At 40.0% G+C, this 288,358-nt stretch overlaps 1 protein-coding gene and 1 long non-coding RNA gene across 3 annotated transcripts; one reads left to right on the top strand and one right to left on the bottom strand.

Annotated features, from left to right (window-relative positions):
* Positions 1–151,070: 151,070 nt before the first annotated feature.
* Positions 151,071–286,611, bottom strand: MIB1 (MIB E3 ubiquitin protein ligase 1). Its single transcript, XM_025931201.2, has 21 exons — positions 286,383–286,611; positions 265,411–265,582; positions 263,475–263,604; positions 261,421–261,525; positions 258,306–258,372; positions 256,081–256,285; positions 246,486–246,669; positions 237,709–237,853; positions 236,042–236,175; positions 232,501–232,608; positions 209,862–210,059; positions 207,397–207,548; positions 184,719–184,851; positions 181,281–181,367; positions 179,517–179,678; positions 176,781–176,962; positions 174,468–174,660; positions 170,433–170,511; positions 164,359–164,472; positions 161,846–161,946; positions 151,071–157,672 (listed from the first exon to the last, which is right to left on the bottom strand). Exons 1-21 carry the CDS (start codon positions 286,609–286,611, stop codon positions 157,532–157,534), a joined length of 3,021 nt encoding a protein of 1,006 aa, XP_025786986.1. The 3' UTR covers positions 151,071–157,531.
* Positions 194,309–200,351, top strand: LOC147575537 (uncharacterized). 2 transcript variants are annotated; one of them, XR_015242488.1, is made up of 3 exons: positions 194,625–195,466; positions 196,608–196,841; positions 198,743–200,351. It is a non-coding gene; the product is annotated as an uncharacterized LOC147575537 (long non-coding RNA). The 2 variants fall into 2 exon arrangements; XR_015242487.1 differs by having other exon boundaries at positions 194,309–195,466; positions 196,608–200,351.
* Positions 286,612–288,358: the final 1,747 nt, after the last annotated feature.

Genomic DNA, 288,358 nt, shown 5'->3' with positions numbered 1-288,358 from the left:
ATTGTTCCAGTTTTGGCCATTGAAACCTCTTTCAGGTTGGTTCCTGTGTCCCTTTGACATGCCTCCATCCTCTTGTTTGGGTTTGCTTTGCTTTAGCACTTTTTTACTTTCCAATGCTACGAGGTGCTTCAGGCTTATCCTCTGTTTCCCTGCCACAGCCTGAACACTGGCCTTTCTCCAAGGAGCTCTTGCTCCTTTACTGGAAAATGGTATTAGATCTGCATGCTGGGCTCACCTATCATTTTCTTCCTACTCCAGGCATCACCCTTAACTCTCAGTAACTCCTCTGCTGAAACATCTCTGTAGCTCTGATTATCTGCAGAACAAAGTCCAGGCTCCTTGGCCTAGCATCAAGGCTCTCTCGCAATTAGCTCCCAGTCCAGCTTCCCCAGGCTTATCTCAACCCCCAGAGGTCTCTTATGCCTCAGCCAGATACCTTATACTCACGGGGTCCTAAACTCTCCTTACCCTCTCCTGCCTCTCCAGCTTTTCTTATACGATTCCTGCCACTTGGCCCATCCTTTCTCTACAGATTCACCGTGTCAAAATCTGCCCCCACGGCACAGGATGATTGTCCTTATCCACTGGCCTTCCAAGTCTCCGCAGCAGGAAATAATGACTTCATCCTTTGAAATCACAGAGCTACCAGGTTTACATGTGAAAAACTTGAGCAATCTACAAATTATTTTGAGATTTCTGGTTTCATTTTGTTCTCTTACAACCCATTTTGCAAACGGAGAAATCAAAGCCCGAGACGGTAAAGTGACTTTTCTAAAGTTACACAGCTAACAAGAGGCCAAAACCAAGATTAGAACCCAAGTCTTCTGATTCCAAACCCAATGCTCTTATTATCAGTCCACCTGACCTTGTGTTATCTTTATTTGGACACCTGTGATCTCTTACTTGATCATAGCCTCCGTAAGGAACAGGGGCTATATCCCACATATTTTTTATAGGACTCCCAGCACCTAAAAACATGTTTAAGTATAATAGGGACTTGATGATCATTGACTAATAAATGAATAAACAAAATCTCTCTAAAACAAACAGGACATATCAATCTACTATTCCACGAAGAATTTTGTGATCCTGACATCTCTCTCACCTAAATGATTACTACCACCAACATTACACTCTCTGTGTTTAGTTTTGCTTTTATCTTTGCCAACTTTACAGGCAAAAACAAGGTCACATTGTTGTCTTAATTTGTGTCTCTTGACTACCAGTGCCTTTGAACATTTTTCACATATTTACTGGTACTGGATAATTTTTCTATTTCACTTCCCTGTCCATTTTTCCATTAAGGCAATAGTGATTTTCGTAATGATTGAAAAGAGCTCTTCATTTATTAAGAACATTGATCCTTTGTAAGCTTTTTTGCAAATATTTTCTTCATAGTTCAACATCTCTTAATTGTGTTTATATAATTTTTAGTTTTTTTTAATTTATTTATTTTTATATAATCGCTACACACAAATGGGGCTCAAACTCACAGACCCCAAGATCAAGAGTCACAAACCCTTCTGACCGAGCCAGCCAGGCAGCCCAATTGTAGTTGTATTTTTAGATGTACCAACTTTGAAGTTTATGGGACAAGGGTCGATCACACTATAATTATAAGGAAAAAAAACTGGAAATGGTATAAACACCCAATAATAAGGAATAACTAAACAAAATACAGTACATCTGTGCAACCAGCAGGCTATTCACTCATTTTAAAAACATGTTGTTTTTTTAAAATTTTTTTAATGTTTATTAATTTTTGAGAGAGAGACAGTGAGACTGCGAGTGGGGGGAGGAGCAGAGAAAGAGGGAGACACAGAAACCGAAGCTGGCTCCAGGCGTTGAGTTGTCAGCACAGAGCCAGATGCGGGGCTGGAACTCACGAACGGTTGGCGAGATCACCATCTCAGCCAAAGTCAGATGCTTAACCAACTGAACCACCCAGGTGCCCCTAAAAAACATGTTTTTTAATAAAAATAAAATACTTTCGTGCCTTCTACTGACTATTAGATGAGAAAGCATGTAATTATATGTATAGTATGGCCCCAATGTAAAATATATACTCCATTAGAAAAAAACGTTGAAGGCAAATTCACAAAATGATTAGCAATGGTTACTTTTGGGTTATGGAATTGTAGGTAATCTTTAATTTCTTCTCTAAATATTTCTGTTTTCCAAATCTTCTACAATGAACATATATTTACAAAGATGGAAAAAATATGTTTTTTAAAAAAAATTTTTAATGTTTATTTTTGAGAGAGAGGGAGAGACAGAGTGTGAGCAGGGGAGGGGCAGAGAGAGGGAGACACAGAATACAAAGTAGGATCCAGGGTCTGAGCTGTAAGCACAGAGCCTGACACGGGACTTGAACCCACAAACCATAAGATCATGAGCTGAGTCAAAGTCAGACACTTAAACGACTGAGCCACCCAGGCGGCCCAGGGAAAAAAATATGTTATTAAACACCATAAAAAAGTGTGTGTTTAAGAGGCATGTTTGAGGGTGGCAGGGTTATTTGGAAGTGCCTATAACTTCCATTTGCCAAAGAGAGAAAAGCGAGGACCAGGGCAGCCAAACACCTTTCCCAAGGTGACACAGAAGTGTAAACTCTGTAGCCCTACGTTTCCAGAGAGCTGCTTGGCAGCCCGTGCCCCACCCCCCAACCTCTCAATAAATATATTCTCACACATCAAAACATGGGACACATCTAGATAAGAAAGCAGGCAGTGTTTGTAACGCTCTATGAGAGTAATCAAGTAAAAGATGTGGAATAGACTGCAGATTCCCAGAATCAGCGGTGTCCTCATACCCCAAATGTCACCACAAGCCAGCATTTACCATAAGAAGCCAAACAGCTGTGCCTCCTAGTTATCAAGGCATGTCACATTTCTCAGTGACCCCCTGGGGAATTCATAACCTGCTAATCCCAGCCAGAGCATTCTTGGAAATGCCACCTGCCCAAGCCAGCCCTTCTGAGAACAGAGGCATGGATCACAGTCATTGGTGAGGGAGCTCCAGAAGTTATTTAGGGATGAGTGTTTCTCTGGGAACAGGGCTGCCTGGTGAGCATCCCCCAGGGGAGTGTGGCTCTGTCCGCACTTAGCACAGGCGTGAGCGAATTCCCTTTCCAGTACCCTGGCCTTCCCTCCTCCTGTGGCTTCCTGGTTTTCAGAGAAGAAAGTCCCAAAGCAGGTTTCTAGACACTGGGAGCCAGGGAATCTTCTCACTCTCCCCTCCTTTGCTTTAAAGCTTAAGGGTGGGGAGAGAGTGGCTGACCGCTGCAGGCTGTTCCCCAGGGTCTGTGTCACCGACTTCTATCCAGTCTATCCAGGCAATGGTGACAATGGGAACCTCCGATGGGCGATGAGGGGTTCCCACAGAACATGAGGAGGAGGAAGAGCATTTCTCTTCCCCTTCCTCTCTGCAAATAGAGCGTGCATCTCCTCCAGCCCCAGCTCCTGCACGATAGAACCCCTGCAGATCCCGCTTCCGCTGGATGACCCCAGCCTCTACATGCAAGGAATGCCACCTCCTTCTTTTGTCCCTCCAGCCTGAGGCAGTGGTGGCTTCCTGCTGTAGGTAACCTCTTTGGCTGCCTCGCTGTCCCTCGTTTGGCTTCTCAGCCATTCCTTGACCTACATAAGCAACTCCTGGCAGTAAAGTCCTTCTGTTGGAAATACTCAGGGTTGTCCTGTTTTCACTGGTTGCACACTTGCCCTGGCAAGAAGAGCAGATACCACCTCAGTGTCCTTCCGTCCTGCTTTCAGCCCAATATCCAAGAACAGGAAGAAATTGGACAGGAGGAAACGGCTTTATGGGCAGGGAAGCTCACGTTTGGAGTGCTGGACACCACCACGAGGCTGCACGTACCACCTCCCACACGGAGACATTTTGTACCCTACTCACAAGAATTGGGCAAGTCATGGTGACTAAACATGGTTTTTAAAGCCTGTCAAGATTTTTCTTCCAAACCCCGGAAATATCAGTTCTGGGGCTGACTGTGTGGAGACTTTCGCCTGACTTCAGTCACCGCAGAGTCACCCCTACTGAATTTCCCCCTGGGGAGTCACCTTTGGCACCTTCCCAAGCTGGGGGCCAGAGGTTGTTCGGTAAAGGTTCGGTGTGACCTCATGGGGCAGGAAGGAAGGCAGAGGGGTCAGGGAACCATTCGTGATGGCCAAGTACACTCCAGAGCCTCTGGAGGATGGAACCAGGGGCAGCCTCCACCGCCTCCAGCATCGGTAGCCCTGAGAGCTGGACTTGGGGCAAGGGGTGGCCCCTGGGCGCCAGCCATGCTGGCTCCGGGCCATGCACCAGGGAGACAAGGGGACCCCTATTCCTTGACTGTGGTTCTCCTGGGCCAGGAGGAGCAGCAAGTACAGGATCAAATGAGTTTCACCTCCTCTAAAGTGCTCTGCTGACTGAAGACGTTTGAAGCCAAGGCCCAGAGGGCACATTTGTCAAGCTCTCAAAAAATAGAAACCAGGATCAAAGCAGAAGCACTTTCCAAATATAAACATTTGTCACCTACATTCACTTTTGATGTGCCCCATTTTGAATACATTTCTCCATTATAAGGACAGCTTAATCTTTCCACACACACACTTGGGTCCTTCAAATGGAGCCCAGGGACAATTTGGGGTGGGTGGGGGGAGGTGAGAAAGGAAGTTCCAGCCAGACAAAATAAAAGAGAGGAGGAGAAAAATCCTCCAGAAGAGGGAAACAGGAAGGGAAAAAGGACATTAACATTTATGGAGCCCCTGGCATTTTATACATTACCTCATTTTTTCCTGCAGATTAACTCTGGAAAGAGGGCATCATCATTCCCATTTTGTAAAGAGTTTAAGTCACGTACCCAAAATAGCTCAAGCTTGTTAGAGTGGAGTCAGAATTTCTTCCTGGCTCTGTCTGAACCTGCAGTCCCTTGCTGTCACCTGTAATAGATGACCTCAGCTAAAGAAAGCTAAGTGATGTCCTGTTAGCAGAATGTATCCTGGATGATCAGTGCCCACACACATCTATGTACCTAGAAAGGACCTGCCTTTCAGAACTGGAAAAGCACTTCTATGGTTCCCTAATCCAGCTTCTACCCAAGGCCTGCTGCCCAATTTCAGAAGCACCATGCAGTGGTTCTACATCTAAACCACCTAGCTTTGGGGCGCCCAGGTGCTCAGTCGGTTAAGTGTCTGACTCTTGATCTCAGCTCAGGTCATGATCTCATGGTTCATGAGTTCAAGCCCCGCATCAGGCTCTGCGCTGATGGCATGGAGCCTACTTGGTATTCTGTCTCTTCCTCTCTCTTCCTGTCACCTGCTTATGTGCTCTCTCTCTCTCTTTCTCAAAATAAATAAATAAACTTCAAAACAAAACAAAACCAAAAAAACCCGCCTGCCTCTGCCACGTTTCCACAAAATGGCACAAAAAAATCTACATCTCTAAAATAAGCATGTACTGCCTTCTACCGATGCCGTGACACTTCCCTCATCCAGAACACCTGCTCTTCGCCCATCTAAACCCTATGCACTCTTGAAGGCCCAGCTCAAGAATCGACACGTTCCACGAAGCCTTGCGGACCATTCTAGCCCCTATGGACCATCCACTCTCCTTTTGAATTCTACTGCCTTTTATCCGTTCACAAGTTGCTGGTAATGAAGAAAACAAGCAAGCGCAGAGGTTGACTGGGGAAGGAACTGGCGTCACTGCGAATTCGGTGGAGTCATTGCCATGACTGGGTTTTCCCACCGGCCTTAACAAAGGAAAAAGAGAAACATATTTTCTCTTTCATAAATCACGAACCTTGAGAGCCTCAATTTCTAAAAGAAAAAGAGACAAGGAATTAGGATCTAGAAAGAGGAAGATGGGGCAGAGGTCGGGAGGAGGATTCTTCCAACCCATCTTTCTGACCAGGCACTGGTTCTGGTTTCAGCCTTTCCCAGATGAGAAACCTTCCTCTCTTTGCTTCCTCCGGTCTGGGAACCAGCCTGCAGGCTTATTTGAGTCAACCTAGAGAGCTTTACCCTCCCTCATTGATCTACTCCTCTGGATGAAATTGTCAGATATATAATTATGACAAGAGATCAGGTTTAATTTACGAAATTTGGTAATTGTTGAGCATGGTAAATCATTTTTAAAGCAAACACACTTACAGTCTTAGAGATAAAGTTCATTCCCCTGTGATGAGATTGTTTCATGGAATGCTACTAGGTCCTGGGCAGAGTTTCAAAGCCGTTAAGTTACCCTAGGTGAGACAGAGCTGCTGGGGTTTATGGGAATGTTGGCACCCAGGTGACATGTTGGATAATCTTTAACAGAGGAAGTCTGGTGCCTGCTCTTTGTTTCAACCCCACTTTCGTATTTGAGAACCCTTGTGATATACTTGCTATTCACAGCCACATTTTGGACGGTCACGAGCAAGGGCTGGCATTGGATGCTGAGCAAATAGAGCGTCCCCCCACCCGAGTCTCCCTCCCTGAAAACAGACAAAACAAGGGCAGAATATACTCTCCACTCAGGAATATTTTGCAGAGGCAGGGGAGTGCATTTTCTAAAACATATTTTATGTAATTTGCTTAGTTTCCTGGGCAAATATGGTATATTTGAGGCTTAGGACACGTTTTGCAAGTTCCCCTGCTGGTGTCACACAATGTATCTTTTGTAAAAGGCAGTTTCTCCAGGAGGACATAAACTCTCATCCAGACAATTTCTTGAAGATTAATAGAAAAAGACGTAGGAGACAAGTCAGTGTTTTCATATGACACTTCATAAATGTCTTTTCTGAGATGCCAAGTGATTTTAATGGAAAGCTTTGAGTCTGCCTCTCTCCTGCAGGAAGAAATTCTTTTAGATACATAGAGGGACACCTGGGTGGCTCAGTCCATTAAATGTCTGACTTCAGCTTGGGTCATGATCTCACGGTTCTTGGGTTTGAGCCCCACATCGGGTTCTGTGCTGACAGCTCAGAGCCTGGAGCCTGCTTCGGATTCTGTGCCTCCCTCTCTCTCTCTGCCCCTCCCCCACTTGCACTCTGACTCTTTCAAAAATAAATAAACATTTAAAAAAAAAAGGTACACAGAGACTGAATGGGTGGCAAAACCACGAATGGCTAACCCAAGCATTACTTTTCACCTTCACTTTACCAAACACCAGCTGAACTTTATCAACGGCAACAATATCTAAGATGACTTTGAAGCCACTGTCTCCTAGTGCCCCTGTGGTGAAGATGAGGTCTAGTCCCGTCTTGAGGCCACTGGTGAACACATTTTGATTGAGCTGCTCAATTCTGTTTGTCATATTAGTTACCTGGAAGTCTTTTGAGAGCAAGGACTATATTTCCAGCACTACCCTGCACTCCTTTATGATGGGCTCAAAGACTCCTTACTTAATAATGGATTGAAATGAAAGTCCTGTTTGTCTCGTTTGCAGTTTGGGGTTTTCGGTTTTTGCAGACTTGAATGGTCATTTAGCATCACGTCTTGCAAAACATCTATCAAGTGCCATTCTGGGTTAAACCCAGGGATACAGAGATACGTGACACTGAGTCACTGTCATCCAAGGGCTCTGTGGGGGCAGACAGATTGGAAGCAGCTATGAAAGAATGATAGGAAGTCCAAGCAAGGAGTAGAGAGGGTGGCAGGGCCCCTCTCCCTGGAGGGAAAACATGGCCAAACTCGCCACTGGGTACCTGGGCCTGAGGGGGCTCACCCTTCTCACAGATGGGGATGCCCCCCCCAGACAACATTAACAAAGGCTGAGGCCTGTGGCTGGTACCAGTGGATGAAGCCAAGAGGGGCAGGAGTCAGCTGTCACACTGTACGTGTGAGCCCACAGACTGTGCCCTGAGCACGAGAAAACCAGCACCATCCCCTTTGCCCCTGGTCCCGCAATGCTCACCAGTGCTCCCCAGGGGGATGAGAGACACTTTGAGCAGCTAGGGGGTGGGGAGCCAGACCTACAGGTGTGGACACCTCTGAAGGATCAGCAATAGAGACCCAGCACAGCAGAAATTCAGCAAACGTTGAACTAGATGCCTGTGGAGAATAACAACTTCCCCAATTAGCAAACTTTCTACCAGCAAGTGACTTTGCTATCAGAGAGTAGAGGTCATTTGGAAGTCATTTAAGGATTTCGTTCCTTGGCAGGTGGGGGGGGGGGGGAATCATTAGTCAGCAGTTTGATAAAAATAATAATAATAAGTGTACTTCTTACATATCATGACATAGGTGAGTCCTGAAATCTCCCGAACTGAGATTTTGTGCTTCCTCAGACTGTGCACCTGCTAGGCTCACTTACCCTTATGTGTCAAATGAAGGATTGAACTGGGTGATCTCTGAGGTCTCACTCTTAATTTATTAGCTTCTCTGCCCTAACAAATTGTTTCCCCAAAACCCTCCATCAGCAAAGCCCAACATTGGCTATTCATTCAAGCATTATTTGTCTTCATCACTAAAGGCCTTTCTCAAAGACAAAGAAAACTCAGAGGGAAGAAAAAGTAAGGAAAAAGGAAAAAAGACCCAATAATCTCCTCACCCAGATATTTCTCCATCATAGTGCTTTATGTAAAGAGTGATTTTCCTGTTATATTTAGATTACAATCAAACTGTAAAAGAACTGTTATCTCTCTGTTCTTGCTTTTTACTTTAAACTCTGAGACCTTTGTCCTCCTGTATTAGAGAAGCTGTAAATACTACAAGAGAATGTTTACATTTTAAAAATCCATTTTCCTTGATCATTTGAAGAAGGAAGAAAGAAAAAAATCTTCGTACGAACACAACTAATTCATCTTGACTTTGTAAAACCTCTTTCATTACGTTCTCTACAAAGTCACCTGAAGGCCACCCTTCCATTCAACAGCCCTTCGTGCCTCCCAGGGGCTGCCTTTCCTCAGGGTAATCTTTCATTTCTCTCAGCTTTTGTCATTGGTTTGTGACATCTCTCTCTCTCTCTCTCTCACAGTCTCTCTGTCTCTGTCTCTGTCTCATCTTTAGCTCTCCTGTCCTTGACAAGCCTGGAAAAGCTGAAAGCACTCTCAAGTTGGGAAGGAGAAAGGCATAACCAGTTCTTGTAACTTTGGAACAGACCTTGGGGATGGCGGGGGGGGGGGGGGGGGTGGTGCTTGCAAGCTTGTTGGGTTCTAAATTTGTAACTAGTGTTAGCGTGGTATTTATTTCCAGCATTTTAGAAAAGGGGCTTCGTCGTCTTAGAATTAGGAAATAGAATTAGGAAAACCCCAGTCTAGTTAAGAAATCAAACAGCAGCTCTCACTTGGTCACTGGGAAAGCAAAATACCTTGCCAGAGAAGCCTTTGATGGCCATCAAAAGGTGAAGTGAAAGACAAGCAGAGGAAATCCAAGAGAGTGTTTGGCAAGAGTTCGGGTAAATTTCGACCCTCCCAGGAATAGATTGGTGAAGCTTTGTACTTATGCTCCACCCGTGCACACGCTCACGGTGAGAACACTCCAGCGATTTAGCTCAGAACATCTGCTGACACAGAGCACCGACTCTGGCAGGAAAGAGCCATGTACAAATCACATGAAATGAATGGAGACAGTGGAGGCAGGATCACAATGAAGTCATCACCACTCCTCAGTTGCCAAACTATTCCAGTCCTCACTGCCAAGGAAGTGACTCTGGAGAAGGCATTTCTTATCCATTAAACACAGTTGGAAAAATTTGGAGGTTAGCACTACATGATGAGACCTAAACGGAAACTTTCCTTCATTCTAAAGTCACTTCTGTAGATGTCACAACTTATAGAGCCTTGATAGGTCAAATCGATCCCTTTATCCAGAAGAAAATTTGTGCCCAGTTCATGTTACCAAGAGTATTATTAACAAGACCCAATTCTGTCAACCTCATCATTACACCTGACCCTATGAAAAGTTTTGTTCTTAGAAGGGAGGGCAGAGGAGAGAGAGAAAAGAGACAAAATTCAGCCACTGCCCCCAAGAGGATAAAACAAAAATAATTATAACAGAGTGTAGAATGAGACCATGGATAAATGAGTCTGGCACATATTTGGTGCTCAATAAATATTTGTAGATGAATGAGGGATTAAATGGTAAGAAAATAAGTATGTTAGAAACACAGAAGACAAAGGGATTGTTCCTGACTGGGGATATCCAGGGGCTGACATTTGAATTTGACTTTGAAGAGTGGGTAGGATTTCCTGTGATAACACGAAATCCATTCTAGGTAAGGGAAGAGTGTGAGGAAAGGGTCAGGAATAAAGAATGCACATTTATAGCAGAGTGGCTAGTGGTCTGTCGGGATAGAATATTTTAAAAGGAGCAGTGGGGTGCTCAGGTGACTCAGTGGATTAAACGTTTGACTCTTGATTTCAGCTCAGGTCATGATCTTGAGGTTTGTGAGATTGAGCCCCACTTTGGGCTCTGTGCTGACAGCACAGAGCCTGCTTGGGATTCTCTCTCTCCTCTTCTGCCCCTCCCCCACTTGTGCGCGCACACGCGCTCTCTCTCTCTCTCAAAATAAATAAACTTAAAAAAATAAAAAGAAGCAGTGGAAACTGGTTACAGTTATGATAGGCAACTTTGAGTTTGGAAAAGGAAGCTTCAGATGTCACAGCAATTGGGACTTGGGAGGACTTTTTTTTTTTTTTTTAGGATAAAGTCTATGAGGTTCATCAATTGATCAGTCTATTTGCAGAACAGTGCAGTTCACTGCCGTAGTATCTTCATATATGCTGGCCAGAACGATTCCACGTGCATTCCAAGGTCCTCAAAATAATCCTGTAAATTAATGTTTGAGCCAGATTGGACTTACTGCAGTCAATGTGACCCACATCATGAAAGGTGAGTTAAGAGGGCAAAACAGAGGGGCTCCTGGGTGGCTCAGTCAATTGCATCCAACTTTGGCTCAGGTCGTGATCTTGTGGTTTGTGAGTTCGAGCCCCACGCCGGGCTCTGTGCTGACAGCTCAGAGCCTGGAGCCTGCTTCAGATTCTGTGTCTCCCTCTCTCTCTGCCCCTCCCCTGTTCATGTTCTGTCTCTTAATAATAAATAAATGTTTAAAAAAATTAATTTAAAAAAAAAGGAGGGCAAAATAGAAAAGGGTACAGCCTCTTGGCCAGCCCAGAGTGGATGAGGAAGGGAGGATCGAATCCCCTGACATCCCATGGGAATTTAAAAGCAGCTGAAGTTTCCACTGACTTCAATTAAGTAATAGTGATTAAAAACCTACAGTATCTGGGCATTCTGATCTATGCTACTGAGTGTCCTCCAGAAGCAGATAGTCTACCCATCACAAATAACCATAATGAGCTATCATGAGAGTGGCTCAGAGTGCCCTCCAGGGCCCCATGAGAGAACCATCTGGACTTGCTGCCTTAGGGAATAAGGTATGAAGTAAGCAGCATCTCATAGGAGGGGGTGTGGTCAGGGGCAGAGAGGACCCTCCATGAGGAAGACCGGCAAAGGTCTAGGGCAATGGTTCTTGACACTGGCTGCATTTTAGAATCACCTGCGAGGCTTTCAAAACTACTGATGCCCAAGCTCATCGCAGAAATTCTTATTCAAATGATGTAGGGAAGGTCCCAGGCACCTGTATTTAAAAGCCTGATGATTCTAATGCACAGCTTGGGGTGATAACTACTTCTGTAAAGCAGGAGGGGCACGCTGGGGACTTCTGGGGAGAAGAGAGCTGCACTGTACAGAGTTGGGCATAGGAGGTGAGTAGGGGGGACAGAACCTGCAGACTTGGGGACACCGAGGTATTAGTGGGCCTTGGTACTAACCCCAAGTATTAAAGGCATTCTTCTCTTTGGCCAGATTTCTTTCTTGTTGTCTAGGACAAAACAAAAGGAGAAGCTATTGTATATATCACAAACCTAGAGAGAATCCTAAGCTGGTACTTGTATAACATATTTCACCACTTGTCCTGACAGATCCTTCCAATCAGCCCTCGAAAATAATAAGGAGATAAGAGAGATAATGCAGAAAGATATTTCATTTTGTCTTAGAAAAAGGAGAAAGAGCGTGCATTAGAAGAGCACTAGAGAGATGAGCACCCTAAAAAGTGCTCTTTCCTCTCTCACCAGCCCCCCTCTCCCCAAGACCAGATAACATATAACAGAGCTTTCCTTGGAGCAATTGTTCCTTGATATTCCAGAGGAACCAGTATGTTGGTCCGACATTAACGGTGCAGCAGGCAGTGAGCGCAGCCTATACAAATCACTCAGCAAAATATACTGAACGTCTGTTCTGCGTGCCAGGCTCTGGTTTTAGGGGCTTGAGGACACAGCACTCAGCAAGTCTTGGTCCTGTCCTCGAGGAACTTGCCACCTGATGGAAAAGTCAGACGTGTGAGCTGACGCTGAGCTTCTCACAGGGCTTGGGGTAGCCCTGGATTTTACTGGGGCACATGGGGGACACACCCCAGCCAGGCCAGGGAGACCAAGTAGCCAGAAAAAGAGTGGGGGTGAGTATATATTCATTCTATTCTGGGCAGAGGAAACAGCAGGAACTAGGGTATATGGAATCTGATAGAGGACAGAAGATGACCAATTTTCGGAACTAGAAGCAGTTCAGTTAAATCTGACAAAACCTAGAATTCTGAGGAAGAGCTTGTTTTTTTAAAATGAGACTGGAGAGGGGTGCCTGGGTGGCTCAGTCGGTTGAGCATCCGATCGGCTCAGGTCGTGATCTCACAGTTCGTGGGTTCGATCCCTACATCGGGCTCTGTGCTGACAGCTTAGAGCCTGGAGCCTGCTTCGGATTCTGTTCTCCCTCTCTCTCTGCCCCTTCCCAGCTCACACTCTGTCTGTCCCTCTCTCTTTCTCTATCTCTCTAAAAAATAAATAAAAATTTAAAAAAACCTTTTTAATGAGACTGGAGAGAGAAGCAGAATGAAGATCTTATGCAGTTGGAGGTCAAAGTTTTCTAAGTAGGGAAATGACATGGTCAAGGCTGTGTTTCGAATCCTAAGTCTGTGGTTTGGAGGCTGGGTGGGGACTGGAGTGGGGGACGGGAGCTGCCAGGAAAGAACCAGAGGTGCAGATCCATTCACCTGACGCTTACAGGCACTGGGTTCATCGAGGGGGGAGTAGGACAGACGGGGCTGACTTTCAGTGAGCCTCCATCTTGGGGGGAATTATTTTAAAATATTCAACAAATGATCACACAAATAATTGCAATTATGATAAACATGAGGAAGGAGAGGTACCGCGTGCCAAGAAAAACATATAACCAGGGGGCCCCAGCTGGTATGGGGTATCAGGAAGAGGCTTCCTGAGGAAGTGATATTTAAACCAAGACTGGAGGTTGGTTTGGCAAAAGTAAGGAGGCAGATGAAGTGGGAGGGTGGGGGGAGGGGGGCTGTGGGGGAGCAGGTAGCAAAAGGAAGCACGCGTGCAAAGGGCCTAGGGGAAAGAACAGCCTTCCCCCACAGGGCCCAGCACAGCAAAGCCCAGGGCATGAGACCCAAGTGGGCACAGTGAAGCCTGAAAGACAAAGAGCCTGACAGGCAGGACCTCCTGGCCATGGTGAGTGAACACTGTGGTCTTTAACCTGAGAGCAAAAGGTGGGTTTGAGGGCGCAGGGAAAGGCACATTCAGATCTGAAAAATACTCTGGCTGCTAGGCGAAGAGAAATCAGTGGGTTTGGGAAGTGTTTTTTGTTTGTTTGTTTTGTTTTTTAAGATTTTCTTTTTAAGTAATCTCTATGTCCCACGTAGGGCTCAAATTCACAACCTTGAGATGGGGAGTTGAATGCTCTACCCACTGAGCCTGCCAGGCACCCCTGGTTTGGGAAATATTAAAGATCAAGTTAGTGGGGCACCTGGGTGGCTCAGTCCGTTAGGCAACTGACTTCGGCTCAGGTCATGATCTCACAGTTCGTGGGTTCGAGCCCCGTGTTGGTCTCTGTGCTGACAGTTCAGAGCCTGGAGCCTGCTTCGGATTCTGTGTCTCCCTCTCTCTCTGTTCCTCCCCTGCTCATGCTCTGTATCTCTCTATCTCTCAAAAATAAATAAATAAATAAATAAATAAATAAATAAATAAATAAACATAAAAAAATAAATTAGTTAAAGATCAAGTTAGTGAAGCAGCAACTTGAGGGAAGGAAGAAAATTAAGAGAGAGCAAGATCTGAAAGCTGAAGGGAAAATGTCAATTGTGAGGTCAGGCGAGATAGAGACAGAAAAGTATCTGCTCCATTTTGCCCCAGGCAAGCTGTAAGTAGGTGACCTTGGCCAGAGCAGTTCCTGGCTGAGTGGTGGTCCAGACCAGATTCCAGTGATCTGAGGTGTAAATGGAGGTGAGGAAGCATAGACTGAGTGTAAACAACTCTTCTCTGAAGCAGGGCCATAGAGAATCAGAAGATAGCTTGATGGCCCCTTGGGAGGGTCAAAAGAAATAATGCCTGTGAAAGGGCCCAGGTAACCAAAGTGTTCATTATTCTTAGAGCAGGAAGTAGAGTCCAAATCCACATTGCCAGTAGCTCTCTTCCCTGCGTGCCAAGTAGGGATTGTGGGTCCACCTTATGACAACATTGAGGCCGAGACAGGTACTTGCTCTGCCTGTTATCAGGTTCATCATAATTTAACCCAGGTGTGTCCACCTATGAGGCCTGCGCTCTTTCCACTGCCCTGCCTCTGTATATAGGGAGGCATCTCCTGGGAACCCCCAATGCCCGTATGATTGTGCCTACGGTTCACTCTCTGTATACTCCCGTAGGCCCTGCAGTGGGAACAGGCATGGAACCTGGGTTCAAATCTTGCTTCAGCACTTATCTAAGAGCTTTATTTTCATGTCAGGCGAAAGAAAAGACCCTTATCAATTATATGAGGAAAAATTAATCATGGGCTTAGGTGGGGGGAAATGTTTATAAAGCGTTTTGTCCAGGGCTGACACAATAAGTGCTCAGAATTAATAAATGTTAATTAATAAATGATAGTTACTAGTATTTATATTGCTCCTCTTTCAGTGCACCCCAGCACATGAGCCCAAACCCAGACTAGCTCTCTGACACCATAACTGATGAGAGCAAGGTGCTGTGACAAGGCCCGTCACACCTGAGATAGGAGCTGTTGTAGGCCCAGACCCATGCTGGCCCCACATGGGTCACTTCAGGCAAGCCTCCTGACCAAAAGCATCTCCTTTGCCATCACCTTCTCCATTGGCAGACCAGGGCCTTGGTTCTTGGAAAACCTTCCCCATCTTCCAGAATCCCAATTTAAATGCCATGAGGGCAGGACAGTAGCCTCTGACAGACAGAAAGCAGGCAAGAGGCAGAGAAAAATCAATCGTGCCAGTGCTAATAATGCCAAAGTTCCAAGGTCATGTACTCTAATCCTACACCATCCTCATTAGATTTGGGTAATTCAACACTCAAGACACTCCAAAAAATATCATGTAAAATTGACAATCTCCCCACCTCTGCTCTTTTCTGTATCCTATTCCCAGGAATGACAAGGGGTTCATTTGGTATGTATCCTTCCAGACCACTTATATTATATTCAGATATTTGAGGTGATACCGTTCAAATTTTTCACCAACTCACTTCCTCACCCAACACCATGGACATCCTGCCATGTTGGAAATACAAATCTACTCCCTTCCTATTAATAGTCACATCATTTTCTGTGGCATGAATTTTCCTGGGTCTTTTAACCATCAGCTCCAATATTTTGCTCTCAAAAACGGCATTTCTATGAGATCTTAGAATCCCGGAAGTGAAATTTTTTGGTCAAGCCCATTTTTAAAAGCTGTTCCTTAATACAAGAGTGCCCCCTGAAAATGCTTTGCTTTCCTTTCCAGGTCTGGAGCACAAGGACTCCAGATCCAGCTCCCTCTCCACAATTCCTAGGCACAATTGTGATGGAGCACAGTCTCTTGAGGAAAACGACACATCAACCAAAATAAGTAAATGTTGTCACGAACGCTTTCTTAATTGGTGTCAAGAACACTTCCCATAATGCATATCGGGAAGATTTCTATTTAAAATGAGCAACAGTCAGTTGAGTGTGGGACTCTTGATTTCAGCTCAGGTCATGATCCCAAAGTTGTGGGATGGAGCCCCGTGTCTGGCTCTCTGTTAACAGCACAGAGCCTGCTTGGGATTCTCCCTCTCCTCTTCCCCATTCCCTCTCTCTCTCTCTCTTTCTTTCAAAATAAATAAGCAAACTTAAAAGAAATTCTCTGTCTCTCCCTCTGTCCCTCTCCCCCACTAGCTTTCTCTCTCTCTCTAAAAAATTTTTTTAAAATTTTAATAAAATAAAATGAATAAACAATTACAGAGCACCTGTATTTGCCACCTCTGTAAAGTGCTGAGGATAGAAAGGCAGATGACGCCATGTCTGTCTTCATTTGTTCACAGTCTGGAAGGAAAAGCAGATCTGGTCACAGTGGTAAAGTTGTAAAGGGGCTGCAGGAGAACATAAGATGGCCAGAGACATGGAGCAGCACCAAACTTAAGCAATTTGGTGTGTGATGGGATGGGATAAGGAAAGAGAAAGGAAGGAAGAGGCCAGATCCTTAAACCCTCTGAATGCCATATAAGGACTTTTCTCAAAAACTATAGAAACTGCAGGAAATAAAACCTTTAAAAGTGGGGAATGACATGAAGATTTTCATTTTAGGAAATTCACTTTGCCCACAGGGAGGAGAGTGGATTGAAGGGAGGCCCAACCAGAGACAAAATGGGCTCACATGTCACAGAGTTCTGTATATAGGGACATGATAAGGGACCCTCCAACCAAATTGGAGAGCTTTCAAGGCACAAGAGTGGTGTGGATTTTGTGCCTTATTCAACTGGTAGGTTGGGAGCCAGGGGTTGAGATTCTAGGGATAGTTTTTTGGAAACCGTCCCTTTTAGGTGACTAGGGAATATACTGATTTTACTAACACAGTGCATTTCTCGTGATGAAGACTGATCAACAAGGAGCTGAAGTAGATCTTGCACTCTCCTGAAAGAAAGGCATGTAAGAATTGACAAGGAGTAAGTACATACTAGGGCAGAGCCCAGGGTTAAGGACAGTCCCTGGAAGAAAGTAGGAGGAGATTCAAGACTGACCTGGCTATTGGGCTCTGGCCTGGGGTCCTCTCTGACCCAGGGCCCTACCTCCTGATCCAGCTGATGGCTTCCCTTTACTCAGTTTGTAATCCCTTTAAGCAGAACAAAGGGCCTGAAATTACCACAGCCTTTCTGAAGGGGGAAAATAACAGCCAAACAACCTCTGAAGGTTTTCAACAAAAGAGACCATGGCTACAGTTAAAGTGATTTTGGAGAAAGATGTGTTTCAGCCCCACAGATTTCACTGTCATGTGTATTTTGGATGAGCTTGGATGTCCAGTTTTCGAGGGACCCAACTCTGAAAAACATTTACCCTCCACTCACTGCAAGGAGACAATGGGCCTCTCAAGAGATCCGATGCCTCAAGTTTTCCCTCTGCCCCAAACCTGGTCAGAAACTTGTTTTCAGGGGCCCGGAATGAGCTCACCCTCCAACGGTGTAATTCAGTATCACATCACCAAGAGGACCACAGGAACCTTCAAGCCTTGGCCAAACACTCCTACCACACTCCAGAGACTAACAGAGGCCAGCATTGTAGTTCCCATCCCCCAGAAGAATCAATAGGAGTCTGCGGCGTAAACAGATCCTCCTCTGCTCCGATGAAGCCACACAGGAGCATCTAAAGGAGTATTAACAACGCTGCTTTGTGAGGCTGCTGGCATGGCGCCATCTTGCTTCTCAATCCCAAGAGGCGGTGAACAGTGCTGGATGCATGTTTGTGTGTAAGCCTCACTACACATTTGGGAAATGTCCACAAGCTATCTGAGTAGTTCATTTGGGGCCGCAGGTTCACCCCGGCAGAGGCCAAAGCCCCACATTATGGCACAAGTGTTAACTCTCCTCTCTACAGGGACCACTTTTTTTATGCAGTGGCCCTGTGTCTGGTCTCCTTTGGATGGAGGGAACCAAAAGTAGGTGAGTTGAGGCAGGAGCATAGGGGGAGGCATCCTGTGTCTTTTTCTACCCTACAAGCCTTACACAAAGACGTTCCTTTAGGCAGCCAGTCTGTGCCAAGTCAATTCTGCTTTCATACCTCTGTTTAGAGATAAGAGGTAATGCTTGGGAATCACATAACCAAGTTGCGAAATGAACCCAATCAGCTAAAATTGACCATTTGAGATGCCAAAGCGGGAGCTAGCTTGGTAGATCCTCAATGGGGCTCCTGTTTTTCCTTCTTCTCACCCAAGAGCAGTCCACCTCTATCAGCCTCTGGTTGGCAGGACCATTGGCTAAGGCTGGAGGATGCCAGGGCTTGTGCTCAGTCAAGTGCACTGATGTTCAGTCGCCACCTTTTTGAGAGCACTGGGGTTAGCTAACACCGGGAAACCTGCTTCTGACCCTCCCATCAATGCAGGCAACAGATCCATTGGCAGACGACACCTGCCAGGATGTCAATCACCCAAACTTTAGAGTTTTAGGGGACAAAGGCTAGAAGGTGACGGGCACATGGATCTCTGGTCTCCTGAGTACTACCTGCTAGGACACCCACATCTCAGAAAAGCATTATGTGTGAGAATCTTGCACTCAGGACCCACACTCAATCCATTCTTGATCCACTTCCTGAAATAGGTTGGGAGGAAGCCCTTACCCAGGTGTGGAAGCAGAAGCTGTAGGGGTGTGCACCCCTGAGAGAGAGCAGGGTCTCAGGCTGATGCTGCCAGACCACTTCTTTGAATCTAGTCCTGCTTACAGACTCACTTCCTCCTGACACCACAGCTGCCTCCCCACTCCAGCCTGCCTTTTCTCCCAGCCAGTGAGGCTTAGAACTACCGGGCCAAACACTGGCTAAACACAGTTCATCACTGAAGCTGTAATAGTGTCAGAATCAGCACCCACATTACCACATCACTGAGCTGATATCACAATGTTTAGGGCATCATCAACTTCATGGAACTTGGGCTCAGAGGTAGAGGCCCCCATAGCCCCACAATACTGTGTACAAATATCATTTGTTGAATGAATGAATGAATGAATGAATGAATAGGAAAATAGATGGATGAAGAAAGCCTTTCCTACCATCAAAATTGAACGAATTAGGGGCGCCTGGGTGGCGCAGTCGGTTAAGCGTCCGACTTCAACCAGGTCACGATCTCACGGTCCGTGAGTTCGAGCCCCGCGTCGGGCTCTGGGCTGATGGCTCAGAGCCTGGAGCCTGTTTCCGATTCTGTGTCTCCCTCTCTCTCTGCCCCTCGCCCGTTCATGCTCTGTCTCTCTCTGTCCCAAAAATAAATAAACGTTGAAAAAAAAAAATTGAACGAATTAAATGTCAACTCCTGCACAGAGCTAACTTGAATGTGGTTCCCTAGACTGGGAGTTGGGTTGGGGGCAGGAATAGGGAGGTAGGTTTCAGGCTACTTACCTTGTCCTTGTAAACACAGTACTACTCATTCATCAACAGGTAGATACCAGCTAATGCCAAATTTGGATAGGGAGTCTGATGGAGATTCAGAATCCTCTTCCTAAGATTGGCTGCAAGTGGCAACTCACTCAAAGACAAATAAAAAATGAGTGGCAGAACACCAGTGCTCACCTTCCTTTCTCCCAGATTCTGTGGTCTTGACCATGACCCTTCCCTGGGTTTAAGGTGGCTCTGCAAGGCTTAGCCACTCTCCTGTATCCTTATTCCCATTCCCTCTTAGCAGAACTGGATTCTCCCCTCAATTATTCAACAAGACTTTTATTTATTTTTTAAACATCTTTTAAAAAAATTTTTTTTTAATGTTTTATGTATTTTTGAGAGTGGGAGTGGGGGAGGGACAGAGAGAGGGAAACAGAAGATCCAAAGCGGCTCTGCACTGACAGCAGCAAGCCTGATGCAGGGCTCAAACTCAAACTGTGAGATCATGACCGGAGCTGATGTCGGATGCTCAACCAACTGAGCCACCCAGGAGACCCTCAACAAATTGTTGAGAACAGGGGACCCCAATCTGCTCAAATACTACTTCTTATCATTAATACTATAATTCCACAGTTTCCATGCACTGAAGATCCTCTCATACAAACTGCATTTATTAAATGACACATCTTTGCAATCAGCATAGATGACCAGCGTCACTACATTCGGTAGATGCAATTCTAACCCAAAACAAACAACAACAACAACAAAAAACCCTGAATTTCTTTAAACTGTGCATCTCATCCCGGGTCAGTACATTAATTTTTTTGCCATTTGTAATATTAAAAATGACTTCAAGAACTTCCACTGACTGCCCTCTGCCCCCAGTACTACCTAGAGATTCCAAGTAAGAACTAAAGACGATAAATTGAGCTCCTCTTGAGGGAGTGAAGTTTTTGGAGCTTGCAGAATGGGAAGAATTCTTTTCTTCTGATTTTCTGGGATAAGAGAAGCTAGTGGGCTCAGAGATAGATCTTGTGGAAAATCAGTCTTTCAACTCCCCAGCCTTGAGGTTGGACCAAACCAAGTTCTTTTACATATCGGTCTTCCCCTCTCCTCATTCATCAAGGACCAGGTGCCAGCTTGCAGAAGGGGGACCCACAGAAGTGAGCTCACTTCACTCCCGGGTGCCCCCAAATGCCCCTCCTCCCCTTGGCCCTCTTCTTGCAAGAAGAATTTGTGCCTCCGGTGGGGGTAGTTATAGTAGTGGAGACATTAGCAACATTTAAGGCCCTCTTATCTGGCCCTAACCTACTTTCCAGAGGAGTTTATCTCTCCCGGCCACCCCACCCACACTACTTTTTTTTTTTTTTTTTTTTACAATCAGTGGTCAAAGGGAAAATCAGGGGGAGGGGGAGATATAACTCGAAAGGCATAGTTAGTATGATCATTTCATATGTGAAAAATGAGAAGAAATGCCTATTGCTGTCCCAATATAAATTTCAGAAAGAAAAGCTCAACAAAAGCTTGGCCAATGGAGATCCACAGAAGATAACCAGGGACCAGCCCAATTTAAAGTAGATCAGTATCTCTAGGGGTAGGGGTGGGGGGAAGGGCATAAGATTCTTATGTTTATCAAAAGGGGGCATGGTTTGAACTGGGCTTCCTTCTCTGGCCAGGGGGTCTACTCCCAGTCCGCAGGCAGACCTTGCATATTCTTGCCTCCAGCACTTACTATGTCTGCACTTTCCTCCAGCCCTCCACCCCTGCTACTAGCCCACAGGCTACCCCAGCTCCAGGCGCTCTCTGAGACCTCTGCCTTCCTCTGAATGCTGTGCTGGTTGGCCCTCGGCACACATTTGCTGCCTGGCATCGCCACTCCTGCTGGCACTCAGGGTATCCTCAAACACTGTTGTGTAAGTGTTCATGATTGGTTTCTTCAATCTGACTCTTAAATTATTCAGCATCTTAAGTATCTTTCAAGTCCTAACAATAAGCCCCCAGAATAAGTTCAGAACTTTTTTTAATGTTTTTTAAATTTATTTTTGACAGAGAGAGAGAGAGAGAGAGAGAGGGAGCATGAGCGGGGGACAGGCAGAGAGAGAAGGGGTCAGAGGATCCAAAGCAGCTCTGAGCTGACAGCAGCACAGAGCTCAATGTGGGGCTCAAACTCACAAACCAAACCATGAGATCATGACCTGAGCCAGAGTCAGACTCTCAACAGACTGAGCCTCCCAGGCGCCCCCAGAACTTTGGAAATTATTTCATCGCACCCTATATGTACCTTTTCCTTAGTAGCACCAATTTCTATCACTAAATTTTCTCATATAATTATGTGTTTAAGATTATTTTTTCCACCGGACTGCAGGAACTTCCTTTGTTTTTGTTTTCTGATGTTTATTTTTGAGAGACAGTGAGCGCGAGCGGGGGGGGGGTGCCGAGAGAGGAGGACAAGAGGATCCGAAGCAGGCTCTGCACTGACAGCACAGAGCCTGAATCACCTGGGGCTCAAACCCAAGATCATGACCTAAGACAAATTGGGAGGCTTAACCGACTGAGCCACCCAAGTGCCCCTTCCTTTGTTCTGATCACCAGTATAGCAGAGTTGGTAGTTAACTGTTTACTATGGGCTTGCTATATATACTCTGGGCCAAGTACTACATGCAAGGAGCTTTGCGTACGTTATTCCCTTCAACCTTATGAATTAGATGTTATTTCCAAATATTTTGCAACCTAGTAAATCTAATCTTTGGGAAGCCACCCAAGGCCACCCAACAAATACATATGGAACCAGGATTGGAACCCCATCTACCTAATCCCAGAGTCTTTGCACTTTTCTCCTATACCACCTGTGTCTTATCCCCTTCCAGACTTTGTTTTTCTCCTTTCTTTTTTATTAATTATTTTTTCAGATTCTCATTCCCAGTCTCTCTTCCCTTTCTTAGGCTCCCAAGCATATGTGTCTTTGTAAAATACTTTGTGCCCATTTGGGTACATATTTTGAATCTGCCTTAATGTTAGTAATTTGACACCTTGTTCTGTTTCTTACTGTTTCAATCAATTCTATATACCAACATAAAAATATATGTTGGTACATCTATATCAAATTCTTTACTTCTAAATGCTGCACAGAATTCCATAGTTTATATCCACCAATGCTGACTTATCTTGTTCCCTAGTGTTTGGTACCTGCTTCTAACTCCCACTACACACATATCCCAGTGATCTCTCAGTTCCAATGTAGGCGGGCTCTGTTTCTCCATGAGCACGTCAGGCAGGCTACATGTGGGGATGTGTGGCTGGCCTCTACCCTCTAACTTGGACTGTGACAGGCAGGATAAGAAGTGCTCCACTAATCCCTTTTGACTTTGTGCCCTCAGAATTTGAGTCTCCAAGGACACTTTCTGAAAGAATTTTCTACAGCATGGTAGAAAATTCCCACACATACCTATCCCATACATGCTATTAAAAGTCACTATAGGGGCGCCTGGGTGGCGCAGTCGGTTAAGCGTCCGGCTTCGGCCGGGTCACGATCTCGCGGTCCGTGAGTTCGAACCCCGCGTCGGGCTCTGGGCTGATGGCTCAGAGCCTGGAGCCTGTTTCCGATTCTGTGTCTCCCTCTCTCTCTGCCCCTCCCCCGTTCGTGCTCTGTCTCTCTCTGTCCCAAAAATAAATAAACGTTGAAAAAAAAAATTTAAAAAATAAATAAATAAAATAAAAGTCACTATAACTTAGTGGTTATGTGAGCAGATTCTGGAGACACATGACCTAGGTTCAAATTCCGATTTCACCACTTACCAGCTGTACTCAGCTCCTACCTGTAAAATGGGGATGGCAACGATAATAGTACCCACCACGCAGGGCTGTTGCATTTACAACAGCGCTTGGCAGTAGTAAGTACTTAATAAATGTTGACCTTCGTTGTTCAAAATACATGCAGATTCTGAGACACAGAACCATATAGAAGGCCTCTAATACTGTCAGAATAGAAAAGCTAAGACACTGAAAAGGAAATAAATAGAAACAAATGATGTGTCTGGCTACACCAAAGAAGCTCCCTTTGTAATCTCTAATGGCAAGGCCTTTACAGGACCATTGTGGTCTTCTAAGACCAAACACTTACGTGTAAACAACAGAACCCCCAAAGAAATCTGCTCCTTCTCTCTGTCTGGCTCTGGGAATTTTACAACAAGTTCTGGCTGCAGGAGGACCCTTTCCTCCTGGTGTGTGAGATGTTCTTGGCTGTCACCACTGGGTTTTGACTTCTTTGTCACTTTCTGATGCTGGAACCGTTGAGAAAGCTGGATTCAAGAGAGACAGGGTCAGCCCATGGGAACTTGGCTGCCCCTGGCTGTAGAGAAGAGATTCTCCTCCTTCGTGTCTCATGCCTCGAGAGTGACTCAGTCTTGACAGCGGTTTGGGCCACAGTTACTAGGCAGCTCTGCTAGGGTCAAGCCTGAAATTTATGGCTTGCTTGTCCTGGACCCAGGCAATACTTTCTCTCCCCTTGAAGATGAAAGGGTGGTTATTTCCCCGCACTTCCCCATCTCCTGCATTTTGTGACATGTAGGCTTCTGCAGTGACCCTCTTATTTATCTGGAGAATTAACTTCTAAGGGATACACTCATCTCCCCGACCAGCCGTAGCTGAGAGCCTTGAACTATAAGACCCTACATGGACAATTGGACGGCTTTCTGAAAAACATCTTCACATTCCCTCTGGTTCTTCCCAACCCCCCAACTGTTATTTGTATGAGAAACTCCATGGAAAAAACTTTGAGTGGACAAAGAAAAGCCAAGCCTTCCACAAAGTTATAAATTCCTTGAGAGAAGGGCTCGCCTCTTAGATTTCTTTGATCCCCTACAGCGCCTAGCACAGTGTCTTGTATATACTAGATACTCAAATATTTGTTGATTGATAAGATTCCGAGGCTTAGATCAGAGTGACTGGACGACATTTGCCTAAGGAAAAAAAATGAATGGTTTCATACACAAAAACTCTTAATACTTCTTATCAGGAGTCGTCGAAATTCTAATTTTTACACTAAGATACTTAAAAAATAATAATTGCTATACCTGTAAAACATTTTGTAGGCCTTGGAATCTGCTTAGTAAAGGGAATTCATTTGTTTATTTGTTTCTTGACAGACATTTGTCAAGTTCCCAGATGTGTCAGACGCTTCTTCTGGGCATTAATAAAGCAAAGATAGAAACACTTCCTGCCCTAAATTCACAGAGGGGAGGCTGGCAGGCCAGCAGGCGATTAAAATATTATAAAGTAAGCACTCTGATGAGGGCATCGGTAGATTTACAGAAGGGAGAGAAGCTGAGGTTCCAAGGCTCAGGAGTTCATCTGGAGTTGACTTGGTATCATGCGGGGCCAGAACGCCTCGGCGTCACCCATGAGCTGGGACTGAGACCTAGGGTCCTTCGTGGCCTGCAGAGTAGCCCCAAACCTCGGGGAAGCCACTGAAACTACAGATCGCAATTCGATTATTTAAAACTCACGATAACAACACCAAAATTTACCGAAAGCATTGAAGTTGTGGTTTGACAAACAGAAAGCAGAAAAGGGCTCATAAATACAGAGAACAAACTGATGGCTGCCAGAGGGGAGGGGGCTGGGGACATGGGCAAAATGAGTGAAGGGGAGCCGGGGGTACAGGCTTCCGTTACGGAATGAATAATCCTGGGGATGAAAGGTACGGCACAGAGAATATGGTCAGTGATGTTGTGAAAGCGTTGTATGGTCATAGATGGTAGCTAAACTTGCAGTGAGCATAGTATAAGGTATAGAGTCGTTGAATCACTGTGCTGTATGCTTAAAACTAATGTAGCAACACATGTAACTGTACTACAATAAAAAATAAAGTTACAGTTTGAAAATCCTAAAGCATTTACAAGTAAATTATCTGGGGGGGGGGCGGGGAAGAAGGTCAGAGGTCCCTGGGTGGCTCAGTCGATTAAGTATCTGACTTCAGCTCAGCTCATGATCTCACGTCCGTGAGTTCAAGCCCAGCGTCAGGCTCTGTGCTGACAGATCAGAGCCTGGACTCTGCTTCGAATTCTGTGTCTCCCTCTCTCTCTGCCCCTCCCCCACTCACACTCACACTCTGTCTCTCTCTCTCTCTCTCTGTCTCAAAAATAAATAAACATTAAAAAAATAAGAAATAAAAGTAGAAAAAGAAGTTTGCTAACAGGACCTGCCTGGGAGAACTGTTGCAGGGATACATTTATTTCATGCACATAAAGGTGCTTGAACACCTGGAAGAACTACCCAAATGTCCGTGCCATTTTGAAATCAATTAGTGTCCTATCTCCAAGGTTAAAGCCAAAGCCAAAGATGAAAAGCTGGACATTGTTTCTTTTCACTGCTTTATTTTTGTACAGGACAACGTGACCCAGAGTTTGGCCAGATCTCAGGGAGGAGGTTAGGATGTGGCTGACTTTGGATAAATTGACAGCTAATCCACTCAATCCACAGTGACAAAAAGGCATATGAACTTGTCTCTGCGCTAATCAGATGGATTGGAATTTCATTTGACAGCCTGATTATTCGGAATGTGCCATTACCTGCAAAAATAAAACAAGAGAGCAAAGCAGAAGACCGCCTTAGATTCCAAGCCCACAGCACGACTGAGACAAAGAGGCCTGCATCCTTTTTTCCAGATCGAGACTAGAAAAGTCCTTGTGTCTTTTCCTACTGAGGTTTTCCTTGTTCGGGTATCAACACAGGCCGCTCCCAAAGCGATTCTTTATTCTTGTACCTTCGGTATCAGAACTGAAGGGATGAGCCCCTTAAAAGTAGGTCAGATACTAACCAGCCAAGAAGAGAGAAAATTAAACGCAGGCATGGAAGCCAATGACTTGTTTGTGCTCTCCACCCTATTTGGTTAAAAAATAGTAAAGGACAAGGGAAATAGGCTTAAATTAAATCAAATGGGCTTGCCAACATGCCCCCATTTTCTCCATTTCCTAATCCTTTTATAAATTCCATTGAGATGGGATTTGCTTTTAGACTGATTATGTGGCTTAAAAATCAGCATAATTACAAGATATTTGTTGAAAGGAAATTCCTCATTTTGGCTGTTTGGTTTCCTTTCCAGTATTGAGTGGTGGATGACCTGGCTGGAACCAGTTCCATCTGGGACCTTCCTCCTTCCCCAGGCATCTCGGAGGTAAAGAAGTCCTTCAGGATACCCTCATAGTTTTCAAATAAGGAAACCAGGACCTAGAGAAGCCAGGTGGTTTTCCCAGCAACTCAGTGGCAAGGCCAAGAATGGGACTCTGTGTGTGAGACAGTTCATTCAGTAACGCTAATTATTGTTCATGTAAAGCTAGAAAACGGGATCTTAAAAAAAAACAAAGTTTAAATATAAGAACACAGAGCTGATATTTCAACAGTAACATAAATCAGTTATTAATAGCTCCCTTTGATCAAGAATGGGGCTCTTGACCAAAGAATTTTGGATATGGAAAGCAGAGGCTCCATACCTTTGCTTCCCTTTTGGCCTCGGGATGGATCTTCTGGAATTCCGGGCCAGGATTCTTCTTGCTCTTTCTCTGGTCCTCCAAAAAAATTCCAGAATTTCTAGCATCAATCATCATTATATTATCAACAACTATCACCTGCTGATTAACATAAATGACCTTTGTAGGAGGCCGAAAGAGGGAGCAGGATAACATTCCCGCTTTCACAGAGATTCAGTCTGGACAACGTGATCTGGGATGAGGGGAAACATTTCCAGTAATAGTAGTAATAATAATAATAACACATCTTATGGATCCAGGTGTTAAGTGCTTTACTGATTTGTCTCTTCTAACCTTCACACTAAACCCCACACCCATTTTACAGGAAAATGTAAACTGCAGAGTTGTCTGGCCTTGTGAGAGACCTGGTCCAAGTGGCAGACAATCTTATCTTATACCCCAGAAAACAGTTTTTCTTAACAAGGACACTAGGTAGGAAACAAAGCCCCTCTTCACAACACAGCTTCACAGTCATTGGATATTTTAATTATATTTAACAATATTCCCTTTGTATGCACAGATCCATCAAAGAGCCTTTTAAAATGTCTTCTTTTTCTTAAGTAATTTATTGAGTATGTATAACATTTCTGAGTGCTAAGCACTCTTCTTATCTTTCAATCCTCACAATAACACAGAGAGGGAGGTATTGTTATTATTACTCCCATTTTACAGATGAAGAAACTGAGACACAGACAGGTTAGGCAACTTGCCCAAAATAACACAGCTCATAAGTCACGATCACAGCTTCAAAAAACAGGCAGTCAAGCTCCTGAGTCCAGGCTTTACCCACCACACTGTACGTGCCTGTGCACACAGTACAGCTGCCTGGGAAAAGGGAGACCCTAACTCCTGCCTGCGGAGAAGCAAGAGAGCTTGTCCAAGGGCACACAAGGGTAGCCTCCTAGTTGTTCTCATGCCTGTTGCCTTCTCCACGGCCCCTTACAGGCTGTGGGTTGCCAGTTGTTTCTTAGTAAAGAGAAGCTGAATTGAACGAACCAAAATGTTGGTGAAGGTCAATGTTGAAAGAGGTGCCCTTCAGTGTTTCTTTTTGCATGTTTCTTCTGAAAGTAAACAGACATTTGGATCACAAAAAGCGGCTGGGAATATGGAGCAAGGACAGTCACGGTACACAGAAAAACTCAGCATTATTGAGGCTTTTTCGGGTAGAGAGTGTTTGGGGGTTTCTTCTTCTTCCTCTTCTTTTTCTTCTTCTTCTTCCTCTTCCTCTTCCTCTTCCTCTTCCTCTTCTCCTTCTCCTTTTTTTTGGGAGGAATTGGAAAATAGCATACTGTATCATCCATCAAATGGGACTTTTTCGTTATTCCCCTATAACACCCCACACTTCCCAGTTGATTTCTAAAGGTTTGAAATCATTTCATCTTTATGAAACAGGATTTTCTTATCAACATTTTTAATCATCGTGACCGATTTGTTTTGATACCTTCAGAAAACGGCTTCACGATGTAAACCAGAAATTCACTACCCAGAGATTCACTAACAATTGGTTGACTGAGTAATTTCGTAATTATCAGAATATCCATGAATTTGAATACAACATTTTATTCACATTCTAACTCGAGTAGGAGAGGCAGTGGGGAATCAGGAGTGGCTGGTTTTATTTCTAACTAAGCCACAAACTCGGCAGTATGTCAGGGATAATAATTCTTACCTACTTCCAACTTTATTCCCAGGATGCTGGAAATGACTAAGACATCAGACAGTAAAATATAATACCCAGGAAGTTAAACAGTGACTTGTATGTGTAGACTCTTAGGAAAAAGAGACAGGAGTACCTGAGAGAATTTACTACAGCAAGGCCTCACGTTTTTATTGGCTTTTCATGAGAAAGGTGTGGAATGGGGAGAGACACAGTGGAGTTTTGGCTTTAAGTTGATGCCTGAATACATTTAAGCTAGGCAACCAATAGGGGAATTGAATAAGGAGGTGAGGTAGGAGAAGCTCAGATAATGGTGTACAGGTTAATAAATACGAGGAGGAAGGGGAGCCTGGGTGGTTCAGTCTGTTAAGCATCTGACTCTTAGTTTCAGCTTAGGGCATGATCTCACATTTCATGAGTTTGAGTCCCTCATCAGGCTCTGCACTGCCAGCACAGAGCCTGCTTGGGATTCTCTCTCTGTCCCTCCCCTGCTCTCTCTTTCTCTCTCTCAAAACAAATAAACTTAAAAAAAATAAGTATGAGGAGGAAGAATATTTTATGCGAATGTAGAGTTGGGAGGGGACAGATGGGCTTGGAACATTATGTCAAGACTGCAGTTGTAGTAGATGGCTTGCAAAAATTGCTGAGATTATTCCCCCATTTCTGTTCATGTACTCCCCTTTGTCTTTGTTTTGTTTTGTTTTGTTTTGTTTTGTTTTGTTTTGTTTTCAGTAGGCTCCATGCCCAACACGGGGCTTGAACTCGCAACCTCAGGATCAACAGTTGCATGCTCTACTGACTGAGCCAACCAGATGCCCCCATACACACCCCTTTGCCAATCCTCCCACTGAGAGGTGAAGTGTATTTCCCTACTCCTTGAATCTGGACCAGCTTTGCAACCACTTCCTTTGACCAATAGAATGTAGCAGAAATGACATAGACTTCTGGGCCTAAGCCAGGAGACACCCTACAGCTCCCACTCTTGCCCTCTTTGAATGCCACCCCTGTGAAGAAGCCCAGGCTAGCCTCTTCGACGGTGAGAGACAATGGGCAGAGAGGCCCAGGAGCTAGCCAACACCAATATCAGGCATGTGAATGGGGCCATAAGACAGTCCAGTCCCAGCCTATCTACCAGCTGATATAGTCATGCCAGTGACCCCAGATGAGGCTGGCAGAAAACTGCCTAGCTGAGCCCAGCCCAAACTGCCGACCCACAGAATTGTGAGCAAAGGGATGGTTAACACTTAAAGCCATTACATTTTGAGGTTTGTTAAGCTGCCATAAACAACTGATCTAGAAGTTGATACTAGAAGTAAGGTCTGCCATAAATAACCCCAAACTCCTAGACACATAGTGAGGAAGCTGCCAGAAGAGACTGTAGTCTCAGGAGCAAAAGGTTGCCTGCAATAACTCAGAAAGTAGAAAATGTATCCGACAAGCTGAGTAAGGAAATTCTCTCCTAGAGAAAGAAATAAGCTCAAGGAGAAACTGTTCAGTGTGCAAGCAGAATTAGAGGGAATATAGGGGCACCTGGGTGGCTCAGTCAGTCAAACATCCGACTTCAGCTCAGGTCAGATCTCATGGCTCGTTGAGTTCAAGCGCCGCGTAGGGCTCTATGCTGACAGCTCAGAGCCTGGAGCCTGCTTCAGAATCTGTGTCTCCCTCTCTCTCTGTCCTTTCCCCACTTGCCCTCTGTCTCTTTCTCTCTCTCAAATATAAATAAACGTTTAAAAAAAAAAGAGGGAATGTAGAAGGCCTGCTACGTGCTTGGTTGAAAAACAAAATCATTTTTCACCAAGTGTCTCCATTTGGCAAAAGAGTCTCAGAGTGATAAATGCCTTCATGAAACCAAAGATGTCGCTTGAATACCTTCTATGAATACCTCAGAAAACTCAGTAGACTGTCTCAACTGGACAAAAGAACTCCCCAAATATATTTTTTTTAAGTTTATAATTTTTGAGAGAGAAAGAAAGAGAGAGGGCAGAGAGAGAAGGGGAGAGAGAGAATCCCAAGCAGGCTCCACACTGTCAGTGCACAGAGCCTGATGTGGGGCTTGAACCCATGATCTGTGAGATCATGGCCTGAGCCCAAGTGGGATGCTCCACTGACTGAGCCACCCAGGTGCCCCAGGAACTCTCCAAATCTTAAAAGCATTTTCCTGCAGCTGCTTGATTCATGGCCCAAAGTGAAGAGAGGTCTATCTACTGGAGTGGACTGCAGGCTGCCGTACCAGAAACCCACACCGTTGTTAAGGGGGGCATACCGTATCACACTAAAAAGGAGAGAGTACATTCAAAACAGAAAGAGTCTTCTGGGTCCCCAACTTTCTAGGGCAGGAAGCAAGCTGAGAATGCTATTCAGCAATTCTTAGAGGAGAGGAAATAACATCTGAGAAAGTACAGCCAAGAGCCCAGAGGGGAGAACCAAGAGTCAAGAGGAACGGTGAACTGAGATACTACTCCCAGGGAGCAAAACTGGGTCCTAATGAGGAAAATTCCTGCCCTTACGGTAGAGGAGCCTGAGAATATGTGTCCAGCTGGGTCTCAGAATTGTCAAGGACTCACAACTGTCACGTGCCTCTAGTTTTCCCTTTCTGGGTGGGGGTCCACAGCATTGTCTGCATCTCTCACCATAGTATATTTAGGGGCAGAATGGTGCAGAGTCATAACTAAAAATACACATTCTCTGCACCATTCTGGCCCTCAGTGCACTGTGGTGCTTTGTGTGATCTACCAGAGGGGCCTCATCCAGATCTGGCCCTATTTCGAAGGACTCTCAGACTTCAGGCCAATGGGATGAGCCTTTCAGGGTTTTTATGGAGAAGGGATGTGATTGATTATGGCCGGAGGTGGACTTTGGTAGATTATTTGCAAAAAAATGGACACAACAACCTCTCCCATATCTGGATGCACATCCCTTTGCAGCAGGACGTGGCTGTGGTTCCCATCAAGAGGTAGAGCCTATTTTCCACGTTCTCAATCTGCAAAGGCAATTTGTGGCTCACATGCAACATTCAAGTCTAGGCTTTCAAGAGGCTTTGCAGCTTCTTGGACTGCTGCCACCTTGTGAGGAGGCCAGGCTAGCCTCCTGGAGGATGAGAGGGCACGCAAAGAGCCGCACCAATGCCATACATGTGAGTGAAGACATTTGAGACCCCCTCATCCCAGCTGACCCACCAGCGGGCCCAGGCATGACCAGCAGAACTGCCCTGCTGAGCCCAAACCAAATTGCTGACCCCCAGAGTCACGAGTAAATAAGAATGGTTGTTTGAGGCCATTTGGGTTGATCTGCTACACGGTAGTAGATAGCTGATATGAGGGTAAATGTCTATCACAACGCTAAAAGGCTTTCTCACCTTCCTTCAAGGTAGTTCCTGGCTCACTAGGAAGTGAGCAAAATCAGGAGGGGCTCTGCCCCAGGTGTGGTTTCAGTTTCTCTGACTCTCCCCCTGGGAGGGAGGAGCATGTGCCCAGGTAGCTCTCCATTAACTCCTTTTGAGACTCAAGACTTCCTCGGTAGTGGGTAATAATAACAGGCTGAGCACTTATTAGTGTCAGACATGGATGCCAAACGTCTTCCTTGAATCATCTCGTTTAACAACAGGTCCTATTGTACCTATTTTTGAGGTGGCTGATACCGAGAGAGGTTATTTGCTGCAAGTCAAAGCTAGCCTCACCCCAGAACCTTAACTACTGTGCCAGAGCCCCTGAGTCACTGAACACGGACACCAGTGTAGAGGCAGAGAGGAAAAGGTGAGCGGTGCAGGGCTCAGAGGTGCTCCCGGTTGCATATGGAAAAAATGTTCGGATGGTCCCTAACTTCAAACAGTCTTCTCTTTTCTACAGACTCCGATACCCCCACCCTGGTTAATTTATCAGTTTTCTGCAGCTGTAATATCTTTTGCAAATGACTTCTATTTTTTTTATTTTTTTAATGTTTATTTATTTTTGAGAGAGAAAGAGAGAGAGAACAAGCAGGGGAGGAGCAGAGAGAGAGAGAGAGGGAGCCTGAGGATCTGAAGCAGGTGCACCGTCAGCGCAGAGCCCGATGTGGGGCTGGAACTCACAAACCGTGAGATCATGACTTGCGCCAAAGTCAGATGGTTAACTGAGGTTTGTAAATGACTTCTAAAGCTTTATTTTAAGTTCAGAAACTCTGGGGATCCCTTTTGTAACCACCAGGTAAACCGAACGCAGGTCAGCACAGACTGTGGAAGAAAGACAACAAGCAGCTCATTTATTTCTCCAGCTCAAACTCCTCACCAACTCCTTGTCACACTTTTGTTCTTTTGCTCCTAGCAACCCACCATCAACTAGAAAGACAGCCACCTCCGTTTGATGCAGCAATTAAAGTCACAATGTGGATTCAGAATTCAGAACAAAGGCAGAGGCTTGTGTACTTGCGCCATAGCGAACTCCATAAGGCTCTCGTGCTGGCAGGCTTTATTTTAAAGAAACTTGATATAGAGTATAACCGATGCTTCTGGCTGTGCTGTGGGTCAAGTTCAAGTTCTCTGACATACAGCTCCCAGGGAGAGGAGCAAGAAAGAAATAGGAGGAGGGAGGAAGTTTAGTAGACTTAGGAGAAATAGGGAAAAATCAAAATTAGGAAACAGACAACAAGGGGATAGTGGGAGAAAAATTAAAGGAGGTGGGAGCAGAAAGGATTTATTTAAAGAAAACAGTGAAATAAAGAAACAAGAGAAAATATACAACACTGGAAGCTACGGGAATGGAGCAGAATGAAAAATCGGGCTTTAGTAATGTGGCAGTTAAAGATAATATTAAAAAATCAGTCACGAGGATGTAATGTCCAGCACTATGACTCTAGGTACCAACACTGTATTCTATATTTGAAAGTTGCCGAAAGAGTAGATCTTTAAATTCTCATCACAAGAAAAAAGAAATTTTTGTCATTGTGGGGTGATGGATATTAGCTAGACTTACTGTGATGATCATTTTGCAATATGTACAAATATCAAATCATCATGTGGTACACATGAAACTAATATGTATCAATCATAGCTCAATTAAAAAAATTTTTGAGCTCTGTTCTCTAAATTTCTCCCTCCCACCACAAGGCACAAAGCTAACACGAAATACGGATCTCTGCAGAACCGGCATCCTCCACTCCCAACACATGCACACACACACTCGCACACACACACACACACCGCATACCATATGCACAAGACACGTACCACATACACAACACACATAACCATATACACAACACAACACACACACACAACACACATGCCATGCACACAACACAGACACACACCAAACACACAACACATACCACCTATGACACAAACAATACACACACATACAGCGATAGGAATGGGTCAAGGAGCCTAGATTCTGTGCAAGCACGTCTTGTGGTCAGTTCCCTGACACCCCCGTCATCTCCAAGAGACCCACAGCCTTTCAGGTCTCCTTAGCAAAGGACAGACATGCTAGTCTCTGCCGAGCCCTGTGATGTTGTCATCTCCCAAACATTTTCGTAAGATAGCAAGTTAGGGACCAGTGTGTTCAAAGGGAGGATTTAGTTCTATTTACAGATTCATATCAGTGGGTGGCCAACTTAGTTTGAATCTTGATAGAGGACAGGAAAACAAGAAGGCTGGCTTGCCCCAGCAGAGGTTTTCAAGTATCCATTTGGAAAATACGTGAAATATTTCCAGAGGAGTCTGTCTGTCCGTTCCAAGTCCTATAGGAACCATGGTTAACACAGGGTACACTTCAGATTTTACTTTTCTGAGCCTTCAAACAAATAAGAGAAGATCCTACAAAGAACCTGTTAATAAATACTTTTTGGTAGTTTAAGGAGCTATTTTTGTCTTTTCTCCTTTAAAAAATGTGTTTTCCCAGAATGAATGAAAAAGAAACACAAAGTGTTATATACCAAAGGAGGGAACTAAATACAGCGTCTTCGCCCTTCCAACGTTTAATGTCGGCAAAGTTTATACACTTTCCATGTTGGATTGTGAGATACCCGATTTACCTAAATTGTTTACACTCTCCAAATGTCCAGAAAGCACAGCAAACCAAATAAGAAATGCTAACAAAAAGCAAGAAACGGTCCTGGTGCCTTTATTTCATCTGTCATACCACCATCTTCCACCCATGTCCATCCCCAACCCTGGCTTCACTGGAAGAGACAAAGAGGGGTCTGGGCGTCAGATGAGATTCTGCCTTTATAACAGAGCAAATAGAGAAACACCTCCACCATCTGGGTCCTACCCAGAGACGTAATTGAGGTGCTTGTGCGATGCCCAGGTTCCCATTGGCCTCAGCAAACACTGCCTTATTCATCACCATGCTCGTGTGAGCAAAGGGAACAGAACCACTAGGATCCTCTGTTCCACGGGTGGAAAAACAAACAGAGTGGCAAGGAGCTGTGGCAAAGGTCACACCCCCAGTTGGAAGCCCAAACTAGTGCCAGAGGGGCAGACTGCTATGGGCCCCAGGCGCATCCAGTATTTTCACTGTGAACATCTTTGCCACAAGCATTTTCACACCAAACATTTTGCCACCTAACTAATTGGCTATGAGGCAGTTTTGCCCTAAGAGATAAAATCACGAAAAATAAAAGAGGGATATTCATCAAAATGGGCATAATGGAACATGAAAAATGAATAACAAAAGCAAAAAGACTTTATTGCAAAATACAAAATATTTTAATGCACTTAAAATGTGTGTAAATTCATGGTAATACTGCTCAAATGACCGATTTTATTTTGTGGATTGTACCTAAGCACGGTCTTCAACGTCTTTCATTCATTCATAGTGTTACACATTTTTTGCTTGCTGATTTCTCTCTTCATTGGGCATCTTTCTCTCTCTCTCTTTTTTTTTTCACTAAAATTTCTTCCCTCATGGAGCATCTGGGTGGCTCAGTTGGTTGAGCATTGGACTCTTGATTTCAGCTTGTGTCGTGATCTCATAGTCGTGGAATGGAGCCCCACATTAGGCTCAGCACTGAATGTGGAGCCTGCATAAGATTCTCAATTTCTCTCTCTCTCTCTCTCTCTCTCTCTCTCTCTCTCCCTCTGCCTCTCTCCCTGGCATGTGCGCTCTCTCTCTCTAAAAATAAAAAATAAAAGATAAATAAATAAATAAATAAATAAATAAATAAATAAATAAAATTTCTTCCCTCATCAAGGGAAGTATCAGTTTCCAATATCAGGATGTTTATTTGTAACTGAGCTTTGTATGGCGTTGTGAAAGCTTTCTACACTATCGTTTGTTGTTGGCATATTGTCACATGTTCATTAATGATTGCAAAGTTCGATGGGAAATGTGCATTCAAAACTCTCTGCCACGGTATAGATCATGACGGTGGCTAAGATTTATATAAAGTGGGAGTGTTGTGTCAATGGAGACATGACACCCAACCGTCAGCCAGTTGATGAAACCAACAAACTGTCAAACCAAACGGTTAACCGGGTTTTTTTCTATCTTTTATGGCAAAGTTGCATTACAGCCAATTCGTTATATGGCGAAAACATTTGTGGCAAAGATGCTTACGGCAAAACTCCCTAGAACCAGGTCCGGAACCCCAGGGAAGCTGGAATTGAAATGAGCGGTTGCTAGCAGCATGAACTCCTGTTACAAGTCCACACCTTGGGATTCATTGCTTGCTCCATTCCCTCAGTGATAAGGCAGCCCCGTTTCAGAGTGCCCATTAACCCAAAAGTACAGAAGGAAGAGAGTAAGGGAGAGAGGAACACTGGCATTTTCCTGCAAGCCTTTTAAATTTTCTCATGCCACAGGAAGCAAACATTTTGTGTAATTTTCCAGTGGCCTTGATTAAACACGTTTGTAATTCAATACAACTGTAGCTTGAAGAAATTAAAGGCCATGCCAGTCTTATCAAATGTTTGGTCCCAGAAAGATTAAGCACTCAAGACGTGCCCAGCTTACTTCTGTGGAGTCTATTCTTTCAGAGTGTCCCCTCCTTTGTTTAGTACGCAAGGCCATTTATAATCTGTCCCTGATCTACCTTTCTCACTGTCCCTGTCACTTCCTGCTTACACATATCACTCATGCCAGCCATCCTCTGGTACAAGCCACAGACCTTCTGTGTAGCCTTCTGACCATTTCCAGCTCTCTCTCACATTCTCTGCTTATCTATATCTGGCTCTTTCTTCAGAATCTAACAGACACACTCCATCTTGAAGAAAACTTCCTTCACCATCTAGTCCTCTGAACTCCAAACATTTGTCCCAGTCCAGGTCAGGTCATTCGTGTAGGAATACATTCGGGCAGCACCCCTTGCCAGCCAGTGACTTGGGTGTGTCCTCGGCCTCTCTGAGCCCCTTCCTCCTTAACATGAAATCACATACCCTTCTCAATGGAGTTTTGTGAAGATGAAGCAAGGCGGTCTATGAAGGTGCCCGGTGCAGTGTCTGGAACACTGGTGGGCCCCTCGTGAACGCATTTTCCCACTGCCTGCGCCAGGCACAGCACTAGGCACAGGGAGAATGTGTGCCTGACGTGGCATATGGGCAATGAGTGGACTTGTGTAAATTTGAGCAAATTTTTAAATTTCTCTGTGTCTCACTGTCCTCATCTTGAAAACGGGGTGGTTGATAACATTTCCACGACAGCCTGTATTATAACCTTAAAGGAGTTAGTAGCCAGAAAGGGCTTAGACTGTTGCCTGGGGAGTAGTGAATGTTCAGTAAGTCTTAGCCATAATGCAGATGCAGGCAGAGGGAGTAGCATGGTGAGCAAGACAGATGTGGATTCTGTCTTCATAGAGCGAGTAGAAGATAAGACACAAATACATTTGTGCTACAATACAACCCATTTGGTATTTGACATATGTTATCTTGAGTTGTCAGTTATCTATTTACATGTATGTCTTGTCCCCTATCAAGATGGCAAATTTATTGAGGGAGGAGGGCCTGGATCCAATTCTGCCACATCCCCTATGCTGTCCAGAGTGTCATGTATATGGCAGGCATTCGATAATATTTATTGCTAATTACCTAAAAGATTGATCTTTCCTCTGCAATGAAAACTTTATTATGAAGATCCTATTCATCAGTGAGGATCTATGGCTTTCTCTCTTAGTGTGTTCAAAGCAACGTGTGAAAAATTAACACATAATTACTCTCCTGTGGACCCCAGGACCTCCGAGTCTCTCCCACCTATAAATTCATCATCATGGGGTTGACACACCTAGAGCTCAGACACCATCAACCTGCAGTTAAAGCTGGTCACTGGTCCTCCAAACGGCATTTTTCCAATGAAGCAACAACAATAACAACACATTATCCCACTTAACCCTGACAATACCCTATGAGGCAGGGACTGTTACCATCCACATTTTATAGGCGGGGAAATTGAAGCTTATAGAGCCAAGGTTATTTGCCCACAGCCACACGTAAGTGGTGGAGCTGAGATCTGAACCCAGGCAGTCTGGGGAGCATGCACCCCTATGCCAGACTGCCTGGGCTGGTGACAAAAAGACAGCTTGGCCTCTTCTAACAAGAAGGCAGCAACAGATAAGAACCAACGGCAAGCCCCCAAGGGAAGATCTTTATGGTGGAGACTTCTTTTCTCACAGCCATGGTCACAGGTGGCCATTTTCCCATGGGGCTTATGGCAGCTGGGCTGTTCCTACTGGTCTGGGAATCCTGTCCAAGTCTCTTGCTTGGGGCCCCCACACAAAGCCCTCACCAAGAGTCCCAACCGGGGCCTCCCACCTAGGGCTCCCCACCCAGGGCCCTCACCAAGGTCCCCCACCCAGAGTTCCCCACCCAAGGCCTCCTATCCAGGACCCCCTTCCAAGGCCTCCCACCCACAGCCCCTCAGCCAGGGCCCCCCACTCAGGGCCCTCTGGAACAGAAACAGTGATCCACCTCTTCTTCCTTCCCTTTGTACTGTCTCTTCTTGGTAATTTTTTTTTTTTTTTTTAATTTATGATTTTCAGCCCAGCCGGTTGTTAGCCTGCTGTGTTTGGAAATGGTAGATGATTAAACCTCCCGACCAGGTGTAAATGCAACCTTTGTCATCCTGGAGGCTGGGAGAATTACCTTGTTGGGCTGCAACCTACCTCTGGCTCCAAACTTTCTGCCCTAGCAAGACCCTCTTACGGGCCAAGGTCTACGAGGCTTAGGTCTCCCAACTGATTTCCCTGCTCTGAGCCCAGTTCAGAAGCGAGACATTTCAGATGTACCACATAGCCACAAAAACACTGAAGAGAGCCAAAATTCAGGGGAAACATCAAGCCTTCTCTCTCTCTCTCTCTCTCTCTCTCTCTTTAGGGAATTTTTGCCAGGTAAATAATAAAAATATGTAATCATTGACTAGGTCTTTATACCTGACCGAAGGTACGTTTGTATTTCTGTTGCCGGTAAATATTCCCACCAGTCCCTTAGCCTCGGTAGCCACCCTGTGGCCCTCAGAGTCCTCTTGTCCACTCGTCCACTCAGATGTGGCTTCTGGCTTGAGTCCTAGGGAGCTACGGACAGATAGAGAGGCCAGAACAAGCCCCAAAGCAGCAGCTGAGGAGGCCACTCCTAGAAATGGGCTTACGAGCTCCCCTGCTCAAGGAAGCCCCTACAGTTAGCCGCAGGCCTTGGTTGTGGCCCTTGGCGGGGAGAGACCAAGCCAGGATTCCCCTGCCATGCCATTGCTAAACCCACAACAGGAGGTCCGGACCTGCGTGCATTAAGGGCATCAGTGGCCCTGTGCTCCTGCAGAATCAGCCAGAAGCTTTGTGTTGACTTTTTCAGGCCGAGTTCTCACCAACAGACATGGGCTTCAGGAAGGTTACTGCTGAACAAATAGCATGTAGTGAGTGCGTTTTCCATGCACGTTCCCAACGTGCTGAGCTTGGCTACTGCTCAAGGTGAGCCAAAGACAGCCAAACCTGTTCCCAGGCCGCTTTACTTTGTCAAAGTCCTCTTTCAGGAGCCTGGGGGCTGTCACTGGATTTCAGTATCATTTGGGCAGAGAAGTAAAATTCTACTTGGGAGTTCTCTAAGGGCAGTAAATAAATGTTTGTCAAAGACAGAATGAATAAATCAATAAATCAATTAACATGTGTTTAGTGAGCCGTCACCTTGAGCCTGGCCCCGAGTAACTCCCTGTGGAAGATTTGCCGACCCTCCAGTGGCAGCAGACAGATTGCAGAACAAAACCAACATCCACGGGATCACTCGAAGCCGCCCTACGACACACGACTATTCCTGCACTTAGAAATTTGCTTTCACTTTGTCCTAGTTCGGTCTTTGCAATTTACATTACAGGTCATGAAAGTCTTTGAATTTTGCAAAGGCTTTTGGTTGAAACCAATAGCATGTTAACCAGCAGCAGGGTGGTGATGTTCTGTAGCAACGGCAGGCATGTTCAGTGTGCAAGCAAAGCAGGAGATAAGAGAATGGGTTGGAGTGGCCTGTCAGTGAGCCTGGGTCACAGATGCAGGAACAGGAGACAGGATGGTCTCAGGCAGCACGGGGAGCAGCGAGAGGGAGGCTATCTGAGACTGCAGACAGCCCCAACACTGCGGTGAAGGGTTTTTCTCAGCGGGGGAGAAGGAGTCAATTCTAGAGATATCTTGAAGAAGCAAAGCCAGAACAGAGACAGAATGGCGATGGGCAGGACTTCCAAGACAGCGGGCAGGGGAAGGAGGTTGGCACACTGACTCTGTCCTGAGAGATGGGGTGGGGGTATGAACACAGTCAGGAGACATGGGAAGCGGTGACGACAAGCAGGAATGGGACCCGCACCGGAGGTCTACTGAAATCTCGGCCCCTGCTGTCCTCTGAGAGGCAGAAGACTGCCACACTCCACTGCTTTTGGCCTCAGGATCTCCTTTTCTCTTTGTTCTCAAATTCGCCTCATTTTAGCCCAGATTTATCTCCTACTCAGCCTTTCCTCCTCTTCTAATGACTGATTATTCATGTTTGAGGAAGAGATGATGTCGCTGAAAAAAAAAGATACACTGATGAGATTTGTTCTCAACATGGAAAAGGCAGCCTCAGACACCATGGGGAGGTTGGTCTCTGAAAGTTTCGAGAATCCGTCTCCAAAAGGCCACTCCTCAGAGCACACCAGGTTTTTATACAGGTGATGTTTGAATGAAAAGATAGATAAGGGTGTTCTAAAGAAGGAAAGAAGGGGAAAAGAAATCACCTGAGGTGGTATTAGGAAGGAATGTGGGGCATCCATGGCAAGTAAGGGAGTGGCCATGATATAGGCTTGGCACAGTCCCCAAGAATGACTTCTGCCTGTAAAGTCCTTGTACTGGGTAGGAAGTAGATTAGGAACAACAGATACCAGCCTTGTAGTGGCTGATTGGATGGATGGACGGATGGATGGATGACTGATGGATGGAGTGATTTTAACATTCATATATTGATTCAGGCGTATTTGTGCCAAGTACTGTGCTAGGGTAGGGGCACCCTTCAAGAAAAAGAAAACACAGTCACTGTGCTTTGGGGACCCAAAGTTTATGTGAAGAAACACAAGGACAAATAATCCCAACAATGTTAACTGTCCTGTAAAAAATGGTATGGTAACAAGGGACTGATTCTTCCTGGAGAAGGTGGGAAAGTTCTGTGGATGAGGAGACATTTGAACAGAATCAAGGAGAGTAATAGTATGCATGTCGGTGTGCATACATGCACACACACACAAACGCACACATAAACACACACATATGCACATGCATAAGCATGCACACACACACAACACACACATATATACACACATAAACATACAACAAAGATTCACGCACATAAACACATGCATATGCACATAAACCCACACATGCATAAACACACATACACACACACATGCACACACACATATACACACACACAGCAAAGATACATGTAGAACCCACCAAGTCAAGGGATTTTGGAAGCACAATGCAGGCCATAGGCTCGGTATGCGCAAAAGCAGGAGGGTATGACAGAGTCTGTGATGTTCTCAGAGAAATCAGAAAAGTTGTCAGAGGCTGGAACACGGTGTGTGAGGGGAGAAAGTCAGGGAGGAGACAGGTGGTCCTGTGATGCCATTAACTGACATCAGGTACACAGGGGAAGAAACTTGTTGGCAAAATAATGAATCCTGTTTGGGACAGGCTTTTCCGTCACCACCTGTCTCCTCATCCTCCTCCCAAAGCAGCTGGAAAGACCCTTCCGAAGCCTTATCATTTGATCTACCACATTTTCCAGAGAGCAAAATGGACAATTGAGCATGAAACAGGATTGATCTCACCAGAGAGTTTCAGATGCCAGCATTTTAATTTACAGCCATCCTTCACTTTGGGAAAGGACTGCAAAGTGGTCAGTAGTCAGTCCTGTCCTAAAAGGTAGCACTCCTAAGTCTTTTGTTTAAAATTATTAAGACACTCTGGCAAAGGGACAAGCTGACATTCTAATACATGCTATACATTTGACACGTGATGGTGGACATTAAACAAATGTTTATCAGATGAATGACTGTAATGACTTTGTGCCAGGCCCCGTGCAATATGCTACAAGGGAAGTACAGTCCCTGCCATCAAGCACTTCGCAGTCTAGTGAGGAGGACAGGTGTGTAAACAAATTGTTACAGTGAGATTGCTGTCATCTAGGAAAAAAAACAGACACAAAATAAGAGCTCTTTATTGCTGAGGTACAAGGGGCAAGAGGACGTGTGTCCCAAGCCTTCGGCAGGGCCCAGGGTGCCAAGCTGAAGAGTCTGATCTTTATCAGGGAGGCAACACGGAGCCACAAAAGAGTTTTAAGCAGAGGAGTGACATTATCAAGACTGCATTCTGAAACGGTCACTTTGGTGGCTGTGCAGGCAATAGCTTAGCTAAAGAAGACTGGGGAGAAGATAGGCCAACAGGGAGGAGGTTATTTCATATGTACAGATGATAGACGTTGACTTTCTGAACCAAGGGGACACCAGGAGGGGACAAAAAGGAAGGCACACATTTGGGAGGTGTTTGGAAGGTAGGCACAATGGAGATTTGTGATGGATCTGATACAGGAGGTAAAGGAGAGGATTTGTCAAGGGCCCCCCTGGTTTCCTGTTTGGGTAACCAGGTGGTTGGTAAAATACTACCAAGAGAGGAGATCAAGACAAAAGGCAATTTGAAGTGGGAAGGTGAGGATAGGAGGGAGAAGAAAGAATTCCAAATTGGACACGATGAGTTTGAGGAGCTGAGGGCCATGTCCATGTACATGGAGGGCCAGGGAAGTACCTGGGTATTCAAGACATCAGAAACAAAACAGGGCCAGTGGGACCCACTCACTGCATGACCTTGAGCCTCAGAGTCTTCATCTGAACAATGAAAGAGCACACTTGTATGTGGCTCCAGGGAGCATGAAAAGTGCATCCCTGGGGTGCCAGTGGATGGCTACAAATGAGTGTTCTTTCACATCAGAGGGAGTGTTCCAGACCCATCAAAACTTTCTTGCACTGTGCCACATAGAAGAGTGTTTTCAACCATAACTTTCATGAGAAAGAGCCTCAAATGTCTGTTCCCAGGCCCCCAGAGTAGGCCTGAAGATAACACATCACTCAGGATGGCTCTGATGCCATCACTGGATCCCAGTCTGGCCCCCAGAACCCCAAACATTGCTCACTCTCAGGTGCCATTTTTAATGAGCCCCTGAAAGGTGCCCTGTGTGGGAGTCCTCCCTCTCAGCATTCTCTAGGTAACAGCCTTCAGCAAGAGGAATGGTGGTGGGTGGGCTCAGGCTGACTTCTGTGGAGCCATAGCCTTTCAGCAGCCACCTCCAGGCCTCATGCCCTCTGGACTCAGGCAGAAATAATTCACATTCTTTACTGAATTATTAAGTATCAGACATCATAAGATATCTTCATGTTTCAACAAATAAAGCTGACACAATGGAATATCCATAAACAAAACAAAAACAAACAGACAAAAACTCAACCCATATCCATCCATCCCTTGCCTCATATACAAAAGTTAACTTGATGTTTTTTTAATTATTTTATTTTATTTTATTATTTTGAGAGAGAGAGAGAGAGAGAGTACAAGTGGGGGAGAAGGGCAAAGGGGAGAGAGAGAGAGAGAGAGAGAGAGAGAGAGAGAGAGAGAGAGAACTTCAAGCAGGTTCTATGCTCAGCTTGGAGCCTGATACGGGGCTTGATCCTACAACCACAGGATTATGAGCTGAGCTGAAACCAAGAGCCATATGCTCATCCTATTGAGCCACCCAGATCCTCCCAAAAATTATTTTGAAAAGGATCATAAACCTAACTATAAAACCTTAAACTATAAAATTTCTAAAAGAAAACATAGTTGAAAATCCTGATGACTTGGGGTTAGGCAAAAATTTCTTAGGCAGGACACTAAAAACACTAACGATTTTTTTTTTTTAGGTCATCAGTTGAAACTTACCAAAATTTAAAATGCCTTTTCTTCCAAAGATGTGATTACGAAAATTAAAAGACAAGTTACGGACTGGGAGAAAATATTTGGAAAAGACATAGCTGATAATAAGAAAAAAAGTAACTTGATTTAAAAATGGGCAAAATATGTGAACAGTTTACCAAAGAAGATAGGTAAATAAACACATTAAAAGATGTTCAACATCAATAGTCATTAAGGAAATGCAAGTTAAAACCACAATGAGATAGCACCGCACACCTATTCAAATTGCTATACCAAAAAAAAAAAAAAAAAAGAGAGAGAGAGAGAGAGAAAGAAAGAGAGAAAGGAAAAAACAAGGAAAGGAGGAAGGGGGGGAGGGAGGGAGGAAGGAAGGAAGTGAAGGAAGGAAGGAAGGAAGGAAGGAAGGAAGGAAGGAAGGGAGGGAGGATACACAAAATTAATGTAAAAACATGTACAGGTATTCACAACAGTAAAAAGCTAGAAATAATTTATTCAACTAGCGAATGGGTAAAAAACCTATGGCACATGAATGCTTACTTCCAGACCCCTTCCATCCCTACTGCTTAGCAGTAAAGAGGAACAAAATATGGATGCATGCAGCAAAATGATGAGTCTCAGATGCATTATGCTAAGTGAAAGAAATTGGACTCAGAAGACGACACACCACAAGATTCCATCTATGAACCATCTGGAAAAGACAAAACTACAGGACAGAACACAGATCAATAGTTGACCGGGGCTGGGGGTGGGGGTTTGATGACAAAAAGGCACAAAGGAACATTTAAGACTGATAGCAATGTCCTATATCCCTGGCTGTGGCGGTGGTTACACAGCTGTGTGTATGTATCAGACTTCATGGAACCACCTCTAAAATGGATGGATTTTATTGTAATGTAAAATAGATCTCAATAAACCTGACTTAAAGGGGTTGGATATGACAAAAAGTACATTTCTGGGATTTCCTCTTTCACGTCCAAGATAATGTGTTTATGTACATTCCTCACCAAACTCCCCAACATGATGGGGAACAGAGTTTGTTGTTGTTGTTGTTGTTTTTATTATTTTTAAGTTTATTTATTTTGAGAGAGCATGAGAGCATGAGTGGGGGAGGGGTAGAGAGAGGGAGAGAGAATTCCAAGCAGGCTCCGTGCTGACACAGCACAGATCCTGACATGGGGCTGGAACCCACAAACTGTGAGATCATGACCTAAGCTGAAATCAAGAGTCAGACACTCAATCGACTAAGCCACCCAGGCGCCCCGATTTGGAACAAAGTTTTATGCTTCTCTTTCCACAACAGGATGGACAAACTGAGAATGGAAGTGTAATAGCTGAACTCCAGCAGCTTGTTTCTCCTCGGTTTGTGCTTCACTTCAGCCAAACATTTTATGAAACTTCACATTTGTGTGTGTACGTACACACTTCCAACCACAAGGATTTGGACCCAACATCCTAGAGGGGTCTTCCTAGCTCCACTTGTGCACTGCTGTTGGAAATGTAAATGGATACAGGCTTTGTGGATGGCAACCTGTATTAAAAGTGCTAAAAATGCTCACTTTTTTTTTCACCCTGAAGTTCCACTTTATCCTAGGGAATTAATCAGACAAGTAAGTATATAGGAAATAATAGTAATAGCTGTAAACAGTGGCAACTTACAAGGGTGATAGTTCATAATAGTTCATAGTTCATATCAAAATGCCTAGAAACACAGACTCAAGCTAAACTGGCTGGTTTGAATGCAACTTTGCCACTGTGTGACTTTGAGATAAGTTACTAAACTTCTCTGTGCCACAGTTTCATCATCTGTGAAATGGGGGTAATAATAGTACCTACATCTTAGGGTTGTTAAATGAGATAACATATGTAAAGGCCCATAGTAACCTTTCTAAAATATTAGCTGCTATTATGAGCTGAATTGTGTTCCTCAAAATTCATATATTGAAATCCTAACTCCGAGAACCTCCGAATGTGAGTATATTTGTGGATAGGGTCTTTAAAGAAGTAGTTAAGTGAGGGGCACCTGGGTGGCTCAGTCAGTTAAGTGTCCGACTTTGGTTCAGGTCATGCTCTCACGGTTTTTGAGTTCAAGCCCCGCATCAGGCTCTGTGCTAACAGCTTAGAGCCTGGAACCTGCTTTGGATTCTGTGTCTCCCTCTTTCTGCCCCTCCCCTGCTCACTCTCTGTCTTGCTCCAAAATAAATAAATATTTAAAAAATTAAAAAAAAAAAGAAGTAGTTAAGTGAAAATGAGGATATTAGGGTGGACCCTAATCCCATATGACTGGTGTCCTTACAAGAAGAGGAAATGTGAACACACACAGGAACAGAACGAAGGCCACATGAAGACAGAGGAGAAGGCAGCCACTTATAAGCCAAAAAGAGAGGCCTCTGGAGAAATCAGCCCTGCAGACACCTTCATCTCAGACATCCAGCCTCCAGAACTTGCCAGAAGAAAGAAATTCCTGCTGTTTACACCATCCAGTCTGTGGCACTTTGCTACAGCAACCCTAGCAAGCAAATGCAGCTTTTAAATCACCAAATAGGGGAACTGGTTAAGTACATTTACAACATCATATGATGATCTGCTATGCAGCCACTACCCACAATGCTCTTGGTTTATATTTACTGATCTATAAAATACAATTCATGTGAGGGAAAACTGGCTATACAATAGTATGTATAGAACAACACTTTTTTTTGTTTATATATGTGTGTGAATGTATAAGTAAATATGGGAAGCCTCATTTTCTTTGAGAGGGAAAATCTCATGGCATTTCTTTTCTTTTTGCTTATTTGCAGTTGCTAATTTTCTATTATGAGCAAAGATTGCTTATACATTACAAGGAAAAATATAGGTACTTTTGGAGCCAATCACGCTGGAGCTGGCCCCAGCTGACATCATTCAACAGGGACCCCAGACAGGATGGAGGAATGTAGGAGTCAATGGGTCCGTGTCCAACTTCAGGTTGGAAGGGTGTGGGCAGGTCACCCCCACTGGAAAAACCCAAATTAATTCTGGAGAATTCGAGGTGCCTGGGTGGCTCAGTTGATTGAGCGTCCGACTTCGGCTCAGGTCATGATCTCCTGGTTTGCAAGTTCTAGCCCCACGTCGGGCTCTGTGCTGACAGCTCAGAGCCTGGAGCCTGCTTCGGATTCTGTGTCTTTCTCTCTCTCCACCCCTCCCCTGCTCATTCTCTCTCTCTCTCTCTCTCTCTCTCTCTCTCTCTCTCTCTCAAAAATAAACATTAACATTTTTTTTTAATTCTGGAGAATTCATTTCTGACCAAAGATTCCAGCACAGATTCAAAATAGAGCTCCCCACCATTCGTTCACTGCCCAGCTCCTCCCTCCCCTATTCCTGTCTTTCTGGAAAGCCCATGAGTTATAAACACAGTGTGCCAGGCTCCAGGGGCCAGGATCAGCCTGTAAGACATTTAGATTTGCCCCTGGGATTAATGACTTCAAGAAGCGTTTGCCAGGAACTCTTCAAAGTTGAAAACAGAAGCCCTGGAGCATTAAATATAAATAAATACTTAGTCGATTGGTTTCTTCCTTGCTTTTCAAAGGGCAATTTACTTCCTGGATTATCATTACAGTAGTCTGCTCTCTCCGGAAACCAAGATTATTCAAGGGCCACAGCTCAGGGTTGGGGAAAAAGAAAAAAAAAAAAAAAATCTAAAGATCACCTTGTTATATAGTTCTGCTGTGTGCTGTATTTCCTTGTAGTTAGTTGGTCTGCATCTGGAAAGGCAGAAGAAAAAGCATTATTGTGGTGTGTGCCCCACCTCAGGCATATTGTTTCTGACTACAGACGTGTATTTGTCTCCCTTCGAGGTATATTAACTCCATTTGAGGGAGGTTAAAAAAAACTGCCCAGTTTCTCTATGTTAACAAGAAAGCAGGTGTCTGTCCCTGCAGCTCAGGTGGAGATTCAATTCAACAAACATTCAATGAGCTTCTAGAATGTGCCTGAAACTGTGTGGAGGCCACAGAGAGTGCTATGATTTAAGACCTGGTGCCCATTGTCAGAAAATCTGCCATCCATCATGAAAACTTGAATGACAGTACAAGGCCAAGGAGATAGTTATCACAACAGCGTGGGTTTTTAACTGAGGCCAACAGACGGCCCCCTGGTCTGTGACCTGCAGACGCAGCTGCCAAAGCACGCATGTGTGTGCCTAGAGACCTGCCCCCAGGAAGAGGGCCAGACAGTTCTTGCTTCTCACAGGGCTGTGGGACCCACAAGATAAGAGACTTCAGGAATAAAGGGGAGATGCACTCTGACACCTTCCCTTGCACCCTGTATCATTTTGTGGTGAGGTGGTGACCCTGAGACAGGATCGAGGGAGTGTGACCGTTCAATTCCGTTTCGGGAAGGGTTCTTCCATATTCTGAGAGACCCCCTCACATTATCACCTCCCCACAGGCAATCTTGGAGCTGACAACATTAGGTCTTGTCCTCCTGGAAAAGCACCCATATTCATGTTGACAGATTTTGGGGTGTCTTCAAAAGTGTTCCAGACTTTGCATCACTTCCGCTGCTGTGAAAAGCCTCATCGCCTACCTTACATCTGGTATTTCTCATGGGATTCTGATCCACGTGAAAAACCTGTTCCCAAAATCACAGAAGGGATAATTCACATAATCACATAATTCTAAGGTGGTTTTTCTTACCCCAAAGAACATTCCTGAAAACTCTAAGTAAACTTTGCAGAGTGATACCAGAATTACCCTAACCATCTCACAGCTGCACTTTCCCAACCCTAAAGGGAGGTGCTGGTGACAGATTGGTTCTGTGATCTCATCGGCTAGAACGGGAGACAAACCACCCCAATGTTCATTTGGGGGCTTTGTACAAAGGAGATTTCTTGACCTTGAAAGTGTTGAAAAAACTGGCCTTCCCATCTCATCAATTCTGTTTTTCATTCTCCTTCCAGCAAACAAATACCTTTTATTTGGAGATTTTCCATATGCTATTTAATTTACTTAGAATGCCTTTTCTCTTTTTGATGACTATCAGCCACGTTTCCTTCAAAATCTGGTTCAGAATGTTCCCTCTTCACAAACACTCCAGTCAAACCCGGCCACCTCTGATCACTCCACTGCTTACATTCCTTGAAGGCCCGCTAGCACCAAATCCACTGTAGACAGCGATTCGGCAGGCCGTTCATGTGACGCACACGTTATGTGCCACACACTGAAATGAGGAATTCCATTTAAATTCTACATCGATCCTGCAAAGTACAGTTATTTTTTTTAAGCTTATTTATTTTGAGAGGCAGGGAGGGGCAGAGAGAGAGGGAGAGACAGAGAACCCCAAGCAGAGATCAAGCCTTCTCAGAGCTTGGGCTCACCTAGCCCACTCTCAACCCCACGAGTTAGGGGATCAGCTTTTGGTGAACCATCCAGATGGAACCCATAATTTTTTTCTTTCTAGTTCATGTTAGCATATAGTAGCATTCCCTTTTTTTTTTTTTTTTTTTTTTTTGAGTATTGTTGACACACAGTGTTCTGTTAGTTTCAGGTGATATCCCTCTTCTGTGCATGTAACTTGCCTGCTTCCCTTGGTAAGTGATAACATCCGCTTCCAAATCCCCAGGCTAGACCCATCTCTAGGGCCCAGGGGTCAGTCTCATGGGGATCTGGTCCAGACTCCTCACCATCATCACACCCAATGTCAGGTTCAGCAAGCTTGTCCTAAAATGTGCTTCCCCACCCCCAGTAATCTTTATTTTGGTAAAAGGCTTCACCCAGTCACCCCTTAGTGTTGGGGGGGGCAGCCTCCACAGCTCTACACCCCCTCCCTTCTATTCCCCACATGCCCTCTGCCCACCCCTTCCCTGCACTCTCATCTCTGCCACCTTGGCTGAGGCTCTCAGCCCCTCTCCCCTCTCAACAGTGAGCCTGCCTTCCTCCCTGGTATTGGCTCTCAGAAGTAAGTCCAGACTCCTTAGTTTGGCAAAATTTTTTAAATAAAATAAAATTAAAAAGTCTCCAGGGCACACCTGGGTAGCTTAGTTGGTTAAGCAGCTGACTTCAGCTCAGATCATGATCTCAGGATTTGTGAGTTCGAGCCCCACATTGGGCTGTCTGCTGTCAGTGCAGAGCCCACTTTGGATCATCTGTCTCCTTCTCTCTCTGCCCCTTCCCCACTCATGTGTGTGCTCTCTCTTTCTCTCTCTCAAAAATAAACATTAAAAAAAATTTTTTAAGTCTCCATGACCCAACAACCCTGCTCAGACTTGAGATGCAGCATTTCAACAGAGTAGAAACAGGGAATTAAACTAAACTAGGAGGCTATCAGGGAAAAAGACTCACAAGTGTGCTGTGTTAAGGATGAAAAAATATAAGCTTATGCAGAACAAAATAAGAATAACTTGACTTAATGGCTATTCCCAAAAAACAACCACCCTAGGGTTTCTGACAACTGTAAATCCAACATGTGACAACAAGATGCTGTCACCATCCACAAAAATGCCGCTCCCTGGTCCTGCTCTCTGGGTGATACATTTTTAAGTGGAATGTTGGCATCCTGGAGTTTTCCCAGAGGAGGATGGCTAAAGGCAGTGAGATTCTGCAGACCTAGCCAGGTACAGAAGTGTTCATTTGTTTGACTTTCATTCAATGAAATTGAGATGTGTCCTTGACCATCATAGGCCATGCTTTAAATCACAAAAGTAAGTTATGAAACCTAATAGAGCTTCAAGATCACTCTGTTCCCCCAAGACTCTAGATCCCCCTTACCCTGTTCCACATTTCCCCATTTTCAACAGCACTTATCTCTTTCTGACATACTATGTAATTTCCTTGTTTATTATGTTTTTTATTGTCTGTCTTCTCCTGCTAGTTCATCACCTCCAAAAAGGCAGAGATCTTGGTTGGCTTTATTCAGGGATGGCTCCCACATGCTTGCAATAGTACCTGGCACATAGCAGGCACTCAATAGATAAAGGATAGAGATAGTATATATACATATATATATATATATATATATATATATATATATGTATATATATATATATATACTATATATGTATACTATATATACATATATGTATACTATATATATATATACTATGTATATATACTATATATATACATAGTATATATACTATATATATACTGTATATACTATATATATAGTATATATACTATATATATACTATATATACTATATATATACTATATATATACTATATATATACATATATAGTATATATATAGTATATATATATATGTATATACACATATATATGTGTGTGTATATATATATATATACACTACATAAATGATAGCCTAGTGGAGGCTATACATATATATATATAGTATATATATATGTATATACACATATATATGTGTGTGTATATATATATATATACACTACATAAATGATAGCCTAGTGGAGGCTTACATGGAATTCTGCCCATCAATTTTGTTTCTCTCCCTTTCAGCAAAATTGGAAAGTGTGCCTTCTATGTTTCCACCCAAACTGCTAATTTAATGTGCCTTCTATATTTTCACCCAAGTTGTTGGAAAGTGTGGAACTATAGGTATGCTGATGCATATGCCCCAAGACTGTGTACAAGGATATTCATGGTCACAGGGTCAGACAGAACAAAAGATTACCTGCCCCTGTCAACCGATAGAGCTCTGATATGCTCATGTAATAGACTATCATACAGGTTTGTTTTTTTCCCCCAAGTGATATGAAGGTACTTATTTATCAGATCTATGGGTACTGGTTTAACCTGATCTCCAAGATATATTATTAGATAAATAAAATGGATTTCTTTTTTTTTTTTTTTTTATGGCTGATTAAATCCTGCCTTTTGCAATAACATGGATGGATCTTGAGGGCATTATGTTAAGTGAAAAAAGTCAGGTGGAGAAAGACAAACACCATATGATATCACTAATGTGTAGAATCTAAAAAAGTAGGGCTCCTAGAAACAGAGAATAAAATGATGGTACCAGGAGTTGGGGGATGAAGGAAACAAGAAGATGGTGGTCAAAAGTTACAAACCCAGTTACAAAGTGAATACATTCTGGAGGTCTAATGCACAGCATGCTGACTATAGTTAACAATACTTTAATACTTTAATGTTGTATTATATACTTTAAAGTTGCTAAGAGAGTAGATCTTTTTTTTTTTATGCTAAGAGAGTAGATCTTAAATACTTTCGCCACACACATGTGAGCTCACACACACACACAAAGGTAATTACGTGAGGTGATAGAGATGTTAATTATCCTCACTGAGATAATCATTTCACAATTTTTTTTTTTTTTTAATTTTTTTTTTTTCCAACGTTTATTTTTTTATTTTTGGGACAGAGAGAGACAGAGCATGAACGGGGGAGGGGCAGAGAGAGAGGGAGACACAGAATCGGAAACAGGCTCCAGGCTCTGAGCCATCAGCCCAGAGCCCGACGCGGGGCTCGAACTCACGGACCGCGAGATCGTGACCTGGCTGAAGTCGGACGCTTAACCGACTGCGCCACCCAGGCGCCCCTCATTTCACAATTTTTATGTGTATCAAATCATCATGTTGTACCCCATAAACCTACATGACATTATATGTCAGTTATATCTCAGGAAAACTGGGGGATGGTGCAAAGTGCATAACAGCATTTATTATCCTTCTGTGCCTTTTGTAATCTGAAAAAATTATTATATCAGCCTTGCCCCTGCTTTTGCTTTTTGCTTTGGTTTCTTTGCTTGGATTTTGGTGGTTGCATTAGTATTTATTTTATGGGTTTGTTTAGGAATAATTGAAGAACCAAATATTAATCAAGCCCCACAGTATGTCAAGCAGATGCTAGAACATTTAAATATGCTATTTCCTTTAATCCTAGGACACTAGGATTAGTGACAATAGTGACAATAGTGATCACTATTTCTATTTTGCAGTTGAAGAAATTGAGACTCAGTGGCTTGCCCAGGATCACATAGCTCCTGGATTCTACTGGACCTCACCCCTCCATCCCCACACCTCTGTCAGGGCACAGTCTGCCCATGCATTTCTCTGCATCTCATCCCAGTACACAGACTATGCCACGGGCCACTCCACTGGAGCATCATGGTCTTCAAGGCACTCTGTCTTCCTGGCTTGTAGGAGCCTGGCGCAGCCTGGCAGGCTCCTCCTCCCCCCTCCTCCCCCTACCCCCCCCCTCCCCCCCCCCCGCAGAGATGTGGAATGAGGAGGCATTTTGCCACAGCCCAGTCCGAGAGCAGGAGTCTGGCAGGTTTGTCTCTCACCTGCCCAGGAAACAGAACCTTGCAGACACGCAAGTCTACCCAACTGGGAGAACAGCCACCAGTCCTGCTATGACATGCAGGAGACCTGGTGCCTGCTCGTCACACCAGCCTGCCTACCAGCAGTTGGGTTGCCTCGCCTACTTCAGGGCTACAGGGAGGAGAGAAGCCTCATGCCATCAGGGCAGCCTCAATATCAAGATGAGCTCTGTTATGTCTAAGGCAGAAGGCTGGAATTTAGTTAATTTTATCATTTTTAGGTAATACAACTGTTTTAATGAAAAGAGGTGACCTTGGGGCTGGTGGCGTCACAGATAAGGAGTGTGGACAGCAGCAGATGGGTGACCTTGTTCTGCTTATTAACGGCTTTCCTTCCCCTTTGCTCTTCCTTACCCCCTCCCTTGATTTCATTTTCTCGTCCAAGGTTTTAACACCAGGAGAGGAAGGAATAATTAGCACAGCCAAGCCTTGGGAAAATGCTGCTTCAGGGCAATCCACATGTGCTCCGCCAGATCCACGGCCTTCAAGCAGGGCCAGGCTCCCACAGGAGGAACGAGGCAGCCGGCCTGGCTCCCCCAGGGGCAGAGGATAAGGCCGTCTGCTGGGCCAGGCCGGCTGTCTGGGCTGAGGCACTCCGGGAAGTGTTAACCCAGGTGGCTCAGGAAGTGAGGGAGCACTGCTAATTCTCAGCTGTGCTAATTCAGTCTTATTCGACAAACATTTATTGAGCGCCTGTTAGGTTAGGATTCGTAGTTAGGAGCAGGGGATTCAGAGAGAAGCGACATCTGTCCCACCAGCCACCAAAGAACCAACCTGTGATTGTTTGGGTTGGTGGAGCCCAACGGGTGACCTGCCTAGGGATTGAAAGGAAATTACTGGAATAGACTAAAGCGAGAAATGAACCCAAGAACTGAAACCAGAGCTGTCACTTGGCCCCGGGAAGCCCGCTCAGAAAATGGGAAGGAGCCACACCAGGCGAGGACAAGGAGAGGCTTGGAGGGTCCAAGGAAGTTCTACGTTGTAAATATTCCATCCCATTACCCCCTTAAGGACGTCTCTACTTCTCATCTTGTAGGTGCTAATTTGTGGCTTGAAAATATGTTTTCCTGAGATAAATGTCATGTGATAGGTTGTGCGTGAGTGTGTATGTGTGTGTGCTGTTAATGTGCTTGAACAGCTACTGCCTCTAACCAGTCCTGTCTCTGACTTACACCCTGAGATGTTCATTCACCACACACTTCCATGAATTCTACACATCTAATTGGAAAACCACTGTGTAAAGTTTTGACATATTTAAAACATGAGACAACTTCACTGGCTTATCCATAAGGAGATGATATGATGTACTCTAAATATCGTTCTCCAAAAACAATCTATCCCATGTGTAAATAACTTTTCAAGTCAATGTTGGGGTAAATCCCTGGAAGTTTTCAAATAGGGGAGTTTTATTTGTTTGGCATTATTAGTTTACATTCTGTTCCACATGAGTGCCTGCACAAAAACTGTTTTAGCTGAAATATGCCTTCTCGGAGCATGCTGTCTCTTCTCTGCCTTCTAAAATAGAGTGTGCTGAACATTTTCTCCATGACTCAGGGTATTATTAATTATATAATGATAGCACTTGAACATTGTACAATACAATGCCTCCACGTGCTATTGAAGTGCATTGGGCGGTTTCCCTTTACACTGACACTGTTATTTATTATTTTTTAAATGTAAGCTTGTGTTCTTAATAATTTTTTTCTTCTTTCCCTCGATGTTAGGCTGTAACTGTTAAAAATTGCTTTTAGCATTCCAAATGTATATAGCACCCACTTTGTTGCCGATACTGATACCGATGACAGCAATGCTAACGTAAATAGCTATTTATTAGGCGGTTACCATGTACCTGGCACTGTGCTAAGCACTTCGGGAATATTTCTTCATTTAATCCTTGCAAGACTTGTATGAAGTATACTATTATTATCCACCATTTACAGATGAGGACACAGGCTTAGAGAGAGAAATTAACTTGCCCTTCTTCACACAGCTAGAGGCAATAGGGGAAGTTACACTGTCCAAATTCAGAGCTCATGCTGTTTACCACATTGCTATACTGACTCCTGCTGTGGCTTGGTCTACAAGCCAATTAAAATCAGTTACAAATATTTCTGGGGCGCCTGAGTGGCTCAGTCATTGGAGCATCTGACTTCAGCTTGGGTCATGATCTTGGGGTTCGTGGGTTTGAGCCCTGTCTCTGGCTCTGTGCTGACAGCTCAGAGCCTGGAGCCTGCTTTCAATTCTGTGTGTATCTCTCTCTCTGCCCCTTCCCTGCTCACACTGTCTCTGTCTCTGTCTCTGTCTCTCTCTTAAAAATAAATAGGGGCTCCTGGGTGGCTCAGTTAGTTAAGCGTCTGACTTCAGCTCAGGTCATGATCTCACAGTTCACAGGTTCAAGCCCCATGTCGGGCTCTGTGCTGACAGCTCAGAGCCTGGAGCCTGCTTCAGATTCTGTGTCTCCCTCTCTGCTCCTCCTGTGCTCACACTCTGTCTCTCTCTCTCTTTCTCAAAAATAAACATTTTAAAAAAATTTTTTAATAAAAATAAAAACAAATAAACATTAAAATAATTTTTAATTAAAAAAATCATTTATAAATATTTCTAAACTAAGAGTTCCTAGGCTCTAAGTGAGAATCTATGATATTCTCCAATTTGTAAAATCCCTGAGACTTCGTGGATGTCCTTTCTTTTCTGATGTCTTTGTCCTTAAGCATAGTTCAAACAGCTAAAATTGCTGACAAATTGAAGCTGGCTAACTGAGGTGTTTTGTTTTGTTTTTCTGGAATAACACCTTGTTTCTCTATTGCACAAATCCTAGAATTTGTTCAGAAACAGATATATTGAACACCTTATTTATCTTTACAACTTCTCTGAGATATATTCTTGTTAGTTGGCATTGTTATGGCAGCTTTACAACTTTCAAAATGAAGTTAGGAGCATCAAACACCAAAATGAGAATCCACAAGAATCGTGAATGTACACGCTCACCCCAACATTTCCTTGACCCATTGTCCCAAACTGTAGGACCACTTGGTCCCCAGAAGCCCCAGATCTGCTCAGATACCATTAGGCAAATATTTGCTCTCCTTTTCTGTTCTTTTCCACGTTTTTCCATTGCTTCCACGTTGCTTGCTGACGTGGGAGGCCCCACTCCAGGTGCCGAAGACAGCTTTCTTCCCTTCCGTTCCTTCATGCGTGTGCAGACTTGGTGTCTGCGATGACTTTATCTCTTCACCTTCTCAGCAAATGGCTATTCATTCTATTCTTCCAGTGTCTCAGGCCAGAAGCCCTTAAAGCATTCCTGACTCCTCTCTTCCTCATATGTCACATCCAGTCCATCAAAAAATCCTGTCAACCCTACCCCTCAAAAGACATCCAGAATCTGATTCCTTCTCGCCCACCCCTGCTCACCACCTGGTCCCAGGCCATCCTCACCCTTCTACATTGTGGCAGTGCCCTCCCAGGTAGCTCCCTGCTCCCAGCTGTGCCCCCTGGTAGCCAGTTAAGTCAGACTGTGTCACTTTTGTGCTCAAAACCTGCCCATGGCCCCAGCTAACGCAGAACAACACCCAAAGGCCCTTTGAAGGCCCCTGCCTCACCCTCGTCTCCCCCACCCACTCTCTCACCCTCCCCTCTCCTGTCACAGTGGCCTCCTTTAGGTAACAGTTGTATATGTGTCCTTCCGGAGTTCAGGGTTTTGTTTTTGTTTTTTTAATCTCAAGCTTTCGACCTGAAAATGAACGCTGTAATACTGGAAAGAGGTGCCCCGTGGTCCTCAGAAGCCTTGGCGCCTGCTTGACTTTCCTCACGTGCCCAGCAAGGGGGCCTGAGCAGCCCCACCCCAGGGAACTGGACGGTGCCCCCCCACACCCCAAGCAAGCAGGTGTGCTCCACCCGCCAGCGCCCGCCCCTCCCCTGCAGGCCACAGCAAACACTGGTGGCGACAGTCAGGGCACACTTTCTTTTTCTGTTTGCTGTAGGTGGCAGACTGCCCAGGGCCGGCCCAGCACTGGCATTTCAGGGAGAAATTCCTGACTGAAGAGACACCTAGAGAACACGAGAGACGTGGAAATCCCTACAGGTTGCAACAGTTGTCCTTCAAAGCAGGCTGGAAACAGGGGAGGTTAACAGGAAGGCTTGAAGGCTAGTTCAGGCCCAAGCAAAGCCAAATCAGAGAGCTGGGCATCTGGAGGCAGGACTCCTTCATAGGCCAGCCCCTCCTAAGGGTCAACTTCTGGGTGCCCACGCAGCCAAGGCCAAGTTCTTTCTCCTGCTTCACCACTGCTCGGCGTCCAGGGTCAGGAAGGGGTCAGCCAGCCGGCAGACAGGTTCTCCTCCAGTTTTCTCTCAGCGGCATCACACGGCACCTGCACACAGTAGATGTCCTGTGCGTGCCCCTCTGGGAAAGCAGTGAGTCAAAGCCAGCCCACTTCCTGCCCCCCTGTTCTGACCCCCTTTTCTTTTGATTAGGAACTCAGAGGCCCCGCCCCTGTTGTTCTTAAGACCCATTCCTCAGGCTATACAAACGACTGTAATACTTCCCCTTCTGCCTTCCCGTCCTTTTGGAGGGACAAAGGGGCCCTGCTCCCAGAAGCACTGTCTCCTGGAGTCGGGAGAATTCCTGGAATGGGCAGGGACCTCGCCTGAAAAAGAGAAAGGAGAACTGTAGGTAAAGGCAGAGGGGAACAAGGGGCCAGATCAAAGAGAGCCTGGCCAGGGTCAGGAGAAGGGAGTGCTGGCAGGGAGACAAATGGGGCTCCCCGAGGGGTCAGCGGAGGGACAGGCGTGCCTACACTCAAATGCACAGTGACAGCGCAAGAGCTCTTCAGGGAAAGACGGTCATTGCAGAGACAATAGATGGAAAAGATAAGAGAAGGTGTAAATTAATGGAGAAAAGGGCCGGCCATAGATAAGGGGATCTCCCTCTAATTAAAAACGTACAGCCTCCCCATCTCCAGGGTTGGTGGTGTCCCAGACTGTCCTGTGTCTGAGCTGGGGTGGGAGCTGAGGTAAAGGAGGGCAGAAATCGGGCCAGTTAATGATTAGCTCCTCGCTGAGGGCTTAGAAGCTGACTCAGCTTCGTCCACAGACAGGAGGAGTGAACCATCCAAAATTACCAGAGATGAAGTGAGCGACTCACCCAACTCTGGAAGAGCCCGGGGGAACCTCAGACCCCGCACAGGATCTTCACTTCTGAGGCTGGCCAGGACAAGTCTTTCTCTGATACTTCAGGCTTTTGTCATTGTTGGTTGGTTGGTTTCAATTCTGGTTCTAAGATTCTAAGCTCTGCCTCAAATACTGATTGAATTTGAACTTGATCTTGCCGGTTCCACACCCAAAAGGGGTGCTCGGTGGCAATTTCTGGCAAGATTCATCTGCTTATGGTCAGAGCTAATTAACTAGCAGAATGGGAGAGACGGTAGATTCTAGAGCCAGGCTGCCTGAGGTCACGTCCTGCCTTGTCCACTCACTAGCTGTATGACTTAGTACAAGATCCCTGACCTCTCAGAGGGTCCAGTGTGTGCTGGGCACCGAGTAAGCACTCAACAAATGCTAGCTGCCATCATCAGCATCATTTTAATCAGTACCATCTTTCTCCCCCAACCTGGAAGCAACGCCCTGATATAACTGCAAACCCCACTTCCCGTCTGAGCAGGCCACAGCCCTCCCGCTCCCTCAGCATGGATGCCTGTGGACATATCCTAGCATGGACAGTTCAGAGGATGAGACAAAGAAACCAGGAACTCAGATGTAAGTTGTGGGGGCAGGAGGAGGTGACTACGACACCCAGGAATACTGTCTGTAAATTCCTGCATCTTCCCTCTCTCCTCACATCCAATCCTTCACCAATCCAGTCTAGTGTACCTACACAATCAACCCTGACTCCGTCCACTTCTCTCCACCTGCACGGCTCCCCGCTCCAGTCAAAGCCACCATCATCCTCCACCTAGACTGCTGCACTAGCCCTCTGACTGTCCCCCCGACTCTGACTTCTACCTGCACCCCCTAACCTGTTTTACACACAGCATGTACAGTGATGTTTTAAAAGCTATGACTACAGAAACCACATCATTCTCCTGCGAGAGCCCCTAGCCCATCCCCGCCCACCCTCAATGGCTTCCCACTGCACTCCAGATAAAATCTCAAGTTCTTACTGGCCTAAAAGACCCTGTATGACTGGCCTCTGCCCACCTGTACAATCTCATTCAGCACCACGCTCCTCCTTGTCTACCAGGCTCCAACTTCACTGGCTTCCTTTCAGCTCTTCAAACACCCTTTCCTCCTCTTCAAAGGCCCAACTCTTTTTCAGGTCTTAGGGTCAATGGCATTTCTTGAGAAAAGCCTTCCCTGGCTACCCTCTCTAAATACCTCCCCAACTCCTCCCTCTGACTCTCTTTCACAGCATCTTGCTCATTTTGTTCACTGTGTTTGATTCTGTAATTAGATATTTGGTTTTTCCTTTTTGTTTCGGTCATGGTGCTGTACCTATGTGAAAAAAGAGGCCTTGTGTGAACAATGAAGAAAGGAGGAACGGGAATAATTACATCTCCGGTATTAGAGATCCTGGCAGGAAGGAAGAGAAAGGAAGGAGACAGGGAAATAAAGCCATCAATTTTCAAAATTTTTATTCCAAGATGGCAGCGTAAAGACATTTCCATTCTCTTCTCTTTTCAAAATATATATTTTTTAATCCTAAAACATTGAAAACAAGAAACAAACACAAAATTAGAAATCCAATGCAAGTAAAAGATGTTTAACTTCAAACAAAAATATAAGAAGAACAAAATTGATGGACAAATGGTGAGTGACTCAGCACAAAGGAAGAAGGTCAAACACAAGTATTTTTTAGAGTGTGGCGTATGGGGTAGGCATCAGCAATCCCATTAATTTTGCAAAACCCCAGAAATGTTCAGATATTAGAGGCAGAAGTTGATATAGAGGATAAGGATAAGAGAGTATACTGAAAACAGAGGGATTGTTTGAAAATCTGTGTCAGAAGCAGTCACTTCCTCACCTCTATACTGCGGTCAGGCAACTACTTCTGACCATCACCATTCCTTGACCCTGCATGTCCCCATAGTGAAACTACAGAGTCAATCTCTAGAGAAGTCAAACAGAGGAGCTTCTATCTAGGAAGTTCTACTTCCAAATACAAGAAATTCCAGAAATATATTAAAAAAGAAATTAGTTGTGTTATGGGCTGAATTGTGTCCCTTCAGAATCAATATGTTGAAATCTCAACTCCCCAGTATTTCAAAATGACACCATTAGGGTGGGGCTCTAATCCAATATGACTGGTGTTCTTATAAGAAAAAGAGGAGACAGCAAGGACATACATGCACAGAGGAAAGACCATGTGAGGACACTGGGAGAAGGTAGCCATCTGCAAGTCAAAGAGAGAGGCCTCAGAAGAAACCAAATCTATCAATGCCTTGATCTCGAACTTCTAGCCCCCAGAACTATGAGAAATACATTTTTATTGTTTAAGTCATCCAGCCTGTGGTATTTTCTTATGGCAGCCCTAACACACTAATACAGGGAGGCAGGTAATTATCCAAAAGAAAAGAACATAAGAAAACTTGAGGGCACCTGGCTGGCTCAGTTGGTAGAGCATACAAATCTTGATCTCAGGGTCATGAATTCAAGCCCACATTGGGTGTAGAGGAAGGAAAGGGTGTATTAGGTGTATTAGAAGGAAATAAGAGGAGCAGAGGGAAGGGAAGGGGAGGGAAGGGGAGGGTAGAGGAAAGGGGGAGGGGAGGGGAGGGGAAAGGGGGAGGGGAGGGGAGGGGAAAGGGGGAGGGGAGGGGAGGGGAAAGGAGGGGAGGGGAAACTTGAAGGACAAACTAAGTCTCTGGATCCAAGCACAAAGAATGAAGACAAAGACACAGAGTCACCAAATATCACAAATGAATAGAATATTCTAAAAGCTTCCAGAAAGGAACTATATGTCATATTTAAGGGGTCATATGTGAGAATGGAATCAATTTTTTCAACACCATCATTGGATGCTAGAAGATAATGAGATAATATCCTCAAAATTCTGAGTACAAATTATTTTCTACTTGGAATTTTATACCCAAACAGAAATCAAGTATGAAAGTAGAATAAAGACATATTTTTAGATATTTAAAGAGATTGAAAAAAACTGTACTCCCTAAACACTTTTTCAGGGAGGTACTAGAGAATATGTTCCACAAAAATGAAGTAAGTCAAAAGAGAATAAAACCTGGATCCGGCAAGCAGGGAATCCAGCAGAAAAGAGAAGAAATGAAATTCCTAAGATGACAGCAAAGAGGAGTTACATGACATCAGCTGTATAACCACAGGCCAACCAAGCAACCATTTCAGAGAGGTTGCCCGGCGACCTGTCATTGGCACAAATGTAAGTGCCAATGAGAGGCACTTAAATTTAAAAGTAAAGGAGCTACTGATGGGTGAAGGAAACTTCTCCATTAAAGAAAACTAAGTAGATAAAATAAATCGACCATTATTATCTCCAGGAAAAACAAAATTTAAACAGGAAAGGAAATATGATCAGAGTACAGAATTTGGTTTGGCCATAAATAAGATTTATAAATCTGTAATAATTAAAATTTGATTATGAGTGTAATCAGTATTGGGATATAATTATATTCTCAGAATAATAGAGGGAGAGAGGAATTTAAATGAGCTATTATTCCATAAGAGAAAGCCAGTGGTTTATGTCTAGAATTGATTGATCAAATATACCCATATTATTTTGAAATATGAATATAGGAGGCATCCTTCCATTTGACCACAATTGAATAATAAGTTTTGGACTTACTCTATAAATTTAAGCAGCTATGAAACTAAACAAAATATGTGAAGCAACTCTTTTTAGGCATCATACAAGAGCACAAGGTTGTGGTCATTGAGAGACGGGAAACACACAAAGAGAGCTCCACATCCATCCTAGTTTCCTGCTGGGAGTACCTCCCAAACCAAGGCAAAGGGAGGTAGAGCCAAATAGAAAGGAACAGTGTTCCTGAGTGAAAGAAAAAAAATTGATTTCAGGGCTACAAAGCCAACTCAAATTTGCATGGAAGGGTAATAGAGAGGAGGCAACTATGAAAAGAAGTTTCATAAACCTGCATGGGGGTTTCCCCGAGTCTTCAGCTAAATATTGTCATACATGCAGAGGAGATTCTGTGAAGTATAGCAGACAACATTTCTGGGAATATGTGAGGTGAACAGAGAGATTCTGGAGATTGGACAATGTTGGGAGAACTAGAGTTCTAACAAGCTGGACTGGAGAGGTCTTACTGAATATCCCAAGCATTCAGCTGAGACTACAGAAAGACCACTCTTGGAAAAAATGCGTGCTCTAGCTTAAGGCTTGGTTAGACCTACCCTAACAGAAACTTAAAATAAGCTTTCATATAATGCAACTGATTCCCCAGGAAAGTAACTACGTTCTAGAACAAAATTCAATGCATTTAAAAAGAAAACAACAAATCTAGACTATCATAGAGTTCACCATGTCCAGTAAACTATCATGAAACATTAGACATGTGAAGAAGCAGAAGCAGGAAAGCATGACACCTAATCTGGGAGAGTCTATAGAAACAAACTCACAGGTGACACAGATGTTGTAATTGGCAGGCAAATGCCTTAAAACAGTTATTATAAGTATGTTGAAACATTATAAACACAAAGATGGACACAATGAGTGAACAGATAAGGGAAATCACTGCAGAAAAATTAAAAGTATGAAAAATAACCAATCAAAAATTCTAGAACTGAAATTAGTATCAATTTCAAAATGGAAACTTCACTGGAATATAGTGACAGAACAAATACAGAACAGAGAGGAGAAAAAAAGGCTAAAAAAACTGAACAAATCCTCGGTGACCTGTAGGACAATATCAAGTGATCTTACATATAGGTAATTGGAGTCTCAGCTGTAGAAGAGAGATCAAGACAGAAAAAATTTTGAATATGGAATGGCCAAAAACTTCCTAACTTAATGAAAATATCAACCTACATATTCAAGAATCTTTACAAACCCCAACTGGGATAAAAAAAAAAGAAAATCACATGTAAGCACATCATGATCAACGTGCTGTAAACTGAACATAAAGAGAAAATCTTAAAGGCAGCTGGGGGGTAGAATAGAATGGTACATGATAAACAAGGGAACAACAATTTATCATAAGAAATAAGGTGGGGAAAAAAAGAAAAAGAAATAAGGTGAGCCAGGAGACAATGAAATGGCATAAACTGCTCTTTATGACAAAACCTAACAACTCAGAATTTTATATCCAGTGAAAATATCCTTGGGGCACTTAGGTAGCTCAGTCAGTTAAGCATCCGACTCTTAATTTCAGCTCAAGTCATGAAATCACTATTTGTGAGTTCAAGCCCTGCATTGGGCTCTTCGCTGATGGTGCAGAGCCTGCTTTTTCAATTCTGTCTCTCTTTCTCTCTGCCCCTTGTGCTCTCTCTCTAAAAAAATAAATAAATAAACTTAAAAAAAATATATCCTTTTAAAGGATTGGTAAAATGAAGATATTTTCAGACAAACAAAAGCTGAGAAAATTCATGACTAGCAGATTTATACTACAAGAAATATAAAAAGTTCTTCAGGTTGAAGGGAAATGATATCAGATGAAAACAATCTAGACTGAGGGATGAAGAGCTCTGAAAGTAGTAAATATAAAAGATTTTTATGTATATAAATATAAAATACTTTTTTCTTCATTTTTAAATTTCTTTAAAAGATAATTGGCCATTTAGTGCAAAAATAATGACAATGTCATGTGAATTTACAGCATATATAGAAGTAAAATATATGCCATTATATGCAGCAGATGTATGGTAAATAGCAACTGTATTATGTGGGTGTACCATGATCTATTTAACCAGATCCTTATCAATGGACATCCAGATTTTTTTGAAATTTTGCCATTTTAAATAATCCTACAAAGAATAGCCTCACACATGTGAATGTCCTTATAATTAATATTCTACAATTCTTACATTATACATGAGGTGGTACAATATTAATTAAAGGTACACATAAGTTAATGTTGCATAACAACCCCACTTTAAAAAAATAAAGATATAGCTAAAAAATCCAATGGAGGAGACAAAATGGGATTTTAGAATATATTTTAGTATTCCAGAAGAAGTAAGGAAAGAAGGATAAGAATAACAAAGAGGGGTGCCTCAGTAGTTCAGTTGGTTAAGCATCTGACTCTTGGTTTCATCTCAAGTCATGATCCTGTAGCTGGTGGCATTGAGCCCCACATCAGGCTCTGCACTGACAGCACAGAGCCTGTTTAGGATTCTCTCCTTCCCTCTCTCTCTGTCCCTCTTCTGCCTCAAAATAAATAGATAAACTTCAAAAAAAGGAAAAGAAGAATAAAGAATAAATGGGACAATTGGAAACAATAGCAAAATGTTAGGCTTAAACCCAGCCAAATCAATAATTACATTAAACGTAAATAGGCTTAACACTCCAGTTAAAAGGCAGATATTAACAAACTGGATAGAAAAAGCAAGACTAACTGCATGCTGTTTACAAAATAGATATAAAATATAGAAACACAATGCAATTACCAGAAGAAAGAGAATAAAAAGTATAAAGTAGTTGCCTCTGAGAAGGGAGCAAGGAAAAGAAAAACCTACTGGCTTTTAGCATAAACTCTTTTAACACTATTTGTGCACTTAAACAATTTGCTTGTAATGCCTTGAAAAATAGTTTTAGAAACTGAAGGAATTGTTCTGAAAGCACTTTACAAGTTGGATCTTATCCTTTATGATTTTGGAGTGCATTTTGAAATTGCAGTGAGGTACAAAAACAGAGGAATAAAACCATTCTACCCAGAAAGGCAGATGAATCATGATTATGATGTTATTTGTTCATATTTCTAGGCAGACAGGTGGAAGTACACCTTAACATAATGAGTTCACCAGAAGCACATAACCCCCAAAACAGAAACCAGGAGTGTTCTTCTCCAGTTCCTCATGCCAGCTGGAATCCAATGGGGTCCAGACTGTAATCATAGGTGTTCATACTTAAGCCTAGCTACTCTAGTGGTGGTCAAGTCTTACAGACATTAGAGTATAGTTTTTGAATATCCATTACATGCAAGATCCTGGTCTAGGCATTACATAAGGGACACAAAATATGAGACATAGTCCTACTCTTTTCTCTTAGTGATGGAGCACAAAAATTCCTTTGCCAGTCATTAGATGATGCAGTAGATTGTTATATTAATGGCCCCCAAAGAATCATGCATCCCTGTGTCTGTATCTTTGTATGAGCTCCTTCTACATTGACTCTATGCTTGGATATGTGGTTTGCTTTGGCCAGTGGGACATTGGCAAACATAATATAAACAGAGGACTGAAAGGTACTCGTGCATTGAGACTTACACTCTCTTTCTTGCTGCTTTTGGAACACAGTAACTTATGAAGAAGCTCAAGATAGCCTACCGGGGATACACAATCCAATCATCAATGAGCACTAACCATCAGACATAAGACTGAGGTTATTTTAACAACCTAGCTCCAGCCAAGCTGGTGAGTCAGCCTAGGTGAGACCAGCCACAGAACTGTCCCACTGGACCTAGCAAAACTTGCTGATGCACAGAATCATGAGTAAATAAAATGGTGCCTGTGTTATATGAATAAATTTGGCAAGTTGGTGATGCCACAACAGTTAACTGATACAACTGTGATTGATGATCTTACTGTCACAGGAACAGAATAGCAGACCTTGAAGCCCCATCTTTTCTCTTAAAAGATTCTAATTTCATATAAACTGAGCCATATGTGATTTCCGAAGGAGTTTGAAATCCAGGCTATTTTCCTTCAACACCTAACATGACCTGAATAGTAGGATTCAGTCCCAGACTTTTTTTTTTTTTTTTTTTTAATTTTTTTTTTTTTCAATGTTTATTTATTTTGGGGACAGAGAGAGACAGAGCATGAACGGGGGAGGGGCAGAGAGAGAGGGAGACACAGAATCGGAAGCAGGCTCCAGGCTCTGAGCCATCAGCCCAGGGCCCGACGCGGGGCTCGAACTCACGGACCGCGAGATCGTGACCCGGCTGAAGTCGGACGCTTAACCGACTGCGCCACCCAGGCGCCCCCAGTCCCAGACTTTTAAATCTCTATTTTAAAATTTCATTTAATTTTTGAATGGTAATGCATGAACATGTTGATAAATCTAGCAATTCTACTTTGAAGTTCAATCAGAGAAACAGAATCATTAGGATACACACACACACACACACACACACACACACAGATTTGTTACATCTAATTGCAGGAGCTAGTTAAGTAATCTCTGTAGGCTATTGTCTTCACATCAGTTGCTACAGTTTGAAGTCCACAGGAAGATGGAGGTAAAGTGGGGAGAGCAAGGACAAGCATGAACCCACAAGGTTGTGCCAAAATCCATGAGGAGTAAGGGGTACCAGGGTGGCTCAGGTGGTTAAGTGTCCAACTCTTGGTTTCAACTCAGGGCATGATCTCACTGTTTGTGGGTTTAAGCCCCATGTCAGGCTCTGTGCTGTCAGTGCAGAGCCTGCTTGGCATTCTCTCTCTCCCTCTCTCTCTGTCCCTTCCCTGCTCTGTGTCTCAAAATAAATAAAGATTTACAAAATAAAAAGTACTTTAAAAAATTAAAAAATAAATTAAGGAAAAAAAACAACCCATGAGGATGTACTGAAATATGTATCAATTCTCACTGCCTCTGATGTTGCTGTCCTGCAGGAGAGGCCAGTGCCCTCATCATACAACTAAACACAGAATTCAGAATTGGCCCAGAAGTCAGAAATGCTGAAAAAGGATCCACAGGAAGGGGAGCCATTGTGGACCTCACTGCGGCTTCACTCTGACAAGGGCGGCCACAGAGAAGCAACAACATACTGAGATACAAAATAGCTTCTACTTCACTTACACCATCCAAAGTTCATACAGTAATCTCTTTCAGGGCCTCCTCATACTGGAACATACAAGAAAGAAAATTCTGGCAGATACAGTTCAGCCTAGCCGTGCTGACACATAACAAAGCCGCCACCCATACAAAAAATTCACACTGAAAATGTCCCCCTACTCCCTTCTCTCTCAGTTCCCCTCCCCACCAAACAACCAGTTATCAGTCTCAGTTTCTTGTGTTTCCTTCCTGAAATATTCTATGTACATGTAAATATACACGTATATCTAGTACTTGGTGCATTTTACACAAAAGATCCTATACTATACACATTGATCAACACCTTCCTTTTTTTTTTTTTAACTAAATGAGATACCTTGGAAATTTTTCCATAGCAACATAGGAATATTTGCCCTTTTTTCCTTTAGCAACTGCATACTGTACTGTGAGGGTATAGCATGATCTGTTTAACTAGACCCTTATCAATGAACATCCAGATTTTGTTGAAATTTGCTATTTTAAATAATCCTACAAAGAATAACCTCACGGATGTGTAAGTGTCCTTATAATTAATGTTCCTTGTCAACCTGGTGTGGTACCAACCCAAGCAGGCCAGAATGAGAGACTAATGGGGCCAAACAGCACATATGGGCTGCAGCTACAATGAAGTGCCTTTCCCATACTCAGCCCACTTTAAGGTCCATCATTTGTAAATTCACTTTACACCTTCTGTGCATTTCTGACTTTTTCTGTCTCTGTCCTTGCAAGATCCTCTGCACCTTGGGCTACTGCTGAGATCATTGTGTGAAGATCCTATAATCTAACCAGCAACTTAATATTGATGGGGTCACCCTCTAAAATGCTCATCAGTGGGGCACCTGGGTATCTCAGTCAGTTAAGTGTCTGACTCTTGGTTTCTGCTTTGTCATGGTCTCACAGTTCGCGTGTTTAAGCCCCAAGTCAGGCTTGCATGAGTCTGCTTAGGATTCTCTCTCTGCCTCCTCCCCCCCTCCTCTGCTCACTCGCACTCTCTCATACGTGCATGCTCTCTCTGTCTCAAAAATTAAAAAATGAAGTAAAAACTTAAAAAATAAAATAAGATGCGCATCAGTGAAAATGCTCTTAATGATATAGATAAAATTATCAAAAACAAAGTAACATGGAAATCTACTGACAGATAAAACAAGTGGTTGACAAAGCTGCAAAATCATTTATTGTTCCACCATCTTAATGTTCCATTTTCCAATGGCAGAAATTGCAACCGTCAGGCTGCATAGAGCAAAGAAACGTGAGACCCACAAAGAAAGAAATTGCCCAGTTTCTTTTCCTAAGAACACTTTCATTGATTTTTTTCCATTATTGAGTGTTTGCTTAAAGGCCCTTTCACCCTTCATCCCCAAGGGTTTTATAAATATCACATTTGCTTCATTCATACTTTAAAGATCTGGCTTCTCTAGAAAGGAAATATTTTTCTTTTAGGAGTCATTGTTTTAAAACATAAGCATAGACTGTCTTGACTCATAGCATAATGGAGCGGAGGGGATAAGACATGTACACAAAAGAAGAAAACTGGGCCGCTTGTAATAGTACATCTCAAAGCAGTTTGTTATGTTGTCCTAACAAAATCCCTCAAAGAGGGCACCTGGTTGGCTCAGTCAGTTACACATCTAACTTCTGCTCAAGTCATGATCTCACGGTTGGTGAGTTCGAGTCCTACATTGGGTGAGCACGAGACCCACTTTGGGTGAACACAAGCCCCGCCTCAGGTGAGCCCTGCTTCTCTCTCTCTCTCTCTCTCTCTCTTTCCCTCTTCTCTCTCTGCCCCTCACTCACTTGCACCCTCTCTCCCTCTCTCCTTCAAAAAAAAAAAGAAAATCCCTCAAAGAGCAGTGAGAAAATGATGAGGGCAACCTATCTGTCCTGGAGCTTCCACCTGACCTCTTTCAGCCTTTTCTGATCCTCCAGATTCCTTCCATCCCCAACAGGCTGTGGCTTTAGGAGGCATTTACTGGACAGCATGGTAGAAGGTCCAGATTGCAGAGTCAAGATTTTTAGCCAGAAAGGAGAGCAGTCTCAAGAAATAGTGTGAAGTCCTTTGAGCCAGAACAAAATATAGTTGCATGAAAATAGGGAGAACTGGGTTGAAGTTGGATTGGAGAATCCCTGAAATGCCAGGTTTGCAAAAAGAGTGTAGTTATCTGTGCAAACATAGGCCCCAAAAGTGGCTCAATGGGAAAATGCCTGATTAGGAAATATTAAGAACCATTTTATAAATGGATACACTCAAATCTGGATGAGGAATATTAGAACTGGTTCTTGAGAGTGGCGGGTTTCCAGGTCTGTGCTGAAGTGATCTAGTGAGCAGAGCTACTTAACAGAGCTCAAAAGATTTACAAACACATTTGGGGCTCAGCAGAGCCAAAAACCAGCGGTGCTCCCCAGTCCCAGGCTTGGGCTCCTTCATGGAAAGACTGCAACAAAACTGAACCCTTGGCTCCTGGCCATGTAATGAATCAACTAGAGTGAGAAAGCCTCATGAGCTGATTCCAAACAAGCTCCCCCTGGGGCCTCTAGACTGGCTCCTAATTAATAGGCTCTTGGCCCACAAGCAAGAGTAAAAATGTTTGCAACAATAAAAGGAAGACAGCACTCACAATGGGGGAGGGGCTAACAAAGAAAGCAGAGGGGAAAATTACGATGGGAAGATGGATCCAGGTCTAAAGTTAGCTGGCTGAGCGATAACTCAAACCTTTATTTATTTGTTCAAGTCAGATGTGAATAACTACATAAATTTGATTCCTAGTTTGGAAATTCAGTCTACACAGCAGAATATGAGAAAACAACAATGTTGATAGGATTCAAAAATACAGACAAATCTCCATCAATTAATATTTTGGGAGTCTCATCTTAATGCATTCCTGGTGTAGGGACTGGGAGAGTCCACACAGAGGAAGGGGACACATGGTTGAGATTGAGAAGTGAGAAGTCCTGCCCTGGAAAGATGGCTTCTGAGCCCTAGAACTCTAAGATTTCCAAAGTTCGGAAGTCTTCTCTTTGCTTTTAGAGATGCAAGACAACAGACCAAAGAAGGCTTGGAGCTGTTGTCCAAAGTGCTGGCAGATTAGAAGTGAGGAAGCCAAGAGCAAGGAAGACAAGAGACTAATTTAGAATAATCAGGAATAAGACTTCAGAAAGTTTAGACTCTTCCATTTGTTTTTCCATTTGATGTGTTTTCCTGTTGCCCATCTTTTAGCATAAATTTTAGCTTCTCCAGCCTGATAACGCCCCTCATGTTCCAGAAAAAGTTGTAATAAGGAACGTTAGTCTTCAGAGACAGCAGTACAGTCAGTACAGACAGCAGCTCAGACTTCTGTCAACAATTGGCTGGTGTTCTTAAAATGTTTAAGTTGGGTTTTTGGAATCTATAACACTTCTTGTAATAGAAATAGTGTTACAAATGGAAATTAGGTCCTTGCACTAGATCATAAAGCTTATTTAATAAAGTTCCTAAATATCATGTGCTCATTTGCAGTGAAAAATATATAATATTGGAAATGACTTTTTGGCAAATGATGATGTTTTAACTATAGGTTACACTTGAAGTAAAATTACAAAGGCTACCCTGGGAAATTAACTTGTAAAAGTGTTTTTGAGGCAAAAGGTGTTCTGAATTCCATCTTACAACTTGGAACTTGGGAGAAAGTTACACACACACACACACACACATATACACACACCATGTGTGGCAGCAGAACATACCCACTCAGAGAATACTTCTTGTTCTGGGTGATTCCAGTAAGAAAAAAAAGCTGGTGGTTCTCATTTGTAGGATATTTCCATGTCAGGGTTTTTCAATTAAAAAAAAAAAAAGCTTATTTAATTTTTTAATTGGTAACATTCATATCTTTTTTACATTTGCTCCTAAATTCTATACCATTGGCATGTCAGCTAGGCTGACCCTTCTATCAGGAAAGATGCTGGGAACCATGCCTCTCAAGAGCTAGGTCCTGTTCCCCATTGAGTTCCTTACCAGCTGTGTGACTTTGAACGGGCACCCTCACTTCCCTGGGCCTTAATTCATTTAAATTAAAAATGAAGAGAGCAACATCTGGTATCTCGTGCCTGTAGAGCTGCAGTGAGCACCAAATGAAATAACAATACTACCTTCTTTTTGTGTAATACTTTGACTTTTTTAACATGTTCACATGTTTTATTCTCGGGCTAACTCTGGAGAAAAAAATAACTCTTTAGATTTTAACATCCTCCATGAGGCCAAAATAGGAAAAAAATATGGAATAGTCCCAGGGCACTTGGTAACTCACACAGCCAACCACCACACCTCTGCCTTTTCCCACCGTTTATGCCCTAATATAAGCTGGTATCAAGAAAAACACTATTTTTTGTTTCTTCTTCACTCCTAGTGAACATTCATAAAGGTTCTCCAATTTTTTATTGTGGGGAGCATTATGTAGCATATTATTCTCATTCAAGCACCTTTACAAATAAGTTTCCCTACATCTCCAGCAACACTCACAGGTTCTAACCCAGTTATACCCATCCAGGTATTATATGTGTTTAATGCATTCCTGTCGAAGAGCCCCTCTCCCTTTTGCCTGGTGACAACATACAGGATTGCCCTAATATCCATGATACGTTAATTTCTTGCCTGAGTTTCTTTGTGGCCACTCTCAACTCACACTTCGATGGAGACGCACCAACTGCACAAAGAAGCCATGACTCAAACAGCGGTCAGTGAGACTAAATTCAACAGTGTAGCCACTTAGTTAATCATAAATCATCTTTATTTTCTCCTACTTCTTAGAACCAGAGTTCGCCCTTCCAAAGAAAGTCCACGTCCTTCCTTTGAGTAATGGGTTTGACAACCTCAACTCAAACACAAGCCTGCCCGGTGCACAGACTTATCAGAGCTGCTCGGAATGGACAAGGGAAGGTGCAGAGGGAGAGAACAATGGTGCCCTGACTGGAGAGGCAGGCGTTATCAGCCTGCCATCGGAACAGAGCCCGCACTTGTTTTTCTTTCTGTTGAGTGTGCGAGCTGGTTCTAGTGTACGGTACCAGGCAGTGTAAAAGGCTGCTGCTGGGCCTCTCTGTTTGTGAGAGCTGTTGACATAAGGTGGGGTCCAAGTGATATAGGTTAATTCCTGCCCTATTTTTCTGATAGCCATAAATGAAAGAAACCCTCTTGGGCAGGCCCCTGTGCCCAGAGCTCGGGAGTTCCGTGTCTTTGGAGATGTTGTACGTCCTAAGAAGAACGGTGGAATAATGTGCAAGGCCACCGGAGAGAGCACGTTACAAAGAAAAGTTGCTTTCGTGAAGCATCACATACAACTGGTATCAAGGAGAAAAGGAAATAAGAACTTAAGAATGACTACAGAACTTGAACCTATGGCCGTCCAGCCAAACCATCTTCCAGTCATGAGCCCTACCAGACAGACTAAGGAAGGGCCTGACACCCACTCTTGACCTTAGCTTTAAGGCCAGAGTATGGCTTAAAATACTCCCCATTCCCCATAGTAATTCACATGACTGGTGGATTTGGGATGGATCCTCCTAGAAGTTATTTGGATTTTTCTGCGTTTAGCCTCTCTGGGAGTAATAAATAATCCAGCTCAATTAAAGATGCTTTACAGCCCACTTCACCCAATTCAGGGCCCTTTGGCATATATCTTAGTAACTAACCTTATTCTTAGCCTAAACTTCTTTTTCCTACCTCAACAATCTATTCTCTTACAGTTCGGTTGTGTATTTGTCAGCTACCTGAAATTCTGATTGGAAAGTGGTGAACCATAAGTCAAAAATATAATACTTCTAGAAAGGAGCTCTAGTGCCCTTCCAGGATGGGATTTCAGACCTTTTTTTTTTTCTTTACCAAGTTCTTTTTTTAACGTTTTCTTATTTTTGAGAGAGACAGAGCACGCGTGGGGGAGGGGCAGGGAGGGAGGGAGACACAGAATCCAAAGTAGGCTCCAGGCTCTGAGCTGTCAGCACAGAGCCCTATGTGGGGCTTGAACCCATGAACCTCCAGATCATGAACTGAGCCGAAGTAGGACTTAACCAACTGAGCCACCCAGGCACCCCCTGGATTTCAGGCAACCTTAGGGAACTTTTTTGAAGATATGATGGAGGGGCTTGGAAGTGGAACTAGGTTTTAGTGACTTTGGGAGCTTGGGAGGGGTCTAATTTCCTTGAGGTACAAATACACATCCTAATTCCAGCTCTTTTCTGAGCTAGCTTGGGCTTTGGTCTCAGGCTGAAATCCCAGCTCCTTCACTTACAAACTTGTTGGACAAGCACTGAAGCTCTCTGAGCCTTAGTTGTGCCCTTGTGCACATGTAGTTCACATCCACAAAGATCCATGCACATGAATGAGTTCATGCCTGTGACTGCCCTGGCCCAGCACACAGTGCGTCAGCGGGTGTTCCTCTCCTGCTTCCCTTCTTCTGTCTTCAAACTACTCTCTTCCTCATCCCACAGCAATGCTTTCTTTAGATGCTTTCTTCAAAATTTGGGTATCCCCCGCTTTTGGAAAGTTCATGTTATGTCACTTTGCTTTTATGAAAGACCTACATTAGTATCGCTTCTGCTAACCAAAAGAAATCCAGAGGATTTTCACTTTTACAAAAAAAGGCAAAAGCAAAAATAGCGTTCAGAGTTTATTTTGCAGGAAGCCGTTATAAGGCAGCGTGCACCCCAAACCTTGAGCAGCAGCGAGAGCAGCCCCGCCAGGCTCCTCCCAAACCACACTCAGCATCTCAGCATCAGGCTGCCGTGGCTTTGAACTGTCTGTGACCACCCGTGTTTCATCTTTTATTTAGTGCCTCCATTAGCAAGATGTGTCGTAAGGTATCAGGAAAGCCTAAGAGAGGTTGTTTTTTTGGTTAAGGGAACACCCTCAGTTTTTCCCATGTAAATTAATGGCAATTGCTCCTTCACTTTATGCCATTTCAGCTGACAAAAGCTTTCATAGGAACGTTCTACCTTCGGGGATCGGGGGAAACCAGTATATCAGAGAATCAGGCCAGAAAACAAACCTCACATATGTTGCCACCAAATGGAAAGAATAGCTCGTGCTTTGGTTTTTCAGCATGGTGGCTAATGCAGTGGTTAAGGGAACAGTTTGTGAAGCCAGTAGTTTTGTGGCTCCATTTATAAGCTCTGGGCCTTGTGCCAATTCCTAATCTCCCTAGGCCTCAGTTTCTTTTTTTTTTTCTTTTTTTTAATTTTTGTTATACATTTGTTTACTTTTGATAGACAGAGAGAGACAGAGCACAAGTGGGGGAAGGGTCAGAGAGAGAAGGAGACACAGAATCCGAAACAGGCTCCAGGCTCCGAGCTGTCAGCACAGAGCCCCACTCAGAGCTCGAACCCACAAACCGCGAGATCATGACCTGAGCCGAAGTCAGACGCTTAACCGACTGAGCCACCCAGGCGCCCCAGGCCTCAGTTTCTTCATCTACAAACTGGGGGTAGTGCTGTACTCATCATATGTGTTTTAAAAAATCAATGAGATAATCCAAATGAAATAATGATTTAACATGCTTGATACATAACAAGCACCCAGTTAATGGTAGCTATGGCCGGTATCTATTACATCATCATTATTGTGGTGGTGATTATTGTTGATTTTATTGTAGTTATTGTTACCATTATCCAGATTGGTATCAACAAGACATTAATCCAACTTCTTGAATCTCAAACTTACAGTTTTAATATTTATTGATAGCAGCAGTATTAATAATGACCTCCCCCTCTCTACCTCCCGTGGGTCATCAGCTGTGAGGAAAGTATGGATTATTATTGAATTAGGATGAGGCCTGCGCTAGGCACTTTCCATGCATGAACTCATTGAATCCTCATAACAGCCTATGAACTCAAGTACTTTTATTTTCCCATTTCACAGCCAAGAAGAAAAGGTGTACTGAGATGACTTCACCTAGATCACCCTGAAGTGGCACACGGGAGAAGTCCTGAAACTAGCTGGGCTTCAGGAACAAAAAAGGTCAGAACAACGACGACCCCTAAAATTGATCCCTGCCAGCTCCAGCATCTATTTTCTAAACTGATCATAATTTTGCTTTATTACCATCTGCTGTATATGTGAATATATCCTATTGGACCAAGTCTAACTCATAAAGTTGTTGTGACTTTTATAAAAGTTTTTGCTCTAGCAAATTCTATGTACGTGGATTCATTGTCGCTTGTGTCTCTCCTCCCTTTGCTCCCAAAGCCTGCAAGAAACTGCTCCTCCACCTCAAGATCCTCACCTCTTTTCCAACAGTCCAGGACCGGCCACCCCCCACCCCCTCCCCACTCCCAGAACTGCCGCATTCCACCTGCCACCAAATCCTAAAGGCTATTTCTCTGAATGTTATCAGGACCCAATTCCAACCAGCAATACCGCTCTGAGACAAAGTCACTTCAAAAAGGCTGCAAAGAACACTACAAATCAAGAATTCATGCAAATGCGGCTTTTATCCTCTCCAAATAGATCCATACACTGATTCTTCCTTGAGAACACAGACTCCTGAAAGTTAACATGCCTGTGAATTATCAGGAAATCTTGTCAAATGCAGATCTGATTCGTGGGTCTGGGTTGGGGCCTGAGATTCTGCATTTCTACAAGCTCCCGGGGATGCTGCAGGTCCAGGCTGGGCCCTGACCACACACCTTATCTTGACTATGCCTCTCAACATCCCTTCAAGGAAGTCATGTGACTCACATCTTACAGATGAGAAATGGGCTAAGAGAGGTTAAAAGACAGACCCAAGGTCCCAGAGCAAGTGAGTAGTGAGGGAGGGATCTGAAACTAGCCAGATCTCTCTGACTCCATACAACAAAAAAAAAGGAAAAATCACACACACACACATACACACACACACACAGAACTGTGTATGTGTGTGTGTGTGTGTGTGTGTGTGTGTGTGTGTATAATGATATTGAAGATATTTAATTATCCATCTCATTTCAATAACATGAACACTCATAAATGACAAAAGAAAACTTTCAGTCAGGCACATTGTCAGAGCTTAGTAAAAATTAAATCTGTAGGTGTGAGTAGGAATGTATGGAGACCTGTTATATGGGAAGCCTGTTCCTTTCATTATGAGCAGGTCTCATGGAGGCCTTTCCAGAAGTTTTTCCTTGAGAATCCATACTTTGCTCATGTTACTGATTAAACTTATTGGCTCTAACACCTTCTTTTCCTCTAGCAATGCAATCCCATAGAGAACCTCGCAAATTAATTAATTAGGGCATTTCCTAATTAATTTGAATTATGAGAATGAGTGTGAATAATAGGGATCATTCACAGTGAGTCATTGCCATCTCATAAAGTAGGAGGAGGATGTTGTTAAGTCAGCAAGAAAGGGGATGGAGCCTTTGCTTCCCCGAGGGGGAAAACCCTGTGCAACAGCCACAAACTGGTCCAAAATGGATGCCTTCAGGGGCCCTGTAATTTAGTTGGAATATGTGTATGGGGTGGGAGGGAAGAATAGAGAGCTACAAATTAAACGGAAAACGCAGAGGACAAAGCAGCAAATACACAAAAGGTTAGCAGAGACCAGATGCCACAGGAGCCCAGAGGGTCAGCCCCTAGGAAGTGGACAGCAAGGCACAGTGGACAGGCCCCACGTTGCCAGCCATGAAGGAAGGATGGGATTTGGGGGGGATGGCATTTCAGACAGAGGCCCAGGGAACAGGGGAGGGGATCCAGGGTATTCTCAGGAAGGAGAGGAGTTGGGGAGTGGGACCCCTGCCCAGGAGACAGAGTAGAGAAATCTGAGTGGCCCCCCTACCAAGGGGTGCGCTGATTACCTTGGGGTCTTTGCAAGCCAGGCCAGAGTGTGGTTGCCACACAGGAGGGACATGACTATGGAGAGGCAGCAGGCAGGGAAATAATTAGTAAACAAGGCTTCTGCAGTCAGGAAAAGTGGCTATGGACCCCAGGCTTCACCATTTAACAGGTAAAAAAAATGGGAAGAATCACACCTATTTGAGCTTTAAGTACTTTCATCTGTAACTTGGGCATAATACTTGTTTTTCATAGTATTCTTTCTGCAAGCCCTGGTTTAAAATAATAATAATAATAAATAAAAGAACTAGGTGAAGGGAATGCTAATGGCACAAAGCAGTGGGTGATGGGCAGCTGAGCACCTGCCAGGCTCTGAAACACTGGTCATTTTCAACTTGGTGATTCACATCCTGGTCCCAAGGTTAGTCAAGGGCACACTAGGTCAATGGCCCCATGTCCAGGATATCCCCAAGGGGTAGGGCGGGAAGAGGAGATAGAATAGTCTAGGACTTTTGTAGGGGGTCACAAGCTCTCCAGTGACAAGTTTGTCCCAGGGTGTTCCTTGGACCCTGCCCGGAATAGGAGGGGAAGGAACCAAGTTCAAACGGGGCTGAAGAGGCAGAGATGCCAGCACCTCTCCCCAGGCACCTGGCCATTGTTCTCTGTCCAGGGCCTTCCAGAAGGGGCCCGGAGAAACACAACAGGCCAGAGGGACCAGCTCCTATGGGCTGGACATTTCTTTGTGAAACATGAGTCAGGGGTCCAAGTGAAGGAAATTCAGTGTGTCTTTTTTGCTAACAGATTAGATGAACAAATAGCACAAGGTCTCCCAGAACAATGAGCCTAAAACATGGCCAGGCTAAAAAGGACGTGAGTGAGCCTGGGGCTCCTGCTCCTTAAGTACAAGGACCAAAGGCCACTTGGGTAGAAGTTCTGTGACCTAGCTGGGAGTGACCTGAAGGGGCTCAGTCCTACTCCTTCTGGGTGGATTTCAAAAGCTGCTCCAGGTTTCCAGGCTCAGAGGACTGTGAGCCTTCAATGAGTCATTATTCAGTAAGAAGTCAGATGCTGTTTAGAAAACAAACATTTCCTGCATATCTGTCCAAGTGGGACACGTTTGCATAATTACCCTACTTATCATCACAACAGCCTGTCATGTAGGTATTTTTAATCCCCATTTTACAAATGAAGATATTAAGGCTCTCCATTCCAGGGTTCCATCCCCACTTTCCCTCATGCCCAGCCCACCATTTTTCCCAAGATGCTGCAATCAAAGCTTTCTTGCTTCCTTTTTTTTCATAGCCACAGGCAACATTTAGGAACTTGTACTGACGTGTCCATTCCTGCTGTGTTAGCCCATCAGGACACACCTACCATTACTTCTTTGAACTGTCCCCTGTGCTATTCCCAAGGAGAAATATTACTGCCAATAGAAATACTGGCACATGACCACTACGCTAATAAAAATGGCTTTCATTTATTGAGTATCTACTGTGCTCAGCACATGAGTTTAGATATATGATCTCACTGAATTCTAGAATTCTGATTATAGATACTGAAACATAGAAAGATAAGCCCACTTGCCCGACGTCACGCAGGTAGTAAGTGGTAAAAGTGGGAGTGCAAGCCAGGAAACTTGAATCCAGAGCATGCACTTCTTTTTATGTTTGTTTATTTTTAAGAGAGAGAGAAAAAGCACATTTGCGAGCGGGGGAGGGGCAGAGAGAGACAGAGAATCCTAAGCAGGCTCTGCACCCAGAGCCGAGCCCAATGTCGGGCTCAAAGTCTTGAACCATGAGATCACGACCTGAGCAGAGGTCAGAAGCTTAACTGACTGAGCCCCCCAGGTGCCCCAGAGCATGCACTTTTAAGCACACCCCAACCTGTCCTCCCCATTTCCTGTCTTGATCATTTTGGAAATGCTCATAAATGACAGAATGACATTTTGGAAATGATCAAAACAGGGAATAAACATGTGACAGATTAACTTGTCCCAGGGCCTTTCCTGGGAACAGGTTTCATCATCTGCCCAGTTGCTCTGGACCAGGTATCCGAGTCATCTTGATTCAGTATGTTTTTACATATCAGCATTATTTTCTGGTAACTATGAAACAGGCAGTGTCTCACTTACAGTAACCAGTGATTATTCCATGCAACAGAATTTGAATCTATTAAAATGGTGATTATTCTTCCTGAGCTGTAGCCATTAGTCTCCATTCAGGCTTTAGCCTTGAAACACATCATGCTAAATCTAATTCTCTGCTGACAAGCATCCGTTCTGTGAACAAGTGAACTATCCAGCCTAAATAAATAGAAACTTTTATGACTAGCCACATTGTTTTCACTTCTAAACAAACCTACAGGAAAGAATGCCCATTACCAACATATTTGTCAATTGTAAATTGCCATCATTAAAACCAACAAAGTTGAAACCTTTCAAATGTTTGGAATTTAGAAATTGGGGAGTCAAGATGGGGGTTGCGAGAGGAGGTAGCAATTTTTAAGAGTACAGAAGGAACCTCCATCTAAACTAAGAAAAAAAATTCTAACCTTTAAGGATCCATGTATACTTTAGTGAGAACAGCAGGATGCAAAATAAAATTATTCTAGGGGCGTCTGGGCGGCTCAGTCAGTTAAACGGCCGACTTCAGCTCAAGACACAATTTCAGTTTGTGGATTCCAGTCCCACATCAGGCTCTGTGCTGACAGCTCAGAGCCTGGACCCTGCTTCGGATTCTGTGTCTCCCTCTCTCTTTGCTCTTCTCCCATTCATGCTCTGTCTCTATCTCTCAAAAATAAATAAACATTAAAATTTTTTTATTAAATAAATAAATAAATAACATTATTATTCTAAAATTTATTGGCATGACATTTTTCACAGAAGGTGGGAGGAAAGAAATGGAAACTGACAGGCTTCCTAATCACCAGCTCAGATCCCTATATGGACAGTGGGGAGCTCATTCCCACTGTCGGTGTGATTTCGGAGGCACATGGCTCAAAGCCGACAATGGTCCTCTACAACAGCTCTCAGGGTCAGCCCCTCCTATGTCCCCAAGACTCACCCTCCACATCCTCTACAAAATGCACAGATTGATAAAAAGACACTGTCTGACCCTCCAGCACTCTCCTGCCAGCCTCGCCATGTTTACTTTTATTCATATTGTAAATATTCCCTTTACTTAGCTGAGACCCTTCATTTTAAAGTGTTTGAAGCCAGGCAGCCTTCCGGTGTCAAAGACCCGAAGTGCCAGAAGAAGCTACCAGCTTCCCCTGAAACAAGCGTGGTCATGGTTTGACTTTGCAAAGTTCTTTGACTCATAGTTTAAGAAGCCCTCCAAGCCTAGGAGCATGGAGTTGCCAAATAGAATAAAAACAGTGACTGTTCTGTGCTGTGACACTGCTGTTTGCTCTGTGGTTCGTTGTGCCCATGAAATGGTTGATACCCTCCAGCTAGAGCAACAAGTCGCTGACCTTAAAGTCTGCACAAAACCAAACTGCTCAGGACATACATAGAGCTCTTTTCTCTGAAAGCAATGTTTTAACGTATTCATCAACACACCGTCATGAATTTTTTTTAGCTTTGCAAAGCTTTTTTCATTTTATAGAGACGTCACGTTAACAGTGAAAGGGCTTCGCACTCTGTAAGGTGTTGCTTCACTAAACCCCTTACAAAATACTTAATTATAACTCCATTTTAACGAGGTATAAGGGGCAAGCTCAAAAACCAACAGCCATCTTTAAAAAAAAAAAAAAAGATGACAAGGCTTTGGTCCACAATCAGAAGATCAGCACGTTTTACAGATATTAACATTTCCATCCTTTCCTTAATGCTTGTTTATTTAGCTGAAGGCCTATACGGGTGATGTTCGTTAGCATATCAAACGAGGGTTGTTTGTTTTTTAACTTGCATGGTGATGAATTCTATATTTTCATTCTTTGGGTGGAGGAATGGTGTTGTTTGAGGATGGTGTGGCGGAAAGAGGAAGGGTTTTGAAAACAGAAGGACTTGTCAACTTAATTCAAATTGTGGTTTGACCATTTCAGTCTTCATGGTCTGGGCAAGTTAATTTCACCCCTCTGAGCCACAGTCCATTTTTCTGCAAATTGATGCCACAGGGTTATAGTGGTGATGAAATAACATATGTTGGGGCCCACAGTGCTTCTTGTGGTAAGCATCCCTAATAAGTGGTCACACCTGGTTTTGGAGTCTCCCCATCACCCGCAAGAATCTGGTTCACGTGAGAGGCCTGATCACTCAGGGTGGTGCGGCCAGGCCCAGCATTGCAGACATTCCTTCTATTATTCCCAAATTCTTCTCATTTTTTAACACTCTCTGTCCTTTTCCCCAGGTCAAAAGAAGGGGTATGATCTCTACAATAAAAAAACAGACTTATTTTTTTCCATCAGCCTGTTGAATACTCCCTACTTGCCCCTCTGTGTCCCCCAAAAATGATGCAATAAACACCCCCAAGGAACTCCTCACCAACATTCTTATCTTTCTTGGATGAAACCGGGTTGGTCATTACAATTTTTGCAGGATTAAAAAAAATAGTAAGATCCGAGAACAAACAAATACCTATGTATTTGTGCTGTCCTTGGATTGTTATGGTTAAAAAGAGATTGGTAGTTTTAAGTTACATATTCCTTGTATTCTATCCACCTATCAAGTGCTAGCTTTGATATTTTATAGACTATGTGGTCTGACCTATTGACCTGGGTCCTGATGTGCCCATGGTCAAGCCGGAAGGGCCACCCTTCCCACTGGCTTTGCAATCAGGAGGCTGACAACCACCCAGCCGGCCACCCGTCAAAGTCCCTGCTGGTGACTCTCTCCCCCAGCAAGCTGCCTCCCTTCCCCCACTTTCCCAAATATCTTGGGCATCTCAAACAAACCAATTACACTCAGGTTGTTTAAACAAACAGCAGCACAATTCCCTGGCCCAGAGCCCCAGCTGAGGGATTCTCTCAGGTCCACTCTCACCACCTCTACCCCCCGCCCTAAACCTCTTTCAGGCAAGAGTAGCCCGAGCAGAGACAATGACTCTGCGTTAACAGTGGGCACTTTTGCGCGTCTAAATGTTTACAGACACTTGGTAAAGTGTCCCAGGCCAAGTTTCCAAAGGACAATACCTCCACACCGCGTTTGTTTAAGCAGGCAATCCCAGATAAGAGGGGGGTTGTCTCCCCTCTTCAAAAGCTAAGAATGCAAGACAGAGACTGGAGGCCATGCTGTGGGAGGTTGGGGCAAATTCCACTGGAACAGGGAATACCTGAGTCTCTCTATTTCTACTCTCCCTTCAAAAAATAGACTTACCCTACAGAGAATGGAAATCAGGGCATTGGGAGGATTTTTTAAAAGTATTTCCCAAATAAGACAACTAGGACAGGAAAGGTACAGTTTTCGATTCTGCAGCCGGCTGACCTACAAGGTACATGGGTCCTTGTGGGACTGACTAGACCTCCCCCACTGGGCAGCCCATAACATGTAATATCCCAGTCAATGCCTCATACTGCACACTTCCTGTTGGCCTGTAGAATAGAAAAAGAACCCATCATTCCTGTGTCCCAGGCTCTCCCGGCCATTTCTGCAAGGGCTGCCCCCAAACCTATAGGGACCAGCTTGCAGTTGGATGAGTACTGTCTACAATTCATTTCCTCACCCAACAAATATTTCTAGATTACCTACTGAGACCAAATGCATAACAGTACAGAGGTGGGGAACAAAGGTGAAGTCTAGACTCTCACGTATGATAGAAAGTGAAACCCACCTTCAGAGAGGAGCAAACAAAGCTGCTGGGAGTTCAGAGAAGAGACAACTTCTGGTTGAGAAACAGTAAGCTGAGTGGAGAAAGCTTCACAAGGGAGGGGCTGCAGGAGTCCATTCGGAGCAGCTGCTGTCAGTGCAGATGGGAGTCAGCTCAGCAGTCTGGCTGTGGACAGGCTCTTCCCCACACAGTTGTACTTCTTGCTCCTTCATCCATTAAAAGAGAAGTTCTTATATTTTCTGAGTCACAGAGAATCTCAACTCCCTCCAGAAAAATGAACATGTGCCAAAATACAGCACACAATTTCCAAGGATGCCCAGATTTCTTCAGGAACCTCAGATTAAGAATCCTTACAATCAAGGGGTGTCTGGGTGGCTCAGTCGGTTAAGCGTCTGACTCTTGGTTTCAGCTGAGGTTGGTGATCTCACGGTTTGTGAATTCAAGCCCCGCTTCAGGCTCTGTGCTGACAGTGCAGAGCCTGCTTGGGATTCTCTCTGTCTCCCTCTCTCTCTCTCTACCTCCCCCATGCACGAGCACTCTCTCTCACTGAAAAAAAAAATAAATAAACTTTAAAAAAAAAAAAGAACCCTTATAATTGAATGTTGGTATTGACAGATTCATTTTTGATAGGAGTATTGAAAGGAAAACAAAATCTCCATTTATCTATCCTTTACATTTTCGTTCTTTTTTTTTTTTTTTAGTTAAACAATAGACGTGGTCTATAAAACCCTAAACAAGAAAAGAAAGGGCCTCTTCCCTTTCCATATCATTTGAAAAGCCCATTGATCTGAAGAGTGACACCTTGGGAGAAACCAGAGAGCCACCCCGACTTGAGGCTGTCATATTTCTCATACAAAAGCCTCTCTGACCTTTCGTACCTTCTTTGGGTTGCGAATCCTGAAGCAAGCTTTTCCAAAGCCCAAAAAACTGATGCTCTGAAAGTGAGTTTCACAAAGGAATCTAAATCAAACTTTAGAGTTTCTCTGCTGCAAAATCTGAGAGCCATGAATCCAGGTGAAGAGATGGTGGCTGACTTCCATTCCATCAAAATGGGGGAGCATGTGGCTCCTAGACTTGCTCAGATCTGCACACCAAACATACTATGTGCATGAAAAAAGTCAATAACTGGAGGAGTGGATAAGAGGTTTTATGACAGAACAAATGGGATACTTTATACTACATTTCCTTCCAGAACACCGCATGTAACTAAAAGAGATGTTTTAAAGATTAATTTGATTTACTACTTAAAATATACATACAAGGCAAGCCCATAATTTAAAGATACTAGATTCCAAATCCTGATAACACTGAAAATACCTTTAACATTTTTTTATTTTTTTAAGTTTATTTATTTTGAGAGAGAGAGAGAGAGACAGTATGAGTGGGGGAGGGGAGAGAGACTCCCAAGCAGGCTCCACACCCTCAACACAGGTCCCCACGCGATACATGGCTCGAACTCACAAACCATGAGAACTATGAGATCATGACCTGAGCTGAAATCAAGAGTCAGATGCTTAACCAACTGAGCCACCCAAGCACCCTTAATTTAACGTTTAAGATAATTGTACATTCACATGCAGTTGTAAGAAATTGTAGAGAGATCTTGTGGACCCTCTACCCAATTTCCCTGACTGATAACATCTTACGAAACCATAGCGCAATCTCACAACCTGAATATTGACATTACTACAGTGAAGAAACTGAACAGATCTATCACCAGGATCATTCCTGTTGTTCGTTTAACCACATGTTCTTGTCTTCTATCCCACCATCTCCTAAATGCCTGGTAATTACTAATCTGTTCTCCATGTCTATAATTTTGTCATTTCAAGCATGTTATTTAAATGGAATCATACAGTATATAACCTTTTGACTTTTTGGCTCTTTTTCAGCATAATGTCCTTCGGACCCATCCAAGTTGTTAGGTGTATCAGTCATCTGTTTCTTTTTATTATATTCCATGGTATGGATGTACCACAGTTTGTTCAATCATTCACATGTTGAAGGACATCGGGGTTGTTTCCAGGTTTGTGCTATTAGGAGTAAAGCCACTATTAGGGCATCTGGTTGGCTCAGTTGGTTAAACAACTGACTCTTGATTTCAGCTGAGGCTCAGGTCATGATCTCATGGTGGTTCATGAGTTTGAGCCCCTGTCAGGCTCCATACTGCTCAGAGCCTGCTTGGGATTCTCTCTCTCCTCTCTCTCTACCTCTCCCCTGCTTGTGCACCTGCTCTCTCTCCCAAAATAAATAAACTTTTTTTTTTTAATTTTTTTTTTTCAACGTTTATTTACTTTTGGGACAGAGAGAGACAGAGCATGAACGGGGGAGGGGCAGAGAGAGAGGGAGACACAGAATCGGAAACAGGCTCCAGGCTCTGAGCCATCAGCCCAGAGTCTGACGCGGGGCTCGAACTCAACGGACCGCGAGATCGTGACCTGGCTGAAGTCGGACGTTTAACCGACTGCGCCACCCAGGCGCCCCATTTTTTTAAAAATAAACATTTTTGGAGGCTCCTGGGTGGCTCAGTCAGGTAAGTTTCCAACTTTGCCTCAGGTCATGATCTTGCCTTTCCTGAGTTCGAGTTCGAACGTCTCATCAGGCTCTGTGCTGACAGCTCAGAGCCTGGAGCCTGCTTCAGATCCTTTGTCTCCCTCTTTCTGCCCTCCTCCGCTCACACCCTGTGTCTCTCAAGAATAAATAAACATTAAAAAAAAAAATCTTTTAAAAATAAACATTTTTGTAAAAAAGGAATAAAGCCACTATAATCATCCACATATAGAGTTTCGTGTGAACATCAGGGTTGTTGTTGTTGTTAATGTTTATTTATTTATTTTGAGAGAGAGAGAACATGCACACACTCATTCATGCACATGAACGAGGAGGGGGATGGGAGGGGGCAGGGGGAAGGGCAGAGAGAGAGGGAGAAATAAACCCAGGCAGGGGATTCTCCTCCCTGACAGCACAGAGCCTGACCAACCATGAGATTATAACCTGAGCTGAAATCAAGAGTCTGACACTTAAATGGGTGAGCCACCCATTTAAACTGAATATCAGTTTTCATTTCTCTGGGATGAATGCCCGGGAATGTAATTGTCAGGTCACATCATAGTTGCATATTTAGTTCTTTAAGAAACTTACAAACTGTGGGGCACCTGGATGGTTTACTTGGTTGACTGTCTGACTTCAGTTTAGGTCATGATTTCACGGTTCTTGAGTTTGAGTCCCACTTGGGGCTCACTGTTGTCAGCACCACAGCCCTTTTTGGAACCTATCTCCCTCTCTCTGTCCCTCCCCTGCTTGCACACACACTCTCTCTCTCAAAAATAAATAAACCTTTAAAAATGGGGGGAGGGGCACCTGGGTGGCTCAATCATTAAGCATCTGACTTTGGCACAGGTCATGATCTCATGGTTCATGAGCTCAAGCCCCACATTGGGTGAGCACAGTCCTGCTTTGGGTGAACTTGAACCCCACTTTGGGTGAGCCCTGTCTCTCTCTCTCTCTCTCTCTCCCCTTGCTCATTTATGCCCTCTCTTTCAAAAAAATTATTTTTAATAAATAAATACAAACTGTTTCTGATTTCCAGAGCAGCTGTACCATATTACATTCCTGCCAGCTACATTTGCTGGTCTGCATGTCTTCACCAGCAGAAATAGTGTGGACACTACTTTTCATTTATCCATTCCAATAAGTATCTAGTGACATCTTATTGTGTTTTTAATTTGCATTTCCTCAATGGCTAATAAGTGATATTAACCTCTTTGCATGTGCTTATTTGCCATCTATGTGTCCTCTTCACTGAAATGCCCATTTTCTAATTGGATTATTTGGTGTACTTACTGTTGAGTTTTGAGGGTTCTTTATATATTCTAGATACTAGTCCTTTGTCAGATATGTGCTTTGCAAATATTTTGTCCCAAACCCTAATTTATTTCTTCATCCTCTTCATATGCTCTTTCATAGAGTGAAAGTTTTCAATTTTAATGGAGTACATCTTATCATTTTTTTAACAGATCATGTTTTTGGTGTCAAGTCTAAGAACTCTTTGCCTAGCACTAGATCTTGAAGATTTTCTTCTGTGCTTTTGCCTAAAATTTTTTTTGTGAAATCTATGATCAATTTTGACTTAATTTTTGTATAATGTGTGAGACTTAGGTTGAGGTTCATTTTTTTGCCTATGCAGTAGGCAAACCTTCAGACTTTTTATTGGATAAGGCTATTTTCCAAAGTAAGCAACTGATTCCTGGATTTGAAAGTCTTTTTCATCTGTAGTCTTAAAAACAAACAAAAAAAATGCCATCAGCTCTAAACGCATTGTTTGATGTTACCTCTTCCTGTACCAGTGAGACTGTCCTCCACATGAGAGAATTGGTGGATAAAATAGCGTGACCCATGGAAAGGCAGGGGTCTTTACTTCACTAAATATCAACTAAGGAGGGTTATAATGCATACCCCCATTTTCACCTATCAATCTTAAAGAGCCAAGCCCAGGAAAAAAGAAAGTTTAGGATCTTCTCTAAAATAGTTCCCAGTTGGTAAGGGTTGTAAAGCTGAGGAAATATTTTCCAGGAAACCTGGTAGGATCAAGAAGAGGGACAGGGACAGAAAGAGTTCTCCATTCCTTCAATGGCATTTCTAATTTTGATGACCACAATTTTATAACAGTGATCTATTAATTCACAGTGAGCTTTGAAAATTCCTCGATTGATTCTGCAGCCCAGGTGAGCCAGCTCCACAGTGCATCCTGTGATCAGTATTTCCAAAAGAACTTGTTTGTTAACTCCAATAAAAAACAGAAGCCTGTGTCCATACCCTTTACTGGATTATTCAGAGTGGGATGGGTGCTGATTCATTTCCAAAGGCTCTGATGAGCAGGCCAGGGATGTTTTCCCAGTGGAGACCCACCCCTCAGCCCCCAGCCCCTCCTGCTCCTCCCCTCCCAGGATAAACACAAAGCAGAGACCAAGCTCCCAGCGGGATGACCTATAAGTGACCCTTGGACTGACCTAACACTCTGGTCACTCTCACCGACAGATTTGTTTATCTTGGAACCTCGGAGCCTCTGCACCCAAAAGCTTCAACTCTAGACTCCAAGTCCTCCCAAGTGAGCTGTCAGTCACAGCTTAAGTGCGTGTGGGACATGATAGCCTGAGTTTATTTACCAAAATCTGATGTTTATGCTGTCCAGCAACGAGTAGGGGCCATGGGCTGCTGCATTTAGTAATTGGGGAGCCAGCTAAATGTCTCCATCAGGCATTAGCTCTTACACTAAAGAATTATCAGTGGACTCTGACAGGGCATCTCCCCTTCAGAGATTAAACGTCCCAGGGTGATCCAAATTTGGCATCTCCAAGGGAGGGGTCTGTGGTTAGGCCATTCCCCTAGAGCTTATTTTGCTGAAACATGAAGGGCAGAGCCACAACTGGGATGAGGGAGGAGTTTGGGCCACTCGCCCTGGTTCATCACATTGGGTTTGTCTGATGGGACGACAAGGAAAGTTTACACGTGCTAGTGATACCTTGATATTTACCTAAAAAAGATATAGATGCTGTCTCTCGTTTGAGCACTGGATGGAGTGATCAACAAATTCAAAGTCAAAGACAGGTGGAAAAATTTTACTAAATTACTTTTTAATAGATTTTATTTTCCCAGATACGATCACTTAAGGAACCCCAACTGACACATAGAATCTGCGCTGCTGGTCATATTTCAGTGGTAATCAATCCCAAAGGGATTGAGTCTATTCAGAGGATTGCATTCACTCTTACTCAAGCCCGCCCATACACAGTTTCTCTCCGGGTGCTATTTTCCAATGGTTAATAAGGCAAACGTGGAGAAATGAGGCCTCCTCTTTTGGAGAAATGAGGCCAAACCAAGAAAGATGACAAGGGTGATTACAGAAATGGGCTTTTTCCCCTCCTAGCAGAAAATTTCATTTAGATCTGAATTGTCAAGGAATGCTTTTATTTGGAAGACCAGATGAGGAGAGGGAGAACAGTCCCTTCAGAGGGCAGTGCAGAAAGAGGGCTCTCCTTCCCTTTTATCCCATTAAGCCCTGCTGGTCAGTGACTGAGAAGGCCCCTCTATTATCAGCCTTGGCTTAAATAAACCTTCTGCCTCTGCACCCAGCCGCCCCCCTCCAAGCTGCAGGCCCATCCATCACTGTCACCTTTGCAGAGCGGCTGCCATGACAGTTCATGATCATTAACCAGCTCTGGTGTGCTTTGTGTTAAAGTTAAGACACATCAAACACAGAAACTCCACAGTTCCTTAAAGTTACAGGAGACGTAGATGCGCTAGGGCAGACATCAGCCAAACTTGACACACAGCTTTGACAAAAGGTGAAAATGAGGCCTGGGTAAAAGTGCCTCAGTATCCCTTCTCATTTCCCACCCCCCACACACTCTGGCGTGTGGGAAACTGTGAGCAAAAGACACAGCGACTTTTGAAACCATCATTCCTGGTTGCCTTGTGAAGTGCCCCTTCTGTCAGGGTGCCTCCCCAATCCCCACAGCAGAAAGCCTGCTCCCAGAGAGAACACGCACAGGAAATTATCTCCCTGCTGTCCTTGGCACACTTATCTTCTGAGCCATTGCATAAACTTCTAACCCATGGGCTCGAATCCCTGAAGGCAATGTCAGGTAAACAGTGTCTCTCTATTTCTTAAAAGGTTGTAATATATAAAGAACAGGGTGCACGAAAGACGTCTGTGTATTTGGGTGATCCTGCTTACATTTCATGATTTCTCTCTGGTCCCACTGTTTAATTAAGACATTTGCTTTTCTTATCATGACTTTTCTGCAACAAGGCCCAGCTTAGGGAAATGACCTTGAGAGGAAGTTTGAGAAGGCAAGGGAGCTGGCTCTGCCAGCCAGTATTTAAAAATTAAATAACAAAGAGAAATAAACAAGCAGCCCACAACCACCCAGCCATCAATGTGAAGGAATATGCATGTAATTCCTCTATGCCTTTCTTCATTCAAATGACATTTCTTCGGTGTCTCCTGTGTGCCCCAGGGTTACAAGCAGCAAAAAAAGAGGGTTATAACTCTTAAGGAGCTTCGAGTCTATGAAGACAGACAAATACAATATCTACAGTGGAGATAGGCACTGGGGGAACTGAGAATGAAGAGGGTATCAGGACAGGAGGCATCAAGAAGGACTTCCAGGGGGTGTGGCCAGCTGGCTGGGTCTTGAGGTAGGAACAGAACAACAGAGAAGGGGGGGTATAACAGCACGCAAAAAGGTACAAAATTAATGATTGGTAGCATTTATTAAGCCCATACTAAAATCCAGGCAGTACGCCCAGCGTGCTATAGATCTGCACAGCAGCCATTGGCCACAGGCGGCTATTGAGCACTAGAAATTAGACTGGCGAACTGAGATGTGTCATAAGACTAAACTACACAGAGGATTTCAATAACAAAGTATGAGGAAAAGAATGTAGCATATCTCAGTAATAATTTCATATTGATTACATGTTGAAATGATAGTATGTTGGATAAAGTGGGTTAAATAAGATATATCATTAAAATTAACTTCACCTGTTCTTGTTTTTTTAAAGAGGCTACTGGAAAAAAACAATTACATACATGACTCACATTTGTGGTTCATCTTCTCTTTCTATTGTTGTAGATGGACTGTCTTTAATCTTCCCAACAACCGTGTGAGTTCTGTGCCCTGATGAAGTTCACTAATGTGCCTGCAGCACACAGCTGGTGAGTAGCAGGAAAGAGGTTTTCAAGGGTTCAGCACACATGGGCAGTGCTGGGGGGCTGGAGCATACCATGTGCGCCTAGAAGGGGAAGCGGAGGGAGTAAGAACCAACACAGCAAAGCAATTTCATTTGATACATTTGTGTGTGTTGTTGTTTAAAAATTCAAAAATATAAAGGAACAAAGTGACATGCAAGGATCCCTCAGCCCCAACCCGTTTGCCACCATTTTCTTCGTTTCCCTGAGTGGTACTCAAGGCATAACATTGATATATATTTGTATTATAGGGGCACCTGTGTGGCTTAGTCAGTTAAGCGTCTGACTTCGGCTCATGATTCATGAGTTCGAGCCCCACATTGGGCCCTGCTCTCAGCACAGAGCCCGCCTCAGATCTTCTCTCTCCCTCTCTCTCTGCCCCTCCCCTACTCATGTTCTTTCTCTCTCTCTCTCTCTCTCAAAAGTAAATAAACATTTAAAAATATAAACACATAACAAGCATATTTATACATACATATTTTGTATATGCATACATATAAAATCTTCTGTCTTGTACAAATGGTATGGCTCCTCTTTTAGCTGTTTTGTGTACAGGGCTAATAAGATTTTGCTAAGGAAATTTCCTTAGCTTTAAAAACACTTTTTTGGGGCGCCTGGGTGGCTCAGTCGGTTAGACATCCAACTTCAACTCAGGTCATGATCTCCATGGCTCATAGGTTCAAGCCCTGCGTTGGGCTCTCTGCTGACAGCTTGTTCAGAGCCTGGAGCCTGCTTCGGTTTCTGTGTCTCTTTCTCTCTCTGCCCTTCCCCCACTTGCACTCTGTCTCTCAAAAATAATAAATAAATGTAAAAAAAAAATTTTAATAAGAAAAATAAAAGCTTTTTTTTTTTGAATGTTTATTTATTGTTGAAGGAGAGAGAACGCATGAGCAGGGGAGGTGCAGAGAGAAAGGGAGACACAGAATCCAAGGTGGGCTCCAGGCTCTGAGCTGTCAGTACAGAGCCTGACGCTGGGCTCGAACTCACAAACTGCGAGATCATGACCTGAGCCAACGTCAGATACTTAACCGACTGAGCCACCCAGCTGCCCCAAAATAAAAACACTTTTGAAGCGACTTATTATATAGTGTCTGAGACCCCTCTGAGCTCAAAAATCCTTTGACGCTGGAGTAAAATTTTATCATTTGGTCTGCTCTTCCACCATATTATTGGTCACCAGTCTGATTTATTTGATGTGAAATTCTCCGCCAAGAACAAGGCCCTTCATTGCAGCATTTCTCCTATGGGAAAATAGGATTTTGCTTACAATAAGTCACTCTCAAATATAGAACAGTTCCCTTGAACATAAAATGTTCAGTTGCATAGCATTTTTGCCAAATGTATTAATGAATACAATGGAAATTGGACATTTAAACAAAATTATTTTTTCACTTAAAGAGAAGAATTAGTCTTCCATTTTACCCTGTGTATTGGTACGTTCAAATCCCAGACCGAGTTTTTTAAGGGTTCAGTGGCCTTAGGTGAACTGTTTAATCTCTCCATGTTCATTTTCTCATTGAAAACATACACATAATAGTATCTACCTCATAGGATTAGGAAGAATAAGTGAAATAGTGTGTCTAAAGGTGCTTAGTTTAGCTCCCTGAATATAACACTAAATAAATCTGATTTACTATAATTATTACTGCATAACTTGCATCTTGTGAACTATAACCTTTAAATTACTTTTTTAATGTTTTATTTATTTTTAAGAGAGAGCGAGAGTGCAAGCGGGGAAGGGGCAGAGAGGGAGACAGAGGATCCGAAGCAGGCTTTGCACTGACAGTAGTTACCGAGCTCGATGCAGGGCTCAAACCCATGAACTGTGAGGTCATGACCTGAGCCAAAGTCAGACGCTCAACCAACTGAGCCACTCAGGTGCCCCTAACTTTTAAATTATAATAGTATGATGTTATAGTTATATACTTATAGTAATATAGTATCGTAAAGTATAGTAATGTAAAAATTAATTATATTATCAAGCTTAAATTCTTAATGTTATTCTAAATGGTCACTACTCTATGGGAGTATTCTAGCATCATGTTTGGCTTTTATGCTCATACAGGTGATATTTAATATATCAGATCAATGCTTAATAAATATACTAAAGGGTATACACAGCTTTTCCATGCCATTCAAAGTCCTCACGCACAGCATCTCCTTAATGAAAACATCATACCTAAGACCAGATCAATTCTGGACACTGTTTTACAACTAAAGAAACCACAGCTACAGATCTATGGACATAATTTAAATCTTCAACAAGCTCCTCACCTAGACTTAGGAAAGTAGTCCTCGGATCCTGGTTCTAGTTTGTAAGTACCTCTAAAACAGCCTTCATGTGGCTCACGGTGCTCCAGGGCAGAGACTGGAGTAATTCAGGAAGTGAGCTGTGAGCCACAGCAGGCCAATGGTCCAGGCACGCCCTGAGAAGCCACCGCACAGCTCAGTGGCCTGTATGTCAACCTTGCCAAGAGTTATGTGGTGCAAAGTGGCTTACATAACTACTTCCTGACTTTGGGTATTATTATGTTTTTATTTACCAGCAGGGAAAAAATTACTATATTTTCTATTCACTGTATTTCTAAAGGACAAAACTAGAGCAAAGAACCAACTGCCCCAGGTTGGAGACTCCCAAGATATAGGGGCGGTGGGTCAATGTCACCCCTGCTTTCACACCCACAAGGCTGTGCTACGAGACTGGGTCTGGGAGGGGCTAAGACCTTGCTAAGGTCCAGGTGGGGGCTACTGGACAGCAGTTAGGCAGCACTAAGGATGTTTGCCCCAAAGTATTAATAAAATACTCCCCTAAGAGAGGCATCACTCTGTGGTAAGCAAGACAGAACAACCTTGATAAAACTGTAAAAAGTGGGGCAGGGGGAAAGATCCTTTTCTATTCTGCCGTCACACTGCAAACACGGCCAAACAAATAAATATGAGTTTCAGGTGGAACATTGCAGGTGGCTTGAAACCAAACCCTGAGAAGTCTGTATCCAAAAGGAGAGACGTCAAGTTTCTGAGTGAGTGACAAGACTTTTATTGACACTGTGATGTTCTATTTTGAGGTCTCCCCCAGGGCCATTGTTTATGGAGTTGTACTTTCCGTGGACTTGTGTGAGTTTGCACCTTTCCTCCCAATGGGATTTTCACAAGTCCTAACAGCATCCCCCTGAGGCAGGTGAAGAGAAGTGCTCACACTGCTTCCCAGCACGAAGGCTCTGCTGGCGACCACAGGGACAGTGGCAAGGCAAAGGGGAGACACTGCTTCTACGGTTGCCAGAGGGAATCACAAGCCTCCACCCGTTACCAGTTGGGACATGGAAGGGAGAGGTTAAAGGTCAGGAGGTGAGCGTTACCTCCCCAGTGTCCCCCCACACCCAGAACCATTCCTCCCACTGGACCAGCTCAGGGAAAACAAAGGAAGCCATAAAAAACTTGGCTTTGTAACATAGCCAATCACAAGCACTATAACACACTTTTGGTGGACCCGGAAAATAAATATAACCATTTTGGAGGCAATTTGGCAGGGGCTACCAAAATGTGAATAGGTGTTTCTTTTGAGTCAGCAGTTCTAGAAACTCACTGTACCAGCATACTTACCAGAGTATATGAAAATATTTCCCATGGCATTTATATTTACTGTAGCTTCTTTTTGTAAAAGTAAAAACTAAAAACAATCTAAATACTTATCAATAAAAGGATATACTTAAATAAATTATGGTGCCTATAAATCTATGCAGTCGTTACACGGATTGAAATTAACCTATACAGAAAGACATGGAAAGATAGTTGAGATTGTTCTAAAAACACATTCAAGACTAATAAATCATACTCTGCCACTCCTGCGGTTACGTCATTTGCATGATAATAGAAGGCAAGGATGCCTGAAGCAAAAAGAAATGAGTCTTCTAGAGTGGAATGTGTGGATATCCCGGGCTACAAGAGAAGCCTTAGTGGAGACAGATATTCCCATGGGAGGCAGAAGTCACCCAGTGGAGGGAGCCCATGTTCTGCTGACCCCTAAGGGAGGCTTCTTTGGTTGCTTGTGGGGTAAGGGAGCAAGGGTACCTCAGGAGAATAGTATCAGATTATGAATGAAGCCTAATCCTGTTTCATAACACTCTCTTCATTGCCTCATGCACCTGCTATTATTTGGTTAGGTTTTTTTTTTTTTTTTTACATGTTTCTTTATTTTTGAGAGAGAGAACCCGATGTGGGGCTCGAACTCTTGAACCACAAGATCACGACCTGAACCAAAGTCGGATGCTCAACCGAGTGAGCCACCCAGGTGCCCCTGGTTAGTTATTTTTGATTTTTTTTTTATAAGCACCCTCCAAACCATAATCCAAAATAAATCAAGCAACTGGATGATAACTCTCATTTAACCAGATGACACAATTCTAGCCCCTTTACCTGCCCACCTGCACTCCTATCCACCATGCCCTCACTCTCCCGAAGAGTTGTATTGACTATGTATATTTTAAAGTATATACATTTATTTTAGTTTTTAATTATAAAAAAAGGAGTATTATGCTGTTTGTAATCTTTTGGAACTTATTGCTTCACTTACTATATGCTAAGATTCATTCACATTGGTATATTTGGTTCATACATTTGACTGCTGTACAATATTTGTCTACTCTCCTGGTGTTTCTAGGTTTTTGCTGTTGTAAACAGTACTGTTTGAGCATTCTTGTGCATTGCTGTTATTGCTATTGTTGTTTTATGTAAGAATCACTCTTTGGTATATACCATGGAGTGGAACTGACTAGTCATACATAAAGTTTGTAAATGTCCCACGGTAGGAAATAATGCCAATCAAATTTTCAAAGTGGTTGTACCAATTTACACTCCCACTGGCCATGTATTAGAGATCCTTTCTTGAGATCTGCATCTTTCCGACATTTGGTTTGGTGAGATTTTTTATTTTTGCCAATTGAAAGGATGTAAAATGTCCCATTTTACAGGTGTCACAGTGGACTTGATTTGCATTTTGCTGATTGCTGGGAATACTGGATCTCTCTCTCTCTCTTTTTATTGAGAGAGAGAGGGCACAAGTGAACAAAGGCAGAGAGAAAGAGAGAGACAAAGAATCCCACAAGGGGCAGAGAGATGGGGGGGAGAGAGAGAGAAGTGGGGCTCGATCTCACGAACCTTGAGATGATGGCCTGAGCCGAAGTCAGATGCCTAGCTGATTGAGCCACCCAGGCGCTTGGATGTCACTTTCATATGTATGCCGACCACATGTATTTTCGTTTCTGTGCACTGCCTGGTTGTGTCTTTTGCATTCAAAGACACCAAGTCTTTGATTGGATTGTTTGTGGTCTAAGTAAATCTTGTTGCTGCCTGAAATGGAAATTCCAGGGGCAACATTTTTGAATGAAACTCGTTTTCCCCTTCCAAGAGACAGGGCCAGAGAGACACTCAGAATCGTAAGAAGCTGGTTTTGACAGAGTTCAGCTGAAGTCTGAGCATGAAATCCTAAACAGCCGGAGACAAAGGAGCTGAGTGGGGCTGGGAGACTAGGCCGGCTACGTCAAATTCTTCCCCCTTCCTGCCTCACTACCTACAGCCACTGCAACTCCCGGCACCCTGTGCCAGGGGCTTCCCTGCACTTTCCACAGCACCCTGCCAGGAGCCCTCAGCACCTACATGTTTGGTGTCGCTGCCGGTGGGAGCAGAACAGCAAGTTCAGATTTTTACCCAAGTCATTTGGCAACCAAAGCAATAGCTTCAGCGCGGCTCTCCAGCCATTAGGAAATGGATTTCCAGAGGTTTCTGAGTAGCGAGGGGAAGCACAACATACACAGACACAAATTTTCCAATCCATACACAGGAAACGGCAGATCCAGTTCTGTTAAGAAAAATAGATTGAAATTTAAGAGGAGATAAGAAAATAGGAAGCACAAAGCTCATTCCAGCTCTGCTCCAGACCAAGTCATTTTAAGCATCACAAATCACCCGTTCCTCCTATCCTGCGGCTGCAGCTCGTCCACACTGCCAGGAGCCCCGCAAAGCCGCCTGCGCAGCGGCTCTCGTTCGGATCATAAGGGGTCGACCAGCTGGCATCTTTGTTTAGTTATCAATTAATTTCCTCCTTATGACCGCCCAGGTCTGCCTCCTCATCTCAGTCCTGCAGACTCCGGTTCTCATTCCTCCCTGTTTTGCCAACACCTGACATCAGCCTGTCTTCTCTGGCCACAGGCGAGGTGAGGTCAGGGTGACCCGCCCTTGACTTAGTTCCTGTGCACTGTGTCAAAGAAGTCAAATGTTTCCTCTCACACACACACACAGTTACTATATGAGATAATGGTGGGAGTCCTTGCACAATGTGTACTTCTATGAAATCATTGCGTTGTATACTTTATTTATTTATTTCCTTTTAAAGATTTTATTTTTAAGTAATCTCAACACCCAACATGGGGCCGGAACCCACAACTCCGAAATCAAGGGTCACACTGCTCCACCAACGGAGCCAGGCAGGCGCCCAGTGTTGTATACCTTAAAAATATTACAGTTTCATTTGTTAATCATACCTCAATAAAGCTGAAAAGAAAATAAAAAGCGAACAAAACAATGACAGCCTGGGAAGGACATGAGCCACCGAGAGGCAAAGGGAAGGTGAGGCTCAAACTGACGATGAAGGCTTTGGTTTCCCTGATTTTAAATAGAAATCATAAAAGAAAATGCTTCGAGGAGTAGGGGAGGGGAGGGTGTGTATGTGTGTGTGCACGCATGTTGTTTTTATTGTGGTAAAATATACGTGACATGGAATTTACCCTATTAACAATTTTAAGGGTACAGTTCGGTGGCATTAAGTACATTTGCAGTGTTCTGCAGCCATTACCGCCATCCATCTCCAGAACTTTCTCATCATCCCAAACCGAAATTCTGTACCCATTAAACACTAACTCTCCACTCTCCCCTCCCCACAGCCCTGGGGAACCACCATTGCACTTTCTGTCTCTAGGAATCGAACTAATCTAGGTACTTCATGTCAGTGCAATCAGACAATATCTGTCATTTTGTGCCTGGCTTCTTTCACTTAGAAGAATGTTTCCCAGATTCATCTATGTTGTAGCATGCATCAGAATTTCATTCTTTTTTAAGGCTGGATGATATTTCTTTGTACCTATATACCGTATCTTGTTTATCCACTCATCTGTTGATGGACCTTTGGTTTGTTTCCACCTTTGGCTAATTGTGAACAACACTGCTATGAACATGGTGTACAAGTATCTGTTTGATAAGCAGTTTTGAAACATTTAAAATCATGTTTTCCTCCAATGCACAAACTACTGAGTACCTATCTAAGTAAAAACTGACCACCAGACTAAGTTGCCCCACTGCAATGAGATCAGTTTTAAGATAGGAACCAAAGGACTGTGCACTGCCTGGGTTCTGCACAGTTCCCATAATGCTCAGCACCAGGGGATACATCCAATCAATATGGACCGCTGGGGACACAGGGTGTCACACGGGTGCCTGCTGAGTACTAGACCTCACAAGGGTCAGTGAGGCCCAGGTTATCAGTTCTTGCCACAGCCCTGCCTTATCAAAGGGTTATTTAGCCCTTGTTTTGATTACTCAAGTACTTTATAATCATTTACTAATAGATCTTTTCCATCATCAACAGCCATCACCCAATATGTGGACATAGAGTATGTAGGGAAGGAGCCAATTTCAGTGGGGTTTATATGCAAATATGGATGAAATCACAGAGACCAAACCTGCTTTGTCCTTGGGAAATAGTGTTTCCATTTAGCCAAGCATAAATATTAAATTTGCTCTTTGGTTAGTGAAGGTGTAGTCGTGAGGCTGGCATGTGGTCATTGTACCTGATCATGGTATTAAGAACCCACTATCCAAAAGGATGGCATTAAGAGCCATGAGCCTGCACTGACTTTTCCCTATGCCCTCCCCCAAACTTCTTAGTTTAGAGCTTCTATTGGTAAGAAGGCAGTAGAGTGAGGAGAACAACCCCATAAGAGCAGATCCTCACTTGCTGAGCAACCTGCCCCCATGACCTCATACTATCATCTTCTCACTCACTAATGCCAATTATGGGGCTTTCAAATCGCCTTCAAAACTGCAATCTTCCCAGTGTTTTACTGCTCATTGGCATACGCAATTATACAGAGTTCTGAATCTATTTTCTAAAATGAGCACATGTTATATTTAAAATGAAATGAATGTAATACATTTTATTTGAATCATTATTAACATATAAAAATGACTTGCATTGGTAATCATATTAATTTTTATGCCACATATATTACATTATGCATTTTATATGCATAAGATAGTTCACAAACTTAAGAATTACTTTGCAGGTACTAGCTCTACTTATATTGTTATTTTTCCATTTTTTGGCTACAATATTCCCAATACACATTTCCATATCATACATGGAACTAGTGAATTTTCTTATGAATTCTATTTATATATTTCTGGCCTAAGGATTAGGATACCAGAAGGTAGCAAGCAGGTGCCAGAAAGTTCACTTATACAAAAATTATGACATATTTTTCCACTATCTGAAATGGAAACTGAAAAGACAATAAAAGATAGTTACTTTGTAACCAAGAATCTGCATTTTGCAGATTATGATTAGCTAAACCTTAATGACTTTATTCAATACATTCATTTGTTCACTAAGCAACTATTCAATGCCTTTTATGCATGAGGCAAGTTACCAAGATGAGTAAGAGCCCTGCCCCAAGGAACCTCACTGTCAACTGATTCTATACACCAGCAGTTGGCAAACTTGGGCCCATGGTTCCAAATCCACCTCACATCTTGCTTTTGTAAATAAAGTTTTATTGGAACACAGGCACACCCATTGGTTTATGTATTATCTGTGATTGTTTTCATGCTACGACGCAAGGTCAAGTAGCTGCAAAAAAGACCATATGACCCATAAACATAAAATAATTACCATTTAGCCTTTTACAGAAAAAGTTTGCTAACCCCCGCTCTTGAATGGACCAAAGTAACCTTAAATTTTGGAAAGTTCTGAGAAGACTTGGCCCCATTCCCAAATGCTCTGAAAACTCCAAGAAAATGCTCTTGCTACTCAAAGTGCTATCCACAGACCCACAGCATCAGCATCATCTAGGTACTTAGAAATGCAGAATCCCAGGTCCCACCCTGGAGCTACGGAATCAGAATCTGCAATTGAACAACATTTCCAGGGGATTCATATATACATTAGAGTTTGAGAAGCATGGTTCATGTTAGACAGGGTTCTCCAGAGAAACAGAACCAATAGGATGTGTGTGTGTATAGAGAGAGAGAGATTTATTGTAAGAAATTGGATCAAGTGATAGTGGGGGCTGGCAAGTCTAAAATCTGCAGAGCAGGAGGGTGGGCCAGAAATTCCTGCAGGAGTTGATGTTACAGTCTTGAGTGGAAGGCAGTCTGGAAACAAGATTCTTCTTTTTCTGGGGACATCAATCTTTTCTCTTTAGGGCTTCAACTGATTGGATGAGGCCCACCCCCATTATGGAGGGAAATCTTTATTCTAAGTCTACTGATTCAAACATTAGTCACCCCTAAAGAATATCTTCGCAGCAATATCTGGACTGGTGTTTGACCAAATAATTTGACTCCATAGTCTAGCCAAGTTGATACATAAAATTAACCATCATGTGTTTCTAGGTAGAAAACAGAGAATTTGAACCTCACCGTGTTATAGGTGGGAAACTTAGATGTCAGGGAAGAATAGGGGTAGATCTGTGACCCATATGTAGAATTGGTGAAAGTAGGTCTTTTGTCACCATCAAATACCCTCTCTTAGAATCTACCTCAGGCATACATGTCTCCTCCTAGGCCCCTACCAGGTCCCTCACGTGTTAGAAAGAGATTAACACTGGATATACACACGCAGGGACTTAAAGAAGTAATTAGAGTTATATGAGATCATACAGGTGGGACCCTGATTTGATAGGACTAGTGTCCTTATAAGAGGAAGAGACACCAGGATGTTGGCACACAGAGAAAACCCCATGTGAGGACACAGAAAGAAGACAGCTGTCTACAAGCTAAGGAGCAAGTTCTTACCAGAAACCAAACCCTGCCAACATCTTGATCTTGGACTTCCGGTCTCCAAAAACTGAGAGAAAATAAATTACTGTTATTTAAACTACCCAATCCAGGGCATGTTGTTATAGAAACCCTAGTAGCCTAATATTCTACTTAAAGTGTGGTCCATGGACCAGCAGCATCTAATAAGCAGATAGCTTATTAGAAATACGGAATCTCAGACTCCATCCCAGACCGTTGGAACCAGACTCTGCATTTTCACAAGATCCGCAGGTGCTCTGAGGACCTCTGTTCTGGAGCACAGGATCCTTTCAGGAGGATGGGGACATTTGTAAGGGATTTCTAAGGGAAGGGATAAGGGATATAGGAGAGGTGTGTGGTGGGGTGGAGAAGTTAGGAGGCTTTGCCTGGGGGCCTCTGTCTCCTCTGGGAGATCAAACATCAGTAGATGATGCTGGAGAGAACCCTAGAATCAAAATACCCAGCCCAGAGGGCTTGTCTCTTTCTGACCCTAATGATTAGAATCAGCTTTTCAGAGCTGGAGGTGATCCTTCAGAAACTATGCAGTTCATATCCTTGAGGGGACACTATTCTTGAAGTCCGCTTCATGGAGATAAGAATGTGGCCTCCTCACTCCTAATCGAAAGCATGTTGCTACTGTTAAATCAGCATGAAAATTCTAGCAAATAATTACAATTCTAATAGCCCATGGGCAGAGTTGGTTTTTGTTGTTGTTGTTGGTGGTGTGTGTGTGTGTGTGTGTGTGTGTGTGTGTGTGTGGTTTTGTTGTGGTGGTGGTGGTGGTGGTGGTGGTGGTTTCTAAATGCAGAGAAGCCAGTCCTGAGTTGGTCTTAGGGAAGCAGAGAAATCAGTCTGAGTCTCACGGACCTGAGGGGTGAACACACACTCTAATATCAACCACATGTTCTTTGCATGTCTGATAGGGATCCTGCACTTCTCACTGCAAGTTTTCTACTAAAGGTTACCATATGCCATAGGAATGTATCACCACCACGAATTGGCCATATAAGCGTAGAGCTTTAAATTACTGCACAGTCAGAGTGAGTTAATCTATGCCTTGATTATCTGTGTGTCTGGCTATCTAAAGACATCCCTGGCATGGAGCTGTAACTCATGACTGACTTGCTAATTTGAAATATAGATGCATGCCTCCCTTCCTATCCCCCTCCTTGCGTGGCGTGCACACACACACACACACATTCACACACTTCGATGTACATTACAATGGAATTTGCAAATGGATTGAAGGTATTCTCAGATCTGTCCTCCATTAATTCCTATAGATATATTGCTGCCTGGGAATTACCATGCAGCTGAAAGTCACAGAGGGGAAGCTTGTAGAAGGGAAAAGGGGGTGGAGAAGATGGTGGAGAAAGACAGATGAGAAGTAGGTGAAAATTAAGTAGCTGTTGCTTCAGTTGAAAACTTCAGCTGGACTGAAAGAAAGTTCTAGAGTGAGCGGCTCTACAGTCAAGTCTCAGCTTTACCTCTCCGTGAGTGAGAGAACCTAGGCAAGCCATTTAACCTCTGGGTCTCAGTTCACTCACCTGCAAAAATGGGAATAAGACTTTTCTTGTAGAATTCTTTCGAAAATTAAATGAGAAGATACAGAAAATGCACGTGGTAAGTTTTCAGTGTTGATTTTTTTCTTCCTTTCTACCCTTCTACTGAAACTGAGATGTTTTCCACACACGATGCTGGCAAGGTGAGATTCTTTACACCTGCCCAGTGAAAGGAGCAAGTATGGACAGACACAATAAGATGTCTCAGGGACTTTGATTGCTTTGCCCTGATTGCTCTATTTAGCTGCTCAGTATTTTTCACGTTATCAGGAAACATAATTACCACAAGTAAACAAAGGAGATTTGTTAATAAAAAATAAAAGTGAAACAACAATAATATAATTGTTCCTTGTATACTGAAAATGTACGTGATCTTTGTAGCTGAATGTTTCATATACTTTGAATTTTTTTTTAATGTTTATCCAGAATGTTTCATGTACTTTGAATGGACATCTCAAGGTCTAGCTATTTCTGTTGACATAAATTTAGAAGGTAGGGGTGCCTGGGTGGCTCAGTTGGTTGAGCATCCGACTTCAGCTCAGGTCATGATATCACGGTCCGTGAGTTCAAGCCCTGCATCGGGCTCTGTGCTGACAGCTCAGAGCCTGGAGCCTGCTTCAGATTCTGTGTCTCCCTCTCTCTCTGCTCCTCCGCTGCTCACACACTCTCTCTCTGTCTCAAAAGTAAATAGACATTAAAAAAAATAATAAAAAAAAAATTTAGAAGGTAGCACCTGCAGGTACCTTTAGAGTCAGTAGGAGATATTTTTTCTTAAACCCCAACAGTATATTTTTAGAATGTCCTTGGCAAATAGGGCCTCTCCAAGTAGAGCAGGTTAAAATTTCCTCCATTATTTCAAGTGTCAAAGACACTTAGATGAGAAATAAAGTCCCTCCCTGCATGAGGGGATCATGCTGGCTCTTGGTCAGCTTTGTGGCTCTCTGAGTGGAGGATGAGTAGTCTAACTGGACCAAGAATGATGGCCAAAGCTGTCTGATTTGTCAGCTCATCCCCGGACTTCAGGACTTCGGAATCCCAGAGCCTCTCTCTCTCTGAGGAGCTGGAGTCAATAAAGACCCCAATTGAAATATACACATGCCTCTTTCCATCTACTTCTGCCAACTTGTTCCCTAAATCACCAGAAAATAGAAATAATACTATTTATTGGACCCTTAACTACATGCTGGAAATATGTGTTAACTCATTCAACCCTCAACCTTATGAGGTAGAAAATACTGTGTTTGTTACACAGGTTAAAAATTGAGACTCAGAGGGGTGCGTGGGCATGTGCGCGTTCTCTCTCTCTCTCTCTCTCTAAAAAAAAAAAAAAAAAAAAAAGTAAACTCAGAGAAGTTAATTAACTTGCCCAAGCGCAGCCTGCTCCCCAGATCAGAACCATTTCCTCAGCTCCTTAGAGTTTTAATTTATACCTGTTTTACAAATTCATTATATTTCCTTGGTGTCTCCTTTTCCTTCAGATAAGAAGACATCCAGGATGCTTTTCAAAATAATATCCACATCTTCACCTAAATCAGAAATGACTACCCTCTTTAAGCTAAGGAACTTTAGTGATCTGTTCTATTTTGTAAACATTCTTGGATTTTTTTTGATACTACATTTCGTCTTCTTTCTTTCACTTCCCCAATCTCACAAAGCTGCCTCTGAGGCCACCATCTGCTATGAATTCACTCATTTGTTTGAATGTCCGCTGAGGGTCTACTCTGAGTCAGGCACTGTGTTCTTCCCTGGAAAGACAAATATTAATCAGTTCCCACTCTCAAGGTGCTCCCAATCTAGTGGGGACAGCAGTCATGCAAACAGACAATTTCAATGGAGTTTTATACGCTTGGAGCCACTATCATATGCTTTTATACACTCTTACACAGTTATGGTCCAAACTGGAGAAACACAGAGGATCCAGAAATGACATCAACTTGGAAGCATTAGCGAGTGGTTAACATTTCAGTTGGTTCATAATGGTTGAAAAGATGATGGCCAGCTATCAAGGTAGAGAGCAAGCATTTTAGTAGGAGGCACGATGAGAAGGCATGATAGGATCTGGAGTATTTCAGGGATCACCTGTGTGACTTTGGGACATGGGGAGCAGAAATGCATAGGTGATGGGGGAGGTGTTGTCCAGGCTGGGTATGGCAGGCCTTGTGTCCCTTGTTCAGCTCTATACTGTGGGCAAAGAGGTGCCACAGAGGTTTTACAAGGGGAGTAACATGATGAGATTCTTCTCTCTTTTTTAAATTTTTTTAAATGTTTATTTATTTCTGAGATAGAGAGATAGAGCACAGGCAGGGGAGGGGCAGAGAGAGGGAGACAAGAATTCCAAGCAGGCTCCACGCTGTCAGCACAGAGCCCCATGCAGGACTTGAACGCACAAACTGTGAGATCACAACCTGAGCCAAAATCAAGAGTCAGAGGCTTAACCAACTGAGCTACCCAGGCACCTTGAGATTCTTCTTTTAGGAAGATCCCCTGGTAGCCCTGAGAGCTATTGCCAAGAAGAGAGAAAGTGATGAGAGGGAAATTGAAGGCATGGTGATACAGTCATCCAGATGCAGGATGGGCTTGCTGAAAGGGGATGGTGGCGGGGGACATGTTTGAAGACATTTCTGAGTTAGCATCGGCAGGATGGAGTGTAGCCTGAATATGAAGGATTCGGGAGTCAAATTCAGGCCAACTCTGGCATGTCTTAGGAGTCTAGTGGATGGTGACAATATTGAATGAAATAAGGCATCTATTATAAGAAGAGTAGGTTTGGAGGGTTAGGGAATGGGGTATGGAGTGTGAAATAGAAAAGAAAAAAAAATAGGTACTGATGCCTGGGTCCTCCTCCCAGAGATTCTGGTGTAATTTGTCTGGGGGATAGCCTACATATTAGGATATTTTATTTCATCTTTCTAGGTGATTCTAACAAGAAACCAAGTTGAGAAGCACTGTTATGAAGACTGAAAAAGACAAGACAGAATTCTCAGAAACACCACAACTTAAAAGGCAAGTAGAATAGCACACCTGTCCATTTGTAAGGTGTTGATCAAATTCACTATGTGATTCCAAACTCAGCCCCGAGTTCCAGGTAAGATGGAGTAAGCATGCTCCACCCTGTCTCTCCCACTGAAAGCAGCCATAAACCCAGGGAGAATGCATGACCAGCAATTTGAGAACTCTGTGAGGTAAATAGTATCAGATGGATTGGAAGGGGAGACCAGAGGACAAAGTACCTCTGAATCCATGCTGAGTTTACCATATTGTTGGCTTTGGTGTTGCCCAGTCTAAACTTAAGATATCCTGAAACTGGAAATGGGCTCCAGAGAAACATTCTGGTTCTGGCTTAAGGAACAGGAAAGTGGTCTTCTAATGCTCCAAAGAATGGGAGAAAGTCCCTGTTTTCTTTCTGGTTTTTCTTCTACATGGAAGACTGAAAAGGGGACCCCAGGAACCAGAAAGTACTGGGACATGGTAGAGGGCAAAGACATTGGGAAAGTGACCTTATAAAATTGTTCATAAATCCCCTAAGTGGCACATGTATGAATCTGACCCTGAAGAGCATACCAATAGCTTCTAGATGGAACTATAAACTGAGATAGACCACCATCCACATCCCATACTGGCCACCAGGTGGCACACATGCAAGACAGATCTGAATAGCACTGCAAAGATTTTAAAAGTGGAATTGACTGTGGAAACCACAGCCCACAGAAGGCTGGTTGGAACTTACAATTGCTTTAAATTGTAAATTGCTTTTAATTTCTTACCAAAGTAAATAAATCCACATTTTCCATTGGATATAAATGAGACCCAGAGACTTGTAATATTCACAATGTCCAGAATCCAGTACAGAATTACTTGACATGAAGAACCAGAAAAATCTCAAGTTGCACGCTGAGATGATGCTGATGTTGGAATTACCTGCAAAAGACTTTAAAGCAGCTATTACACAAGTGACCTAACAAGTAGGGTCAAATTTCCTTTAAATTAATGGAAGATAGTCCCAGCAAAGAAGAGGAAAATATCAAGACCATCAAACAGAGATTTTAGAACTATAAATACAATAACTGAAACTTTTTTAAAAGATTTTAGTTTTAAGTCATCTCTACACCCAACATGGCACTCGAACCTACAACCTAGATCAAGAGTCACATGCTCTACTGACTGAGCCAGCCAGGCACTACCAGTAACTAAAATTCTAAGACTCACTCATGGGCTCAATGGCAGAATGGAGATGACAGAGGAAAGAGTCAGTGAATGTGAAGACAGATCGATAGAAATTCTGCAGTCTAAACAACAGAAAGAATAAAGATTTGGGGCAAAAATGAACAAGCTTCAGGAATGTGTGTGACAACATCAAAAGGCCTAACATTTGTTGAAATCTCACAGCCAAATGGAGAAAAACAACATATCACTTATAAGGAGCAATGACCCAAATAACTGCAGACACCTTTTCAGAAATGGAAACCAGAAGGAAGCAAAATAGCATTTTAACAATACTGAAAGGAAGGAAATGTCAACCCACAATTCTATATCCAGCTAAATATATGTCAGGAATGCAGGTGTAACAAATAGAGTAGAATTTGTTGCCTATGGACCTTTTCTAAAAGTACATTCTTCAAATAGAAGAGCAATGATACCAGGTGGAAACTTGGTATTTCATCAGGAATGAAGGAAGAATAACAGATATGGTGAATGTATGGGTAAATATAAGAGAATTTCTTCTCTCAAGTTTTTAAAACTGGAACATGGTTGAAAACCAAAGGTATAACATTGTTTGACATTATATATGTAGGTGTAATATAGAAAACAACTATAAAATGAAGTCAAGAGAGGATAGGCACAATGAGGAGGCAGTTTCCACATTCCACTTGAAGTGATAAAATACCATGAAAAGGTAAGGATGTATTTTGTAATTCCTAGAGCAACCTAGAACAAAAGATATTGTTTAAAGAGATACAGGGGCACCTAGGTGGCTCAGTTGGTTAAGCATCCGACTTCAGCTCAGGCCATGATCTCACAGTCTGTGAGTTCGAGCCCCTCATGGGGCTCTGTGCGACAGCTCAGAGCCTGGAGCCTGCTCCAGATTCTGTGTCTCCCTCTCTCTCTGCCCCTCCCCTGTTCATGCTCTGTCTCTCTCTGTCTCAAAAATAAATAAAAACATTTAAAAAATTAAAAAAAATAAAGAGATATAGCAGAACACACACACATACACACACACAATAAATAAAATATAATACTAAAATGATTCAAATAACCCAAAGGAAAACATGAGATGGGAAACAGAAGAACAAAATACAGAGGGAAAAAAAAGCCCAGAAAATAAATGATAAGCTTAAACCCAAACATATAACTACATTGAATGCAGTCTAAACAAAGCAATTGAAAGATATTGGCAGAATGGATTTTTTAAATCTGTTTTATAATAAAGTCACTTAAAATAGTATAGGAAGATTGAAAGTAAAAGGATGTAGCATCTATCCCAGAAAAATGAAAACTCAGGTCCACAAAAAAACCTGTATGCGAATGGTTATAGCAGGGTTATTTATAATAGCCCCAAACTGGAAACAACCCAAAGGTTTTTCAACCAGTGAATGGTTACAAAACTATGGTACATCCATACCTTGGAATACTACTTAGCAATAAAAGGAATGAGCTACTGGCACAGCTTAAATAATGTAAATTTATTGTCTCCCAACTCTGAAGACTACAATGATGTAGATAAGTCTCAAGGGAATTATGTTGACTGAATAAAGCCCATCTCTAAAGGTTACATACTGTATGATTCCATTTATATAGCACTCTTGAAATGACAAAATTATTGAGTTGGAGATAGACTAGTAGTAGCCAGGGGTTAGGGAGTGGGATGGGAAGGAGGTGGCTGGGTCTAAGCGTAGCACAAAGGGTTTTTGTGGTGGTGGTCACATGCCTCTACATATGATAAAATTCCACAGAACTAAATACAAACACACACACACATACACACACACACACACACGACTGCATATAAAACTGGTAAAATCTGAAAAAGTTCAATGGATGATATTGACGTCAATTTTCCAGTTAAGTAAGATTGTAAGATGTTACCATTGGGTGGAACTGTGCTAAATTTATCAGTTTACTAGGCTGCTGTAACAAATTTCCACAGACTGGGCAGCTTAAATAATGGAAGTTTATTGTCTCCTAGCTTTGAAGACTAGAAGTCCAAAATCAAGTTGAAAACAAGGTTGATTTCTTCTGAGGGCTATGAGGGCAAATCTGTTCTAGGTCTCGCTCTGTAGCTTATAGATGGCTGTCTTCTGTCTGTGTCTTTGTATCATCTTCCCTGTATATGTATCTCTGTGTTCACATTTTCCCCTTTTATGAGGACACCAGTCATACTGGATGAAGGACCACTCTAATGACCTCACTTTAACTTGATTACCTCTACAAAGACCCTATTTCCAAATCCTTACGTTCTAAGGTTCTGGGGGTTAGGACTTCAACATATGAATTTTGTAGGAAACACAGCTCAACTCATTATGGGTATACATACCTTTTTTTTTTTTTTTTTTTTTTACTATTTCTTACAACTGTATCTGAATCTACAATTATTTCAAAATAAATAAGATAAAAACAGAGAGGGAGGCAAACCATAAGAGACTCTTAAATACAGAGAACAAACTGAGGGTTGCTGGAGGGGAGCTGCGTGAGGGGATGGGCTAAATGAGCAATGAGCATTAAGGAGGGCACTTGTTGGGATAAGCACTGGGTGTTATATGTAAGTGACAAATCACTGGGTTCTACTCCTGAAACCGATACTATACTGTATGTTAACTAACTTGAACTTAAACAAATAAATGTAAATAAACAAATAGGTATTTAAAAAAAGAGAAAAGATGAAAAGAATTATAGTCCTACAAAACATTCTCTGATCATAATGGAATTAGACTAGAAATCAATGAAAGGAAAATATCTAAATACTCTGAAATTCAGTATCCTACTTCTACATAATTTTTTGGTCAAAGAGGTAGTTTCAGGGAAAAAAATATTTTGAAATGCGTGATAAGAAAAAATACAGCATGTCAAAATTTGTGGGATGCAGCTAAAGCAGTGCTTAGAGAGAAATGTGCAGCATTAAATGTTTATATGAAACATCTAAGCTGTGGGATATCACCAGATATCATCTATATGTTACATCTAAACCGTGGGATATCACCAGATGTTAAAATATTGAAGATATAGAAAGACTCTATAGTATGTATTATTAGATGTAAAACAGTGAAAAATCATATATAGTATGCTACTTTTAATGGGAAAGAGAGAAAAGTAGAATAAGTCACATCTGCTTGTTCCTGCTTAAAGAAACACTGGTAGGATGTGCAACAAGCTAATTAAAGTAGTTACCTATGTGGGTGGAGGAAAACGGAGCACATAGGGCAGAGGTAGGGAGTAAGATTTTTCTTTTTTTTTTTTTAATTTTTTTTAAATGTTTATTTATTTTTGAGACAGAGAGAGACAGAGCATGAACTGGGGAGGGTCAGAGAGAGAGGGAGACACAGAATCCGAAACAGGCTCAAGGCTCTGAGCTGTCAGCACAGAGCCCGACGCGGGGCTTGAACCCACGAACCGTGAGATCATGACCTGAGCTGAAGTCGGATGCTTAACTGACTGAGCCACCCAGGCACCCCAGATTTTTCAATGCATACCTTGTTTACTGCTTTCCACTTAAAAAAAAAATGAGGTGAAATTCATATAACATGAAATCAACCACTACAAAGTGCACAACTCAGTGGCATTTAGTACATTCACAATATTGTCCAACACCACCTTTACCAAGTTCCAAAACATTTCATCACCCCCAAAAGAAAATCCTGTACCCATTCAGCAGTCATTCCCCATTCCCCCTTGTCCCCAGACCCTGGTAACCACCAAGCTGCTTCTATCCTCATGGAGTTCCCTATTCTGGGTATTTCATATAGATGGAATCATACAACATTTGTTTTGTGTGTGTGTCTAGCTTCTTTAATTTAGCATAATGTTTCCAAGCTTCATCCACATTGTGGCAAGCATCCATACTTAATTCCTGTCTGTAACTGAATAGTATTCCATTGTATGGATATACTACATTTTGTTTATTCGTTTATCTGTTGATGGATCTTTTGTATATTGTGAACAATGCTACTATGAACATTCTTGTGCAAGTTTCTGTTTGAGTCTCTGCTCTCAATTCTTTTGGATATATAACTAGAAGAGGAATTGCTGGATCATATGGCAATTCTATGTTTAACTTTTTGAGGAAACACCAAACCACTGTTTTCCACAGCGGCTGCACCATTTTACATCCTCGTGGCAGTATACAGGGGTTCCAATTTCTCCACATATTTATCAAGATTGGGGCACCTGGGTGGCTCAGTTAGTTAAGCATCCAACTCTTGATTTCAGCTCAGGTCATGATCTCACAATTTGTGGGATGGAGCCCTATGTCAAGCTCTGTGCTGACAGCACGGAGCCTGCTTGGGATTCTCTCTCTCCTTCACTTCCTGCCCCTCCCTCACTCATTTTCTTTTTGTCTCTCAAATAAAAATAAACTTTAAAAAAGCCATTTATTTTAGCTGTATATTTTAGCCATCCTAGTGGTTTGTAAAGTGGTATCTCTTGGTTTTGATTTGCATTTTCCTAATAACTAATAATGTTGAGCATTTTTTCATGTGCCCATTGGTCATCTGTATATATTTCCTTGGTATTGTTTTCTTTTTGTGAACATACTACCTATTAGAAACAAAAAGTAGGGGTGCCTGGGTGGCTCATTCGGTTAAGCATCTGACTTCGGCTCAGGTCATGATCTCACAGTTTGTGAGTTCGAACCCCGCATCAGGCTCTGTGCTGACAGCTCAGAGCCTGGAGCCTGCTTCAGATTCTGTGTCTGCCTCTCTCTCTGCCCCTCCCCCACTCACACTCTGTCTCTCTGTCTCAAAAATAAATAAACATTAAAAAAAAAAAAAAAGGAAACAAAAAGTAAATCAGTTTTAAAGGTAAAAGGCAGAAGAGAAGGACAAACTAGACCACTATGGTAGACAGAATAATAGTCCCCAAAGATGTCCACATTCTAATTCCTGAAACTTGTAAATACGTCACTTTACCTGGCAAAAAGGAGCTCGCGGATGTGATTTGGTTAAGGATCTTACAATGGGGAGATTATCCTGGATTCTTGGGGTGGGATGATGTAATTACAAGGGACCTAATGAGGAGTGAGGCAGGAGGTCAGAGACAGAAAAGGAGATATGATGATGCAAGCAGAGGTCAGAAAAAGAGACAGAGAGACTTGAGGATGCTACACTGGGGTCCTTGAAGATGGAGGAAGGGGGCCACAAGCCACGGAACACAGGCAGCTTCTAGAAGTGAAAAAGGCAAGGAAACCGATTCTCTTCTGGAGTCTCCAGAAGGAATGCAGCCTGCCGACACACAAATTTTAAGACTTCGAACTTCCAGAATTATAAGCCAATATATTTGTGTTGTTTTAAGCCACTGAGTTTATGGTAATTTACTACAGCAGCCACAGGAAACTAGTACAACCACAAATGTCCTGCTCCTTCCAGAACAAAGTATCTCCTGAGCCTCCTCAACAATGTTTCACTCTCAGGAAACACAGCTGAGTCTCATGTGTCTGCTAAATCCCCCAGGGAAAAAATGAACCACAGAGGGCAAAGTTGCATTGTCCTATGAGGTGTGAAAGATGTCCGTAACAAAGCAACCCAAGATCTGTCTCCTACACATCTCCAGAGGGAACACTGAGCCCTAAGTCTTGTTGGATAAACGTACATGACAGAAAGGACTCGAAAGTCTCATAAAAACTATAAGAGATCATTACCCTTCACGGAGATTGAGCAAGACCCTCAGAAACCAAAGCCAGTGGACTCCTTTTCTATACCCACCGGCAGTGTTATTACCTTCAGGTGGCAGCTGTAAGGCCAAGAAGTTTAAAAGCTTCCCTCCCTTTCATTCCACCTCCCTTCCCCTTTCCCAGAGCTCAGCTGTAACTGGCAGCACCTGCCCACCCACAGGTCATTCATCAGCTGAAATGTCTGCATGTGGTTTTGCTTCGTGTCCATCCTCTTCCAAAGCCCCAAATATGCTTCATATCTAATGCATGTAATATGTTCACTTCATGGAGTTGGCCCATAGAGGGTAACTCCACGTGATAAAAGGCCAATATCAGGTTGGGTGGCTGGTCCAAATAGCTGATGGCCTATAAATTTTTTCCAGCTCTTTCTGCTTCAGATGGATGAGGATACCACCATTACTATCACCACCTTCATAGAAAAGACAGTTTTGGATCTAGGCCAGCTACGACATAAAAGTCCACTTAAAACTCATTGAAGAAGCACTTAAAGAATGTGCGTCTATGGCTAGGGGATGGGCCCGAATAAAACAATGTAATATTTCTTAGAAACCAAAAGGAAAGGGTTACTATTTATTGGGGGGGAGGGGGGGGAACTACTCAGTATCAGTCATAAGGAAACATTCTCCAGAATGTGGAATTTTGTTATTTAATAAGAACAATAATAATATTTACTAGGCACCTGCTGCACTAATCCTGTGACTGTCTCCACAGCATGAATTGCACACACCACCCCCTTTCAGACAGTATGTTTGGGTGGGATTTACTCACCCCCAGCTCAAGGTGGGAGCCCTGATTGGTTAGAGCCAATTCCTTATTTCATCACCTCTGACACAGTGATTGGTTCAGGGTTAAGCACCCAATGCAGACCTCAGCCAATCAACACTTGGCATTTAACAGCCATGGGTTTAGAGTATGGCAGCACATAAGGAAATGTAGCTTCATTAGAAGGAAGCCCAGAATTTCTGGTCTGCAGTTGAGGGAGAAACATTCTTTCTTCCTGTGATGAGGAAGCATGCAGTCCTGTACAGTGGGGGTAGCCATCTTACAAGAAGGATGGAGGCAGTCTAGTGTAAAGCCAATATCTTGAAGGGCCGTGGCGATCTGATTGGGTAACTAGATCAAAACAACTCTGAAGCCTGCCCTCTGAGTTTTCAATGACATGAAGCCATAAACTCTCTTTTATTTAGGCCAGTGTGTGTTAGGGTTTTCTCTGCTTCCAACTGACCTCATCTTAATTAATGCACTCACTCACTGTGTATCAGGCACTTGAGTAAGGGGCTTTCACACATTCTGTCTCAATTCATCCTCAACATGGCCCAGTGATGGAGGTTTTATCATCCCCTTTTTCCAGATGTCAGGTGTTGTATGTAACTTCCAACTATTTTTTTTTTTTTTTTACTTTTAGTTTAATTTTTTTTTTAGTTTACATCCAAATTAGTTAGTATATAGTGCCACAATGATTTCAGGAGTAGATTCCTTAGTGTCCCTTACCCATTTAGCCCATCCCCCCTCCCACAACCCCTCCAGTAACCCTCTGTTTGTTCTCCATGAGTCTCATGTTTTGTCCCCCTCCCTGTTTTTATTTTTGTTTCCCTTCCCTTATATTCATCTGTTTTGTCTCTTAAAGTCCTCATATGAGTGAAGTCATATGATATTTGTCTTTCTCTGACTAATTTCACTTAGCATAATTTCTAAGTAGTGCAATTGCTGGGTCGTAGGGTAGTTCTATTTTTAGTTTTTTGAGGAATCTCCATACTGTTTTCCAGAGTGGCTGCACCAGCTTGCATTCCCATATAACTTCAAACTATTGATGAAGGGTGAAGGCAGTCAGGATTTTGTCTCAGATCGTCTGTCCATTCAGACTTTCTTTTTTTTTTTTAGGTGTTTCTCTCTCTCTCTCTTTTTTTTTTTTTCAGTTTATTTACTTTGACAGAGAGAGAGAGAGAGTAAGCAAGGGAGAGGATCTAAAGCAGGCTCCACACTGCAGCAGAGAGCCCGATACAAGGCTCGAACTCACACACTGAGAGATCATGACTTGAGCCGAAGTCAGACACCTAACTGAGCCACCCAGGAACCCCTCATCACTCAGACTTCTGCTTTCCACCATGTTCTCTTGGCTCCTACTGTAATACCTGTGGGCACCGTATTTCGAGGAGACTCCCCAGCACCACCCTCTGCAATAACTCTACAGATAAGTCCTAGGAGAGATTGTTTCTACTGTCATTTAAGCTGTTATATATCATATCTGTCATCCTGTTTTAGTAGTTGGATATTTCTTACAAGTGTTGATAATTCACTACACAAAATAGCAATTAATAAATCCCTCATTATAGAGGCACTGCAGGAAGATCTTTAACTCCAGATCCCCTTAACTTAAGCAGAACTTAACTCCAAGATCTCAAAAGTAAACCTCTAATATGAATGTTTCTAGCTCTAATTTTTTTTAAAGATTTATTTTTAACTAATCTCTACACCCAATGTGGGGCCCAAACTTACAACCCAAGATCAAGAGTTGCATGTGCCACCAACTGAGCCAGCCAGGTGCCCCTCTCTAACTGTAAATATAAACCTGCTACATAAGAAGTCGCTTAAAATTGTTTTCCCGTTTGAAAATTGGGAGTTCGTGACATGAATCTACTTCCAGTTCAGAAAGGTCTGTGAGTAGGATCAGACTTGGAGACAAATAACTTGAACAGAAGCTAAGGGCTCTGTTCTTTGCAATATGGGGCTGAAATCATACCTCAGTAATGATGAAACTAGCACTTCTTCCAATGGGGCTGATCCTGTCCTTGGATTGTTTAGCCACAGTTCCCAAAAGAAAAACAGATAAACTAAAACTTCTCACTGCAAAATGCACATACATGCACATAATTCTCTGAACGATAGCAAAGGAGGTTTTCAGCCTGCTCAGAAAGAAAAGGCTTCAGAGGACATTGATCCAAACCTTAGGTCTACAACAAGCCCCACTCCCAGTTTCTACTTGGCCATCACCACCGATAAGAAATGTGCCACGCTTCATGAGGCCCAACCCAATTTCAGACATTTTTATCTGATCCAAAGTGCCCTGTATGTTGAACCCAAATCTGTGTCTCCCCAGGAAGCAGTCTCTAAGTTAGACAGACTTGAGTTCAAATGACTGTTCTACCAATTCCTCCTGGATGACCTTGGGCTGTTTCTCAATGCTTCCAAACTCCAGGCTCCCTAGCCATAAAAATGGAGATGGTAATTCCTACCTCCGACCATCAACATAAGGTTTTAAAGGGATAATACATATAAAATGCATGGCAACTATTCCTGGCCCAGTAAACCTCAACAAGTGACAGCTACTATGAGCGATCATGGAGCGCATGCCTGAGGCTGAGTAGGCCTGCCAGTTGTAGTGAAAAAAAAAATACAGAAAACCTTGGTGCGCCTGTGTAACTCAGTCAGTTAAGCATCCAACTCGTGATTTCAGCTTGGGTCATGATCTCGCAGTTTTTGAGTTCAAGTCCCATTAGGACCCAGCCTTGACATTTGAGGCGGAAGTGGATGACAACAGGCAGACTGAGGAGCGGGTAACGGAGGCTAGAGGCCCCTGGAGACGGGACATATCTGTGATTTTCCCCAGGTTGTGGGTGTGGGTGTCAGATCCGAGTGTCAGGTCTCCTCTGTGGATCAGCTGGAATAATGAACGAGCTGACACCTTGGACCAGGGTGACAGTTCTTCAGAGGAAATGGAGGAGGCAGCCTGCCTCCCTTAGGAAGGAGCCTGGGTGACAGACACCTTTCAGAATTACCAGCACCAATGTGTGCTCACAACCACCTTTCCCAGAGAAGGCATCCAGCCCCGGAATTGGAAGGCTGGAGAGAGGCTAGGAAACTGGAGGCCCCTCATGAATTATTAGCTGGAAAGGCACGCCACTCCCCAGCCCTTCCCCGTCAGACACTGGCCCCATTGTTGACGAGCAATTTAGCAGTTACTCTAAAGTGGCTAAAATTTGGCACATCCTCCAAGGCCTTTCCTGGTCAGATCAGGTGACCATTTCCCTGAGCCCTGTAGAGAAAGAAAGGATTACCTGCCACCTCCCCACCCCCTCAGAGGCAGGTGAGAGAAAATCCATTTAACTGACCAGCCGCTGTCAGTTTACAAATAAAACATAAACTATAAAAGCCGCCTTTGTTCAACTGAGGCAGCCATCCTGGCGGGGAGGTTAGATTAGCAATTTGTCCTTTGTCAGAGGATTAGTAGAGCCTCATTGTTTTAATGTTTATTTATCAATTTGCATCTTCTAGCAGTTTCCGCCCAACTCAAGGCCCCAACTCCCCTGTGTCCCTGCTCATTTTACTTCAGCTGCCAAGGGGCTAACAAAGCCCTCACACCCTAACACAAAACTCCTTTACTTTACTTTTCCTTCTGCTCAGGTTCAAACTCCTTGGCCTTCTCCCGGCTGTAGAGCAGAAATTACAGCCCTGGCAAAAGGGAAAAGATGATTCATCCAGACAAAGGGATCCTTCTCGTCACCTGTAAATGTGCCATCCCCAGCACAGGACTTTGCACTCCACCAATTCTGGGGATTACAGAGTCCCAGTTTTGATGCCAGTCGTCCTCAGGTGGTTGGACAGGTCTCACCACACCTGGGGGTTTCCTTTAGATTTGGCCAGGATTCTGGGGGATCTGGGAGGGGTGGGGATGACCTCTGTGAAGCCAACAATACGCTGCACTGAGCTATCTGCAGAAGCTGACCAATTATTATCACATTCCTCCCAAAAGAGGATTAAGTATTAAGCACCTAATGGTGCATGATTCTCTATAGGTAGAACTAGGCCATCCCAATACCTTCTCACCTAGAATATTTTGGTCTGGACTTTAGTGTACCCCTTTGCTTAAAAAAAATAAAATAAGTTTTGGGTCACTTGGGTGGCTCAGTCAGTGAAACATCCAACTCTTGGTTTCAGCTCAGGTCATGATCTCACGGTTCATGGGGTTGAGCCCTGTGTCAGGCTCTATGCTGACAGCACAGAGCCTGCTTGAAATTCTCTCTCTCTCTCTCTCTCTAACCCTCCCCTGCTCTCCCTCTCTCTCTCTCTTTCTCTCAAAATAAATAAATAAGCTTTAAAAAAAAGATTTGTTAAAAAAATAAAATAAGTTTTTAAGCTCTACTTTTTTTTTTCAAAGCTGCAAAATTGTTTTTCCCAATGAATTGTTATGTAGGCCCAAACTGCATGAAATAAAATAAGCAAACTGTTCTCTCACGTTGGCCACCCCGAGGTATCTCAGAGGAGTGTGTTCATTCTGCAGGACACAGTTTGAAACTTCTGGATTAAATAAAGGGAGTCTATATGTTTTCCTCTGGCTCTCCCAAATCAGGCTATGCCCTTTCCTTATCCATTTGCCCAACCTGCCATGTGTCCCACCAGATACTAACCCTGGCCCTCCTTCTATCCTCTTTCTTGCATTTTCTAAGCATCACCAGACATTCTGGAAAGATTTCTTTAACATTTTCATCACGTCACCTCTCCACCTTTGGTAAGACATTCAAAGCCCTTGATAACTTGGCCTTCATTTATATTTTAGTTTTATCCTTCGCAGACCCTTAAACAAAACCTTCAGCTCCTGCTAGTCTTAACCACTTATCCTTAAGCACAGCTTGCCAAGACCCACCTCCTTACCCTGGTGCAGGCTGATCTTCACACTGAGGACGCCAGCTTGTCCATTTGCAGCCAGACCTAGAACCACTTCAACCTTTAAAGTCCCACCCACCAAGTCTTCAAACTTTTCTGCTCTGTGGCATCTTCCACAGACACTCCGTGTGCTGGTGCATGGCATAGTGTGTCTGTGTGTGTGTGTGTGTGTGTGTGTGTGTGTGTGTGTGTGTGTTGGGGACTTGAGATTGTGAGCTCATATTCTATGGGGCTTTGCCTGTGAATCCTGTGCAGCCAGGGATGACAGTACATTTCACCACATCTATTTTGCATTTGCTTCTACCAGGTGCCCCAGGAGTAATATCACTGAAGCACTATTTTTGCATTAGTCAGTTGGCTTGGGGTGGGGGCACTCCTGGACCACATCAGTAGCATGAGTTTAAACCCCAAACCCCTGTGAGGCATCTATAGTCACAAATTCTCACAGGACACATTTTATTCCACCTATTCTAAGCCAAGCTCCTCCTTGTCTTTCTTTGCTGGTGGGTTAATTTCTCTCTTCAATTCAATCATTTCATTGAAAGTATGGCCCCCTGAGTGTCCCAGATTTATGCAGGTCCCCTCCAATCTTTGGGTAACAAAAGCCACACCTCTAGGTTAAGAAGACCACAAATCCTGTCTCAGGAGAACCCAAACATTAACTCAAATGCCAACCAGGTTGTTTTTTCAGTTTCCTCTGGTTTTTTGTTTTGTTTTGCTTTGTTTTGTTTTGTTTTGTTTGGAACTTGGGGGTTTTCTTTACATTTTATGAGTTCATTTATGCAATTTAAAATATTGGTTTTTTTTAAATCCAGAATTTTCAAGTGTTTTACAGTGAAAAGGGGGCAGAGTTCAGGCTATTAAGTTTGTGATATGTATGTGATTGTTTCTTCAATCACAGTGTACATTCCCACGTGTGTTTCTTTGAATTTTTTTTTTTTCAACATTTATTTATTTTTGGGACAGAGAGAGACAGAGCATGAATGGGGGAGGGGCAGAGAGAGAGGGAGACACAGAATCAGAAACAGGCTCCAGGCTCCGAGCCATCAGCCCAGAGCCTGACGCGGGGCTCGAACTCACAGACCGCGAGATCGTGACCTGGCTGAAGTCGGACACTTAACCAACTGCGCCACCCAGGCGCCCCTCACGTGTGTTTCTTTGTATTACACACATAGCCTCTAAAACTGTGCCAAGCACATAGCAAATTATCAACAAATGTTTGACAAATTAATGAATCAATGAATGGCATTTTTGCTCTTTCATGGAGAAAAGGCACTACTTTAGAGTCATGAGGATCGATCCTGACTCTTCCACTAACCAGCTATATAACTTTGGACAGATCGCTTCTCTGAACCTGATTCTCCTGTGCAAACTCGAGACAATGCCCACCCTACACGAGAGTAGGGAGGATTATCATGTATTTCGTTCAGTGCCTGCCTAGCACTCAGTTATCATGTGGGCCTGGAGGACGCTCACTGAATGTTTTCTACTTAGTGATAAACGGTTAGTCTGATAATAATAAAAAAAAACAACCTTCTGTTATTCATTATGAAAGTCTCGTCAACACTTGCAGCTCTAGATTGGAACCAAAGAAACAAATACTTAGGAATGTCTACCAAGAGCCATAACACATTTTCTAATTCCCTCGAAAGCCTGATCAATCAAAGTGCTTTTCTTTTCAGAAAACTTCAGAGAAGTTAAAACAACTTTCTGGGTTTTCTTAGTATGGCAGAAAGAAACATTTAAGCCTAGATCTATCTGACTTGTGTCAGTTACCATAAGCTGATTAGATTGTAGAAGGATGAGTATCACATATTCTGCAACAGCTTGATTAACTGGTCATAGGAGCAATTTAGAAATAAAGACCAAAGTTAAGCACCCAATCCCCTCTGCCATCCAAAGTCTCCACCAACCCCAGACAGCCTAACCATCACAAATGCCCACCTCCCTGAGCCATCCAGCCATCCTGAAGACCTCCAAAGCTGTGACTGAGATGTTGTCTCAGCTTCCACTTTTCTCCAAGATGTCGTCAAGGTATTTTGCCACCTGGGACGGGAGAATAAAGGTCATGGAAGATGAGAAAAATAATAGGGGTCTGTATTTCCCTCCGAATCCAGACTAAAAAAGAATCACATTAGTATGAGAAGAAGTAGTAGCAAACTGGTTAAGGGCAAGGCTGCAGATGCAGTCCGCTGTGGATTTGAATTCTGTCTCTACCACCTATTAGCAATTGATCCAAGTAAGTTACTGACCCTTAGTTTCCTTGCCTATAAAATGGGTATAAGGATATTCATCTCAGAAGGTCACTGTAAGGAATTAAATAAAATAACATGTGAGGGGCCCCTGGGTGGCTCCATCAGTTAAACATCCCCCTCTTGATATTGGCTGAGGTCATGATCTCATGATCATGAGATAGAGCCCTGCATGAGACTCTGCACTAAGTGTGGAGCCTGCTTGGAATTCTCTCTCTGCCCCTCCCCCGCATGGCTCTCTCTCTCTCTCTCTCTCTCTCTCTCTCTCTCTCTCTCTCTCAAAAAATAAACTTAAAAATAAAACCAAATAAATAAATAACATGTGAGATGCTCTTACTACTACCTGACACTTAGCAAGCATTCAATAAATGGTAGCTATACCACCAATAATAACAGAAATTTTAAGAACTTTGCATACATTACTGGGTGTTATATGTAAGTGATGAATCACTGGGTTCTACTTCTGAAACCAATGCTACACTGTATGTTAACTAGAATTTAAATTAAAAAAAATTTTTTTAAATAAAATACTTTTATCAGCCAAATGGCATCTTTAAAAAAAAAAGAGCTTTGCATGCATTAACTTATAATTCTCCTATGAAATAGAAACCCTTATTCTGGTTTTACAAATGAAAAACTGAGGCACAGAGTGGTCAGACTACTTGCCTAAGTTCACACAACTAGGAAGCAACACAGACAGAATATAAACAGACTAGGTAGTCTGCCCACAGAATCCATACTACACTATTCTGCCTACAGAACCTAGTATGCTTCTTGCCATTATCATTATCATTATCAATGTCAATACCATTAAATGGTAGTGACACGGGGGAATGCAGAAACCAATATAGGCAGGCAAAGAAGAGCTCTAAGTTCATCTGCTAGGGGGTCCTCAGACTAAGCCAGGAGATCATCATAGTGGGGGTGAATATCTGGGCACACCCAACCAAGCTTACCCAGAGAGTTCAAAGCCTCTGAAGCTAGGAGGACACCTACGTGCCCACAAATGAGATCTATGCTCCAAAAGAAAATGAAACAGTTCCACGCTTTGGGGAGACTGCTGAATAGTCCCCAAGTCCTTGTGAACAAATGTATGTTAGGTGTTATGTTAAGCACCGTGTGAGGTTTCCAAACATGTATGGCCAGGAGCTTAAACCTTAGAAGGAAACATGCCAACACCCATTAAAGTCAGTGCTTGGAGAAAATCTCTTGGTGAACATTGGATTTGGCTGACCTTGAGATTGAAGCAGTCGTGGACAAGTAAGAATGTTCAGGTCAAGGAGCACCTGGGTGGCTCAGTTGGTTAAGCATCAGACTTCAGCTCAGGTCATGATCTCCCATGTGGAGCTTTGTGCTGATGGCTCAGAGCCTGGAGCCCGCTTCCAATTCCGTGTCTCCCTCTCTCTCTGCCATTCCCACTCTTGTGCACACTCTCTATCTCTCAAAAATACATAAACATTTTTTAAAAACGTTCAAAAGGACCCCTTTTGAACAGCCATCTCACTGGCTTCATTAAAAAAAACTGGTTCACAGAGTGGTCTACTCAAGGCGGCTGTGGCAAGAGAATTACCCGCAAGCCATTCTGGGTCAGCCGAGTCACCTGGTCTGAAACAAACCAAATTTCTCACTTCCTTAAGAACATCACTGGGAAACGCCAGGGTGAAAGGTTGATTTGGAAATAGCTGAGTTTCTGGCCCTGGAATTTTTCTGACAAGATGGATTCAGGAAAAATAAATTAATCTGTGCAGCAGGGTCAGCTGTGGAATTGTGAAAGAATGCTGGCCTTCACTGCAGGAAGGGAAAGTGCTCGCAAGCCCTTCAATGAGGGTGCAGGGCTCCAGGAAACGCTGTGTCCTGGCCTCTGCCCCACCCCCTCCACCGTGGGTAATTAAACTGGGACGGGGCTGGAAGGAGGCCCTTCAGCTTTCTCTTCTGTGCTGCTCTGGACAGTGAATACTCTTGTTTACTCTCACAGAGAAATCTTGGTCTTATCTTAATGTAGAAAGAATTAAGGTTGGAGAGATTTTGTTTCAATGGAACTGAACCCAGATGCATCTTGGGAAATTCTAAATTCAACTTGGAGAAAATAGATTAAAATTATACTTGACTAAAGCAAGAACGTTAGACACTTTGAGAACAACTGCTCCAGTAGTCATTTGGTTTTTAAGTACATAATCATTTTATATTTCTTATAAACATCTATGTGTAATCAATATTTTTACTTTCCCTGCAAAATGTAAAGAATCTTAGCACTCTCCCCAATCCTTTCTCCCGTACGTTGATAACAGTAAAGATTTTACTGATAGACTGTTTAATATATTATGCAACACAACAAAACCTTTCTGGAATTAATTAAAAGTTTTACTTCTTTGCTCACCAGCATTTTCTGTATCATAAGATATAATAATACAGAATATTAAAGGTACACTACTACATGAGTGGTTTTCTTTTTTAGATTCACTTCTAATTTAACAAAATTACTTCCTTGAATCTTTTTTTTCAAAATGGGCTCATGGGTAGGACACAGGTATTTGCATTGTCTTAGTCCCTCTGTTAAGTTTTGATTATTTTAAAAATAAACTTTACTTTTTAGAACAGTCTTAGGTTTACAAAAATCATGAAGATATTACAGTTTCCTTATATCCTGCACGCAGTTTCCCCTATTATTAACATCTTACATTAATATGATAACGTTTGTTGGGAGCCTAGTTGGCTCAGCGTCCAACTTCAGCTCAGGTCGTGATGTCGCAGTTTATGGGTTCAAGCCCCACATCAGGCTCTGAGCTATCAGCACAGAGCCTGGAGCCTGCTTCCGATTGTCTCCCTCTCACTCTGTCCCTCCCCCGCTTGCACTCTGTCTCTCTCTCAAAAATAAATAAACATTAAAAATAATTTTTTAATATGATAACATTTGTTATAATTAGTCAGCTAATATTGATACATTATTAATAACTAAACTCCATACGTATTCAGATTTCCTTAGTTTTTTTTTTTTTAATGTTTATTATTTTGAGAGAGAGTGTGTGTGCATGTGGGGGAGGAGCAGAGAGAGAGGGAGAATCCCATGCAGGCTCCACACTCAGTGCAGAGCCCAACCTGGGGCTCAATCTCATGACTGTGAGATCATGACGTGAGCTGCAATCAAGAGTCCCATACTTAACTGACTGAGCCACCCAAGCAACCTCAGGTTTCCTTAGTTTTAACTGATGTCCTTTCCTCCCCCACCCCAAAAAACGCAAGAAAATTAAAACAAACAAAGTAGTAATTCAGAGTCTAAGAACTAACCTCCTTTCCCTTTCATTTTAATTGAGAAAGAACCTAGGAAATGTGGAAGATGTTCATGCTTAACCAAAGTATTTCTCTATGTTAGAATTATATTTTTGTTTATTTAGTACTGGGTTCTTAATATGTGGTTTATCCAAACCCAACAGCAAGAAACAGACAGCATGTTCAGGGAAAATGAAAATCAGCTGCTTGCTCTGGAGTTAAGATGTCCTTGGAACCATTAACTAAGCCTTTCAGCCAGGCTGCTGTGAGCAGGATGATCACAATTCCTGAAGCAAAACCCAGGACCATCATCTGGAAGGGGGACGGAAGAATGGAACAATAAGTAATTTTCCTAGCAGTTACATCTACATTTTCCCCTGGAATCTTCAGTAGAAACCAGAAACCCCAGAGAAAAGAAAGGAAACCCAGAAAGAACAATGAAGGACGTTCTAAGCTAAGAGTTGAGAGAGGCTAACTCATTTCCTTTGGAAAAGTTGTTAGTTTGCAAGACAGAAAATAATCCCTAAAATGCATCAGAATGGCTAATTTAATGGGATTAAAGAAAAAAGATGGCCTATTGATTTATCTTTCAAATTTAATAAATTACCCGGGTCAGATTATTCAACATGCTCCTGAACTAAAGAGTCAGGGTTGAGTGGATACAAAGTTGGATATGAATATGCGGGCTCCTTTTGAAAGGTTCTCTCAGCTCGCTAAATGTTCTGCTCCCCCAGGGAAGAAAGGACTGGACACCACACACCCACGACCCAAGATTTTCCCTAACGTACAGCACAACTCAATGCGAATGCCAGAATGGAACTGACAAAATGTTGAAATTGGACAGACACACCTCGTTGTTTCATATATATACATTAAAAGAATTTTTTGTAACGTTTATTTATTTTTGAGAGACAGAGCATGGGGCGGGCGGCGGGATGTGTGGGCAGAGAGAGGGGGAGACACAGAATCTGCCTGCTCCCAGCTGTCCGCACAGAGTCCGATGTGGGGCTTGAACCTACCAATTGTGAGATCGTGACCTGAGCTGAAGTGGAATGCTTAACCAACTGAGCTTAACCAACTGAGCCACCCAGGCACCTTCATTGGTTCTTTTATTTAAACAAGGATCATTATTTTCATTGAGAGAAAATTTGCGTGCATTAAAATTGACCCTTCTTAGTGCACAGTTCTGTAACTTTCGTCAAATGTATCATGTAATCATATTACTTCTTCTACAATCAAAATATAGAACAGTTCCATCAGTCCAAAATACTTCCGCAGACCCTTTTGTACACAAACACTCCCTGTCCTCAGCCCTCACAGCCATTGAGCTGTTTCCTGTTCATACAATTTTACCTTTCCCAGAAAGTCATAAAAATGAAATCATATGGTACATAACTTGTAAGCCCTGGCTTTTTTTTTTTTTTTTTTCAACGTTTATTTATTTTTGGGACAGAGAGAGACAGAGCGTGAACGGGGGAGGGGCAGAGAGAGAGGGAGACACAGAATCGGAAACAGGCTCCAGGCTCCAGGCTCCGAGCCATCAGCCCAGAGCCTGACGCGGGGCTCGAACTCACGGACCGCGAGATCGTGACCTGGCTGAAGTCGGACGCTTAACCGACTGCGCCACCCAGGCGCCCCAGCCCTGGCTTTTTATACTCAGCATAATGCACTTGAGATTCATCTATAGTAGTGTGTATATCAGGAGTTCATTTCTTTTTCTTGCTGAGTAGTTTTCCATGGGATGGATAATCTTTCGCTAGTTGAAGTACATTTGGGGTTTTTTTTCCAGTTGGGGGCAAACATTTACATAAAGGTTTTTGTGTGAACATAAGCTTTCACTTCATCTGTTAAACACCTGGAAGTGTGATCTCTGAGTTGTGCAGTAAACCTAAGTGTCACTTGATGAGAACTATGAAACCGTTTTTCCAAAGTGGCTGCACCAGTTTGCGTTCCCCCCAACACTGCATGAAAGTTCCAGTTGCTTCCCATCCTCACCAGCAGTTGGTACTGTCAGGGCTTTGGTTTGGTTTTCTAATTTTAGCCATTCTAATAGCTGTGATACTTCTTTGTGGCGTTAATTTACTAATGATGATGAACATCTTTTCATGTGCTCATTTGCCATCATAGATCTTTGGTAAAGAGTCCAAATCTTTTGCCTATTTTTTAAATTGGTTTGTTCATTTTCTTATCATTGAGTTTTGAGACTCTTTACATATTCTGGATACAAATCTTTTATCAGACATGTGATTTGCAAAGATTTTTTCCCAGTCTGCGGCTTGTCTTTTCACTCTCCTAACTGTGTTAAACAAGGATCTTTTTACTTCAAATTACATTACATTATGAAACAGCGTGGGCAATCAGTCATAAAAGGGTGTGTGGTTTGTGTTTGCTTTACTACATTTATGATAGAAACTAGAAGACTCAGTTGTCTTGCTCCTGTCACATCCCAGGAATATGCCCTGCTACATGTGGACACTCAGTAGAGCTGTACTGAGTGAACGATGAATGAAGTGTGGCGTAACCGGGGAGCACAACGGCAGATGCAGGTGGAGGGGAAGGCAGGGACCAGAACTTACTTAACTACCAGGCTCAGAATTTTATTTTTTTTTCATTTTTATTTTTTAAAATTTGTTCCAATGTGTATTTATTTTTGAGAGAGAGAGAGAGACACAGAGTGAGAGTGGGGGAGGGTCAGAGAGAGAGAGATATAGACACAGAATCTGAAGCAGGCTCCAGGCTCTGAGCTGTCAGCACAGAGCCTGAAGTGAGGCTCCAACCCACAGACTGCGAGATCATGACCTGAGTCAAAGTCGGAGGCTAAACCCTAAACCGACTGAGCCACCCAGGCGCCCCCAGGCTAAGAATTTTGAACCTTAGCCTGTGGGCAGTTGGCAAGCACCAAAGGATTCCAAACAAGGATGGAATGGAATGGAATTTGCATTTTTGGAAATCTCATACTGGAGGCAGCATAGAAAATGGATAGTAAGAGGAGTGACACCAACAGGGAGACTAATGACAAGACCTTTGAAATTTTCCAGGCAGGAGAGGATGAATACCTAAGATACAGACTTAGCAGAAGGGACAGAAGACAAGGGGCAGATACATGAGATATTAAATCGACAGGATATAATTTTGTCCCAACAGCACGTGAATTTGAAAAGCTCTGACCTATACTGTTATGAGAAAGAATGCAGCAATTTGTGGGGGACCCAATGTGCATCATATAATTTTTCCTCCTCGAGCCCGTGCAAACTTATACACACCTCCTCCTAATTAGCTCCCCAGCCAAGTCTCTTTTCTAAACAACAACAACAAAAAAGTGTCCACTTGCTTTTTCTACTTCCTCACCTCCATTTTATGCCTTTTGAACTTGATGTGTGAATGAATCACAATTTACTTTGAATCAGAAACCCAAGTACATTCTACTAGGATAACAATATTATTGAAATTAAGTAGGTCATTTCAACACGAATGTATGAAACAAGTAATCCCCTCTTTGTGTGCTGCCTAATCAAATCCTGTATGTCACTTCTCTCTGATCTGTTCAGTCAACAATTGTCCAAATGCACACAAACATTGACATTTCAAGTGTCAGGACTCAGGGCATATAGAGTCGGGATGTTGCCTTGCAGACATCTACTTTCAGTGGACTCTCCAAGAAAGCAACAGAAGATGTCAGGAGGTGGGTATTGCCCATAAATTATCATCTGGTATGACAGTAGGAAATCTTTAGGGAGACAATGATTATATTCCTAATTTAAGGGCTTTTGAGACAATGCCTTTGGCACTAGTCTTTCCTGCCAGCTATTGTTGATGGCCTGGTTCACTGTCAAGATAACAACACCTGGAGGTTCGACTGCTGGCACTGCTATTCATAACTCTGAAAAGTTACTTAATCCCCTGGTCCCAGCGTCACCATCTACAGATGAGATTGGACTAGAGCTAGATCATCTTTAAGGTTCCTGATTAAACAAGATTTTGGTTATAAACCTAACTTTAGGAGGAAACATCCTCATTTATAACCATTGACCTTAGTGAATTAGGGCAATAAATGTCTTTCTGAAGATTTAAAAGAGTGAATGCTCCTTTATTGTATCAATGGGGCAAATCAATACTTTTGTTGCTCCACTTACTACAGTTAATCATCTGGAACAAAGAGGAAAAAATCTGGTGTCTGTTAACAAAGTCCCCGTTTTAAAAGAAATATCCAAATGTATATTTGCATGTCAGCCACAACTAAATATTTTGCTACCTAAAAGTCAAACAAAAGAACCCTAATTACTCTTAAATTCTCTTCAGCCATCATTCCACCCCATTACTTATTGAATGAAATTTCCAAAATCCCCTCTAAAGGAAACTTCAACACATACACACACACACACACACACACACACACACACACACAACTCAGAGTAGTATGAACTATGCAACTTTTTTCCTCATGATACTCTCCAATTAAGAATTGCTTATAGGGTCTGTTCAATTTCCAGACTATAGAAATGTGATTTCAAGAGACATAATCTTTAGACCAAAATCCCATTATAACTATATCTACAGTTATGTAGATGTAGATAGTTAGGTATAGTGATATACAGATATAGTTATGTAGACTTTGTAATAATAAGATTTCACCAGTACTCAACAGACAAAATCCAGGACCTGAACATTTCTTTGACCTTAAGATGACATGCAGAAAAAAATTTTAGAGTTATCTGTGTCATATGGAGATACAAAGCTTTAAACATTTTTATAGATTTGTATCTGTTCACTTCTTCTCCCCTTTATTATTTTCAGGTTTCCAACATTTCTTTAAAAATTTTTCCCAGTTCCAAAATTATATAAGTATTCTAAATTTTCTCATTATATTTTTATTTGTTTACATTTAAGTATTGTATCTGGAGCTTGTTTCTGTAGGCAACGTAACAAAGGAATAATACTTTTTGTCCCATATGGAAACTGCTACTTATGCCAGTATTATTTATGAAATAAATCATCTTGGGGCACCTGGCTGGCTCAGTCGGTGGAGCATGCAACTCTCTCTCTCTTTCTTTTTTATTTGAGAAAGAGAGAGAGCATGCACAAGTGGGGGACTGAGGCAGAGGGAGAGAGAAAGCATCTTAAGCAGACTCCATGCTCAACATGCAGCCCAACACAGGGCTCAGTCTCATGATACTGGGATCACAACCTGAACTGAAATCAAGAGTCAAACACTCAACCAACTGAGCCACCCAGGTGCCCCGAGCATATGACTCTTGATCTTGGGGTTGTCAGTTCGGACCCCCACGTTGGATGTAGAGATTACTTAAAAATAAAATCATAAAGAAATAAATAAATCATCTTTTCCTCACTGAATTTAAATATTACTTCTACGATATGTCAGATTGCTATATTTGTGGGACTATTTCTGTACTCCATCTATTGCATCTAACAGATCCAAGGATATTTGTTGCAGTATTGTTTATATTTGCAAAACCTGGGGGAAAAATAGCATGTCTGTCAGCAGAAGAATTGACTAATAAGTGTTGGAATATCCATATCACAGAATAGTATTTACCTAGGAAAAAGTGAATTAATTTATAAATATCTGGACAGATTGCTATGAATACTATGCTTTCTTTTAAAACAACAGGTTGAGAATAATTATTTGATAGATAGAAACTTCTATAACAATATATTTGGGAAAAAAAGTGTTTCTATCAATTATTTCAGAGACTGATGATGAATAAAGGAAGAATATGAAGTTTAGAGGTGTCTGAACTGCTTAATTTGTTGAAATAAGCAGGCGTACACTTTAAGTATATACATATATACCATAAACAAAATGTTACATATTTTGTTTTAAGTAAAACGTTAAAATAAAACTTCATATTTCATTCCTCTCCAAAGAGGTTAGCGGCAATAGCGCACACTGCCCCACGTTAGAATAGCAATATTCTCTGTGAATAATATTCTCTGTGAACAATATTCTCTGTGAGGTAGCACAGATGTCCTACTGGAGTGAGGTACCGATTAAAACAGATCTGGACTGACCCCATGGCTAAGATACTACCAGCTAAGGAAATTGGCTTTACCCAGTGCTGCTTATTTCTAAGAATAAAGAATTCCTGAAGCAGAGCTGCCTGGTAGAGATCATTCCTGAAAAAGGAACAATCCACAGTGGTTTTATGGTGCTCTATGCCATGGAGTTTACTATTCCCCTCTCCCTAATTCTTACAAAGAGGGACTTGTCCCATGGTCTGGTCTTCATACTTCACGCCAAACACATTACCAAAAACAGCAGCTACTTTCAGGTGTACACAAACTCACAAGCACAAATAGTTACCTGAGAAGAACTTCTTTAATTGACAAATAGTAAGCTAAATAATATATACCAGGTAAAGCAGAATTGAAAAGAAAAACAGATGAATTTAAAATGTGCATTAAACCTATATATATATATATATATATATATATATAGGTATACCTATATATTGAAAAGAAAAACAGATGAAGAATTTAAAATGTGCATTATACCTATACATAAGGAAATAGTGGATTCTATTAGAGCCATAAAATAAGAATTTAGTATCATAACATGAAGACGGCAGAAAAGTTAAATATAAAATACATAAAAATTGCAATAAGGAGCACAGTAGATAGAAAAAAATAACAGAAGAAAGAATTAGCAAAATTAAGTAGAGGAACTTTCCCAGTAGGCAACAGGAAAGGATAAAGACACATTTCAAGAAAGGTTAAGAAATTTTTCTTATTATTATTTGAGAGAGAGAGAGAGTGCACATGAGTGGGGGAGAGGGACAGAGGGGGAAAGGGAGAGAATCCCAAGCAGGCTTCCCACTCAGCACAGAGCACGATGTGGGGCTCAATCCCACAACCCTGGGATCATGACCTGGGCCAAAATCAAGAGTGGGATGCTCAACTGACTAAGCTACCCAGGTGCCCCAAGAAAAGTTAAAAGAGATTTAAAAGATAAAATATATGTCAATGTCTAATAAGAGGCCCAGAAGGAGAGAAGTTGTTTTAATGAAAAACAGGAAATATGTGAAGAAATAATGAAGATAAATACAGTAGAACTTAAAAAAAAATTAACTCACCAATTAAAAGACTCTAGGAGTAGATTTTAAAAATCAGGTTTAAAAATATGTTGGCTACAAGAGAGCTACTTAAAACAAAAAGACCCAGATATGTTGAAAAATAAAAAAAAAAAAAACAGATAAACACATGCTAAGAAAGTATGAACCAAGAAAAAAAATGATGTAACCGTCTTATGCAAATAAGAAAAAAATGATGTAACCGTCTCATGCAAATATTGCATGACTCCACTTACATGAGGTATCTAAAATAGTCAAACTCATTGAAACAGAGTAAAACGGTGCTGACCAGGGGCTAGTGGGAAGAGAGATATCAGAAGCTATTGATAAATGGGTATAAAGTTTCAGATTTGCAAAATGAGAAATTCTGGAAATTGGTTGCACCACAGTCTGATATACTTAATATTACTGAGCTGTATACTTAAAAATGGTTAAGATAGTAAATATTATGGTATGTGTATTTTACCACAAATTAAAATAAAAATTTTAAAAAGCAACGGCGCTTTTTTTTAATTAAAAAATTTTTTTTCAATGTTTATGTTTGAGAGAGAGGGGGACAGAGCACCAGCAGGAGAGGGGCAGAGAGAAAGGGAGACACAGAATCTGAAACAGGCCCCAGGCTCTCAGCTGGCAGTACAGAGCCCAACGTGGGTCTCGAACCCATGAACCCGAGATCATGAACTGAGCCAAAGTCTCCCAACCAACTAAGCCACCCAGGTGCCCCTGGCACTTTTTGAACAGAGAGCAGGGAAGGGGGGGCGGGGCCTGAAGAGTTAAATCACTTCTTATCCTCGATTCTGCCTTAGTGTTAATAAATAGAAAGTATATTGAATGAGCCACGGAGACAGTTCACGTGCAAGGTGGGGGTCAACATCTGGCTCAGCATAGAGCAGTAACAAACCCACACAGTACAAAAGCTCTTCTAAGCAGGGACTATTTCTTATGCTTGTTTTATGCTCCCTGCGGCTCTGATTATGGATACACAATTATGGGTGAATAAAGGTAATATGGGCAAGTTTGCTTTTTTTTTTAACAGAAGGAAAAAACTCATAGAAAGGGGGACTATGTAAAACATATTTGGTTAGAAATCTCTTATTAAAAAAAACGCTAAAGCAAATATCTTTCTTGTTATAATGATCCAGGAATACAAAAGGACACAAAATTAAAAGCACACAATGGCTTATTGGTGCACCTGAACCAAAGGTAGTGACGTTTATTGAATTATTAAAGAAGCACTTATGATAACCTACGGTATCAGAGACGGTGTTGTGTCTGTGAAGCCTCATGTGTTGTTCGCAGGGGAACTGCCCTCCTTGCTGGCAAAAATGGATTTGACTACACAGATGAGCTTGTTCTCAAGTGCTATATTTAACAAAAGAACATGTATTTATTCCCAAAATTTTGTTAAAACAAAAACAAAAACAAACACCTTCGCATTTCCATTCCCACCAGGGAATAGAGTTTTAATGAACACACGAAGCAACTAGGTGACATCTTTATCAGCCCTCATAAACCTTGATTGAACACACAGCGATAAGGCCTTGTTTAAACTATCCTCCTGATAACAGGCCTGGAGTCGGCACCGGCCTTAGCAACCAGCCTGGAAGAGAGGCCTCCCCCAAACCCAGAGTTCAGGCTGCTAGACCTAGGGAAGCTGCAAAAGTCCAAAGCCCCAGGCAGCTGGCTTATTTGGGGGTGACAGTAGGGTGGTGAGTAGGTGGGTGCAGGCTGGTCCCCCTGTTTTCTTGGAAGGTGATTCTCCCAAACCGGCTTTGGCACCTGGGGGTGAAGAGGAGGCTGGAGAGAAAAGGGTGCTTTAAGCCCTTAGTGACCTTTAGCATTTACATCTGCAAACCCAGAGGATTCCAGAGGGGCGGTTTTAAAGGTTTTGGGAATGGCCAGCTCTGGTTTTCTTTCCACCGGCGCCATAAATGAGTGAAAGGTACAGACATCTGAAAAGAGCTGGGAGCCACAGGACTTTTCTAATAAGCTGTAAGTCTGATTTCTACAGCCCTTTTCTTTTATGCTCTAGCACCTCTGATCACTCACTAGCTACTTGGAATCCCATCCGCTGGCCCTCCAGCCTTCCCAGGCCAGAGTCCGCAGTGACCCCGACAGGCTGCAGCAGTCAGCGCTATTGATGGGAGAAGCGGTGTTCTATGAAGCGGAAGGCCTGCCCAGCAGCCTCACCCACAGGACCTGCAGCACCCCGCCCCCCAAGCAGGCTGAAGGCCCCCTTCAAAGGCATCAGTGGAAAACACTCTGCATCTCAGGATCCAGAGCACCTGGCTCTAGCCCCAGCCCTCTCCGACCAACTGGAAGTCCTTGGGTACAGCTTATAATTTCTGGAGTCAGTTGGACTGAAAAGTCTTTCAGAAACCTCAGGCCTATAATTAAATGATTCCATTTAAAAGCATTTTCCATATTTCCCTAAGCTCCCTCTCCCCCACTTTTTTGATAATATTTAATCACCACAATGGATTATCTTACAGGTCAGGACGAAGTATACGGTAATTCATTTCCTACAACACTAAGATACCAATTTTCACAATAGGCTCCAATACATGGATACTAGTAAAATTTCCCCTCTTCTCCCTCCCACTCCCCGCCATTAGACTTGTCGCCAATGAGGGCAGAGTCAGACCCTGAAGATGCCTTCCTGAGGGTCAGTAACTAGAGCTTTGGCAGAACAGTAGTGGAAGGAAGTTGTACCAGCTGGTAAATTCCACTGTCCTATGGAAAACACCTGGCCTGTGTGTGTTCGGGGACTTGTATCTTCAGATGGGTTTGCAAAGGAACTCAAGCTCTACTGACCCAGGAGGTCAATAGGAAGAAACTGGTTTAATACAGGAAACTGGTTTAACACATTATCTTTGGAGCTATACCTGCACATGTTCCTTGGCAGCAATTTCTCTTGAACATTTACATGGAATTTTATATTTGTGAAGTGGTTTCCTGTTACTTTGTCATAAATCTACATTCCCCACAACAAACAGTATGGTTAATATTATTTGTGATTTTTTTTTCTATGAAGAAGGGATTTTATGCACAGGGAGAGAGAACAAGCAAGCAACGTGACAAAACTAGTAAATACTAAGGAAAATATTTTGGTTTTTGTTTTTTGTTTTTTTTTTTTTTAAACGTTTATTTTTTTGGGACAGAGAGAGACAGAGCATGAACGGGGGAGGGGCAGAGAGAGAGGGAGACACAGAATCCGAAACAGGCTCCAGGCTCCGAGCCATCAGCCCAGAGCCTGACGCGGGGCTCGAACTCACGGACCGCGAGATCGTGACCTGGCTGAAGTCGGCCGCTTAACCGACTGCGCCACCCAGGCAAATATTTTGGTTTTATGTGTGATAGTCTTACACACATCAGTACACTGCATATATTTTCCAAACTCAAAAGGAGCTCATGAGATGTGATGACCACGGATGTGCTTCTGAGGGGATGAGGCAGAGGAGCTGAAACCCCCAACTGTCTGAGGAAGTCTCAGGTAGTCACCAAACCTGCAGGAGATCCTGGGATGAGTCCCACAAAGCAGACACAGGGGCAGTCAGCACACACATGTACTGAACCATCATGATATTCATGCATCACAAGGGGGGAAAAAGTAGATGGCAACAGAGTACCAATTAATCTAATATTATTTCCTTATACACCTCCTTGCATTCAGAGAGCCGGCCTTTTTTTTTTTTAATGTTTTATTTTTTGAGAGAGAGAGAGAGAAAGCATGAGTGGAGGAGGTGCAGAGAGAGGGGGACAGGGGATCTGAAGCAGGCTCTGTGCTGACAGGCTGACAGCAGCCAGCCCGACGTGGGGCTCAAACTCACAAACTGCGAGATCATGACCTGAGCCAAAGTCAGACACTCAACCGACAGAGCTACCAAGGTGCCTCTGCCTGCCTTAAAAAAAAAAAAAAAATGTTTATTTATTTTGAGAGAGAGAGAGAGAGAGCACAAGTGGGTGAGGGGTAGAGGGAGAGGAAGAGAGAGAGAATCTCAAGGAAGCTCCATGTTCAGCATGGAGCTCAACACCAGGCTCGATCTCACAACTGTGAGATTATAATCTGAGCCGAAATCAAGAGCCAGACACTCGACTAACTGAGCCACCCACGTGCCCTGTGAGCCTGCCTTTTCTTTTCTTTTCTTTCTTTTTTTTTTTTGACACAATTTCTAGATTTAGGGTGTTGATATAATTTTTCATCTAAACCAGGAATTTGAAAAGGGGACCATATTAATAATTATAAGTGGCATCAGCTAGGACAGGCCAAGGCAAGCAGGACATCTAGTCACCCTGTGTACACACCCGCGACACCAGTCCTATCCCTTAGAAGCCATGCCGCCCACAGCTCAACTGAGATTTTTTCATATTTTCCTCTTCTCTGTGAAAATGTAATATGTCAAGGTCAGGACTATTGTAGTTTTTATTTACTCCTTCCTTCAGCATATATTACTGATCTCCTACTATGTGGGAGGCAATGTGGTATCTGCTGGTCCCCTCAAGGAACGGATAGCACAGTGATGCATAGGTCAAGGTTAGAGCCCTGGCTTCACCTTATATACAGCACCTAGCATCTCTGAGTTTCAAGTGTCCTACTCCATCCGTTGGTGATAATAAAGTGACTACCACATAAGATTGTCATGAGGGTTAAATGAGTCCATGCATGTTAAGTGCCGGGCACAGAGGAATTAGTATGTAAGGTTACTGTAATCAACAAAACCACCTATTTCTGACTTAACCACTTCATTTATAATGAGTTTTCTCACCATAGATGTAGCTCAGTCCACAAAATATTCATTCAGCTCACTAAATGGCCACCAGATGCAGGACACCAGGGAAGATGCAATAAAGCATAAACAATGTAAAGCTCTGCGTCTTGGGAATTTTCCAGTGAATGGAGAAGACGTTCACAACTGGAAATGAAAAGAACCACATGAGTATATTTTTAAAAATCTGTGCTTTGTAATTCTGACTACACATTTGACTCATATGAAAAGCTCTTGAGAAGAAGCAGGGACTCAACCACTTTACTAAATGAGTTGCTCGAGGGGTGAAGCAAATAATGCTGAATCTTAATAAAAGAAGTGTTTCACCTGCCAGTGATTGGTGCGTGAGTAAGCTGTGAAGCCTTTGCAATATCCAGTAATAGACTATCAGTTAAGATCTCCCGAGTGTTTACTGTGTGCCAGGCATTGTACCAAGAGTTCCCTGGGTTGATTTGGGCCAAGATGGCCTTGTGGAGGAAGAGCTCAGTCTGGAACTGTGAAAGATAGTGGCATTCAGACAGAGAGAAAGAAGCACAGCTTTTTGTGATGCAAAGGAGAGAGTTTTGGTACTGCAGGTGGAGTGTGCATTTTTGCATTGGGGACAAACAGAAGACAAACAGAAGAATAAACAAATTTAAAAGTAAAACAAGCGATTTTTATTTTATTTTATTTTACACATGTCCTCTGTAGGTATTACTGTAGGTGTTACTGAAAGAGAACATTCATCCAAAAATCTTAAACTGCAAAAGGTATGGCTTACAGAGGCATAAACCAGAGGCCAACCTATATTCTGTCTTCACGGGGCTTTGTGTAACTGACTATATGTATTCATAACACAGCTACAGGGAGACTCCATGAAAACAAAACAAGAGTAAATCTGAGTAAATTCTTTCCACTTTGCCCTTCCTATCTCCTGACCTCTGCTCTGTTCCCTACAAAACCAGCGGTGAGTTCTCAGGGATCAGCCTGGAAGCAGCACTTTGGAATCTTAAATTTGACTTTTGGATAAACAAAAATAAAAGAATCAGCAATGAGAGAGAGAGACAGAGACAGAGAGACAGAGGGAGAGAGATTATTAGATTTTAAGTTATAAAAGTAAAATAAAGGCATGGCCTCGTGCAATGCAGACTCTCTCTCTAAGAAGAGTTGTATGAACTGGGGTGTTAGTTAGAAATGGAACAACTGTGAGAAAGCCAAGATTACACAGGCAGGAAATAAACCCTTCATGTCACACCATACGATTTTCAAGATAAAAATTCCTTATTGAGCCTTATTCCAGAAAAACCCAAATCCCCCTCCGCACCCTGAACACAAGGCTAGATTACACAGGTAGGCCTTTCTTGATTTGTGAGACAACTTTCCAGGCTCCTACAATGTGTAAGACCCTATTCAAGGCAAGGGGCGGAGGGGAGGAGGGGAGCACAGGCCTCCCTGTGAGACAGTCTTAATTAAGGATTGGCATTTCTTCTACCACCGTCTGCGGCAGTCTGCTTTTTGTTTTCTATCATCTCACTTCGATTAAAGTATTCGGGGTAATCCTCAGGCAGTACAAGCCTTCATTTATTGCAAAAAGTCTATACTAATTCATAGATCAGCCTGAAGCCTCTACTAATAACCTGACACTGGAATTTTGTATCATGGACTACAGTATCTCTACGTGATCCTCCTGTAAGCAGCCTTATGAATTAACCATTACCAGCATCACCGTTTTACCTATAGGAAGACTGAGGGTCGGAGCTTAAGTGGATAACTGAAGGCTATCAGTAAGTGTGGCACCAAGTTTCCGTTGTAAATCCCATTTCTTATTCTACCCATTTGGGGGAGTATTCAATTTTCTCATGTGCCTTGGAGTGAGCAAGATGGAGAGAGAAGCCACGTTTCAGAAAGTTCCTTTTGTTACCATTTGTTGACTTCTACTGACATCTGTAACACCAGCACTCACAACTCAGGGGCATCTGAAAACTCTATCTGTGTGTTCATGCTTTCATGCTGTCCCTTCCTAGTGTGGAGGATTGTATTGGCCCTGCTAATACCTAATAACTCAAGCCGCCCAGGGTGGACCCTGCAGAAGTGACCCCTCACCTCTCTCCACACAACGATGAATTGTCCCAGAAGTGCAGTAGACCAACTTCAGGAGCCAAAAGAACAAAACACAGCAAATTTAGTAATCCTGCAACAATCACAAAAAAAGCAAACTTCAAGTATTATCAAGGGCCTGGCCGAAGCGTGGAGACACTCCAGACTCTTTGGTGTGTTGGGATTCCCATTGAGACCTTCAGCCGTCCTCGCTGGCTTTTCAGTCTGTAATGTCTTACAGATTTCAGGGCTGGCCTCTGACAGCTCTGACATATCTGAACTAAGGCTAACCTCAGCCAGTTACTTGAAAGCCTGATAAGTTATACTGTACCTGTCAAAGCCTTTCTCCTCCGAGACGGTCTCTCCTTCTCCAATGGGACAACCAAAAAAAAAAAGGAGGAGGAAGAAGAAAATGTATCCTCCTCATTTGACTAGAATAAGGTCCTCAGCATAAATTGCTGTTATATTTTCCAAATCCTAATTCATAACCAAAAGAAAACATAGACCACTTAGTTGAAGGGAAAACATATCAACTCAATCTCCTCTGACTTTATAAGACTCGTTGGCCTCTCTTGGAATACAATTCTAGATTTGAGCTGGGTAGGAGAGAGCTGAAGCAATGTCCACATTGTCAAGAAATAGAGACATATCAATTTGCCCCTTCAAAACTTCAACAAGTCTCTTTCTACCGTTCCCCAGAGTGGAAGTCATTCCTGCATATTGTCACTCTCTGTCACCCACGAGAGATAACCTGGAACGCTCACCCCAGGCCCCAACACCATTTTCGCGCTCGTGCCCATTGTTAGCCCCTGAGTCAGGGTCTCATAAGGAATGCAGAAAGTATCATGGCGAATCTTTCTGGGAGGGCCCTGGAAGAAAGATCCCACGTCTCCATCCATCTGTCTGCAGTTCTGACTAGTGAGGAGGTTTTACTTTAGGTTATAGAACAATTGAGGATCTAAGGACTTAACCCTTATAACAAGCATTCGTTAGATAAGCAAAGACTTGGAAAAGGAATACGTCACAAAAAAACTGAACTCATGAACGATTTCTCCTCTTTGCTAACTATTTGCTGTCATAAAGGCCTTCAAAAGATACTTTCTTTTTGTCACAATTCCTCACCTATAAAAAGAAGGGAAGTGTATACGTTTCTTTCAAGAGTACTGAAACAGGAAGGAATTTTAAAGCTACCACAATGTAAGAATTGCATAAATGTCAAATAACAAATGATACTGTCAATGATTTATTTCTCAGCAAATAAAGTTACTCCAGACAGGCAAATACAATTACAAAAAGAAACTTGCAAAGAGGGCTTTCAGGTTAGGTCAGCACAAATATACTGACATGCCAGGGACATGGCGCTGTGGAAGACTTCCCTGCCCTCTAGAAGCTTTAACTCAAAGTCCCTCATTTTCATAATAATTTATGTTTCTTATATGACTATAGTCTTATTTTAAAACTTCAACAGAAAAGTTTTTTAAAGCATCCCCTTTTGTCTCCTCCTACCTGTTCCTGCCCCCATTCCCCACCCCCCAGCCCTATCTCTCTTCCAGAATGTAACTCCTGTTAGCTATTTGCTGTGTGACCTGCTGGGCCGCGTTCAGGGCGTTTGCATGCATGTGTGTATATAGTACCAGGCTTTTAAATACACAGTTTATTACTCAAGGATTAAGGTATTGACCCGAGGCACTTAAATATTAATGTGAACCTCTGGATAACAATTTAATCTCTGCAGCTGGCGTGTGCCCTTTTTTTACACAGAAGCTAACTCCAGGGTAATTACAAAAGAAATCAGCATTATAGTTAACTCTCAATTATCCGGGGACTCGTTTTCTGGCCTGGGAACTCTTGAGGCCTCACTGCTTTTGCAAGCCTATTCGAGGGTCCACATCTTGACTATTTTATCTCTCATCAGCATCTCACCCAGAAAGCAAACGGGCTAGATTCAAGACTCCAGGTATAACAGTCGTTCCTTGTTACCCCTTTCATCGGTGCATTCAAAAGCAGAGAATTTGGGAATTATTTTTTCTCTGATTGTCTAAAATAAGATTTAGGTTTATCTGCAAATTCTACTTACTCACACCCCACAGCGTCTTTCTCCGCTGCCCACAGACACCACAGATAATCAAGGTTTGGCTTTGGCTGAGATTTATAGGGGAACATAGCTGGATTTCCCTCTCTGCCCTGGTCTGCTAATGTCCAGTTGGCTGACGTTCAGGGCAAGATGCCAGGCCTATATTTTGGGGAAGGATCATCCACAGAGATAGGGACGGATGTGATTTGGCAGCTGTGTGAGATCTGGCATGTGATTTTACGTGCTGTGGTGTTATGTTTCTTAAACTCAGTACATGCACTTAGAAGGCTGTTCATCATCATCATCACAGAATATCCAGGCAGCACCTACTTGGCACCAGAGGCCTCCAAATGTCTTTTTAAAATAATATTTTCGTGAGAGGCCCAGGAAATGCATAATGGAGTGGCACTGCTTGGTACTAACATGTTATGCTGATACTGGCATTTTATGGGAAATTAGGATATTTTCCCGTCTCTGCAATCAGAAAGAATTCTGGGGAAAAAACACATAAGATGCATTTTTATAATCGTTTTAAATGTATTCAGTGAAGACAATAGTAGGCACATATTTTGAAATAAAACAATATTGGGGCGCCTGGGTGGCTCAGTCGGTTGAACATCCGACTTCGGCTCAGGTCGTGATCCCGCGGTCCGTGAGTTTGAGCCCCGCGTCGGGCTCTGTGCTGACAGCTCAGAGCCTGGAGTCTGTTTCAGATTCTGTGTCTCCCTCTCTCTGACCCTCCCCCGTTCATGCTCTGTCTCTCCCTGTCTCAAAAATAAATAAACGTTAAAAAAATTTTTTTAAAGAAATAAAACAGTATTTCTAATAAAAACGAAGACAAAAAAGAAACTACTATTAGAACGTAGTCTTCAGTCTTTGCCTTTCTCACTTTCTTGTATAACTCACAGATGAGGAAGAACAGTTTTTACCTTCTCTTCTGAGCCAAGCTATCCTGCCTGCTGCTTGCAAAGCCTTCCAGGAATATTTTCCACTCGAGATCGGGATTTCTGATTTGTGATGATAGCTTCTGGCAGCAGGTTTTGGGAAGAGGCATCTCCATACTGTATACTGAAACCCCAGTGCTTCACGCAGCCAAATATGTTATTATCTTGCTGTCATCAGAACAGATGCCCGTGTATCACTCAAGAGAATAACGGGGTCCCTTATATTTTTAAAAGGATCCAACTGGGTTCAGTTTTGCAGGAAGAAGTCAACAAAAATCGAGCAAATGCGGCCCCTTGTCCCTGAAGATCATCAAGTAGCTCAACACATCAAGATACATCGACAGAGTATATGGTTCATCTTCTGATTTTGGACAAGATGTTTGGTTAAGAAAAGTCAAAAGGAACATGGTTCTATCAGGAAATTGCCTTGCAGGGGGCTGAATTTCCTCCTGTGTCAAAAGAAGAGGGCAGGCACATGACCTCGAGGCCAGTTCTCAGGCTGCCAGCGGGGTTTTCCCTCGTTGGCCTTTTTCCCAGCAATAAAGTTATTAGAAGATTAGGAGGGGAGAAGTGAGCGAAATGAGAGGTCAGTGTGTTTTCGAGAAGATAGTTCGCTTTACCCAGTATCTTGTCCTCACGCAGAGAGCAGCCCCGCTCACGGGGCCACTTTGAGGAAAGAAACAAGGCTGGCACAATCACTCGAGGTGTGGGTTTGTAGCATTTTAACCAGCTGGTAACTATTTTCCCTCTTCTCCATCAATATCTAAGTTACTAAGAAAATAATTTCTTTAACTAAAAAAATAAATAATGAGAGGTATTTCTCACACTGTTGTAAGGATGAAATGAGACACTAATCTTTGCTAAATATGGTGATTGGCTATAGGGAATGATCAATAAATGTTACTTAGCTATCAGTTGCATTGGTGACAGCTCCTTTTTGTATATTCCCTTTAATTTATGAAGCAATTTCAAAGGCTATTTCACTTAACCAAATCTTTCAACACATATTTAATGAATGCCTACTATGATGTGCCAGACACTTTTCTGAACACTAAGAATCCAAAAGTGACCAGGAGAGTCAAAGACCCTGCCCTCAGAATTTATGTTCTGGATCGGGGAGAAAAACAGGAAACAAGAAAATATGATAGGGTGAGGGAACCAGGTAGGGATAGGGATCTGTTATACGACGACGTAGAGTCAGCTAGAAAGGCTTCTCTAGTAAGGAGACATTTGAGAAGATGCCTAAAAGAGGTGGGGGTGGAGGTGGGGGTGAGCCCTGTAGATATCCATGAGAAGGGCATTCTAGAGGGAGGGAGCAGCAAATGCAAAGGCCCTGGCGGTAGAAAGGTGTTTGGAACATTCAGTAAAGAGAAAGGAGTCCCAAGTGGTGTAGCCAGCGGATGGGGGTGGGGTTAGTGATGAGAGGGAGGATGCAGTGGGGCTGTTAGCATGGAAAAATTCTGTTGTTGTTTTTTATCCGAGTGAGATGCAAAGCTTTGGGAGGGCCCAAAGCACTAAAGACATTTAATCTGATTAAAAAGATCACTCTAGCAGTATTGTGAAGAACCGACTGAAATGGAGCAGCGGCAGAGGTCAGACAGATAAGACTATTGTCATAATCCCAACAAGACGAGGTGGCTTTGTCCAGGTTAGCAGTAGGAGCAGGAAGGAGCAGTCAGATTCAATCATCAGGATTTGCTGACAGGTCAGAATTAAGGAAGGAGAAACAGAAAGAAATGAATCAAGGATAACCGACACTGAGCTTTTGGATCTGGCAGTGGGAAGGTAGAGTTGCGTTTTATCAAGATGGTAAAGACATTTACTCAAAATTGTCAGACAGATATCAATATGCCCATTATATACTAGATAGATAGATAGATAGATAGATAGATAGATAGATAGATAGATGATAGATAGATAGAGAGAGAGAGAGAGAGAGTGTGTGTGTGTGTGTGTGTGTGTGTGTGTGTATCACTCTTCTTTATCCATTCACCCATCAGTGGACACTTGGGTCGCTTCTATATCTTGGCTATTGTAAACAATGCTGCAATGAACCTGGGGGTGAGTACTTTTTGAATTAGTGTTTTCATTTTCTTCAGATAAATATCCCAAGGGGAATTGCTGGATCCTGTAGTAGATCTATTTTCAATTTTTAGAGGAATCTCCATCCGGTTTTCCATAATGGATGCACCAATTGACAGGGACAGGATTTGGGAGACAGAGAAGAGAAACTGCACACAGAAAACTGAACTCCAACAGTCACCCAGAATCCTTGCATATATAAATTCCACAGCACCCCCCCCACCCCCCGCCCACCCCGCAGACATCGTGCGTTCTGTTAATGTCCTCAATTTCCAGAGGAGGAGAGCAAGGCCGCAGGGAGGCAAGGGGACTCAGCCAAGGCCTCCCACAGCCTGTGAGGGCAGAAGCAGCACTGAAACCAGGTCAGAATAAGATTCGAGTCTGCGTTTCCTACATTGCCTCTCAGGACAAGTGAAGGTCAGAGGTGCCAGCATGTAGCATGACTGCCTGCATTATGGGTTCTGGTGTGGATCTGGGTTCCAGTGCCCTTGAACCTGGATACCTCACAAAGTAAGACATTGGGGGTACGAGTGGGCGGTTGGTAGCTAGATTTGGACTACCATCTTGTCAAAAGTCAAAATTTCTAACCAGTTTACTGGAGAAGAAAGGTTCCTTCAAATATGAGCTGCAGAGTATCTGAGAGCCCATTAGCAAAGTTGGGGGGAACTCTGTCTGAATTTCTTCAGGAGATAACTCTACCTTCTCCATCCAGTTAGGGAGTCTCCAGTCCAGCTCGGAGGCAGCTGCCAAGAGGTTTGGTCCTCAGAGAGGAGACAGAACTCCATCAATCAAATAAGTATTTATTCAGTGCTGACATACCCAGAGCTGTGATAGGCCAGGAAGGAACCCTGGTCCCTGTCACCATTTTGTTTATAATCTGGCTAAACAGAGATGGACTTTCGTAAAATGCTTTGTAAGCAACCCACTAAGATTTAACTGAAGGCTAGCCCAGAATGGGTACTTAACAAATATTTGTTGCAGGAATTGTTTGTTAAAACGTGTAGGAGATCAGATGGAGGAGAGGTCCAGGGGGCCTCAGAACTGCTGGGAAGGCTTCGTGACTCAGGGCCGGAATGTGGGATGTGTGCTGGATGGAGAGAGAAGGTTTTAAGCCAAGGCAAAAGTATGAGCAAAGCTTTTATCACCACTGAGTCTTGGGAAAAGTGGATGATTGACACAGGAGGCTGTATAATCTTCGGTCTCAGTGTACACTCTCTTCTGTTGTGCTGTGGATGTCCCCTGATCATTCTTACTGATACAAAGACCCAGGCCCTCCCCCCGCAAATGCACTTTGTCCAAAGCAGAGACTGCAATACTAGGGGGTATGGAGAAATCATGTGACTTGCCTGTCTACCACTGGAGAAGTCCTGTCACTAAATGAAGGTATTCTTGTCGGTACGGGGCTGCAATCATTTCTTTGCTGCGTGCTTTGAGCAGTCTGTGAGACGGGGGCGTGGCTGAGTTTTCTAAGGATGTATACAGGGGGATATACCCTAAAGTCAGAGAAGCTGACGCTGCAGGGCTCTCACTTAGGCAGTCCCCTTCCAACGACTGGGAAGCGTCCAACGGTGTGTTCGTTGGGTCACGTTGTTTGTAAAATAGGCAAAAATAATACATTTTCACTGCAATCAGGTTAAGACCACTTTCTGTTTCCATTTCCACCTTTATTTTGTCTCTCTGCTTTGGGTGGCCATGGGGTTTTTGAGATGAGGGAGATGAGGATACATTAAAGACACATTTATTTAGGGCGCCTGGGTAGCTCAGTCGGTTAAGTGTCCAACTTTGGCTCAAGTCATGATCTCATGGCTGGCGAGTTCAAACCCCATGCTGGACTCTGTGCTGACAGCTCAGAGCCTGGAGCCTGCTTCAGATTCTGTGTCTCCCTCTCTCTCTGACCCTCCCCCACTTGTGCTCTGTCTCTCTCTCTCAACTATAAATAAACATTAAAAATAATTTTTTTAAAGATGTTTATTTGGCATTTAGTTGGATACGTTGATGTGACTTGCAGTTACCTCTGTGTGTACTTAAGTTCTTGCAAAGTTGTCCTGGAATAGACATGGCTTCTAGGAGCATTCCCATCTCTCTGGCTGCCTCATATGAGCTGTGATGCACAGGGGCAGGACCAAAGGGGGTATCACAATATGCTTGTGTCCTGCGGTGCCCGGCACCTGAAGTACATGGGGTGTGCAGGAGAAAATAGTTTGAAACGAATACAGCCAGAAGCTGGCTTGTGACAAATTCTTCCAGTCATCACACACATAAATGGAAAGGCAAAGAACACCTAGTCAAAATGGACGTTCTCTCCTGTCAAGACATGAGGGGAGAGCATTAGATATGTCAGGCAGTTCCTTCATGAAAATATGCCTTTTCCCCTAGATTTGGAGACGTTTGTAGTCTTTTTTCTAATTGATTTGTTGTGATTTACTTTCTCATTCTAAATAAAAATTTACTTTCATGTTTACATTTTTATTTACTGTTTTTCTAAAGAGGGTGCCCTAAATTATGGAAGTTCCACAGCCCCACAAGATCTTGAGCCATCTCTTCAATGTCCATATTGGCTTATACACCTGAAAATTACTCTTGCAGAACCATCAAAAACACTGATTTCTGTTTCTCTGGCAGAGAGGCAGGACATCACAATGATCGTAGGCAAGGACTCAGGCCAGACTGCCAGGGTTCAAATGTAACATAAAGCATAAACCAGAATGCTTTAGAAGGCACTTGTTAAGGATATTGTCACTGCTTTACACCAGTCATCTCTTGTTGTAAATAGTTATTCAGATACCAGAATTACAAGACATAACATTTTAAGAAATAATTTGTACTCATACTTTATAATTAGTTATATAATCGCATTTTAGCAAGTTTTAACAAAAACATCACTTTAAACTAAAAGTAGAGAATGAATGGAGTCCCTTTGTGCCCATTGCATTTGTTTCACACCACATGGTAGCGTGAGGATAGAGTTCAGGTGTCAGATGACTCAGCTTGGAAAAAGCAGCATGATACGGAAGAGAATATATGAAGGTCAGAGGTCTCTTCAATAAAGGGATGATCCTTACTGCTCCACTGCTGAGCCACGGAGTGGTCAGTGGCAGCAACAGGTCTTCAATTCACTAAGAGGATTTTACTGACCTCTCGTGGGAAAGAGAGGTTGCTGCACCCAGTGGTGATCCCAGTTTAGGGACCTTGTTTTACCAGAATTCTTCAGGGAAAAATTCAAGGAGCAGGTAGGTGAGGTATGCTACTAACTGCCCAGGTTCTTCCCATTCAACTTGAAATTCTCATTTCCAGTTACTTCTCATATCAATTTTTTTCTGACACACTTCAGAGCTCTCATCAGAGGCAGGAGGTGTTGCTGTCAGAAACATGGCCTTTGGTTGTTTAAAAAAAGGAAGAAAGGAAGGAAGGAAGGAAGGAAGGAAGGAAGGAAGGAAGGAAGGAAGGAAGGAAGGAAGGAAGGGAGGGAGGGAAGGACACAGGGAGGGAGGAAGGGAGAAAAGAAAAGAAAAAAACAATTTTGGGTTTTTTTGTGAGCTTTTTAAGTTTATTTATTTATTTTGAAAGAGAGAGACAGCGTGAGTGGGGAGGGGCAGAGAGAGAGGGAGAGAGAGAGAATCCCAAGCAGGCTCTGTGCTGCCAGCACAGAACCCCACCTGGGGCTTGAACTCACGAAACCGTGAGATCATGACCTGAGCTGAAACTAAGAGTCTGATGCTTAACCAACTGAGCCACCAAGGTGCCCCAGAGAAAACCAATTTTGGATCCTAACACAGCTACAAACTAAATGAAAGACTGTGAGAAATTTGTTTAATCTCTCTGAGCTCCCCATCCTCAGAGGTAAAATGAAACTAAAGTGTTAGTGGTTAAATCAGACGATGTATATAAAGTGCCCGTGCATGGCACACATAGGTGCTAAATGAATGCTTATGTTGCTATCATTAAACGTAATGATGTCATATTTACTCATTATCCTGGACTTGTAGACAGTTCCTTCACACTACTTTACAGAACATCTTTTAAAAAGAGAGAGAGAATAGAATTTTCTCTTCAATGAGCAATTCTCTTAGTTGAAGCCAGGTTTGACACAATCTCTGACCATACACACAGATAAAAAAGACATTTTGTCCAGGATGCTTTCTTTCCCTTGTGCAAGCAAAATTCCACAGGAGGGAGGGGTTTGGAGGGGCACAGAGAACACCACTTCTCCTTCTGGGCTCTGGTGTGTGTCTTCATTTATCTTCCCATAGGAAATGCCTAAGATCCCACTCAGAAGTAAATGCTCTTTGCTATGACTGGAAGGAAACAATCCTTATTTTCCCAACCTGCAGTTTTAGGTTCCTAATGTTTGGAGTAAAAAGCCCTCAGCATTCTTCAGAGGATGGGTTCTCCCAAGCAGGGAAGTAGTAAGATGGAAAGAAGGAACTTTGGATAAGCACTTAAGCTGACTTGCTTTTGCCCCACAGAGGGTACCTAGAGCTGGGCAACACCTCCTCACTCTTCTTTCCCTTTCTTTCCAGAGGAGGGGAGATGGGGGCTGAAGGATCACAGACACAAACTGGAGAGACTGGGTTAGAGGGAACCAATCAGTCTGGCTTGGAATAACTTGGCCAAGACCCTGGAAGGATCCTCACAACTTTCTGGACAACCTGGACCTTCCAACTCATCAAGCAGGGTAGCCCAGAATCGTGACTTTATAGACCACTCTCCCAAGGTGCCTAAGCTCTGGAATGATAAGCTCCTCTTCTTTTCTTTGTGTCTCTCTACAGAGGAATAGGGGGGAAAAGGTGTATAAAGTATTAAAAGTCATTATTAAAATATGAGGTTAGGTGGAGACTTCATACACAGTATGCATATTTGTGTTTTAAAAAAGAAACAGGGTGTCAATATATTCTATGTATTTCCTAATATTAAGATAAAAACAATGGAGAATAAACCATATTATTTACATGGGGAATGGAGGTTAGAAGGGACAGAGATGGAAGGCAGACTTCTTTGAATATATAATGTTTTGTTGAGCTCACTTTGGAATAGTGTACATATTTTACATAATTTAAAATCAAATTCAATAAAGGAATGAATAAAGCAATTCCTAATATCCAAAAGTAAAAGTAAACCTGTGTACCCAGTTGGCAGCATAACTACACAGAATGAGCTATTCCAGCAGGCTTAAAAAACACAGTAATCTGAGGGGCACCTGGGTGGCTCAGTTGGTTAAATGTTTGACTTCAGCTCGGATCATGATCTCACAGTCCTTGAGTTCAAGCCCCGTGTCAGGCTCTGTGCTGACAGCTCAGAGCCTGGAGCCTGCTTCAGATTCTGTGTCTCCCTCTCTCTCTGACCCTCCCCTGCTCATGCTCTGTCTCTCTCTGTCTCAAAAATAAATAAGAACACTTTTTTAAATTAGCTTTAAAAAAACACAGTAGGGGCGCCTGGGTGGCGCAGTCGGTTAAGCGTCCGACTTCAGCCAGGTCACGATCTCGAGGTCCGTGAGTTTGAGCCCCGCGTCAGGCTCAGAGCCTGGAGCCTGTTTCCGATTCTGTCTCCCTCTCTCTCTGCCCCTCCCCAGTTCATGCTCTGTCTCTCTCTGTCCCAAAAAAAATAAATAAAAAACGTTGAAAAAAAAAATTAAAAAAACAAACACAGTAATTTGAGTAAATATCCCTAGTGAGATACACACTAATAACAATTGCAGAAAAAATTTTAACTGTTTTCAGAAGCCATATTGTTGGTGATAACATTGTTTTTGTGCAATAAAAAAATACATTTTTTAATGGTTGAAAAGAGATGTAGATATAAGATCAGTGAGGATAAATAGCCAGTAGTCCCAAATTGGAAGTTTGTTTGAACTCATGGTATATTTTTTTTCTTAAAAATGTTTCTAGCTCTTCCCATTGAAAAGGCCAAGAAACAAAGCTTTTGCCAGTATCACACTTGTCTTGATAACTTTAGCTTTATTGTAAGCCTTGTAACCAAGTAGTGTTTGTTCTATGACTTTGTTCTTCCTCAATATAGTGTTGGCTATTCTGGGTCTTTTGTCTTTCCATATAAAAGCTTCAGGATCAGTTTATAGCAAGGTTGCAAGATACAAATATACAAAAATTAACTGCTTTTTTATATATCAATAATGAAAACTCAGAATTTGAAATTAAAAACAATATTATTTACATTAGCACCAAAACCTCTGAAATCCTTGGGTATGTATTATATAAAAAAATATGTACAAGAACCAAATGAGGAAAACTACAAAACCCTCATCAAAGAAATAAAAAATCTAAATAAATGGAGAGATATTCTATCTTAATAAAGACTCAATATTGTTAAGATGTCAGTTCTTCCCAATTGATCTATAGATTCAATGAAGTTTCAATCAAAATTCCAGCAAGTTATTTTATGGACATCAACATTTGCTTATTAGTTCCACAAGTTTTCTTGTCAATTCTTTGGCAATTTCTACATAAACAATCATATCATCTGCAAATACAGTTTTGCTTTTTCCTTTCCTACATGTATACCTTTTATTTTCTTTATTTGTCTTGCGGTATTCACTGGGACTTTAGTATAACGCTAAATATGAGTGGTAAAGAGGCGATATCCTTTCCTCATTCCCAACTTTACAGGGAAAGCATCTAGTTTCTCACCATTAAGTGTGATGTTAGCTGTAGTATTTTTATAGGAGCTCTTTTATCATATTGAGTTTCTTCTCTACTCCTATTTTACTGAAATTTTTCATCATACGTTTTCTTTTATATCACAAATTGGGATTTTGTCCAATACTTTTTCTCATTCTACTGTTAGGGTGACTTTTTCCTCTAGCATATTGATGTGATGGATTTCATCAATTTTTGAATGTTAAATGAGACTTGTATACCTAGAATAAATTCCAATTGGTAGCAGTGTATAATTCTTTTTATATTTTATTGGATTCAATTTGCTAACATTGTGTTGCAAATTTTTAAATCTTATGTTCATGAGAGATATTGGGCTATGGTGTTCCTTTCTTGTAATGTCTTTGGTAATTAATTAAGGTAATGTTGGCTCTGCTTCTATTTTCTGGAAGAGATTGTAGAGTTGGTATAATTTCTCTTTTAAATGCTTGGTAAAACTCACCAGTGAATCCATCTGGGCCTGCTGCTTTTTGTTTTCAAAGGTAATTAATGCTTCGATTTCTTTAACAGAAACGGGTATATGCAGATTATTTCTCCTTGTGTGAGTTTTGGTATATTTTGTCTTAAGGAATTGTTCCATTTCATTTATCAAGTTTGTGGGCATTGAGTTATTATCCTTTTAATGTCCATGGGATTTGTAGTGATGGCACATCTTTCATTCCTAATATTAGTAATTTGTGGGGCGCCTGGGTGGCTCCGTCAGCTGAGTGTCCAACTCGTGGTTTTGACCCAGGTCACAATCTACCATTTTGTGGGTTCGGGCCCTGAGTTGGGCTCTGTACTGACAGCACTGACCCTGTTTGGGATTCTCTCACTCTCCTCTCTCTGTGCCTCCCCGGCTTGTGCTCTCTCAAAATAAATAAGCTTAAAAAAATAACCCTAATATTAGTAACTTGTATCTTCTCTTTTTCTTACATACTCTGGCTAGAGGTTTATTAATTTTATTGATTGATCTTTTCAAAGAATTAGCTTTTGGTTTTGATTTTTCTCTGTTGGTTTTCTATTTCCAATTTCATTGATTTTTCTTATTTCTTCTGGTTACTTTGGATTTAATTTGCTTTTCTTTTTCTAGTTTCCTAAGGTGGAAGCTTAGATGAACAATTTTATATCTTTTTCTAATGTATACAATTTTGCAAGTTGCTTTGTAAGAGCTGCTTTCATGGCATCCCACAAATTCTGACAAGTTGTATTTTCAAAACATTTTTATAATTTCTCTTGAGACTTCTTTGACCCATGTCATTTAGAAGTGTATTGTTTAATCTCCAAAAACTTTGGGATTTTCTGACTAGTATTCTGTCCAATCTCTGGCTTCCAGAACTGTAAGATCATAAGTTTCTGTTGTTTTAAGCCACTACACTCATGGTCATTTTTTTCCGGCAGCAATAGGAAACCACTATGATACTCTTGTACTATACTTGTATACTGACAGCATATAAACTTTTTGAATCTCAAGTCTTTTTTTCAGTACGGGTTGGCCATGGTCAGAGCTCTCTTATTTGGTTGCTTCCCTATTTCCCTATTAAATCAGGGTTAGCATCCCCTGTAAAAGCTTTTTCCAATCTGTATGTCAATGTTCCACTCAAGATGTTAATTGGTGTTCTGTAGGAAGGAAGAAAAGAACAGGAAGGGAGGGCAATACTCTTAAATATAAGAAAAGTAAAGAATGTTTATTTGACTTGAAAATTGGCCTTTCACAAAGCTGCCATATTTGAGAATGCAAGGACCTGATATAAATAAGGTACCTAAAGCATGAATACACACATTTGATTAGAGCATTAGTGCAGAGGCAGCATTACCTAACAGTCTCATTGATATGTCACCAACTCAGTGATCAATGGCCTCTGTTCTGGATCTTGTCTTATCCTCTCATATTATGCTTATAAGGGGTGTGTGTGTGTATGTGTGTGTGTGTGTGTGTGTGTGTGTGTGTGTGTGTGTGTGTACGTGTGTGTGTGTTTAACAAAATGAGTTTATCAACTAGTTTTTTTTAAAAGAAAAAAAACCTATTTGCCAAATGATCGCTCTTCAGCAATTAACTTATCTGAAATAACTTCTGGTGTTCTACTTTAATCCATGCATTCATTCTATCTTACAAACTATCACTACTCTGTAATGCACCATTTAAAAGTTTTCACTGTCAGTAAGTTTGGGAAATGCTACACTGTAAAACTAACAAATAATTTGAATTTCTGTGAAAGATGAATGACTATCAATGATAAAAAATATAAATCAGATTTTCTAAAATGTCTTTATTTTAAAAACCTATACAGTTTCAATTTAATAAAAAATATTGCCATGAAATATCTAATTATACAGCAACAGAAATACAGTTAGAGGTTATCCAAAAATAAATTCACAATTTTAGAGTTGGAATACAGATTTTTTTTCAAATAAACAGTTAAAAGATTTTGTTTCAGATGGTTTTCCTCTTGAACATTCCAGATACACATACTGAATTTTTGAACTAGAACCAGACAACCTCTCGATGACAAATAACTGCTTCTATTAACTTGAAAAATAAAATAACTCCAAACCATTCAAATTACTGATTTAGTCACAAAACACTAAGAAAGCCAAATAAATCATTGCTTTAAAATGTATATCTTTAGAACATGAAATCTACATCTGAATTTTGAAAAGGAATAAACTCTGTATAGAAAAAGTTGAGTCTTCCTGACTGGCTGACTTATTTTCTATCAAATTTATCCTATTCAGACTACTTTCACAATATCCTGAAAGAGTGTGAGGTGTTAAAATATGAAAAGCTTCTTTGGCCCTGTAGATAGAGGTACCTTAAATGTAAACAATTGCAATGAGAGCCTTCCAGATGTGGGCACCTATGTCTTATATTGAGTTGGAGATGTATGTCCTTGTTTCTCAAAGACATGATAATTTCCTTTCCAATAACAGATTTGATACATTGAGATATGTCTTCAAATACCTTAAAAATTAAAATTCATATATACTTCTATAAAGAATACTTCAAAAGATCAGAGAAAAGCATTATAGAATGATATTACATCATAAGTTTTATTAATGGTAAATGTTTGCATTAATTTTTAAAAGCTTAGTTCTTGCTAAGCATTTTTTTTTTAACAAAAGCTAATAATAAGCAAGAATCATTTGCCATACAGAAACTCTATTCACGAGCAAGACTTTAATCAAGTGGGAGCTAAAAAACACTGGGAAAAACACAAAGCAAAAACACTGCTATGCGTCAATTAAATTGCTTTCTATCACACTGAATATATGGTATTTAGAAGGACAAGCATACTGAAATTAACAGAAAACAACTTTGTGGATTCAGGCTAAATAAGACTAGCATTAAGAAGAACATGCAATCCATTATTTCCCTTAAAAAAGTTTTTTTTTAAACCGAATCACGTGAACAAAAGTTCTTTCTTTCACTTGAGGGGAAGACAATCTGTGTTTACCAAACAGATCTTCTTTTCATTTTAAAACAGCAAACTGTATGAACCCTTGCTCTTCTTCCCAGATGCTACTTATACATGACTTTGCATAATGACTTACAGAATTATTTTTCTAGTAACAGTGTCATGGCCATAAATAATCAGTTTTTTAAAAAACAAATATCAAGTGCAAATCTAGAAAACTCCCTTTAAAGAATTACCCAAAGCCAGCACACATGCAGTATTGCTATCACACAAGCTAAGCAATACGCCGTATAAATGTGTGTGATGATACACGCACGCTAAAGACAGCCTTCTATAAAGTTTTAGTAGTGTTGCCAAGTTAATAATTCTTTCAAGGCACTGAAGAATTATGTAGATGGATTTTCCAAAATATAATTAACAATTGCTTAAACTTGTTACAAAGCCCTGAGTCAGAACTTTCAATAGCTTCCTGAAATTATAGATTTCAGACAAAATGGCATATTTGTTTCTTTTATAGAAAATTACAAGACCATTTTGCATTGTGTAGGAAAGAAGTCATGTTTATGAAACAAAGTCATGTAGACCACACAGGAGAAGTAAAACAGCCAGTAATATTATCTTTCTCACACATTTTGTACACGTCAATTACAACCTGTAATTATGGATTTTACGCACCAAAGTGACGTGACAGGTCACCCTTCCTGTACCTACTTGCTTCAATCTTCAACAAAATAAGAATCTCAATTTGAACCTCGGGTTCCCCTCTCCGCCTTAGTCACAAATAAGAATAAGAGCTGGAAAAGCAATACTCTGACAGAAAAGGAGGTAGAAAATGCTGATGTAGCAACTTACAATTTTAATTCATCAGCTCCCCTAACTCGTTCATATTTTTATATTCTAGTTTCATCCACTACTAACCATTTACCAGTAAACTGAGTCTCAATCTAAAGGCTTCCCCCTCATTGTAGCAAAGCAATGTACAAATGAGACATCATTAAATAGTTTTTCCTCAAATTTAATGTTTTAAAGAAGTACAACTATGATTATTAATACTGCTATAGATATATATATATATATATATGTTAAAGTTCCAAGGCTATTATATGATTATCAAGTAGTATCAGTATGCATTCCTATCATTAATATTCAAGCAAATAAAATTAGGTTGAGTTTTTGAGAGAAAAAAAATATTTTGAGACCATTACAAGGAGACTTAAAGACAACTGACATTTTCGACAAGGCACACATAGTCTGTGAAAATCTATTACCTTCCCAAATTCAGAGCTAACCTAATTCTAATGTTTAAAATGTGTTTCTCCCCTCCAGCTCCAAATGAAATAACAAACCCTTCCAATTAACAGACATTTAAAATCAACTCAATTATGATTTATAACAGTTGGGAAGAAGGGAAGAAATTCTGTCATCCCTCAAATTTTAAGGAACTTACTTAGTATTAACCGTGACTTTAAATCTTGCAAACATAAACAATTAAGATAATTAAGGTTGTTCCTTGATTTATATTTAACCATAATGCTATTCCACTGGGGGGGGGGGGTGAAGAGAAAAGGGAATTATTGTTCAATGGGTATAGAGTTTCAATCCTGCAAGTGAGAAAGTTCTCCCAGATAGCCGTTTAACAACAATGTGAATATAGTTAACACTACTGACCTGTACACTTAAAAGATGGTGCAGATGGTAAATTTCATGTTATGTGTTTTTACCACAATTAAAAAAAAATGTAAAAAAAATTCTATTCCAAATATTCAATTTTTACACAAATTATTACTATAACATTTTAGACACTCTGAGAGGATAGGCGCTTTTCCTTTGGCCTTTTTTTAAAGCCAGATGTATTAAACTGTATAGTTTACAAAGCAATTGTAAATTAAATGACACTAAAAACTGATTAAGAGACCTTTTTTATATTGTTCAATCAAATATACTCTCTCTGCTTACCGCTTTGATGAAATCTACACAACTTTCTTAAACCCCTTTTTTTTCTCTAAACTCAGATACTGACTTTTCTTGCTTGCTTGCTTGCTTGCTTGCAACTCCTTCGTGTCTTCCTATCCTACCCCATCACTAAGGGTCCAAAATTCATAATAAACAAAGGACAACAACTGGGCAACACATAACAAGATTGTGTATTTCTACTATGTAAAAATGACCCAGCAAGTTTATACATTTGAGTTGGACTAGTCCTAAGCAGCATGCATTTCAACATGCTAAAATTTAGTTCCTACAGGCTAAAGCCATCAAAGATACAAATTTAAGAATGCTATTTTCAATATTATCAATTAATGTTATAGCTGGTCAATTTGCAATGTTTAAAATTACAAACACTTTGTCCAAACATGATTTGGTCAGCTAAACACTGTCTAATATCATACCCTACACTAATACAAAGTGATCTTCACTTGAAAAGCCTTCTTGCTCCCAGAAAAATTCAATACATTAGTAATATAAGCAGTAAGAATGTTAAATTATGTGAACAAAAATGACTAGAATAGCACCATCTGGTAAGTTGTGTGTGTGTTTTGGGCAACAAGGCTGACAATCTTAGAGTAAAGGCGAAAATGTGGTAGGAGTAAGGGGATACAGAGAGGGAATCCAAATGCTACTTTAAGACAACTCTTCTGAAACATTAGGAAGAAATGTTATCAGTACCTTTGGATCCCTTCTTGACTACAGAGTTCTTCAAATGTACAACTGCTGCATGATAGACTCAGTGTGTGCTAAATGCTGACCATTTTTCAATGTTGTATATCTAGCCCCTGAGGCCCAAAAAATACATTTTTGAATGACTGTCTGCTGTGTTTTTTTAAATGATTCTAGGAAAAGCAAAAGCTCTTCTGAGGCACAAGATGATGAGCTGATGAGAAGGAAACATACCTAATTGGGAAAGTACTGCTGAGAGACACATAAGAGGTAGCAATTTCAGAGTTAGAAGACAGTCACTTAAACAACTCTGTTCTTAACCTTATTCTTGCTCACAAGCACGAAACAAATTTAAAATAATTTTTCAGGTGCTTGAAAACATGAAGAGAGAAACATTTTCTATTCATTAAACAAATTTCAGAGTGGTACAAATATAGAAAATGCACAAATACACAACACTATAATCACAGTGACCTTATATGACTTTTGTAATAGTTTATGTTATTGTATTTTTAATTTAGAAGAAATAAACTAGTCTGGAAAATGAAATTGCCCTTTAGGGATGTAAGTTTAAGCACAGCAAGCTCAAAAGACAAAAAAGATGTAAGTAGAGCTCTAGACAGAATTCACTGGCTGGCCAAACTGTGCATGAGTCAGCCAGGTGTTCCCTCCTCTCCAGCTGACCTAGTGGAAAAGAGATGGGCAGCCTATGGCATGGAAGGAAAAAAATCCCGACTGTTGCTATTTTCAAATCTGAAAGAAAATAAGTCTGTTTCTTTATGTGACATCATGTCAGATGCTCTTTTTATAACTTTGAAATATGGCTTAAAAAAATAGCGTCAGTGGCCCTTTATTAGATAACTGAATCCATACAAATTTTCAAATTCAAAACTTATAAAAATTTTACTATTCTAAATGCTAAATTATTTAGCTAACACAGATACGGAATCACCAAGACTACAAAATCAGCCAGCAAAGCTCACCACTGTTTTCACCAGGACTTGCAAAAGCAGCAGCCATTAAATTGCCAGGAATATTCTTAAATTTAGTTGCCGAAATGAAAGAAACAGAAAGGAAGAAAGAAAGAGAAGAAAGGAGGGAGGGAGGGAAGGCAGGCAGGCAGGCAAGAAGGAAGAAGGAAGGAATAACCAGAATCAAAAGAAAAAAAGAAAAGAAAAAGCTACAAGATAACTATCCTTAGGAGTAAGCTTATACACAGTATATAGTAGACACCATTGTAAACAGGTGATATTTTTATAATCTAGCAGCAATGACCTCAAAACACTTATTTATATGTATATTCATCCTAGACAGAGTAACATTACTCATTCAAAGGGCAGAAAATGATTAGATGCTCTAGAATCAAAAGTTTGAGTTAAAGGAAAAACTGCAGATAATCAGACATATTTCTGTAAATGTCCTGGTCACTCTTTCTAAAGTATTTATTATTAGGTTACTTACTATGTCTTGGATACTGTTGGCAATTTAAATAATATCCTCATTTGTAGATAGAGAGTTTTCTTTATAACAAGTCTTAGCAACTGAACGAAAATGGGAGGGCTTTACGATGTAGGTAGAACCAGTAACACTGTCAGAATCAACAGGAACAAAAAAAAGATTGTTGCCTTGAGATAATGCACTACCCTTCTCAGATCACTGGGGTACTACTCAGTACATGAGAAAAGCAACATGCAACCTCAGAGCCCAAATAGGGCAGTATCATTTCACTGGTCAGGTCAAGCCTGGATAAGTGACCACAGGGAAAACTGAGGTACACTTTTCATACACTTTTTTTTTTTTTAAAGGCTGGCTAAACAGAACAGTGTATAAATTAATACAGGAAAGGCAACTGTTAATGGTCAGTTAAAAGGTACTCTTTCAGTGGCCACTTTCCCCCACCTCAGTTCCCCACTGTGACTGCTTATTCTTCCTTTTCATGTCAATCATTCTGAAACTGGCAATTTGATTCAAGTTTAACAATTTTCTTTTTAAGTCTATAAATTAAGCTAAATGCAAAGTCACTACTCTCTCATTCCATGCTTCCATTTACTCTAAGAATTCAGAAACAATCATTTGCATAACTTTTTATCTTAAAAAGATAATCCTCTCTTCAGATAATCTTATCTTCAATATTAACTATGTAAAACTCATATTATAATTTTGTCATTTAATATATGTGGCATAATGGTTTGACTTGCCCTGTTCACTTGATGCATGACTTTTCTGAGTACCTGTGTCAACTGTGTAAAATCACAATAAACTGAAGGACAGCTGATCATAAGGATCTACATTTCTTGAGGTCTAACAAATTTACAAACTTTAAGAAAAATGCAATAAAAACAAAAATAACAGGACATTCTTAAAGGACCTTCCCCTTAGAAGTGACAAGTAAATTACCTATGAATTATATGGATTTGATGTTTCAAATTAAAAGAAACAAAAACAAAAACCACAACTTCAAACACTGTCTTATAGAGGGTTTTTTTTTTGTTCTGATACATTTACAGTCTAATTACACTCTAGGAAAGAAACTATGATATTAAAAATTAGTTCATTAGAACGTCCAACTAGCTTAACAGCTTCACTAAGAGCTCATGACCAAATACTTTAGCTAACAAAACACACTGAGTTTCTTAATTAATACAAAAGAATCCTTCGCTCAATAGCCTTGCGACAAATAGGACATTCACTCATTCGGTCTCCACAGAGCTGACACGTTCCATGGCCACAGAGGAAAATCATATTCTTCAAACGATCCAAACATACAGGGCACATGGTCTGGAATGGGAGATAACAAGGTAATAAATGCTGAGACATTTTATATTTTGACATTGTATATAACAACTTTGTAACATTTTCTTTTGTTGTTTTAATCTTTTGTTGCTTTAAAATGTTCGAGAAATTTTTTTTAATTTAAAAATTTTTAAATAGTTAAAGTTATCCCTTTATATAAAATAGAAATATCAGTTGTACTGTCATGTATAAAAGACACTTCATTAAATAAATACTATATAAAACAAAAAATGCAAATGTCAAAATCTAACAGGAAATGAATGAAAAATAGCCCCATTCAGTCTCATTCAGATTCCCCAACTGTGTACTATGCTGTTCTTGTATGAAAGTAACACAATACATCAGGCCTATGGGGGAGGGGGAGCAGTGTACAGATGTCTCTAAAGACACGTGCCACACACTATGATAATATCTCAGCCCTATTATCACTATCACTTTAAAAACGAGCAAACTGGGGCTTCGTGGGGCTAAACACCTCCCCATCACAGGCCATAATGTAAACTGGATCATGTGGCCCCAGAGCTCTTGCTTTGAAACATCCTTCACTGGATTACTATTAATGTAGATCCCCTTCAATTAAAAACAATTAGCCTTACTTACATATTAACAAATGTAACTTCATGAACTCAGAAAAATTTAGAAGTACGTTAGGTATACTTTGGTGAAAACACTCTAGGAAATCACATAATTTTTCACAAAAACACATTTTACGTTTTATTTTCAGAAAAACATTTTTTTACCTTACTATACCACAATACTTCATATTATGAAGTCATTTCTATGTTATTTGGGAAAAGTATCCATGGAAAAGTATCCTAAATAACATAGAAATGACATAATCAAAAAGAATTTCTAGATTAATAAACTAGGCCTAAGGCCTATACGAAAATGTAATGATCAACTTTGACAATGATCACTGTGGCAGGGAGGGGGAAGGAACTACAAATCTAATTGTTAGCCCCACCCTTCCAAAGTAAACTTTCACATGTATCTATCTTAAAGCTTGAGAGACAAAGCTGTAGAAAATTGTATACACTTTTTTATTTTAAAAAGCCAAACCAGGGGCGCCTGGTTGGCGCAGTTGGTTAAGCGTCCGACTTCAGCCAGGTCACGATCTCGCGGTCCGTGAGTTTGAGCCCTGCGTCAGGCTCTGGGCTGATGTCTCAGAGCCTGGAGCCTGTTTCCGATTCTGTGTCTCCCTCTCTCTCTGCCCCTCCCCCGTTCATGCTCTCTCTCTGTCCCAAAAATAAATAAACGTTGAAAAAAAAATTAAAAAAAAAAAAAAAAAAAAAAAAAAAAAGCCAAACCAGGGGCGCCTGGGTGGCTCAGCCAGTTAAGCTTCCGACTTCGGCTCAAGTCATGATCTCACAGTCTGTGAGTTTGAGCCCCGCGTTGGGCTCTGTGCTTACAGCTCAGAGCCTGGAGCCTGCTTCAGATTCTGTCTCCCTCTCTCTCTGTCCCTCCCCTGCTCATGCTCTGTCTGTCTCAAAAATAAATAGAAACATAAAAAAATTAAAAAAGCCAAACCAGCCTTTTAGTACCATTAAAATGGTTTCTTTCCCATTAAATTTCCAAGAGTTCAATGCAGTCAATTAGTAACTTCAGTTACTTTGAGATTAATATATTCTTAATAGCACGTGAAATTACACTGGGGTAAGAGAAAGATTGGAGATTTAAATTTTAAAAAGAGTTATTCAGATGCTTTGTCTTGGTTACCTTGACAAAAGTCAAGGACCAAGGTCCCTGCAAGAAATCCCATCAGTCCTCAGAATGAATTTTGTTATAACTGTTTAAATATATTTTTGTGATGAAATCTGGTCATGAATATTATTTAAGGGGGAAGAAACTTCTTTGGAGTGCTGAACTTGGGATAAAAGTAGAGCTGGATTATTTATTTATTTATTTATTTTAAGTTTATTTGAGAGAGACAGAGGCAGAATGAGTGGGGGAGGAGCAGAGAAAGAGGCAGAATCCCAAGTGGGCCCCATGCTGCCAGCAAGAGCCCCACTTGGGGCTCGTACTCACGAAACCGTGAGATCATGACCTGAGCCAAAACCAAGAGTGGAATGCTTAACTGACTGAGCCACCCAGGCGCCCTAAGCTGAATTATTTTTTCAGGACCCATAATAGGGTTCAAAATTATCATTATTCACAATTTTAATTCACAAATAGGAGATGAAATGCTTTTCAGAGAAGACTTGTTCAAAAATCAGTTTTATCTTTCTATAAGGGTCTTATGGGAAAGAAAATGCTAAGAGATGCTAAGAGATGCTAAGGAGCTTTAAGATTTAAAAAAAAAATTTTTTAATGTTTATTTTTGAGAGACAGAGAGTGAGCAGGGAAGGGGCAGAGAGAGCGGGAGACACAGAACCCGAAGCAGCTCCAGGCTGTGAGCTGTCAGCACAGAGCCTAACATGGGGCTCGAACTCACAAACCGTGAGGTCATGACCTGTGAAGTCAGACACTTAAGCGACTGAGCCTCCCAGGTGCCCCGGAGCTTTAAAAGATTTTTGAAACATTCTATTTTATATTAGAATGAGCTAAATATGTTCCTATTTTTATGTTGCTACATAAGAACTGGTAAATCCATGTTTATCTTTACTCAGTCACCATATAACAAGTATTACTAGGTACTAGATTTCGAAACAAAAACTAGCCAAGTCATAGAGTTTTAATCTTTTCGGATGGGTGCTTAAATTCCTAACAAATACATATGCTTAATTCTTTAATAACTATCTACTATATTACTCTATCACAAGGGTCATTAGTTATCCTATTTATTGACTATATTACTTATAAACTCAGGTAGAAAAGACAAGTGATGACTAACAACTGCATGGCAACACTGATGTGATACCCAAACTAAAGAAATAACACCCTATGCTTCTCAATCTTTTGAATCAGATTTAATTGCTGGGTCAAATGATAAGGTGGGAAGGGAAAAAAGCAGACTTTCTTACTTACCATATATGTATGGTAAGTACATTTATTTCATTGCTGCTATGAAATATTGAGTAGATAAGAGAGGACGTCTGTTGGTATGTATAAGATATAAAGAACAATATAAACCACCACCCAGCTTAAAGCATGGAGTGCTACCCTTTCTTTTGAAGCCCCTCCATATATCTTCCCAAATCCTTTCCATCTACCCATCACTGAAACCCACTATTCTAAATACTGCATTTATCTTTCCCTTGCTTTCTGTTATGGTGTGCGTGACAGAGTGAGAGTGAAAGAGAACATATGTATTTTTCCTTTCTACTGAAGTATCACACTTATATAGAAATGTGCACAAATCATAAATGTACCATTTGATAAAAGTTCACAAATTGATCAAATGCACGTAATGGGCACTTTATATCTCTCTATACAGAAACTTCCCTTGTGCCCCACCTTCCAGCCATCTCAGCCAAGAAAACCACTACCCTTGGTTTTAAACACCATCTGTACAATTTTTTCCAAATTTGCACTTCAAAATAATATCCTGCTTAGTTAATATTACAGTGACAAACTTTTCCAAAGTGTTTTTACTAATTTGTACTCCCGTATTCTAATACTGTGGACTGATCATTTCTTTCTTTTTCTTTTTTTTTAAGCAGGCTTCACTCCCAGTGTGAAGTCCAACACAGGGCTTTAACTTACAACTGTGAGCTCGAGGCCAGAGCTGAGATCAAGAGTCATTCGCTTAACTGACTGAGACTCCCAGGTGCCCCTATACTGACAATTTCTAACACAGAGTTTTCTACTCAGTCTGGTAGGGAGACAGGCACCTCACTGTAGTTTTCTTTTCTTTAATTTTCCTTTCTTCTACTTCCTCCTCTTCTTTTTTTAATGTAAGCTCTATGCCCAAAGTGGGGCCTGAACTCACAACCCCAAGATCAAGAGTCACATGCTCTACTGACTAAGCCAGCCAGGCACCCCAATTTTCATTTCTTGATTACTAGTCTGGTTGAACATTACTGGTCATCTGTTTGTTTCTTATTTTGGAAAAGGGCTGATTAAATCTTTTAATCATATTACCTTTTACAAACTATTCAAATACTATAAATGATACCCGAATGTGAATCCTACTTACTATGTAAAACACCAACAGCTTTATAGAAAAATATTAAATGCCATCCTTAGAATCATCATTTACCATGAAGAGATCATCATTACCTGCTCCTTAATGTCCTGTAACTGCTGTTGCAACTTTTGCACATCTGCATTGACATTGGTATTATCCTTGTCCTTTTGTAACACAGGAATATTTCCACTTGCTATAATACAAATAAAATATTTTAATGTTATGACTGTTTTGACATAGCAATGATTTTTTTTTATTTCTAAAATTATTACTACTTTATTAAAAACCAGACTATTACTAGAATCCCCTTAAAATTTTTTTTTCACTCATGGACAACCAATACAGTAGTGACATTCACGTTATACTCCTTCATTTATAATCTTTAAAAAGAAACAGGTTTCCACATTATTTTCTAATTCTATTTAACTCAGCTAGACAACAAACTACACACAGACTTTTGAGTTCTCCGAGGCGCTTCTACTTGCTTCCTTTGGCAAGCTCACAAACACATTCTATGCTTGTTTTCTCTGTTCCTGCATTTTACAAAGCCAAGATGGGAGGCAGCACAGCACTTTAGCCAGTTTGGGCAGCAATAATCATGAAGTCTCTTAGATGATGTTTAGGAGAACACACAAAAACCTAACCTCCTTCCTTTCTTCCCAGCCCTCCTTGTTACTGACTGGAGATGAGGAATTCCATGAAAGAAAAGATGTGATCAGTGGGTCTACTAAACGGAGGGAGCTTTTTTTTTTTTTTTTTTTTTGAGAGAGAGAGTGAGAGAACAAGCGGAGGAGGGGCAGAGGGAGAGAGAAAATTCAAGTAGGCTGCGCGCCCAGTGTGGAGCCCGATGTGGGTGGGGCTCAATCTCACAACCCTGAGATCATGACCTGAGCCGAAATCAAGAGTTAAACCTTTAACTGAATGAGGCACCCAGGCGCCCCTAGAGGGAAATTTTTTATTGCACTTTTCCTACTCTTTAGACTTTTACTCTTTTACTCTAGTTAACTTGTTTCTGGGATTTTAATTCTGCTCTATCAGTGATAAAGACAAAGAGCCCTGAGCAGAATTGGCTACACTAATGTTCTTCCTCGTGCATACATAGAACAAAGAAATCAAAGGTACCATTCCAAGCTTCTATCTAGTGCAAAGATGAAAAATATTTTTATACAGCTATAGTACTGAAAAGGTTGAAAGTAGGGGGCGCCTGGGTGGCTCAGTCAGTTGAGGTTCTGATTCTTGGTTTCAGCTCAGGTCATGATCTCGATGTTTCATGGGTTTGAGCCCCCACATTGGGCTCTATGCTGGCAGTGTGGAGCCTGCTTGGAATTCTCTCTCTTTCCCTCTCTCTTCCCCTCCCCCACTCACACTGTCTCTGTCTGTCTCATAATAAATAAATAAACTTTAAAAAAAAAAAAGAAAAGAAAAGTGCTGGAGAGGATGCGGAGAAATGGGAACCCTCTTGCACTGTTGGTGGGAATGCAAACTGGTGCAGCCACTCTGGAAAACAGTGTGGAGGTTCCTCAAAAAAATTAAAAATAGATCTACCCTATGACCCAGCAATAGCACTGCTAGGAATTTACCCAAGGGATACAGGAGTGCTGGTGCATAGGGGCACGTGTACCCCAATGTGTATAGCAGCACTTTCAACAACAGTCAAATTATGCAAAGAGCCCAAATGTCCATCAACTGATGAATGGATAAAGAAGATGTGGTTTATATATACAATGGAATACTACTTGGCAATGAGAAAGAATGAAATATGGCCTTTTGTAGCAACGTGGATGGAACTGAAGAGTGTTATGCTAAGTGAAATAAGTCATAGAGAGAAAGATACCGTATGTTCACTCTTATATGGATCCTGAGAAATTTAACAGAAGACCATTGGGGAGAGGAAGGGGAAAAAAATAGTTACAGGGAGGGAAGGAGCCAAACTATAAGAGACTCTTAAAACTGAGAATAAACTGAGGGTTGATGGGGTGTGGGGGAGAGGGGAAAGTGGGTGATGGGCACTGAAGAGGGCACCTGTTGTGATGAGCACTGAGTGTTGTATGGAAACCAATTTGACAATAAATTATATATATAAAAAAATAAATTAAAAAAAATTTTTTAAAAGGTTGAAAGTAAATAATTTTTCATCTTTCCACTTCTTTACTGAGTTACATTTCAGTTTATCTACAGTTACTCTGTTCCGAATAAATGCTATTCTATAAAATACTGACATGCGCTAGGTGAAATCTGCTACACCCAAGAATGAGATGTTAACACTTATGTAACTGAAAAAATAATTTGTAATATGCTAATTCACCAAGATACTCTAAATTTAATGTTAAAAAAAAGCAAATTTTCTTTAAGCAAGAACACAACAATTTTCTTTATATTACACATGGAGGTTTCTTAAAAAAACAAATGCTCAAAGTTCTATAATCATACTGCAAGCTAGAAAAACACAATCTCAAGTTTCCTGTGATAAGAACAAAACCCCATCTGTTCCTCTGTAGACTGAGGTCACGTACCTTGTGCTTCACAAGCCAACATTCTACTACACATGAGAAGAGATGTTCATGAAAGTCCTAACAAGACAGCAAAGTAAGAAAAATACACTTACAGATGTCATCAGTGGCATCTTCTGAACTTTTCCCTCCACAACACATAATGAAAGGCACTCTTCGTTCAACTACTGCCCGGCACTGCACACACTTCTTCATCAGGCTAGCACAGTCTGGAAAACAGCAATAGGATACTTCTTACAAGAGACAAGATGATAAGAGGGTTGGCCTTTTTTGTTCATTTTTAAATTTCACACTAAGATGGGGCACCTGGGTGGCTCAGTCAGTTAAGCTTCTGATGTCGGCTCAGGTCATGATCTTGCGGTTTGTGGGTTCGAGCCCCACGTCGGGCTCTGTGCTGACAGCTCAGAGCCTGGAGCCTGCTTCAATTCTGCGTCTCCCTCTCTCTGCCCCCCCCCCCCCCCCCCCCCGCTCACGTATGCTCTCTCCCTCTCTCTCTCTCTCAAAAATAAACTTAAAAAAAATTTAAATTTCACATTAAGATAAACATTAAACAAGTTCTATGAATACACAATTCTATCTTCTTAAAATGTTATCATCTTACAAATGTATATTCTCTAGAGGCAGCCTCTAGAAGAGAGCACCCCTTGTCATGAAAATAATGACATTTTCTAGTAATATATTAGAATAAATTGTCAAAGTTGTTTTTCTGGGTTTTTAACTGTTTTGTTTTTTTGTTTTTGAGAGAGAGAGAGAGGGCATGTGTGAGCAGGGACAGGGCAGAGAGAGAGAGAGAGAAAGAGAGAGAAAATCCTAAGCAGGCTCTCTGCACTGTCAGAATCCCAAAGTGGGGCTTAATCTCACGACTGTGAGATCATGACCAGAGCTGAAATCAAGAGTCAGACAGACGTTCAACAGACTGAACCACCCAGTCACCACCCCCCCTTTTTTTTCCACCTGCAAATAAGCACAATTTTATTTATCCCTTTTCAATATGTACACCTTTTATTTTTTTTTCATTTTTTATTTTTTTCATGCCTTGTGCCCTAGTTTTTTTTTTTTCAACATAATACTTAATTTTATTTTTTTTAAATTTACATCCAAGTTAGTTAGCATATAGTGAAACAATGATTTCAGGAGTAGATTCCTTAGTGCCCCTTACCCATTTAGCCCATCCTCCCTCCCACAACCTCTCCAGTAACCCCTAGTTTGTTCTCCACATTTATGAGTCTCTTCTGTTTTGTCCCCCTCCCTGTTTTTAATTATTTTTGTTTCCCTTCCCTTATGTTCATCTGTTTTGTCTCTTAAAGTCCTCATATCAGTAAAGTCATATGATATTTGTCTTTCTCTAATTTCACTTAGCATAATACCCTCCAGTTCCATCCACGTAGTTGCAAATGGCAAGATTTCATTCTTTTTGATTGCCGAGTAATACTCAATTGAGTATTACTCCATTCTTTATCCATTCATCCATCGATGGACATTTGGGCTCTTTCCATACTTTGGCTATTGTTGATAGTGCTGCTATAAACATGGGGGTGCATGTGTCCCTTCGAAACAGCACACCTGTATTTCTTGGATAAATACCTAGTAGTGCAATTGCTGGGTTGTAGGGTAGTTCTATTTTTAGTTTTTTGAGGAACCTCCATACTGTTTTCCAGAGTGGCTGCACCAGCTTGCAGTCCCACCAACAAAGCAAAAGAGTCCCTCTTTCTCCGCATTCTTGCCAACATCTGTTGTTGCCTGAGTTGTTAATGTTAGCCATTCTGACAGGTGTGAAGTGGTATCTCATTGTGGCTTTGATTTGTATTTCCCTGATGATGAGTGATATGGAGCATTTTTTCATCTGTTGGTTGGCCATCTGGATGTCTTCTTTGGAGAAGTGTCTATTCATGTCTTTTGCCCATTTCTTCACTGGATTATTTGTTTTTTGGGTGTTGAGTTTGATAAGTTCTTTATAGATTTTCAATACTAACCCTTTATCTGATATGTTGTTTGCAAATATCTTCTCCCATTCTGTCGGTTGCCTTTTAGTTTTGCTGACTGTTTCCTTCACTGTGCAAAAGCTTTTTATTTTGATGAGGTCCCAGTAGTTCATTTTTGCTTTTGTTTCCCTTGCCTCCAGAGATGTGTTGAGTAAGAAGTTGCTGCGGCCAAGATCAAAGAGGTTTTTGCCTGCTTTCTCCTCGAGGATTTTGATGGCTTCCTGTCTTACTTTGAGGTCTTTCATCCATTTTGAGTTTATTTTTGTGTTTGGTGTAAGAAAGTGGTCCAGGATGCTGTCCAGGTTGCTTCTGCATGTTGCTGTCCAGTTTTCCCAGCACCAGTTGCTGAAGAGACTGTCTTTTTCCATTGGATATTCTTTCCTGCTTTGTCAAAGATTAGTTGGCCATACGTTTGTGGGTCCATTTCTGGGTTCTCTATTCTGTTCCACTGATCTGAGTGTCTCTTCTTGTGTCAGTACCATACTGTCTTGGTGATTATAGCTTTGTAATACAGATTGAAGTCTGGGATTGTGATGCCTCCTGCTTTGGTTTTCTTTTTCAAGATTGCTTTGGCTATTCAGGGTCTTTTCTGGTTCCATACAAATGTTAGGATTATTTGTTCTAGCTCTGTGAAGAATGATGGTGTCATGTTGATAAGGATTGCACTGAATATGTAGATTGCTTTGGGTAGTATCGACATTTTAACAATATTTGTTCTTACTATTCAAGAGCATGGAATCTTTTTGCATTTTTTTTGTGTCTTCTTCAATTTCTTTCGTAAGCTTTCTATAGTTTTCAGTGTATAGATTTTTCACCTCTTTGGTCAGATTTATTCCTAGGTATCTTATGGTTTTTGGTGCAACTGTAAATGGGATCAATTCCTTGATTTCTCTTCCTGTCGCTTCATTGTTTGGTGTATGGGAATGCAACCAATTTCTGTGCATTGATTTTATAACCTGCAACTATGCTGAATTCATGAATCAGTTCTAGCAGTGTTCTGGTGGAATCTTTTGGGTTTTCCATATAGAGTATCATGTCATCTGTGAAGAGTGAAAGTTTGACCTTCTCCTGGCTGATCTGGATGCCTTTTCTTTGTGTTGTGTGATTGCAGAGGCTAAGACTTCCAATACTATGTTGAACAAAAGTGGCGAGAGTGGGCATCCCTGTCTTGTTCCTGACCTTAGGGGGAAAGCTCTCAGTTTTTCCAAGTTGAGGATGATATTAGCGTTGGGTAATTCATATATGGCTTTTATGATCTCTAAGTATGATCCCTCTATCCCTACTTTCTTGAGGGTTTTTATCAAGAAAGGATTCTGTATTTTGTCAAATGCTTTCTCTGCATCTGTTGAGAGAGTCATATGGTTCTTGTCCTTTCTTTTATTGATGTGATGAATCATGTTAATTGTTTTGCAGATATTGAACCAGCCCTGTATCCCAGGTATAAATCCCACTTGGTCATGATGAATAATTTTTTTAATGTATTGTTGGATCCGGTTGGCTAATACCTTGTTGAAGATTTTTGCATCCATGTTCATCAGGGAAATTGGTCTATAGTTCTCCTTTTTAGTAGGGCCCCCTTTTTTTTTTTTAAATAAAAAATACTTCAAGATCTTAAGGCTTGAGAATAAAGAAGGAAGATACTTTTTATAAGTTTTAACTAATATAGAATTATAAGGTTGCTCACATAATTTTCTAAATGTACTTTCTATTGTAAACAGTTTGTCTCTAAAATTCCTAAAATATGTTGAACAATTCTCTTCCTTCTCTATCAAATTGATGTCATTTATTATGGAATTGTTTAGTAACTACTTGTTTAATGTAGTAGCCATGAAAATATCAAAAATATATCATAATGGGCTTTCTAATGTTATGTATCAGAGGAATGCTCTCCCATCCCAAGAGGAAATACCTAGGCAAAATTACAGGTTGTGGATTGTTAATTCTATATGTAAAGTTATTAACTAATTACAAAATAACATCCTGCAATATACCCTTCCTCATTAGCATGTATTATGAACGTATACTCTATATCTTAGTCTATGTACCAAGTGTCTTTATCGTCTCAAAAACAGGGGGGACAAAAAAACCCCAGGAAAATTGTGACAGGTATCCAGGGATAACTTATGTACACAAGATGGGGCGTACGCTCCTAATGGTGCTTGCACTGGTGGACAGAGAAGGATTATCAAGACCAATCTCATGTCAAGGCCCAGACAGAGCTGGGTCTGATGCTGGCCTATGCACGATGCACTAGGTAGGAGCAAATGCTAATAGAAATCTGGTTTGGGATTTGTCTTCAATCTGAGAGCACATTTTTTCCTTAAATTTAGTGGATTAAACTAATTAATCAATTTGATATGTAACAATTATTTGAAATTCTTTTAAGTTAGACTGTTATACTGTTTCTACAAAATCTTTCTTACTCCCCCCCCAAAATGGATACAATCTCTCCTTCCTCTGGTCTGTCAAGGCATTTACACTCTTCAAGGCTTCAATACTCTGTTTAACATTACTGGGATATGGACTGCTTCACCATTCCTTGAAAGAGGGGCATTTTCCACCTCAATTTCATCTTCCCTAGCAAATAAATGTTTAACAACTTGTCTGTAAAATGGAGAAAACAATCTACTTCTTAGGGTTGTTGTGAAGATAAGTGAGGAAGTATTCTAAAAGAAATTAAAATGTCTGGTACCAGTCAAGAGCTTAATAAAAGTTAGCGATTCCTCTTGTTATAAAAGTTAGCTGTTACACTTGTTACATCTGAATACAAAGACAATGTAAGAACGTTGGGAAACTCCTGGGGAAAACACCACAATAAGGCCTGAGAATCTGTATTATCAACTACTCATTATAACCAGCTTTCAAGTCTCTTCTGTAGGTATCACTTTGTTCTATCACATGGGTCAGTAAACTACAGCCTACAGGCCAAACCCAACCAGGTCCCTGTTTTTATAAACAAAATTTTAAGGAAGAACAATCCCGCCTATTTATTTACCTGCTGTCTATGGTTGTTTTTGCACTACAATGGCAGAGTTGAGCAATAGGAAAGAGTTAAGTACTTACTACGGAAACCATGTGGCCTATAGAGTCAAAAATATGATTTGACCCTTTACAGAAAAAGTTTGCTAGCCCCTAGACTATGAAAACTTAAGTAACCTGAGCTCTTTTTACTTAAGACAGAAATCTCTTTCCACAAGCCCTCTGACAGTTGATAACAGCCATTATACTAGTCTTTGGAAAACAAAACCAATTACTTGAGGCAGAATGTTATAGGAGGAAACCTTGATCCTTTATTTAGTTAATTCGCTGCCTATCAGACAGACCAAGGTTTAAAACAAATCTATGTCAATTAAATTAATCTATCATATAATCTGTGTATTACTTAAATATTACACTGAAAATCAATACCTATTGACTAAACTATTTTATAATAGGAAACACCATGCTTTACTTTGAGCTCATTTAAGTAAAGTATAAGTTGTTAAACTTGTTTAAAATCCTTCACTGACAAATGAAACCAGCAAAGGGAAGAGGAGAATGTTGAACAGTGCATGAATTCGAAAAGAACAAGAGGGCGATATAAAAAGGAAAGGACTCTGAGATAGTATGTTTAAAAGATATTTTAAAACATCATGAACTTTCAATATATCCTCCAAAACAGCTCTTTTAACATAACGACTAAGAAAGGTTAAGAAGGCCAGACAGTATAGCCCCAAATAGTTGCTGTGGGTGATTCAGTAGTGGGGGAAAAAAGTATGCAGGAGAGGCAATATTAAGGTGAAGACAAATGAAGATGTGCTAATTTTATATGTGAAAAGGCCTAGACTAAATGTTTCAAAATTCACTTTTGGAAATAAATTTCTATTGTGTGTGATAAGAGATCATTTTGTGCTGATACAAATGAAATCAAAATGTGAGCTGGTAGAACATAGCCTGTTCTGCCTTCTCTAACCTCAGAGCAAGGAGGGACATAGGTGACATTGTACATAGTACCGAGGAAGAGATGGAAGGTACTAGAAAGGCTGACCAATGTTCTTGCTCATGGGTTATATATTAAAAAAAACAAACAAAACAAAACAAAAAAACAAAAAACAAACAAACAAACAAACAAAAAACCTCAAAGCTATACTTTGTTTCATTTTCTAGTTCTATGAAAACACCAAGGAAGTTCTGTACAGGCTACTTACTCTCACAAGCACACATGTGTCCACAAGGTTGAAAAAGAACAGCTGCTTTCTTGTCAGAGCATACCACACATTCTTCAATCTACAAAAAAAGAGGTTACAGCATAAGTGTGAACATGTACAGATAAATCCTGTAACTCTAACAGTTTCTTTTGTATCCAAGTGTATTTCCTCTATAAGGAAACACTCTTAGCACAGTGAAACTTCACACACTCTACTTCTCTGTCCCTGACTCTCTGGGTTGCTCATTTTTTCACCTTTATAAACTCTGGCCCTTCATAGGTTCTATTTCCATGTTAGTCTTCCTACCTATCCTAAAGAATGATAAAGAAAACTCCATTTCCTCTGTGGTCAGAAAGACCAGAATAGACTTTAATTCTCTTTTATTCAAAAATTACTTTGAGGGGCGCCTGGGTGGCTCGGTCGGTTAAGCGTCCGACTTCGGCTCAGGTCATGATCTCACGGTCCGTGGGTTCGAGCCCCGCGTCGGGCTCTGTGCTGACAGCTCAGAGCCTGGAGCCTGTTTCAGCTTCTGTGTCTCCCTCTCTCTGTGACCCTCCCCCATTCATGCTCTGTCTCTCTCTGTCTCAAAAATAAATAAACGTTAAAAAAAAAAAAATTACTTTGAAAGAAAAATAAAAAGAACAAATAAAGGAGTATAAAAATAAATCTAAGATAAGCTAGATTTCTAATATTAATAAAAAACCAGCCAGATTAGCAGACTGCTAGGGCCCAAGGGGAATTTTTCTATTTATCCACATCCAAGGAACTCTACCCAACATATCCTTTTCTGGGACCTAGTCAGTTCTCCCATGCTGGTGGGAGTCCATGGCTTTGGCCTGTTCTTTCTCTATAATCTCTAAAGGCACAAGTCTTCCACTATCTATTCATATTCCTTAATTTTATCTCCTCTTCATCTCCACTTCATCTGAGTTTTGAGTGTGTAACTATTTCTCAACCTTGGCTCTTGGTTTTTTTCAACCCCATCCCACCCCACTGCCCTTGCATTTTTCACTTGTTCTCCCCCCTTCTGACACACATTCACATTTACCCATATCTTGTGACATTAATATTACTGCCCCAAAATGATGACCACCACTCATCTATAATTTCACCTAACTAACCAAATTTTGCACGTGCTCTCTCTATGGACTTTCCCAATGTGTACCTTGCTATGTACATAGAATTTCTATAGTTGAATTAACAGGAGAAAGCAGTAAGATATGATTGGTTGGGACCTTTATATTTCTGGATTCAAATTCCAGTCCCAATAAGAACAAATTACCTAACACTGTTGGGCCAAAGTTTTTTTTTTTTAAATCTAAATGATAAAGAACAAACCCTTCTTCACAGGGTGGTTAAACCAGATATTATGTATGGAGTGTTTAGTTAAAAAAATCTTTGTAGCCTTAACATTTTTCCCCCTTTGGATTTTTTTCCTCAGGTTACATTCCCAGGAATGAAATTACTAAATCAAAGCATGTTTATTGCAAAGGTTCACAAATACTGTCAGCATGGTCTCTCAAAAACATGAACCCATTTATTCAGCCTCCAGCAGTGTTTAAAAGAGTGTGCATTTTCCACTGTCCAGGATAGCATTTTTAAAATTTTATTTATGCTAATTTGATAGGAATGATTAATGGTAATTCATAATTTTTTATTTATATTTCCTTAACTGCTAAGGAGATAAAGCTTATTTACTCCCCCTTCCTCCAAATATTAGTTTTATAATTTGTTTGATGTTTAATGAAGATGTTCATTACTCTTTAACCACTTGGGGTCACTATTTCTTTATATTCAAAGCTCTGTCGCTAACCTGGCAAATCTGTTTGGTGGATATGTTACTTTTTGTACTTTTCTGCAAGTTTGAAAATTTTATAACTTGAAAGTCAAACTGAAAGCCTACTGATTCTTGGAATTCAGAAATGGTCTAGAAAGGTATGACAGCACATTCCTCCCTCTCTACCTGCTCCATCAATTTTCCCTTTGTAGACACTCTTGTCTGTGTATCATCACACGGGGGAAAGAGCAGGGACTTAAGAATCATGAGACCTGCATTTGATTCTTTGAGTACACTTCTTTGAGCTTCAATTTTTCCAACTGTGAATCCTAGAGTTAGACAACCAGTAAGGGTTATTCAGTATCTGGGACTCCGCTTCTGGCAACCTGGGGCTCTGAACTCTGAACTTTACATCTCTCTCAAAGCACCTACAACATCCTATATGGCAAAGTAGATTTTAATCTAAGTTTACCAGCACATTACCAGTTTTTAGCAGCTAATTATCATATTCATCTCTGTCCTGACTACAAAACATGTGCTCAATAAAGATTTGTTAAAGTAAGGCTTAATCCAACACAAAGAGTTTCAGGCCCAACAACAGAATGCATAGATCAATCTAAAAAATAAGAGAATGGCTTGAATTTTTACCCTTTCAGATTCTTTCCCAAACTGTTGCTTAGTGAGCAGGTAACTAAAGCAAATTATAAATACCAAGTAGAATGATCTGCATTAATCTATTAAGCAGGGATGACCTAGATAGAATGCATATAAAATGCCAACACAGCACCTGCAGTTACGAGACTGTCTGCACTTAACAGTTAAGTGTTGTTAGTTCATCCTTCCCACCTTTACAAAGAGACTAAGCAGCTATACACACCCTACTACTCCAAAATCCTCTATCCAAAAATAACTTCCTTGTAATTTTCCTGTGCCAAAAATTTTACCAAAGATTTGTTCATTTGGATCACAGAAAACATCTAGTTTTAGAAGGCTCCCTATGAAAATGTACAAAGCACCAGCAATGTAATACCTTTTAAGTCATTGCCAGCTAATTCATTATAAGAATTAGTGCCAGCTCCTTTCTAATTAATGAAGGTTAATGAACAGCTTAAGAAACATCAAGGGAATAATGAAGAGAATAAAAAGAGAACAAAAAAAAGAGTATAAGCTTTATAAATTAAACCAAAGAAAACCAAGAGATCTTTTGGTTTAAGATACTCACCTTAAGAGAAATCATTTGTAAAAAACTTAAAATCATTTTAACACACACACGGAAAAACTAACAAGGAAAATCAATTATTTCAGTACAACCAAAATAGGTAAGACAATATAGTTATGATAGAGTACTAAGTTACACAGAAAAAGAATGAAACCAGAAACCTAGAAACGAGTAATACTTCTCAAAAAGTAGAGTCAGACAAGATAAAAAGTTCAGAGTGGATACAGAATTTGGCCCTTGCTAACAGCAAGATGACAGACAGGCTTTATTTGCCTCTTGGTGGGACACAATACAAAGTGAGTACCACCATCTGTGAGAATTTCTTGCCAAAAATGTTTAAGCTGACCCTAATCAAGCTGTTAGATCTAACTTCCAGTTTACAGGAAACACAGAGGATAAAGAAACAAATTATACAACACTCTGATAAAACAATCAAATCCAGAATGTGTGACATTCTACAAAAAACAAACAAACAAACAAACAAACAACTGGTGTTTTATGAAGATGAATGCAAGAGAGTCCGTGTACTGAAAAAAGGTGCAATATATAATAACTACAATGAAAAATGGGATTAAGTACAGCTTTAGGTTATAAAAGCAAAATAGATTGATTTTTAACTTCTATAGTTTCTATATACAAAGAAGGAAACTCAAAATTGTTTTCTTGATAAATATATAAATTATACATTCTTAAATTTCAATCATCCTTTTTTTTTTTTTTAATGTTTATTTTTGAGACACAGAAGGAGCATGAACAGAGGAGGGGCAGAGAGAGAGGGAGACACAGAATCCAAAGCAGCTTCCAGACTCTGAGCTGTCAGCACAGAGCCTGATGCAGCGCTCAAACCCACGAACCGTGAAATCATAACCTGAGCCAAAGTCAGACACTTAACCTACTGAGCCACCCAGGCACTTCAAATTTAAATCATTCTTAGAACAAAGTTTAACAGACATATGGCATCATATAATCTTATTTATCATAATTTATAATCTCAAAGAACTTCATAAAATGATAAAATACTGTATTAAAAATATATTACCTTTGTCCTTGACTGAACTTGTTCTTTACAGATGAGGCATTTCTTGACTCGTGGAGAACACAAAGAACAGGTAGCAATATGTCCACATGGGCCAAAAAGAGTATCTCTCTTCATATCTGAGCACACCATGCACTCTTCTAAGGTTTCAGAATCATTACTAATCATGGAAGGACTTCGAGAACCCACCTGACCACTAATAAAAGAAAATACTTCTCATCAATCCTATCAGAATATTTATATTACAACTTCATTAAAATATTTTTAAAACATCTAGAGCATCATTCGTATACATAAAAACAGCTTTAGTTATATTAAAAAATTAAGCTTTAACATCTGTATATGAAACACTGCATGCCATATTTTTCCATTTGTATACATCTCTGCATCTTTACAGGTTTCTGATACTATTTAAATTTCAAATTGAACAAATAGCTCACCCAATGGAAAAGGGTGAATCTTCTTCTAACAAAGAAACCAAAAACACTAGTTACAAAAAATTTAACATAAACAGTTTCACTCAGAATCTGTTACCTATAAAGAACCAGCAGAGAAGGGCATAGGAATAAAACACAAATTCTAGCTAGAGCCCACATTAGTTATCCTAACTACAGACAGAATGAAGCATCATTAGAGTCCACAACTGACAGAGCACTGTGGAAAATACGTCACTGCAGCTGCTGTTTTGACATTTCTTTAAATGTATCCTTAAGGGGCATAAAATTCTATGGAAAGACAGAACACATCTATAAATAATTGGATACACAGAAATACATATATATGACCAACTACAGCTATACAAAAGGGATACTCTGTTTCTACCATAATCTTCAGAAACTCATCAACATCCATACACACACACATACATACACACACACACACACACACTGGTTCCATCTTAGACCCCAGCATTAAAGTTACTACTGCAGGAATTATAGCGCTTTATATCTATATTTTTAGATATGCTCTGTCCTGCTATAATAGAATTTTATGTTCCTCAAGGACACACTTAAAGAAATGTATATACCTCATATGAATTTCTCCATTAACAGCTCAATGTATAGATTCCAAAGAGATGTCATTTCATCTCCACACCCAAATTAAAAGAGAGGCAAGAGAACACAAAGTTAAGGGAAAACTACCAAAATGTTGAATGGCCAGAACCAGGTATAAACGGCAGTAATAGCTGCACAGCATTGTTGGGATAAAAAAAGGAACAAAATATACATACCTCTTTATATGTCTACAATATTTCATAATAAGAAAAGCAACTGTGTTATAAATAATTAAAATTACTGACATATTTTACTTTTAGAAAAAAAAAGACAAGTGTGAAATCATTTTTAGAGAAAACCCCATCAGGAATCGGTTCCTTCATGTGTTCATTCTTTCAATCCTTCAGTGATACTTAGTGAGTGAGTGTCTGTCAGGCACTGTACAAGGTGCTAGAATTATTACAGATTTTGTGTGACATACACCCTACTGGTGAGCATGTACACTGCCTCTCTTATAAAAGTCTACCGAGCACCTGGGTGGCTCAGCTGGTTAAGTGTCTGACTCTGGATTTCGGCTCAGGTCATGATCTCATGGTTTTTGAGATCAAGCCCTGCATCGGGCTCTCCACTGACAGTGCAGAACCTGCTTAGGATTCTCTCACTCTCTCTCTATCTCTGCCCCTTCTCCATTCGCATTTGTGCTCTCTCTCTCCCTCTCTCTCTCTCTCAGAATACATAAACATTTTTTTTTAAGTCTATTAAAAATTTCAGGGCACTTGGGTGGCTGAGTCAGGTAAGTGTCCAACTCTTGATTTCCGCTCAGGTCATGATCTCATGGTTTGTGGGTTCAAGCCCCACAGTGGGCTTTGCACTGACAGCATGAAGCCTGCTTGGGATTCTGTCTCCCTCTCTCTCTGCCCCTCCCTTGCTTGCTCTCTCTCTCTCTCTCAAAATAAATAAACATTTAAAAAAATAAAAGTCTATTACAATTTTGAATACATCTAACATTAATCACAGCAATTTCACTAGTACTTCTGCCTATAGATGAATTCCTCTAATGTATAGGAGCACTAGAAGATCAGGCTGATTTAGAAAAGTTTCTTAGCACTTATTATGCATAAAGCATCGTATTTAGTAATGCAGAGAATAGGATACTAAGTAAGAGACACAGTGTCTGGAGAAAAATTTTTAAGGAAGAAAGCATCAACACAAGGAAGATGAGCAAAGACCAAGACAGTCTGAAGTAATCAAGTCCTCCATTATGAAACCACATGGTGCTTTACAAAGAACAGTAAGTTTTATGACACGAAATGATACAAACCTGACTTTTTCCTTATGACACTTTGCCAGTGCTTTGCAGAGGCTTGGATCAGGACAGAGATCAAGCGGCGACTGACCTTTCTTATTTCGAATGCTAAGGTCAGCACCATTGGCAGCCAAAAAACAGGCAATAGATGCTGCACTCTTCTTCTCCGCCCCCTGGGTACCAAGTCCCATTATTAACTGAAATCAAATGAAAAGAGTCATTATTTTCCCCTTAAGAATCTGTTATCAGTTCTCACCCCTAAATGTGTGTGTGCACGTCTGAGTGTATATTATATAAAAATTATATTAAAATGTCTGGAAAGAACTCACAGCCTACACAAGTATGGTGGGCATTTATGAGCTGCAGTCCTAACATCCATTCCCCTTCACTCCAGTTTTCTCAGGAATATAGTATGAGGAATGATCCACTCTTTAGTTTTACAGGTGGACCAAAGAAGGCTGAGACCAGTCAGATATCCACTTCATCTAGGTGATTAGTTCAGGGATGACAAATCAGATCAATTAAGGTCAATAAAACTCAAGACCAGGACTTCTGATTTAAGATACTGAGGAAACAGTACTCTCATTTCTTTTTTTTTTTTTTTTAATTTTTTTCTTATGTTTTATATTTGAGAGAGAGGCAGAGAGCAAGTAGGGGAGGGGCAGAGAGACAGAGACAAAATCCAAAGCAGGCTCCAGGCTCTGAGCTGTCAGCACAGAGCCCTACGTGGGGCTCGAACTCACAAACCGTGAGATGGTGACCTGAGCCAAAGTCAGACACTTAACCGACTGAGCCACCCAGGCGCTCCAACAGTACTCTCCTTTCTACTCAATTTAGCTCTGGAGCTGTTAGCAACTGACATGAAATAGTAAGAGGAGAGACAACAGAGAAAAGAACCAACACCAAGGAAGTCAGCCAAGAAAAGGAGAAGGCAATTAATCAGGTTTTGATTTCATCTGAGCTACTGACTCAAACATGTTATCAAACATCTGTAGAGCATCTGTAACAGACCAAGTACTATTTTTAGCACTTTCCATGAATTAACTCATTTAATCTTTGTAACAACCCTATTATGGAGTTAATTATTTCACTCTCTCCTTTTTACAATGAGAAAAAGGAGGTACACAAAGGTTAGAGAATTCAGCTATGGACATAGAGAAAGGTGGCAATTCTACAACACTTTGGTCTCAGACCTCCTTTGCAGTCTTAAAAATGATTCTAAAGTTGGGGCGCCTGGGTGGCACAGTCGGTTAAGCGTCCGACTTCAGCCAGGTCACGATCTCGCGGTCCGGGAGTTAGAGCCCTGCGTCAGGCTCTGGGCTGATGGCTCAGAGCCTGGAGCCTGTTTCCGATTCTGTGTCTCCCTCTCTCTCTGCCCCTCCCCTGTTCATGCTCTGTCTCTCTCTGTCCCAAAAATAAATAAACGTTGAAAAAAAAAATTAAAAAAAAAATGATTCTAAAGTTTATATGGAATGGTCAAAGACTTAGAATAAGTCAAACAACTTTGAAAAAGAAGAAAAAAGTTGGGAAGACTTATACTACCTGAGTTGAATGTTTACTATAAAGCTACAGTAATTAAGACAATAGGGTTGGCATTACATACCTAAAGACACAGATCAACAGAACAGAATACAGGATCTAGAAAGACTTCACATAATATGGTTTATCGATTTGGGACAAACGCACAGCAGGCAATTCAGTAGAAAAAGACAATCTTTTCAACAAATGGTGGTGGAATAACTGGAACATCCACAAGGAAAAAAAATGAACCTTGATCCATACCTAATACTATATATAAAAATTAACTCAAAATGAATGGTAGTGCTAAATGTAACAGCTGAAACGTTATAAACTTCTAGTACAAAAGGGGAGAAAACCTTAGTGTCCTTGGGTTTGGCAAAGATTTTTCAGATAGGATACTACACAAAAAGCACAAACAATGACAGAAAAATTTATAAATTAGATCTCATCAAAATTAAGAACTTCTGCTCTTGCAAAAACACTATTAAAAGAATGAAAAGACTGGGGCGCCTGGGTGGCGCAGTCGGTTAAGCGTCCGACTTCAGCCAGGTCACGATCTCGCGGTCCGTGAGTTCGAGCCCCGCGTCGGGCTCTGGGCTGATGGCTCGGAGCCTGGAGCCTGTTTCCGATTCTGTGTCTCCCTCTCTCTCTGCCCCTCCCCCGTTCATGCTCTGTCTCTCTCTGTCCCAAAAATAAATAAACGTTGAAAAAAAAATTAAAAAAAAAAAAAAAAAAAAGAATGAAAAGACAAGTCACAGACCGGGAAGAAATATGTGCAAATCCCATAAACTGATAGGGAACTTGAATTCAGACTCTCAAAACTCAATAGTATCAAAACAGCTCAACAAAAGAATGCACAAAAGATGGGAACAGACACTTCATCAAATATATGTAAGTACAAGCAAATGAAAAGATGTTCAATATCAGGCAGTGGTCATTAGGGAAATGCAAATCAAAATCCCAGCATAGCACTACACACTCAACATGAATGGCTAAAGTTAAAAAAGAACAACCAAACAACTTTCAACTTTCACTAAGAATTTGAAGCAATGTAGTTAGAATTAACTATTGCTTAGTTCATACACTATATTTCTACATATGCAGTTCTGAAAAAATATTTCATCAGATTAAATTAGCCATAAATTTAAGATCTTGCATTAAAAGATACTTCCAAAAAAAAAAAAAAAAAGATTCTTCCAGTAGTACTGAATTAAAGATTAATTTACTCACTGTGTTTTTGGATGGCTCCCATGCAGCATCAACCTTCCCCACATCCTGCATATCTTGGAGCTGACGTAGCTGAGACAAGGTATGGTGCCTCAGAGCTTCATGCAAAGGAGTATCCCCATCTTTATCCTGAATATCTAATTTGGCACCTGCACGGACCAAAAGCTAAAAGAGAAAGACATCTCATTTGCTAAGGTCTCTCTGGCCCACAAGAAATTACAACATATCTAAAGTAACAGTGACAGAGCCCTGGACCTACCTGAAGGCGTTTGCCACTAAAGCCAATTATTTTTATGTTTTCACTTGCTACTCTCAAAACTACTGTTTCTCCTTTACAAATAGTGATGAGCTCTGGTTACTCAAATATATCGAATCAGAGAAAACAGAAAGAAATGAGAACCAATTCACAGACTCCAAGATCAAGATAACTGGGAGAAATTGAAGACTTTTTTTCTTTTTCTTTCCTTCCTTCTCCTTTCTTCCTTTCTGCCTTCTCCTTCTTTCTCCTTCCTTCTTCCTTCCAGATTTTATTTTTTAAAGTAATCTTTAAAGTAATCTTCATAATAAATGTGAAGTGTTCACTAAACTACAACCTCTGATATAAAATGCATAATTGATATAGTTCAGTAGATGTTTTAAGTAGCAAATATAACTTTGTTTAAGTTAAGGTTTTGCTTATGGTACTTTTTAACGATTTTCCTAATTCTTTCTACAAATGCTGTCAGAGTTTTAGAAAAACACCATAATCAATCTCAAGCATATGGTCTTACCTGTCTTGGCAAACGGCCATTTTTTGGTGGTGTTTTGTTTTTTGGGTTTTTTTTTAATTTGTCCCCAGAAGTTTACATGAGATGTCACTCTCTGACAGTGTTTCTCAAATTTGAACATGCGTGAGAATTACCTGGTGGGCTTGTTAAAGCACAGAATGCTAGTTCCCACCCCTGCAGTTTCTGATTTACTCGGTCTGAGGAGCCCAAGAATTTTCTACCAAGGTCCCAGGTGATGCCGATGCTGCTGGCTCAGCTTCTAAGCTTTAAGAATCACTGCTCTACAAAAAAATTTTAAACTGATAATCTTTCAAATATTTTGTCTGGAATATCAGGTTAGTCAAATATGTATACATTTGTGGCAAACGTCCAGCCTAAGTTTTTTTTTTTTTAATTTTTTTTTTTTCAACGTTTATTTATTTTTGGGACAGAGAAAGACAGAGCATGAACGGGGGAGGGGCAGAGAGAGAGGGAGACACAGAATCAGAAACAGGCTCCAGGCTCTGAGCCATCAGCCCAGAGCCCAACGCGGGGCTCGAACTCACGGATCGCGAGATCGTGACCTGGCTGAAGTCGGACGCTTAACCGACTGCGCCACCCAGGCGCCCCCTAAGTTTTTAATTATAGTTCACTCTCAATTATACAACCCTGGGATCAGGACCCTACCCAAAATCAAGAGTCAGACACTCAAACAACTGAGCTATCCAGGAGCCCCAGGAATGTACTTTTTAAAAAACTAATTTATATATTACTTTGAAATTCTCTGATTTAATATTTTGGCAACAAAATAGTCTGGCAACAAAATTACATAACAGACTTTGAATATCAGTTTTAAGATTTTCCCCATTATAAATTAAAACTCTCTGCCCAGTATTAGCCAAAACTCATAATTTGTTCATCTAACTATGCCTTCTGAAAAATCTATGTATCATTTTCAAGACCTTCTAGAAATCTATCTGGTAAAACACACTTGTAAGATTCTTGTTAGTAAATACTTTACCCTCACAATCTGGGTGTGCTGTCGTTCAACAGCAAGGTGAAGGGCAGTTTGCTGGTTCACATTCTGGATATCGAGGTTCGCATTACCCTGAACAAGAAGAACAAAGTTTATATACTCAACATTTGACAATCGTAAGCAACACTAAAACTATAACTCTTCATGAGAAATAAATAACACAAACACTGCTGACCACTTTCCTCTCTTCTAGCTACTGCAACACTGTTCTCATAACAGTTGCTGGTAATACAGGAAGAACCAGATGGGGCAGCATCTTTCAGAGGCAGAAAAGCAAGCTTACAATAATTATTTTTACTATAGTGACTCCATCCAGGAACAGTTAAATAACAAAGTTCAATACAGAGCTCAAACACAGCTCCTTCTCAAGCTCCATTATACAGCAATAGAGACAATTAGCTCCTTTCAACTGTAAATAGTATTTCCTAAAACGTTCTATTAATGAATCGTCATATTGGATTTAGATTTAAACTAATGACCTAATAAGGTCATGTACCCTTGCTGCATAACTGAGCTCTTATTCAGTGAAAAGGAACTTCACTTGAGGATGAGAAGACAATGTTTAATTAGTATATAAAAATACTTATTAAAGGGAAAGCAGAAAGCCCTACCAGGGCCCTGGGGTAGTCAAAGGCCTATATGAGAACAGCTGATGCCAAGGACAGAGGAAAGGAGCAAAAGTCCAGAACTTACTGGCACCAGGGGACCTAGAGCTTCAGGAACTTAAGCAAGCATTCCACCATCTCACACTCATTTCCTTGCTTCTAACATGGTGACAGTACAACCTACTACACAGGGTCAATGGGATTATGGGGTTCAGGGTGGGCTGCCCCTAAATAATGCCACTTTGGCATACTAATTATTTTGAATTAAAGTTACTTAAACAGCTAGCACAAGGACACTCAGACCTTCCTTTGTCTCCTGAAAGCAAGAAATAAATTCCCCATGTGAAGGCTATCTTCCTTGACCCTGGAGGGTAGAAGGCATCCTTATTGTCAGAGATAGGGAATTAAGGGCCAAGAATGGACTATATAAATAAACTTTGTTACTTCATTTATTTATTTGCTACCCCAAGCCCAAACCCCTTTGTGAATTCTCCACAAGTAACTGTTTGTGTAAAAGGTACAAAGGCTGCCTGCTTTGGTCACTTAGGAGAGTCTCATATCTGAGCTCCCATGTATGCAATATTGAACATGTTTTTCTCCTGTGGTTATGTCTCATGTCAGTTTAATTATTAGACCGGCCAAAGAAACGGGAAAGAAAAATTTTCTTTCCGTCCGTAAGGATTAAGAAAAATAACATGTAAATTGCCTAACACAATGTCTTATATACTAATAATTTTAAAAATGGAACTAAGCAAAGGGCTACAGATTCAAAAGATAAACTTTATCATTCTGTTTAGCCCTCTGATTACAACTCTGAAACCCACCTGTGCCCTTGCTTGGGTAGAGCTCAAACTCTTCTAATACTATGACATTCTAGAAGATGGGAGTTTCTGATTTGTTTTTATTAGTTATGTTTCTCTGAGTGTAATTACAAGGAACTTGATCTTAGCTTGTTTTCTTATCATGCCTTGTTCTCATATAAATGCAGAAAGTGAGGGATTTTCTTTTTAAGTTTCCTAAACTTTCCATCATTAGATTTTCCTAGTATTAACCATATTCGTTGTATGAATGTACCATAATTCATTTATCTAGACACTAGCTGATGAACATCTGACTTGGTTCCAGTTAGAGGTTATTACAAATAAAGCTGCTACAAATGTTTAGTACAAGTATTTGCATGGAAATATGTCCTGAGTTCTCTTGGGTACATACCTAAAAGGGGGATTGCTGGGTTGTATAGTGAATACATGTTTAACTTTATTAAGAACTGCCAAATTGTTTTCAAAGTGGCTGCTTTGAAAAACACCAGCAATGTATGTGAATTCTAACTGTTCCACATCCTAAACCAACATTTTGTTTTGTTGGCATTTTTAGTTTTAGCCATTTTCATTGGTGATCAGTATTTCATTGTGGTCACAATTTCTAATCCCCTCGTGATCTACAGTAATTTAAGCTAAATTGCAGGATATATGGTCCACATACAGAAAATACTTGTATTTCTGTATATTTGCAATATACAGTTAGAGACTGAAATTTTAAACAACTTACAATAGCATGAAAAATTACTTAAAGATAAATCTAAAAAAAAAAAAAAGATAATTCTAAAATGTGCAGAACCAAATTGCCATGACTTTCTAATAGAAATAATCCAATTCTAAAATTTATATGGAAATTCAAAAGATCTTACAGTAATTCTAAGAAAGAAGAACAAAGTTGGAGGGTTAACTAACTGATTTTAAGACTTACTAAAAAACAACAATTACCAAGACAGTGTAGTGGTCAGTTATCTGTATCTTGAATTGAAAAGGAAATTATCCCAATTAACAATACTTTTATGGGCAGTAACTTCAATATTTAATAACCAAGGCTTACTAGTCAATGGTTCTGTAATAGTACCGTACGGTGACAGATGGTAGCTACGCTTGCGGTAAGCACAGCACAACAAGTAGCATTCAAGTTGTCAAACCACAGCGTCATACACCTGAAGCAGATGCAACACCGAGTGCCAACTACACTTCAAAAAAGTAAGAATAAAGGTTTAAAATGGCAACTATTTCTTTATCTTAGCTTCTATAGTTCATGCAGTGTCTATCTTCTGATGTGGTACTTAATTATACACAATGAACTATTCGCTAAATTTGTCTGCTATTTCATCTTCTTCAGTAGCCTGTAAGCTCCTTGAAATCAGAGATCGTAAGTAATTCTTTGGTAACTTCAACGCTTCTATATGACATATGCTTGACTGAGATATTTAAAAGTTTTGCTGGAAAACCTAAAACATCATAAAACTACACGAACTAAGTTCCCCAAAAATCCAATACCATAAGAATGTAGCATTATCTTATCTCAGAGATGAATGGAATGACTGAAGTGAACCCGTACTGCTATCCAGTCAGTTTCCAGGAATCCAGCAGGAGTCATGAACTGAACTGCCAGATCCTGGCTGCAGTCTTGTTACTAGATGGCAACTGGCCACACTAGCTTTGATACCAACATGATGGTTCTTGGTCCTTGTACAACAGTGGTAGTGATTCTGGGAAATCTCTGTTCGTTGATACCTATTTCACGGGACTAATCCAGAACACTGTGGGAGGGAATACAAGGGGCTAAGGGAACCCCCCCAACCCTTACACACATATACACACCACCTCCCTCCATTTAAGAACCCATGTTAGGCAGAAGAATGAAAACGCACCATATCTGAATTTGCATCATCATGGGGTTTTACTGTAACCTACCAAGAGGTAGCTGATGAAGTAATAAGTACATAAATGGTAATGGTCCAAATTGTTAAAAATTATTGCATAGCTTTTCCTACCTGATGTACCAACAGTTCAGCCACTTCTACATGATTGTTAAGGGCAGCCAGATGCAAGGCAGTATAACCATCATCTTTCTTCTCATCCACAATCCATGGTCTTGGTAATTTAGACAGTAAAACACGCATTGCACTGAAAGTCAAATTTACATGATTTTGGTATTTATACAATCTGATATTTAAATTATTTTCTTTAAAAAATTATTCAAAAGAAACTTGAAGTCAAATAAAACTATTCTTCTTTAAAGAAAATTATGCCCTCAAAGACAAATGAAGTATCTTTTTTCTAAATCTCAAATACACAGCTTTTTCATGCTTTAAGAGGTAAAGAAACTATCACCATTTGGGGGACAGAAACAAAACAGAATGGGAGTGTTACAAAGGGAGAATATTATGAGAGGGAAGAAAAAAAAAACCAAAGGAGTTTTTTTTAAAAAAGACAAACTTCATGTAACTGGCAGATTATCATGAATTGCAGCTAAAAATCTGATATATGGCATTTAGCAGTGATAAATCTAGTTATATCAAAACACACAAAATAAATGGTAATTATAATTTAATATTTAAAATTTAAGTACCAATAACAAAATATTTCTAGAGTAAAAAAGTTATCCTAAAGACCATCAAAGAGTAAAGTATTAAAGAGCAAGAGAAGTAATTATCAAGAAGGGATGCTTTTTCATAAAATAAACTAATCGGAGAGGCACCTGGGTGGCTCAGTCAGTTAAGCATCTGACTCCTGATTTTGGCTCAGGTCATGATCTCCTGGTTCCTAAGTTCAAGCCCCACATCAGGCTCCACACTGACAGCACGGAGCCTGCTTGGGATTCTCTCTCTCTGCCCCTCCCCCACTCACATGCATGCTCACACATGCACTCTCTCTCAAAAATAAATAAACTTTTAAAAAGTGTATAAAAAATTAAACTATTTTGACTACATTAAAATAAAAAGCTTTTGCACATCAAAGAGAACCATCAACAAAACAAAAAGGCCACTGACTCAATGGGAGAAGATACTTGCAAATGATATAGCTGATGAAGGGTTAATATCCAAAATACGCAAAGAATTTACACAACTAAACACCAAAAAAAAAAAAAAACAAAAAAAAACAAAAAAAACACACAAACAATCTGATTAAAAAATGGGCAGAGGAACTGAATACACATTTTTCCAAAGAAGACACAGAGATAGCCAACAGACACATGAAAAGATACTCAATATCATTAATCATCAGGGATATGTAAATCAAAACCACAATAAGATATCACTTTACACTTGTTAGAATGGCTAAAGTAAGAGACAAGAAATAACATGTTAGCGAGGAGGTGGAGGAAAAGGAACCCTACTATACTGCTGGTGGAAATATAAATTGGTATAGCCACTATAGAAAACAGTATGGAGGTTCCTCAAAAAACTAAAACTAAAAATATCATATGATCCAATAATTCTACTACCAGGTATTTACCCAAAGAAAAGATATATGCACTCCTGCATCATTACTGACAATAGCCAAGATATGGAAGCAATCCAGGTGTCCACTGATAAACGAACAGATAGAGAAGATGTGGTACGTATATACAATGGAATATTACCCAGCATAAAAAGGATGAGCTCTTGCCATTTGTGACATCAGGAATGAACCTAGAGGATGCTACACTAAGTTAAATACATTAGAGAATGTGATTTAACTTACATGTGGAATCTAAAAAGCAAATGAATAAACAAACAAACAGCAGAATCAGACCTACGAATACAGAGAACAAACTGATGGTTGCCAGAAGAGAAGAGGACATGGGGTTGGGAAGTGGGAGATCTGGGCCTACAGTTATGGGATGAATGAGTCATAGAATGAAAGGTACAGCATAGACAACAGAGTCAATAATTAACAGCACCGTATGGGGACAGATGGCATCTTCACTTGTGGTGAACACAGCATAATGTATAGAGATGCTAAATCACCTGACAGTCATGTAACACTGTGTTTCATCTACACTCAAATAAAAAAAAAAAATTTAAAGAAATGATGTGTCTTAAAGAAAAACCTAGCCCACTCCCAAAAAAGAAAAGTAAAATTAGAAGTAACTTTTCTTGGGGCACCACTGGCTCAGTCGGTTCAGTGTCCAACTCCCGATTTCAGCTCCAGTCATGATCGCAGGGTTGTGGGATCAAGTCCCCTGCTGGGCTCTGTGCTGAGCATAGAGCCTGCTTAAGATTCTCTCTCTGCCCCTCTGCCCCACTCGCACATGTGCACACACACTCTCTCAAAATTAAAAAAAAAAAAATGTGATTTACTATATGGTAGTAACTTTTTTTTTAATGTTTGTTTATTTTGAGAGACAGAGAGTACACTTGCTTGTGTGTAGTGAGAGAGAGGCAGAGAAAGAGAGACAGAGAGAATCTCAAGCAGGCTCTGCGCTGTCAATCCCACTAACCTTGAGATCACTGCCTGACCTGAAATCAAAAATGGGATGCTTAAACAACTGAGCTACCCAGGTGCCTGCCAGTAATTTTTCTTAACAGAAAGATTTTATGTAGAAAACTCATAATTTGGAAAAACCCTCCCCTAATATATTTAGCCACTATTTTGTTTAAGACTGAGAAAATAACTGCTGCTATACAGTGCTGGACTTGGCATGGACACCATTGACACACACATTAGACTACAGATCTTTCCCCCCTCCTAACAAAGAAAGTAAAAACAGAAACACTTTTAAAATTGTGCCAACAGAATATTAAAGGGCAAGAGATGATAGTAAGATACATATCAGGATAGTTCTTCCCAAGATGATATACATTAAAGATAAAAATCTGAAATACAGAAATGTTACAAACAAACAGAAAAACAGGCTGAAGATACAGAATAAGAGTGTGTATAAAGGAAACTATAAGTCTCTAAAATAATGAGAATAAACCCTAACATGACCCAGGATATGTTTCCTTAATAGTAGCCATCTTTAGGGGTTCCTGGGGGGCTCAGTCGGTAAAGTGTCCAATTTCGGTTCAGGTCATTATCTCACGGCTTGTGAGTTCGCGTCCTGCATTGGGCTCCGTGCTGACAGCTCAGAGCCTGGAGCCTGCTTCAGATTTTGTGTCTCCTTCTTTCTCTGCTCCTCCAAAACTCATGCACGCACACGCTCTCTCTCTTTCTCAAGAATAAATGAAACATTAAAAAAAAATTTTTTTTTTTTTTTTTTAAAAAGGTAGCCGTCTTTGAATCCCATGTAGGAAGCCCAAAAAATCTCAGGACAGGCTGACAGGCTCTGGAGGATCCAAGATCTTCTAAAATTGTATTTAAATTTGGAAGTTTATAGCTCTTATCAGATTTTAAAACAGGTTTATAACCCAAAGTACATTGAGAATCATAGCTTAAAGACAGCTTTCAGTGGTTGTTACTGAAGTTGTATCATTGCTAAGGGGCGACAGAATTCTTTGGAAATCTATGGAAAACTATGGACTTCCTTCCAGAGAAATGCACATATATATATCTATCTACCTACAATTTTGAGAGAGTATACAAACCCCTAAATCCCACTCACAAACCTCATACAAAGCTAAGGTTTCCTGCTGTCATTTGTTTACAGTAACTGTAAGGATTACGGGGGTGCCTGGGTGGCTCAGTTGGTTAAGCATCCAACTCTTGATTTCGGTTCAAGTCATGATCCCACAATTCATGAATTCGAGCCCTGCATCGGGGCTTTGTGCAGACAGCTCAGAGCCTTCTTGGGATTCTGCTTCCCTCTCTCTCTGCCCCTCCCCTGCTTGTGCTTTCTCTAAATAAATAAATAAACATAAATAAATAAATAATCAATCCAACCTTCCTGATTTGGTGGATTAAAATAAGATACTACAACTCTCAACAATAGCCAAATTATGGAAAGAGCCTAAATGTCCATCAACTGATGAATGGATAAAGAAATTGTGGTTTATATACACAATGGAGTATTACGTGGCAATGAGAAAGAATGAAATATGGCCCTTTGCAGCAACATGGATGGAACTGGAGAGTGTTATGCTAAGTGAAATAAGCCATACAGAGAAAGACAGATACCATATGTTTTCACTCTTATGTGGATCCTGAGAAACTTGGCAGAAACCCATGGGGGAGGGGAAGGGAAAAAAAAAAAAAGAGGTTAGAGTGGGAGAGAGCCAAAGCATAAGGGACTCTTAAAAACTGAGAACAAACTGAGGGTTGATGGGGGGTGGGGGTGGGAGGGGGGGGTGGGTGATGGGTATTGAGGAGGGCACCTTTTGGGATGAGCACTGGGTGTTGTATGGAAACCAATTTGACAATAAATTTCATATACTGAAATAAATAAATAAATAAATAAATAAATAAATAAATAAATAAATAAATAAACAAACCAGAAAAAAAAAAATAAAATAAAATAAGATACTACATACTGGGGCACCTGGCTGGCTCAATTGGTAAAGTATGTGACTCTTGATCTCAGGGTCGTAAATTTGAGCCCCACATTGGGTATAGAAATTACTTAAAAACAAACTCTTAAAAAAAAAAACAGATATTATGTAACTTTGACTCAGATTCTTAACTGGGAAAAGTACTGGTACCACATTATACTACTGAATGTTTAGATCTGGCATAATCATGATGCTAATGCCAAACATCTAGTATGCTACACATGTGACCATGTGAGAAACAGAATTTAAAAGGTTTTAGGATTCTTTTAGAGAGTTAAGAAGATACAAGTATAACTTGGGGGGAAAAATTTTTATTAAAAACAATACGTAATCATAAGATAATGTAAACACTTACTGATTTAAACAAAAGTTGTGATAGGACTATGTTGAGAGACATGGGGATAATAGACAATGTCAAGAGTTTTAAATCTTCTTTTTCCATGACATGAAATCAGCAGACAATGTCTACAATTGATAATTTAAGAAAACTGCAGGATAGGGGCACCTGGGTGGCTCAGCTGGTTGAGCGTCCGACTTCGGCTCAGGTCATGATCTCATGGTTTGTGGGTTCGAGTCCGGCGTCGGACTCTGCGCTGGCAGCTCAGAGCCTGGAGCCTGCTTCCGATTCTGTATCTCCCTCTCTCTACCCCTCCCCCATTCACGCTCTGTCTCTCTCAAAATTAAACATTAAAAAAAAGAAAAAAAAAGAAAACTGCCGGATAAGCTGGAAGTTATTGGGTGGGGCGTAGACAAAGGGATGAAGAAGGATAAAGCAGAACACAGTTCCCTTTCATTATAAGCTATGTAGTAGTATTTGACTTAACTACACATATACATTAGTTTGATTTTAAAAAGTCAAAACACTAAAATAATATTTAGGCTTACTATATTAAAATATTTTGTATTTTCTACCTTAGTTCTTATAGTCAATATATATAAATACGACAGTAAGTTTTGCATTCCAAGGTGTGGTTTATGCTAATCTCATCAAGTTTTTTTTGGTTTGTTTGTTTTTAATGTTTATTTTTAAGAGAGAGACAGAGTGCAAGCAAGGGAGGGGCAGAGAGAGAGGGAGACACAGAATTCCAAGCAGGCTCCAGGCTTTGAACTGTCAGCACAGAGCCCGAAGTGGGCTCAAACTCACAAACTGTGAGATCATGACCTGAGCCAAAGTCAGAGGCTTAACTAACTGAGCTACCCAGGTGCCCCTAATGAGGTTTATTTTTTTTTCAAGTCACGTTATTGACTAGATCTCCTTGAGAAGATGGTTCTTATGACACCATGTTTCCCACTGACTTATATTCCTGTTTCAGAAGTACCTTCGCATATTATACTGCCAATAACTCAAAGGAGAGAAGGGGAAAGAGGAGCAGTTCCTTCTCTGGGCATAAGCTATCCACTGAGATGGAACCATCACTAACTTGTTCTCCCAGGCTTGCATTTACTCAATGAAAGAACCGGAGAAAGCTGAAGTCTCTAAGAAATAAGAGCCAATGGCTCAGAAGAGTAGCGTGGTACTCAAACAGAAAGAGATACGTATTCTTGAAAGCCCACTGCCTCTCTCTCCTCCCTCACTCCCTTGTGTCTTTTTGCTTTTTCCTCTCAGTACAAAATGTATAACTGAACTGTGAGAACAAAAGAAGTTAAAAGTGCCAAAAAAAGATTCCAGTCCCTTCTAGATCACATTCTACAAAGTAAATCAAATCCTAGTATTAAAATGCAAAATTTAGATTCAGAGAACAGTTTTTACTTCAGAACAAACCCATTCTCTGTTAATTAGTCCCACTTAAGTGGGGTGGACAATCTGAGGAGCCTACAATACAGCCAGGAAGGCCACTGCAGGTATCCCCTGCAGCACTGTAGTTAATGAAGAGGAGACTTACACTACAATCACTGAGGTCCACAGAGCGGCAGAGATAAGGGTGTTACCAGTTCAATCCATCAGTAATTTTATTGGGGCACCTGGGTGGTTCAGTCAGTTAAGCATCCAGGCTCTTGGTTTCGGCTCAGGTCATGATCTCATCGTTGGGGAGTTCGAGCCCCATGTCAGGCTCCGTGCTGATTCTCTCTCTCCTTCTCTCTCTGCCACCGCCCGCAGATAAATAAACAAACTTAAAAAAATAATTTTATTGAGTCAACAGACTCTCACCTGTGGAGCACAGTATATGAGATTTGGAGGTATTTTTCCTGATGCCCAAACACTCTTCTTTACTTCTCAATCTGGTTGTTTTCCAAGAGGTTAAGGACATGGATGGTTTAAAGATAAGATCTTACGACCAGTTAAGCAGGCATTTGTGAATAGTGCCAAAGAAGCATTAAGTTCCGGAACAACTAATAGTGGTGCCTAGCATAATCCCTGGCACATGGTAATACTCAAACGTTTGCTGAATGATGAACAAATGAGTTCTAAGAAGTAGAGGGGACAAGCAGCTGTCCACATTGGTATGTAGCAGTCAAATGGCACTGGGTCCATTTTTAGGGCCTGCCATGCCTTACAATCTTTCTTCAGAGATAGGCGAACATTTTTCCAAACAAACAAAAGTAGCTAACCTATGGAGGCTTTACATGTTAATATTATTTAATGTAAAAAGACATTAGAATAGCACTATAGCACATACTAGGTGTTCAATAAATGCTAAGTTAATGAACAACTCCTCAAATAATAAAACCAGTTGGTCCAGAATTCATAAAAGGAACCTACTAAAAAAGTTGATTGATCCCCAGCAGAAGTTCTTCAGGGCGAACTAAAAGCAGATTAGCACGTGACATTCTAAACATATTTTTGTTCATTACCCATCCCTATCTGAATGGATGCAGACAAGAAACCTAGGAGGATATATACCAAAATGCTACCCATGGGAATCACTTTAAAAAATTAATATCGCTGGTTTTTATTTTCTTTTATCTAGCTGTAAGTAGAGGAAAGAACTACAGTGAATAGACATTACTTAGATGTTTTCAATTATTTTGGGGGGGTGGGCTTTTATTTTTTCCCCACAAACTCTTATTTTATGTATGCCACAATTAAAAGCTTCATTAATTTAACTTAATTTCATTAAGCAGGAATTTGGTACTGTAGTAAAATTTAGCTCAAAATGAGAAAGAGATATGTAACAATGCAGGCTGCATAAGAGTTGTATAGCTAAGTACTCAATCATTAAACACAACCAAAATTATCTCTTAAATGACCAGTTATTTCTCCTTCTATGTTTTAAGCCAGGGAAACCCGTTTTACTTAGCTTTTTATCTCCTTTGTATGCCTAATGTAAGGAGCTCAAAGTTTTGTTGAATGGAACGGAAGAAACAATCAAATGAATAATCATTTTCTGAATATAACAGAGACAAGGATATTAGTAGCCTATTAAATTTTGGGTATACTCTCAAGTCCCCAAAAGTGGTAATTCATTAGGAATTATTTCATGATTACATATCAGAGCAACAGCATGGCATGGTGGTAAAGAGCTCAAAGTTTGAAGCCAAACTATCTGGGTTCAAATTCTGGCACTAGCAAGCTGAATGGATGATGACTTAAGTAGGTTACTTAACTTCTATGCCTCAGTTTCCTCATGTATAAAGTGTGAGAAAAATCACAAATCCTGTCTCAAAGAAGTTGTTATGAAAATTTGAAAGGGGTTAGAAGAGTTCCCAGCACTACAGGTGTTTGCTTAAAAAAAAAAAAAAAAAAAAAAAAGCTTTCACTGCTACAAAATGGTTAGAAAAAAATGAGGCAATTTAGAAACCTGAAAATTAACCTATCTTAAACTGAGACACGTATATCATCTTCTCTCAAGATGTGTAAAAGTATTCCAATATCTACAAAAACTGACTCTTTAAAATTACCAAATGTCTACAGAAGCATTCTTAATGTCACTATTTTATTTTTATTTTTTTAATATGAAATTTATTGTCAAATTGGTTTCCATACAACACCCAGTGCTCATCCCAACAGGTGCCCTCCTCCATGCCCATCACCCACTTTCCCCTCCCTCCCACCCCCCATCAGCCCTCTGTTTATTCTCAGTTTTTAAGAGTCTCTTATGGTTTGCCTCCTTCCCTCTCTGTAACTTTTAACAGAATACCATGGGGGAGGGGAAGTGGGAAAAAAATGTCACTATTTTAAAATAGCCATCCAAAATAATTCACCTGCTAAGGTTAAATGCTAAAGACAAAAAGAATGTCAAGAACAAAATTTCCTTGTAGGAGGACGAGCTTAAAGAACTGGTAATAGTTTTTCTTGATTCTTGACTGAATAAATACTTAACAGAATATTATTTGAATTAGGAATAAGATATAGGTTTTGTTTAGGGAAGAACAAGGCTTCTCTTGGGCATTTTTAGGTTTGTAAAATCTTAAATTATATCTCTACAAGTTCATTAGATTTGATGTATAATATTTTTTCCCTCCTTGGTTAAAAAAATAAATTTCAACATTATAATTTATTGTGAATATGCCATTAAAATTTAGAGCAAAAGTACTTTTCCTTTGAAGCATACACTGTGCGGCAATATTACAGATTAGGTTAATGACTATTTTATAATCTCTGATATGTAGAAATGATCATGCCTAAATGTTATTTCAGGAAATTTTAGAGGAATGGCAACGTCGACAGGAGGGGGGAAAAAAACCACTTCACATTTGAAAATGAGATAGAATTAATAAAATGCATTTTAATAGTTCTATAGGTAAATATAATTTCAATATAAAAGTACACAATAACTCAAAAACATTCCAGACCATTTCTCATCTAAGCACTACAAAAAATTAACTAAAATTGACACTGAATTAAAAGTTTTAAGTAGCATTTTTCCAAGATTTCTTTTACACACTACTCTTTTCTTCCTTAATAATCTCTCTCCACCTTTAATATGTAAGTTCTACTTACCATTTCTACATATTTTCCATTCAAATATTATTCATTAAATGTAAAAAGCATGTGTAGCAACAACTAGCTCTAAAGATAACCCTGCAAAATCTCTTTAGGCCTTTAGTTGTGTAAAATATCATCTTCCACAATATTTTTTACCAACAAAAAATTAGGTTATGAAATATATTTTGGCAGCAGAGGGATTTTACTTGTTCCAGATCTGTCTAAAGACTGTCTTGCAACTAGCCAGAGTAATATTTTTCCTCTTTCCTTTTTTCTCTTCAGTGCTTCTAAGTATAGTGACAGCCGCATCAGGCTTTCCTAGACTCAGCGCAAGCTCAGTGAAAATCTGGGAAATGTAAGTAGAAACATGAGAGACCGCTTTATTTGGCAGTGCTTAAAAAAAAAAAAAAAAAAAAGGCAGAACAAATGGCAAAGCAGTGTTTGGACCGCAGGATGAACAATCAATAGGCAGAAAGCAAGATAGAGGCTTCCTCAGCTTTTGGATCGACAATCGACAGCTGAGAGACTATTTTTTGCTATGGTTGACTAAATATGGTCAGGGAAGAGAGAGGCACAAGAGAGCCTGTTTGCCTGGGAGTGCATGTTTCAAATGCTTAGCTGCCTATAAAGCTGTAACAGTTTAGCCCGTGGCCACTGAGGGAAGAATATAAGTTAACCTCTGTAGTGACCATGTGGAAATCCTGACCTTGCTTGCAGACTTGACCTCTGGATATGACAAGGTGGCTTCAATACAGATCTACCAATTAATCTTGGAAACTAAAAACCAAAAAAAAACAAAAACAAAAACAAAAAACAAACAAACAAACAAAAAACTTCACAGCAAGAAAGATACAGAATATTTCCTGCGAAGTCAGAAGAACCCAATGTATTCTGGTGGGCAAAGGAAAATAGGGTGAATGTTTAGTTACTTGGGGGGAGTGAGGTGTGTTTTGGTTTTGGTTTTTTGTCTTTTTTAGATTATAAAATTAACTTCTTCTGCAACTTTCTCCCCTCTTCTGAAGCATTTCATCTGAAAAATAAGCGAGGTTCATTTTCTTGGCCGTTACAGCAACCTTCCTTGGTTGCTTAACTTTCTGTACAGCAGATACAAGGTACTCCTATCTGTGCAATACTGGTAATATGACATTGCAAATCAAATGGCCAACTGTGATTCAATTTTATTGCAGTTTTGTTGTTTTTTTTTAAGGTAAAGGCAAGGGAGAGGAAAAAGACAGCTTATTTTTTTGTTTGTTCGTTCATTTGTTTTTCAAATGTATCTTAAAAGGTGAGGTTCTGCATTCACTGATACAGCCCCCTTACTTCTCTCGGCTCATGAAAAGAAGTGCTGAATCAGCGAACAGAGTGAAGGAACAATCAAGATGAAATGGCTGCTGCTGATGTGACTCTTTAGGTCACCATCTCTCTTCCTCCTGCAAATGCTGCATGGCACTAAGCTTACCAGGTAACAGAGCATGATGAGGTCTGCACTTTTAAGGATGCTTATGACTTTCTGCATGCTTACCTATTATTGGCTCAATACATGTTTCTATTGTTAAATTCTATCTGGGCATTGCCTAACTTCACAGTTCAAGTAGATAGTTTATGTAGTATAAAAAGAAATGTTGTTCAAATATCTTGACAGATAATTCTTGATCTCAAAAATGTACAAATCCATTACTATCACCTACATTACTAAAGATTGAGTCTTTCTTGTTTCAGATTAAACGATGATTTTGCATCCTTAGTAAATCCTGCTTGCAAAGTAGGCTACCCTTTAAAAACTACCAACTATTTCAAGGTTTAGTGAACCAAGAGACTTGGTAGATCACAAAATAGTTTTTAATGCTCACTTTGGGTTGGTCACAAAAATAAATCAGACCGTGCATGGTAAATTCTACTGCTGCGTTGCTGAAACTGCTATGGAGCAGGGCCATTTACTGCTGTGCTCTGACGTGCTCTCCAGGAGCTGCACTCGCTCTTTATCACAGGCTGCAGAAATTCTGTTTTCCCTGCATTCCCCAAATATGAACATTTCTTATGGTGTTCTTTTAAATTAACCTTTTAATACCACAATAATTAAAAGCAACTTACCAACCATAATGTCTTTTTAAGCTAAATGATGAAGCTCAAACCCAAGTGCTCACAGGCTAAGCACTAAGAACCTTTCAGTTCTTTTAAAAGTGAGACTTTAGAAAAGTTGACTGTTCTGGTAGTTTTCCTTTATATTAAAAAAAATTGAAGAATCAAAAGAACCAAACTCATCAAAATTAGATATTTATACATCTATTCGAATGGGTATTCAACTCAAAGCACCAAAACGCAAAATTCAGGGAAGTAACTAATAAAGGAATGACAAAGAAGTTTTCAAATAATCAAGAATTCTTATCTGTGACCTTTAAAAAAAACTAACAAAAAATTCATCACCTTTAAAAATTCAGTTCATTCACACTCCAAAATGTTCTAGTTTTCTCCCTATTCTTTCAACTTTAGAGTCAATCATAAGAAGTACTAATTGGTTAACTGGTTAAGTTTCAATAGTATCTAGTTTGTAATATCCAGTTTGTAAAAGAATTTGCACTGAATTCATTACTATCTACTTGTAGGATCTAGAAGCAAACTACAAAATAAGAAGAAATTCTCTCTGAAGACTATGAAGAAACATTAGGCTGATCTTCCCAATTTCTGAAGTATACTCTGTAAAAACTCCACTGATTCTATGAATCTCTGGCAAAAACAACCAGACCAGGACAAAGTTCAACAGATAACTGGTTAGTGTTTAGACTGTCTATGTCTACCAAGAACAAGGAACCATAAAAGGCACTAATGTTATGATTCAGGTAAATCTGTTATAGTTTAGTCTTTGATAGTCTCTGCAAATGATCTATTATTGCTCTGTATCAGTAAGCTCAATGTTTTACTAACAAATGGGAAAATAAAACATTTCATGTTTTTACAGCTAATAACTTAGTGAAACCTACTCAGAGTACATACTTCTTTATGTACCCATATGAACATACAATGCTATGGAATGTAAAGAAGTATGTATTTTTGGTAGGCAATAAACTGCAAGAGGGAACTAAACTGCAGCTAAAAGAAGCCTTTGCTTCTTTCTATGTGAATGACCTTCATACGGTAAATTAACCTAGTATCAAAGAGATGACCTTTGACAATACTAACACCATAAAAATGTAACTACTTTTTTTAGATGGAAACAAAATGCTGCTAAGATTTCTATTTTGTGAAGAAAAAAAGAGTTTGAAGGAGATTTTAAATTATCATAAAACTCCTTTTAAATCTTTTAAGTTTAAAATATACTACCTTTTACATTTTTAAATTAAGTATGCACATGATTAAAATTTGAATACAGAAAAGAAACCATTACTAGCAAAATGAATGAGGGATACATACACATGACCCAGTTTCTGTCTCCACAATTCGACCTTAACTGAAGTATATCATATCACATTAGTAGGATCAACTGATTTGTTAAGAAAAATAAGATATGACAAAAGCTTAACTCCATTACATTTCAACAACTGCTCTTCATATTTTGATTAATTTATAGTCTGCTAATATTAGAGGAATTTCTGAAGCAAGTTTTGTTATTTTAGGCTTTCTTTTTTGAAAACTACACAGTCATAATTCTAAAAGACTATCTTTTAAGTAACACATTCTACTCTCAAAAAAAAAAAAAGTGGTGGTGTTAATCACCAAGTTAATCAGGTCCTTAACCCAGTCTTCACTTTAAATGCTAAATTATTACTTAGAATAAATTAAAATATAAAATTTATGCAGGAAAAATGACATATCCTGGGCCACAGTTGTAAGTTAACAGGGCAAATTGGTAATAGATTGCCAAATATTTAAAAGAAATTAATTTATTATCTATACTATCCTTGAACTTGCTTTCTCCAAAGCAAATGAAAACACTATAGTTAAGAAATCAATTTACACAGAATAATCATCTTTTACTGGTACTATGCAACCGCAATTCAATTTTTACCAACATGATAGGCCCACTATTTATACTATGTTGGAGATATCAAAACACTTTTTTCGTATTTTACACAAAATTTATTTTATACAACTATTAATAAAAATCATAAAGCTGCTGGCAATACTTTATAAGCAGTACCTGTTTCAAGCTACTATGATAGACTTAGAAAAAAAAACCTAATATTTATATTCATGTATTCTAATCATTTCTTACTAAAAGTTATAATTTCAGACATATATGAAAAGCAAAATGATGTTTAAAATTTATACATGTCACAAGTTGAACAGAAATGGCTATGAGGTTTTAACTACAGTTAACTACAGTTAACTACTGAAAATATGTATGTCAAAAATACAGGTTCCTCTATAAAACTATTCAAAGGGTATTACTATACTCATGCTTTATAATGAACGATAATATTCATTATTCTATAGGTATACAAGTTTTTAATAATTATTTTGAAACAGCCCAGTGACTAAGACTCTCATTGCTATAATATTAAGAGTACATAATCCTTAGGAAAAAAATGACAGCACCTGTTATTCACTTTAAAAAGTATGATTATATACTGATTCTAGTGCTTACAAGTTTAACTTAACATATCTAAGAGTATTTTCAATCACTCTAAAATGTCACATCCATCACTTAGATCAGCTGTTCATTTTTAACTGAGTACATAGTAAACTCTGGGCATCTGCTGACACTGGTGTAACTCAAACATTTCAACTGTCTCTCTGACAGGGATAACAGATGCTGACATTATCAAATGCCATGGCCTCTCCTTGCCCCGATATGGCCAGTATATGAAACTGCACTGCCATCCAAAAGCACACTTGAGCAACTGGATCTGCTAACCAGCTCCCATATAACCAGTAAAAATAGAAGTCAGTTTTATTGCTATCTTCAGCACTTAAGTCTACGCAATTTAACACCTGTTTCATTTCTATTAGAATAAATGGAAAGAGTCGTAGTTACATTAATTTCACCAGCAGCATGATACTTAACAACCAACAGATGCACAATATACGTAATATGAGAATTGTTTAAATATTGCCTGAATTAGTGTTGACCTTCTCCCAGTTTAGTTCAAAACATTAACTGTTTCTTTACTCTGCATTTCACTGAAAGTACTTAATTCATTACTTTATAGGCCAACTATAATTTCTCAAACTTTTATTTTTGCAAGTATATTTCAGAGGATATCTCCTCCCTGATTCTGAAATGCAACACTGAAATCACATTATAGCAAAAATCTGCTCTACTGACTTTTAAAGTATTACTTACCTGATTTTAATATTCAAGTTCACTGATTATAGCTGTACACCAAAAGTGAATGTATTATTAAGCTGATAATGGAAGTAACTAGGCAATCTGTAGGCAAAATGATAGAGACTTCCGCAGGGGAAACAGACTTGAAAAGGGTTGCATTACTAACCTAGGATTAGTAACACTACATAAGCAAAAACAAAGAAAAAAGCTGGCATCCATGGTAGTGCCTTTCAACACAAGTCCAAGCAATACAGTGAATACACATGTGATCTATTTATAAACCAAAGGGCAGAGGTACTTTCTTAAGGCCACTCATATTCCTCCATCCCTTCCCTGTCAGCAACTTGCTATTAGTCCTCAAGTATAATACTGAAGGAGCCACAGTAGAAAGGTATGACTTTAGTGCTCTTCCCTATTAGCTTATTCACTTGGTTCAGTGCCTACAAACAGAAAATAGTACTCTGAAATACATCAAGGTCTATTTGTTCCTTTAAATGCTGTTGGTTTTAAAAACAGGTTATTGTCCACACTTAAGAATTACACAAAGGTGTACACTGATAATCCCTTAATACATCAACAAAACATGAAAGGGCAAAGACTTCTGTTCCATTCGAGTAGGAAGTAGGAAAAGTGCCTTCAAAATAGAAAAGTTTACATGTAATGACTGAACTACTACTGATAGGAGAATCTCTAACATTTGTAGAACGTCCATAACCATAATTATACAAATAAAAAACAGCTCTGCTGTTTTGTATCCCAAACTAGCAACACTGCAATGCTTTGCTAGAGCTGGTAAAATGGAACCAAATCGCCTCTTCAATGGATTTGGTCCCCTTCAACCAGCTGTAGCTATGCATTGATTACTACAGGACAGCCAACGTTTCACTGATAAATATCAATCACATGTAAATGAATTTCAGCTTATTTACATTATTTGGATTGTGGTTTCAATCAAATAATTTGTTACTGTTAATTCCCCTTGGAAGAACCATAGTGGTTAACAATGTTTATAAAATGTTTTATGAAAAATGTGTGGACAACTTAAGGATTGCAAATAAAATAATTTTACTTATTTATCCTCTCTTGGTGTCAAATTTCTTATCCTTCAGAAAAGAAACGGTAATGAAATGTAGCCTATGCTTCATGATAAAAGAAATGAAACTTCCTTCAAAGGAAGAAAAGAATTGGGAAGGTCACTCAAAACCTAACTGAAACTATAATGGGACACTACTACAGTGTGGTTCTCATGGACATGCACATATTCTAAATTAAAGAAAAATATAACATTAAATATAATAATACTCTAGAAATGTTGGGTCACTATCTTCCATAGGATTAGCATTTAATTTTACTGCTATTTATCTGAATATTGTTCAGTTAGGTGAAAAAGGAGATGATACTGCAGAATATCTTGTGCAGAGACTGAAACAGTATCTAGCTCTTCCAACCCCAAAACAGAAGTTTTTAACCCTCAGAAAAGAAAGAAAATGCCAAGTATCATGTCTTTTTACTGTGTAGATATTCCAACTCTACATACTGGTTTCCTTAGTTGTAAAATGAGGATCTCTTCTAATAATAACATCTTATGACTCTCCTCACTCTTCTTCTTTGTCCTTCACAAAAAAATACACATACAAGCCTCCCTCTCTCAGTGGAGAGAAAATGAAGAGAAAAATGACAAGTTATCCAACATCTCTTTGTTTTTCTTACTGACCACAATACAACCATAGATAATGTCATGTTCCTTAATACATGGAAACAAACATTTCAGGAGTTAATCAAGGGTTACTGATGTCCAAGTAGTAGTTTAAAACTCTACATGTTCACACAATCCTCAGGAGACTACTCCTCTATTTCAAAGTGAAGACCATCCCTTAAAAGAATGGAGGCAAAGTGTGTGTGTGTGTGTGTCTGTAAATGTATATATAAATATAAATTTTATCACTTCATTCAAGTTATTAGGCCTTCCTGCTCATATCAATCACATTTCAATTAGTCCATTAAATATATTTATGTATTACAAGGCACACAGTGTTTGAGACTGGATGCATAGCACATATAAGAGAAAATGGACACACTATAAGTATAGTCTCATTTAATAATACTCTCAGCTACATTTTATATAGCACCCAGAATATTCAAATTTTATTAAAAAAGAAAAATATTCAACACAAAGATATGGATTGGATTATCAAATCTTTATATATTCAACACAATATCATTCATTTATCACACCTGATTTCAGAATTTAAAAAGTTAAATGAAGGCATCATAATATTCTAGAGGGAAAATTACGAGTTGTTCACATATTCAGTAAGCTTTAGTATGTGCCTTTGTTAGAATAAGCAGTAAGAAATGCCTGTGAAATTATCTTAGCACTAACCTGAAAACACAAGATTATTACATCATGTGGTCCATTTATATTTTACTGTTATTTCTCACACTCAATTTATATTAAAGAAAAATGTGTAAATAACACTATGTAAGGTAACTTCATAATACTATTAACAGTGCCTCCAAAATATCAATCTGGTATCAGTATCTCCAAAACACTTGGCTGGTTTTTGGCCAGCTCTGCAGAGAATATTGCTAATTTATTCTCATGCCTGAGAAGGAGCTCTAAAAACTTAAAGGAAGCTAAAAATGCAATACCTTCACAGAAAGTACCTAAGTAACGTGCTGATTAATACTAATTCAAAGAACTTTAGTTTTCATTTTCAACAACAGAAATGATTTCTGCTCTTCATTTCAATCTGAAATTTCGCCTGTATATAAGAAAAGATAATATGGCTAAACTCTATGGAAACTATCTCTATAATAATCAAAAATAAAAACGCAGCATTGTTTTTAGTTAAGATTCCTGAAATTAAAAAAATACTATATTAAGACACATTGGAACTGCTATTCTACACTGCTCCAAATTTTATAAACCATGATACTATAATAGTCAGTGTCTCAGAGTAAAAACTTATATGGTCTCCCACAATTCTGAAAGAAAAGAATGGCTTTATAACTCTCTCTTAATGTCTTTATTTCAGTTACTGTTACATCATGAGGAAACATCAAGATTAGCTTTGAAATCTAGAATCTACATTGATCTGAAACTTTGAAATCCAGATTTTGTATTCTCCAAAATATATGACATCTAGACATATTTTTGATAACCAGGAATATCACACTTTCTTTTTAAAAAGCACTACCAATAATTAACTCTACTATATTATTAGCTAATTGCTGAAAAATTATTACTGCTTACTAAAGGCAAAGCTAAGGAATAGAATGCTACTTAAATCCCACATGTATATACACGCACATATAAATTTTGAAAACTTTTCCATATTATTAACCATAATAAATTGAAATAATTATCTGTGCTGGTATTAGGCTATATTCACAATGATGTAAATATTTTACTGTAGAACTAATATATACTAGTAAAAGAAAAACCTCAGAATTAGCTAAGAATTATACTAACTAAAGTACCATCCGTTGCAATTAAAATTGACTATACATGAAATCCAACAATTAAGCCAAGTATACGAAGAAGTATAACTATAATACAAAACAAAGATCACAAAGAAAAAAATGTTATAATTCAAAGTAAGAGATTCATCAAGATATATAAATTATAAAACACAAGAAAGGGGGAAATGTTGACACATGCTAATCACATCTAATATTTTATTCAAAAATGCTAATTTCATCAGGTTCTGGAAATAATAATTTACTATAATCTGGTTTCCTCAAATAAATGTAAAGGCCAAAGACTTTTAAGATTTCTTTTTTAATGTTTGTTTTGAGACAGAAAGAGGGAGACACAGAATCTGAAGCAGGCTCCAGGCTCTGAGCTGTCAGCATAGAGCCTGATGCGGGGCTCAAACTCACAAATCGTGAGATCATGGCCTAAGCCAAAGTCAGATGCTTAACTGACTGAAACACCCAGGCACCTCAAGGCCAAAGACTTTAGATAAAAATTCTAAGTACACCAGAAATGGCTCATCTGTCTTCTGATATCACTGACCAGTGCAAGGAAGAAAAGCAAATTTTAAGAATAAAAAATTTGATATGAAAAGCCTCAAAACAACCTCAGTTGTTTTTGCAATTTCAATTCCAATTTGCAATTTCAACTGATATATAAGTTGTGTCATCTTCTGATACTCTTCAGTGTCCAATTAAAATCACACTCTCTGGGGGGCGCGTGGGTGGCTCCGTCAGTTAAATGTCTGACTCTTAATTTCAGCTTAGGTCACAATTTCACAGTCCTGAGATGGAGCCCCATGTGGGGTTCTGTGTTAGGCATGGAGCCTGCTTAAGATTCTCTCTCTCCATCTCCCACTCCCTGCGACCCCTCCTTAAAAAAAAAGGAATCATACTCTTTATCTGGCAATCTAGAGTCACAACTGCATGAAATATCTTGAAGAAATAAGAATTTAAAAAGTCACGTAGTTTTAACTAAAGCATCACTTTACTGCAGAATAACAATGGCTTTTTTCCCTTTTATTAAATGTCACCTGACACCAATCATTTGGTTGGAAGAGTCACTGTACAAATTTTCAGCGGAACTCTCAAAATTTATACAAGAACTGAAGAAATGTTAAGTAGGATACTCTCTCTTTCTTGTATAGGCTTATTAGCACTATTAAATATACTACCCTACCCCCAGTAGAGTGAAATAATTCAAAATACTTAAAAGTCCCTCATTTCCTAAACACTTCAATTTTCAGTTTATCTTAAACTTTATGATTTAACCTATTGGGATGAGCACTGGGTGTTGTATGGAAACCAATTTGACAATAAGTTATATATATAAAAAAAACTTTATGATTTAATATAACCTAAATATCCTCAATAAAATCTCTTTTCAACAATTTTAATCTGAAATAATTGTTCTGTTTGACCTCTAACAGTTTCTCTACAGAATCTGTAACTAATCATATTAACATCTTGTGATATCTAGTGCTGTCATGATTGTCAAATTAAGACTAACATTTATTAACCCCCTATCATAGTCAAAGCACTGTGGGAGATACACAGATGAATAGGCGTGCTCACAATTTTAACAGAAACACAGAAATGCCACACTAATAGACATAAAGTGAAATAAAATAAGAACAAAGAACAAGTTAGTGTAGGGCAAATAGAAAATAATTTCAATGATGTGATCTAGGAGCTCTGAAGGAAAAGATGCTTAAGATCAAGACAAAGGATAAGGGCACTCTCACTAAGGGAAACACTTAAATAAATGAGGAAAGTAGACAAAATATTTTAGAAAAAGGGCATAGCATAATGTAGCTGAAGGGCAAGGTGGAAAGGGGGATTTAGTGGGAGATGAAGTTAGAAAGACAGGCTTAGGACACATCACAAATGAGTGTGAAGGCAAAGTTCAAGGTGTATAAATTTTATTCTATGTACAATAGGAAACAAATGAAGACTTGGGAACAGGGAAGGGGAGCCATTATGTCTTTAGAATGGTAAGTTGGCAATTAGATAAAAGTTCAATCAGAGATAAGACTGAAATCAGAGAAAACAATTAGAAAGATATTGTAATAGGGGCGCCTGGGTGGCGCAGTCGGTTAAGCGTCCGACTTCAGCCAGGTCATGATCTCGCGGTCCGGGAGTTCGAGCCCCGCGTCGGGCTCTGGGCTGATGGCTCAGAGTCTGGAGCCTGTTTCCGATTCTGTGTCTCCCTCTCTCTCTGCCCCTCCCCCATTCATGCTCTGTCTCTCTCTGTCCCAAAAATAAATAAATGTTGAAAAAAAAAATTTAAAAAAAAAAAAAAAAGAAAGATATTGTAATAGTTTAAGTAAAGGTGGTGAGTACTTAATTAGATCAGCAAAAATGGGAATAGGAAGAATGGAATAGATTGGAAAGCTGGGTACAATAAATGGAATTTTGAGAACTGAAGTTGAGAATTATGGACAGTGTAGTCAATGACAACCCTAAGCAAAGAGGCAGGAAGGGGGGTGATGTATTAATACATTCTTAGTTAAATCATTCTCTGTCCATGTGTTTCAGTCTTGCCTCATATACAGACCATAATACAGAAAAAGTAACATAAGGTGGGTAAGACCTATGATTCTTAAGTCAGATTCTTGCTCAACTTCTAGCTACTCCACTAGTCACTATATCTTGAATAAATAATTTCATCTCTTTATAAGCTTCATATTCTTTATCTACAAAGAGAAGATATTAACACCTGCCTCAAAAAGCTGTTGAAAGGATTAAAGGAGATAATGCATGTAAACCACTTAGTGGAGGCCCTGCCTATGGTAAGTACTATCATCATCATCTTCTATTTAAAAGGCAGGGAACATACCATTTTGTCTCCTTCACAATGCCAAAGTACAAAGTGTTCAAATATTCGTAATTTGAAAAATCAAAACATAATATAAAATATGGTCATTTGCTTCATCCTACATTATATACCCCTCGTTAAGAGTACCAACAGGCAATAGCAATAAAATCCTCTTGTTCTCTGTGCTCACCCTCTAGTGGTGATTCTAAGAAACCAAAAAATAACAAAAACTAGAAGGAAACACAATATAAAAATACCATATGGAACCAAAGGATAAGAATTCATGGGGATGTAATATAGTTAGTAATACTGTATTGTGTATTTCAAAGTTGCTAAGTGAGTAAATCTTAAAAGTTCTTATCACAGGAAAAAACATTTGTAACCACATGTGGTGAAGGATCTTAACCAGACTTATCGTGATAATCATTTCATAATATATACAGATTTCAAACTATTATGTTGTACAACTGAAACTAAAAATGTTATATGTCCATTATATCTCAATTTTAAAAAAGAATTTAGGATAGATTAAAGTGTCAAAATAAACTTGAAAGTGAACAGCTCCCTCAGTCAAGAAATGCAGGCTTAATTCAACTATAAACAGAGGACCTCTAATACCAAATTTTCTAAAATGCTTTTCGTGGTTAAGATGTTCCCCAAAATTTATTCATAGAAAGCTCTAGATTAAGCAAAACTAAGCTTTTTCCTATTCTCTGAGACAGTGCAGATCCTTCATGAGTTCTGTGACTTCCCAGAAGTTTTTTTTCAAACTATAACCAGCAAATACTTTTTTTTGGCAGACTGCCCATCACTATTGTTACAACAGCTGGGAATATCCTCACCAGAAGCATATATATTTATGTTATTAATATGGAGTTAGGGGGGCGCCTGGGTGGCGCAGTCGGTTAAGCGTCCGACTTCAGCCAGGTCACGATCTCACCGTCTGTGAGTTCGAGCCCCGCGTCGGGCTCTGGGCTGATGGCTCAGAGCCTGGAGCCTGTTTCTGATTCTGTGTCTCCCTCTCTCTCTGCCCCTCCCCCGTTCATGCTCTGTCTCTCTCTGTCCCAAAAATAAATAAACGTTGAAAAAAAAAAAATTAAAAAAAAAAAAAATATGGAGTTAGGTACTTAACAGTTACCTAGCCACATGTTAAAAATAATCATGCAAATGGATAAAAGGAGATGAGAGGACACATTGAGAATGATCTTAAAGAGACATAACTCTCAAGATGGAATGCATTTTAATTAAATCTTTAGATATATGTATTCTTGATACTTTATATCCATACTTAATATATATTTCAGTAATCATTTCATAATATTTGTATTAATTTCTGTTTGTTTTTAGAAGGGGGGGTGCAAGTGAGCAAGGGGCAGAGAGAAAGAGAGAGAGAAAGAGAGAATCCCCCAAGGGGTGGAAGGGATGAGGGGGGGAGGAAGAGGGAAGAAGGGAGGGGAAGAGAGGGAGAGCGAGAGAGAGAGAGAGAGAGAGAGAGAGAGAGAGAGAGAGAGAGAAGAAGGGCTCACCCAGGCCTCCTGTTTTTACCTGAAGCAGGGCTCGAGCTCACCCAATATGGGACTCAAACTCACCAACTGTGAGATCATGATCTGAGCCAAAGTCAGATGCTTAATGCTTGAGCCACCCAGGCAGTCCTTGCATTAGTTTAACAACCAAAATATAAAATTAATAGTGAAGACATAATTTCTACAGACCTTAAAATGATTTATAAAATACTAAAATAAGTCATTATTTCCTCATCAGTATCAGAAAAAGAGGACTAGCACTAGGAAAATATTTTTAAACTGCTAGAGTAAAAAGTGAGATCTTTTACCTGGGATTTCCTCTTAGTGCTGCATGGTGCAGAGCATTAAATCCATTATTGTTTGTAATGGTAACATCTGCTCCAGCTTCTAGAAGAACTGCCAGGATGTCATCACGTTTCTTACTTATTGCATCATGAAGAGGGGTATCACCTTCAGAATCCTTTTTTTAATTTAAAGAGATTTTCATCAGTTCTTGAACCAAACATTATATGTAATACTAATATATATACTGAACTACAAAACAGAAGCCATATCCAAAAACCATCAACAAAACATCCTATGTTAAATTTTAAGATGCAGGCAAGAGATATGAGCCTCATTATATTAAATAAATTCATACTCAATCTAAACACAATGAACACGTAGCCTACCAAAGAAAAGGAAAAATAATCACGTTCAAGTATGATTCAGCTAATTATAAAAAGTAATGAGGTGAAAAAGCTGCCCTCAAAATTCATTAGTTTAAAATAGCCGGCTATACCCATTCCTACCAGTAATTGTTATGCCTGAAATTTCAAAACAAACTTACACCAGTCTTGGGGCCCTATAGAAATGAATTAAAAATCAGTAGTTCTTGATCTTGGCTTCACATTTAGAATCTATAGGGGAGCTTTTAAAAAGATACCAGGCTGTTCTCCAGACCAACTAAACCAGAATTTCTGGGAGTGAGACCCAAGCATTAGTAGTTTTTCAGAGCTCCCCAGCTGTATATATTGTGTAGTCATGGGTGAAAATCATTAATCTAAATGTTTGCAAGGGGCAGAAAAGCAGTTAGTTAATCAAAATAGAAACAAATGTAAAAGAAAATTTAGCAGTCTCAGTCTTCCTCTTTTTTTCAAGCTGACTACTTTTTTCATTAATCAACTTACTTAGCAGTAAGTTATTATTCATTTTCAGTTATCTGCATAAATGGGTAATTTAGACCGCATTCATCTCATAGTTCCATAAATGTTAAGTCATACCTATGGCATGTACCACGGTTGCTACATCCAGCCTGCCACCTGTTTTTGTCAATAGTTTTATTGGAACATGGCCACACACAGTCATTTATGTATTATCAATGGCTGCTTTCACGCTATAATTGGAGCACTGGATAGTCATTATAGAAACTATATGAAAGCCTAAATTATCATCTGGCTCTTTATAGAAAAAGTTGGCCAATCCCAGACATATACTCATGTACCCTCATAACAGATTCCTAACCCAAGTTCAATCCAACCGTCTACTTTCTGTCCTCCGATGCAGTGGCACTAAAAATTCATACTCTTCAACTTCAGCTAGGCTCTTCACATGGTTGGAATAAGCTTCTACAGGCCCTGCTAGGTCATACCTTCTGGTCCCCACAGTAGCTATTCCAAATATTCTATCACTCTTCTCAATTACCTTTTCTATACCTACCACTGACCATTCACTCTCAACAGACGACTTTGCCTCCCATTTCAGACCAAATAAAATCAATAGGTATAAATTATCTCTCCTTCAACAGATTAACACTCTCTACTTCCTCCATCCTCCAATTCTGCCATCCACTTAGAGGGTCTAAGTTCCAAACCCTGTCAGTTCCAAAATGCTGTGCCTCAGATATATCAGTCTCTGATAACCATCTAGCTGAACAAAATCTCCAATTCTTTCAGTTCTCAAACTTCCAGTCCCATTACTCCTGTTTTTCCTCTTCATTACTTCTCTGACACTTATCCAATCTAATCCATCTGGTTGCTAAAACTGTGGAAGGAATCATCTCTTAGGTGATTCTTGCCTCAAAAATTAGGTCCTACTGTAAATTAACCCTAAAACCCTGTATATTTTCCAAAACAGAAAATCTTCCTGAACTAATGACTAGACTAAGACTCTAAGATAAATTAAGCTACAATTAAAATAATTCAGATAGTTATAAAGCATCATGAAATGTAGCCTATTACACTTCCTTAAGCTGCAGAAGCTCATCGTTATGATCAATAAAATTAAATCAATTCATAAGCTGATATATTTGCAAGAAGTCCCCATCCTCACCTTCCAATATAAAATTAATCTACGAACACTTTCTTTAAAAAGGCTTTTCTGGGGCGCCTGGGTGGCGCAGTCGGTTAAGCGTCCGACTTCAGCCAGGTCACGATCTCGCGGTCTGTGAGTTCGAGCCCCGCGTCAGGCTCTGGGCTGATGGCTCAGAGCCTGGAGCCTGTTTCCGATTCTGTGTCTCCCTCTCTCTCTGACCCTCCCCCGTTCATGCTCTGTCTCTCTCTGTCCCAAAAATAAATAAAGGTTGAAAAAAAAAATTAAAAAAAAAAAAAAAAGGCTTTTCTAAGAAGGAATAATAGCTGCCAATTTTATCATATTCTATGCCTTTGGGATCATTTCCTATGACCGAACATACACAATGAACTGGTAACAAAGGAATGCTTACCAGAGAACTTAGTACTTCGCTTTAACAGAATCCTAGCAATGCCTGCAGAATATTCTTCATGAAAGACTTTACCTGGAGACTAGGATGACAGCCGAAGTCCAATAAAGTCTTCACAACCTGAAGATGGCCCTTATTAACAGCAATATGAAGTGGTGTCTGTCGGCGCTTGTTGCGAGCATTCAAATCAGCACTGCCCCGGTGCAGTACTTCTATAACAGCACCTTCATCTCCAAAAGCTGCGTGGTGAACAGCTCGATCTCCATCTTTATCCTAAACATCATCATTGAAATCTGAATTAGTGAGTGAATTATTTTAGAAATAAAAATAATACCTGAAGCTATAATAATTCATCAAGAACCAGATTAATGTGAGAAAAGGTTACAAAGAACAGAGCCAACAAAATAACTAGCAAGTCACTTGAACAGTGATTAACTCCAAACAGAAATGATGAACCTGGATCAATACACTATTTCACATATATAGTGGACCAATACTTTTATCAGAAGTTAACAGTGATGATGGTAAGCCAACATTAGGAAAATGTTAAATGATGAGACAACCATTTATAAACGTTCTTTCCATTCAAAAAATTTTACAAAGGCTTTTTAATGACATAAAAATTATATAAATATTAGTTGAGCAATTTAAAAAAGACAGGATGCCAAATTGAGATCTCAATTAACTTTGAGAGAAATATATCAATATATTAACATTGGTTATCTCTGGCTAGTGAGGATACATTCTTCTCTATATTCAAGAACAGAAAAAATTTAAGTACTACCTGAAAAGATAAAAAAATGACACACAAATCAGCATAACTTGACATATCCAAAACCCAAAATTATTTCAGAAAAATCCAGGAGGTATGCCTTACCTTTTTTTAAGTTCATTTATTTACTTGGCGGGGGTGGGGTGGGGAGGTATGCACAAGCAGGGTAGGGGCAGAGAGAGAAGGAGGGAGAGAACCCCAAGCAAGCTCTGCTAAATCAGCACAGAGTCCCACATGGGGCCCAATCTCATGAATGGCGAGATCATGACCTGAGCCAAAATCAAGAGTTGGTGCTTAACTGACTGAACCATCCAGGTACCCCTAAAGTCTTACCTTTTATAACAGGCATATTTCTGGAGATGAGAGGCAGAGAAAGACCCAATTACTTATTTTTTCAAATATAAGAAACAACTTTTTAAAGAGGAAAAAAATGTCCATACTGTACCATGAAGATAATATACATAGTCTACACTAAAAAAGAAGTCCCATCACTTTGCTCGATCCAGATGGAGATATGTATTATAAGGATACTATCTTTATTTCAGACATCTCAAATTCTGACACTCAGAAGTAAGCACGCTCTGAGACTTTCTCCAGAGCAATGATTCCCAACCCACAGTCCTTCCCTCTCATGGAGTCCAGTTTTAGCAAGTGGTTTGAAAATCCATATGGTACTCAGCATTATTTGAACTACTTTTCACAGATTTAAATTAAAAACAAAACAACAGGGGCGCCTGGGTGGCTCAGTCGGTTGGGCGGCCGACTTCGGCTCAGGTCATGATCTCACGGTCCGTGAGTTCGAGCCCCGCGTCGGGCTCTGTGTTGACAGCTCAGAGCCTGGAGCTTGTTTCAGATTCTGTGTCTCCCTCTCTCTGACCCTCCCCCGTTCATGCTCTGTCTCTCTCTGTCTCAAAAATAAATAAACGTTAAAAAAAAAATTAAAAAAAATAAATAAAAATTAAAAACAAAAAAACAAAAAAAACAAAAAAACAACAGTTCAAAACAGTTGCTGAATTCAAAATAGTTTTTAGCCTTAGAATATTCTCAGACAGATATTAAAAGTAAAACCGCTAATATAGGGGTTCACAACAATTTGACAACCTCCCTTGCAAAGGTAGGAAACTATAACTCAGCAGTACTTCTACCTTACTAATATGCCAACTAAGCCAAACTAGTTGTTACCTGTCAACCTTGAGCATAAAGGAACTAGCACGCTACCACGTGAAAGATTTGATTCAACTCATGTGTCTCTGAGCATTATATTTAAGCAACCCAGAGAAATCAGCTTTTTACAAAAGAAAATTCTAGATTTGTGTGTGTGTGTGTGTGTGTGAGACAGAGAGACAAAGAGATGAAACCTCTCTAGTAGCATTATGTTTCAGAATCTTAGATTTAAGCTCTTCCTTCCCTGTAATTTGTTTAGATTTTTTTTTGTTATAATTTTTAAGGCAATCTAAGTGGTTCTTCTGTTAAAAATAACATCAATCCACTAACACTCGCCAAATAAAAACAGGAACTATTTATGAAATGTACCATATGTTTATGATTGTTAGAAAGCTGTTACTGAAACACTGTTATGCAGGTCCTGTCAACAATTTATTTACACAAAAAAAACCACTAAAAAATTAAAAACTCTTATATGTCAAAAGGATATATACATAAGAGAAACTTCAAGATTCTGGAAAATATATACAGTAGAAAACAATTACTTTGTTTTTCTTCAAAATAAAAAACCTCAGCTGCATAAAAACTTGAATAGGTTTTGTTGCTTTCTTCTGAATCCATTTGTAGTATCCAAATACACCTAATAGAAGCTCATTATTATGTCTCCCATCCTGGCACCAAATGAGATGTTGAGGGACAGGATCACAGCTGATCTCAATAAGGCTACCTGAAAGGATTTGTGCAGGGGCCTCAAATTAAACCTGCTCTTGGGTCTTTCTACCCTCTTATCCCCCTCTTTCCTCTGAACTTTGCAAAATCTGCTCTCATTCCCTAGGTTAGCTGACAGAACCACAAACCATATGGTCAACAAAATCAGTATGTGTAAGTTATGCTCACCTACTTCCTCTCCCTGAGACACAAAATATACAAACACAAAATTCTATGCTTGTTACTCTTCAATTTACATTCAGATCTCTTCTCTCTTCTCCAGTCCTACCACGAATTAATTTAGGTCTTGATTCTCAGTCACCTAACTTATTGCCACAGCTTACCCTGCCTCCACTTTATTTTACCCCAATCCATTCTGCGCACTCTCTCGCTCCCTCTCTATCTTGCTCTCTCTCTCTCTCACACACACACACACACAAATTCCCTCTGTAAAGTATAACATCTATGTTTAAAACTCTAATGTAACCCTACTATATAAATAACAAACCTCTTTTAAAACCTATTTCTGTGGACCATATCATATTCATCTGCTGCCATCATTGCTTCACATATAAAACTCTAACTTACCAACTTATTTGACCCCCTATGTTCATATACTTCACCCCAGATATCAATGCGTTGATTCCTCACCTTGTTGGCTTGAGAACAGATACCCTTTACAATTCAGCTCAGACAACCTCTCCCTCCCCTATGAAACATCCCCTCTCACAAAATCTTATTATCACTCTGTAGTATAATTATTTGTTTTCAAGTACATCATTTTTAAAATGTTTATTTTTATTTTTGAGAGAGAGTGAGAGTGCAAGCAAGGGGAGGAACAGAGAGAGAGAGAGAAAGAGAGAGAGAGGGAATCCCAAGAGGACTCTGTGCTGCCAGCATAGAGCCTGATGCAGGGCTTGAACCATGAGATCATGATCTGAGCAGAAACCAAGAGTTGGTGCTTAACCAACTGAACCACTTAGGAACCCCTCCAAGTACATTATTCTTATTTGACTGCGAGTTTCTTTTGGGCTACAACTGTATCTTTGTCATCTTTATCCCCAGGATGCACCACAGTACCTACTAGCTAGTAAGAACCAACATGGGTACAGAGTTGAATCTTTAATATGCCTTAATTACAATCATGGGTTTTTTGGTTTTATTTTTTTCAAGAGACAGAGCATGTGCACATGTGAGGGGTAGGGGCAGAGCGAGAGTGGCAGTGGTGGGGGAGAAGGGGAGAGGGCGTAAGAGAGAGATCCTAAGCAGGCTCCAAGCTCAGCATGGAGCCTGATGCGGGGCTTAATCTCACAAACATGAGATCATGACCTGAGCCAAAATCAAGAGTTGGACACTTAATTGACTGACCCACCAAGGCATCCCTACAATCATGGTTTGTTTGTTTTTTTTTAAGTTCATTTATTCATTTTGAGAGAGAGCAAGCATGAGCAGGGGATGGGCAAAGACAGAAAGAATCCTAAGCAGGCTTTGTACTGTCAGTGCAGAGCCCAATGTGGGGCTTGAACCCACAAACCGTGAGAGCATGACCTAAGCTGAAACCAAGAGTCAGATGCTTAACCAACTGAGCCACACAGGTGCCCCTACAATCATGTTTTTTAAATGATTTTTTTTTACTGTAAAATACAAGTAACATAAAATTTATCATCTTAACCATCTCTAAGTATAAAATTCAGTGATATTAAACATATTCATATTGTTATGCACCCATCACCACCATCCATCTCCAGAACTCATCTTGTAAAACTAAAACTATACCTTTTACACAATAATTCTCCATTGTCCCTCTTCCCAACCCCTGGAAAACATTATTCTACTTTCTGTCTCTATGATTTTTGACTAGTCCAGGTACTTCACATAAATGGAAGCATACAGTATTTGTATTTTGCAATTGTCTTATTTCATTTAGCATCATGTCCTCAAGGTTCATCCACATTGTAGCATGAGGCAAAATTACCTTTCTTTTTAAGTAAATAATACTCCATTGTATGTATATATCACATTTTGTTTAGCCATTCATAAATCAAGAATACTTAGGTTGCTTCCAATTTTTAGCTACTTTGAATAATGATATGAACACTGTTCTTTCAATTCTTGTGGGTATATACCCAGAGATGGAATTGTTGGATCATACGGTAATTCTATTTTTAACAAATCACCATACTGTTTTCCACAGCAGCCATACAATTTTACATCCTCACCAACCTCCCCAAAGGGTTCCAATTTCTCCACATCCTCACATATTTTCTGTTTGGCTTTTTTTCTTTTTTTTTTTTTATAGTAGCCATCTGACTAGCTAGCTGTGAGGTGGTATCTCATTATGCTTTTGATTTACATTTCCCTAATGATTTGTGATGTTTAGCATCTTTTCAGGTGCTTATGAGCCATCCATATATTATTTGGAAAATGTCTATTCAAGTCCTTTGTCCAGTTTTTTTTTTTTATTTATATATGAAATTTATTGTCAAATTGGTTTCCATACAACACCCAGTGCTCATCCCAAAAGGTGCCCTCCTCAGTACCCATCACCCACCCTCTCCTCCCTCCCACCCCCCATCAACCCTTAGTTTGTTCTCAGTTCTCAACAGTCTCTTATGCTTTGGCTCTCTCCCACTCTAACCTCTTTTTTTTTTTTTTTTTCCCCTTCCCCATGGGTTTCTCTTAAGTTTCTCAGGATCCACATAAGAGTGAAACCATATGGTATCTGTCTTTCTCTGTATGGCTTATTTCACTTAGCATCACACTCTCCAGTTCCATCCACGTTGCTACAAAAGGCCATATTTCATTTTTTCTCATTGCCACGTAGTACTCCATTGTGTATATAAACCACAATTTCTTTATCCATTCATCAGTTGATGGACATTTAGGCTCTTTCCATAATTTGGCTATTGTTGAGAGTGCTGCTATGAACATTGGGGTACAAGTGCCCCTATGCATCAGTACTCCTGTGTCCCTTGGATAAATTCCTAGCAGTGCTATTGCTGGGTCATAGGGTAGGTCTATTTTTAATTTTCTGAGGAACCTCCACACTGCTTTCCAGAGCGGCTGCACCAATTTGCATTCCCACCAACAGTGCAAGAGGGTTCCCGTTTCTCCACATCCTCTCCAGCATCTATAGTCTCCTGATTTGTTCATTTTGGCCACTCTGACTGGCGTGAGGTGATACCTGAGTGTGGTTTTGATTTGTATTTCCCTGATAAGGAGCGACGCTGAACATCTTTTCATGTGCCTGTTGGCCATCCGGATGTCTTCTTTAGAGAAGTGTCTATTCATGTTTTCTGCCCATTTCTTCACTGGGTTATTTGCTTTTCGGGTGTGGAGTTTGGTGAGCTCTTTATAGATTTTGGATACTAGCCCTTTGTCCGATATGTCATTTGCAAATATCTTTTCCCATTCCGTTGGTTGCCTTTTAGTTTTGTTGGTTGTTTCCTTTGCTGTGCAGAAGCTTTTTATCTTCATAAGGTCCCAGTAATTCACTTTTGCTTTTAATTCCCTTGCCTTTGGGGATGTGTCGAGGAAGACATTGCTACGGCTGAGGTCAGAGAGGTCTTTTCCTGCTTTCTCCTCTAAGGTTTTGATGGTTTCCTGTCTCACATTCAGGTCCTTTATCCATTTTGAGTTTATTTTTGTGAATGGTGTGAGAAAGTGGTCTAGTTTCAACCTTCTGCATGTTGCTGTCCAGTTCTCCCAGCACCATTTGTTAAAGAGACTGTCTTTTTTCCATTGGATGTTCTTTCCTGCTTTATCAAAGATGAGTTGGCCATATGTTTGTGGGTCTAGTTCTGGGGTTTCTATTCTATTCCATTGGTCTATGTGTCTGTTTTTGTGCCAATACCATGCTGTCTTGATGATGACAGCTTTGTAGTAGAGGCTAAAGTCTGGGATTGTGATGCCTCCTGCTTTGGTCTTCTTCTTCAAAATTACTTTGGCTATTCGGGGCCTTTTGTGGTTCCATATGAATTTTAGGATTGGTTGTTCTAGTTTCGAGAAGAATGCTGGTGCAATTTTGATTGGGATTGCATTGAATGTGTAGATAGCTTTGGGTAGTATTGACATTTTGATAATATTTATTCTTCCAATCCATGAGCAGGGAATGTCTTTCCATTTCTTTAAATCTTCTTCAATTACCTTCATAAGCTTTCTATAGTTTTCAGCATACAGATCCTTTACATCTTTGGTTAGATTTATTCCTAGGTATTTTATGCTTCTTGGTGCAATTGTGAATGGGATCAGTTTCTTTATTTGTCTTTCTGTTGCTTCATTGTTAGTGTATAAGAATGCAACTGATTTCTGTACATTGATTTTGTATCCTGCAACTTTGCTGAATTCATGTATCAGTTCTAGCAGACTTTTGGTGGAGTCTATCGGATTTTCCATGTATAATATCATGTCATCTGCAAAATGCGAAAGCTTGACTTCATCTTTGCCAATTTTGATGCCTTCGATTTCCTTTTGTTGTCTGATTGCTGATGCTAGAACTTCCAGCACTATGTTAAACAACAGCAGTGAGAGTGGACATCCCTGTCGTGTTCCTGATCTCAGGGAAAAAGCTCTCAGTTTTTCCCCGTTGAGGATGATGTTAGCTGTGGGCTTTTCATAAATGGCTTTTATGATGTTTAAGTATGTTCCTTCTATCCCGACTTTCTCAAGAGTTTTTATTAAGAAAGGGTGCTGGATTTTGTCAAAGGCCTTTTCTGCATCGATTGACAGGATCATATGGTTCTTCTCTTTTTTTTTTGTTAATGTGATGTATCACGTTGATTGATTTGCGAATGTTGAACCAGCCCTGCATCCCAGGAATGAATCCCACTTGATCATGGTGAATAATTCTTTTTATATGCCGTTGAATTCGATTTGCTAGTATCTTATTGAGAATTTTTGCATCCATATTCATCAGGGATATTGGCCTGTAGTTCTCTTTTTTTACTGGGTCTCTGTCTGGTTTAGGAATCAAAGTCATACTGGCTTCATAGAATGAGTCTGGAAGTTTTCCTTCCCTTTCTATTTCTTGGAATAGCTTGAGAAGGATAGGTATTATCTCTGCTTTAAACGTCTGGTAGAACTCCCCTGGGAAGCCATCTGGTCCTGGACTCTTATTTGTTGGGAGATTTTTGATAACCGATTCAATTTCTTCGCTGGTGATGGGTCTGTTCAAGCTTTCTATTTCCTCCTGATTGAGTTTTGGAAGAGTGTGGGTGTTCAGGAATTTGTCCATTTCTTCCAGGTTGTCCAATTTGTTGGCATATAATTTTTCATAGTATTCCCTGATAACTGTTTGTATCTCTGAGGGATTGGTTGTAATAATTCCATTTTCATTCATGATTTTATCTATTTGGGTCATCTCCCTTTTCTTTTTGAGAAGCCTGGCTAGAGGTTTGTCAATTTTGTTTATTTTTTCAAAAAACCAACTCTTGGTTTCATTGATCTGCTCTACAGTTTTTTTAGATTCCATATTGTTTATTTCTGCTCTCATCTTTATTATTTCTCTTCTTCTGCTGGGTTTAGGCTGCCTTTGCTGTTCTGCTTCTATTTCCTTTAGCTGTGCTGTTAGATTTTGTATTTGGGATTTTTCTTGTTTCTTGAGATAGGCCTGGATTGCAATGTATTTTCCTCTCAGGACTGCCTTCGCTGCGCCCCAAAGCGTTTGGATTGTTGTATTTTCATTTTCGTTTGTTTCCATATATTTTTTAATTTCTTCTCTAATTGCCTGGTTGACCCACTCATTCGTTAGTAGGGTGTTCTTTAACCTCCATGCTTTTGGAGGTTTTCCAGACTTTTTTCTGTGGTTGATTTCAAGCTTCATAGCATTGTGGTCTGAAAGTATGCATGGTATGATTTCAATTCTTGTAAACTTATGAAGGGCTGTTTTGTGACCCAGTATATGATCTATCTTGGAGAATGTTCCATGTGCACTCGAGAAGAAAGTATATTCTGTTGCTTTGGGATGCAGAGTTCTAAATATATCTGTCAAGTCCATCTGATCCAATGTCTCATTCAGGGCCCTTGTTTCTTTATTGACCGTGTGTCCAGATGATCTATCCATTTCTGTAAGTGGGGTGTTAAAGTCCCCTGCAATTACCACATTCTTCTCAATAAGGTTGCTTATGTTTATGAGTAATTGTTTTATATATTTGGGTGCTCCGGTATTCGGCGCATAGACATTTATAATTGTTAGCTCTTCCTGATGGATAGACCCTGTCACTATTATATAATGTCCTTCTTCATCTCTTGTTACAGCCTTTAATTTAAAGTCTAGTTTGTCTGGTATAAGGATGGCTACTCCAGCTTTCTTTTGGCTTCCAGTAGCATGATAAATAGATCTCCATCCCCTCACTCTCAATCTAAAGGTGTCCTCAGGTCTAAAATGAGTCTCTTGTAGACAGCAAATAGATGGGTCTTGTTTTTTTATCCATTCTGATACCCTATGTCTTTTGGTTGGCGCATTTAATCCATTTACATTCAGTGTTATTATAGAAAGATATGGGTTTACAGTCATTGTGATGTCTGTATGTTTTATGCTTGTAGTGATGTCTCTGGTACTTTGTCTCACAGGGTCCCCCTTAGGATCCCTTGTAGGGCTGGTTTAGTGGTGACAAATTCCTTCAGTTTTTGTTTGTTTGGGAAGACCTTTATCTCTCCTTCTATTCTAAATGACAGACTTGCTGGATAAAGGATTCTCGGCTGCGTATTTTTTCTGTCTCGCACACTGAAAATCTCGTGCCAATTCTTTCTGGCCTGCCAAGTTTCAAAAGAGAGATCAGTCACGAGTCTTATAGGTCTCCCTTTATATGTGAGGGCACGTTTACCCCTTGCTGCTTTCAGAATTTTCTCTTTATCCTTGTATTTTGCCAGTTTCACTATGATATGTCGTGCAGAAGATCGATTCAAGTTACGTCTGAAGGGAGTTCTCTGTGCCTCTTGGATTTCACTGCCTTTTTCCTTCCCCAGTTCAGGGAAGTTCTCAGCTATTATTTCTTCAAGTACCCCTTCAGCACCTTTCCCTCTCTCTTCCTCCTCTGGGATACCAATGATGCATATATTATTTCTTTTTAGTGTATCACTTAGTTCTCTAATTTTCCCCTCATACTCCTGGATTTTTTTATCTCTCTTTTTCTCAGCTTCCTCTTTTTCCATAACTTTATCTTCTAGTTCACCTATTCTCTCCTCTGCCTCTTCAATCCGAGCCGTGGTGGTTTCCATTTTGTTATGCATTTCGTTTAAAGCGTTTTTCAGCTCCTCGTGACTGTTCCTTAGTCCCTTGATCTCTGTAGCAAGAGATTCTCTGCTGTCAGCTATACTGTTTTCAAGCCCAGCGATTAATTTTATGACTATTATTCTAAATTCACTTTCTTTTATATTATTTAAATCCTTTTTGATCAGCTCATTAGCTGTTGTTATTTCCTGGAGATTCTTCTGAGGGGAATTCTTCCGCTTGGTCATTTTGGATAGTCCCTGGCGTGGTGAGGACCTGCAGGGCACTTCCCCTGTGCTGTGGTGTATAACTGGAGTTGGTGGGCGGAGCCGCAGTCAGACCTGATGTCTGCCCCCAGCCCACCGCTGGGGCCACAGTCAGACTGGTGCGTGCCTTCTCTTCCCCTCTCCTAGGGGAGGGATTCACTGTGGGGTGGGGTGGCCTGTCTGGGCTACTTGCACACTGCCAGGCTTGTGATGCTGGGGATCTGGCGTCTTAGCTGGGGTGGGTAGGCAAGGTGCACAGGGGCAGGAGGGGCAGGCTTAGCTTGCTTCTCCTTAGGTGATCCACTTCAGGAGGGGCCCTGTGGCAGCAGGAGGGAGTCAGATCCGCTGCCGGAGGTTTGGCTCCGCAGAAGCGCAGAGTTGGGTGTTTGCGCGGAGCAAGCAAGTTCCCTGGCAGGAACTGGTTCCCTTTGGGATTTTGGCTGGGGGATGGGCGGGGGAGATGGCGCTGGCGAGCGCCTTTGTTCCCCACCAAACTGAGCTCTGTTGTCCGGGGGCTCAGCAGCTCTCCTTCCCTTTGTCCTCCAGCCTTCCCGCTTTCTGAGCAGAGCTGTTAACTTATGACCTCCCAGACGCTAAGTCGCGCTTGCTGTCGGAACACAGTCCGTCAGGCCCCTCCGCTTTTTGCAAGCCAGACTCGGGGGCTCTGCTTGGCTGGCGAGCCGCCCCTCCGCCCCGGCTCCCTCCCGCCAGTCCGTGGAGCGCGCACCGCCTCGCCGCCCTTCCTACCCTCTTCCGTGGGCCTCTCGTCTGCGCTTGGCTCCGGCGACTCCGTTCTGCTAATCCTCTGGTGGTTTTCTGGGTTATTTAGGCAGGTGTAGGTGGAATCTAAGTGATCAGCAGAACGCGCGGTGAGCCCAGTGTCCTCCTACGCCGCCATCTTCCCTCTCTCCCTTTGTCCAGTTTTGAATCAGGTTTTGTTATTGTTGTTAAGTTTTAAGTATTCTCCATATCCTGGACATCGACCCATTATCAGACATACAATTTGCCCGTATTGTCCCATATTCTGTAGGTTGCCTTTTCTTGGTTGATAGTGTCCTTTGGTGCACAGAATTTTTCAATTTTCATGGAAGTCCAATTTGCCTATTTCTTCTTCTGCTGCATGTGCCAACAAATCACTGCCAAATCCAATGTTGTGAGCTTTGCCCAATGTTTTCTTCTAAGAGTTTTATACTTTTAGCTTTTGCATTTAAGTCTTTGACCTACTGAGTTAATTTCTGTAGATGATTTGAGGTAAGGGTCCATCTTCATTCTTTTGTACATAGATATCCTGTTTTCCCAGCACCATCTATTGAAAAGACTGTCCTTTCCTCACTGAATACTCTTGGCGCCTTTGTCAAAAATTATTTGACCATGTATGCAAGGATTAATGGACTCTTTATTCTGTTCCACTGAGTTATAGATCTGTCTTTATGCCAGTACCAAACTGTTTTGAGTATTGTACCTTTGCAGTAAATTTTGAAATCAGGAAGAATGAGTCTCCCAGATTTTTTATTCCTTTTCAAGATGGTTTTGGCTATCTCAGGGTATCTTGAGATGACATACTGAACTATAGAATGGATTTTTCCATTTCTGGAAAAAAAAATCACTAATATTTTGACAAGGTTTGCACTGAACATGTGGATTAGTTTGGACAGTACTGACATCATTATATAAATTCTTCCAATCCATGAACATGAAATAGGTTTCTATTTGCATATGTCTTCTATAATTTCTTTCAGCAGTATTTTGTAGTTTTCATTGTACAAGTCTTTCACCTCTTTGGTTAAATTAACTCCTAATTATTTTTGTTGCTATTGTAAATGGAGTTGTTTTCTTAATATCCCCTACTGATTGTTGATGGTTAGTGTACAGAAATACAGCTAGCTTTTGTACATTGACTTTGTATCCTGACACTTTGCTGAATATCTTAATTAGTTCTAAAAGTTTTTTGTGTGGAACTTTAGGGTTTTCTAGATAAAAGGATCACATAATCTGCAGAGATAATTTTACTTCTTCCTTTCCAAGGTTGATGCCTTTTATTTCTTTTTCATGCCTAATTACTCTGGCTAGGACTTCCAGTACCATGTTGAATGTGAGTGGAAAAGTGAGTATCCTTACCTTTTTCCTGATCCCAGAGGACAAATTTTCAGTTTTTCATATATGGTTTTTATTATGTCAAGGTTGTTTCCTTCCATTCCTAGTTTGCTGGGGGTTTTTTAATCATAAAAGGGTACTGAATTTAATCAAATGTTTCTACATCAATTGAGATGGTCACATGGTTTTCTCCCTTCATTCTGTTAATGTGGTGCTATCACATTGATCGATTTTTGTATGCTAAACTTTCCTTTAGTCCAAGAATAAATCCCACTTGGTCATGGTGTATAATCCTTTTAATATGCTGAATTTGGTTTGTTAGTATTTTGTTGAGAAACTTTATATCATTCTTCACAAGGGATATTGGTTTGTAGTTTTCTTATAGTAACTTTGTCTGGCTATGACATCAGGGTAAAGCAGGCTTCATAAAATGAGTTAGGAAGTGTTCTCTCCTCTGACATTTTTGAAAAATCTGAGAACTGGTATTAGCTCTTTAAATGTCTGGTAGAGTTCATCAGTGAATCAATCAGTTCCAGGGCTTTTCTTTGTCAGGGTATTTTTTTAAATTACTGATTCAATCTTCTTACTAGCTATAGGTCTATTCAGATTTCCTGTATCTTCATGATTCAGTCTTAGGTTTTGTGTTTCTAGGTATTTGTCCAGTTCATCTAGGTTATCCCATTTGTTGGCATACAACTCTTTAAAGTACTCACTTATACACCTTTCCATTTCTTTGGAATGGTAATGTCCCCACTTTCATTTCTGATTTTAGTACTCAGAGTCTTTTTTTAATGTTTATTTATTTTTGTTTACTATTTTGTTATTATCATTGTTTATTTATTAATGTTTATTTTAAGAGTGCATACACAAGCAGGGGAGGAGCAGAGAGAGAGGGGCAGAAAGAGTATCCCAAGCAGGTTCCACGCTGTGGAGCTCAATCTCACAACCCTGAGATCATGACCTGAGCTGAAATCAAGAGTCGGACACTTAACAGACTGAACTACCCAGGCTCCCTGAAATTTTTTTTTTTTTTTTTACTGTTTATTTATTTTTGAGAGAGAGACAAAGCCTTAGTTGGGAAGGAGCAGAGAAAGAGGGAGACACAGAATCTGAAGCAGGCTCCAGGCTCTGAGCTGTCAGCATAGAGCCCAACGTGGGGCTCAAACCCACAAACTGCAAGATCATGACCTGAGCCAAAGTCAGACACTTCAATGACTGAGCCACCCAGGCAACCCTATCTGATCTATCTTTTAAATGTACCCATGTATAGCTATAAACTTCTCTTTCATACTGCTTTCACTACATCTCACAGGTTTTAGTTATGTTCCGCTTTTGTTTTCATTCATCTCTAAGTATTGTCTTATTTCCCTTGCAATTTCTTTGATCCATTCATTGCAATTTTAATTTTAATTTCCACAAATTTGTGAATTTTCCAGTTTTTCCTCTGTTATTGATTTGAAACTTCATCACATTGTGGTCAGAGAAGATACTCTGTAAGACATCTACCTTTTTAAATCTACTCAGCCTTAATATGCAACTTAACGTATGGTCTGTCCTGAAGAACGTACAAGGTGCACTTGAAAAGAATGTGCACGCTGTTGTTAGGTGGAGTGTTCCATAGATGTCTATTAGCTCTATTTGGCTTTATTGTGTTGTTCTATCCATTACTGAGAGTAGGATACTGAAGTCTCAAGGTACTATTGTAAAAATGTTTATTTCTCCCGTCACTTCTGTCAATTTTTTTCATCTGTTTGGTCTATTATTAAGTATATAAATATTTATAATTGTCATATCTTCTTGCTGTATTGAACTTTTTAAAAATAATGCCCATCTCTGTCTTTTATAACCTTCATGACTTAAATTCTATTCTGTCTAAAATTAGTGGAGCTACTCCTGCTCTCTTTTGGTTACTATTTGCATTAATATCTTTCTCCATCCTTTCACTTTAAACTTATGTATCTATGCACCTAAACTGAGTCTCTTATACAGAGAATATATTACATCATTTTTAATCCATTCTGCCAGTCTCTGTCTTTTATACTTTAATCCACCTACATTTGAAGTAATTATTGATCAGGAATAACTTACTGTTGTCATCTTCCTATATATTTTCTAGATACCATACAGCTTTTGTTGCCTCATTTTCCAAATTAATGTCCTCTTTTATATTTAATTGTTATTTTGAAGTGAAACATTTTAATTCCCTTCTCATTTCCTTTCATGTATATTCTATATCTATTTTCTTCAGTCACCATGGGGGTTATATTTAACTTCCTAAAGTTATAATACTAATTTCAAATTTATACCAGCCTAACTTCAATAACCTACAAAAACTCATTAACAGGTCCATTCACAACACTTTCAGTTACTGTCACCACAAAATTACAACTTTGTACATTGTGTGCCCAAAAATATAATTTTTTTTAAATCCATCAGTTGTTAAATTATGCAGAAAACAAAATGTAGATTTACAAACCAAAATTACAATAATACTAGATTTTAGACTAATAATTTTTTCATGTATTAGTCTCTTAAACCATGTGGGAAACAAAAGAAAGAATTATAGACAATATATTGTTAAAATAATGCTATCTTTTATAAATGCCTACATATTTTACCTTTACAGTGATTTTATTTCTTCTTATGGCTTCAAGTTACTACCTAAAACAACTCATTTCACCCTGCAGGACTCCTTTTGGGATTTCTTGCAAGGCAGGCATAGTGGTAACAAACTCCCTCAGTTTTAGGGAATGTCTTAATTTCTCTGCCATTTTTGAAGGACAGTTTTACCAGACACAGGATTTTTGGTTGACTGTGTGTGTGTGTGTGTGTGTGTGTGTGTGTGTGTGTGTGTGTTCTTTTTAGCACCTTGAATACATCAGTCCACTATCTTCTGGACTCCAAAGTTTCTGATGAGAAATCTGAAAATCTTATGAGGATTCCTTATAAGTGACAAGTTACCTCTGTTGCTGCTTTCAAGATTCTTTGGCCTTGGCTCTTGAAGTTTGATGATATTGTGTGTGTCTCAGCATAGGTCTCTTTGAGTTCATCCTACTTGGAATTCACTGTGCTTCTTGGATGTTTGTAATCAGGTCTTTCATCAAATTTGGGAAAGTTTTGGGCCACAGTTTCTTCAAATAATCTCTCTGCTCCTCCTCCCCCCCCCCCCCCCCGCCATCTCTTCTCCTCAAATTCCCACAGTGCATATCATGGTCCACCTGATAGTGTCCCACAGGTCCCTAAGGCTCTGTTCATTTTTTCTTCAATCTTTTTTCCTTCTACTCCTCAGACTCCATAATTTTCATTGTCTTATCTTCTAGTTCACTGGGTCTTTCTTCTGTCTGGTTAAATCTGTATTTGTATATCTCCATGAATTTTTCACTTCAGTTATCGTACTTTTCAACTTTAGAATTTCTTCTTGATTTCTTTTTAGGTTATCTTTGTGTTCACTGTTATTTCCATTTTGTTCATACATCATTTTCTTGACTTTCTTCTCATCTTCAATTAGTTCTTGGAGCACCTTTAAGATAACTGTTTTAGAGTCTTTGTCTAGTAAGCCTATATCTGGTTTTATCGCAAGCAGTTTCTGTTGCCTTATTTTTCTTCTTTTAAATGGATCATACTTTCCTATTTCTTTGTATGCCTTGTGATTTTTTTTGTTGAAATCTGGACATTTGATTCTAATAACACGGTAACTCTTAAAATCAGATGCTTCCCCTTTTGCAGGGTTTTCTGGGTTTTTTTTTCCTGTTTTGTTTTTAATTGTTTTAGGCTTTCTTTGTGCTTATAGCCTAAGGTGTAAAAAGGTCTTTTCTGAACCTGCACCTTTCCTTGGGCATGTGCAGTGACCTTCTAGTTTCTCACAGTAGTTGCTTTTGGATGTCCTAGTCTTTAATGCCAGGATCCCAGAAGGAGAAAAAGAAAAAAAGGGGGGGCGGGGGGGAGAGGGGGAGGGTGTACCAATCTTCAAATCTTCTGGAAGTCACTTCAGCGAAGGGGGAATGGCTTACAACAATGGGAGGGTACAACAGCGGCCCACCTCTGTGTCTCCACCTCCATGATCAGAAGCAGCAATCAGTGATCAGAACACAGACCCTGATGTTTGTAGAAAAGAGTCCTTGTGGGGCGCCTGGGTGGCGCAGTCGGTTAAGCGTCCGACTTCAGCCAGGTCACGATCTTGCAGTCCGCGAGTTCGAGCCCCACGTCGGGCTCTGGGCTGATGGCTCAGAGCCTGGAGCCTGTTTCCGATTCTGTGTCTCCCTCTCTCTCTCTGCCCCTCCCCCGTTCATGCTCTGTCTCTCTCTGTCCCAAAAATAAATAAATGTTGAAAAAAAAAAATTTAAAAAAAAAAAAAAAAAAAAGAAAAGAGTCCTTGTTGCCCACCCTGACTCCTGCAAGCTGATCTAGGAACATAAACACGGCTGCCTGCCACTGGGCTAAAGGCTGGCATATAGGTAGTTCCTGCTGAATTAAGAGCTAAAATTGACAACATTGACCACAATTAATCTCCAACCCTTCCCCTAGAAGTACCAAGATTTCAACAGAATCCAGAGTTCTAAAATAGTTACATCAGAAAGAATTCTACAAGTACTGTTGTTATCTAGGTGGGGCGATGAATTTCTACTACTTCCTACATCACTATATTCCCAGAATCCTCTCAGTAACTACCATGATTTTTAACATCAATGGAATTAAACATTTCCTGAATATACTGACACTTTCAGTAAATTAGTTAAACTATTTTATTATCCCCAGATATAATTAGTAGTATTTTACTTCTTTTTTTCCTAAAACTCATTCAATTCATCAAGATGCTGGTATTCTGATCATGCTAAAACTTCAACACAATTGTTTGGAAGTGGTGTATTCTGGTTGATTCATTCAGTGAGTATTTAATGGGTTCCTACTACAAGCTCAGTATTGTTCTGGATAGTGGTGATACAACAATGGACAAAATAAAGTCCCTACCCTCATAGAGTTTACATTCTAGTGGGGGAGATAGAATATTATCAACAAAATAAGTAAATAAAATGTAAATTTTAGGTAGTAAAAGGGCCATAGGGAAAATGCTGGAGGGAAGAAGGATTAGATGACAGCCAAGGGATGGCCTCCCAGCCAAAGAATAGCTGAAGATGTGAGAGAGAGAAAGCTATGAGGATATTTGGGGGAAGAAGTGTGAAGACTAGGATGGTAACAGCAGAAAGGATAAAAAAATGTTCAAATTCTGGATATGATTTGAAGAGCCAACAGGATTTACTGATGGTAATTACTCATTACCAGATAAGTAATATGAAAAAACAAAAGGGAAATCAGCGAGGATTCTTAAAACTCAACCTGAACAACTAAAAGAATTTACAGATAAGGGAAGGCTAAAACTCTAGTGTGTCCCCTTGTAAAGCTTGACCTTTTTGTTTGGGCAATCTCAGATTTTAGCCTGCCTTCCTGTAAAAGCCAACTTAAAGACTGTTTTCTAAGTCTTACAAATCTAATCTTTTGTTGACATGCCACATTTTTAATAGTACCAGTTTTGGGGGCATAGTGTGGAATAAGGAGGTAGGGAAGCCTCCATTCATAATCTAAATCAACATGGATCCTTCAGGAACTATGTATACCAATTCCTAGAGCCACTTTGAAGATTATTATCCTGAGCCCTAACTTGTTTTTAAGAAAAGAATTTCCTTAAACTGCCCAGTCTTGAAGCCCACTTGCCCTTTCCTTCTCAGTTTTACATTTACATAAACTGTTACTACAGTTTTGGGTTTTTTTTTAACTTATTTACTTATTTTGAGAGAGAGAAAGGGCATGCACGTGCGTGGGGGAGGAGCAGAAAGACAGGGAGAGAGAGAATCCCAAGCAGGATCCACAGTGTCATCACTAAGCCCAAGGCAGGGCTTGATCCCACAAACCATGAGATCATGGTTCAAAACGATCTGAAACTGAGCCAAAATCAAGAGTCGGACACTTAACTGACTGAGGTGCCCCTACAGTTTTGTTTTCATTACTAGACAAGCAGAATCGGACAGAATTAGTATCTACTTCTTGAGAAACTATACTGTCTACCTTCTGCCAGTTGGAAAGAAACAGTCAAACAAAGGCAATAATAACATCATAAATTCCTTTGGTGGTGTTGTATACTATAAATAGTATCTTAATTATTTCCCTTACTCCACACCCCAACCCTTTAAGTTATTATCATAGATAAGGAAACTGAAGCTTATACCAGTTACAGTTTTTGCCCAATATCTCTTTAGACAGCAACAATACCATTAAAACTTGGGTTTCCTGATAAAATTTAGTATTGTTCTTCTTCAGAATAGTTTTCATTAATCTTAAATGATAAAACCACCCCAAGTTTCCTGACAACTGCAGTATATATTTGTACTGTATTTGAAAACTAATTGTAAATGACACACTTTTTAGAACTGGTCTTCCATTCAATCCTTCACACCTTTAATATTATACTTCATCAGTGGAAAAAAAATACTTAGTCCCTGCAGGATCCAAAATTAGTTCACTTATAAAAACATACCTAAGATTTCACAGTCCTCAGTGCCTTTACCTATACATTAAGGAGGTAACAGAATGTAATCCTACTGTACTTAGTAGGTTATGACCTACATGGAGACAACTTTTCAAAATAGCTGAGTTTTCCCTAAGAAAAAGAAATAGGAAAAAAATATAATCTTATCACATATCAGAAAGCTACAATATATATGAAATAATTAAGTGGTTACTTTTTCAATTTTTTATTTAAATTCTGGTTTGTTAACATATGGTGTAACATTGGCTTCAGGAGTATAATTTAGTGTAATGATAGCTTAAATCAACTGAAAAACAAAAATGCAACAGTCATCTATACTAGGGACTAGCAAACTTTTCTGTAAAGGCCCAGAAAGTAAGTATTTTAGATTTTACAAACCACATAGTATCTTGTCACAACTATTCAACTCTGCAGTTGCAATATGAAAGCAGCCATGCACAATAAATAAATGAATGAATGAATGTGCTGTGTTCCAGTAATACTTAACAACATAAATGGAGGGCTGGATTTGGCCTGCAGGCTATAGTTTGCAACCCACTTACTTCCTAATACACATGAAAAAAATGAAAGGTTACAGGATGAGATGACTAAAGAACAAAATATATTACTCTCTTTATTCTTCAGCTAACCTCAAAAGTTTTAATAAAATTAGTTTTTTAAAAACATTGTGGGGGCGCCTGGGTGGCGCAGTCGGTTAAGCGGCCGACTTCAGCCAGGTCACGATCTCGCGGTCCGTGAGTTCGAGCCCCGCGTCGGGCTCTGGGCTGATGGCTCAGAGCCTGGAGACTGTTTCGGATTCTGTGTCTCCCTCTCTCTCTGCCCCTCCCCCGTTCATGCTCTGTCTCTCTCTGTCCCAAAAAAATGAATAAACGTTAAAAAAAAATTAAAACAAAACAAAACAAAAAAAAACATTGTGGGCTCAGTCGATTAAGCATCCAACTTTGGTTCAGGTCATGATCTCATGGTTCATGAGTTTGAGCCCCGTATTGGGCTCTGTGCTGACAGCTCAGAGCCTGGAGCCTGCTTCGGATTCTGTGTCTGCCTCTCTCTCTCTCTGCCCTCCCCCACTCACACTCTCTCAAAAATAAAATGAACATTGAAAAAATAAAAATAAAAAATACTGTTAATTATTATTGCTTTTACACTTGGTAAAGGTATAATGAAGTTTAAAGCACTTATCTTTTAGGATACATACCAAAATATTTACAGATAAAATAATATATCTAGATCTGCTTCAGTATAATTCAGTAGAGGGAGCAGAGCGGGAACAGGGTATAGATAAATCAAAACTGGCCGTGAAAAATAACTGAAGAGAGGTAATGGGAACACAGGATTCATTATACTATTCTTTTATAAATATCTAAAATTTCCAATAAAAAAAAGTTAATAATGACAAATGATGAACCACAAATTTAAGTGCATTTGTAAAATTAACTATTTTCTCCATCTTTTAAACCAGGGTTTCTAAATTTTGGACCTATTTACCTTTTGGGCCAGATAGTTCTTTGTTATGGGAGCTGTCCTATGTGCTATGGGATATTCAGTAGCATCCTTAGTTTCTACCCACTAGATGCCAGTAGTACCCAAACCACCACACCTCCTACCAGTTATGACAATCAAAAATGGTCCCAGACATTTCCAAATGTCCCCCATAGGACAAAAATGCCCCCACTTGAAAACCACTGTTCTAAAAAAAAAAAAAAAAATTACACTGCTGCTTCTAATAGAGTCTTAAATTCTAGAAAAATGAGACTTTGAGGATGTTTTGTTTTAGTCTTAGGCAATGAATTGGCATTTATATTTTAACCCAATTTTTAAATTTGGTTTTTGTTTGCAATTGGTAAACTGTTATTAATTCACCTTCCTCACACTATTTCATAGAAATACATACAGAAATAATTTATAGAATTACATCTGCCTGCAATGGTTTTTAAAACAGAAAATGCACAAAATGGAAATCCAAATGAGGACGTATGGTTGAAGTCCAGATGTATCCCACTGATCTGGTGACATAGTTTTCAAACTCTCAAAGAAATTATTTGTAAACACTTAGCCTACTGAGCCACACTCCAATCTCATCAGGTTTAAGTATCAACTAACCATCTGTTGTATATTTGAGTTCAATAGAGGAACAGTGCCAACTTTGTTCCCAGTCCCACAACTGCACTCCCATTGTACACAACACGTAATGTGAACAAGAAGTCTTTAGAAACACAAATGGCTAGATAGTCCCACGTTGTCAGGTGTATTAATTAAATTCTGAATCAGAAAGCACACTTTATAAAAAACGAGGCAAAAAAATTTTGTTTGGGGCCTCTTGCCTTATTAGCTATAATCAGAAAGGCCTTGGTTTCTTAGTAGTTGTTGCTACTGTAGTTTCTGGATTCATTAAATTAAAAAATGGGATACTGAACTCAGAGAATTTCATTCTATCTCTCCAAGCCATGACACAATAAAGTAACTGTCTCCCATTTACAAAACACTAAATTTAAATTGTCTTTCTTTCATTACCAAAAAAAAAAACCCTGTGATACTGTGTTCCTAAATTCACAACTAAGAAAGAAGTGACTTAAAAATTGCTACTGTAAAAGCAAAATCAAATCATATAATCTCATTCATAAAAACATGACAATAATGAAACTATCATATAGTTCATAAACATCTACATGCTAATTTAAAATTCAAGGGGCACCTGGGTGGCTCAGTCAGTTGAGCGAACGACTCATGATCTTGCGGTCCGTGAGTTCGAGCCCCATGTCAGGGTCTGTGCTGACAGCTCAGAGCCTGGAGCCTGTTTCAGATTCTGTGGCTCCCTCTCTCTGACCCTCCCCCATTCATGCTCTGTCTCAAAAATAAATAAACGTTAAAAAAAAATTTTTTTTAATAAATAAAATAAAATTCAAGTTCTTTTTAGACAACAGAAAATTACAGTATCAAAAATCACTTATTTACAACTACAACACCAATGATTCTTCATAGTTAGCTGTCAACTGTAAAAAAACAGTAGCTGTCAAAATACATTCAATCTGAGAAAAATGCAAAAGTAACTTAAGACTTCTCTTTTGAAATATGTGTCTTTAAAATGTTTTAATTAGTAAAAATAGGCTCGTCTACTAATTTACCCCTCAGAAATCCAAGTCCTGATTAAGCTTCCTCAAATGGGAGTATCATAAATCCAAGTCCTGATTAAGCTTCCTCAAATGGGAGTATCATTTGGACAAAATTACAACATTCTACCTAGTCTAAATTTGATAGAATTTTACTTATTCCTAAATAATCTTCCACTAGACTAAAACAGATGTGATTTTAACATTTTTTCAATAATGAGGTTATAGTTAACTATAACAAAGGAAGCCATCCTTCACACCATACATAGATTCTCAACTAAAATTCCAATGATAGTAAAAAATATTCATTTCCCTTTTAAAAGAATATACTCTAAATTAATTTAAGCATACACACACACACACACACACACATAGTGATAAACACGCCGTGTAAAATTTTCAAAGATCCACATTAAAATCAAGAAACAATAAGACTAAACAAGTTCTAAATTACGGATTCCCTTATGAAAGGGAAAACAAAAAGCAAAGAAAGGCCTCTGAGTGTCACAGATCAGTAAAAATCTTGACCTACATGATCTATACATTCCCCTTCCCTCAACTTCCTCAGTATGATTTTTGGATGAATCCAATTCAGCCCCCAGCAGCATGGTGGTCCTACCATAGTAAAGGAAAACTCAATTCCTATCTTCACTTATGGTTATGGCTACAATATTGAAGAATCAAAAGAAAAACAAGAAATGCTTCATGTTATCTCTTGTCAAATTTTTCTTTTCAATCAGAAGAGCCTTAGGTGAAGATTAAACTTTAGGAATGAAAGCAATCCATCTTATAATATCGAAGTATAATTTTTAGGACATTAATTTTTACTTATGTTTCAAACAGTTTAATTACCTCTGCTTCTACATCCACATTTTGCTTCAAAAGTAACTTCAAAATGTCAACATGTCCATTCTGACTAGCAGCTTGCATAGCTGTGTGACCAGCACATTGTCCATTTACCTATACAAAAAAGAAAGGATGAAGGAATGTCACCAAGAGCCAATATATAATGTAGGTTTAAATCTAGCACATTGTAGGATTCTTTGAAAATAATTTAGGTTGGTTTTCCATATATCCTAGCATAGACCACCAGAAACTCTTCTGTAATTTAGAAGTGAGGCAGGCATTTTTTTGTTCGTTTGTTTTAAAGGTTAAAGTTCCACTGTTCAAAGAGCTATGAAAGAACTATTTTAGCCAATCTGAAAAGTTAAAAAAAGAAAGTAAGGGAGGGAGAAATGTCGTTTTAGTTTTGTATATTCTATTTGAATTAAAAAGCTCAGAGTATGTTTCAATGAAAAAAAAAACAATGAGGTGAATAAAAACTTTCAGAAAAGATGGCCTACTATATAAATAAATTCAATTTGACAAAGATACTGAATACTAACTGTAAGCAAACTATCATGAGGAATACATAAATGAATTAGCAAGGTAGCCATATACAACTATTATATTATAAAGCAATAATTTCCAATCTTTTCTTCACTTCAGATGTTGAATAAATGCATAATTTCCCAATGACATACCCAAGGCTAAGTACAATTCCTTAATCCCACCCCATCCGCTCCCATCCATAAAACCATAAAAGATGGTTAAAAATGGTAGCCTGGTCACACGTTTATATCACATTTCTCCTCAGACTACACTAAAAAGACAGTAAAATAATTAAAAACACAAAAAGACATAAAGACAAAGAGAAAGGAAGACCTAACATCAGAAAACAATAAAAAGCAACACATTTTTGAAAGAGAGAAAGCAGACAGAAGTTCTGACTTTACAGACAAAAGAAACACAAAACCCAGGAACTTCAGACAAAGTCAAAGCCTGCAAAAACAAGCACATCACAGGGCTAAGAAGAAAAACCCCAGGCAGATGTCTGATGTGCAATGGCCACACTCCAGACCCTCTCCTCAAACTCAATGACAGAGCATTAGTTGCCATGCAAATAGACCCTAGACAGAAAAATGGTTTCTTTCCTTAAACATCTGAATAGCCATGAAGAACAGACCTCTACATGATAGCATTTAGAGACCCCAAAAGCTCCACATGCATAATCACCATAATGCAAAGTCAGTCACTAAGTTCTATCCAAGCAAAGAGAGCACCAAGTAGCTTAATGTCTTCTTCAGAGATGAATGGACAAGCTAAGATCAGAGATTTGAGGAAGACCTCAAATTAAAAAAATAACTTAAAAAAACACATCTTTCTCCTATGTTATCATCTCTCAGAAGATGAAATGAATACATACCTGACATAACTAAGTGTCTTGGAAGATTAGTCAATTAGAAGTTTGGAAAAGAATTAACTATAACAATATAGATTACAAACAAATGAAAAAAACTTTATGTGTGAAGTTAAGAGGGACTGACTGGGAAAAACTACAAGTGAACTTTCTGGAATAAAGGAAAAGTCCTAGATCTTATTAGGGGTGTGAATTACATGGATGTTTGCATTTGTCAAAACTTTTCCATGTATTTCACTATATGTAAATTACACCTCAATTTTTTAAATAAAAAAAAAATATGGACATCAAGGAAAGCAAACAATTGTATAGGAAAATACAATCTAGAATCAGTCACAGCTCAGATATGAATGTCATTTAAATAATAACATGCACAGTCGATTTTAATCTTAACAAAGTTACAATACAACCTAACCACATAAAGAAACTGGGAGGAGCGTGTATGTGTGTGAAGGGAATGGGCTGGAAAGAAAGCTGAAACCTCATTTTCACAGTGAAGTATTGAAAGGTAACTCCCCAAACATAAAAATCAAGAAAAAACAATAGATGTTACTGGAAGATATGGAGGCAAAATATATGAAGAAAATCAGCTGAAAGACGTGAAAACAGCTGCCCCTAAAGGATGGGAAAACAGAGTTGAGAAGGAAATGATTTTTGTAACAAACCCTGTAGAACTATTTTTTCCCTTTAAATTTTTAGAATGTATATTGTTTTAAAAAAAAAAAACTAAATTAGTAATTAAATGAAGAAAAAATTAAGTATAATAAAATATAAATCTGCTTGGCTGAATATAAAAAAAATCTATCAAACACAAAAATCATTTGATACTTTAAACATTGATAATTTACATAATTTTGATAATTTAAATAAATTATTTGTGATATCTGACAATAAAGAAATCACTGTGCTGGGGCGCCTGGGTGGCTCAATCAGTTGAGCATCCAACTTCGGCTCAGGTCATCATTTCGCAGTTCCTGAGTTCAAGCCCTGCATCAGGCTCTGTGCTGGTGGCGTGGAGCCTGCTTGGGATTCTCTCTTTCCCTCTCTCTGCCCCTTCCCCACTTGCGCGTGCACGCACACGCGCTCTCTCTAGCTCTCTCTCTTTCTCTAAATAAACTTAAAAAAAAAAAGGAATCACTGTGTTGTGCTGCTGCAACTAACATCTCCCTAATAAACATGAAATGCCACATGAGCTCCTGGGAATATGATGTTTATATCTTACAATTATAGATCAGATCTTCAAACTGTCTAGCATACTTAAATACAAAGGCAACAAACAGTGTCACAGAACAGTGACAATGACTCAAAGTGCCACTCCAACCACAATCTGGGCCAACATTGAACACTGTATTGGTGCTGACATGGGAGCAATGGCAAAGCCAATGATGACTAAACTAGAGCCAAAATGGCCCACTTAAAATATGGTTTATGTGAATGGTAAAATACAATAAACTACTAAGATTTACAAAATGTATGACCTCTACTTCATCTGCATTCTAAACTGTAAGTCAATTCTCACAGGAAAAACGTTTAAATGTTTTGAAAAGAGGGATAGAAAACTGCTTATAAAATTTACTACAATATATTTTAAAAACATGGTAAGATGACATCTCCATGAGAAGAATTCACTGAATTTCCCAAAAGGACACTAACCACTTAAAAACCTAAATGTAAAAATTATCAATTATAGGGGCACCTGGATGACTCAGTCGTTTAAGGGTCTGACTTCAGCTCAGGTCATGATCTCATGGTTTGTTGAGTTCAAGCCCCACATCAGGCTCTGTGCTGACAGCTCAGAGCCTGGAGCCTGTTTCAGATTCTGTGTCTCCCTCTCCCTCTGCCCGTCCCCTGCTCCAGCTCTGTCTTTCTCTATCTCTCAAAAATAAATAAATGTTAAAAAAAAAATTTTTTTTTAATTATCAATCATAAATTTAGGAGGTCACAATGTTAAAATAAGAAAATGTCAAGATCTTTTAGAAAAGTACACTGAAGAATGATGTCCAGTGTCTTTAAAATACCTCAGAGAAAAAAGGAAGAAGGAATAGATGAAGCGCAGTTGGAAATTAATTGGACTTAAATGAAATTACTGAACTCTAATGTTCATTATACTATTCTATTTTTCTGTATGCTTCAAATAATTTTTAAAATGCTCACATCCACATCTGGTCTTTTTAGCAAATCTTCCACTTTAGCAACATCTCCATTGGCAGCAGCCTTAACTAATTCTTCATTGAGGTCACCAGATTCTTGGGTTTCAAATAATTTCTTCAAGAGTTGGGAGAGTCTTTCTGTAAAGCATCAAATAAAGCTGCTAACATAGGAGGATCTCAAACCTTAACTGCTAACAGACAAGCATTACCCATACATCTAGAACACATACTTTTCCTTTTTTAATATTTCTATCATCAGTGTTATTTTTGTACGCTACTACAGATAGTACCCAGGCAAGTTATAATTACTACCATAGAAAGCTGCATTAAATTCCAACCCATAAGTATTCCCAGCTTTCTCCAATTCATGTATTTCAAGTTATAACTTCAGAAAAAGTAGAGAGTTAGAGACAAGTAACAATTCAAGATTTAGAAGCCATACCAAAGATAATCACAAATAAAAACACTACAATGGGAGTATTATAACAATACAAACTTTCTTTCAGGTTTTAAGCATATCACATCAATTCTCAGATCTCAATGCTACAGACCTTAGAATAAATCAACAAATGAATGATTATGATTCAGAAGCAACGTACTCTCTATAATATTTGGGGAAACGTTTTAGGGACAAACCAATTTTCAGTTGAAAATGGTCATCTAAGTGCCAACAACATACATATTGGTACTGACTAACAAAAAAGAACTAGGGGCATATTTATATAGACTCATTGTCATAAGATATTTTTTCTAAATAGCATTAATCAGTAGAGACATTACCCAGTACCATCCCTTAATTCTTAGATCTACTTAGTAGAAAGCAAAGAAATCACCAAGTGGACCACCACCAAGTACACATGATTTGAGTAGGATATTAACCATCCCTCGCTCTTTCAATTTGTAGTAGCCAGTTGGCTGTAATGCCACCTAACCAAAAGGTAAAAATAACACCACCTAATTTAAACTTTAAGTACACTAGCAAATTACAACAGGAAAGAAAAGACAGCAGTAGAGGAAGTAGAAAGCAGTACAAAATAAAACTGGAGGTCGCCCAATGTTTTCCTTTACTTTCTTATAATTTATAGTTATGGTTCTATCTTCTTTTCTGAATGCTAATACACAGTAATTTGTTTTAAAATGAATTGAGGTTATGTATATAAAGCTGGAGCACAGGAAGGAAAGACTTTGGGCATGAGTCTACCCGAGCATCCAGCTTATTCACATTTCAAAATGGTGTTCTACTTATTGTGGCATGTATAATAACTCTTATTAAACAGTAAGAAAGAAATATGGCCGATATGTAAAAATATCCAGGAAGAAAGCCATCTGCTAGCAATAACATTGAAACTAAAAAGAGAATAAAACAGTCTAAGAAAGTGATAAGTTCTGACTAAAGGGTACAATATTGAATTAACCCTTGATATAATATCCAAGAAAAAGCACCTACTTATGGAAATTTTCCAGGGCATACCTCAGCCAGAACAAAAACTGTTCACCATATGAAAAAAAGAAAAACAAAACAAAACAAAAAACACCTGTAGTGAAAATGCAGAAGTTAGTTGACATTCAAGCGAGGTTATCTATGACATTATCTGTACATGAGAACTGAGGAATTAGCAAAGGTTCTAATGTAAACCATATTACTTTTAAAGAAACACGATACAAACATACCGCCAGATGCATTGCTAATGGCTGATCCAGCAGATGCCACCTTGGAAACTGCTGCTGGATTGTATGTCCAAGATGTTCCACAAACTTCCACCTTTAAATCACTGTCTGAATAAATCTGCTGTACTCGGCCAACTTTACCTAAAGTCTTAAAAAAAAAAAAAAATTTTAGTTCATGTTGTCAAGTCTAAAGTACGTACCATAAAAATAGATCACCAGTTCTTACACGTTTAAAGTATTAATTTTTCTTTTTTACTAAAGAAAAAACATTTAAAGGACAATCATTTTCAAATGGGTTATTTACAAACTTTAAAGAGCATCCCTAAAAAACATTTTAATAAACAGGGCATCTGGGTGGCTCAGTCAGTTTAGTGTCCGACTTTGGCTCAGGTCATGATCTCATGGTTAGTGAGTTGGAGCCCTGCATGGGGATCACTGTTATCTGTGCCGAGCCTGCTTCGGATCCTCTGTCCCCCTCTCACTCTGCCCCTCCCCTCCTCACACTCACTCTGTCTCTCACTCTCAAAAATAAACATTAAAAAAAAATTTTTAATAAACAAAACTACTATACTTCCACAAGAATATAAAAACAAGGGGGTCTGAGTGGCTGACTCAGTTGAGCATCCAACGCTTGATTTCAGCTCACATCATGATCTCATGGTCATGGGATCAAGCCCAGCACTGGGCTCCATGCTGACAGTTCAGAGCCTGTTTGGGATTCTCTCCCTCTTCTCTGCCCCTCCACCGCTCGTGCATGCACACACTCTCTCTCTCTCTCTCAAAATAAACTTAAAAAAAAAAAAGAATATAAAATCAAAAATATCATGACAGTCTATCATTTATAAAAGTTCACAAAATTTTGCTTTTTGATATTCAACCTTTTAATCCCATAATCTTATGTTACATCTTGAGAATTTGTAAACTGAATAGTCTAAAATCCATCATTAATGTAGCCTAAAAAAATAAAACCTGATTTCTAAAACAAATTACTTACACCAAAATGGGAATCAGTACTGATTCCAAGACAGAAGTAGGTAGAAATAACATGCTTATTAAATATACAGGGAAAGGGGCATTTGGGTTCAGAACACAATCAGCGGCAACTCTTACCATGTGGCAGATAGTATTCTAAGAGCTTTATACATATTGACTTACCTAATACATAAAATCCTGAAAATTAAACTATTAGCTCCATTTCAAACTCCAGTCCAAAACCCATTCTCTTCAACACAAGAGAATAGCAAATTACAATACTAGAAAATTAGTTTAGAATATTGACAATATCTGACTACTTCCTAACACAGAGTAAACTGCCCTTGATTGAGTGCTTTATTTTTTGATCTCTCCACAGCATTGGACCCTAGCTTCTTGAAACTATTCCTTTGATTTCTGAATGACAGTCTAACCTTTCTGCCTATTCCTTCTCTTTCTTCACTCACTGGCTCCTTGTCCATTTTCAGATCCCTAAATCTATTCATTCTTCCCCAAATTTTATTCCTTAGTTTTTTACTCTTCCTCCTTAAAAATGTAATCTACTGTGACAACTATCACCTTATTTCCAAAGACTCCAAAATATAATTCTATAGCCCCATTTATTCCTCTCTCTGCCCTCCAACACACACCAATTTTAACTTCTCATTACACATTTCCTCTTGGAATTTTTCATCCTCTCAAACTCTATGAGGCTGCATTCCTTGTTTTCCCCCTTAACCGCTTATTATAGAAAGTCTTGGGGTGCCTGGGTGGCGCAGTCGGTTAAGCGTCCGACTTCAGCCAGGTCACGATCTCGCGGTCTGTGAGTTCGAGCCCCGTGTCAGGCTCTGGGCTGATGGCTCAGAGCCTGGAGCCTGTTTCTGATTCTGTGTCTCCCTCTCTCTCTGCCCCTCCCCCATTCATGCTCTGTCTCTCTCTGTCCCAAAAATAAATAAACATTAAAAAAAAAAAAAAAAAGTCTCAAACATACATAAGAAGACAATAGTATATTGAATCCCTGTATACCCATCAACTCTTAACAATTTTCAGCTCATGGCCAATCTTATTCTCCCCTATCTATTGTTACTCCCTGTACTATTCATCACATAAACTTTAAAAAAAAACAAACCTGATACTACTACCAACCCTCCCAAAATTATCAACTCTGTAATATCATAAAATACCAGTGTTCAAATTTCCAATTGCTTCATAAATGATAAAATTCTTCAGTATGCTTAAATCAAGTTCCAATAAAGTCCAAAATAAAGTCCAATAAAGTCAGTATGCTTAAATCAAGTTCCAATAAAGTCCAAAAATATATGTATACATATATTTTTCTTTGCCAATTATTTGTTGAAGAAACAGGGTCAACTGTCCTATAAAGTTTCTTACAATCTGAATTTTGCTAATTGATATAATTTAATAAATTCATCTTTCTCTGTATTTAATAAGAAACACTTCAAATTGGCTGCTGGATCCTTTTAACATGACCTAGAAATCTTTGATAGCTTCCTTGCTACCTGGTATGAGACTCATCTTGTTCACTTCCAAAGAGCTAGAATTAGCCATTTCTCCAAAGACTGGTTTCTATACAGAGGGAAAGGCTATTTCAAGACTGTAATCTGGGGGCACCTGGGTGGTTCAGTTGGTTAAGCGTCCGACGTCAGCTCAGGTCACGATCTCGCGGTCCATGAGTTCGAGCCCCGCGTTGGGCTCTGGGCTGATGGCTCAGAGCCTGGAGCCTGCTTCTGATTCTGTGTCTCCCTCTCTCTCTGTCCCTCCCCCATTCATGCTCTGTCTCTCTCTGTCTCAAAAATAAATAAACGTTAAAAAAAAAAAAATAAAAAAAAAAAAAAAAAGACCGTAATCTGGGCACTAAGGTTGGTATTGTTATTAGAATGGTTACTGTTTCTAGGTCTTTTCATGGACAAAGCTAGGAAATAGTGGGGGGGAAGGGGAGGAGATGTTTTGTTTTAATGATAAAATAAATCATAAGTTCAAACATTCTTCCAATTCAAATTCAAGACTACAGGGTTTTTACTTAGCCTCTTCTATGTTACATTCATATCTCCTTTTCCCACTCTGATCATTCTGTTTCTCAAAGTCACTGGGGATAACAGAATTAAAATTATCATATAACTACTCATTTGTTTTGTTTTTTTTGTCACATCACACATAAAACAATCTCAGGATAATAATATTAGCACTACCACAGACAACAAGATCAATGAAAATTGTTAAAAATCCCTTTTTATAGGCAGTTCTTTAGTGTATATTCTTCCTAAAAAGATATAAAGACAAACAACTGTGTTAAAAATCACCTGTACTTTTCTCTGTACAGTTATGCCAACAGAAAACACATTTAGGTTCATTTATTTCATTTTATTTTCTACTTTCAGGAACTTCCTTTTTGAATTTAATTTTGCTTAATAATTGTATAAAAGATATATGTGGTTTTAAATCAAATCTATAAAACAAGATATATTCAAAGATGTCTCCTATCTACCTTTCTCCCTACACCATATTCCTTTTTTTAGATATGAAACATGTTTAACTTCACGGTTAATCCCTCCATTGTTTGCTTTTTGTCACATGAACTCTGCATTGTCCTAATTAGTTATACTTACAATAATACTAGTATTTAATACATATATATATATATAAAACCTTATTCCCTCTTCAAAAAAAAAAAAGAGAGACAGAGTGAGTCAATTGGTTCCCTAGTATGTACAACATTGAAATTAGTCATTCATGTTCTTACCCTTACCTTTTTTCTCCCTAATATTTTGGTTTAGAAAAACAAATATATGATTTCATTCATATATGTAATTTAAGAAACACAACAGATGAACATAGGGAAAAGGAAGGAAAAATAAGATAAAAACACAGAGGGAGGCAAACCAGAATAGATTCTAAAATACAGAGAACTGAGGGGTACCAGAGGGGAGATGGGGGAAGGGGGATGGGCTAAATGGGTGATGGGCATTAAGGAGGGCACTTGTTGGGAGGCACCTGGGTGGCCCAATCAGTTAGGCATCCGACTTCAGCTCAGGTCATGATCTCATGGTTTGTGAGTTCTAGCCCCACATCGGGCTCTGTGCTAACAGCTCAAAGCCTGGAGTCTGCTTCAAATTCTGTTTCCCTCTCTCTCTGCCCCTCCCCCACTCATGCGCGCGTGCTCTCTCTCTCTCTCTCTCTCTCAAAAATAAAAACATTAAAAAAAAAATGTAAAGGGGCATTAAGGAATCTACTCCTGAAATCATTGCTTCACTATATACTAATTTGGATGTAAATTATAAAAAATAAAAAATAAAGTTAAATTATTAAAAAAAAAAAAGAAAAAAAAAGGAAGGCACTTGTTGGGATGAGCACTGGGTGTTATTTGCAAGTGATGAATCACTAGGTTCTATTCCTGAAACCAAGATGATACGGTATGTTAATTAACTTAAATTTAAATTAAAAAAAAAATATATATATATATATAGGTTTAAAATAATAGTATTTAGTTCCACATAATAACTAAAAGGCAATCGAGCAGCTTGCTAAACTTTCCATATATGCTCTCTCCATTCCCACCCCATTTTTTGAGTTATACTCTATAAAGTTACATTTTATCTGTGTTGTTAGAGCATAAAACCATTATACAGACTCTACCTCTTCCTTTAACCATCATGTAATCTTAGTTCAACAAATAAATACATATTTAATGATCACTATCAGCTTTCAGTTGATATCTCTCATGTCGGTTGTCTGAAACACTTTTCAGGAGATTAATCAGAAAAAGCTAATGGGAACAAGATTCTATAAATTCTTACATGTTCATAGCAACTTGTAGCTTTTATACTTGAAAGTCAGTTGGTTATATATAAAACTCTTAGCTTACATTTTTGTTCCTTGAGTACCTTAAATAAATGTTATTTCGCTGAGATCACAAAGCACAGAGATCAGTTTTTTTCCTTAACAATAATCTGATTTTCTTTTCTTTGTAAGTAAAACTTGACCTTTTTCCCTAGATACCCAAAGAATTGTTTTCTTTTCTTGAAGATTCAATTATTTACCAGAAAATGGCTCAGTGTTTGGTGTTCTCAGTTTTCCCAGCTATACAATGTATCCTTTTAATATTTAGCTTTAAAGTTTTTAATTCAGGGGCATTTTTCCTGGAATTACAAATTTTAGTAGCTTTATAGTCCATTGCTTTGGCTTTTGTTTTTCCTTTTTTGCAAGGACTCCTAATACACATATATTAGGTAATCTATATTTGTCACTTTCCCTGAAATACTTTTTACCTTTTTTATTTAAAAAATTTTCTTCCTTTTTACCTTGTTTCTCTTAAAGGCATTATGTTATATTTATTTGATGTGTTGCATCAAGCTTACTCCTCATTTCTGAAATTATCTTTCCTTTTCAATTCTTTCCTAAGTTCTATCACCTCATTTCTAATTATGATCCATTTCAGAGTGCCTGGGTGGCTCAGTCAGTTCAGTGTCTGACTCTTGATTTCAGCTCAGGTCATGATCTATGGTTCATGGGATCTAGCCCCGCCTCGGGCTCCATGCTTACAGCTCACAGAGCCTACTTGGGATTCTCTCTCTCTCCTCTCTCTCTCTCTCTGCACCTCCTCTCCACTCATACCCTTTCTCTCTCTCAAAATAAATCAATAAACATTAAAAAAGTATGTAAGTTCTTTAAAAATAAATAAAAATTAAAAAATAATTATGATCCATTTCACTCATCTTTTATCATTTTAATTTGTTAGCTCATTTGAATCATTAGATTTTAGTTTTCTGTGATATCTTCTGTACTTTCGTTTGTAGAGAAGTTATGCTATTCCTTATTGTCTTTTTTCAACAATAATTATGTATGGGGATTTGATTATGATCGCTTCAAACTTTTATCCTTCCTCTGTCCCTACTGTCTCTATCCTACTCAATTTAGTTTCTATTCCCAGCACCTTCTCCTTAATGGAGGGCTCTGCCCAGAAAGGGAGCTATAGCTGATTCATTCTGAGTGTTTACAGATTCAGGCTGCTCAAGCCCCTTCAAACTTTGGCATGGACCTATTACCCTCACCCCAAAATGAGGTCTGCAAAAGCCCTCCCAGGTTTAGCTGTTGTTTCCACCTTCATCTACTATACTAGCCAATGAATACTTGTTAGCTATATTGGAGCTCCCTTGTTCTTGGGTCCATCTGATCCCCATTAATTCTCTCTGCTGCCAGACAAACAGATATAGACCCAGTAGCTGTCAGTGTTTTCTCACTACTCATTCATATTTTAGGGTTCAATTGGCTACTCTGTCACCTGGTTTTAATATAGATGCTTGCGCCTTTTTTTTTTTTTTTTTTGGTTATGCTAATCTAGTTGTTGACTATTTTTATCAAGACAATTTAGGAAAATTAAAATTCTACACCATCACCAGTGGAACCCAAGAATTCCCCTCTAGCTATAACCTACAGGTTTTGCTTATATAAAAGCTTACTATGGGAGATAGAGCACTTAGGCTTTGAAGTAAAACAGATTTGAGTTCAAACTTCAGTTCAGAAACTTAGCTCTGATTCCGCATCTTTAAAATAAAGATGCCATACAACCATCTGCTTATAATGCTCCTATGACAAAGTCTGTGTATGTGTTTGTGTGTGTACACATATCTGTGTGTGCACATGTGTGTGTGTGTGTGTGTGTGTGTGTGTGTGTATATATATATATCATTTAGCACAGTGCTCAGAATAACTAGGCACACAAAAGACATACACTGCTATATATAAGCTGTCACTGCTAAGGGGAAAAACAAAAACATTTTGACTATAAAAAAATCTTGGGGCGCCTGGGTGGCGCAGTCGGTTAAGCGTCCGACTTCAGCCAGGTCACGATCTCGCGGTCCGTGAGTTCGAGCCCCGCGTCGGGCTCTGGGCTGATGGCTCAGAGCCTGGAGCCTGTTTCTGATTCTGTGTCTCCCTCTCTCTCTGCCCCTCCCCCGTTCATGCCCTCCCCCGTTCATGCTCTGTCTCTCTCTGTCCCAAAAAAATAAATAAACATTAAAAAAAAAAAAAAAAAAAAAAAAAAAAAATCTTAAATAATATATGTATCTCATATAAAACATGTCAAAAGATTTCATTTAACTAACATAGGCTTAAAGTACATCAATACATTTTTTAACCAATGTTACTATCAAAAGCAAACAAAAGGCACATGGGTGGGTCAGTCAGTTGGGCAGCTGACTCTTGATTTCAGCTCAGGTCATGATCTCACGGTTTTGAGATCCAGACCTGCACTGGGCTCCTCACTGAGCACGGAGCCTGCTTGAGATTCTCTGTTTCCCTCTCTCTCTCTGCCCGCCCCCCACTAGTGCACCTGCATGTACACTCTGTCTAAAAATAAACTTTAATAAAAGCAAACAAAAGATCATATGGAACTTAATTTTTTGACACCAGAATTCTAAAATACAGCTCCTGCAACACAGACAACTATCACTTAGTCACTACCTACCTAAAACAATAAAAAAATGATGTTGGCAGCATCTGCAAACTATGAAATGTCTTGGAATGAAAACACCATAACAATAGATTTCTTTGTGTCTTGTTCACTACTAAATCTTTGAAGCCTAATAGGTACATTGTTTGTGCTAAAATATCTGCCAAGGGAGCAAGGCAGAAAGGAAGGATGGACTGATGGAAGGGCAGCACAACATGAAGGACAGGGAGGGGGTAATGGACAGGATGGGAGGAGGCAGAGGGCTAGACGAGATAGGAGATGGTGCTGGCCAGGACAGAGCACTAGACAATACAGGATAGGGGGATGAGACATGAAGAGAGATGGGAGGGGGGGTACACAGTAAAGGAAGGAAGCACTGAATGGGATGGGACTCGGGTGGGGGGTGGGGTGGCCAGGATAGGACAAATTTTGTGACTGGATGAGAAAGGAGTAGGGGTAGCAAAGTGGAGGGCTAAACACGAGGACACAGCAAAGTGGAAGGAAATGGGATATAGGGCAAGAAAGTATGGGGGGCAGCAGAACAGAACGGGTAGTAGTACAGAAGGAAGGGACAGAAGGTAAGAGCGAGGGACAGATGGAGAAAGAGGATGGATGCAAAAAGGGCAGAACAAACAAATTTTTCTGTTATTCCTGAACATTTGGAGAAAAATGTGTCGAATGAATAAGTTAAAAATTACACCATAACTCTTTGGGAGCAAAGGCAGCTCAGATGGCACACATTCAGAGTTGCTCTTTCATACTCTAAGTTTTAGAGGCAGGCCCCCAACTAAGGCAAGCAGTGGTGGTCCAGCACTGCTAGCAACTGGATGAGCATCTCTCTCTCATTCTGGGATTAAGTATCAGGGAAGTCCCTGTTACCTTCCACCTACATTACATTCTCCAGTAACAGCTCTTTAAAACACTACTAACTGTAGCCCTACATGGACCTTCCTGGGCTAATTTAACTGGAACAAATTAGACAATAAAAGACATAAGTATGCCTAGCAGCCAATGAAAACAGAGAGAGGCACAGAGTGCAACTGAGGGAGGGACAGAGAGAGGGAGACACAGAATCTGAAGCAGGCTCCAGGCTCTGAGCTGTCAGCACAAAGCCCAATTTGGGGCTCAAACCCATGAACCGCAAGATCATGACCTCAGCTAAAGTTGGACGCTTAAACTGACTGAGCCACCCAGGTGCCCCCAAGTACAATTCTTGAAGAATTATGCTGATTTAGTTTCCAAACTTCAAATATTTTTTAAATCTACACGCGTATAATGTAATTCCTAGTCTAAAACTGTTTTATTATTCCTAGTGTGAAACTATTTTAGATATACTTACTGGGAGCATAGCTTCAGCCCATTCTCCATGTCCTCTCTGTAGAAGTTTGATTCTTTCCAGATCATAACAAACTTGTACAAGATCACCCACTTGAAACTGTGAGGTACCTCCTTCTGCACCTTGAGCAGCATCCCCACTTCGGACAATGTTTGCTTTAGTGAGAACGGCAGGATTGAAGGTCCACCTAAAAATCAAAGGCAAAACTCAAAATAGGTAACTTTACTTAATTTTAACACAACATTCTTAAACATTGCAGGGCAAAAAAATTTTCTAACACATGAGCACAGTAAAGCAATCCTTTGCAATTATGTCCTGAACAATTTATTTTCCCTTTTATAATTACACATATTTAAAGAAAGACTTACCTGTAATCTCACACCCTAATACGATCCTTCTGTCTAGTTTCCCCTTACGTTTTAAAAATTGTTATAAAATACACTACTGTTAAATATTAAAACCTTTCAGAAACATATAAAGTGAAAGTGAAATTTCCATTTCACACAAACACACCTGGATCCCCATCCCCTATCCCATCCCCAAACCACTGTAAATACTCACTGTGGTGTCAACTATACACTTCAATTAAAAAAATCTAATGAAACTGGGACACATACACTCCATTGTGTATCCCTGTGATCTTCTATTAGTGCACTGATACTTCTAACATACAGAGTTGCTTCCTTTTTCATAAACAGATTTTATATATTTTATATTTATATGTATGTATATATACATATATACACATATATACATATATATAAATAAAATTCTGGGACTTCTTTTTTCTCAGAGAATGTACTTTGGAAGATTTATTTTCAATGTCACAGAAATAGACCTACTTATTTCAATTCAGTGGCTACAGCAGTCCATTACATGGTTATACATTAATGCATTTAACCATTCTCCTACTATCTTTTAAAGTATTTCCAAATTTTCACTATTACAAACAATACTATAAAGAACATCATCGTATGTACATCTTTGTGCAAACAGGGTCAGTATTTCATTAGTGATTCTTAAAAAGCCACCTAATCACCATATGTATTTGTTTACAATTCTGACAGAGCCAAATTGGCTCTAGAGAGTGTAGTGTTTCTCCATACCATTAATAATCTCATGGATAAAAACAATATCTAGTTTTAATTTGTCATACATGGGTATTTCACATGACTGCAATCACTGCTACACATTCTTCTCTGCTACACATAAGCATTTTTCTTTTTTTTTTCTTTTTTTTTAAAGTTTATTTTGTTTTGAGAGAGAGACAGAGTGCGATCGGGAGAGGGGCAGAGAGAGGAGACAACACAGAATCCGAAGTAAGCTCCAGGTTCTGAGCTGTCAGCACAGAGCCCAACGTGGGGCTCGAACTCACAAACCATGAGTTCATGACCTGTGTCAAAGCTGGACACTAACCGACTGAGCCACCCAGGCGCCCCCATTAAGCATTTTTCAATGCTGTTACCATTTCTGTTCCCCCAGTCCTATATATCACTCCAAAGAAAAAAGGTTCCCTGAATAAGCTTTTACAATATGGCACTATTATATCCTCCTCTATTTAATTTAAATGAGAGGTCTTAACATATAAAAACCTGTTACTAACTTCCTGTAACCATGGAAATAAACTCTTCTTTCTAAAGCAACCACAAAGAGAAAGAAGTGTCTCTGACCAGTTAAGAATAAAAATCAGATATGCAAAGATTTCTTTCTATCTAGGGGTGCCTGGGTGGCTCAGTCAGTTAAGCATCCGACTTCGGCTCAGGTCATGATCTTGCAGTGCGTTCAAGCCCCATGTCAGGCTCTGCACTGACAGCTCAGAGCATGGAGTCTGCTTCGGATTCTGTATCTCCCTGTCTCTCTCTGCCCTTCCCCTACTCACATTCTATCTCTCTCTCAAGAATAAAGATTTTTTTAAAAATAGTTTTTTAAGATTTCTTTCTAGCCTTACAATCAGTGCTTTTTTTACCTTGCTCCCAATATTCCAAAATTTATTTGACCTATTACAGTGCTTGAAACACGGCAGTACTTACTCGAGTTGTTCCCTCTGCCTACAGTGCCTCCCTCCCTGGTGAAAACTGACTCCATCTTTTAAGTTTACTCCAAAGGTAATTTTTTCTCTGAAGTTTTCTCTGATTTGCCTACCTGAAATGACCACTCTTCTTTTGTACCTTCAGAATACCCTGAATACTCACCTATCGCAATTACATTTTAATGCAGTTATTTCTGGTTTTATCCATCCGAACTAAAAAGGAAACCCATGCAAAGCAAGGGACCATGTCTTAATTGTCTTTGAAATCCCAGAGCTAATCACAGGGCTAATACAGGATAAGTACTTAATAAATCCTTGTTAAAAAAACAGAACAGAAAAAAAGGTTATTTTCTAGAATTCATATTGTGTTACTGTTAACACTACTGCCCAAGTTCTGACCAAGAAAGAATTTGGCAAGTAATAATGCCAATTTAGCTTAACATTTCCAAACAACAAACAAGATAACACAAAATGTTAGTAAAAAGTAACACTAAATGTCAGTATGTACTAAACTGAACTTAAGATTTTCTCCTCTTTTTATTAAGAGCTTTGAGATAAAATTCACATTCCATATAGTTCCCTCATTTCAAGTGTTTAATTGGGTGGCTTTAGTACATTTACAGCCTTGTACCACCAAGCACTATCTAATTTCATTTTCATCACCATAGAAAAATACTCCATGACAAGTAGCAGTCAATCCACGTTCACCCCTCTCCCTGGTCCTCAATAATTAGTAAGATACTACATATTTGGTTATTCTGCATTATTTTACAGAAATCACATAATACGTGACCTTTTGTGACTGGCTTCTTTCCAGCATAACATTTTCAAGATTTATCTATTTGCAGCATATGTCAGTATTCTGTTCTCCATTCCTTTTTATGGCTGAATAAGATTCCACTGTATGGATACATCATATTTTGTTTATCCATTCATCAGATGATAGACATTTGGGATGTTTCAAATTTTGGCTGTTATTAAGAATGCATCCACAAACATTCATGTACAGGTTTTCGTGTGGACACACTTTCAATTCTCTTTTTTTTTTTAATTTTTTTAACGTTTATTCATTTTTTTTTTTTTATTTTTTTTCAACGTTTATTTATTTTTGGGACAGAGAGAGACAGAGCATGAACGGGGGAGGGGCAGAGAGAGAGGGAGACACAGAATCGGAAACAGGCTCCAGGCTCTGAGCCATCAGCCCAGAGCCCGACGCGGGGCTCGAACTCCCGGACCGCGAGATCGTGACCTGGCTGAAGTCGGACGCTTAACCGACTGTGCCACCCAGGCGCCCCAACGTTTATTCATTTTTGAGAGACAGAGAGACACAGACCATGAGTGGGGAAGGGGCAGAGAGAGAGGGAGACACAGAATCCGAAACAGGCTCAAGGCTCCGAGCTGTCAGCACAGAGCCCGACGCAGGGCTCAAGCCCATGAACTGCGAGATCATGACCTGAGCCGAAGTCAGATGCTCAACCGACTGAGCCACACAGGCGCCCCTCAATTCTCTTGAGTGTAAACCTAAGAGTGGACCAGCTGAGTCATATGCTAACTATATTTTCAAAGCATCAAGACCAGTTCACATTCCTATTATCAGTGTACGAGGCTTTGGTTCTAATTTCTCCACACCCTCACCAACACTTGTAATTATATACTATTTTATTCTAGTATGTGATTTTGAATTACATTTCCCTACATTTACATTCCTCATTGTGATTCTGAATTACATTTCCCTACTAACTAATTGCTAATAATGTTAAGCATCTTTCCGTAGGTATTAACTCCTAACTTCTACTGTGACTGTATTTGGAGACAGAGCCTTTAAGGAAATAACTAAAATTAAATGAGGTCAGAAAGGTGGGATGCTAATCCACCAAGACTGATGTCTTCATAAGAAAAGGAACAGATTGAGGAGATGTCATTCTCTGAGCATGCACAGAGAAAAGGCCATGGGAGAACATAGTGAGAAGGCAACCAACTATAAGCCAGGAAGTGGTCTCAACAGAAACCAACCCTAATGGAAACTTGAACGTGGACTTCCAGCCTCCAGAGCTGTAAGAAAATGAATTTCTGTTGTTTAAAAATCCTTTGTCCATATTTTAAATGGGTTAGTTGTCTTTTGTTGTTGAATTATAAGAGTTCTTTATATATTCTAGATACAAGTCCCAAGTCTGGCATATGATTTGCAAATATTTTCTCCCACTCAAAGTTTCCTTCAAAACACAATTTTTTAATTTTGATGATGTCCAATTTATTCACTTTTTCTTTGGTCCTTCTGCCTTGGGGGTCGTATGTAAGAAACCGCTATCTAATCCAAGGTCACACAGTCTTATATTTTAGGATTTAAAAGTACATTTCATCGGGGCAGCTGGGTGGGTCAATGGTTAAGCACCCAACCTTGGCTCAGGTCATGATCTCGAAGTTCTTGAGTTCAAGCCCTGCAGCGGGCTCTGGGCTGACAGCTCAGAGCCTGGAGCCTGCTTTGGATTCTGTGTCTCCCTCTCTCTCTGCCCCTCCCCCACTTGTGCACGCTCACTCTTGCTCTCTCTCAAAAATAAACAAACATTAAAAATGCATTTCATCAGAGCGCCTGGGTGGCTCAGTCGGTTAAGCATCCGACGTCAGCTCAGGTCGTGATCTCGTGGTCCGTGAGTTTGAGCCCCGCGCCGAGCTCTCTGCTGACAGCTCAGAGCCTGGAGCCTGTTTCAGATTCTGTGTCTCCCTCTCTCTGACCCTCCCCCGTTCATGCTCTGTCTCTCTCTGTCTCAAAAATAAATAAATGTTAAAAAAAAAATACATTTCATTGGGGCACCTGGTTGGCTCAGTCAGTTAAGCATCCAACTCTTAATTTTGGCTCAGGTCATGATCTCATAATCGTGAGACCAAGCCCCACACTGGGTTCCGCACTGGGTGTGAAGCCTGCTTAAGATTTTCCCTCCCTCCCTCTCTCTCTCATTCCTGCCCCTCACCACTCACACTCTCTCTCAAAAAATTAAAAGGAAATAAAAAGTGTATTTTCATAGGGTTATATCTACTATAGATAGTGATTCCGCCAATGAACTGGGAAAAGTAAACTGAAAACCTTTGGGAGTGGATTCACCGTTACAGATGTCATTGAGAACATTTGTGATTCATGGGAAAAGGTCAAAATATCAACTACTGTTGATCCTGTATATCCTGTATATCCTGTATATCCAACTACAGGAGTTTGGACGAAGTTGATTTGAATGTTTATGGACGACCCTGAGGGGTTCAAGACTTCAGTGGAGGAAGTAACTGCAGATTACTAGAATTAGGAGTGGACTAGAATTAAGAGTGGAGACTGAAGATATAACTCAATTACCATAACCCCATACTAAAACTTTTGAACAGATGAGGAGTTGCTTCTTACAGATGAGCAAAGAAAGTGGTTTCTTGAGAAGGAATTAAATCCAGGCAAAGATAGGGTGAAGACTGTTGAAATGAAAACAAGGATTTAGAATACTGCATAAACTTGGCTGATAGAGCAGAGGTAGGTTGTCAGAAGACTGACTCCAGTTCTGTTAAGAAGTTCTATTGTGAGTAAAATGCTACCCAACAGCACTGCATGCCACAGAGAAATCATTCATGAAAGGAAGAGTCAATCAATGCAGCAAACATCACTGTTGTCACCAGAAATTGCCACAGCCACCCCAACTTTCAACAACCACCACTCTGATCAGGCAGCAGCCATCAACACTAATGTTGGCAGTAAAAAGTTTTCAACTCGCAAAGAGCTCAGATTATAGTTAGCATTTTTGGACAATATTTACAGTATAACTGCACATTTAATAGATTACAGTATTGTGTAAACATAATTTGTATACACAATGGGAAACAAAAACTTCATTTGACTCTCCTTATTACAGAGGTCTGGACCGAACCTGCAATATCTCCAAGGTATGCCTATATATATTGTCAGCATCATTTACTGAAAAGACTATTCTTTCCCCACTGAACTGTATTGAATCCTTGTCAAAAATTAAATGACTTTAAATGCAAGGGCTTATTCTCAGACTCTCCGTTATGTTCCATTGATCTATACGTCCATCTTATGTCAATAATAGGTTGTCTTGATTACTATACCTTTATCATAAATTTTGAAATTAGGAAGTGTGAGTCCTCCAATTTTGTTTTTCTTTTTAAAATTGCTTTGGCTATTCTGGGTTACTTGAATTTCCATATGAACTATAGAAATAGATTGTCAGTTTGTATAAAAAAGGTACTAGGGTTTTGATACAGATTGCATTAAATTTGTTGATTAGTTTGGGGAAAAACTGGCATCTGTTATAGGCTGAATTATGTCATCCAAAAAATATGTTGAACTCCTAATCCCCAATACCTCTGAATGGGACCATATTTAGAAACAGGGTCATTGCAGATTTAATCGAGTTAAAATGAAGTCATACTGGATTAGGGTGGGCCCTAAATCCAATGATTAGTGTCCTTATAAGAAGGTCATGTGAAATCAGCTTTGGTCATTTTCTCTGTAAAAGATTTTAGAATTATCATGAGCTCAATTAACTTACTTCTATGTTTCCTCAGGGTTCTTTCCTCATGGATGGTTAAGCTGCACCAAAATAAAATATTGGGCTGGAGGACTGATCATATGGCTCTCAGTCTCAAACAGTCGATTTGAATGCATTTAAAATAAAATGTGTACCCCCCCCCCAAAAAAGGAGGCCACGTGAAGACACAGGGACACACAGACTCACAGAGGAGAAGGCCATGTGAAGACAGAGGCAGAGAAATGAATGATGCATCTACAAGCCAAGGAACACCAAGGATTGCCAACAACCACCAGAAGTTAAGAGAAGCATAGAACAGATTCTCCCTCAGAGCCTACACAAGGAACCAATCTCCCTAACACCTTGATTTTGGACTTCTAGCTTTCCAAAACTGTGAAAGAATAAGGTGCCATGGTTTGAGTCACCCAGTTTGTGGTAATTTGTTATGGCAACCCTAGGAAACTAATACACAATCTGAACAATATCAGATCTTCTGGTCCATAAATATGAGATGTCTTTCCATTTATTTAGGTCTTCCGTAATTTCCTTCAACAATGTTTTGTAGTCTTCAGTGTACAAGTCTTGCAATTTTTTTTTTTTTAAGTAATCTATACATCCAACATGGGGCTCAAACTCATGACCCCAAGATCAAGAGCTGCATGCTCTACAAACTGAGCCAGCAAGGCTCCCCAAGTCTTGCACTTCTTGGGCTGAACTGATTCTTAGGTATTTTATTCTTTGTGATGCTACTGTAAATGAAACTTTTCTTAATTTCATTTTCAAATTGCTCATTGCTAGTATACAAAAATACAATTGACTTTTCTACATTGATCTTGTATCTCTCAACTTTGCAGAACTCACTTATTAGTCCTAACAGTTTTCTGTGGATTCCTTAGGTTTTTCTATTCACAAGATCATGTCACCTATGAACAAAGACGGTTTAACTCCTTTTCTCTTACTTCTTCCTTTTATTTCTTTTTCTTGCCTAATTGCCCTGGCTAGACCCTCTAGAACAATGCTGAATAAAAGTGGGGAGGGCAGACATTTTTATTTTGTTCCTGATCTTAGGGGAAAAGCATTCAGTCTCTCACCAGTTGGGTATGAGGTTAGCTGTGGGTTTATTTTATTCATTTTGTGTGTGTGTGTGTGTGTGTGTGTGTGTGTGTGTGTGTGTGTGTGTGTGAGAGAGAGAGAGAGAGAGAGGGAGAGAGAGAGAAAGAAAGAAAGAGAAAGAGAGAAAGAGAGAGAGGGAGGGAGGGAGAGAGAGAGAGAGAGAGAGAGAGAGAGCGCGCATGCACACAGGGAAGGAGAAAGAGAAGGAGACAGACAGAATCCTAAGCAGGCTCTGCACTGTCGGTGTGGACCCCAATGCAGGGCTTGAACTCACCAACACAAGATCATGACCTGAGCCAAAATCAAGAGCTGGATGTTTAGGGGCGCCTGGGTGGCTCAGTCGGTTAAGCATCCGACTTCGGCTCAGGTCATGATCTCACGGTCCCTGAGTTCGAGCCCCACATCAGGCTCTGTGCTGACAGCTCAGAGCCTGGAGCCTGCTTCAGATTCTGTGTCTCCCTCTCTCTCTGACCCTCCCCCGTTCATGCTCTGTCTCTCTCTGTCTCAAAAATAAATAAACATTAAAAAAAATTTTTAGAATAAAAAAATAAAAAAAAGAAAGAGCTGGATGCTTAAATGACTGAGCCACCCAGGCACCCTAGGCTGTGGGTTTTCATAGATGTCCTTTACCAGCAAAGAAGTTCCCTTCCGTTACTACTTTATTTAGTGTTTTTATCATGAAAGGGACTTGGATTTTGTCAAACGCTATTTCTGTAACTCCTGGTATGACCACGTGTATCCTTCAGATTTGAACACAATTAGAGCTAATTCTATACACTGGGAAACAACTTAATGTTAATTTTCTTCATCCTATATATAACCCCTCCCCTAAGGAACCTCAACAAGTTTCTTTATGCATATATCAGTAACAAAGCTTTGACAATTGTTCAATTTGACTACTGCTTTTTCTTTAAAATACTATAAACGGGTGCATGGGTGATTCAGTGGGTGGGTTGAGCATCCAACTCTTGATTTCAGCTCAGGCCATGATCCCAGGGTCATGGGAATGAGCCCCGTGTTGGGGTTCTTGGGATTCTCTCTCTCTCTCTCTCTCTCTCTCTCTCTCTCTCTCTCTCTCCACCCCTCCCCTGCTCTTTCTCTCTCCCTCTGCCCTCTCCCCTGCTCATGCACATTCTCTCTCTGTAAAATAAAAAATAAATACTTTTTTTAAAAAATAAAATAAAATACTATAAACATGCCAGTAAATTGAATATACTTTAGCCCCTAAGAGCAAATAAATCAAAGGCTCCAAGAAACTCACAACCTAGATGTAAAATAAATAACTATTTTCATATATAACAGGAGACCTACACATATGAATAGCATGTACATATACCAGGGATTGTGGAATAAGAGAGGAGGTTCCCAAAACATATAAGCTCAGTATTTACAGGATGCAGGAGTTAATCCAGGCAAAGAGGCAGAAAAGGATATTCTGCATGGAAGAAGTAGTATGTGCAAAGGTAGAGAGTGAAGAAATGCATGTAATTCTATGTTGCTAATAAGGACTGGTGTATTCACACGTCTGTGGCAAGAAAAAGCTATGGTACCAAGAGATGACTGGAGATATGGGCCAGAGTTCTAATTTTATTCTCATTCAGGGCAAACTGATATGGTGTATTATGAACAGAGAACTTTTTAGCTGTATTTGATCTAATACCAATACAATGTATTCTCCTCCTCCAGAAAAAAAAAAGTGCACAGAATATTGTATCATAAGCATATTCATATATATTCACATACATACCACACACACATTTATCATTTGTTCCGCTCCACTTTACCAACATATTCTGGATTTTTAGCTACTATCTTAAGAGCTAGCTTAAAGGAGTCTTTGATTATAGCACATTATTTGCTTTCTCTAAGATTCTTTCTTCTATATACTAACTTTATTTGCCATTACTAAAAATCAAGAAATATCACCAACCTATTGCCACTTGGATACTGTACTACAATGTCATGATCTTCATCAATGCCACAAACAGTTCCAGTTGTAGTTAAAGTCTCAAACATGCCATCAGTCCATCCTCCATGACCGTGCTGCAAAGACTGTACAATTTCTAGGTCAAGATCTATATTCACCAGGTCACCAATCTGCAATCCACCAGGATTCCTGTTGCCATTCTGCTCACCTGTAATTGCAGAGGGAGTTGACAAAGGTAAAGGAAAACCCCTGCAAATAGCATGCAACTGTATTATTTTTAAACAAGAGCAAGCTCTAGATATTTTAGTTTTAGTTACCCTCCAATTTTAAAATGTTTTGAGAATATATTTTAAGTATCAAATTCTGGAGCTAGGAAGCTTCAAAAATAAGAAGAAAAAAAACAATCAGACTCACAAATTGAAATAATGTGATGATTCATAACAACAACCGAACAATAACCCTATATCAAAGTACAAAGTTCTGGGTTTTTAAAATGTTCACTTTTCTGCCTGGATGACTTGTTGACTATTCCTGCAATAACTACAATTAGACAGTTATTGAGGTTCAGTAACAAACTACAGCCACCATAACCAGCTAGAGCATATGAAAGAGAATCTTAAAATTATTTTCTTCTCTGAAGTGCTTGGTACTATTTTTTACCAAATGGCCCTTTTGATTTTTTTTCCTAAAGAGCATCTTTAGATATTTAAAAGCCCATTCCCTATATTATTCTCAAAGCTAGGTCTGGGATAGGGGCACCTGGGTGGCTCAGTCAATTAAGTGTCTGACTCTTGATTTCGGCTCAGGTCATGATCTCACAATTTATGGGTTCCCACCCTGCACTGGGCTCCAAGCACTGACAGTGTGGAGCCTGCCTGGGAATCTGTCTCTCTCCCTCTCTCTGCCCCTCCCCTGCTCGCTGACTCTCAAAATAAATAAATTTTAAAATTAAAAAAAAAAAAAGAAAAAAAACCCTAGCTCTGGGATAAAGGATTCATGATCATAAAACACTATGATGAGGGATCCAAAAAATATGTTGATTCTATACTTCTCTTGTGAAAGCAAGATCCAAAAGAAGGAAATTTCTGAAACATGGAAAAGGAATGATCTTGTCAAAATATAAGTACTTCTTCTACAGTCCTTAAAAAAAAAAAAAAGAAAAAGAAAATCAGGGTATGCTGCAAAAAAATAACACTTTTTGGCCAGAAGGGAAATCAAATGATTTTAAAAAAGGAACACAGAGCTCACATGAAAAGGCAAACATTCACAGACTAAAACCTTAATCTGAATACTGTGGTAAATGTTTACTGTGGCCACAATAAAGAATCTATAAAATAAAGAATTTGGTTTCCTTATCCCTTACTTTAATGGCACATGAAAAATTATATTTATTATATAACCTTAATCTTCAAACCTTTTTTGTATTAAGAAGGCAATTTCAGGGGTGCCTGGGTGGCTCAGTCTGTTGAGCATCAGACTCTTGGTTTCAGCTCAGGTCATGATCTCATGGTTCGTGGATTAGAGGCCCAAGTCTGACTACATGCTGACAGCTTGGAGCCTGCTTGGGATTCTCTCTCTCTCTCTTTCTCTTGCTCTGCCCCCTCCCGCCCTCAAATAAATAAAACTTTTTTTTAAGGCAATTTTATAAAACTTCTAAGGAATTTATAAGCATTAAATTGTCAGATTCTATTCTCAATATGTAAGACATACTGATAACCTAACACAAAATTTTTCAACACTACGTTTATAACTAAAAGACAAAGTTTCAAATATGACATATAAATGGTATACCAATTTTTAAGACATGACAACCTTTTCAGTCTAAATAAATTGATAAAATAGAACAAATGCTTTAAAAAACAAAATAGGGGCGCCTGGGTGGCGCAGTCGGTTAAGTGTCCGACTTCAGCCAGGTCACGATCTCGCGGTCCGTGAGTTCGAGCCCCGCGTCAGGCTCTGGGCCAATGGCTCGGAGCCTGGAGCCTGTTTCCGATTCTGTGTCTCCCTCTCTTTCTGCCCCTCCCCCATTCATGCTCTGTCTCTCTCTGTCCCAAAAATAAATAAACGTTGAAAAAAAAATAAAAATTAAAAAAAAATAAAAAATAAAAAACAAAATAAAACCCAAAAAGTATCCCTTAAATAACTTTTTTTTAAAGTCCCATTTAAAGATTTCTGATTCCAAGAACCCTGACCTGCTAGTTAGTAATTTCTCTAGTCTGCTGACTCACCTAGCACAGGGCAGTGATCTCTGTAGAAAGAACCTCCTTTGGCATCCTGGACACACTTGAGATCAGACTAAGAAGAAGAAAAGAAACCAGAAAAATCATGCTTGAAAACTTCAAGTATAGCTCAGTACCTAAAATAGGCAAAAATGTTCATTCAGAACATACCCTCAGCAAAAGTTAAGAGTAGCTCTAGGTTAACAGTAACACTAAACACTGCTTTCAAAAGCACTCATCAAAAATTAAAAGCCTGATCTCCAGATAGGCCATACTTTACTTTTAGCTTTCCTTTAAAGTTCAAAATGAAAATGCCTAGATCTTCACCACTAAAATATTTTCAACACCACATATAGGCCCTCAACAAATACCTAGTATTTAAAATGTAACTAACACATTCTATTTTAAAAATACTTTTACAAAAAAGAACTCAATTCATTTACTCTTTTCAACCAATTTTATGACATATACAAGCCAGGTATTAACTCATTTAGTAAAGAAAAGTATCCAAAACTAAACAACCAGAAAAAAGAAAAGGATAGGACCAAATTTAGTCTTTTGGTTCCCGGCCAGGTAATTTTCCATTTACATAAACTTTAGTCCTTACTTCATAAATTGATTAACTCAAGTTCCTTCCCACTTAGTTTTTATAAGAAAACATACTATTATTTAAATATCTGAATGGGGAGGCAGTGATATAACCAAAGTACAGAAAACATGAACTTAGAAGAACCTTGAAAGTTACTAGGAAAATTTAGATTTAAAAGTATCTAATAGTTCCTAACGTACACATACACACACACACACACACACACACACACACACACACACACACACAGAGACTCTCTTTTACAGCCTCCTTTCCCACCAGAGCATCACATTTAGCTCAGTCTCAGCCAAAGAGACATGGGTCAAATTATTTTAATGTGATACTTTAACCCAGCAATCCCACTTCTAGGAATCTATCCTAAAGAAATATACCCATAAATGTGCAAAGATATGTCTAAGGATGTTTACTGAAACAATGCTTACAACAATTAAAAAAAAAATCTTGCAATAATTTTAAAAAATGGAGGTACCACCAACAGAAACCTTATTAAATAATGGCATAATCATACAGAGAAGTACTACTCAGCCATCAAAAAGGATCAATCTACGTATACACTACTTATTAAATACCTCTACACATACATCCTGTAAGGCTTCATCTGAAGCAAGTTAATAATCAGTCAGAATTCCCAGAAAAATCCACAATTTAAAAACAGGAGAAGGCATAAAAATACTAATAATACTAATACTAATGAAAAACTGATAACTAATGGAATATACAGGTATTAAAATTGGTAAATGAAGTATTTGCTTAGAGTCTACATTGCTGGCTTTTAAAAATAAATGGAATAAATTAAAGGCAAACAGACAGTGGGATATTTTTCCCCTCCTACCAAGGGCATATAAGAGTTGGGAAAAAATCCAATTTAAATTCTTTGAGGAGGAATGTATTCAAGATGGAAAAGATATGATAGGCATTAATGTTTTGGCATTAATATATTTAGTTGTACTTCATAAATTAAATAGCCGAGGTCAACATTTAAACAGTTTTCCAGGAAATGCAGAAATATAGGGCAATCCATTGAATAAACCACTATTATTCTCCTAAGCACTTAAGTAATTTAAAGTGCTTCTAAGTCAATCATTTTCAATTACCAATACTACTCTTTAAAAAAGGAGGGGTGCCTGGGTGGCTCAGTCGGTTAAGTGCCTGACTTGATTTCAGCTCAAGTCTTGATCTCAGGGTCATGAGTTCAAGCCCTGCATTAGGCCCCACGCTGGGCTTGGAGCCTACTTAAAAATAAATAAATAAATAAATAACCAGAATAAAAATTTTAAAAATAAATAAAAATAGAGGGGGAAAATCTCTTTAAAAACAACTTTTTTTTTTTTTTAATTTTTTTTTTTCTCCAACGTTTATTTATTTTTGGGACGGAGAGAGACAGAGCATGAACGGGGGAGGGGCAGAGAGAGAGGGAGACACAGAATCGGAAACAGGCTCCAGGCTCTGAGCCATCAGCCCAGAGCCTGACGCGGGGCTCGAACTCACGGACCGCGAGATCGTGACCTGGCTGAAGTCGGAGGCTCAACCGACTGCGCCACCCAGGCGCCCCTTTAAAAACAACTTTAACATCTACTGTAATTTATACTTTTATTAGCTACTAGAGCCAGAATACAAACATCCCATAAAAACCTCATTATAATATTATACTCTGTGTCCATGCCAAGGAGCAGCCTTACAGATGATTCTAAATTTTTTTGAGATCGATTTTAATAAATAAGCCCCTAACTTGGATTCCTAAGGGATCAGCTCTACACAATCAATATATAGTAAGTTACCCAAATATTCACTGAGGGCAAAATCATATTTACTATTTTTTTCTTTTTTTTTTTAAATTTAAATTTTAGTTAGTTAACAAACAGCGCAAAATTGGTGTCTGGAGTAGAATTCAGTGATTTATCACTTTCATACAATACCTAGTGCTCATCACAAGTGCCCTCCTTAATGACCATCACCCATTTATCCCATTCCCCTACTCATCTTCCTCTATCAACCCTCGGTTTGCTCTCTATTGTTAAGAGTCTCTTATGGTTTGTTTCCCTCTCTTCTCTTTCCACTTCCCACCCCCCACTTTATGCTCTTCTGTTTCATTTCTTAAATCCACATATGAGTTACATCACATGGTATCTGCCTTTCTCTGATTGACTTGTTTCGCTGAGCATTAAACATTCTAGCTGTATCCGCTTTTTTGCAAATGGCAAGATTTTATTCTTTTTGATGGCTGAGTGATATTCCATTGTGTATATATGTGTGTGTGTGTATACACACCACATCTTCTTTATCCATTCATTAGTCGATGGACAAGTGGGCATATTTACTATTACATACTTTAAGCAAGTGTACTAAAAATGTAGTTTTATTAAATCCTCACTTTACAGATTTTTCTCCTGTTGCATATTCATAATTCAGATGGCTATATTCTGACAAAAGCATATGACAAAAAAAAATACAATAAGGGCTATTTTTATTTTCATCTATCTAATATTTTTATCTTTTGTGACTCTTACTACTCACCATGCCCTCAAAGCCAACTCTGTAAAGGTTCTTAGCACCATTATCCCAGAGAACATATGCTGCACTATGTGGGCTTGATGCACTCCAGTCCTGGATTTCCGTTACCTAAGGGAATTGTTGCAGAAAACAATTTTTAAAAGGGAAGGGGAGAAGTTAGTTCAGTTAATTATATTTAAAATCTTAAATACCATTTCAGCTATCATCCTCTGTAACAGGATCATGAAAAATACTATTTTGTCAACTAGGTCAATTCTAATATATAACTGAATTATAATTAGAGACATTTTTCCAGGAATTATAAGGTAATTCCAAAAATCATTGTAGAAATACTGAATTGGGAGGCTTGGTGATTATAGTAACAGATCATCAGAAAATACACAATTCAATATAAAATGTTAGATTTATATTCTTAAAGGGTTCCTTTTAAGAACAGTGTATTATTTTAAATCCATTATTCCTTACAAAATTTAAAATCTTTGGCCAGATCCTCAGAATGATTCAAGATAAACCGGCTCTCTAGGGGCACCTGGGTGGCTCAGTCGGTTAAGCATCTGACTTCGGCTCAGGTCATGATCTCGTGGTTTGTGAGTTCAAGCCCTGCATCGGGCTCTGTGCTGACAGCTCGGAGCCTGAATCCTGCTTCAGATTCTGTGTCTCCCTCTCTCTCTGCCCCTCCCCCACTCATGCTTGCTCCTGCTCTCGCTCTCTCTCTCTCAAAACTAAACATTAAAAAAAATTTTTTTAAAGAGAGTTTTCAGATGACCAAGACTTTTAAGTTTATTTATTTATTTATTTTGAGAGAGAGCGAGCATCTCTCTCACACACACACACATACACACACACACACACACACACACACACACACACACACGAGCAAGGGAGGGGCAGAGAGAGAGAGGGAGACAGAGAATCTCAAGCAGGATCCACACTGTCAGTGCAGAGCCTGTTGCCGGGCTCAAGCCCACAAACTGTGAAATCATGACATGAGCCAAAATCAAGAGTTCTGACGCTCTTAAGAACGGAGCCATCCAGGGGCGCCTGGGTGGCGCAGTCGGTTAAGCGTCCGACTTCAGCCAGGTCACGATCTCGCGGTCCGGGAGTTCGAGCCCCGCGTCGGGCTCTGGGCTGATGGCTCGGAGCCTGGAGCCTGTTTCTGATTCTGTGTCTCCCTCTCTCTCTGCCCCTCCCCCGTTCATGCTCTGTCTCTCTCTGTCCCAAAAAAATAAATAAACGTTAAAAAAAAAAAAAAATTTAAAGAACGGAGCCATCCAGGTGCTCCAATGACAAAGACTTTAAAATCATCATTCACCAATGCTAAAAACAATTTTTTCAAGAAGGTAACAGTAGAATGAACGGATAGTGACTGACATCTAAGTCTCATACGTGAAATGTTACTCATTTCAGTACATCTAGCATCTAGCATAACACCAAACAATACATGTTCAAGGTTAGTTGACTGACTGATGAATGAATAATCAGCAAAAGCAACATAAAATCCAAAATAAATGAAACCAACAACCCACTTACCCCAATATCTCTGGCTATCCCACCCCAATTAAACAGGCTATACAAAATTCTGCTCAGAATAACTGCTATAATTTGATTCCTGGACGATTTACCTGAGAAGGGCAACAGAGTTAAGTATACTGGATAACAAAAGTAGCTGCCTAGAAACAGGCCTTCAAGGGAATGAAATATAAAACAAGTAAATTCAAGTGAAATGTTAGTAACAAGAATGTCAAAAGCATGACATACTGTTTAAGAAGGACTGGCCCAAACAGGATCCTCAGAAAAGCATTCTGGGCAACAAAATGGCAATATGAAGCCTAAAAGTGGAAAGGTAAAATCTACCCAACAACCTTCTCCATGAATGTCAATATTTACAACCGAGCAGGAACAATCTTTTTTCTTCCGGGAAAAAAAAGAAATGAAGATTTTAAAAAACTGTTAGTGACACAGGAAAAAATGGGCCAAGAAATTCAATTATAATAATAAAAATCTTCTGAACATACAATATTCTAGAATAACATGATGAATTAATAAAAAAGTTTCACCTTTCCCCTACGTCCATTTCCTCCATCCTGATCTTCCCACTGCCAGTCCACTCCTCGTACCACTCTGGCACCTGCAAAGATCCCTCTGGCTGTAATCTTCTTAGATTTTCTACGAGACTCTAACAGAACCCTAGAAATAAAATTATTTTTAAGTTATACAGAAATAGGTTAAAAAAAAAAGAAATAGGTTAACAGCAATTTATTTTTAAAAATAAAATTATAAAAAAGGTTACTTTAAAAATATAAAAGAGTTTTCTCTGTTCTAGTTAATACTTAATAGCATGATACATAAATACCTTTACATTCCACAGGTTATGATGATGATGACAGTAGTTAGAATAGCGATAATATCTAATATTTACTGAGCTTTTACCATAAGTGTAAAAGTCTGTTACACTCCTTAAGAGAAAGGTATTGTTATTTTATCCATTTCACAAATGAGGAAATAGAGTCTCAAAGAGGTAAGTGATTTACCCAAGGTCACAAAAGCTAAATAGTAATGGAATCAACATATGAATCCAGTCCAACCACTTCAGAGTATCACTATTTCCTTCACCACTTAAGAAGAGACAAATTCAAATCTCTAAAACCATCAAGAAAGTAACCTAAATTAAGGCCAAAGAAAGACAACAAACACCACAACAATGACAAATGCCAACTGGCACTTGACCCCACGCTCAGGAAGACAATAGGGAGTGGCAGGGACTTCCGTGAACTGAAGACCATGATTTGTCTAAAGGGTGCAGGTGGTATTCTGCTTCAGCCAACTGTTGCTGACCAGAGTTAAATGAATAAATGCAGGCCCACTGCTGACATTAGGGGTTAGGGGTTAGGGGTTAGGGGTTAGGTTATGGGTGTGTGTGTGTGTGTGTGTGTGTGTGTGTGTGTGTGTGTTCAAAAATTTAGAGCACAGTATGGACCAAGTAAAATACATCCGTGGCCTGGATTTGACCTGACACTAACTTGCCTCCAAAGTATTGAATCCTTACAGCAGACTACAGGCCTTGAAAAAATTCTATACTCAAACAATCTGGACCAGCTTGGCTCTCCAAGACCATCTATCCCTTATTCTTCTATATCCTTCTTATTCATAAAATCAAAAAGGTTTGGGGTTTCTCTTTTGTTTTTCTACTTTTATCTCATTATTTTTACAATGTCTTTATTGTACCCTAACTTTAAAAATTATAAACAAAAGTCAAAAATAAACAACTTGTTCAAAACCACTCAGTTAATAAATAGCAGGCCAAGGATTTGAACTGGGACAGGCTAATACCCAAATCCATTTTTCTACTACTGCTGCCTCCCTATGACTGGCTAGATTCTTGCTCCTATACACTATTCACATCTATGTAAAAAGACTCAATCACCTGAAATTCTGTACCACTTCGTGATATTCCTCTCTCTCTTTGCTAAAACACTTTAATGCTAATAATCTCTACATACAGTCCAAAACATCACATGATAATCATGTTGGTCAAATAATCCCTTAGTTTATGAACTCCTTAGGAATACTGTGTCTTCGTTTTCTTCAAATTCACATAAGCACAGTAGCTGCCACAAGTCTTAATAAATGCCTGTTGACTCAATCAATGGGCCCTAGTGTTCTTTTGGTAGTGATTAACAGAATAGAACAGTGAGAAGAAAATAATCAGCCTTCTGGGCTGCCCTTGCATTTCCAAATATTGAGGGGTGCCAAGTCTCCATGCTAGAGATGAACAGCCCAGATTACCTTGGAAAAATATGTACAGCTCCATCTTCACAGAGCTCTTTTCTCACTATATGGCAGGCCTGCTCCACAACTAGCCTGTTATCTCCTACCTCTGGTACTAAACCAGCTGTCAGACACTATTTTTAAATCCTACTTTTAAGGCTCAATAGTATAAAAAGTTGAATACAAACAAGGAATTGCAACTGAAGAAAAAACTGTTTACCCTACCGCTCACTTCCTGGTGTAGTAATTCTATAAAAGCGATGTCTTAAATGATGTTTATCTCCATGATAACAAACAGTGCACAAATCATAATTTGTACATTCTGCACATTTCCATCGAATGCCAATGATTGGTTGCTGGCGGCAGGTATCACACATGGTTCCATCATGCTTGATGCCTATTAAAACACGGATACATGGTTACATTAACTGCAAGTATTATTCACTTGAATACTGCTCCCTGGGGGAAAAATAAGAACGGAGCATTTTACAAAGTTTCTTAATAAAGTAGGAAATAATATTTTAAGTATACCACATATGTTTTCAAGACAACATATTTCAAGAATTTTAATCAATACAAATTATAGACTACACATTTTCTATCACTTCTTTCTTCATTAGTAAGAGCACTTCTTAGTAGCACATTCTATGCTGTCAAACTGAAACTTAAGTTCAATCTAGTGACAGAAAGAAGAATCATTTACCACCAAGATGTTTCAGACTTCAAACATTCAGATTCTTTTCAGGAATTTCAACCTACTCTCCATGCAAACAATTACTCCAAAAGAAGAAACAAGTTTATCCCCATGATTCACAGAGACAAACTATCAATTAACTTAAGCATTTATCCCTAGGCATTGACAAGCTCCCCACCCCAAACAAACTTCAGAAAACCATTACCAAGTAAATTTCCCAGTTTAAAAGGAAACATACTATAATTGAGTTTGCTGTTTGTTTTCCTTACAGAACAAGAAGTAATAAACCCTAGAAAAAGGAAATAAGCACTTGGCAATATGACCTCTACTAAAAATGTTCACATGAATGACACAGACGTTAGAACTATGAAAGGTACCACTATAAAGTAATGAAAATAACTAACATTTGAGAGTAACAAGACTGGGGATAATGTTCCTTTACTATTCTGTTATTCTTAGATCGCTTGATAAGTAAGTTAAAACTAGAAGCTTTTTAAACAATGTGTGGCCTGTGAACATCAGTGTCACTACTTTACAGTAGGAATGGTCAGGCCCAACACTGAATAGCAAGGGCTGTATTGTCCATTGAACGCGGACACTCTTCAAGATTCGAGTTCTGGCTTTCACCAGCTATCTTTGTGCCCTTGAAAAAGTCATTTTAACTGAAGTATTTACATATAAAATTATAGTATTTATTTCAAAATAATGGGGGGGGCAGGGAAGTAATGTGGGGTTTGGATGAAACAAGATCACTCATGTTGAAATTGGGTAACAGGAGGAGGTTCATTATATAATTCTCTATTTTGTGAAGTTTAGAAATTTCCCAAAATTAAATAAAAGGAGTCACTTTAGTTCTCAGAACTTCAGTTCCCTTTGGAGGAGGCATTATGTTTTTTAATGGTTAAGGATGTTCTAAGAATCAAATAAGAATGTGCTGTAGATGCAAGAATTAGAGCACAAAAGTAGTAAAGTTAAAACTAAACTCCAGAAGGACATACTATTGCTGCTTCCTGATAAGGGGGGGAAAACCCGTATAATTCATTTTCTATATTCATGTTTAAAGTCCCATAAGGTAACCAGATTCTAAATAAAGAGCCAAACCCGAAGATAAACCTGTGCCTGAGGTGAGATGGTTAATAAAGAAGGGGTGGGAGGAAGAACAGAAGGAAGCTGGGATGCCTCATGAACTACAAAAAACATGACACCCAATACCAAGTATGTTTGGTGTGCAATCCTTCCACAATCTCCTGCTACTCAAATGCTTGACTGCAGGGACAAGCAAGACAGCAGACATCAGTACCTTTTGATTCATTCAGTAACTATTTTACTGCTACTGCGGGCAGGCCCTCTGCTGCTTTCAAATATCACTCTAGGTGTAGTACGGAGAAGAGAATGGAAGAAAATTAAAGTGGCTAAAGAAAAGGAGTCAAATCATAAGAAGTTTCCACAACAGTTGAGAAGAAAATAATAGTTTAAGTAGGTATAAAGCTAGTAGAATTGGAGAGAAAATGGAAGCCAGAAGAGGTTTAGGACTTGGTGGCTGCAGGTTAGAAAACAAAAGATGTAAAAAGTAACTGAAAAAAGTATAAATGAGATCATTCAAAACAAAACAAATAGGTAAGAGATATTTAGGAACAAACAGTGCAATAAACTGAAATTTAGAACTGTTCTACTTAAAAAAGAGAGAGAGAGAGAGAGAGAGAACCATGAACAAAAAAATAAATAAGCACATACTAATTTAAGATTGTAAGTCCAGGGGCGCCTGGGTGGCTCAGTCGGTTAAGCGGCCGACTTCGGCTCAGGTCATGATCTCGCGGTCCGGGAGTTCGAGCCCCGCGTCGGGCTCTGGGCTGATGGCTCAGAGCCCGGAGCCTGTTTCAGATTCTGTGTCTCCCTCTCTCTCTCTCTGACCCTCCCACGTTCATGCTCTGTCTCTCTCTGTCTCAAAAATAAATAAATGTTAAAAAAAAATTTTTTTTAATTATAAGTCCAGGCCTCCATTGATAGACACTCATCTAAGAAACAAAATGAAAAAAGAATCAGGACAAGTTTCCTGGAAGTGGTGGATAATGGACCTTTCACAGGAAGAAAGAAGAAAATCTCAGAAGAGCACAATGTGTGTTCAACAAACCAGGAGCAACTTCATTTTTTTGGCAGGAATCTGAAATACTGTCAGAGACAGAGATGAATTATAGTCAGGCTGGGAAATAACCACGTAACACATGATTTCTGATTTGCAGACTTAAATTGTTGCATTAATGGTAAAAACAAGGGTATGTGATTTAAGAAACTAGTTCTCTAACTTACTAGCTAGGTAATGTTCAGAATTAATTTAAACTACTCTGGGATCAATATTCTCATCTATAAGTTGAGAAAATACTTCCTTTCATAGGTGTTATGAGCTGAATGTGTTCCCCACCCCCAAAAATTCATGTGTTGAAGCTCTAACCCTCAAGATGCTGATATTTGGAGATGAAGTCTATAGGAGATAAGTAGGTTTAGAAGAGGAAATGAAGGTGGGGTCTCCACAATGAGATCAGTGTCCTTAAAAGAAGAGAAAGAGGCTAAGAGGTCTCCCTCTGCTGTATGAAGACATAGCCAGAAGGCAGCAAGCCAGGAAGACAGTCCCCAACAGGGTACTGAAATTAGCCAGCACCTGGATCTTGGACTGCCCAACCAATAAATAAATTCCTGTTGTTAAACCACCTACTCTGTGGTAGTTTGCTATGGCAGCCCAAGCAGACAAAAACAATAATGGAACGGGTCCTTATGAAGCTAAAGTGATATATAGAGGTAAAAACACTGAAAGATTTTAAAGCAAATTGCAAATAAAAAGAATTATACTGCACTTAATTTTTTTTTTTTTAACGTTTATTCATTTTTGAGACAGAGAGAGAGCATGAACAGGGGAGGGTCAGAGAGAGGGAGACACAGAATCTAAAACAGGCTCCAGGCTCTGAGCTGTCAGCACAGAGCCCGACGCGGGGCTCGAACTCACGGACCACGAGCTCATGACCTGAGCTGAAGTCGGCCGCTTAACCGACTGAGCCACCCAGGCGCCCCTATACTGCACTTAATTTAATCTTAATATAGATTTGTTAAATGTACTATTTATCTATTTAAATAATTTGGTGATCAAAATCATCATATATCCCAAGCAAATTTGGCAACTTATGCAGAAAATCAAAGAACTTTTAGGGGCACCTGGGTAGCTCAGTTGGCTGAGCGTCTGACTCTTAATTTCGGCTCAGGTCATGATCCCAGTATGTTCTGAGATCCCAGTATGTTGTCAGGCTCTGGGCTGAGTATGGAGCCTGCTTAAGACTGTGTCTCTGTATCTCTCTCTCTCTCTCAAAAAACAAAACAAAACAAAAAACTTTTAAATTCTCTATTTCCCAGAGACTACACATACAAAACATTCAATTATTCACACATGGAGCCTGCTTAAGATTCTCTCTCTCTCCTTCTGCCCTTCCCCTGCTCATGCAAGTGAATGCTCTCTCAAAAAAAAGTTACATCCAAAGATACTAAGTTGTTTGTAAATACAAACAAAACTTAACCTATGTCAAAAATAGGGACTATGTATAAACTATGATAATCTACAAAGTGAAATTCTATGCAGTTATTAAACCATGTTGTAGAAGAAATATTACTGATATGGGAAAATACATGTTTTTAAAAACCCATTATTATGTTATAAAACAGTTTGCAAAGAACTGCAATATACCATCACAAAATACATAAAACACACACGTACAGAAAAACTAGAAAGATAGTCCCCAAAATGTACTGGTGGATTTACCCTTTGTGGGTTTCCAAATTTTCTATGCTGAGTGTGTATTAATTCTTTTAGCTAAGTGAATAGGGGCATTTAATATGAGAATATCACCAGAGATGTTGATGTATGTCACCTATAATTAAAAACTAAAAATAAAAACATGATATTTATAGCAAATATTTACAGAAACCAACTTTCATATAGTTACTCTAGTAATAGAGTATGTAACTGCTACTTAGAAGTTTTTATTTCTCATAACCCTTATACTAACTGAGCTATTTTATGCTTATGTAAAGAAAACATACTTCATCTGTACACTCCTCACTGGCACATGCCCACAGTCACAGTCTAATCTGTCTTACCACAGGAAAGCACCGTGCCAAAACAACATAATCAATACCAAATGTCATACTTGCCTACTCAATGGTGAAGCTTCTGAACAGGTCTAATATAGGTGTCCTATCTCATCACAGAAAGTAAAATGCATTAAACTAATCAGAATCCACTATGCATTTAGAGGTTTATCCTTAACTATACAGCTCTTCAAATGAGAGTTGATGAAAGAAAGGCATAGGGAAAACGTATCCCAACTTCCCCATCTGATCAAAAAAAGAAAAGTCCAGTTTTTAGCTATTCTCCTACTGATATATTTTTCATCTCTAAGTTCATTTTCCACAAAGCACAATGATAACATTCATGAGCTCATAATCTAAGTATAGGCTTTCTTTAAAAGGACTCATTTAAACACACAATGATAACTGGTAAAAAAAAAAAAAAAAAAACCCTACAATTCATGGTTTTAAAGAATACTTCAGGAAAACCATTAATGCACACAAAAGCACATCCAAATCCTTTTTGGTTCCCACAGTTCAAATGCCAACAAAGCTACTGAACAGCTGTGAAACAGACTAAGCCTGAGAATTGGAGAAAGTAAACAAAGCAGCCCACTCCACCATCAAAATGCACACTACAGAATTTTTAATGAGAATACAATTAATTAACCTTAGAACAAAAGCTGATATTTAGAGAAAACACAAAACAGGAGACCAACATTTTACTGATCTCTTACTTCAGCAGCTTTTTGTTTCCCCTTACTTTATCCACCCAATTCATTCCCATCTAAAACATTCCCTTCCAGTACAAACCTTCTTAGCCTTGGCAAGTGTTATTCCTTAAAATGTTCATTTCATAAAACTTAATTCCCTAACTAAACCTATTAGTCGTTTTTCTCCTTCCTATACAATATCATATTACCCTAGAGACTTAATGCTCTTTTCCTTTGCTACGCTTTATGAAGACATCTGCCACCGTTAAATGAACCACCTGATGATAGCTTTTGACTCATTCTACCAATACTCAAATGACCATCTGCTCTACATTTTAATGGCAGCTCGCCTAAATTCAAAAACTTAGAGAATTTACATAGCCTTAAGCTTTTTGTTAGAAAATTTTATGAGAGCAATAAAACATGCTAGTCAAGATCAATGACCACAGTTCTTAAGAGAGCCAATGAAAACAGCTCAAAATCACAAAGCACTGATTTGTTTAAATAAAATGTTAAATTTCTAGTTAGAAAAAAGTGACCGAGAGAACTAGAATTCTCACTACAAACAATTCACTCTACAAAACACTTCAACATGGAACAAGAATATCTAAATTATCATTTTGTATAATAGCAAAGGAAAAAAGTAAACAATATAACTATTCATTAACAAGAGAATAGAAACATATATTAAGTATACAATGGAATACCTAAAATTAATGTTCCTCATACGATTCAATAGGAATGAATCCTTCAACCATAATGCTGAATTTTTTAATTATACAATACAAAATGTTACAAATAAAGTACTATATTTGCTTACATAAAAACACAGCACAAATGTTAAGAAAAAAACATGAAAATGATAACAAATTTCTAGATAATGGTTACCTTAGAAAAGGAGGGAAGGGAATGAAAATTGGACAGAAGTATACAGGATGTTTCAAATATATTAGTAATGTTTTGTTTCTAGATAGGTTCACAAGTATTTATTACTCATTAATCTACCTGGATATCTTATATATTAAGTGATAAATTTTAAAACAATTTTAAAATTTAAAAAATCCTAAGAAGACTAAAATGGTACCTAGTTAACCCTCTAAATTTGTTCCCTAATTGAAAGATTTCACCTAACATAAAAAAGTATTTACAAATCATTAACCATTATTTAAATGTAATTACTTATTGTGGCATAACTGTTTGTTGATGTCATTTAACCAGTCAAGAAATCCTATTTCTGAGTTAAGGATTCATTCAACTTTAACCCCAAATCAATGTGACAAAAACATTACAGAGATTAAAGACGGCTAGCCACCTACAGTATGCATCCTATTCTCCCTGAAACTTTAAACTACTTAGTGGTTTAGAAAGTGTCTCAACAATAATTAAAATTCCTAATGAGGGTAAGGCCTTTGTGACCTGCCAGCTGGTTGCTGTATTCTACATTCCTTTCTCTTGAGAAATACTAAATTAATGAAAATAAGATTGTTATTATTAATAATACTAGCCACTGTTCATTACCACATCAAGCTAATGAGACTTACACACATTTTAGTTTAACCTTCCCAACAATACTAAAAGGCAGGCATTATGATCCCCATTTATAAACGAAGATATTGAGGCTCAGAAGTAATCTATGTGAAGTCACACAACATTAGCAAGTGCCAGGCTCAAATTCAAACCTAGGTGGGTGTGAGTACAAAGCTTGGCCCTCTTAAGCTCTTCACTCCACCAGGGTTTTTTCTCCATCTGATCTTATTTAAATAATTACATATCTAGAGCATCATGTTCCCCATTTAACCCACTAGATTCAAAATACTATGTTATCAAAAACCTATTCTAATATTCAAATAAATCTTAAAGAGATACACTTTAAAAATTGAGATTACTTTTTAATTTCACCAATGTAGTAGAGTGAAACATCACTACTTCCTAACTAACTCTTGGTACACACTAAGAAAATGTCCTTGAAGGCATTTCACCCAAAATCTCCCACTTCTTCGTCGTATCTTTCTGTTGGACAAGTTCTTCTCTCATCTATTTTTGCATCCTCTACTACTCTACTGTATTACAAGTTTGCATAATAAAATTACAATCATGCCCCATACAGTCCAAAGAAAAGAAACAAGTTATCAAATTAGGCATACAATTGGGAATTTTAGTAGTATGTTTGTTATTTTTAAGCACTTGTTGCATAGAGGTAGAATGTGAATGAAGTCAAACAAAATTAAGAATTTTATCACTTTTTTTCCTGCTACCTGGTAAAAATTCACTATTTCATTTTAGAAGCAAAACATCTGTCTGTGTACCTTGACCTACTCCAACTTCATTTTACAAGTGAAGAACTAAGGCTCAAAAAGACTAATGTTATAAAGTTGAAAAAGTAAAGAAGTAAGACTGACAAACCCAGATTTGAATCTCCACCATGAACTTATTACTTGTGAAATCCTGGGCAAGTTAGTTCATTTCTCATAGCCTATTTTCTCATCAGTAAAATAAAGGCTATCAAATAATATTTTTTCAGGATTAAATGAAATAAAGTTTATAAAACACTTAGCACAGTGCCTGACACATGACTGCAGTTCATGAAATGTTAGTCCACTCCCTAGTTAACAGTCTCACTTGATAAAGTATAGAATGAACAAATACCTTAATTTCCCTACTAAGCTAGAGCATTTTCCACTACTGTATGAAAAGAGACTGGAAAAGGGGGTGAGCAAAACACCATAATGTTAGCTATGGCAATTCTAAGCTGTTATGATTTATTATCATTAGCCCTGCAAAACCTTTAAATATCAAATAATGACCTTTTTTTTAAAATATAAAAACATTTCTATCCCATTGTTTGTCTTTTTAGAAACAAAATTATCATCAAGAAGATAAATATAGGGGTGCCTGGGTGGCTCAGTCAGTTAAGTGTCCAACTTCAGCTCCAGTCATGATCTCACAGTTTGTCAGTTTGACCCCACATCAGGCTCTGTGCTGACAGCTCAGAGCCTGGAGCCTCTTCGGATTCTGTGCCTCCCTCTCTCTCTGTCCCTTCCCTGCTTGCATGCTCTCTGTCTCCCTCTCAAAAATGAACACTAAAAAAAGAAGAAGGAGGGGCGCCTGGGTGGCGCAGTCGGTTAAGCGTCCGACTTCAGCCAGGTCACGATCTCGCAGTCCGTGAGTTTGAGCCCCGCGTCAGGCTCTGGGCTGATGGCTCAGAGCCTGGAGCCTGTTTCCGATTCTGTGTCTCCCTCTCTCTCTGCCCCTCCCCCGTTCATGCTCTGTCTCTCTCTGTCCCAAAAATAAATAAACGTTGAAAAAAAAAATTTTTTTTTAAATAAATAAATAAATAAATAAATAAAGAAGAAGAAGATAAATCTACCCTGGAAAAAAATCAAATACTCATATCATGAGTATGTTTACAGAATATGAACTAATTCTAACCAAAGCAACTATCTACAAAGGGAAATACGCTTAAAAAAAAAATACTCAGAAACAACAAATGAATGTCTGGTCTATCTGCTGTGTTCCCCTACCTCCTGAACTAATTTAAATCCCCAAGATCTTAGTTGTGTTCTATAAATTCATTTATAAGCAAGATGTATAGAATTCAGAACACATTTTCTTTCCCAAACAAAGTTTTAAATGTACCAGACTATTTCACAAGAACCTGTTTACACAGAACTATGGGCATACAAAGGTAAAAACTGTTAATTAAAATTGATAAAAACTCTCAACAAAGTGGGTTTAGAGGGAATACATCTCAACACAATAAAGGCCACATATGATAAACCCATAGCTAACATCATACTCAATGGTGAAAAGCTGAATGCTTTTCCTCTAAGATCAGGAACAAGACAAAAATCTACTCTTTCCACTTTTATTCAACACAGTACTGAAAGTCATAGCTGCAGCAATCAGACAAGAAAAAGACATAAAAGGCACCAACACTGGTAATGAAGAAGTACAACTGTCATTATTTGCAGATGTCATACCATTTATAGAAAACCTTAATGATACCACGAGAAAACTATTAGGATAATAAATGAATTCAGTAAAATTGCAGGATGCAAAATTAATATACAGAAACCTATTATACTAATAACACTAATAATGAAGTAGTAGAAAGATAAATTAAGAAAGCAATCCCATTTACAATTGTATCAAAAGGAATGAAATACCTGCAAATAAATTTAATCAAGGAGGTGAAAGACCTCTACTGTGAAAACTGTAAGATATTGATGAAAGAAACTGAAAATGATAGAAACAAATGGAAAGAAATACCATGCTCATAGACTGGAAGAATTAATATTGTTAAAATGTCTATACTACCCAAAGTAATCGACAGATTTAATGTAATCCTTAACCAAAATACCAACAGCATTTTTCAGAGGTAGAACAAATAATCCTAAAATTTGTATGGAACCACAGAAGATCCCAGATAGCCAGAGCAATCTTGAGAAAGAAGAAACAAAACTACAAGTATCACAATCCCAGACTTCAAGCCACACTACAAAGTTATAGTAATCAAAACAGTATAGTACTGGTATGAAAACAGACAAGATCGATGGAACATAATAGAAAATCAAGAAATAAACTCACACTTATATGGTCAATTAATCTACTACAAAAGACACCAAGAATATACAACAGAGAAAAGAAAAAGTCTCTTGAATAAATGGTGCTAGGAAAACTGAACAGCTACATGCAAAAGAATGAAACTGGACAACTTTCTTACACCATACATGAAAATAAATTCAAACTAGATTAAAAATCTAAATATAAGACCCCAAACCATTAGAATTTGTGGAAGAAAATGCAACATTTTTCTGTATTTGTCTCCTCAGGCAAAGGAAACATAAGCAAAAATAAACATCACACTAAATAAAAGGCTTTTACAGCAAAGAAAACCATCAACAAAATGAAAAGGCAACCTATGAATGAGAGAAGATATTTGCAAATGATACATCCAGTAAAGGGTTAATATCCAAACTATATAAAAAATACATCAAACTTAACATCAAAACAATACAATAAAAAAATAGGCAGAGGACCTAAATAGACATTTTTCAAAAGAAGGCATACAGATGGCCAACAGACACATGAAAAGATGCTCAGCATCACTAATCATCCAGAAATGTAAATCAAAACAACAATCACACCAGTCAGAACGGCTAGTACCGAAAAGATAGGAAATAACAAGTGCTGGCAAGGATGTGATGAAAAGGGACTCTCATGCACTGTTGGTGGGAATGTAAGCTGGTGCAACCAGAATGGAAAACAGTATGGAGGTTCCTCAAAAAATTAAAACTAGAATTACCATATGATCCAGTAATTCCACTGTTGGGTATTACCCAAAGATGGCTCCTGGATGGCTCAGTAGGTTAAGCATCCAATTCTTGGTTTCAGCTCAATCACGATCTCATGTTTTGTGGGTTTGAGACCTGCATCAGGTTCTCCACTGGCAGCACGGAGCCAGCCTTGGATTCTCTCTCTCTCTCCCTCTCTGTCCCTCCCTGACTCGTGCTGTGTCTCTCTCAAAATGAATAAACTTAAAAAGAAATTATTTGGGGCACCTGGGTGGCTCAGTCAGTTAAGCATCTGACTTCGGCTCAGGTCATGATCTTGTGGTTTGTGAGTTCAAGCCCCCTGTCCGGCTTTGCGCTGACAGCTCAAAGCCTTGAACCCAGTTCAGTTTCTGTGTCTCCCTCTTCCTCTGCCCCTCACCCGCTCATGCTCTGTCTCTCTCTCTCTCCTGCAAAAATAAACATTAAAAAACTAAATAAATAAAGTTATTTTAAAAAGAAAAATGAAAACACTTACTAATACAAAAAGATACATGCACCCTTATTTTTACTGCAGCATTATTTACAATAGCCAATATATAGAAGCAACCTACATGTCTAATGATAGATGAATGGATAAACGTGATGTGGTAGATATGTGCAATGGAAAACTACTAGGCCATAAAAAAGAATAAAGTCGCCATTCACAACAACATGGATGGATCTAGAGGGTATTATGCCAAGTGAAATAAGTCAGACCAAAAAAAGACAAATATCGTATGATCTCATTTATATATGAAACCTAAAAAAAAAAATAAAAAAAAAGAATAAAAAAACAACAACATAAAAGGGACACACACTCATATAGAACTAGTGGTTGCCAGAGGGAGAGGGGTAGGGGGATAGGCAAAATAGGTGAAGGGGTTTAAGAGGTACAAATTTCCAGTTATAAAATAAATAACTCAGAGATGAAAAGTACAGTATAGGGAATATAGTCAATAATGCAGTAATAACTTCGTATGATAACAGACAATAACTACACTCACCATGGTGAGCATGAGTAACTACAGAATTGCTGAATCACTGTTGTACACCTGAAACTGATATAACACTATGTCAACTATATTTCAATTAAAAAAAAATAAAAATAAAGGAGCACCTGGGTGGCTCAGTTGGTTAAGCATCTGACTTTGACTCAGGTCATGATCTCGAAGTTCGTGGGTTTGAGCTCCACATCAGGCTCTGTGATGACAGCTCAGAGCCTGGAATCTGCTTCGGATTCTATGTCTCCCTCTGTCTCTGACTCTCCCCCACTCACGCTCTCTCACTCTCAAAATTAAAGTAAAACATTAAAAAATAAATAAAAATTGTTGCTATGTTCCTAGTTCCAATGGAGGCAATGTTCTATCACTGTAATCCAGATAAAATGGTAGAAGAGGCAAGCTAAATGATATAGGGACATATGAAAATGTGTGAGTAAAGAAATGAGTTTTAAGAAGGAGAAATGTTCTTGGGGCTCCTGGGTAGCTCAGTCAGTTAAGCCTCTGACTTTGGCTCAGGTCATGATCTTGCAGTTTGTGGGTTCGAGCCCCACATCGGGCTCTGTGCAGACAACTCAGAGCCTGGAGCCTGCTTCGGATTCTGTGTCTCCCTCTCTCTCTGACCCTCCCCTGCTCACACTCTGTCTCTGTCTCTCTCTGAAAAGTAAATAAACATAAAAAAAAAAAAAAAAAAAAAAAGGAGAAATGTTCTTAAAAACAAAAACAAAAAAAAAGGCCATTTTCCCATAGATACTTAAAATGCATAAGCTCTTGCTAGGTGACTTAGAGCAATGGTTTCCACAGTGAGGTACATGCTCAGGGTATATAGAACAAGATTCTGTGAAATGCAAGAGAAAATCGAAGTCCACAATGTCTTATCTATAATGCCAAACTCCAAGTGTTTTTGTAAGTTAGCGGCAAACTCAGTCATAAACCCTGATCTGAACAAACAAGAGGCTATATATAGTATATAGTCTTTATCATCCCCATAGTATAATTATTCATATGCTTCCCTGGAGAAATGTTAATTTATTTGATTACATGGTACTGCTGTGGACCTCAAAGTGGATGTTATGTACTATGTTGCACACATACCATATTATAGTTCTAAAATCCAGAAGTATACACTTAGTCCCAAGCATTCTGAAAAAAAAAAGGGGGGGGGGGTTTGGATTTCCACTGAAACTTTTGTATTTTTTCTCTAAAAATATTAAGATTAAGTTTCACTAATTGTAAATCACTGAGCTGACACCAGCACCCTCAGGGAGTCCACACAAAAACTCACAACTCACACAGAGAACACAGGTGTCCTGGAGGTGAGGGGGTTTGAGAGCAACAGGTCCTAACAATGTTGCTCACCTCTGGCACATTAAGACATGCTGCAACTTTTTTGTGCCTACTTAAGCAGATTTGTGGAATGTATGCTAGTAACATAAAACAGCATGCTGTTGATTATCTTGAGACAAAGGGCTTAAAAGGCAAAATTAAGAATGAGTTCCATATTTTTCATTTACAAAATAAATAAATGAAAAATAAATGCTTCAAAATTGCACACCTTTTCTGTGATGAAAAGTAGGTGTTAGTGGTATGCCCCTTATAAGACTTTTTTTTTAACTACATCTATTTAATGTGTCCCAGGTAAAGATGACATGAGAAAATAAATGCTGTCCAAAAGAAACTAGAATAAGCAAAGTGAAAACTGGTGTTTAGACATCAGTTCAAATTCAAATTCAAATTCAAAACATCAATATACGGTCTTTAATACCAATGATGCATATCATGAATAAATTTTTATACCCATATCCTTAAAATAATATTTCACTTCATTTTAAATTCAGTAAATTCAGAATTCACTGATTCAAAATATAAAAGTAACACACCTTCTAATTCATATGTAAGAAATGACTAGCATCAGAAAAAACAAAATTACTAGCTAAATTTCAATAAAAAACTTTACTTAACTGGTAAATGGAATAGAAAAATAAGATTGAGATTTAATGAAGATACTGTATTAGTTACAGTCCGGTAAGGAGACATAAACTACACTAATCCACCACTTCTAGAAATAGGGAAACAATGAAAAAAAATGGGATTACTAAAGGAGGGATTCTATAGGGGTAGGATCCAGACCTTTATAAAGGGGTTGTGACTGGCTGGTGCTGGTATCACTGAGTGGGGACACACTGATGATGTTTCTGGTTATATTGGAAGTAACCTGGAATCAAATACTGATACTGAAATCCTGCTAGATGAGATGATGCCAAAAGAAAGCAAGAAAAACAAAACAGCCAAGTTCCTTCTCCCACTTTAGTCTTCCAGTCTCCTTTGAGCGCCCCCTATTGGCAGAGCCAGCAAGGATCCAGCTGGCAAAAAAAATACATGCAGAAGCCATCCCAGCCTCACAGGGTAGAATACAGAGAGTGGGTTTGAAGCCAAGACATAAAAGCTTAAAAACCAGTATAATATACTCAGAAATGCACTTCATCGCTTTGGATTATCTATCTTTATGAGGTCTCCTAAAAGCTAAAGCATCTAGCAAAATCAAGAATGGGATCAAACTGAATTTAGAATCAGACCTGATTTACTAATATATTAAACTAAGATTTTCTAAAACAATGAAGAAAAACCATACTGCTCTCCTTTTTAAAAACATTTTTTTAATTTTTTTTTAACGTTTTATTTATTTTTGAGACAGAGACAGAGCATGAACGGGGGAGGGGCAGAGAGAGAGGGAGACACAGAATCGGAAGCAGGCTCCAGGCTCTGAGCCATCAGCCCAGAGCCTGACGCGGGGCTCAAACTCACGGACCGCGAGATCGTGATCTGAGCTGAAGTCGGACGCTTAACGACTGAGCCACCCAGGCGCCCCTAAAAACATTTTTTAAGTTTATTTTTATTTATTTTGAGAAAGAGATAGAGAGCAAGCAGGGGAGGGTCAGAAAGCAGGGGAGACAGAATCCCAAACAGGCTCTGCACTGTCAACACAGAGCCCGATGCAGGGTTCGAACCCACAAACCGTGAGATCATGACCTGAGCCCAAGTCAAGAGTCGGACGCTTAACAGACTGAGCCACCCAGGTGCCCCTTGCTCTCATTTAAAAAACAAAACAAAACAAAACAAAAAATTCTGAATATAAGCAAAATACCAAAATACCATGCTGAAGGCTGGATCCTTTCAGCCTAAGTGTTTATTTACCCTTTTTCCACATATATTTTTTCCATAATTTTCAGTATTTAAATTTTACATATGAAGCACAGTATTATCTACAGTAATTCTTTGTGGTTTTTTTATATGTAATTTTGAGTCTGGTGTCTTTTTTTAAAGTTGTTTTTTTTTTTTTTTTAATTTATTGAGAGTGTACATGCACACAGAAGCAGGTGAGAGGCAGAGAGAGAAAGGGAAAGAGAGAGAGAGAAAGGGAGAGAGAGAAAGGGAGTGAGAGAAAGGGAGAGAGAGAAAGGGAGGGGGAGAGAGAGAAAGGGAGGGGGAGAGAGAGAAAGGGAGGGGGAGAGAGAGAAAGGGAGGGGGAGAGAGAGAAAGGAAAGGGGAGAGAGAGAAAGGGAGGAGGAAAGAGAGAGAAAGGGAGGGGGAGAGAGTGAAAGGGAGGGGGAGAGAGAGGGAGAAAGGGAGGGAGAGAGAATCCCAAACTGACAGCACAGAGCCCCACTCCAGCTCAATCTCACGAACAGTGAGATCAAGACATGAGCTGAAATAAGGGTCAGACACTTATCCAACTGAGCCACCCAGGCACCCCTACAGTAATTCTTTGAAACCTACTTTTTTTTACTCAACATATAATTGGTAAATATACACTAATTTTTTCATTTTAACTAATATTTTACTGTATGAGACTCATGTAACATTATATACAAATTACATATAAACTTTTAGTAGTTACCAAATTATTGGTTTTATAAATACTACAATGAATTTCTCTAGACATAACCTCTTTACAGATTTGTGCCTGAGGATCTCATGGACATACACTTAAAAGATTTTCTCAGTTGCAGGATATGTGCGTTTGTAAAGTTTACAAGACTGCCAAATTGCTTCTCAAAGTGGTTGTATCAATTTTCTGTCCCACCAATAACCTGAGAGTTCTGATTTCCCCATATTCTTTATCAATACATACTACTTTTAGACTTTAAATTTTTGTCAGTCTGACTGGGGTGAGGTGAAAGATATCTTTTCTTAATTTATATTTCCAGGTTAGTTGAGTCAGCTATATAAATAGTTATTAGTTCTTTACTATTTACATCAAATCAAACTTTTAAAGCTAGAAGAAAATTTTTATTTAAATTGATCTAATCCATATATCTCATACATAAAGAAAAAAGTCAGGTAGCTGTCTTCTAACTTCTAACTGAAAATTTTCTCCCACACCTGGTAATGCAATTATCTATGTTGCCCCTAACCAATAAAACAAAAGAAGCTTTACATATATGAGGTAAGTTTTCAGTAATTTGAATTTTGGGTAAGATCTGATAGTTTAGATATGACAATGTCATATCTCTGTCAACAGCAAAGCTTGGCTTCAACAGTATAGAATGACTGGAACTTTGAGCTGCTGTTTGGAACAAAGAAAATTCAAAACATTAAGAACCTTGATAAAGTGAAAAAATAGAAGAATAAAGACCGACAAGCTGGAGAATTTGACAGTTCATATGCAGCTCAATTACTATATGCAATGAGTGATCCTGGATTGGATCCTGGACCAGAAAAAAGACATTAGTAGGACAACTGATGAAATCTTAATAAGGTCTGTAGATTAGTTAATAGTATAATATTAATGTTATTTTTCTGGTTTCAGTAATTGTACTTTGTAAGCTGTTAACATCTGAAGATGAGCAAGGGCAAAAAGGAAGTCTTTTTACTAATTTTATAATTTTTGTAAACCTGAAATTATTTCAAAAAGGTTAAATTTATTTTTAACTATTATGTAAATAAATATCAAGTACAATATAAATGTAATATTTAATAAATCTCAAGAATATAATAAAGTACCAACAGATATTAATTGTTAAATATTTTGAAGAAAAAAGAGAAAAAAAATTGGAAGTAGTATTATAGTCCTGGAGCAAAATTAGATCTAAGAACTTGTGATCTGTTCAATCCTTTAAGGAAAACAAAATAAAAGTGAAGAAATTAAATCATAGAAATTAAAATATTTCAACAGCACTGCATAAGAAGGCTAGCTATCCTGTATCTAGAAATGCTTTTTTTTAATTTTTTTTTTTCTTAATGTTTTTATTTTTGAGACAGACAGAGACAGAGCATGAGCAGGGAAGGGGCAGAGAGAGAGGGAGACACAGAATCGGAAGCAGGCTCCAGGCTCTGAGCCATCAGCACAGAGCCCGATGTGGGGTTCGAGCCCACAGACTGTGAGATCATGACCTGAGCTGAAGTCGGACGCTCAACCGACTGAGCCACCCAGGCGTCCCTAGAAATGCTTTTAAAACGTCTGCTAAAATAATCAGATGAACAAGATGAATTGTTACATATTACAAATTAAATGTATAAAGTCATGTAAATTAAACTGAGATTTTTTAAAAAATTACCTCTAAAAACACCTGCTTTTATAAAAGATAATGAAACTATTTATGACAGATATACTCCATACCACAAAACACACAGACAACATTAACACCCCTTCAAAAACTGCTGTAGTATAGGATTTGTTACACTTTACCCTGGAAAGATATTTAAATTTCCCCATAAACCTGCAATTACTGACACCAAGATGCCTCCAAATTATTTAGTTGTGGTCAAACTTTAGCTTGAACTAGCATGATAAAATTTTAAGAGTGTGCAGAAACAGGTACATGCCTCATACAGTGTTGTTGAGAGTGTAAAGTGGTAAAATGTCTTTAGACAGCAGTTAACCAACATCTATCAAAATGTTAAATATGTGTACCCCTTGATCTAGCAATTCCACATTAGAAGTACTCAGCACTGGGGTGCCTGGGTGGCTTAGCCAGTTGAGTGTCCAATTTCGGCTCAGGTCATGATCTCTCAGTTCGCTGAGTTCAAGCCCTGCGTCCTGCTCTATCGCTGACAGCTCAGAGCCTGGAGCCTGCTTCAGGTTCTGTGTCTCCCTCTCTCTCTTCCCCTCCCCCACTCCTTCCCTCCCTCTCTCTCTCTCTCAAAAGTAAATAAACATTAAAAAAATGTTTTTTAAATTAAAAAAAGTACTCAGTACATATGCATAGGATTTATTCACTGCATCATTGTAAATAAGACCTGAAACAATATAAATGCCCATCAATAAAACACATTACATAAATTATTACATCCAGTCAACTGGTATACTATGCAGTTATGAAAGAATAAGGTAGACCTATATGTGCTAATAACATGGAACAATTCCCAATATGTACTATTAAGTGAAAGAAACAAAAGTGCAGAAGAGAATATAGTGTACTACCATTTGTACCTTTAAAAGGCAGTAGATTTACAGTATATTAATAAATATGCTTGCAATAAATAGAGTATTATGTAAGAATACACAAGAAGGTGATATCAATAGCTATCCCTTTTTGTACTGTTGGATCTTTTCTTTGGGGCATGCATATTCATTCTTCTCAATGTTTAAAAAGCCAGCTAAGAAACACAATTTTATGAATTATCTGTTCAAAAAAACTGAGTTGGCCTGTGTTAGTTTCCTTTTTGTTGCTGCTAATAATAAATATAAACCCATTTCAGATTTGTTAAGCTTTGTCAAACTCAATCATCAAGCCGTAGAAGTAGCTTACTTATAAATTAACTCAGAATGTATTAAAGACTTTAGCATTAAGACATGAAACCATAAAACTCCTAGAAGAACACATAGGAAGTAAGCTCTTTAACAATGATTTTGGCAATGAATTTGTTGGACTTGATGCCAAAAGCAACGAAAGCAAAAATGAACAAGTGAGAATACATCAAACTAAAAAGCCACTACACAGCAAAGGAAACAATCAACGAAAGGAAAGAGCAACTTACTGAATGGGAGAAAATACTTGCAAGTAATACATATAAGGGATTACTATCTAAAATACATAAAGAACCTGCACAATTCAACAGCAAAAAAAAAAAAAAAAAAAATCTGATTAAAACATAGACAGAGAGGGTGCCTGGCTGGCTCAGTCAGTTAAGTGTCTAACTTCAGCTCAGGTCACGATCTCACAGTTCGTGAGAACGAGCCCAGGTTGGGCTCTGCACTGATAGCACTGATAGCGCAGTGCCCACTTGAGATTCTCTCTCTCTCTCCCTCTCTCTCTCTCTCTCTGCCCCTCCCCTGCTCACGCTCTCTTACTCAAAATAAATAAACTTAAAAAAAAAATGGACAGGGGCGCCTGGGTGGCTCAGTCAGTTGAGCGTCCGACTTCAGCTCAGGTCATGATCTCGCGGTTCGTGAGTTCAAGCCCCGCGTCGGGCTCTGTGCTGACAGCTCAGAGCCTGGAGCCTGTTTCAGATTCTGTGTCTCCCTCTCTCTCTGACCCTCCCCCGTTCATGCTCTGTCTCTCTCTGTCTCAAAAATAAATAAACGTTAAAAAAAATTTAAAAAAAAAAAAATGGACAGAGGATCTAAAGAGGCATTTTTTCAAAGACATACAGATGGCCAACAAGACACATGAAAAAATACTCAACATCACTAATCATCACAAAAATGCATATCAAAACCACAAATGAGGTATCACCTCACATTTGTTAGAACAGCTACTATCAAAAAGACAAGAAATAACAAGCATTGGCAAGGATATGGACAAAAACAAGGTGTTTTCTGTTAGTGGGAACATAAATGTGTGTAGCCAATATGGAAAAGTGCCTCAAAAGATTAAAAATAGAACTACTATAGGATCCAGCAATACTTCTGGGTAACTAATGGAAGAAAATGAAAACACTAATTCTAAATGATATATGCATTCCCATGTTCACTGCAACATTATTTACAATAGCCAAGACAAGGAAACAACCTAAATGTCCATCAATGGATGAAAGGATAAAGAAAATGTGCCATATATATATATATATATATATATATATATATATATGGCATATATATGTATATGGCACATTTTCTTTATCCTTTACTTTCTTACATTTCTTTCCATTTTATATATACACACACACACACACATATATATATATAATGAAACTACCTCTTGGTAGTTACCAGAGGTGAGTGAGAGTGGGTGAAATGGGTGATGGGTGTCAAAAGGTACAAACTTTCAGTCATAAAATAAATAAGTCATGGGATGTAAAGTGTACTTTACATGATGACTACAATTAATAACACTGTAGTGAATATTTGAAACTTGCTAAGAGAGTAAATCTTACAAGTTCCCATTACAAAGGAAAAAAAATTTTACAACTATGGATGGTGATAGAGGTTAACTAAACTTACTGGGATGATCGTTTTGCAATATGTACAAATATCGAATCATTATGTATACACGTAAAACTAGTATGTCAATGATACCTCAATTTTTTTAAAGTAGCTTCTTTATGCACTCTGAAAAGTAACAAATTTTAAATTTGAATTATTTTCAACTAAATAGATATCATGGACAAATCTATAAATATAGCCTTGATTAAAATAATCCAATAAAATAAAGTTCAGTTTACCCCATTACATAAAAATTCTAGAATCAATAACAGATCCCTGAAATTTTGTGAATCAAACTGACTCCTGTGAATGGGTAAGTCTCTGACATAACCTTACACACAAAAAAATCTGGCGTCTAATCCACTTGGAAAAAGTATTTAACACAAAGAAATGGTTCAGCAGCTTAGACTGTTTTTCCCTCTACTGGTAATGACCCAATTGAGGTGAAAAATCATTCTACAAAGTCCCAATTAACATTTGGCTACTTAATTCCAAGTCTGTCTTTCTATGTGTTACAGGAGGCCATACATACAAATGTACGTACGTTACGTACGTACATACATACATACATACATAATTGGCATTTCAACAATCCGAGGTACCAGAAGCCCCTCGGCAATTGTAACCCGCCAACTAAAGACCATATGGCTAGGCAAGCCTCTCTTCACAGTTATCACTCGGTGGCTGATTAATTTCAATGGCTTATTAGACAGGCCTCTCCAGACCCTTTCCCTAGAGAAGGAGGAGGAGGGGAACGGTCTGTTGTTTTCCCGGTGCTTTGTGCCCTCCAGGCTTGAAAGCATCCTGGTGACGGTGCAGCCATCATTTCCCGTGGGGGCAGCGGTGTCTTTTCGGCAAGTTTTTGTTTACGAGGTACCGAACCCAAAATCCCTTTGGCTCTCTCCCTTTCCATCTCGGGCTTCTCCCAGGCGTCCCGACGCCCACCGGGCCTCGCCCGTTCCCCGCACGCGCGCAGACCCTGGGCCAGGGGCCAAGACTTACCCGTGGGCGCGCTATCCAGGATGCGCAGGTCGTAGGCCCCAGAGCAGCGGTAGTTGGCGGCGGTGCCGTTGTCCCACACCACCACCACCTCCTCGGGGCTCTCGAAGCTCCGGACCGTGCCCACATGGCCCTCGCCGCCGTCCTGCTTCCCCCACTTCCAGTCCGGGCCGCGCACCACCCGGGCCCCGACCCCTTCCACCATCACCCGGTTATTCCGGGAGTTACTCATCGGGGCCCGGGCGGTGGGCTCTGCCGCCGCCGCCGCCGCCGCCGCCGCCGGTGGGCCCGTGAGGGAGTTGGGCCCGGGCCGGACTCTCGGCGCCGGCGGGAGCGGCAGCGAGCCCCGGGGGACGTGGGAATAACTCACGGGGGCGGCGGCGCGGTCCCCGACAAGCCCACAGCCGCTCTCCAGCCGTCGCCGCCGCCGCCGCGCCCCCCGCTCGGACTGGAGGCCGGACCGCAGCGGCTCAGAGGCGGCGGCGGCGGGCGGGCAGAGGGGAGGGGGCCGTGGGCGGGGACTCCCCCGCTTCCTCCGGGCTCCCCGGCCGGGCTACAGCGACGGCCGCCAGGAAACCACGCTCTCCCCCGGCCGGGAGCGCGGGGAGCGCAGGGGGCCGGGGGAGGCTAGCCCGGGGGGGACGGCGAGGGCAGCGGGGAGCAAGCTTAACTGTCGGCCTTTTTTCTCCCCCAGCCCCTCGATCCGGGGTGGGCGCCCGAGTGCCGGCGCCGTCTCCTCCCCCGTGGGCAGCGGTGGTACCTCCCAGCGTCCGGCTAGCGCCCGGGCCCACGGGCCCCCTTCTCTGTGCCCCCGCGCACGCCGCCGCGCTCCGCCCCGCCACAGAGTCCCCGCCGGGCGAGAGCGGCTCCACATCCGGATACTGACGCACTCAAGACTGGAGCAACCCCTTCTCTCACTAGGAGGGGAATCCTCAGCAACAGTAGGGCGGAAAGGGTTTTGGAGAGTCGCGCGACTGGGGAAAGAAAGGAGAAGAAAATCGATCCCTAAGCGTCTCTCCAGGGCCCGATGAGAGTGCGCATGCGCCTGGCCCCCCAAAAAAAAAAAAAAAAAAAGGAGGGGGCGCTAGACGGCCAGCCCAGCCAGAGGCGCTGGGAGGGGCGGTCAATGGGGTTGTGGCCTACGGGTGGTGAGGCGCGCCCCATTGGTTGTGAGAAAAGGGGCGGAGCAAGAAATCCGTCCCACTGACCTGGAGGTGGGGCTGGAGGAAATCAACCGAGATTGGGATCCGACCCGGGCGCTGAAACTGGGTAGCTATGAAGAGGTCAGTCTTAATCTTTAAATTCTAGTGTACCTCGGTGTAGAGTATGTGTTTGGGATTCCGTGTTGTTTTAGTCTTTTTTTAACAGGGTCGGAAATAGGATAGATTATAGCACAGATTAAGGGCGACCTGTATTTTTGTATGTGTAAATTGCAAACATTTCAAACTTGAGTGGGTGATTAAGGATGTACTTTGGGGGGGGAGGGGGGAGCGGGACAGAGGAAGAGAGAGACTCTTGCGAGGGGTGGGGCTCGATTCCTGAACCCTGGGATGAAATCAAAATTCAGATGCTCAACAGGCTGAGTCACCCCAGCAACCCTAGGGATGTATTTTAACCATTCGGTAGAATGGTACCGAATGTGAGCAATGTACAAAGTCCTTTGGAAGGTGTGTCTTGTCTTCAAGTGGAGTCAGGGTGCTAAGTAGACTCCAAACAGTACAAGCTCCTGGGAGAGTTTACATGCACTTTGCCCATTGATAACTCCCATCATTCAGTCCCTGAATGCAAAAGACAACCTTGAAAGGAAAATAAGAGGACTGTAAGAGTGGTTTTTGGCTATTACTTAAATGACATTATGGTGTGTAGGATTTTTGGGGCCCCTGGATGGCTCAGTTGGTTGAACATCCGACTTTGGCTCAGGTCATGATCTCGCGGTCTGTGAGTTCGAACCCCCGTCGGGCTCTGTGCTGACAGCTCAG

The sequence above is a fragment of the Puma concolor genome, chromosome D3 (assembly GCF_028749965.1).
Source record: "Puma concolor isolate L17-30 chromosome D3, mPumCon1.1.hap2, whole genome shotgun sequence".
NCBI lineage: Eukaryota > Metazoa > Chordata > Mammalia > Carnivora > Felidae > Puma > Puma concolor.
The sequence above is the reverse complement of the archived record's forward strand: the minus strand, read 5'-3'. Positions and strand labels throughout refer to the sequence as shown.

Bases quoted from the DNA above. Each gene is read 5' to 3' on its own strand.
- MIB1 (XM_025931201.2), bottom strand. From the start codon at position 286,611: ATGAGTAACTCCCGGAATAACCGGGTGATGGTGGAAGGGGTCGGGGCC. The intron at 246,670-256,080 runs GTTGGTGATATT...TTTGATTTTTAG, and splicing joins CAGTATCCAAGTGGCAATAG to GTGGACCTTCAATCCTGCCG. The intron at 176,963-179,516 runs GTGAGTAAATTA...ATTTGATTTCAG, and splicing joins GGGAGCCATCCAAAAACACA to TTAATAATGGGACTTGGTAC.